Source organism: Musca autumnalis, unplaced genomic scaffold, assembly GCF_047663935.1.
Source record: "Musca autumnalis isolate F117 unplaced genomic scaffold, ASM4766393v1 scaffold_5, whole genome shotgun sequence".
In the NCBI taxonomy this organism is placed as follows: domain Eukaryota; kingdom Metazoa; phylum Arthropoda; class Insecta; order Diptera; family Muscidae; genus Musca; species Musca autumnalis.
In genome coordinates this window covers 29900077-30188434 of record NW_027412088.1, presented here as the reverse complement: position 1 = coordinate 30188434, position 288358 = coordinate 29900077, and the positions used below count along the sequence as shown (strand labels likewise).

Genomic DNA, 288358 nt, shown 5'->3' with positions numbered 1-288358 from the left:
ATCCACGTTTATATTGGACTTTAGGTGGTCTGAAAAGTCTTTAAAAAATCCACGTTTATATTGGACTTTAGGTGCTCTGAAAAGTCTTTAAAAAATCCACGTTTATATTGGACTTTAGGTGGTCTGAAAAGTCTTTAAAAAATCCACGTTTATATTTGACTTTAGGTGGTCTGAAAAGTCTTTAAAAAATCCACGTTTATATTGGACTTTAGGTGCTCTGAAAAGTCTTTAAAAAATCCACGTTTATATTGGACTTTAGGTGCTCTGAAAAGTCTTTAAAAAATCCACGTTTATATTGGACTTTAGGTGGTCTGAAAAGTCTTTAAAAAATCCACGTTTATATTGGACTTTAGGTGGTCTGAAAAGTCTTTAAAAAATCCACGTTTATATTGGACTTTAGGTGGTCTGAAAAGTCTTTAAAAAATCCACGTTTATATTGGACTTTAGGTGGTCTGAAAAGTCTTTAAAAAATCCACGTTTATATTGGACTTTAGGTGCTCTGAAAAGTCTTTAAAAAATCCACGTTTATATTGGACTTTAGGTGGTCTGAAAAGTCTTTAAAAAATCCACGTTTATATTGGACTTTAGGTGGTCTGAAAAGTCTTTAAAAAATCCACGTTTATATTGGACTTTAGGTGGTCTGAAAAGTCTTTAAAAAATCCACGTTTATATTGGACTTTAGGTGGTCTGAAAAGTCTTTAAAAAATCCACGTTTATATTGGACTTTAGGTGGTCTGAAAAGTCTTTAAAAAATCCACGTTTATATTGGACTTTAGGTGGTCTGAAAAGTCTTTAAAAAATCCACGTTTATATTGGACTTTAGGTGGTCTGAAAAGTCTTTAAAAAATCCACGTTTATATTGGACTTTAGGTGGTCTGAAAAGTCTTTAAAAAATCCACGTTTATATTGGACTTTAGGTGGTCTGAAAAGTCTTTAAAAAATCCACGTTTATATTGGACTTTAGGTGGTCTGAAAAGTCTTTAAAAAATCCACGTTTATATTGGACTTTAGGTGGTCTGAAAAGTCTTTAAAAAATCCACGTTTATATTGGACTTTAGGTGCTCTGAAAAGTCTTTAAAAAATCCACGTTTATATTGGACTTTAGGTGGTCTGAAAAGTCTTTAAAAAATCCACGTTTATATTGGACTTTAGGTGGTCTGAAAAGTCTTTAAAAAATCCACGTTTATATTGGACTTTAGGTGCTCTGAAAAGTCTTTAAAAAATCCACGTTTATATTGGACTTTAGGTGGTCTGAAAAGTCTTTAAAAAATCCACGTTTATATTTGACTTTAGGTGGTCTGAAAAGTCTTTAAAAAATCCACGTTTATATTGGACTTTAGGTGCTCTGAAAAGTCTTTAAAAAATCCACGTTTATATTGGACTTTAGGTGCTCTGAAAAGTCTTTAAAAAATCCACGTTTATATTGGACTATAGGTGCTCTGAAAAGTCTTTAAAAAATCCACGTTTATATTGGACTTTAGGTGGTCTGAAAAGTCTTTAAAAAATCCACGTTTATATTGGACTTTAGGTGGTCTGAAAAGTCTTTAAAAAATCCACGTTTATATTGGACTTTAGGTGGTCTGAAAAGTCTTTAAAAAATCCACGTTTATATTGGACTTTAGGTGGTCTGAAAAGTCTTTAAAAAATCCACGTTTATATTGGACTTTAGGTGGTCTGAAAAGTCTTTAAAAAATCCACGTTTATATTGGACTTTAGGTGGTCTGAAAAGTCTTTAAAAAATCCACGTTTATATTGGACTTTAGGTGGTCTGAAAAGTCTTTAAAAAATCCACGTTTATATTGGACTTTAGGTGGTCTGAAAAGTCTTTAAAAAATCCACGTTTATATTGGACTTTAGGTGGTCTGAAAAGTCTTTAAAAAATCCACGTTTATATTGGACTTTAGGTGGTCTGAAAAGTCTTTAAAAAATCCACGTTTATATTGGACTTTAGGTGGTCTGAAAAGTCTTTAAAAAATCCACGTTTATATTGGACTTTAGGTGGTCTGAAAAGTCTTTAAAAAATCCACGTTTATATTGGACTTTAGGTGGTCTGAAAAGTCTTTAAAAAATCCACGTTTATATTGGACTTTAGGTGGTCTGAAAAGTCTTTAAAAAATCCACGTTTATATTGGACTTTAGGTGCTCTGAAAAGTCTTTAAAAAATCCACGTTTATATTGGACTTTAGGTGGTCTGAAAAGTCTTTAAAAAATCCACGTTTATATTGGACTTTAGGTGGTCTGAAAAGTCTTTAAAAAATCCACGTTTATATTGGACTTTAGGTGCTCTGAAAAGTCTTTAAAAAATCCACGTTTATATTGGACTTTAGGTGCTCTGAAAAGTCTTTAAAAAATCCACGTTTATATTGGACTATAGGTGCTCTGAAAAGTCTTTAAAAAATCCACGTTTATATTGGACTTTAGGTGGTCTGAAAAGTCTTTAAAAAATCCACGTTTATATTGGACTTTAGGTGGTCTGAAAAGTCTTTAAAAAATCCACGTTTATATTGGACTTTAGGTGGTCTGAAAAGTCTTTAAAAAATCCACGTTTATATTGGACTTTAGGTGGTCTGAAAAGTCTTTAAAAAATCCACGTTTATATTGGACTTTAGGTGGTCTGAAAAGTCTTTAAAAAATCCACGTTTATATTGGACTTTAGGTGCTCTGAAAAGTCTTTAAAAAATCCACGTTTATATTGGACTTTAGGTGGTCTGAAAAGTCTTTAAAAAATCCACGTTTATATTTGACTTTAGGTGGTCTGAAAAGTCTTTAAAAAATCCACGTTTATATTGGACTATAGGTGCTCTGAAAAGTCTTTAAAAAATCCACGTTTATATTGGACTTTAGGTGCTCTGAAAAGTCTTTAAAAAATCCACGTTTATATTGGACTTTAGGTGGTCTGAAAAGTCTTTAAAAAATCCACGTTTATATTTGACTTTAGGTGGTCTGAAAAGTCTTTAAAAAATCCACGTTTATATTGGACTTTAGGTGCTCTGAAAAGTCTTTAAAAAATCCACGTTTATATTGGACTTTAGGTGCTCTGAAAAGTCTTTAAAAAATCCACGTTTATATTGGACTTTAGGTTCTGTACTAAGTGATATTTAACCTTCAACAAGGCCGAGTTCTATAGTCAATGTCATATGTGATCATTGACTATCGGACCCGACCTTGGGGAACTACCTGTTTCACTCTTCGGGTCTTTGTCTTAGCGACCACACATAACATCATTATTTAAAAATGCAACACATATTTCATACATATAGTACATACATATATCCACCAGTTCGTTGTATAAGTGTGTGTAGGTATATGATTGCGAAAGAACAAGTGGCAATAATTGTCATTTATGTCAAGCTATGGTCGTTGCAAAACACTTTAACTTGTTAATTTACAATACAATTTCTGATGGCTGTTCTGCTGCTGTGCTCAAAAAGGTGTGTTGGAATTATTTTTCATTTTATTTTTTTTTCTCTTTTTCCCAACACATTTTTCTCCCCTTGACATTGATGTTGCTGTTGCGAAATTTACTGTTATTGCTGCCAATTTGTTAAGATTGATGATGGTGTGCTCTCTTTTGTAGTAATTTTAACCATGAAGTTTTCAATACATTCATCAATGGTTTTTGTAGGAGAAAATAAGTCTTTAAGTGTGTATGTAAAAGCTCATGTTTCCTCACTCCATACAAAAATACATGTACACATTCGAAACGATACCACAAGGTAGGAATTGAATATTGTCCCTGTCATGAAATAATGTAAATTCTAGAAATCGGCCTCATTAATATTTATCATATGAGGAGGAAAATTGATGTGGTTGCTGTTTGTCACTGGAGTATGAAATGCACTACAAATTGAGTGACAAACATATGTATTTCTAGTGCAGTATGTTGAACATAAAACAAATAAACAAGAAGGAACTGAGTAGCGAAACTGTTTTCTGGTCAAAAAATTGGTCGTTACACAGTACAGTTTGACAAGTATAAATTAAACAAAACATGATCAAATTTATTATTGTAAGTACTGTGTTATTGTTCCAAGGAACCTAGGCAAGTTCAATTATGATGTGAAGTACAATACTGCTTCAGTAGCTCTTCAAGTAAAATATGAGCTATAACTCGCTGAGCTTTGAAGATATCAATATGACAGATATAAATATATCAATTCTGACAGAACTCGAAAAAGGAAGTGGAGAAAAAAATATAAATTACTAACTCAAAAAGTTCATTCCAGACTTCAGCGATATGTATTAATAACATATTGATTTTTCATGCACTTATTGTACAACAATTTATAAGTTTCGATATGTCCGTTGTGATGTGCCTGCACTATGAACTTTCGTTATCATCCCATACCTTTTTTATGTGGCTTATTGCTGAGATACTACTCAATTCACCACATTTTGTTTATGGTAATCGATGTGTTTTGTTTCTTCAATTTCTTAAAATTAATGATCACACTGTGACAGTAAACTATTAATTTGTACCTTTTGTTTTTTGTCCACGTCTATTTCTTTGACCATGTCATGACATTGAATGGAAATAATAACTGTAGATGGTTATTTTCAATTTGTTCCAATTATGTGAAAACATCTCCATCAAATGTTTGATGATAAATGGTAGGAAAATTGCAAATAATTGTAAGGTTTCCTATGTACAGATGTACATTAGGGTGACAAAAAATAAAAAACGCATAAGAAAGTATCAGCCACTGACCAAAAAAACATGTAAGAATCCATCTTTTGACAATATCAAATCTACGAATTACCGATTTTGTGGCCCTTTTTGGAAAAATATATTGGTTTGAAACTCAAAATTGTTGCGGAGATTAAATGTTGTTACAACAAAGATCAAAGCAATTCGATAGCAGGCCTTAAACTGCATTTACCCGAAATTTTGTGTGAGATGTACCCGAAGGAGTTGACATATATAGCCAATTTTCGAACCTGATCCATGTCCCTTAGAAATATTACGATGTGCAAAGTATGGACCATATCGTTACTACCTTGGAGAGTTATCGTGTGCACCAAATATATTGAACTTTGGCCCCAATCTGCAGATCCGTTCGAGAGTTGTCGTACGCTCCAACCACTACACTTGGTGCCATAGGGTTTTTTTACAACTTCGGGCTATTTTCTCAGGAATTATGGACTTGCCCCTGATAAAACTTGTACTGCCATAATGCAATGCAAATACAAGTTGTTACAACAAAAATCAACGCAATTCGAGAGCAGTCCTTAAACTGAACTTTTCCGAAATTTTGTGTTGCAGGTAACCGAGTCCATATTGAAACCTCATTTATGTCTAGTAGAAATTTCACAAGGTGTAAAGTATGGACAAACTCGTTTACTACCTATAAGAGTTCTCATTCGTACAATTTTTCCGAACATTTTCGAACTTTTTTGGGGGAGCTACCTGAAGGAGTGGACCGATATAGCACATATTCGAACGTAAACTAAGTTTGTACAAAGTATTACGAATTCCAAATTTTGGACCAAATCGGGGGTTATCGTGCGCACCAGCCAGCCAGACAGACAGACGGACGGACATTGCTAAATCGACTCCAAATTGTCTGAAACACATTTCGTCCAAACATACTTGGGGTCTAAACCCATTTTTTCGATGAGGCACATTTTGCCCGTATGAAAGTGTATATATCCTCGTTAGCATAAATGCTGAGGGTATAAAAAAACAACAAAACCGAACACAATAATTATGCCGTATATGGGCATATTTGTAGAAATTTAACTTATGTTGAAGCGTATGTTTGGTGTATTGTAACACGCTAACTGTTGTACATCAACACAAACTCTGAACGTATATCGGTAAAATGAACTGTTTTAGCACGATTCATCGAGGGATTTTTAAAATAATTATTTATGCGGAAGCTGTGATCACATTAATGTAAACAAGTTAGAAAAGCGTTAAGTTCGGTCGGGCCGATCTTTTTATACCCTCCACCACAAACTTCAGCCATTTCGGTGGATTAATGTGGCCACAACCTTCAAAATGCCGAAATTCGGAAGCTACCGTTCTATGGGGGCTATATGAAGACTAAATACCAAATTTCAGCCATCTCGGTGTGATAATGAGGCTAAAACGTTCAAAATATCGAAAATCGGGATATATTGTATTATGGGGGCTATATCAACACGTGGACCTATATAAACATTTTATGGTAGAAATGTTTCTTAGCCTCTGGAAACACAAAATACAGTGTTACAACCGATTCTTTGGTCAAATGAGTCTAATACATTCAAAATATATTAAAATGACGCCTACTTTATAAGGGGCCTTATGTGGGGGCTATACCAAAACGTAGACCTATATAACCCAACTTTGGTAGGAATGTTTTCTGGCCTCTGAAGACACAAAATACCAAATTACAACCAATTCTGTGGTTAAATGGGTCTAATACATTCAAAATATATTAAAATGACGCCTACTTTATAAGGGGCCTTATATGGGGGCTATAACAAAACGTGGACCTATATAACCCAACTTTGGTAGGAATATTTTTTTGGCCTCTGGAGACACAAAGTACCAAATTACAACAAATTCGGTGGTAAAATGGGACGAATATCTTAAAAATTCCTTAAAACGACGACGCGTCACGCGTCATTTTGTATGGGGGCTATACGAAAGCGTGGACCTACATAATAGATTTTCCCAAAATTTCATCCACCTACGTCAATCCGTTCGGACGCTAGAGTGATTTCCATAGACGGACAGACGGACAGACAGACGGACGGACATGGCTATATCGATGTAGAATTGCACCTATGGTGGAGGGTATAAAAATACTAAGTTAATATAATATTACGACAAATTACTGTATACCAAATACCATTCAAAGGTTTACAAGATGGTAGTAAAGGTTAAATATCAACGATTTGGACTGAAATTTGCAGTGTGATAACTGGATGTGACCTTTAAAGAACAAAACGACATTATGTTCGGATCGAACTTTCCATAACCTCCACGACATTAAATCCCTTTGTAACTCTATTCGATATATTCGTGAATGGATTTATATAGGAATTGCATTGCATCTGCAAACCGAAAGAAATCGCAAAATCCATATTATAGCCGATATTCTTAAAAATAGGCTAAGATCTTCGAAATACTCAAAATCTTGCAATAGCGAAAACAAAGACAATTCACTGCGGAAAGTGGAACATAAAATGTCTAATAAGAGCGAATGTTAAAAATGTTTGGATATATGTACCAAACCGAGAACATATATGGTTAAAAATTATAAAATACCGAAAACCGGGTGGAATTTTTTTATGTAGACTATGCCGTGTCCGGTTCATTTTCATTTGGTTCTATGTACCATTTTTCAAAATTGTATGAAATATTGTGAACTTTCTCTATTGCATTTATACACTTTGTGCCAATAATTCATATAAAATCAACTAACTATACCATAAAGTAGTTTTAAGTAACATTACACAACATTTTAATATTTCATGATTTTTGGTCAAGTTGGGCCCCCACGAAATAAAATCTTGCGTACGTCCCTGGTGGAGGGTATAAAAATAGGGAAAAATGTGTTGAAGCAAACACGTTTTTGTTTGTTATTGTCCAATTGATTGCTTTAATGCTCAAAGAGAAAGTTAAGGAATACACTTCAGACATTAAGCTTCCTACGTATAATTTTTTCGAATTTTCACTTTAACCGCGTCAAAAGGATGCTGACATTTTTAAGCAAAAAAACAGGTAGTTTTGGAATTTTTTCTGAAAAACCTATTTTTTGGTCCAAATTTTACAACTGTCTTACGATTTCCATGGAAACCCGCGCAAAATTAGTTTTTTTTTGCGTTCTGAATCTACATATATGATCTATAGGCTACCTCTCAAATTTCGAAAGTGTTTTTTTAGAATATAAATAAATAGATAAAATGTGCCAAAACAGATATTTAAAAACTATCGGTAATCCGGTTCTTGATGGATCACACTGAAATGGCATAGAATGATGTATATTTTAATGGTGATCATTGAAATCGGATGCGGATAAAATGTAAATGTACTTCGTGGAAATCATAGGAATTTTACTGTTTTTTACACCCTAATATGCAACAGATGCTACATCGTGGTCACCAAATAGTATTTCACAAAGTGTATATCAAATAAAAGGCATTGATTCGCTGTTTTCGAAAATCGGATGCGAATCATGTCATTTCCACTACTACACGGTTTCTATGCGCTTCAAAAGTTGTAATATTTTCATTAACTTTATTTTAATTTTATGCCATAATTCGAAGTCCTTGTGATTTAGTATAATGATCTAAACATTTTCGCCTATAGTTTACCTATAAAGCAACGGATTGCAACGGATTATATCCGTTATTGCACGAAATTTTGAGGAAAAAGAACTCTAAAATTTTTTCTTCAACTTTTCCTTTAAAATCATAAAACAACAAAATTAGATTTAATTTTAATTTTTATTTTTTTCCTCATATTTTCTTCGCATTTTTGAAAATAACATGAATATTATAGCTACGACCTTCACGCCATTGGCTTCATTCAAAAATATATTTGCAAATAAGTACAATTTTGTAATAAATTTGATATTTCGCGAATCCATTGAAACATTTCAGGAGTATTTTGACATCATCGTAAAGGGTACAAATTCAGTTAAAAGTAATAAGATATAACAGCTTATTATATCAAGCCACGATTATTTTAGAATTTTTTCTAAATATTAAAATTAAAACGGTCATATCTTTTGCGCGCAACGGTCAAGATTATTAACAAAAATATATTAATCTATGTACCAAAAATCATTGATGTAGCATCCAAACATTTTTTTTAAAGGAAAACACAATTTTACAAATTTTTCCCCGTATACAATTTATTGATTTTGTATCATGAGTTTGTTTTAGGTACCATAAGGGGGGGGGGGGGGGGGGTATACGAAATCATTGACATACACCAAACATTTTCAGTAACCAAACTTCTTCATAAAGGACTCGAAATATCAAATTACCTTAAACTAAGTTTTGAAAAAAATTTTGAAAAAGTTTTAGAGTTATCTTGCACAGTAGCCATTTTAGTATGTGCCGGCAGGGTTTTGGAGCTTTTGGGCCATTATTGACATACTCCGGAAAAAAATTGTACCATTGTAGCTAGAACAGCCTACAGAAAAAGAATCAAAACGATGCGAGAGGAGCTCCTAAACTTCACTTTTTCCGAATTTTGTGTGGGAGGTAACCGAACCAGTAGACCGATATAATCCATATTCGAGCCCGATATATATCTGGAAGGAATAATACGATGTGCAAAGTTTGAACCAACTCAATTACTCCCCATTAGACCCCAAGTATGTTTGGACGAAATCCATTTCAGACAATTTGAAGTTGATTTAGCACTGTCCGTCCGTCTGTCTGTCTGGCTTGCTGGAGCGCACGATAACTCTCGAACGGATCAACCGATTCGGTCCAAAATTTAGCTTTCGTAATATTTTGTCTAAACTTAGTTTAAGTTCGAAGATGGGCTATATCGGTCCACTCCTTCCGGTACCTCCCCACAAAAGTTCGGAAATGTTCCGAAAATTTGTGCGCACGATAACTCTTGAAGGAAGTAACCGATTTGGCCCATTTCACATCGTGAAATTTCTACCAGACTTAGATAAGGTTTCAATATGGATTCAATCGGTCCAATCCTTCGGGTACCTCCCACACGAAATTTGGGAAAAGTTCAGTTTAGAACCTGTTCTCACTGCCCCCCATACGGCGCTATAAGTTTCATCAGGGGCAAGTCCATACTTCCTGAGAAAATAGCCTGAAAGTTGCAAAAACAATGACATCGTGTAAAGTGGTTGGAACACAAGATAACTATCGAACGGATCTGCCGATTCTGTCCAAAATGTGGCCTTCGTAATATTTTGCGCAAACTTATTTTAAGTTCGAAGATAAGCCATTTCGGTCCACTCCTTCAGGTACCTCCCCCACAAAAGTTCAAAAATGTTCGAAAAAATTGTGCGCACGATAACTTTTGATGGGAGTGACCGATTTGGTCCATACTTTACACATCCTAATATATCTACCAGATATAGATCAAGTTCGAATATGGACTATATTTGTCCACTCCTTCGGGTACCTCCCACACAAAATTTTGGAAAAATTCACTTTATGACCTGGGCCCTATTCCACGAAACAAATTATCAACTTTTTATTTTGCACTTTGCAATATTTTTGAAAATGTTCACATTTTCGTGTTCCACAGAACCGTTATTTTTTGTAAGTGATATGTTAATTGAGTGTCCGGCAGTGTGCATTTACTGAGAGCAAATGCGTAAGTAATGCATTGCTCTCCGTAAACACACACTCCCTGTCGCTGGAGCAAATATTTGCCTAGTGTGACCCTAGCTTAAGTTCTTAAAAATTATTTGCTCACTTTCTAATTTCTGTTCCACCAACGTTTTCTTCTGCTAATTTTTGATAAGTGCAAACCGAAAAGCGATAAGTTGTTTCGTGGAATAGGGCCCTGCTCTTGAATCACTTTAGTTTTTGTTGAAACAACTTGCATTCGCTGCCTCAATTACGACAGTAAAAGTGTTTTTTCAGGGGCAAGTCCATACTTCTTGAGAAAACAGGCCGAAAGTTGTAAAAAAAACCCGATGGCACCATAAGTAGTAATCGGGGGAGCTCGAACCGAATACTGCGTTCGTCCACACTTTGGACGAACCGGTTTGGTCCAAACTTTGGATCTCGAAACTTAGTTTTTGTTCAAATTTGGGCCCTATTTGTCCAATCTTGTGGTACCACCCACACAAATGTTCTACATTTTTGTGTGGTTAAGGGTCTGTTCGAGGATCCTTTGGACATTTTTACCGAAGGTTTTCTTAGTGGCCCTGTTTACAGCGATATTATGTTTTTCGTAGGCTAGTGTGATAAAAAAGCTCTATCTATCGATATTCCTGCAAACGTTTGAGCTTTAATCCTATCCATACTTTTGTCGGTTCATATGCCGACTGACACTTTCCCAGCAAAATGTTCGATGCCAAAGATGACATTCAATGATGGGTGCCAGTGATTTGGCATGTCGTCTTTTTATCATCTTCATCGATGAATTTTATATGAGCGTGGACCAATGCTTTGAGATGTCATTTCCACCAATGCTTTTGCCTGTCATCGGATCGGATCTTCCACGACTTTCTTTGCATGGGTTCAAATGCTGATGAAAAGATCGGATCTTTCAAGTCTTCGTTTGAACCAATGCAAAAGATGCCATGAAATCACGTCATCGCATGGAACCCCTTCCTTCAAATTTTGCTGGGTTTTTACTTGTTTAGGGGCAAGTCCATACTTCTTGAGAAAACAGCCCGAAAGGTGTAGAATAGGGGGTTTCTACACCTTTTAGGCTGTTGTCTCAAGAAGCACCGTATGTAGTGGCTGCAGGGCACCAACACTCTCGAACTGATCAACCGTTTTGGTCCAAAATTAGGCCTTCGTCATATTTTGTCCGAACTTAGTTTCAGTTCGAAGATGGGCAAAACCGGTTCCCAACTTTCGGTACTTCCCCCCAATATTTAAAAAAATTCACTAATTTTGGACAAAACTTTTGATCTCATAATATTTTGTTAAAATTTAGTTTATCTTCTAAAATGGCCCATATCGGTCCCCTCCTTAGGGTACTTCCCCCACAAAAGTTTAACAATTGTGTCTAAGTGCAGTTTAGGGTCTGTCCGAAGATCCTTTGGAAATGTATACCGATGCTGCTCGTTGTGGTCCTGTTTACAGCGATATTAAGTTTTTTAAGTGGGCGCGATATGTATCGAAAAAATGTGACTCCCAAAATAAGATCCACTTCCATAATGGACTATGTTGGTCCATTTTTTTAAGTACCTCCTCCACTACACTTTTGGAATTTAATCCCAACACACATTTTTGTCGGTTTATACGCCCATAATTTTGAAAACCCCCTAGATACATACTTTTTTTTTTTTGAAAAGACGTGTTTCAATTTACACAGGCTGAGGGTATACCTCTGTTAGCGAATCCGACTGACACTTTTTTTCTTGTTTACCTATCAAAAAGAGTTCAAGAGAAAACCGGTTTTTGAGAAAATGTTGGTTACTTGAATACCGCTTTGTTCAGAACAACCGATTTTTGGACACTCCTACTACATATCGCTCATTTACTCAAAGAGTGGCATAACTCAAAAAAAGCGTTTTCTGAGTTATTTTTTCTATGACTTCTACTTTATCTTGTGTCAAATTTGCATGCTGATATCTCTAAAACTCATCGAGTTACAGCTGATTTACTACGAGTTTCGCATAATTAAACACAAATGTTTTTGGAGTTTATGAAGCAATAAAACACTTCAAATCATGCATGATCTTGCACAGAAATTTAACACTGATATCTGGCTAGGTGCTTGCCAAATATGGTCCACGTAGTTATTTTGTTTTTTGTGTAATAATTTTTTTAAGTTGGGAAGTCAAATTTCAATCGCCTACTTAAAACGCATTTTTCTCGAAACTCGATTTTTTGAAATGTGTCACTCTTTGAGTAAATGAGCGATATGTATGAAAAGAAAAATATAAGTATTACTTCTGGCGAACTTTAGTCACATTCAACCATTAGCTGCTTTTAAACGATAACCACACTTTATGCATTTTTACTTGTGCCATTAAACAATGTTTATACAGCCGATATCTGCGTTATTTAAATTGTTCCTTGTGGTCCATTGTCGTAGTCAAAGTTGATTAAACTTTGTTATCAACTCATTTGTGGTCTTTTGGGGGTCATTGGAACAAATAACGGTTATGTGTGTGGTTAGGACTAAAATCTCGATATGTTAATAGTTGAGGGTCAGTGTCACAGTCAATGGAATTGAATGATGCACACTGTTGCGTCAATGGTGGTATGATATTTTATAATGGCTATTTTGACGTCACAGGATAAGAAGCAAAATAAAATGTTAAATTGAATATTCACGTAGTTATTTACAAATGTATGTATGTATGTATGTATGTATGTTTGCAAAATAATTTTCTTCGAACGAAAAACTAATTGTTTATGTTACCAATTAAAGGGATAAAGTGTATATTGTTCTGATGAACTTCATAAACATGTAAACATAATGTTAATTGTATTAAGTCCTGTTCAAAACATTGTAATTTGTTCCTCGCTGTTATTTATTTAGGTTAAATAATGTCAGGCAGGGAGGGTATTTGCCTATAGATGAACAATATCTTCATTAGTTCCAACCTTTGCTACAAGACTCAACTTTGCAAAATACGCACTTGAAGTTGTTTTAATTGTTGCCGCTTTTTCATTTTTGTCTGCCATTTTTTTGTTTCTTGCCTTTTTGTTATTTTTGTGCCTGCTTGGGTCTCCATTTTTCAGTCTCTGTCAGTTCTCTGCTTATGGCATTTTATTGGCGGCGATTGATTTTCGATGCGTACGAACAATTTAGCTGTCAAACCCAAAATTACACTTGATAACAGTTTAGTATGAAAATAAACGCGTAACGATAAACTTAGATCAAAAGCAAAGCCCAACTTAACATCAAAACTTAAAAAAGAATTATAGGAAAAAAATTGAAAATAAAAAAAATCAAAACAAAAAACAAAATTTTCAAAGTGAAGAAAACTGAAACGTGCTGTGAAACAAGTTTTGTAAGAAGAGAAAAAAAATTAAATCAAACGTAATCTTCACCCCACCCCTTCTTCACACTCGAACACCACATACTCACACGGTTAACATTGCTGTAAACAATTTTAATTAAAATGACACCGCAATTAATTTGAAAATAAATGCTATTTAATTTGTAATAAATTACAAAAAATATAGTGACACCAGTTTTAACATGTTTTTAATTGTTGCACGAAAAACAAACAAAAAATAAAAAAACAAAAATATTTTTTTAGTTAAAGGTTGCAATGACGGGCGCCTGCGTAACAAATTAATTTCATTTTTTATATTTTGAGGAGAATGACAACTAATAATCAGTGTTGGAAATGGTCTCGAAAGTGTATCGAAATATTTTGGGAATATGACACATGTAGAACTTTTCATCAGTTTTATAAAAGAAAAATTGTAGAACTTTTATGGCATATTTCCCTAAAGCAAAAAAAAAAAAAAAAAAAAATTCGTTAGAACTACTACCAAACTTCTGTTTTTCATTTGATTTGTTTTTGTATTCAAGAAAACAATTTTTTGTTGTTTGGAACCAAGCCATTTTTGCATGCCGGTCTTAACAAAAAATCTAATTGTGGATGCAGGAAAACAGAGATTGAGGATCCTTACGAAAAATTATTAAACATTGGAACATGAATTCCTCCTGAGATCATTAAAGGATTTTTTTGGCAACATTTCCTGATATGTTCCAAGAAATTTGCTTTACTCTTAATGGTGTTTTAATCTTAGTTTGCCATAGAAGTTTTACCTAATATAATCTATTTTTTTAAGAAATATAATATTTGGTAATGAGTATACCTTCCCCTCATGATACAGAGCGGAAAAACAGCATAAACATTTATCGGAATTTCAAATGACATACTTCAATTGACTTTATGTTAATTTGATAAAAAAAAATCACCGTTTATAATATTAAATAATAAAAATCATAAATTAATCAACATTTTTGATATTGGAAAACAAATGAAGTGGCAATGTTGGAAAAATGTACCCGTTTAGCGAATTTCAAACGAAAAAATACACTCATTTACAAAATTTCGAGTGAAATTATGATGATTTCAACAAATTTGTAGGCGATCTGATCATGCCCGTCCGTCTGCCTGGACACAATAATCCTCGAAGGGAATGACCGATTTGGTTCAAACTTCGATCTTGCAGCGTTTCGTTCTTGATCATGATGATCCCTCCTGACATTCCCACGGTACACCCGAGCGTGTATTTCAACGAGTACATACCATTGATTTGCTGTATTGGAACAATCTTTGTCTCCTCGTGTTCTGATTGCAGACAGCTGTGGCATGCACGGACGACGTGAACATTGTGGTCGAAAATCTGCTACTATCGACCATCACAGAATGACTGTTTTCAAAAAGGTGTAAGATTAGTCAAATAGTAGTTCAGGTTTCACTAATGATACCAGGGAAGGTACCCGACAACAAGTTTGTAGAATCATCCGAATACGTTACGATCTCAATTTCGTGTGTAGAACTCATTATTTCACTCTACGGGCTTTGACGTCATGTTCCTGATTATGAAAACATATTATTGATTTTATAATGTTTCAGATTTTTCCGGAAGGTAGTGTGCTCAATGTCCAGAAACAGCGTGCAGTGCTTGACAGTATTAAAGACAAAATCGAATTCAGTTATCTTTAATAGCGAGGCTACGCAGGCTATTCTTCAGATTTCGGGTGTAATGTGGGTGACTTAAAACCGGTTTGAAAGCTTTGGTGAAATACTCAACTTCCGGCTCATCCAATTGTTTCAGCTTTGGAAGATCGTGCTGCCATTCGTAACAACATTCAATGTAATGTGGGATGGTTCCTCCTTGAAGAGAAGAGATCTAATGCGACGAAGAACTCTTACCTTCGCCGTGTCACTCCCGGGTTGCCGTACCAACTGTCGATTAAAATATCTTGCGCAGTCAGCGTAGACAAACATGACTAAGCTTCAATCTTCACAGAGTTCGAGAGTAACTTAACCGTTGTCCACAATTCACTTATCATGGCTCCAATATTGCAACTCTTCAGAGGATTTAACCACTTGTTACGCTTATGCTCACCGATTAACTCCCAGTGTCAACTACGAAGCTCATGACGCTCATTTCTTAGTGGTCGAAATTATAGACCCATCGACTGGCGACCACACATATAGTTGGTGACCCAACTTTTCAAAGGGAGTCGGAGGGTAGTTTTACCGACATCCTCGAATAGCTTAGAATGGCCGACCGTATCAAAAGCTTTAGTCAGGTCACTGTTCTGTGCAGAGCTCCGATTTGCTCGCTTTTACTTGCGAGTCAAAAGTACTAGCGACTGGGAGTACTCGAAGAGTGCGAGCAAAAAGTTCGATTTGCTCGTTTTCACTCGCCAGTGAAAAGTGCCTGCGAGTGGGACTACTCGAAGTTGTTAAAGAAGTTTTAAAAAAAGTTTACTCTCCACCTTTTTGTTTTATTTGCGAGCACTCGCGAGTACTCCTGGTTCAGAAATAAGAGTGGGAGTGAAAATGATCGAAATAGAGTATGAGTTTACTCGAAGAGTAAAGTCGAGTAGGAAAAATTTATTTATTTTTTACCGTTTGTGTGTTCGTGTGTGTGGTAGCGAATAGTTCTTGATGTTGCTGTGGAGGAGGGTGGTCGTAAGTCCGGAGGATGGTGGAAAGAGGTTCGGAGGAGGGCGGTCGGAAGTTCGGAGTATGGTGGTGGGAGGTTCGGAGGAGGATAGTCGGAGGTTCAGAAGTTCCGAGGAGGGTGATCGGATGTTCAGAGGATGGTAGTCGGAGGTTCGAAGGAGGGTGGTAGGAGGAGAAGAAGGTGGTCGGAGGTTGTTCGGAACTCCGAACTCCATCCTCTGAACCTCCGACCACCCTATTTCGAACTTCGGAACAACCTCCTGTGGACCTCCGGCCAGCCTCTTCCGAACTTCGGAACAACCACTTTTGGACCTCCGACCACCCTCTTCCGAACTACGGAACAACCACCTCTGGACCTTCGACCACCCTCCTCTGAACTTCGGAACAACCTGCTCTTTCCATAATCAGTCCACAGGAACATCAACACCAGTTCGCTACTACACACACAAACAGCAAAAAAATACTCGATTTAACTCTTTTAGCAAACTCGTACTCTATTTCGAGCATTTTCACTCCGACTCGTTTCTTTTTGTAAAACTCGTACTCTTTAAGAACTCGTACTCGCTAACTCTTTTTAATCGCGAGTAAAAACGAGCAAGTCTGAAATATGCTCCGCGAGTGACAACTAAAAATAGAGTATTCTCGATTTATTTTTTCTACTCGAGCGAGTACTGCCGCTCGAACTCGCTCGAATTTCATTAGGGAGTAGAATTCGAGCGATTATTTTGGAGCTCTGGTTCTGTGGCATGGCCTTGTCTGGTTGAGATCTCGGCCAATATTCGTGGAAATGGCTTGCAGTGGTATTGTGGTACTTGTTGTGGACTTGATCGCCTGCTTCCAGAAAATGCTAGTCATAACATTGTTTTATAAGCAGTCGATGGAGTCAGTGCAATGTACCAAATTGAACTTCTATATCTCGAAAATGTATGAAACCTAGCAAAAATCATATAAATCACCTTGTAGAGGATTTTTACAGCTACAATATTCTCTCTATTGCCATTTCGATAAGACTTGACGTTTTTAAGCAAATTACTGAAAACCTAAAAACCCTAAAAATGTCCCGCCGGGGCAATTTAAAAACTTGCAATGGGCCGTTCGCGTTTCTGATTCCTGGGATTGAACTGAGCAAAAAAGTCCACTGGACCATAGGTCTACGTTGAAAATCGAACCAAATCGAGCAAATGGCTAAGTTATAGTGCCTTATGTCTAAAAATAACTTCTTCGAAAGAATCAATAGAAAGCCGATGTGAATAAAAAAAGATATGCCAGTTAAAATTTGAAAATGTATGAAACTCAGATTTTCACTACTTTTACCGTTATAGAAAAATAAAATGAAGTGACTTAAACGAACTAAAGGCATTTTAGTTGTTAACTTTTGTAGCCCAGTGCCATTTATAAACATTTTCCGAAAATTTTCCACCTTCTCAAGCCAAAACTGCCTAACGGGGCGTTCCAATGCTTTTGCAATGTATTAGAGAGTTCTTAATTACTGTCTTGGCTACAATTTTTATACCCTCAGCCTTTAGGCTAAATCGAAATAATGGTTTTAGACCCCAAGTATGTTTGTACGATATCCGTTTCAGACAATTTTGAGAAGATCTAGCAATGTCCGTCCGTCTGTCTGGCTGGCTGGTGCGCACGATATCTCTCGAACGAATCAATCGATTAGGTTCAAATTTTGGGTATCGAAATATATTGTCCAGATTTGATTTAAGTTCGAAGATGGGCCATATAGGTCCACTCCTTCAGGTACCTCCCCCACAATGGTTCAAAATTTGTCGCAAAATTTGTGCGCACGATAACCCTCGAAGGGAGTAACCGAATTGAACCAAACTTTGCATATGATAATACTACCTCTAGACATACATTAGGTTCGATAATCCATATTCGATCGGTCCACTCCTTCAGGTGCCTTCAGGTACACAAAATTTGAAATAAGTGCAGTATAGTGACACCTCACGAATCGTTATGAAATTTTTTGTAACAGGATGTTCGTGCGGTCCCCGTTACGTCATTGTAATTTTTTTCGAGGGCAAGTCCATAGTTCCCGAGATAATGACGCATAACCTCAAAAAACGCTGCACTATGTCGCGAGTTCAAATATAAAAGGAGTTGGCGTTGTCAGATGAATTTTGGTATAAATACTTATAGTTCACTGACAATGTCGAGAGCAAAAAATTGGGAAGGTGGGTCCACGTTTTGGTGTTGTCCCCAAGCAACGGTACTTCTTAACGTTTCGGTATTTTGAATATTTTAGCTAAACTTATCAACCAAATTGGTTGAATTTTGAGATGCGGGGTTTTCGCTTTACACTTTTCCAATAAAAATTATGGACATAGGTCTACGTTTTGATATAGACCCCATATAACGGTACCTCCCGATTTTCGGAATTTTGAAGATTTACATATGTTTTACGCCCAAATACGACGAAATTTTGCATTGAGGGTTCGCAATGGACCAAAAAACTTTCCTGATAAAAATTATGTACATAGGTCCACGTTTTGAAATAGCTCCAATAGAACGGTATCGCCAGATTTTCGGTATTTTCAAGGTTTTAGCCACATTAAACAACCAATGTAGCTGATATTTGGTATTTAGTCTGCTCCAGGTCTTGCGAAATATTTTTACAGAGAATTGTTGGTATTGGTTCACGTTTTGATATAACCCCCGTGGAACGGTACCTCCTAATTTTCGGGTTTTTAAGGTTTTAGCCACATTATACACCCAAAATTACAGAAATTTGGTGTTCAGTCTTCATATATTTTTGTAAGTTTATTGAATACATCATAATTTTGTCTTCAAATAAGAGAATTTTCCTTAAATTGTTTTTGACCGATTAATAGTCAATAAACTGCACATTTTTTGTTCAAATCGAAATTTTGACTTCGTATTCTTTTCCTCGACGGTGTATTCTTTATCGGGACAAGTCCATACTTTTTGAGATAATGGCCCTGGAGCTCCAAAAAATCTATCGGTACTAACTAATCTTGGTTGTGCCTAACATAACACTCGAAAGTTCGAAAATATTCGCTAAAATGGAACGCGCGATTTCTCATAGACGTAGCAACCGATTTGGTCCAAACTTTGGATCTCTAAATATTGTCGAAACTTAGTTTATGTTCAACAGTTTTGTGTGGTTGGAGGATCCCTTGGATATTTTTACCGAAGGTTTTCCTAGTGGCCCTCTTTACAGCGAAATTGTGTTTTTCGTAGGCTAGTGTGATAAAAAAAGCGCTATCTATCGATATCCTCATACGCCCAAAATTTTGAAAAACCGCCCTAAACAGATAAGATTTTATTTATTTATTTATTTTTTTTTTTTAAAAGATATTTCAATCCACACATCCTGAGGGTATATCTCTGTCGGCAAAGCCGACTGATACTTTTTTACTTGTTGTATTTGTGTTGGATCGAAAATCTCAATGGTTTGGCCGTTATATGCAAAATTTCCAAAAAACGTGGATAAAAACTTAAAGTCAAAATCGGGAGGCTCGATATTCACCGTAGACCTATGGTCTAGGGGACTTTTTTGCTCAGTTGAATGCCAGGAATCAGAAACGCAAAGACCCCATTAAGGTTTTTTTTCTTCCATACAAATCGCCCCGGCATAATTCGCATACATATATTAGTTTATAACAATACTGATATTCTTCTAATGGGTCCCTTAAAAATATGTGAAATAAAATTTTATTCTAATTCACTTTATGAAATTGTCAAACAGTGTTCGTAATACACGCTTCTCATTTGTCGATTACTATCTTATGATACTTTTACATGTGTAATTGCAAAAATATTTCAAATTCAAATCATTCGGTAATTGTTGTCGCAAAAATTATCAGTAATCAAGATATCAGCATAACTGTTAAAGGAAATATAACCAATAAATCGGATATTATTCATAAATGCACAAAATTCGATGTAGGTTATCAAGATAGACCCAAAAAGAATGTGACCCAAAACATGTAAAATTTAACAAAGAAAAACGGTGTGAATGTGTGCCAAAATTGCAGTTGTCCATTTTAAAGAAACTTCTCAAACAAAGAGAAAACATAAACTCCATAATAAAATCAACTTAAATGTCAAGAAGTTTATGCAAATTTGCAAAAAGTGTTACAACTCTCAACTTATGGCTCATGTGAACCTTCTTGGCCAAAATGTCTTTTACGTTAAACAAGTGAAAAAAACAACAACAACTACAATAATAACAAAAGTTACAAAAATGCCAACAAAATTTATTTATGAAAAGCAATGACAAATAAGACGACAAACTAACGAAAAAAACGTTATTGGAATTTTAATGTGACAAATGACAAATATTTGTAATGGTATCTCTGGGCTCTCTTGATAGCTGCTCCCCCACCCAAACAACGTTCGTTCACTACAAAGCGAAGTGGTCACTCACAATGTATTTGCGGTGTCTCGTTTATAAATTCTGTGTTTAAAGTTTAAGAATCAATCAAAGTGGAAATAAATAACAAAAAGCCACATAAAAAATCCAATAAAATAGACAATAAAAGTGCAAAACTAATTGGTCACAGACCTTTAAGCAACACAAAAACGAAGTCATACTCCAAAGTGTCCAAAGTGGCACATATGGCAAAGTGGCAAGCAAGCAAAACTAAATAATAATGTGTTGTAAATTTAATTAAAGAGGTGTTAAAGATGTGTTTATTTTTATGTTATCTTTAGTGTTTAAATAATTTGTTTAAAAATTAAATAGTTCCGTTGTACGCTCGAAGGCCAAAATTATGTTGTGTTAAGTCAATAATGTTTACGTGGAAATTAAATAAATAACCTCCGCCGATCTGTAAACAATTAAGAAGTGAATAAATAATTCTATTGAATTTTCATACGTTCGTTATTTAAATGAAATCAAGTGCCATTGAATCATCATCAGCATACTCATCAGAAACATCATCGTTCTCAGCGTCGTTGTTGTCCGCGGTAACAGCAGCAGTAGTAGTGGCAGCTTAGCATCATCATGGTGCAAGCCATTGATATTGCAGCCATTACTGGTCACAATGAAATGGTAAATATTTTGCGTTTGAATGGTTTTATGTAATTTAATTAACAAAAAAAAATATTTTAAAAATTCCAATTAATATAAATTTGTTATTATAAATGAAAACAAATGGAAAGGTTACAAGTACATACATTAGGCCGGGCCGATTTGTGTGGAAGGAAAAAAACCTTAATGGGCCCTTCGCGTTTCTGATTCCTGGGATTGAACTGAGCAAAAAAGTCTACTGGACCATACATCTACGATGAAAATCGAGCCTCCCGATTTTGACTTGAAGTTTTTTATTGACGATTTTTGGATATTTTGGCTTATAACAGTCAAACCATTGAGACTTTCGATCCAATACAAAGACCAAAATTGTAGCCAACACAATTATCAAGAACTCCGTAGTGCATCCCCAAAGTATTGGAATGCTCCTTCAGGCAGTTTTGGCTTGAGAAGCTGCAAACTTTTCGGAAAATGTCGATAAATTACATTGTGCTACAAAAGTTGTCCAGAAAAATATTCAATCGTTCTGATGCAAAATTCTATCGTGTTGGGATCCATGGACAACGTAAGTGCCTTTAGTTCGCTTGAGTCACTTCGTTTTGTTTTTTTATAATGGTAAAAGTAGTGAAAATCTGACTTTCTTACATTTTCAAATTTAAATGGACATATCTTCTTTTTTTACAACGGATTTCTATTGATCCTTTTTCCTTTTATTTTAGAAAATTATGAGAAATTTAGTTATAGTTTCTTTTGTGGGAGTTTTCAGACTTTAGCCACTATAACTTAGCCATTTGTTAACCGATTTAAAAAAGTAATAACTTGTTCGAAAGATATTATTCGCCCTTTAAAAGGAAGAAGGGTCAATAGATATCCGTTGTGAAAAAAGAAGATATATCCGTTTAAATTTGAAAATGTAAGTAAGCCAGATTTTTACTAGTTTTACCGTTATAAAAAAAACAAAACGAAGTGACTCAAACGAACTAAAGGCACCCCAGAAATATGCAAAATTTAAAACACATTTTAGGGTTAAGGTCGTACTTCATGTGAGTTTTATCAAAATAGTCATTTAAAATATCATTTTTTTCAAATTTCACTATAAGTCATTAAAGAAATGAAATCTTTATTTGTATTATATAAATTTTTCCAAAAAAAACCAAGAAACTAAAATAGGGGTGCAAGCTTCTACAATTTTTACAGTTTTGCAAATAAGATTAAGATTACTTGGAATGCTTGCACTTTTGGTATGTATATGGTGTCTTTTGCTAGTCATAAAAGAGGTCTTTTTGGCCCCTTATTCCAGAAATCTTTAAAATCTCCTATAAAATGTGATCGTATCAGATCAAAATATTCTTGAAATTTGTTCGCCATAAAATTTTACTATAGAATATATCAAAACTCTAAATGACTTTTTTTGCTGGGACCAATCAATTCTCTTTGGTTACGGAATTTTTCAGCAACTTCAACATTCAAGCTTTCACAAAGTTTCAAAAACAAATACAATTCATAACAAGTGAGAAAAGGCTATAGTCGGTACGGGGCCGACCATGTGATACCCTACACCACTGCCTCTGTCTTTTCACTCGAAAACATTTCTTTTAGGGAGGTGCGAATGTTTTCACCTATCTGGCTTTTATACCAAATGACAAGGCGAACTGAACCAAAAAATCGACATCACCAACATCAATCCGATTAAAATTCCGACCTGTAGTGTGATTGCAGAAAAGGTGGAAAAAGGGAAGCATTACCGGCTAGTGCGATATCTCTATTATTTGACCACCTACGCCAACTTACTTTGCATAATTTTAAAGATGGGATTTTCTATTTTCTTAGTCATTATTATTAAAATTAAAATCGCAAAACTGAAAATCGATCCGATTTCGCTCCGACATTTCGTTCCGAAATTATGTCAACCACTTCATACAACATTCGTTAAGATATCGTTACGATTTCGGATCAGATATCGGACCTAACGTCCGAATTTTGTTCCGATTTCGTTACGATATCGGTACGATTGGTTTGCTGGGTATGAATGTGTCTGTTGTTGCTTTTGTGATTAGTATTTCTAAGCATTTCAATAAACCACCACCTTTTATAAATGTGTGTATATGTATGTTAGAGATGTCGAGTGAGCGCAAGTGAGCATACATTTCAATGTGTTTTACATTGAAATTTACGCTCCCTTGCTCTCAGCAAGAGCCCTCTGGTGTATGTGTTTGTGTTACATTAATTTGTTTGCAGGACCCAAACACATGTTATGTATCGGACTTGTTGCAAACAAATATATGTTTGGGACATATGTTAGAGAGGCCTTTTTTTCCTCCGTGCAGAACATGTGTATTAAGGCCTCGGCACTTAAAAGCCACAGAGACTGGCTTTTTCCTTGCTTCATTTCTAACATAATAAAAATAAAAAATAATGAAACAAGTAAAAAAGTATATTGCCGACAGAGATATACACTCAGCCTGTGTGAATTTAAACATTTCTTTCCAAAAAACATATCGTCACCATAAATGCCCGAAGACGTAACCCACAAAACCAAAACTTTACAGGAGAAGCAAAAAACGTAATAAAATTAAAAACTGTTTTATGGAATATTAATCTTATGAAGGCGGGTATATGGGATATTATCGATCATATACGAAAAGGAATTAGTAATGAAACCAAAACCGCTGAAGTGCTTAGTTTTGAGATTCTCCATTACAACAAAATCTGCAATATTATACCATTTTCCGAAATGCCATTTCTTGAATAGCACCGTTGTTTTTGAACGTAGAAGCATAAAATTTTTCCAGATCATGTATTTTAGCTTTATGTATCAGATTATATATCGCAAAGGATCCTCGAACAGACCCTTAACCGCACTTAAGCAAAAATGTTGAACATTTTTGTAGGTTATACCCAAAGAAGTGGACCAACAGGATCCACTTTTGAACATAAACTAAGTTTGAACAAAATATTTCGACAACCAAAGTTTGGACCAAATCGTTTGCTCCGTTTATGAGATATCGAGAGCACCATTTTAGCGAATATTTTGGAACTTTTGTGGGAGCCATACCGCAAGAAGTGGACCACCTTCGAATTTTATCTAATATTCAAAGAAATATTACGATCGACAGTTGTCGTGCGCACCAGATACTACACTTCCTGGTCGCAGGGATTTTTACAGCTTTCGGGCCATTTTATCAAGAAGTATGAGCATGCAAATAAAAAACTTGTACTATCGTAATAGGGGCCTCGAATGCAAACTTTTGCAAGAAAAATCAAAACGATTCGAGGGGAAGTCCTAAATTGCACTTTTCCGAAATTTTGTGTGGGAGGTATCCGCAGGAGTTAACATATATGTATATTCCATATTATAACCTGATCTACATTTTGTGGAAATATTACGATGTCCAAAGGTATGGACCAAATCGGTTACTGCCTTCGAGAGTTATCGTGCGCACCATCTTGGCAAAAAGTTTTGAACTGTTGTTGGGTGAGGTACCCAAAGGAGTGGACCGATAAGGCCCATCTTAGAACTTGATTTAACTTTGGGCAAAATATTATGATTGCCAAATTTTAAATCGAATCGGTTTATCCGTTCGAGAGTTACCGCGCGCCATCCACAACACATGTTGCCATAGCGGGTTTTTACAGCTTTCAGGCCATTTTCTTAGGAAGTATGGACTTGCCTTGAAAAAATTTGCACAATCGTAATGGTGCCAGCGAATACAAGTTGCTATAACAACAAGTAACAAGTAAGAAAAGCGTTAAGTTCGGCCGGGCCGAACTTTTTATACCCTCCACCACAAACTTCAGCCATTTCGGTGGATTAATGTGGCCACAACCTTCAAAATACCGAAATTCGGAAGGTACCGTTCTATGGGGGCTATATGATCGCGTGGACCTATATTTACAAATTTCTGGGGGGAAAGTTTTATACGCCTAAAGAAGACTAAATACAAAATTTCAGCCATCTCGGTGTGATAAAGAGGCTAAAACGTTAAAAATATCGAAAATCGGGAGATATTGTATTATGGGGGCTATATCAACACGTTGACCTATATAAACATTTTATGGTAGAAATGTTTCTTAGCCTCTGGAAACACAAAATACAAAGTTACAACCGATTCTTTGGTCAAATGGGTCTAATACATTCAAAATAAATTAAAATGACGCGTACTTTATAAGGGGCCTTATGTGGGGGCTATACCAAAACGTGGACCTATATAACCCAACTTTGGTAGGAATGTTTTCTGGCCTCTGAAGACACAAAATACCAAATTGCAACCAATTTTGTGGTCAAATGGGTCTAATACATTCAAAATATATTAAAATGACGCGTACTTTATATGGGGCCTTATATGGGGGCTATACCAAAACGTGAACCTATATAACCCAACTTTGGTAGGAATATTTTTTGGCCTCTGGGGACACAAAGTACCAAATTACAACCGATTCGGTGGTAAAATGGGCCAAATATCTTAAAAATTCCTTAAAACGACGACGCGTCACGCGTCATTTTGTATGGGGGCTATACGAAAGCGAGGACCTACATAGCCCGCTTTCAATACCAAAAGTCCTACGTAAATATAACATATTTTCCCAAAATTTCATCAACCTACGTCAATCCGTTCGGACGCTAGAGTGATTTCCACAGACGGACAGACGGACGGACATGGCTATATCGATGTAGAATTGCACGCTGATCAAGAATATATGTATATACTTTGTGGGGTCTACAATGATTATTTCGAGTAGTTACAAACGTAGTGACAAACTTAATATACCCCCATCCTATGGTGGAGGGTATAAAAAGGAATCGGGCGGCTTTGCCGACAGAGATATACCCCAGCCTATGTGAATTGAAACTTTCATCTACGGTCAGATCGAATGTATTTAGGTTTTTTTAGTATTTTGTGGTCTTTTTTTGACATTTGAACTTGCCGACGAAAATATGGATTAGGATTAAAGTTCAAAAGTGTAGGTTCAAAAGTGAGGAGGTACTTAAAGGAATGGACCGACATAGTCCAATATGAAAGTGGATCTTATTTTGGGAGTCATATCTTTTCGATAGATATCACGCCCATTAGTCATTTCAGTGGGTCATCGTACAACTTTTGTACCAGTATGCCAGGAAGCATGGACATGTCCACGGAAAACATAATATCGCTTTTTTACCAGTATGCCAGGAAGCATGGACATGTCCACGGAAAACATAATATCGCTGTAAACAGGACCACAACGAACAGTATCGGTATACATTTCCAAAGGATCTTCGAACAGATCTTAAACTGCATTGTGGACTGGTACGGCAAATCTTCGAACTGAAACTATGACGAAAGCCAAATGGACCTAATCGGTTGATTAGTTCGAGAGTTATCGTGCTCTCCAACCCTACATATGGTGCCATAGGGTTTTTTACACCTTTCGGGCTGTTTTCTCAAGAAGTACGGACTTACCCCTGAAAATACTTATAGCTTCGTAATTGAGGAAGCGAACGCAAGTTGCTTCAACAAAAATCAAAGTGATTCGAGAGCTGGCCTTAAAGTGAACTTATCCGTAATTTTGTGTGGTAGGTACCCGAAGCAGTGAACAAATATAGTCCATATTCGAACCTGATCAATATCTGGTAGATATATTAAGATGTGTTAAGTATGGACTGAATGGGTCACTCCATTCAAGACTTATCGTGCGAACATTTTTTCCGAACATTTTTGATCTTTTGTGGGGAAGGTACCTGAAGGAGTGGACCGATATGGCTTATCTTCGAACGAAGGCCAAATCTTGGACCAAATCCAACCACTAAATGCGGTGTCAGGGTTTTTTTTTGCACCTTTCATGCTATTTTCTCAGGAAGTATGGACTTGCCCCCAATGAAACTTGCACCATCATATGGGGGGCTGTGAATACAAGTTGTTACAACAAAAATCAAAGAGATTCGAGAGCAGGTCCTAAATTGAACTTTTTCGAAATTTTGTGTGGGAGGTACCCGCAGGAGTGGACCGAAATATCCCATCTTCGAACTTAAACTAAGTTTGGATAAAATATTACGAAAGCCAAATTTTGGACCGAATTGGTTGATCCATTCGAGAGTTATTGTGCACACAAGCCAGCCAGAGAGACAGACGTACGGACATAGCTAAATCAACTCAAAATTGTCTGAAACACGTTTCGTCCCAACATACTTGGGACGGCACATTTTGCCCGTATGAAAGTGTATATGGTAATATTCAAAAAAGTTTTACAATCGTTGAAGTTGAGGTTCACCATTTAGTCGCGAACTGTTAATATATTTTATAAAATATGAATACATTTATATATATATATTGAAGTGTTTTAGCTACGATCTCATAATATGGACCATAACAAATAATTTTCGTGGAAGCTGCGCTGGTGGTAATATAAAAAAATGGGAAAAATGTGTTGAAGTTTACAAGTTTTTTTGTGTTCTTTCTTGATTTCTGGCCAAACCACGGAAAATTCAAACCTATGCTCAAAGAAAGAACTAAAGAATACCCCTTAGGCAATATGGTTCTAGTGTATGACTTTTCGATATATACACTGTATCCCCCTAAAATCGATGCTGACATTTTGAAGTTTTGATTTCTGTGTTTTACGAATTTTTCTTATAATTAGATGGTGCAACTAGATAATAATCGAAACTAGTTTATAGGATTGTAGAACTCGCGATTCCACGTCGTTCGATGTATATCTCATGAGTGTGCTCCGTACAGCTTCCTAGTAATAGAAGTCCAAAGGCGAAAATTTGGTCCGTAAATTTTCTGAAAAAACCTATTTTTTGGCTTTAAAATTTACAACTGTCGTACAGGTACCCCTGAACCCCGCGTGATTTTAGTTTTTTTACGTGCCGGATCTAATGAGCTCTTCCGCGGTCAAATCCATCCACTAAAACGCCGGATATAGATACCTTGAAAGTAGGAAAATCTGCAAAAATATATTTTGACAATTCCGCGAATTGAACCGCGATTTTCTTTGATTATTTTTACATAAATGTAATCCTTTATACGCGATTATTATATTTGCCAAAAAGGTGTGTCACAAATTACAAAGATTCGGGAGTAATATCCCTATTTACCCCAAAATAGAATGTGGTGGAACATCCGCAGTTCTTGACGACTCTGTCTAAAATAATTTATATTGACGTATTTTTAATAGGGGGCCATTGAAATCGGATGCACCTTATAATCATATGCACATCGCGTTATTTTTGCCCACTTGAAGGTTTTTTGAATAGTAAGATGCAGCTGATGGCACACTTTGGCCGCTGAATGAAACATGGGAAAATCCATGCATATTGATAGACATGGACTCCCTGTATCCGAAAAGCACATGCACCCCAACTGATTTCAACGGATTCGCGAATTACACGCCTTTTAATTTTTGTGTTTTTTCTTTGGTTGTAATTTCAATATTACTCTCTACTTCTTATTTCTATTGCTTATCACAGAAAGCAAATATACTTTCACGATGACTAATTACTTTTCTCGTAGAAGTTTAAGCAAAATACTTCAGGATTTGGATCGAAATTTAGCGAAATAATAGAATAACTCCCAACATTTATTTTTCAAATTTTTCGTATTTAACCAAAAATATATTTTTGAAATAATTTCCAACAATAAGTTTCCGTTGTTTGTTGTTGCTGTAATATGCAAGTTATAAACGCGATCTTTATAATTTTGGTCTCACATTTTTCTAGGCGTTGTCTAGATTCTGCACGTATTTTTAAATTATTTTTTTAGAGATTTTTTGTACTTTGATTTAGAATAAATAAAATGTATTCCAAGATTTCTTCAATATTTTTTGATTTACCGCGAAAATAAAAATAAATTTAGCAACTATTTTAGCATCTACGGATAGATATCACATTCTGCTAACGATTCATATATACATGTTCTTATTACAACTCAATAGGAATTTTTAAATATTTTTTCTTTACAAGAGAGTAAAACCGCATATAACTTTTGAGTGCAGCATCCAATTTTGTGAACGCGAACAGATTTGAAACCACGATTTTTTTCTTAACCCATGTACCAAAAATGGCGGATGTGCTCGCCAAAAAATTTTTAATTTTTTTTTCTATGTAATTGTAAAGGAAATTTGAAATTTACCATATACCCTTTCTACCCTAAAAAAACAACAATATAAATGTTTAAACGACAACGAATGTTAAAATTAAATGACACTAAAAAAATGGAGGATGTTCGATTTCTCATAAAATTGTCATTGGTCTATTTTGTTTTTACAAATAGAATGTCGAAAAATTGCAAACCTGTAATTTATATGGACAGCTTTAGGTCATCGTCGACACAATAGTTCAATGCATTCGCAAACCTATCTGGCCATTAAGAAAAACAAACTAGCAATAACTTTATGGCTAGCTTCAAGCAAATACAACGAACAGTCTGTTGAACAAACAAACTTATAATGAATGTGTCTCCCAAAGAAGGATTGCTATTTAATCAAGGACATGTCATTGCTTAACGTAAGGAGGTTTTCCAATTTCAAGGACTTAATGTCAAGACATCTTTAACTTGCCACACACACACACACCCACAAACCTAGCCGTGTTGGGTTGGCGAAATAAATATTAAATTAATTCGAATGATATATTCGCAAACACACGTACAGACTGACACTCACATATGTACATACATAAATGGACGTGTGAATATTGATGTGAACTCACACACACACACATACACTCTCTCTTTGTAAGCAAGCATCCACAGAAGTCAAAACAATGTATACGGTTGAAAATCTATTGGAAGTGATGAGAACAAAGTATGTCTGGTTTCCACGAAGAAGATAAAAGTACTTAATATTGCTGGCTAAGTAGACTGTGAATATATGCATTCCATCAACCATCGACATATACATCCATCCATCCGCTCATATATCCATCCATCTATCTCCAATGTGTATTCACATGAATTCCCTTGAAAAAAGTGTGTTTTTATGAACGCATATTAAATTTATTGATGTGACTGTGGTCGTCTTAGGTGAAGATAACGCGATATAATCTGAAACTCAATATTGCCAACTCTAGGTGACATATACATACGTGTATTATGCATATGTGTATGTACATAAGTGTGTATGAACAAATATTTATGGAACAAAGACACCTGTGAAGCAGGGTACGAGTAAAGAGGATTAACTTTTAATTTTGTTATTATTAATAATAAAAGGTGGCAAATATTTTTGAACAAAAAATCGTGAAATAATACTTCCGTGTTATTGTGACATGTACGGCCTACTGCCCCTCCCTCTAACATCTTTTCGCAACATCTGGAAAGTTTCATAACTTTTTTTCAATTCAAAGTATACAAAAATGTTTTTAATGAAATGCGGCTTTACACTCTGTATTAATCAGAAAATATTAAATACTACGTAGGGATATGTGTTTATGATATGTGACCCACAAAAAAAAATACTAGACGTCTATTATCTTGCCCCATAAATGTTAACATGAAATTTGTTAAAGTCGCCAAACACATGTCCAAGTTAATGCCGAAAACACTTACAATGTATTTGTTGTATTTGCCACCATAATAGCCACATTGCATGATGTGCCAGTATATGGCTGGTCATCATGCAACAATTTTAGTATGCCATCAAAATCTCGTCCATGATGACCCAACAAAAATCAAAAACATTATCCTGCATGTGACTGCTTGGGCAAAAATATATTCTAAACATTGCAGCAATTAATTCATATAATGGAATTTATAATAAAATGATGGTCATGGAAATATTTTTAGGCAAAAATGACACATTTCTAAGAATCAATGGAAATCAAATTGCAAAATAAACAGAACAGAAGGTAAGGAATATGAGTCGAAAATGTATATTAAATCTTTAAACCTCAAATACCAAATTATAGGTAAATTCGGCACAGTTATGCAGAATCTATATCAAAACGTGGGTCTATGTCAACAATTTTTTATCACCAGGAATCATAAATGCCAAATTACATCGATTTACATTGACAACAAATAAGAACAGCGTTAAGTTATTTTTTCATACTCTCCAATTGTATTGAAGAAAATAGGAACCGAAGGAAACTGATTATGTTTATGAAAGTACTAAGGTCTTCCTCCACGTAAAGACTTACTCCTTGGAGGAGTAGAATATCTTAACAGATGATAATCACTTTATATTGATAATTTTCTGCGTGGAAGTTTTCTACCCATTGAGAGTCCAAAATACCAAGTTAAATCCAATTCAGAAGGAAAATGTAGCAACACACTTTAAAAATAAACAGGGTACGATGGTCTTTCCCAAAAATTGACCAATATTAAAAATTTTCCGGATTGAGCCTTTGTATCCTCTGACAAGGCGCAAAACCAAATCACATCAATCTCGATTTGAAATTTTGACAAAACCCCTCGAAATATATAAAATTGGGCAATACCGGTTCATGGGGGGCTAGACTGAAGCCTGGATATATTTAGATAGTTTTTAGCGAGTAAGTTTTCTATTTTCTGGGAACACAAAATTCCAATTAACAACCAATTCCGTACAAAAATGTGCCTAAAATGTTTAAAAATCGTAAATCAGGTAGTACTCTTATATGGGGGTTATAGCAAAACGTGGTCCTATGTATACTGTCTGATTTTTATGAAATTATGTTTTGTACCTGTTATAATATTTTGTCTCCCTAACGAAGACTAAATACCAAAGTTCAGTCGTTCCTATTGAATAATGCGACTAAAATTTTGAAAATACCCAAAATCGGGAGGTATCCTTCTCCGGGGGCTATATGAAGAGGTGGACCTTTGCCGAAAAATGTCACGTAGAAAATTGTATACCTCCCAACGAAGACTAAATGCCTAATTTCGGTTGGATATTGAGACCAGAACCTCCAAAATCTGAAAATCGGGAGGTACCATTCTATGGGGACTATACGAAAATGTTGACTTACCCTGATAATTCTCTTATGCAATATGTTATGCCCCCATCGAAGACTAAATACCAAATTTCATCCACTGCATTTTGATAATGACTCTGAAACATTCACACTATCGAAAATCGAGAGGGACCGTTCAATGGAGGCTATGAGGAGACCTGGACCTATTCCTACAAATTTCTGATGGAAAGTTTTATACCCCCGATGAAGATTAGATGCCAAATTTCAGCCATTTCTGTTGAATACTGAGGTCACAACAATATTAAAATATCGATGAGACATATTTTTGTTTACCTTAAATAGCCCAGTCAAAAAAGACATGCGTATAAGGGGGAATTAGCAAAAATTCCCACGAAAAATGTCTTTATGATTTTTAAAAAGACTTACCATTTTCGAGATGTCGCGATCTAAAGGTCAAATTAAAAATTTGCTGGGAAAGTACATTATGAGGCGACCCGGTTAAAATTACCACACTACGTGTTAGGTATTTCCATAAGGTTTTAAACGATATCCACTTTGCAGTAATCGGTTCAGTAAAACCGGTCTAACCCGGTTTTTAAGTGTGGCCTTTCGGGTCGAATAACCCATGAAAGTTATATTTTTCCGTAATCAGCGCAACAAACCCTACCTTCGGACAAAAATTTAAAAAAAATCGGAGTGCTTTCGAATGGTCTCTTCTAGGAAAAAAAATTATAAAGTCCAAACATGTAAATCATTTTTCATTTCTTACTTTAGTCACTTTTTGATTAGATCAACCGTTTTCAAAAAAATAATTCCGAAAATCTAAAAAACGCTTAAAATTTGACCTTTGACCCCGAATAACTTTTTTTGCACACATGGGATCGATGGAGATTTTTAGAATGTTGCTTTTAATGGCATACCCTATCTCTCCACCAAAATTCAGCTTTGTGGGAATTTTTGCTATTTCAATGACTATTTTGACTGGGCGGGCTATACCGGTATGGGCAAATATTTGATCCAAATTTGTTTTCCAATATTTGTCCATACAAGTTTGAATTTCACACAGAGTTGATTTTGTGACCACGTTACTCTCATTGCGAATTCACATTGGTAAAATATTTGTTTAAAACTAACCTTTTCTTCCTTGCTTTTGAATAATACTTGCTGGTCACATTGTGGCAAAAAAATATTTGAATTTTTTTTTTTGGAAATATTTGTCCAATGTGAATTCTTGTGGTGTAGACCATAAATATTGGAACATTTCGCGAAACATTCATTACTGGGGAAGCGTCTGGCATGATGCTGCTTAATAGCTGATGCATACTCCGGGCCTAGTAATTTTCCATATTAATAGGATATTACTAACATATCAACTTTTTAGTGACTTTTAAGTATAATTCGAGTCATAAGAACTAAAAATTCAAAGCAATTCATGAGTATTTTTTTGAGCTTTTCTTGTAAATGTACCAGAAAACGAGGAGTCAGGGACGTACGAAGGGGGGTGGGGGGGGGGGGGCACTGAATTGGTTTGGTCGACTACAATTTTTTGAGCTACATTAACAAATTATTACGTTTTTTCTCTAAAATAATTTTTATTTTTGGAATTTTGAAAAGAAAAGTAAGATTGTTCTGAAGGTTATGTACTAAAAATGTACTGTATGAACAAGTTTTCTAAGAAATATTTAAAATTTTTTGTTTCAATACTCTTTTTGAGAAAAACTTCCAGTAAAATCGGAATTACGTCTTTATCTCATGTAATTTCATTATCAAATAATAAAGGGTCGAGGAATTCTGTAATGAATGAGGCTTTAAACTCATTCTGTATTCAAAAAATGACGAGTTTAGTATTGTGCGGATTGGAAGTGCGTGAAATGACATGTTTACTGGACAAAATGTACGATATATCAAGTGTTTTCCGTGGAGTATATCTCTAAAACCAATTACAAAATTGATTTACTACCTTGATTTTTTTATTATTTACTTAATGGAGAAAAATTTATTGTTGTGAGTCAGTCATAAAGTGCTAATTAATGCTCAACCATTGGCTAAATGGTATTAAAATCTGCTGTAATTTTGGCATTTAGGCTGACGATAAAAATGTACCTCATCGAAATAATGGCCTTTGGCTTCTTATATGTTTCGACAAAAGCTGCTTCAAATAATTTGGCGTCGATTTAGCCCAGTTCGTTCGTCTGTCTGGCTCGTGCGCATGAGAACTCTCGAACGGATCAACCGAACTTTAAGTCATATCGGTCCATTCATCTTTTCCCACAAGACTACAAAATATTTCGCTCAAATGGTGCGTACAATAACTCTCGAAGGTCCAAATCGATTTATTCGAGACATAGATTAGGTTCGAATATGGATTATATCGGTTCACTCCTTCGGATACCTCCCACACAAAATTTCAATATGCGATTTCACCGAAACTTTGAACATCCTAAAATTACTTCCGAACGTACATATGTATATCAAGTACCAAGAGGGTCTTTATGCAACAACATCTTCGGATACCTTCCTCACAAAATTTCAACATAATTGCAATTTATGGGCTGTTCGAGAATCCATTGGATATTTTGACCAATGCTACTGCTTGCAGTCTTGGTTACAGCGATATTCTATTTTTCGTGGTAAGTCCATGCATCCTGACATAACGGTTCAAAAGCTCTATAACTTACCATTACCAAATAAAATATCGGCTTGACACCATAACTATCAAAAGGAATGACTTCCAAAATTAGGTCCACTTCCAAAATGGACCATTCTTTCAGGTATCTTCTTCACAAAAGTGCAAAACTTTTGCGCTCTTTTCGAAGTCAAATTTTACATAGTTATATAGCAATAAATTTGCATGGACTACAAAGGTTCTCTAAGATCCAGTCCAATTTCTTTTACTAATTAAATTGGACTTCCTAGATTCCGAATAACAACAATTTAGCTGCAAATCTTGCTGATAAATGGTCTTGAAGAATAGCTTAAATCCTCAAAATACCCAAAATCTGTCGGTACATTTATATGGTGGCTATATCAAAATGTAGACCTATGTTCAAAATTTGAAGATGTATAACCAACGAGAATCTCCTATGCCAAAATTCAGCTTATTTGGTCTGAAACTGTAGACAAAATCCTAACAATACCGAATATTGGGAGGTACCGTTATATGGGAAAAATATCAAAACGTAGCTTTAAACCCCCTAAATACTGAAAATCGGAAGATACCTTAAAAGGGGCCTATACCCAAACATGAACCTATGCCCACAATTTTTGGTGGAAATGTCTAGTGATCACTAGAAACTCTAAGTACCAAATTACAACTAATTTGGAAGGAAAGGGTGACTTAAATCCTCAAAATACCGAATATCAGGAGGTACCGTTATATGGGGGCTATACCAAAATATTAGCTGATGTTGTTCATATTTAGTCCATTATTACCAACGGACACAGACTGAGTTTGTGCAAAATTTCAGAAAGATATCTCCATTCGTTTCCAAGTTATTAATTTCGCGCCGCTAGATCAGTGACCACTGTGCGCTGTGCCGACAGAAGTCATAGTCCTTGGAAATTTTACCAATCTTTGTCGGTAACTCAAGAAATGTGTTAGACAATCGACTTAACCTATATTGTCAGGACTTAGCTAAAATTTTGCCGAACCCGAATGTGGATTTCGTAGTCTCAAACAGTACTGCGAGTAGAATTCGGAGTCTATGAGTCGTAGTTGGTATCGCCTGACTGATAAAAATGTTTTCTCTTTTTTCTAAATGCCTGTTCCAGAAACTGCAAGAATCTACATATTTTTACTACTAAAAATGAGTAGATTCTTGCAGTACTGGAGCACACCATAAATGTATTTTTCAGATTTTTTTAGTTGGTTTGCAGAGTCCCTTGTAAAATAGTAGTTTTGCTGTTTTTTATGACATAAAAGAATATTATTTTCTTACAATAGTTCGGTACAAGTCCAACCTGCACTCGCGGATTCGAGTTATTCTTTTTTGTAGTTATTTATTTCAATTAATTAATGGTATACAAATAACATCAATAGGTTTTTTAGATAGATCTTCTTATCAGAATCAGTCCTCGTGGTAAAAATGTGTTCAATTGATAACTTAATAAGGCAAAAATAAGACAAAACTTTAATGGGACTGAAGTTAATGTGTGATGTATGGATGTGTACTTTAAAGAAGAAGAAATACTGAAAATCTTTGAGATAGAATCAAAAATGCCAAATATGAGCTACTGAGCTAAAATATTCAAAATACCAGGCGGAATTTTTGTATGGGGACTATACTGAACGTGTTCTGATATGGTTCATGTCAGTTCTAAACATCCAAACGACTAATTTATTATACTCTGTTCCAAATTTCAAAGTTATATCAAAATATTGTAAACTCTCTCTATTGATATTATATACTTTGTGTCAATATTTCATATAAAATCAACTAAAAACCCTTTAAAATAGCTTTATGTAGCGCTACACAACATTTTTTAATTTCATAATTTTTGGTCAAGGTGGGCCCCCCCGAAATGAAATCCTGCGTACGTCCCTGCGAGGAGTGGAAATGCTATCAATATATTCGAGATACATATATCGCACACATCAGATAAACATACAGATTGGAATGACCTGTTTATATTGTATATATATCAGGAAAAATGTGTAAAATCGTCTCTTCCATTTCAAAAAAATTATAAAACAGTTTTGATTCTACATCTATGATTTTTGATACATAGATTAAGAAAAAAATCGTCATTCCAAATCTGTGTTCGTTACCAACTTTGATCGCTGCGCGCAAAAGATATGACCGTTTTAATTATGCTAATTAAAAAATTCTAAAAAATCGCGGCTTAATATCGTATGCTGTTATATCCTATTATCGTTAACTGAATTCGCACCCTCTGCGATGATGCAAAAAAAAAAAAATCGAAAAGTTTCAATGGATTCGCGAAAAATTAAATTTGTTAAATAATTTCACGTATTTACAAACATATTTTTGAAACAATAGCGCTTATACTTACAACAAAATATAAAAAAATTATAGCAGCATCCAGACATTGTGAGGAATAAAATGAAACCTAAGAAGTTTGGAGCTATAGTACTCTTGTTATTTGCAAAAATACGAAGAAAATATTACGAAAAAATTAAAATCATATTATTCTAATTTTATTTTTTTATGGTTTTATAGGAAAATTTGGAGAAAAACTGTTTGAGTTCTTCTGCATTTTCGTCAAAATTTCACGCAATAATGATTGGATAATATTATTAGAACCTTATATTAAATCACAAGGAATTCCAATTGTGGCATAACGTTAAAATAATGTTATATTGAATATTACAACATTTGAGACGCATATAAACCGCGTAATTATGAAAATGGCATGATGCGCATCCGATTTTCCAACACAGCGAATCAATCCCTCTTATTTGATGTACAGTTTGTCAAATTCTATTTGGCGGCCACGATGTAGCAGCTGCTGCATATTAGGGTGCAAAATACAGTAGTATGGTCATAATTTTCGCGAAGTTCATTTACATTTTATGCGCATCCGATTTCAATAATCACCATTAAAAAATACATCATTCTATGCCGTTTCAATGCGATCCATCAAGAACCGTGGATGTAGCATCGCACTCAATTTTTAGAAAAAAAAATCTATTATATCTCTGGATTTACGAGAGTTTTTAAATATATGCTTTCTCGCAGTTTAAACACGCGTATCGATCTATTTTTATACCCTCAGCCTTTAGGCTAAAGAGGGTATTTACACTTTGATACGACCAAAAATGTGCCTCATCGAAATAATGGTTTTAGACCCCAAGTATGTTTGTACGATATCCGTTTCAGACAATTTTGAGTAGATCTAGCAATGTCCGTCCGTCTGTCTGTCCGTCTGTCTGTCTGTCTGGCTGGCTGGTGCGCACGATAACTCTCGAACGGATCAATCGATTCGGTTCAAATTTTGGGTATCGAAATATTTTGTCCAGATTTGATTTAAGTTCGAAGATGGTCCATATAGGTCCACTCCTTCAGGTACCTCCCCCACAAAAGTTCGAAAATGTTCGGAAAATTTGTGCGCACGATAACTCTTGAAGGGAGTAACCGATGTTGTCCATACTTTGCACATCGTGTAATTTCTACCAAACTTAGATGAGGTTCCAATATGGACTCAATCGGTCCACTCCTTCAGGTACCTCCCACACAGAATTTCGGAAAAGTTTAGTTTAGGACCTGGTCTCGAATCGCTTTGATTTTTGTTTACGCAAATTGTATTCGCTGTCCTCTATACGACGCTGTAAGTTTCATTAGGGGCAAGTCCATACTTCCTGAGGAAATAGCCTGAAAGTTACAAAAAACCCTATGACACCGTGTGTAGTGGTTAGGGCGCAAGCTAACTCTTGAACGGATCTGCCGATTCGGTCCAAAATTTGGCTTTAGTAATATTTTGTCCAAACTTAGTTCAAGTTCAAAGATGGATTATATCGGTCCACTCCTTCCGGTACCTCACCCACAAAAGTTCGAAAATGTTCGGAAAATTTGTGCGTACGATAACTCTTGAAGGGAGTAACCGATTTGGTCCATACTTTGCACATTATGAAATTTCTACCAGACTTAAATGAGGTTCCAATATGGACTCAATCGGTAAACTCCTTCGAGTACCTCCCCCACAAAATTTCGGAAAAGTTCAGTTTAGGACCTGCTCTCGAATCGCCTTGGTTTTTGTTGTAACATCATGTATTCACTGTCCCCTATACGAAGGTACAAGTTCCTTAGGGGCAAGTCCATACTTCCTGAAAAAATAGCCTGAAGTTGAAAAACAAACCCTATGACACCATGTTTATGGGTGGAAGCGCAAGATAATTCTTGAACGGATATGCCGATTCCGGCCAAAATTTGGCCTTCGTAATATTGTTTCCAAACTTAGTTTAAGTTCGTAGATAAGCCATATCGGTCCACTCCTTCAGGTACCTACGCCACAAAAGTTCAAAAATATTCGGAAAAATTGTGCGCACGATAACTCTTGATGGGAGTGACCGATTTGGTCCATACTTTACACATTCTCATAATATCTACCAGATATAGATCAGGTTCGAATATGGACTTATTTGTCCACTCCATCCCGTACCTCCCACACAAAATTTTGGATAAGTTCACTTTAAGACCTGCTATTGAATCACTTTGATTTTTGTTGAAGCAACTTACATTCGCTCCCTCAATTACGATGGTAAAAGATGTTTCAGGGGCAAGTCCATACTTTTTGAGAAAACAGCCCGAAGGATATAAAAACCCCCTATGGCACCCCCATGGTCTATGTCGGTCCATTCCTTTAACGACCTTTTCCGCAAAATTTTTGAACTTTAATCCTAATCAACATTTTTGTCGGTTCATACGACCAAAATTTTGAAACCCCCTAAATACATAAGTTTTTTTGTGAAAAAAAGTGTTTCAATTTGCCCAGGCTGAGGGTATATCTCTGTCGGCAAAGCCGACTGATACTTTTTTACTTGTTTTTAAGTAGAACTGACACATGCAAAACGAGGTTTAATATGCGATATTTTCAAAATAATTTTTTGCAAATTTTCGAAATTTGAGGGGTATCATATCCGCAGATCTAGTGGGTGGATTTTTGGCTTGTTAGATTCAGAACGTAAAAAAAAAACTAAATTTACGAGGGTTTCCACGGAAATCGAATGACGTTTGTAAATTTTAATCCAAAAAAATAGGTTTTTGAGAAAAATTTTACACACAAAAATTTCGTGTTCGGGCGCAGATTACTGTGATCCTGTGAGGGCTACACCCTCGTGTTATACATTAGAAAATGCGAAATCGCGAGTACTACAATCAAATAATAAGCTTTTAGGGAAATCCAGCTGCACGTCCCGATTAGAGCAAAAATTCAAAAAACCCAAAATGTCAGCATCCGTTTGAGGTAGATACAGTGGATATATTAAAAAATCATACATTAAAAAATTCAACTCCGATCTTTAACTTCTCCTTTGAGCATTAAGCTCTACATTGTGTTGTAAACCCACTAATTGGAAAATAACATAATGAAAGTCGTTTCCATCAACGAATTTTTCCGATTTTTTTACATTAGTACGACCACAGCTTCCGCTTAAATTATTATTTTAAGAAACACCATACCTCAGTTTCAACATAAGTTAATTTTCTACAAAAAGCTTTTTTATGACATAAAAGAATATTATTTTCTTACAATAGTTCGGTACAAGTCCAACCTGCACTCGCGGATTCGAGTTATTCTTTTTTGTAGTTTTTTATTTCAATTAATTAATGGTATACAAATAACATCAATAGGTTTTTTAGATAGATCTTCTTATCTAATCTTCTACAAAAAGCTTGATATGTATGTGTGTATATGAAAAATGTATTGATGTTAAATGCGATTTCTTCCTTGCCCAATAAAATATTTTCATTCACCTTTTTGATTCAGTTATAAAATGTATTGGGCATTAAATTTACTAAAAAGTACATTTTCTTTAAGAAAAGGCAAAACACTGATTTATTCACTTACTTTACCGTCTTTAATCAACGATTGTCTCTAGAACACTGAAGAAAAAAGATAAATACAATACGAAACGCACGTGTTTTACGCATACACATCACAAAACTTTTGGGTCTCCTATTACACTATACACACAGCTCTTTATTATAAACCGGCATTTCGCAGCCGCGAGAGCCCTGTTGTTACTCTCTTTGACAAACATCATCTCTCCACCCATGAAAAATATGTTCTAACATAAAAAATATGTTGGTACCCAAACATATAAAATTGAGATATGTTACAAAATTTTGCAAACATATATATGTTTGGATCCAAACATATATTTGTTTGCAATCAGTCCCAAACAAATATTTGTTTGGATCCAAACATATTTCTAACATATATGTAGAAGTATTACAGTATTACTTTTATAAAATACCAATAGAACTTATGTGCCAAAATACGAAAGATCATAGAAGACTAATGAGAAGACCAATAGCTCTCCACAAAGAAGATTTTTAGGACTTTTATAGAAGACAAGCAAATCAAGAATATTTGGAATCTAAAAACAGGATTGCAAAGTATTTTATTGCTATTAATAATTAATATTTTATTAATTAGACCAAAATATGTTCTTGACATTAATTTTGTATTCCAAATACGCATTTTCTAATCGAAATAGATACGAAGTCCTCAAATGAGTGTAATGTAGCCTAGATCTTGTTTTCGTATCTTAAATAATTTTTAAATGTATTAAATGTTCAATTTTCCATTTTTTTTTTTCTTTACAGGACCAAACAAAACATTCCAAACCCTCAACACTGCGTCGCACACTGAATGCCCTGCGTCAACGTCTAACCAAACGTAATCGTGCCAAACCTCCCGATTGGTTTGTTGAGCGTTTCTCCAACAATACCAATGCCGATAAAATTGGTAAAACACCAGCCTCAACACAGGTCAGTACGACCAATGAAAGTACCTCAGCCGAAGCCGATTCAGGACCGGCACATGAGATACGCGGCTCAAGTAGGCTGTGTAATCGTTTATCGGTTAATCCATCGCTGCAGTCACATTATAGGGTAAGTTCGCTTATAAGGTGTAGACACAACAATTCTATGGAGAATTCATATATGTTTGTCTTTTTTCCAGTGGCTGGCAGTGGTTTCCTTAGCTGTGTTATATAATATCATATTTGTGGTGGGTCGGGCCGTATTTTGGGAAATTAATTTGCGGGCCCCACCTGTTTGGTACTTCCTTGACTATCTGTGTGATTTTATTTATTTGATGGATACGCTGGTTCATATGCATGAGGGTAAGTTAAAAAAAAAAACAATTGTTTATTAGCACAAAATCGACCATATTTCATAGTTGAGGGAGGGAAAGCCAATACTTATAATTGTTCCACAAACATCCCATAAAGGACAAGGGAGACTTCTCTTATATCAATGTGTGCACCCCGATTCATATTAGCTCAATGATATGGAACCTACAGCTTATCGCCGAGCCCGAACGGCGTGTCCTAAGACACCACTTGTAGAGAAGCTTTACATGGCTGAAATACTCAGGAAATGTTGCCAACATTATTGAGGGGTATTTTGCCACCGTTGAAAATTTGATGTTGCCTAGCCTGGGAATCGAACCCTAGACCTTCTGCGAGGCGGATGTGCATACCATTGCACCACGTTGGCACCCAATGTCCAATACTTGGTGTGTTTAAAGAAAAAATTTCGAAAATATAAATCTAACACATATATTAAAACGTATAAAGTTACAATGAAATTACAACGATTCCATTGTCTATGGACGTGAGCTAAATAGAATCGGTAAGCACAACGAGGCTCCTGCTCCTCCTCCTGCCCCTGACATTTTTATGGAAAATAGTTTTCTTTTCCTATTTGAAATTGGAAACAGCTAACATCTTCTTAAAAACAAACTTCCCATTCTACACCATCATCCATCCCCAAACCAAAATTCTTCCTTTGTGTTAGAAAATACATTGTTGCTTTTTGGGAGATTTCTGCTCAAACGCAATGAAAACGAAAACGTTGCATTTAATATTCAACACAGTCAGTGGCATAAAAAGTCATTATCTGGTTGGGGTTTGAAAAGAAACTGGATAAGACAAGACTAACAACGACACTAATCACTGGAATACAACTGCAACGAAGGCATTGTCATGTGGCCTAGCTCAAGGACAACAATGGCAACAATAGTTGCTCACCCAAAGATGGCACAAGGCAAAACTCAAAAACTCAATTTGTGCAAAATAGGGAGGGAAGAAGAAACAACAACAACATTTTATTTCATGGCAGCGATTATTATTTTGTAAATAGTCATCTTTATTTGTTTAGCTTTAATTTTAACAAAATTTGAAAATGAAATATTATTTTTCTTCTTCTTCTCCTTAGGCTATTTGGAGCAAGGTCTCTTGGTACGGGATGCCTACAAACTGAGACGCCACTATTTCAGCAACAAAGGCTGGTATTTAGATGTCCTCTCCATGATGCCCACCGATATTGCCTACATTTGGTGGTCGCCCAGTAAATGTGGTCCAACATTGCTGCCATGTTCTGTGATCGTTCGTTTGAATCGCCTGCTAAGAGTTCCTCGCATGTGGGAATGGTTTGATCGCACCGAAACTGCCACCAGTTATCCAAATGCCTTTCGTATCTGCAAAGTCGTTCTCGCCATATTAGTTCTCATCCACTGGAATGCCTGCATGTATTTTGTCATCAGCTATGAATTGGGCTTTGGTACCGACAATTGGGTCTATAATTTACATGGCGAGAGAAATAGTACACTGCAGCGCCAGTACATTTACAGTTTCTATTGGTCAACACTGACGCTGACAACAATTGGCGAAACTCCAACACCGGAAAATGATGCTGAATATTTGTTTGTGGTTGCTGACTTTTTGGCTGGTGTTCTGATATTTGCCACCATTGTGGGTAAGTTTTCGTGTTTGGTTTGCTTTTCCTTTTTTCGGCGAGATGATGTGTGGTTGTTGTTAGTTTTGGTTGGCTGTTGGTTGTTTTTCTTTCGCAACATTTTGCTTAGTGAGAATTTTCTTTTTTTTTTGTAAAAATGAATGTTTTTGGAAAATGTTTTTAAAGTGTGAACAAATTGTGGAAATTTTTGGAGAATTAACGAATTCTGGGAAGAACATGCGAACTTATATTGAATTTAAGTGCCCGGATATAAATCCCAAAATGATTTTAAGACTTATGTCCATCAATGAACAAGGGCATAACTCCCAAAAAACGCGTACATAACGACCAAACTATTTCCAAGAAAATTTTGCACGCGTTATAGCTGTTTGCATCTGTCCAAAGGTTGATGTCTCAAATCCCAGCGGAAGCCCGATCATCCACCTAATTTTGATTTCATTCGCGTAGACAAGACTTGAAGTCTTACATAAGTCTCAAAGATTTTGGGCGTTATGATTTGGGAGTTATGTCAAGGCACCTTGAATTTAGTATCCATCCAGGAGTTTTAAATTGTCAATTCAATTAATGTTAACCCGGCAAAAAGAATCCATAAAGAATCGGTAGACATGTGAGTGGATTTAGCTGGACAGCTATACTGGAGCAGAGTATCGTGCGGTTACAATCCACATGCCGGACTTGTATTGGGAATCGTGCTTTTAATTAGGATAAATCCATACGAATTTGTATTGGCAGATGACGTTCTTTTGCTGCGATAGATGGAGGATGAACTCCTCGTCACTTCACATGATATATTTGTAATTTCATAAGTGTGAATGCCAATCCAAGGCTCGTTGATTTTGGTCTTCTTTTGGACCCTCACTTGCTGACTCCATCTAAGTCTTGGCCTTCAAGTTCTGCGTGTACCGCCATGGGGCCCGTATTTACACGATTTTTAGGTGGGGTCAGCACCGCTCCTTCTCAAGACATGGCCTAGCCAATACTGATACTGATGTCGTTGTATAGGCAACACAGCTCGTGGTTTATAAGACGTCGATATTCACCGTCAACGTGGATTGGGCCATAGGATTGGCGGAATTATCTTGGTGATAACAACCAAGCAGGTACTGCATCGACAACATTTTGTTGTGCTCATGCACCGGTAAAATCTTTGCCTCCCCTTTAAAATTGGTTACAAATGGCAAGAGAAGCCATCGTGTTGCAATCCTCAAGGCGACATTCTGGAAGGTTTGAATATTCACAGGCCGGTCTATAGCTTTATAAGAGGTCAACAAATTTTCCTTGTTGGTACCTCAGATGCAGAGCCAAGCAGAGGCTATGAAAACAGTTCCAAATAATCGTCATATCTCATATCATATCTCAGAAGCAAAGCCAAGCATAGGTTATAAAAAAAGTTGCGAAGGACTCCCTGTTTCCATCCTCGAACAGTTTGGCATGGTTTACGGTAACGAAGGCTTTCGATAGGTCATGACTCATGAGCCACCATGACTGTTCTTTCGTACAACCTGTTCCGGTTCCCGAATAATATGTTGCCTATTGCTGATGTGGGCAACTGTGGAAGAGGATCTCATCATGCGGATGAGTAGTGTAGGCTCATCAATGAGAAGCCAATTAGGACTTTTTATAAGAAAACCTCGTGAAGACTTCGTGGTCTACTATTAGAAGACATCGAGGTCTTCGATGGGAAGACTTCGTGGTCTTCGATGAGAAGACTCTGTAGTCTTCGATGAGAACACTTCGTGGTCTTCGATGAGAAGTCTTCGTGGTCTTCGATGAGAACACTTCTGTGAGAAGATTTCGTGGTATTCTATGAGGAGACTTCGTAACCTTCTATGAGAAAACTTCGTGATCTGCTATGAGAAGACTTCGTACTCTTCGATGAGAACACTTCGTGGTCTTCTATTAGAAGACTTCGTATTCTCCGATTAGAAGACTTCGAGGTCTTCGATGAGATGAATTCGTGGTCTTCGATGAGAACAGTTCTTGGTCTTCTATTAAAAGATATCGAGGTCTTCGATGAGAAGACGTCGTGGTCTTCGATTAGAAGACTTCGAGGTCTTCGATGAGAAGACTTCGTGGTATTCTATGAGATCACTTCGTGTTCTTCTGTGAGAAGATTTCGTGGTCATCTATGAGAAGACTTCGTGATCTTCTATGAGAAGACTTCGTGATCTTCTATGAGAAGACTGAGTGATCTTCTATGAGAAGATTTCGTTGACTTCTATGAGAGATTTGGTTGTCTTCTATGTGTGGACTTTCTGGTCTTCTATGAGTAGATTTCGTGGTCTTCGATTAGATGACTTCGTTGTTTTCGGAGAGAACACATCGTTGTCTTCAATGAGAAGACTTTGTGGTCTTCTATGAGAAGACTTCGTGATCTTCTATGAGAAGACTTAGTGATCTTCTATGAGAAGACTTCGTGATCTTCTATGAGAAGACTGCGTGATCTTCTATGAAAAGAATTCGTTGTCTTCGACGAGAAGACTTCGTGGTCTTCGATGAGAACACTTCGTGGTCTTCGATGAGAAGACTTCGTGGTCTTCGATGAGAACACTTCGTGGTCTTCGATGAGAAGACTTCGTGGTCTTCGATGAGAACACTTCGTGGTCTTCGACGAGAAGACTTTGTGGTCTTCTATGAATAGACTTCGTACTCTTCGATGAGAACACTTCGTGGTCTTCGATTAGAAGACTTCGTGGTCTCCTATTAGAAGACATCCAGGTTTTCGATGAGAAGACTTTATGGTCTTCGATGAGAAGACTACGTGGTCTTCGATTAGAAGACATCGAGGTCTACGATGAGAAGACTGCGTGGTCTTCCATGAGAAGACTTCGGGGTCTTCGATGGGAAGAGTTCGGGGTCTTCGATGAGAACACTTTGTGGTCTTCGATGAAAAGACGTTGTGATCTTCGATGGGAAGACTTCGTGGCCTTCGATGAGAAAACTTCATGGTTTTCGATGAGAACATTTCGCGGTCTTCGATGAAAAGACTTCGTGGTCTTCAACGAGAAGACTTCATGGTCTTCGATGAGAAGACGTCGGGGTCTTCTAAAGGAAGAATTCGGGGTCTTCTATGAGAACACTTCGTGATCTTCGATGAGAAGACTTCGTGGTCTTCGATGAGAAGACTACGTGGTCTTCGATGAGAAGACTTCGTACTCCTCGATGAGAACAGTTCGTGGTCTTCGATTAGAAGACCTCGCACTCTCCGATTTGAAGACTTCGTGGTCTTCGACGAGAACACTTCGTGGTCTTCGATAAAAAGACTTCGTTGTCTCCGATTAGAAGACTTCGAAGTCTTCTAAGAGAACACTTCGTGGTCTTCGATGGGAAGACTTCGTGGTCTTCTATAAGAAGACTTCGATGTCTTCGATTAGAAGACTTCGTGGTCTCCAATTAGAAGACTTCGAGGTCTTCGATGAGAAGACTTCGTGGTCTTCGACGAGAAGACTTCGTGGTCTTCGATGGGAACACTTCGTGGTCTTTGATGAGAAGACTTCGTAGTCTTCGATGAGAACACTTCGTGGTCTTCGATTAGAAGACTTCGTGGTCTTCTATAAGAAGACTTCGTGGTCATCTATAAGAAGACTTCGTGGTCATCTATAAAAAGACTTCGTGGTCTTCTATAAGAAGACTTCGTGTTCTTCTATAAGAAGACTTCGTGGTCTTCTATAAGAAGACTTCGTTGTCTTCTATAAGAAGACTTCGTGGTCTTCTATAAGAAGACTTCGTGGTCTCCTATTAGAAGACTTCGTGGTCTTCTGTGAGAAGACTTCGTGGTCATCTATGAGAAGACTTCATGATCTTCTATGAGAAGACTTCATGGTCTTCTATGAGAAGACTTCGTGATCTTCTATGAGAAGACTGCGTGATCTTCTATGAGAAGATTTCGTTGACTTCTATGAGAAGATCTTCTATGAGAAGATTTTGTTGCCTTCTATGTGTGGAATTCGTGGTCTTCTATGAGTAGATTTCGTGGTCTTCGACGAGAAGACTTCGTGGTCTTCGATGGGAACACTTCGTGGTCTTTGATGAGAAGACTTCGGAGTCTTCGATGAGAACACTTCGTGGTCTTCGATGAGAAGACTTCGTACTCTTCGATGAGAACACTTCGTGGTCTTCGATTAGAAGACTTCGTGGTCTCCAATTAGAAGACTTCGATGTCTTCGATTAGAAGACTTCGTGGTCTCCAATTAGAAGACTTCGTGGTCTTAGATGAGAACACTTCCTGGGCTTCGATGAGAAGACTTCGGTGTCTTCTGTGAGAATACTTCGTACTCTTCGATGAGAACACTTCGTGGTCTTCGATGAGAACACTTCGTGGTCTACGATGAGAACAATTCGTGGTCTTCGATGAGAACACTTCGTGGTCTACGATGAGAACAATTCGTGGACTTCGATTAGAAGACTTCGAGGTCTTCGATGAGAAGACTTCGTGTGAGAAGACTTCGTGGTCTTCGATTAGAAGACTGCGATGAGAAGACTTTGTGGTCTTCTGTGAGAAGGCTTCGTGGACTTCGATCAGAAGACTTCGTGATCTTCTTTGAGAAGACTTCGTGGTCTTTGATGAGAACACTTCGGAGTCTTCTGTGAGAAGACTTCGTGGTCTTCTGTGAGAAGACTTCGTGGTCTTCTATGAGAAGACTTCGTGATCTTTTATGAGCAGACTTCGTGATATTCTATGAGAAGACTTCGTGATCTTTTATGAGAAGACTGCGTGATCTTCTATGAGAAGATTTTGTTGTCTTCTATGTGTGGATTTCGTGGTCTTCTATGAGAAGACTTTGTGGAAGACTTTGTGGTCTTCGTTGAGAAGACTTCGTGGTCTCCTATTAGAAGACATCCAGGTTTTCGATGAGAAGACTTTATGGTCTTCGATGAGAAGACTACGTGGTCTTCGATTAGAAGACATCGAGGTCTACGATGAGAAGACTGCGTGGTCTTCCATGAGAAGACTTCGGGGTCTTCGATGGGAAGAGTTCGGGGTCTTCGATGAGAACACTTTGTGGTCTTCGATGAAAAGACGTTGTGATCTTCGATGGGAAGACTTCGTGGCCTTCGATGAGAAAACTTCATGGTTTTCGATGAGAACATTTCGCGGTCTTCGATGAAAAGACTTCGTGGTCTTCAACGAGAAGACTTCATGGTCTTCGATGAGAAGACGTCGGGGTCTTCTAAAGGAAGAATTCGGGGTCTTCTATGAGAACACTTCGTGATCTTCGATGAGAAGACTTCGTGGTCTTCGATGAGAAGACTACGTGGTCTTCGATGAGAAGACTTCGTACTCCTCGATGAGAACAGTTCGTGGTCTTCGATTAGAAGACCTCGCACTCTCCGATTTGAAGACTTCGTGGTCTTCGACGAGAACACTTCGTGGTCTTCGATAAAAAGACTTCGTTGTCTCCGATTAGAAGACTTCGAAGTCTTCTAAGAGAACACTTCGTGGTCTTCGATGGGAAGACTTCGTGGTCTTCTATAAGAAGACTTCGATGTCTTCGATTAGAAGACTTCGTGGTCTCCAATTAGAAGACTTCGAGGTCTTCGATGAGAAGACTTCGTGGTCTTCGACGAGAAGACTTCGTGGTCTTCGATGGGAACACTTCGTGGTCTTTGATGAGAAGACTTCGTAGTCTTCGATGAGAACACTTCGTGGTCTTCGATTAGAAGACTTCGTGGTCTTCTATAAGAAGACTTCGTGGTCATCTATAAGAAGACTTCGTGGTCATCTATAAAAAGACTTCGTGGTCTTCTATAAGAAGACTTCGTGTTCTTCTATAAGAAGACTTCGTGGTCTTCTATAAGAAGACTTCGTTGTCTTCTATAAGAAGACTTCGTGGTCTTCTATAAGAAGACTTCGTGGTCTCCTATTAGAAGACTTCGTGGTCTTCTGTGAGAAGACTTCGTGGTCATCTATGAGAAGACTTCATGATCTTCTATGAGAAGACTTCATGGTCTTCTATGAGAAGACTTCGTGATCTTCTATGAGAAGACTGCGTGATCTTCTATAAGAAGATTTCGTTGACTTCTATGAGAAGATCTTCTATGAGAAGATTTTGTTGCCTTCTATGTGTGGAATTCGTGGTCTTCTATGAGTAGATTTCGTGGTCTTCGACGAGAAGACTTCGTGGTCTTCGATGGGAACACTTCGTGGTCTTTGATGAGAAGACTTCGGAGTCTTCGATGAGAACACTTCGTGGTCTTCGATGAGAAGACTTCGTACTCTTCGATGAGAACACTTCGTGGTCTTCGATTAGAAGACTTCGTGGTCTCCAATTAGAAGACTTCGATGTCTTCGATTAGAAGACTTCGTGGTCTCCAATTAGAAGACTTCGTGGTCTTAGATGAGAACACTTCCTGGGCTTCGATGAGAAGACTTCGGTGTCTTCTGTGAGAATACTTCGTACTCTTCGATGAGAACACTTCGTGGTCTTCGATGAGAACACTTCGTGGTCTACGATGAGAACAATTCGTGGTCTTCGATGAGAACACTTCGTGGTCTACGATGAGAACAATTCGTGGTCTTCGATTAGAAGACTTCGAGGTCTTCGATGAGAAGACTTCGTGTGAGAAGACTTCGTGGTCTTCGATTAGAAGACTGCGATGAGAAGACTTTGTGGTCTTCTGTGAGAAGGCTTCGTGGACTTCGATCAGAAGACTTCGTGATCTTCTTTGAGAAGACTTCGTGGTCTTTGATGAGAACACTTCGGAGTCTTCTGTGAGAAGACTTCGTGGTCTTCTGTGAGAAGACTTCGTGGTCTTCTATGAGAAGACTTCGTGATCTTTTATGAGCAGACTTCGTGATATTCTATGAGAAGACTTCGTGATCTTTTATGAGAAGACTGCGTGATCTTCTATGAGAAGATTTTGTTGTCTTCTATGTGTGGATTTCGTGGTCTTCTATGAGAAGACTTTGTGGAAGACTTTGTGGTCTTCGTTGAGAAGACTTCGTGGTCATCGATGAGAACACTTCGTGGTCTTCGATGAGAAGACTTCGTGGTCTTCGATGAGAAGACTTCGTGGTCTTCGATGAGAAGACTTCGGGGTTTTTTTATGAAAAGACTTTGTGGTCTTCGATGAGAAGACTTCGTGGTCTTCGATTAGAAGACTTCGGGGTCTTCGATTAGAAGACTTCGGGGTCTTCGATGAGAAGACATCGAGGTCTCCGATGAGAAGACTTCGTGGTCTTCCATGGAAAGACTTCGTGGTCTTCGATTAGAAGACATCGAGGTCTTCGATGAGAAGACTTTGTGGTCTTCGATTAGAAGACATTGAGGTCTTCGATGAGAACACTTCGTGGTCTTCCATGAGAACAATTCGCGGTCGTCGATGAGAACACTTCGTGGTCTTCGATTAGAAGACATCGAGGTTTTCGATGAGAACACTTCGTGGTCTTCGATGAAAAGACTTCGTGGTCTTCGACGTGAGGACTTTGTGGTCTTCGATGAGAACACTTCGTGGTCTTCGATGAGTAAACTTCGGGGTCTTCGATGGGAAGACTTCGGGATCTTCGATGAGAACGCTTCGTGGTCTTCGATGAGAACACTTCGTGGTCTTCGATGATAACACTTCGTGTCTTCGATGAAAAGACTTCATGGACTTCGACGAGAAAACTTTATAGTCTTCGATGAGAAGAATTAGTGGTCTTCGATGAGAAGACGTCGTAGTCTTCGATGAGAACATTTCGTGGTCTTCGTTGAAAAGACTTCGAGGTCTTCGATGAAAAGACTTTGTGGTCTTCTATGTGAAGACTTCGTTGTCTTCGATGAGAAGACTTAGTGGTCTTCGATGGGAACACTTCGAGGTCTTCGATGAAAAGACTTCGAGGTCTTCGATGAAAAGACTTCGAGGTCTTCGATGAAAAGACTTAGTGGTCTTCGATGGGTAGACTTCGTGGTCTTCGATAAGAAGACTTCGTTGTCTTCGATGAGAACATTTCGTGGTCTTCGATGAAAAGACTTCGTGGTCTTCTACGAGAAGACTTCGTGGCCTTCGATGAAAAGACTTCGTGGTCTTCTAGGAGAAGACTTCGTGGTCTTCGATGAGAAGACTTCGGGTCTTCGATAAGAAGACTTCGTGGTCTTAGATGAGAACACTTCCTGGGCTTCGATGAGAAGACTTCGGTGTCTTCTGTGAGAATACTTCGTACTCTTCGATGAGAACACTTCGTGGTCTTCGATGAGAACACTTCGTGGTCTACGATGAGAACAATTCGTGGTCTTCGATGAGAACACTTCGTGGTCTACGATGAGAACAATTCGTGGTCTTCGATTAGAAGACTTCGAGGTCTTCGATGAGAAGACTTCGTGTGAGAAGACTTCGTGGTCTTCGATTAGAAGACTGCGATGAGAAGACTTTGTGGTCTTCTGTGAGAAGGCTTCGTGGACTTCGATCAGAAGACTTCGTGATCTTCTTTGAGAAGACTTCGTGGTCTTTGATGAGAACACTTCGGAGTCTTCTGTGAGAAGACTTCGTGGTCTTCTATGAGAAGACTTCGTGATCTTTTATGAGCAGACTTCGTGATATTCTATGAGAAGACTGCGTGATCTTCTATCAGAAGATTTCGTTGTCTTCTATGTGTAGACTACGTGGTCTTCTGTACGAATTCTGCTTTTCTTTAATAAGCCAACATGGTCTTCTACAAAAAGACCTCATGGTCGGACTGCTATAGAAGAACGCCCCAGAGACCTCCATAAGAATGTATCAGGTTGCTCACTAAGAAGACATCGAGATCTTCTATAGAGGATCTCAGCCTAGACATCATCGTCTGCTATGAAAAGACTTCTGGGCTTTCTATAAGAAGATCTCAGCTTAGGAAGAAGATCTCAGCAAAATATTTTATAGAAAGACCTCAAGGTATCTTATAAGAAGACCCCTGGGTCTCCTACAAGAAAATCTCTGTGATAAGAAGGCCTCGGGGTCTTCATTAAGAAGATCTCGGGGTCTTCAACAAGAAGATTTCAGTGTATTCATTCAGCATACGAGGGTCTCATGTCTTCATGGACCACACGGTATTCTATTAGTAGACCTTATGATTTTCTGACTTGAGCGTCATCTATAATCATAGTATGGTTTCTACAAGAAGACTCCAGATTATCTAATAATAAGAATTCGGTGTCTGCTAAAGGAGGGCTCGGAGTCTTTTAATTGAAGATGTCATAATCTTCGCTAAGGACGCCATAGGATTCTCTATGAAAGTGGTCTTCTCTATAGGAAGACCTCATAAAAGAAAACCCCATGGTTGTTATGATAAAATCTCATAGTCTTCTAAAAAGCTTCTAGAAGACCTCTTGGTCTTCTCTAAAGGAGATCTATTGGTCTTATATAAAGTTGTTCTATATAGAAGACGTCATACTTATACAATAAGTCCTCATTTTATTCTATAGGAATTATCTTTTAAAAAAAGCTTAATTTTCTATTAAGGGAAGTCCTCACGGTCTTGTTTAAGAAAAACTCATTTTTTGTGGGAAAAAATTGCCAACGCCCCTTTATAACAAGACCTTCTGGTCCTTTACAAGAAGACCTCTGGGACTTATATATAAGAAACACTTTGTCTTCTATAAGAAGAATATATATATTTCATGGTCTTCAATAAGAATATCACACTCGACTTTAAAAGAGCCCCATTATCTTCAATAGGAAACCGTCATGGTAAATTCTCGGAACCCCTGCCAATCAGTTTTCCACGGTTCAGAAATTAAAGTTAAAAAAACGATTTGAAGTTGGGTTGTCTTTTTACCACGACGGGTTGCAAGGACACGTCCAGCCAGCACGATAACACTCGGGACATTGTCCAGGACGGAATGTCTAAGCTCCTGATGAACATTGTAATCCCATAGATCCAGATAGTGAAATAATATCAGGTATATATCGCAGATGAAAATTATCCGTCGTCTAAGCTCCTGATGAACATTGTAATCCCATAGAACCAGATAGTGAAATAATATCAGGTATATATCGCAGATGAAAATTATCCGTCGTTAGATATGGAAATACTCTCAAGCATAGAACAAGTTATATTCCTTCAAGCACCTCCTCCACCAAAGAGCAACACTTTCGGTGATTAAATCCATTTTATTAAATCCATTTTATTTTATTCTTGCATTAACATTTTTATATAGAGTCTATAGGGTTTCAGAAAGGGTCCACAGAACCACCCTTTCTTTCAGGAATGGTCTATAGAAGCACCCTTTCTTTTAGGAATGGTCTATTATTAAATCCATTTTATTTTATTCTTGCATTAACATTTTTATATAGAGTCTATAGGGTTTCAGAAAGGGTCCACAGAACCACCCTTTCTTTCAGGAATGGTCTATAGAAGCACCCTTTCTTTTAGGAATGGTCTATAGAAGCACCCTTTCTTTTACGAATGGTCTATAGAAGCACCCTTTCTTTTAGGAATGGTCTATAGAAGCACCCTTTCTTTCCGGAATGGTCTATAGGAGCACCCTTTTTTTAGGAATGATCTAAAGGAGCAACCTTTTTTCAGGGATGGTCTATAGAAGCACCATTTCTTTCAGGAATGGTCTATATGAGCACCCTTTTTTAGGAATGGTCTATAGAAGCACCCTTTCTTTCAGGAATGGTCCATATGAGCACCCTTTATAGGAATGGTCTATATGAGCACCCTTTTTTAGGAATGGTCTATATGAGCACCCTTTTTTAGGAATGGTCTATAGAAGCACCCTTTCTTTTAGAAAGGATCTATAGAAGCACCCTTTCTTTTAGAAAGGATCTATAGAAGCACCATTTCTTTCAGAAAATAAAATAAAAGGATCTATAAAAACACCCTTTCATTCAGAAGGGGTCTATAGAATCACTATTCCCTTCCTATCATCAGCGTATTGTTGGCGACAGTTCCTGAATATTGATTTTTGTATAATCATAGGCTGAGGATACTTAGTTGATTCTGTTTTACATGTTCTGACATTAATTAATTTATTATTTTTCTAACCTTCGTTACCCTTTATTTCGCCATGTACCAAAACACTTATTTACCATAACTTTTGGTTAAAACAAGAAATTACGATACACAATTTCTGCACTGCAATTACCCAAACCAAGCGTCAAAAACGCTAAGCGGTATGGTTGAGAAGAGTCCCTAAAATTACAACTAATGGTAAATGTAGGAAGCATCTTAAAAGCATTTTGTCGGCATCGTCATTGCCACGCGTTGATAATTAATGCTTCCGCCATTAACCACTCCACGAACAAAAATGGCCAGCTATTCATAAAACGAGTATTAATGACAATGATGGTTTTATGTTCCAACGTCCGATAGGCTATAATGGCTGGTTGGTTAGCTAAAAACAAAGCAAGAAAAAAAAACATGCTACTTGACCATAACTTCAGGACTAAGTAAACAAATTAAAGGCACCCCGCACACACACTAAACAACATCAACGAAACAGGAAAAGAAGGATATTTAAAGGGACATCCAAATCGCCATCATCATTATAGATGATGTTCTTATTGTTGTAGTCACCATTTTATTATTAGCCATGTTGTCATGTTTGGCAATGCAATCATTCTTTAGTTTAGTCATTGCTCAGTGTGGTTGTTGTTTTTTATTGTCATTTTCTTGTTTTGTGTTTTATTTTTTGCTCTTCTCTTTCAAACTAATTAATATTTTAACGCTAACAAAGGAAACTTTTCCAATCCTCCAATACAACAATATTGTTGTTTTTTTCTTTTGGTTCTGCCTCAAGATAGAAGCAAACCAACCGAATGGTCCGAACAAAACGCCAGGATAGCTGCTTGCATTGTTTGTGGGTGGTTATGCATGAATTGTTTGTTGCCATTGTGTCAATTAAATTGTGCAGCAGTTTTTTTTAATTCTCTCAATTGAACCATTTATTTTTTAGCTAGGGTTAGGGTACTAGAAGTTAGGTTGGCACTGTAGTTATTCATGTTTACATTTTACTGTCTATAATGTCATAAAAATTATTGTTATATTTTTATTAGCCATAAAAAATCTATTTCTCACGAATATCTATTGAGAAAAACAAAAACTATAATTGAAGGCCAGAAGGTATTATAAAATAATTTCGGAAGGCCTTTTAATAGAAGGCCAGAATGCCTTCAAATAGAAGACGGAAAGGTCTTCTAAAAAATGCCAGAAGGTATTCTAGTAAAAGGTTAGAAGGTCTTCTCACAGAAATTCACACAGAAATCGTCTCACAGGAGGACAATAAATAGAAGTACAAAAAGTTTTCTAATCAAAGGCCTTCTAATAGAAGGTCTTCTAATAGAAGTCCAAAAGAGCATAAGTTCTTCTGATAGAAGGCCGGGAAGTCCTCTAATAGAAGAATATAAGCTCTTTTAAAAGAAGTCTGGAAGGTCATCACAGAAGATCAAAAGGTTTTCTCATAGAAGACCAGCATGTATTCTCAAAGAAAGCCAGCCTAAGACCAAAAGGTCTTCTAGCAGAAGATCAGAAGTGCAGTAGTTCTTCTAACAGAAGGCCAGAAGGTCTTCTAATAGAAGAACAGAAGGTCTTCAGATATCCGAAAGGTCATTTCATAAAAGAATAGAAGAAGATCATCCCATAGAAGGCCTGCAGGCCTTCTCAAAGAAGACCAGAAGATGTTCCTATAGAAGGCCAGAAAGTCTTCTAATAGAAGTTGAGAAGTTCTTCTTTTTTCTGCGGAAAATATTTACTCCACAATTTTTTCTGTTGGAAAATATTTATTATGAAACTATTTGCCACACAAAACTATTTACTCCGAAAATATATTCCATGCAAAAATATTTACTCCGAATATATTTTGTATGAAAAACTGTTACTCAGAAAATATTTAAAATGAAAAACATTTATTCCGAAAATATTTACAATGAGAAACGGTTACTCCGAAAATAAAAAATAAAATAAAAATCATTTCTTCTGAAAATATTTACAATGACAAACGGTTACTCCGAAAATAAAAAACATTTCATCCGAAAATATTTACAATGACAAACGGTTAGTCCGAAAATATTTTCAAAGAATAAAGTTACTCGAAAATATGTATATTCTGTGAGAAACAGTCACTCCGAAAATATTTTCTTTGGAAATATTACCTCTTAATATATTTTCTATGCAAATATTCAATCTGAAAATATTTTTTATTAAGAACATACTCTGAAAATATTATCCATTGAAAATATTTACTTGAAACCTATTTTCTTTTGAAATTTTTAATCCTAAAATATTTGATATCGAAAATATTTACCTCGAAAATATTTATCTGAAAAAATTTAACTCCGAATATATTTCCTGGGGAGACTATTAATTCCAAAATGATTTTCTATGAAAATTATTCACAGCGAAAATATTTCTTATAGAAAATATTAACTACGAAAATAGTTTCTATGCAAAATATTTACTCCGAAAATATTTCCTATCTAAAATATTTAATCCGAAAAAATATTTTCTGTGGAACACATTAACTCCGAAAATATTTTCTATTGAAAGTACTAACTCGGAAAATATTTTCTATATAAAATACTTTTTCGAAAATACTTTCTATTAAAAAATTTACTTTGAAAATAGTTTCTGTGGAAAATATTTACTCCGAAAATATTTTCAATTAAGTATATTAACTCAGAAAATGTTTTCTTCGAAAATATTAGCAACAAAAATATTTTATATGGAAAATATGTACTCCGAATATATTTTCTATTAAGAATATTTACTCCGAAAATATTTTCTATGGAAAATTGGTGCTCCGAAATAATTTTCTACGGAAATTATTAACTAGTTGAACATTTTCTATGGAAAGTATTTTTCACAAATATTTTAGATACGAAATTATTTACTTAAAAAGTATTCTCTATGGAAATTATAGAAAAATAAATAAGTAATTAGCCTAATATATTTTCTATAAAAAATATCGGCTCCGAAAATATATTCTAATAAAAATATTGACTCCGAAAATATTTTCTATTGAAAGTTTTTATTCCGAAATTATTTTCTTTGGCAAATATTGACTCCGGGAATATATTATATGAAAGATAGTCTGAAAATATTTTTTATGGAAAAAATAAGCTCCGAAAAAATTGTCTTTGGAAATATTTTCGAAGTAAATTTTTTCAACAAAAAAAAAAAAAAAAAAAAATATACGAGTCAATATTTTAATATGAAGAAAAAATTTAGGACTTACTTTGAAAATATTTTCTGTGGAAAATATTTACTCCGAAAATATTTTCAATGGAAAATATTTACTCCGAAAATATTTCCAATTAAAAATATTAACTCAGAAAATATTTTCTTCGAAAATGTTAGCATCAAAAATATTTTATATGGAAAATATGTACTCCGAATATATTTTCTATTAAGAATATTTACTCCAAAAATATTTTCTATGGAAATTTGTTGCTCCGAAATCATTTTCTACGGAAATTGTTAACTACTTTAATATTTTCTATGGAAAGTATTTTTTCACAAATATTTAGATACGAAATTATTTACTTTGAAAATATTCTCTATGGAAATTATAGAACAATAAAAATTAATTAGCGTAATATATTTTCTATAAAAAATATCCGCTCCGAAAATATGTTCTAATAAAAATATTGACTCCGGAAATATATTCTATGAAAGATAGTCTGAAAATATTTTCTATGGAAAAAATAAACTCCGAAAAAATTTTCTTTAGAAATATTTTAACAAAAAAAATCCGAGTCAATATTTTAACATGAAGAAAAAATTTAGGAGTTACTTTGAAAATATTTTCTGTGGAAAATATTTGCTCCAAAAATATTTTCTATGGAAAATATTTACTCCGAAAATATTTTCATTTAAATGTATTAACTCAGAAAATATATTCTTCTAAAATATTAGCAACAAACATATTTTATATGGGAAATATGTACTCCGAATATATTTTCTATTAAGAATATTTACTCCAAAAATATTTTCTATGGAAATTTGGTGCTCCGAAATAATTTTCTACGGAAATTGTTAACTACTTTAATATTTTCTATGGAAAGTATTTTTTCACAAATATTTTAGATATGAAATTATATACTTTTAAAATATTCTCTGTCGAAATTATAGAAAAATAAAAAAAATAATTAGCCAATATATTTTCTATAAAAATATCCGCTCTGAAAATATGTTCTAATAAAAACATTGACTCCGAAAATATTTTCTATTGAAAATATTTATTCCGAACGAAAAAAAAAATTATCGGAGAAAATAATTTCAATAGAAAATAGTTTCGGAGTTACTATATTCCATAAAAAATAATTTCCGAATATATTTTTTATGGAATTTCTATGAAAATTGTTACTCCGAAGTAATTTGCTTTGGAAATCATTTACTCCGAAAATATATGGAAAATATTTTCTATAGAAATTCACTATTTTACTAAGCCTTTTATATGGACATTATTTGCTCCGAAAATATTTTCTATAGGAAATAATTAGTTCGAATATATTTTCGATAACAAATATCCACTCCGAAAATATTTTCTATTAAAAATATTGGCTCCGAAAATATTTTCCATGGAAAATATTGACTTCGAAAATATTTTCTATGAAAAATATTGACTCCGAAAATATTTTCTATGAAACATATTTACTCCGAAAATTCTTTCTATGCAAAATATTGACTCAGAAAATATTTTCTATGGAAAATATGTTCAATATGTCAATATTTGCCATAAAAATATTTTCTGACTCAATATTTTCCGTATAAAATATTTTCGGAGTCAATTTTTTCATAGAAAATATTTTCGGAGCCAATATTTTTATTAGAAAAAATTTTCAGTGTCAATATTTTCCATAGACAATTTTTTCGGAGTAAATTATTTCCATAGAAATTATTTTCGGAATAAAAATGTTCTGTAGTAAATATTTTTGGAAAAATATGCATAAAAAACATTTTCGGAGAAAATAATTTCAATCGAAAATATTTTCGGACTTATTTTTTTCTGTAAAAAATATTTTCGGAGTCAATAAAAAATATTTTCGAAGTAGATATTTTTTAACACAAATATTTTCGAACCAATTATTTTCTATAGCAAATTTTCAGAGCAAATATTTTCCATAGAGAATATTTTCAAAGTAAATAATTTCCATATAAAATGCTTGTATAAAATAGCGAATTGCAATAGAAAATATTTTCGGAGTAAATATTTTCCATAGAAAATATTTTCAGAGTAAAAATGTTCTATAGTAAATATTTTTGGAAAAATATTATCAATAAAAATATTTTCAGAGAAAGTAATTTTAATTGAAAATATTTTCGGAGTTATTATTTTACAACAAACAAAAAACATTGTTCTACAACATCCCATACGGGACAAGGGAGACTTCCCTCATATCAATGAGTGCACCCCGATTCATATTAGCTCAATGATATGGGACCTACTGTTTATCGCCGAGTCCGAACGGCGTGTCTAAAGACACCACTTGTAGAGAAGTTTTACAAGGCTTAAATACTCTGGAAATGTCGCCACCATTACTGAGGGGTATTTTGCCACCGTTGAAAAATGTTTGATGTTGCCTGGCCGGGGAATCGAACCACCGACCTTCTGTGTGCAAGGCGGGCGTGCATACCATTGCACCACGGTGGCACCCATTACACTGTGCGACAACAAAAAAAAAAATACGAGGAAAATCGAGTAGATTATGAAAGTAGAGCTAAAAATATGAGACACGTGTATCGGCGTTTTAAAAGTTTACGTCGGAAAGTAACCAAAATAGGCGAGGCATTTTTAATTTTTTCGAAATATTCGAGTTAAGATATCTCTGAATCCTTGTATTTCAGGTATATTGTGTCTTTGGCAACTTTAAAAAGGAGTATGTGGGCAATATTTTTGTTAAAAATTTTAACCCTCATGCGGTTCATCAAAGGGGTCTGTTTTGTCCTTTTTTCAAAAATCTTTCAAAAACTCCTTAAAAATGTGATTGTATCAAATCATAATATTCTACAAAATTGTTCGCCATAAAATTTTACTATAGGTCTCAGAATACACCAAATCTGTAACTCTTGTCTAATCGCCAGGAATCTCTAAAAATGAAAAACACGTTTTAGGGTTAAAGTCGGACTTCTTCTGAGTTTATTCAAAATTGTCCCAAAAAACATAATTTTAGAGAGATGATGTCAGAGACAAAAATATTTTCCGTCAAATTTCACTATGGGTCACCAAAGAAATGAAATGTCTATTTACATTTTATAGCATGGAAATATCAGTATCAATTTTGCTGAAAAAACAGGAAAATATTTCCCAATATTTTTGTTGAAAAATTTGTCCTTCTTTTTTCGAGTTGGTACATGGAAGTAATATGAAACTTGGTTATAGGTGAAAAGTGTCAAGGGATGAAAAATTCTACACAAAATTTCACTATGAGTTTCAAAATAAACCATATATCTATGTATACTATTTCCTTAAAAAATTAGATTACAAATTTATACATTTAAGGATGAAATCATTTGTTTTAATTTTGGACTGTTAATTTTACATAATTCCATACTGGATCAAAATCTAGCAAAATCCTTTACTTTTTGGGAACATTGTTAAAAAAAGAAATGTTCCAAATGAAATTTCATTATGGGTCTCTGAATAAAAGAAATCTGTAACCATAGCATATATCATTATCAGCAGCACTTGTTTTTGATATATATGTTTTAGGGCCATATTTCCCAATTTTCACACAGATTGTCGTTGTGATTGGATACTGTAAATATCATACTGATGGTTTTTCATTGTGAATTCATACAGAAGATGTTGTGCGTTCCATTCATAATGCTTTTGAAATATTTGTGGTGCATATATATTTGGAATATAAAAAACCCACATTGGACCTGCTCAAATTGCGTGTTTTTAGTACTTTCAACTTAAATTCCGTAGTTGGGATAAGCCATTGGTTGCTTATATTGTAAGTGAAAATACATTAGAGGTCTACGGCTGTGGTCCAGTGAAAATATAGGTGACATATGGGGTCTCACATGCACGATTTGGCGTGGTCCAAAATAGTACAATAATGGAAGTAACTTCTGCTCTGGTGACATTTACGGAATTAATCCTTAAAAAAGACATAAACAGCTGTTTCATGAATGACCATAACAATTTCAATTAGAATATAACAATTTATGTAATTTTCTAGGGTTAATTCCGTAAATGTCGCCAGAGCAGGAGTTACTTCCATTATTGTATTATTTTGGACCACGCCAAATCGTGCGTGTGAGACCCCATATGACACTTATATTTTCACTGGACCATAGCCGTAGTTCACTAATGTATTTTCACTTACAATATAAGCAACCAATGTATCCAAACTACGGAATTTAAGTTGAAAGTACTAAAAATACGCAATTTGAGCAGGTCCAATGTGGGTTTTTTATATTCTAAGTATATATGCACCACAAATATTTCAAAAGCATTATGAATGGAACGCACAACATCTTCTGTATGAATTCACAATGAAAAACCATCAATATGATATTTACAGTATCCAATCACAACGACAATGTGTATGAAAATTGGGAAATATGGCCCTAAAACATATATATCAAAAACAAGTGCTGCTGATAATGATATATGCTATGGTTACAGATTTCTTTTATTCAGAGACCCATAATGAAATTTAATTTGGAACATTTCTTTTTTTAACAATGTTCCCAAAAAGTAAAGGATTTTGCTAGATTTTGATCCAGTATGGAATTATGTAAAATTAACAGTCCAAAATTAAAACAAATGATTTCATCCTTAAATGTATAAATTTGTAATCTAATTTTTTAAGGAAATAGTATACATAGATATATGGTTTATTTTGAAACTCATAGTGAAATTTTGTGTAGAATTTTTCATCCCTTGACACTTTTCACCTATAACCAAGTTTCATATTACTTCCATGTACCAACTCGAAAAAAGAAGGACAAATTTTTCAACAAAAATATTGGGAAATATTTTCCTGTTTTTTCAGCAAAATTGATACTGATATTTCCATGCTATAAAATGTAAATAGACATTTCATTTCTTTGGTGACCCATAGTGAAATTTGACGAAGAATATTTTTGTCTCTGACATCATCTCTCTAAAATTATGTTTTGTGGGACAATTTTGAATAAACTCAGAAGAAGTCCGACTTTAACCCTAAAACGTGTTTTTCATTTTTAGAGATTCCTGGCGATTAGACAAGAGTTATAGATTTGGTGTATTCTGAGACCTATAGTAAAATTTTATGGCGAACAATTATGTAGAATATTTGGATTTGATACAATCACATTTTTAAGGAGTTTTTGAAAGATTTTTGAAAATAGGACAAAAAAGACCCCTTTGATGAACCGCATGAGGGTTAAAATTTTTAACAAAAATATTGCCCACATACTCCTCTTTAAAGTTGCCAAAGACACTATATACCTGAAAGGCAAGGATTCAGAGATATCTTAACTCGAATATTTCGAAAAAATTAAAAATGGGCGGAACTTGCCCCGCCTATTTTGGTTACTTTCCGACGTAAACTTTTTAAACGCCGATACACGTGTCTCATATTTTTAGCTCTACTTTCATAATCTACTCGATTTTTCCCATCATTTTGAAAAAAATTGAATTTTGTTGCACAGTGTTATTATTATTATTTTACATACAAAATAATTTCCGAATGTTTTTTTTTAATTTCTATTAAACTTGTTACTCTGAAATAATTTGCTGTGGAAATTACTTATGTACTTCGAAACTATTCTGTATGGAAATTATAGAATACAAGTAAAAAAGGCTTTGCCGACTGAGATATACCCTCAGCCTGTGCAAATTGAAACAGTTTTATCACAAAAAAACTTATGTAATTAGGGGGTTTCAAAATGTTGGTCGTATGAACCGACAAAAATTTTGATTAGGATTAAAGTTCAAAAATTTTGCGGAAAAGGTACTTAAAGGAATGGACCGACATAGACCATGGGGGTGCCATAGGGGGTTTTACACCCTTCGAACTGTTTTCTCAAGAAGTATGGACTTGCCCCTGAAACAACTTTTACCATCGTTATTGAGGCAGCGAATGTAAGTTGCTTTAACAAAAATCAAAGTCATTCAATAGCAGGTCTTAGTGAACTTATCCAAAATTTTGTGTGGGAAGTACGGGATGGAGTGGACAAATATAGTCCATATTCGAACCTGATCTATATCTGGTAGATACTATGAGAATGTGTAAAGTATGGACCAAATCGGTCACTCCCATCAAGAGTTATCGTGCGCACAATTTTTCCGAATATTTTTGAACTTTTGTGGGTTAGGTACCTGAAGGAGTGGACCGATATGGCTTATCTACGAACTTAAAGTAAGTTTGGAAACAATATTACGCAGGCCAAATTTTGGCCGGAATCGGCATTTCCGTTCGAGAATTATCTTGCGCTTCCACCCATAAACATGGTGTCATAGGGTTTGTTTTTCAACTTTCAGGCTATTTTTTCAGGAAGTATTGATTTGCCCCTGAGGAAACTTGTACCTCCGTATAGGGGACAGTGAATACAAGATGTTACAACAAAAACCAAGGCGATTCGAGAGCAGGTCCTAAACTGAACTTTTCCGAAATTTTGTGTGGGAGGTACTTGATGGTGTTTACCGATGGAGTCCATATTGGAACCTCATCTAGATCTGGTAGAAATTTCATAATGTGTAAAGTATGGACCAAATCGGTGACTCCCTTCAAGAGGTATCGTGCGCACAAATTTTCCGAACATTTTCGAACTTTTGTGGGGGAGGTACCGGAAGGAGTGGACCGATATAATCCATCTTTGAAGTTGAACTAAGTTTGGACAAAATATTACGAAAGCCAAATTTTGGAATCGGCAGATCCGTTCGGTGTCATAGGGTTTTTTGTAACTTTCAGGCTATTTTCTCAGGAAGTATGGACTTGCCCCTAATGAAACTTACAGCGTCGTATAGAGGACAGCGAATACAACTTGCGTAAACAAAAATCAAAGCGATTCGAGACCAGGTCCTAAACTGAACTTTTCCGAAATTTTGTGTGGGAGGTACCCGAAGGAGTGGACCGATTGAGTCCATATTGGAACCTCATCTAAGTTTGGTAGAAATTACACGATGTGCAAAGTATGGACCAAATCGGTTATTCCCTACAAGAGTTATGGTGCGCACAAATTTTTCGAAAACTTTTGAACATTTGTGGGGGAGGTACCTGAAGGAGTGGACCTATATGGCCCATCTTCGAACTTAAATCGAATCTGGACAAAATATTTTATTATGGACTTTAGAAAATATTTTCTAAAGTCCGCAAATATTTTCTATAGAATGTCAATTATCGGATAATAATTTTTATAGAAAACATCCAATATTTTCTATGAATGTTATTTACTCCAAAAATAACTTTTTTTGGAAAAATTTTCACTCCAAATATTAAAAGAATTATAATCCAGCCATACCAACTTTCTTCAGAATTCATTCGAACCTACGAGTGTAATGACAATATTTTCATAAGTTACCTCATTCAAAATTTTCCTTTTTTTCTTTTACACACACAGGTAATATCGGCTCCATGATCTCCAATATGAATGTGGCACGTGTTGAATTCCAAAATCGTATGGACGGTGTTAAACAGTATATGGCCTTTCGCAAGGTTGGCCATGAGCTGGAGGCACGCGTCATTCGATGGTTTGCCTATACCTGGTCACAAAGTGGTGCTCTCGACGAAGAACGTGTTCTTGCCGCACTGCCCGATAAGTTAAAGGCGGAAATTGCCATACAAGTGCACATGGATACGCTGAGACAAGTGCGTATTTTCCATGACACTGAACCTGGCCTCCTGGAGGCTTTGGTGTTAAAACTCAAATTGCAAGTCTTCAGTCCAGGCGATTATATCTGCCGTAAAGGTGATGTCGGCAAAGAAATGTACATTGTTAAACGTGGCAAACTCTCTGTGGTGGCCGATGATGGGGTGACAGTGTTTGCCACCCTCGGTGCTGGTTCGGTGTTTGGTGAAGTGTCTGTGCTTGAGATTGCTGGCAATCGTACGGGTAATAGACGCACTGCCAATGTTCGTTCCTTAGGTTATTCAGATTTATTTTGTTTGGCCAAACGTGATTTGTGGGAAACGCTTGCCGATTATCCCGAGGCAAGAGCAACACTAACGGAGAGGGGATGTCAACTGTTGCGCAAGGATGGTTTACTGGATGAACAAGTGTTTGCGGGTAAGTTGTGAATGGAGGGAGTTTGTTTTTTTGCAAATGTCATGCTTTAATTTATGTATGCGTAATTGTGTGGTTTTTGTTTTTAGCAGATTCCCAACGAGTCCATGACACCATAGAGAGTGGCATTGAAAAACTGGAACTTTCTGTGGAAAATCTCAATATGCGTCTGGCACGTCTACTGGCCGAGTACACTGCCAGCCAGGCCAAAATGAAACAACGTTTGGCAAAACTTGAACTGAAGTAAGTAGACGATTTTTTTTTTGGTTTTCCTAGTTTAAATTTTATGTATGGGAAAAAAGTGATACTGCACAGTGGGACGATTTACGCGGATATTTAATAAGCTTTCATGGAGAAAATTTGCTCCGAAAATATTTTCTATAGAAAATATTCATTACGAATATGGAAATATTCTCTTCGAATATGGAAATATTCACTACGAAAATATTTAATATGAAAAATATTTACTTCGAAAATATTTGCTATAAGATATATTCACTACGAAAATATTTTTTGTAGGAAATATACAACCCAACATATAATCTATAGAGAATATTCGCTCCGAAAATGTTTTCTATGGAAAATATTGACATCGAAAGCATTTTCTGTGAAAAATCTTCAAACAGAAAATATTGTCTATGGCGAATATTCAATCCGAAAATATTTTCTTGGGAAAATATTCAATTTAAAACATTCACTCCCGAAATATTTTGGAAAATGCCAACCTCGAAAATATTATCTATAGAAAATATTCACTCCGAAAATATTTGTTATGTAAAATATTCACTCCGAAAATGTTTTCTATGGAAAATATTCACACCAAAATTATGTTCCCTCCGAAAGTATTTGCTATGGAATATAAATATTTTTCACTCCGAAAATATTTTCTATAGAAAATATTCAATCCGAAAATATTTCCTATGGAAAATATTCACACCAAAATACTTTCTATGGAAAATATTAACCCAAATATATTTTCTATAGAAAGTAATCACTCCGAAAATATTTTCTATAGAAAATATTCAATCCGAACACCAAAATACTTTCTATGGAAAATATTCACCCCAAAAATATTTTCTCCGAAAATATTTTCTATGGAAAATATTCACTCCGAAAATATTTTCTATGGAAAGTATTCACTCTGAAAATATTTTCTATGGAGACTGTTAACTCCGAATATATTTTTTGTGCACACTATTCACTCCGAAAATATTTTAGGCAAATATTTTCTATAGAAAATATTCTCTCCGAAAATATTTTTTATAGAAAAATATTTACTCCGAAAATATTTTCTATGGAAAATAAATACTTTTCTTTTCGAAAATATTTTCTATGGAAAATATTCAATTCGAAAATATTTTCTATGGAAAGTATTCACTCCGAAAATATTTTCTATGGAGACTGTTTACTCCGAATATATTTTTTGTGCACACTATTCACTCCGAAAGTATTTTAGGAAAATATTTTCTATAGAAAATATTCTCTCCGAAATATTGTCCGAAAATATTCTCTCCGAAATATTGTCCGAAAATATTTTTTATAGAAAAATATTTACTCCGAAAATATTTTCTATGGAAAATAAATACTTTTCTCTCCGAAAATATTTTCTATGGAAAATATTCACTCCGAAAATATATTCTATGTAAACTATTCACTCCGAAAATATTTTCTATGGAAAATATTCACTCCGAAATTATTTTCTATGAAAATATTCACTCCGAAAATATTTTCTATGGAAAATATTCACTCCGAAAATATTTTCTGTGGAAAGTATTCACTTCGAAAATATATTCTATGTAAACTATTTACTCCGAAAATATTTTCTATGGAAAGTATTCACTCCGAAAATATTTTCTATGGAAAATATTCAATCCGAAAATATTTTCTATGGAAAATATGCACACCGAAAATATTTTCTATGGAAAGTATTCACTCCGAAAACATTTTCTATTGAAAATATTCACTCCAAAAATAATGTCTATGGAAAATAAATATAAATGAAAATATTTTCTACGGAAAATATTCACTCCGAAAATATTTTCTATGGAAAATACTTACTCCGAAAATATTTTCTGTGGAAAGTATTCACTCCGAAAATATTTTCTATGGAAAATATTCACTCCCAAAATATTTTCTATGGAAAATATTCACTCCGAAAATATTTTCTATGGAAAATATTCACTCCGAAATTATTTTCTATGGAAAATATTCACTCCGAAAACATATTTAATGGAAAATATTTACTCCGAAAATATTTTCTATGGAAAGTATTCACTCCGAAAATATTTTCCATGGACAATATTCACTTATTTTCTATGGAAAATATTCACTCGGAAAATATTTTCTATGGAAAGTATTCACTCCGAAAATATTTTCTATGGAAAATATTCACTCCGAAAATATTTTCTATCGAAAATATTCACTCCGAAAATGTTTTTTATGGAAAGTATTCACTCCCAAAATATTTTCTATAGAAAATATTCAATCCGAAAATATTTCCTATGAAAATATTCACACTAAAAATATTTTCTATGGAAAATATTCACTCCGAAAATATTTTCTATGGAAAATATTCACTCCGAAAATATTTTCTATGGAAAATATTCACTCCGAAAATATTTTCTATGGAAAATATTCAGTGAGAAAATATTTTCTATGGAAAATATTCACTACGAAAATATTTTCTTTGGAAAATATTCACTGAGAAAATATTTTCTATGGAAAATATTCACTACGAAAATATTTTCTTTGGAAAATATTCACTCCGAAAATATTTTCTATGGAAAATATTCACTCAGAAAATATTTTCTATGGAAAATATTCACTCCGAAAATATTTTCTATGAAAATATTCACTGAGAAAATATTCACTTCGAAAATATTTTCTATGGAAAATATTCACTCCGAAAATATTTTCTATGGAAAATATTCACTGAGAAAATATTTTCTATGGAAAATATTCACTTCGAAAATATTTTCTATGGAAAATATTCACTGAGAAAATATTTTCTTTGGAAAATATTCACTACGAAAATATTTTCTTTGGAAAATATTCACTCCGAAAATATTTTCTATGGAAAATATTCACTCAGAAAATATTTTCTATGGAAAATATTCACTCCGAAAATATTTTCTATGAAAATATTCACTCCAATAATATTTTCTATGGAAAATATTCACTCCGAAAATATTTTTTATGGAAAGTATTTACTCCAACAATATTTTCTATGGAAAATATTCACTCCGAAAATATTTTCTATGAAAAATATTCACTCCGGAAATATTTTCTATGGAAAATATTCACTCCGAAAATATTCACTTCGAAAATATTTTCTATGGGAAATATTCACTCCAGTAATTTTTTCTATGGAAAATATTCAATCCGAAAATATTATCTATGGAAAATATTCATTCCGAAAATATTGTCTATGGAAAATATTCACAGCGAAAATATTTTCTATGGAAAATATTCAACCCGAAATTATTTTCTATGGAAAATATACACTCCGAAAATATTTTCTATGGGAAATATTCACTCCAATAATTTTTTCTATGGAAAATATTCACTCCGAAAATATTGTCTATGGAAAATATTCATTCCGAAAATATTTTCTATGGAAAATATTCACTCACAAAATATTTTCTATGGAAAATATTCATTGCGAAAATATTTTCTATGGAAAATATTCACTTCGAAAATATTTTCTACGGAAAATATTCACTCCGAAAATATTTTGTATGGATAATATTCACTCGGAAAAATATTTTCTAAGGAAAATGTTCACTCCGAAAATATTTTCTATGAAAATATTCACTCCAATAATATTTTCTATGGAAAATATTCACTCCGAAAATATTTTTTATGGAAAGTATTCACTCCAACAATATTTTCTATGGAAAATATTCACTCCGAAAATATTTTCTATGGAAAATATTCACTCCGAAAATATTTTCTATTGAAAATATTCACTACGAAATTATTTTCTATGGAAAATATTCACTCCGAAAACATTTTCTATGGAAAATATTCACTCCGAAAATATTTTCTATGGAAAATATTCACTCCGAAAATATTTTCTATGGAAAATATTCACTCCGAAATTATTTTCTATGGAAAATATTCACTCCGAAAATATTTTCTATGGAAAATATTCACTCCGAAAATATTTTCTATGGAAAATATTCACTTCGAAAATATTTTCTATGGAAAATATTCACTGAGAAAATATTTTCTATGGAAAATATTCACTCCGAAAATATTTCTATGGAAATATTCACTCCGAAAATATTTTTTATGGAAAGTATTCACTCCGAAAATATTTTTTATGGAAAGTATACACTCCGAAAATATTTTCTATAGAAAATATTTACTCATAAATTCAGTCCGAAAATATTTTCTATGGAAAATATTCACTCCGAAAATATGTTCCATGGGAAATATTCACCCCCGAAAATCTTTTTTGTGGAAAGAATTCACTCCGAAAATATTTTCTATAGAAAATATTTACTCGAAAATATTTTCTATGGAAAAATTCACTCCGAAAATATTTTCTATGGAAAATGTTCACTCCGAAAAAAATTTCTACGGAAAATAAATATTTTTCATCCTGAAAATATTTTCTAAATATATTTTTTATTGAAAATATTTCTATCGAAAATAATCGTTCAAAAGTATGGTCTCTCCGAAAATATTTGCTATGGAAAATAAATATTTTTCACTCCGAAAATATTTTTTATAGAAAATTGTCAATCCGAAAATATTTCCTAAGAAAAATATTCACACCAAAATACTTTCTATGGAAAATATTCACCCCAAAAATATTTTCTATGGAAAGTAATCACTCCAAAATTTTTTTCTATGGAAAATATTCACTCCGAAAATATTTTCTATGGAAAATATTCACTCCGAAATATTTTCTATGGAAAATATTCACTCCAAAAATATTTTCTTTGGAAAATATTCACTCCGAAAATATTTTCTATGGAAAATATACACTCCGAAATTATTTGCTATGGAAAATACCCACTCCGAAAATATTTTATATGGAAAGTATTCACTCCGAAAATATTTTCTATAGAAAATATTCACTCAGAAAATATTTTCTATGGAAAATATCCACACCGAAAATATTTTATATGAAAAGTATTCACTCCGAAAATATTTTCTATGGAAAATTTTCACTCCGAAAATATTTTCTATGGAAAATATTCACTCCGAAATTATTTTCTATGGAAAATATTTACTCCAAAAATATTTTCTATGAAAAATATTCAATACGAAAATATTTCCTATGGAAAATATTCACTCCGAAAATATTTTCTATGGAAAATTTTCACTCCGAAAATATTTTCTATGGAAAATATTCACTCCGAAAAAATTTTATATGGAAAATATTCACTCCGAAAAATTTTCTGTGGGAAATATTCAATCCGATAATATTTTCTATTGAAAATATTCACTCCGAAAATATTTTCTGTGGGAAATATTCAATCCTAAAATATTTTCTATTGAAAATATTCACTCGGAAAATATTTTCTATGGAAAATATTGACTCCGAAAATATTTTCTATGGAAAATATTCACTTCGAAAATATTTTCTATGGAAAATATTCACTTCGAAAATATTTTCTATGGAAAATATTCACTGCGAAAATATTTTCTATGGAAAATATTCACTCCGAAAATATTTTCCATGGGAAATATTCACTCCAAAAATATTTTTTTATGGAAAGTATTCACTCTGAAAATATTTTCTATAGAAAGTATTCACTCCGAAAATATTTTCTATAGAAAATATTTACTCGAAAATATTTTCTTTGGAAAGTATTCACTCCGAAAATATTTTCTATGGAAAATATTCACTCCGAAAATATTTTCTATGGAAAATATTCACTTCGAAAATAGTTTCTATGGAAAGTATTCACTCCGAAAATATTTTCTATAGAAAGTATTCACTCCGAAAATATTTTCTATAGAAAGTATTCACTGCGAATATATTTTCTATAGAAAATATTCACTCCGAAAATATTTTCTATAGAAAGTATTCACTCCGAATATTTTTTCTATGGAAAATATTCACTCCGAAAATATTTTCTATGGAAAATATTCAGTTCGAAAATATTTTCTATTGAAAATATTCACTCCGAAAATATTTTCTATGGAAAATATTCACTCCGAAAATATTTTCTATGGAAAATATTTACTCCGAAAATATTTTCTATGTAAAATATTTACTCCGAATATATTCTATGGAAAAATTCACTCCGAAATTACTTTTCATGGAAAATATTCACTCCGAAAATATTTTCTATGGAAAGTCTTCCTCCAAATGAATATTCTAAATATGATATTCACTACGAAAATATTTGCTAAACATAATAACGTCTCCGAAAATATTTTCCAAAGTAAATATATTATCCAAAGATATTTTTAAAGGAAATATCCACTCCGAAAATATCTTCCAATGAAAATATTTACTCCGAAAATATTTTCAAAATATTTTATTCCGAAAATATTTTCTAAATATTTTACTTCGAAAATATTTTCTAAATATTTTACTTCGAAACTATTTTCTATAGAAAATATTCACTCCGAAAATATTTACTCCGACAATATTTTTGAGAAAATGCACAATCCCAATTATTATTTTATTTTCCTCATTGTGCAGCGCCTTGACATTTCTTGTATTTGAATATTCATCCACGTCTTTTAATTTCATCAACTAATTGACTTCTTTCTATTGTGTTTCTTTTTTCACGCTCTCTCCATTTTTTTCCAGTTACCAATTAACACAAAACAACGCACTAACAGAGCAGCATGCACGACCACCACGCAGTGGTCGCCTATATTCATTGCAACCCAAAAAACGTCCAAGGCCAAGACCAATAACCGCTTCCAAGTCCATCGAAGATAATAAACAGAACACATTGTAAAATTGATTTTAGCAGGAAATCCCTGGCGGCGATTTTCCAATTCATGTCACAATGGTTTCAAAGAAATCTAAACTTTTTGTGTCACAAAATGTTAAACATTATGTGGTCATTTAAAGAGAGAGAGAGAAAGAGAAAGAAATGTGTACGTCAAGGAAACAAATGAATTTTTTGGCGTTTTATTAAATTTCTTTTTATTTTTATATGGAAGAGGAATTGAAATGTAAATTAATTTACGAAGAAATTTATATCCACTTCTTTGTATCATTCCTAGAAATTTGCCAATAAATAACAGATTTTTTTAAATACCTAAATGTGAATGTTAACATTAATTTTAAGCTATAAGAAAGAAATATATTTTTAAAATTAAAAAAAAAAAAACAAATTTTTAATTTGAAAAATAAACTAATTAAGAAGAAGTACACATATAAGAAAAATTATGTTAAACAAAAATATAATGTGCCTCAAAATAATTTTTAAAAAATTATATCTTAAAATAAAAAATTATGTTATAAAACAACAACAACAAGAAAAACTAAAATAGATACATATACATTTTAATAAAAAAGAAAACAAAATTTTCTTAGAATATTTAGTATATTATCGTATAAGAAATTTAATATAAAATAAATAGCTATTAAATTTATCTAAGCTGCAACTAGAGATAAACTTGATAAGGAACTATAGTTTTATAAAATGTATTTCTTTTTTCTTTGCAGTAAATTCAATTTAATTAGAATAATCAAATTTAAGATGATATAGAATATATTGTATGTTACTAATTAATAAAATCTAAAAATAAAATATATGTATTTATGTATACAACAATAAATTAGTATGTTTAATAATAAAATTTAAGAAATCTATATTCTTTATTTTCGTTAAAAATAAAATCTAAAACAACCGTTACAAGGAGTCGAAAGTACCTCATGAAGTGAAAATAGTTCATCTTGAAATGCCATGTTTCCTAAGCGAAAGGTCAAAGTAATGAAATGAAAAAATAAATCAGGGAGTTTAATAAAAGTAATTAAAAATAATAATTCAAAAAGGAGTAAAGAATTATTTTTTGTTATATTTTTTAAATATGAGTTTTCCGGAATGTGTCGTAAAGATATAAAGAAAACATTCCTTAAAGACACTTGTGCCACAAGGCCGAATTTTTATACCCTCAGCCTTTAGGCTAAGGAGGGTATATACACTTTGATACAATGAAAATGTGCCTCATCGAAATAATGGTTTTAGACCCCAAGTATGTTTGGACGAAATGTGTTTCAGACAATTTGGAGTCGATCTAGCCATGTCCGTCCGTCTGTCTGTCGGTCTGTCTGTCTGTCCTGCTGGCTGGAGCGCACGATAACTCTCGAACGGATGAACCGATTTGGTTCAAATGTTGGCTTTCGTAATATTTTGCCCAAACTTAGTTTAAGTTCGAAGATGAGCTACATCGGTCCACTCTTTCCGGTACCTCCCCCACAAAAGTTCGAAAATGTTCGGAAAGTTTGTGCGCACGATAACTCTTGAAGGGAGTGACCGAATTGGTCCATACTTTGTATAGCATAAACTTTCTACCAGAGTAATATGAGGTTCCAATACGGGCTCAATAGGTCCACTCCTTCGGGTACCTCCCACACAAAATTTGGGAAAAGTTCAGTTTAGAGCCATCTCTCGAATCGCTTTGATTTTTGTTTTAGCAACTTGTATTCTCTGCCCTCCATACGACGGTACAAGTTTCATCAGGGGCAAGTCCATACTTCCTGAGAAAATAGCCTGAAAGTTGCAAAAAACCCTATGACACAGTGTGAGGTGGTTGGAGCGCAAGATAACTCTCGAACGAATCTGCCGATTCGGTCCAAAATTTGGCCTTAGTAATATTTTGTCCAAACATAGTTTAAGTTTGAAGATAAGCCATATTGGTCCACTCCTTCAGGTACCTCCCCCACAAAAGTTCAAAAATTTTCGGAAAATTTGTGCGCACGATACCTCTTGATGGGAGTGACCGATTTGGTCCATACTTTACACATCCTAGTATATCTACCAGGTATAGGTCGGGTTCGAAAATGTACTATATTTGTCCACTCCGTCCGGTACCTCCCACACAAAATTTTGGATAAGTTCACTTTAAGACCTGCAATCGAAGCACTTTGATTTTTGTTGAAGCAACTTGCATACGCTGCCTCAATTACGACGGTAAAAGTTTTTTTAGGGGCAAGTCCATACTTCTTGAGCACAAAGCCCGAAGAGTGTAAAACCCCCCTATGGCACCATATACTGTGGGTGGAGATCCACTTCCATAACGGTCAATGTCGATCCATTCCTTTCAGTATCTCCTCCGCAAAACTTTTGATATTTTATCCTAATCAACATTTTTGTCGGTTTAAACGCCCTAAATACGAGTACATACGTATTTTGGGAAAAAAATTGTTTCAATATACACAGGCTGAGGGTATATCTCTGTCGGCAAAGCCGACTGATACTTTTTTACTTGTTTAATTTTTTATAGAAAACATTTTATTTTGGGAAAGGAGAGAGTAGCAAAATCAATGGCAAAATTGACAAAAGTTAAGTTAATTAAATTTGTTATTCCGTTTTTAACGCATCGAAATATTCATCGGAGACCCTAAACAGTATGTATATACATTAGGGTGGGGCGATTTGTGTGGAAGGAAAAAAACCTTAATGAGCCCTTCGCGTTTCTGATTCCTGGGATTGAACTGAGCAAAAAAGTCCACTGGACCATATATCTACCGTGAAAATCGAGCCTCCCGATTTTGACTTTAAGTTTTTTATTGACGTTTTTTGGATATTTTGGCATATAACAGCCAAACCATTGAGATTTTCGATCCAACACAAAGACAAACTTTGTAGCCAAGGCAGTAATTGAAAACTCTTTAATACATCGCAAAAGCATTGAAATGCTCCTTCAGGCAGTTTTGACCTTAAGAATGTGCAAGCTTTTCGGAAAATGTCGATAAATGACATTGTGCTATAAAATTTGACCCGAAAAATATTCAAGTGTTCTGATGCAAAATTATATCGTGTTGGGATCCATGGACAACGACAATGCCTTTAGTTCGTTTGGGTCACTTCGTTTTATTTTTTTATAACGGTAAAAGTAGAGAAAATCTGGGTTTCTTACATTTTCAAATTTAAACGGACATATCTTCTTTTTTCACAACGGATTTCTATTGATTCTGCTTCCTTTTAAAAGGGTGAATAATATCTTTAGAACAAGTTATTATTTGTTTAAATCGGTCAACAAATGGCTAAGTTATAGTGGTTTAAGTCTGAAAACCCCCTCAAAAAAACTATAAAGGAATTTCTCATAATTTTCAAAATAAATATTGAACAAAACAAAAAAAACATTATATTTTTGAAAATTATGAGAAATTCCTTTATAGTTTTTTTGAGGGGGTTTTCAGACTTAAACCACTATAACTTAGCCATTTGTTGACCGATTTAAACAAATAATAACTTGTTCTAAAGATATTATTCACCCTTTTAAAAGGAAGCAGAATCAATAGAAATCCGTTGTGAAAAAAGAAGATATGTCCGTTTAAATTTGAAAATGTAAGAAACCCAGATTTTCTCTACTTTTACCGTTATAAAAAAATAAAACGAAGTGACCCAAACGAACTAAAGGCATTGTCGTTGTCCATGGATCCCAACACGATATAATTTTGCATCAGAACACTTGAATATTTTTCGGGTCAAATTCCAATGCCTTTGCGATGTATTAGAGAGTTTTCAATTACTGTCTTGGCTACAATGTTTGCCTTTGTGTTGGTTCGAAAATCTCTATGGTTTGGCTGTTATATGCCAAAATATCCAAAAAACGTCAATAAAAAACTTAAAGTCAAAATCGGGAGGCTCGATTTTCACGGTAGATATATGGTCCAGTGGACTTTTTTGCTCAGTTCAATCCCAGGAATAAGAAACGCGAAGGGCCCATGAAGGTTTTCAAATCGCCCCTGCCTAATATACATATCTTTTAGATCAGGGTAAAATTCTAAGTCGATATAACCATGTCCGTCTGTCCGTCCGTCTGTTGAAATCAAGATACAGGTCGCAATTTTTGAGATAGATGTTTGTGATTTGGTATAGAAGTTTCTATTACTCCTAGAATGTTTGGTATTGCAAATGGTCTATATCGGTCCACTTTTTGATATAGCCCCCATAGAACGGTACCTCCCGATTTTCGGTATTTTGAAAGTTTTAGCTTCGTTATCTGACCGAAATGGCTGAAATTTGGTAATCAGTCTTCGTTGGGGTATACAACTTTCCCCCAGAATTTAGTCGGTATATGTCTACTCCTTCATATAGCCTTCATAGATTGGTACCTCCCGATTTTCGGTATTTTGAAGGTTTTAGCTTCATCGAAATGGCTGAAATTTGGTACTTTTTCTTCATTTGTGGTATAAAACGTTCCCCCAGAATTTTGTCTGTATAGGTCCACGCCTTCATATAGCGCATATAGAACGGTACCACCCGATTTCCGGTATTTTGAAGGTTGTGGCCTCAATATTCCATCGAAATAGCTGAATTCTGGTACTTAGTCTTCCCAGAATTTTGTTTGTATAGGTCGACGCCTTCATATAGCCCCCTTAGAACGGTACCTCCCGATTTTCGGTATTTTAAAGGTTGTGGCCCGAATATGAGAAGTCTCCCTTGTCCCGTATGGGATGTTGTGAAACAATGTTTTTTTTTGTTTTAGGTACCCGACTTGATATGGCCTCCATAGAATGGTACATCCCGATTTTCGGTATTTTGAAGGTTATAGCTTCATTATTTCACCGAAATGGCTGAAAATTGATACTTAGTCTTAGGGTTATAAAATTTTCCCCAAAATTTTGTATATATAGGCCCACGCCTTTCATATTTTGAAAGTTAGACACACTTTTCTACCGAAATTGCAGAAATTTGGTAGTCAGTCTTCTTCAATAACTAAAGGAAACTAATTGTTGCATTTTACTTCAATACAACTCGTGGTGGAGGGTATAACAAGTTCGGCCCGGCCGAACTTAACGACGTTCTTACTTGTTAAATTATTATTTTGACACTTAAAAAATCTGGTCTCCAGCTTCGCTCCAGTGAATTGAAGACTTGCTACAATTCGAATAAAAGCAAAATTCTTCAACATCAGTTTTATTTGCGCTCATGTTCCCACAGAAGACAAGGACGAACAGACCAAAGATATATTTTACGAGCGCTCAGAAGAAACATATGACCGTTGCATTAAAATTATTCTAGGCGTTTTTAATGCCAAAATTGGAAAGGACATTCATCCTTGGTCCAACAAACTGTCGGGGAATTCAATCTCCACCATGAAACATCCGACAACGGTATGAGGCTTATATACTTCGTAGCGGCAAATAAAGTTCGAACAGATACAACACAAAAGTTAGACATCGCAGGCTGCAATCAGAAAAGATAGTCACAGCATATTCCACTCAGATGACCCAATTGCTTAATGAAAGCACTCCTCGCCCCCGATAACATATCAGCACAATGGCATAATATATAGAACGCGTACCCGATGATTGGAACCTGACCATTCATTGTTCAGTCTACAAGAAGGGAGATAAGACTGTGTGCTCTATCTGCTCCCTATTGCTTATAAGATAGTGTCTGGGATATTAAGCGAACGCCTAAAGCTAATAGACCGTTGACCAGATATTTACCCTGCGGCAAATGCTGGAAAAGTCCCTAGATATGCAGTTCGACACCTACAACTTTTTTGTCGATTACACTGTGCAACAAAATGGAGGTGAAAGTCTGGGGCACGGAAAATTCCTCTAGGGGAAGAAAGGCCGTGGTGAGTATATTAAGAACCCCGAAGGACAGAGCCGCTGTGAGTAGAAATTCCGCGTTATGGTGTGATGACGTTTTTGCTAGAATACCGCGATCGCGTCCGATTTTTGAATACTTTATAATTACAGGTTAAGATTCTTAAATTTTGTAGGTGTTTGTTGTCGAAGTTACTAAATTAAGAAATCTTGACCATAAATGATTTCAATGTTTGGTATAACTAGATTAAGATAACTATCAAATTTGGCGACTTGTGTCATATCGACAAGTCCCACTCCAAGCCCAGCCCAATGCTTAAAAATATCAAAATTTTTATGTGTCACACTAACTACTAATAGGTTTCTATAATGTAGTACTTACTGGCATTACCTTCTATTGTTTCGCGGATACAATAAAGACTACATAAACAAGTCATCACATGTCTACGCCAACAATTCTTTATCGCGTCTAACTATTTTTAATGCTTAATCACATTCTTACTAAGCATACCTTTCCACGTGTTTTTCATTTTTAAAAAGCGTTAATTATGTTAACCTTGTTTAATTGTCGTGCGAAACATTTTGTTCTTCTTTTGATTGAATATTATAAAATTTTACAATGTTAGATGTTATATTTTTGACAGCCCGGTATGTGATCATGAAACGTTGTCAGGTTGAAATGTTTTTCTTATTAAGTGGTCCAAAGTGTCAAGAATCTAATCTCGTTACTACTTTATTCAAATATATGACTCAGAAACTTGCAATTGGGCCTATAGTGCGATGTCTGAATTTGGTATCCCCGCAAAGCTCATTCGGCTTTGTAAAATTACATTCACTGATACTCGGTCCTCAGCTACAATAGGAAAATACCTCTCCGAAGAGTTTAGTACCAAAACAGATGAGAGTCTTTTTTGTGACCGATTCACCATTCTTCTGGAAAAGGGTTACACAAGGTGCAGATGTTAAAAGAAATGGTACAATTTACACCAATAGCTTATGCTGAGGATTACTGACGATCATGGACCGATCAGTAAGAGAAGTAATTAATACCTTTAAGAAGGTCGAAGGAGAATGCCCTAAAGTGGGTCTGGCGGTACACGGCGAGAAGACCAAGTTGATGATGTAGACGCGCAATGCGTCCATAGAGTTCGGTATTCCAAACAGCAAAGCAACAAGCAGGGAGAAATGGAAATCATTTCTTAGTTCGGATTATAGGACAACTGTTTTGCAAAAGTCAAACTAAGTAATTAAGTAAGCTCCACGTTTTGCTAGTAGTCCCATATAATGGTAACCCACGATTTCAGTTACTGTGATGACTTTATCTAATTTTATTTTACTAACTGACATTTAGGTTTACCAGTTTTCTAAAAACTTCCCCGCCAAAAATTCTGGACTCATGCCGACATTTTTGTCTTTACTGTACTGTTGCAGCCCGATTTTAGATAATTCATAGTTTTTATCTACATTTTCGACCTAAATAGACTGCAATTTGTCAAAAACATTTTTGGCCTACAAATTGTGTACATGGGATCACGTTACCGTCCGATTTCAGGTACAATGAAGTTTTTATGTACTTTTGAGCCTAAATTAGCTGTAATTAGGCACATACGGGATCCAATGGCCAAAAAAAAACTTATCCACCAAAAAATGTGGAGGAAAACGGCCGTAAATCCATTTTTAGAAACTTTTCAAAAGGAAGAAAAATTAATCTAATACTTTTGAATCCAATACTTTTTGGTCTTGGTAAAAACTATACCTATTATTATAACCTCAGCCTCTAGACTAATGAGGGTACAAGTCCAGCGAAAATCATATACTCCCAGCAAAAATACTCATTACAAAACCCCTTACTAACCCATTATATTAACAAGGACATATATTTTTGATATTTTTGACCACTTAAACAAGCCGTTTCTAAAAGTATTGACTAAATAATTATTCAATAATAAATAATAAAAATAAATAATGGGCTAGTAAGGGACAGGAGGGTAAGGAGTATTTTTGGTGGTAACGTTTGATGAAAGCGTTTCGGACAATTTGGAGTCAATTTAGCCATGTCCGTCCATCTGTCTAACCGTTTTCTGTTTGGGTTGGCGATATCTCTCGAGTGGATCAACCAATTTGGTCCAAAATTTGGTTCTCGTAATATTTGCTCAAACTTAGAATAAGTTCGAAGATGAGACTTATCGCTCCACTCCTTCGGAATTAAGAGAAGGTGGTAACCGATTGGTTCCAAACTTTGCACGTAGTAATATTTCCTCCAGACATAAATCAGCTTCGACTATGGACAATATCGAACCACTTTTTTGGATACATCCCCCACAAAAATTCAAAAGTTTTTAACACAAGTGCTGTTTAGGGACTCTTATCGGATCGGCTTGAATTTTCTGTGGTAGGTTTTGATCACGGCCCCTTTCACGACGGTACATTTTTTTTAAGAACAAGTTAATACTTCCTGAGATATTGTACCATAAACTCTAAGAAACCCTAAGCACGAAAACTTCTTAAAATTTCTTCTAAACGTATGTAGATCAAAGTTTAATATGGTCTACATAGGAAAACATCCCTCACAAATGCTCAACATTTTAGAACAAATACCAGTTAATGGGCTATTCGAGGACAGTTTGCAAGTTTTGTACCAAAAGTACAGCGATGTACTCAGTGTACATTCCCTGAAAATCGGTTTAGTAGCTTTGTAGATATAACAGATATAAAAAAGTAGGCGTGGTCAATTTTTCTTTCCGTAAAAACCTATGTTGGACTATGACGAACAAACAGAAAGAAAAATTGGCCCAAGGCAAATTTATAAAAGATAGAAGTGACAATCAGCTGTATTTTTACTTTTTTTTTGTAAATTTGGTTTTCAAAATGTAATAGGGCCAACTCTTTGAAACTACGAAATTTGCTACCATAAAATCGTCACCATATATGCCTGAAGACGTAACCCACAAAATCAAAACTTTACAGGAAAAGCAAAAAACGTTGTAAAATAAAAAACTGTTTTATAGAATATCAGTCTTATGAGGGCGAGTAATTGGAGCATTATCAATCATGTACGAATAAGAGTAAGGAATGAAACTAAAACCGCGAAAACGCTTGGTTTTGAGATCCGTCATTACAACGGCATCGGCAATATTATCCCATTTTCCCAAATGTCATTATACCCTCCACCATAGGATGGGGGTATATTAAGTTTGTCACTACGTAAGTAACTACTCGAAATAATCATTGTAGACCCCACAAAGTATATATATTCTTGATCAGCGTGAAATTCTACATCGATATAGCCATATCCGTCCGTTTGTCCGTCTGTCTGTCTGTCCGTCTGTGGAAATCATTCTAGCGTCTGAACGGATTGACGTAGGTTCATGAAATTTTGGGAAAACGGGCTATGTAGGTCCACGCTTTCGTATAGCCCCCATACAAAATGACGCGTGACGCGTCGTCGTTTTAAGGAATTTTTAAGATATTTGGTCCATTTTACCACCGAATTGATTGTAATTTGGTACTTTGTGTCTCCAGAGGCCAAAAAACATTCCTACCAAAGTTGGGTTATATAGGTCTACGTTTTGGTATAGCCCCCATATAGGCCCCTTATAAAGTACGCGTCATTTTAATATATTTTGAATGTATTTGACCCATTTGACCAAAGAATCGGTTGTAACTTTGTATTTTGTGTTTCCAGGGGCTAAGATACATTTCTATAGCCCCCATAATACAATATCTCCCGATTTTCGATATTTTGAACGTTTTAGCCTCATTATCACACCGAGATGGCTGAAATTTGGTATTTAGTCTTCTTTAGGCGTATAAAACTTTTCCCCAGAATTTTGTAAGTATAGGTCCACGCCATTATATAGTCCCCATAGAACGGTACCTTCCGAATTTCGGTATTTTGAAGGTTGTGGCCACATTAATCCACCGAAATGTCTGAAATTTGTGGAAGTTGAAATTTTCCAGAGCATTTATTTTAGCTTTATGTATCAGATTCAATCAAAAAACGAATTTCGAGTTTCATGTTGGTTACGTCTTCGAGCATTTATGGTGACGAAATACTTCTTTTCATCACAAACGTGTAATAACAATGACCTAAGACAGTTCTGTATTCTTTATATTTACATTTTGATTCAAATTTGTTCTATTTTAGAGGATTTTCAAAATGTATTTACATATGTTTTTCCTGAGAAAATTTTTAGAACGACCCCATTATTCAATAGTTTCTTTGACATTAAATTTTCAATAACAACAATGTTGTTTTTGTAAATTTGTTAGTTGTTGTAATTCATGCATTTACCTTATATAAATTTGTCTTGAATTGACCAAATCGGTCGTTCTCAACTGATGCAATTACCAACGAACGACATTTGATTTTAATTTATATAGATAGATTTGCCCTATCCATTGGTGTCTGAGAGTGATAAGATCAGTCATTCAGATTTCATAGTTTAAAATTGTTTAAAATTATTGACCTCTATTTTTGTTCTATTCAAAATGTCCAATTTATCTTTAATAGAAAATTTTCTTGAATCCTTAAATTTTTTATTTCTTTTATACTTTAAGTTATTTTAATACATCCATTCGTATGTGTTGTATCAGTTATGAAATAATAAAAATATTAATATTCAAAAAAAAAAAAAAACAAAACGTAAAAACAAGGGGAGCATATCGTGCAAAAATACTAAACACAACCTAAATTTCAATAAAAAAACAACTAAATTATTTTAATGATACAAACATAAAAATGGTAAGAGAACAACAACAACAAACTATATTTAAATAAATGAGCAACAAATTAGACATAAATACATCTGTATAAAACAAATATTGATTTTCGTTGCTCTAGCAAACAATGTAAATGTATTTTTATTTTAACACAGAATTGGTCAAAAAGGAGCAAAAAATATTTTAACACAATCTTCGAAGGATTGAAAGACCTTCGAATTATCTTATTTGAGTTTTTACTTTGATTCTATTGTGAATACATTAAACTTTGATTTCATTTCAACGAATATGATGACGACAACAGTAACTACAACATCAACAACAACCAAACAAATGAAAATGTTAACAACAACAACAACAAAATGTGTTTTTTATAGTCTTAATCACAAAACCATAACAAACTATTTAAATTGTCAAACAAAGTGAATTATAAGAAAAAGAAGAAAAACAAATATATATTAAGTAAAATAAATTTATAAAAAAATTAAATATTAACAAAAAATTATTTTTAAATAAAGCAAAAATAAAAACAAACAAGGAAATGGAAAAATTGAATATTAAATGACTTATTGGTTGTTATGGAATTTCTTAAAGCTGGAGGGTAAGTGACAAAGAAAATGTAATACGTATATACAAGGCCTTCGTTGAGACGTACATATGTATGTCTTGTCTCACATAAAAACTAAATTCGTTCAACATACTACTCAACTCTTGTAATTGTTGACAGTTTTTGATGAATAAATCAAATATTAAAAAAAATGTTTGGAATTATTTCGAAAGAATTTGCTTTCGAATAGTGGCAATATTCACTTGAAAACTGTTGAAAGATATAGGATTTGAATAGCTACGCTTTAATAAAAAAAATTTTGCTGCCAATGGAATCGACACTTCCTTCATATTTTGTAATACAAAATCAACAAACATTCATGGTGTATCAATAAAGGCTTTAAATCGAAAAACGGTATTTCAGCACGTGGTTTAGAATCTTTTTTTGTTGTCACTATGAAACGCAAAAGCACCAAAAACAGTAATTGCCTTGGTCACCTGGTTTATTCCAAATTATAACGGCAATGACGTCATTGCCCAATGATATTTCATACACAGGCAAGCCAATCGATGAACTAATAACTTCTGACCACCTCTCTGCTGTCCTAAAGTTTTTTTTTTTTAATTAAAAATCCGACAAATATTTCAAAATATTTTTATTGTATTAAGGTATGTTAATTACACCAATTGTAACATTTTTCAATTGCATTACTCCTAAGATTTTCTCATAAGCACGACTTTCTTCTTCCTCTTGGATTAAAATGCCTAAAAAAGAAAAACAAAATCAATGTTAAAGAAATTTAAAATAATTTATAGAGATCTTAAATCGGTCTCACAAATATAACAAAAAAGTCGTTTCCTCCCACAGATGTCTGTAGTGTATTTCTGTAACTCATTTTTGGAGTTACCAACAAAAATCGGTAAAACAAAAACGCAAAATTATGAATGAAAAGTATGAATAAAAGTTGACAGCACTGTTGATATCGGTAGGACTTAGCGACAGTTTTCTTTTGGTTGTTAACTTACCGAAAAATTTCGTTAATTAGCGAAATTATAAGAATTTTAAATTTTTCCAATTTTTGTCGATATCTCAAAAAATGACTTACAGAATTCCACCACTGCATGCCTTTTCTACAGATTTTCCATAAAGAAAAGAATCGAGGTCTTCCAAATACAGTAGACCTTTCACAAACCTTCTATACACGACATACTACTCTCCGGTCTTCTTTAGACAGAATATCTTCTAGAGATCTTCTAAATACCAAAGATCTTCTAGAGACAGACATACATAAGACCTTCCACAGGATTTCTGCAGACGAAAAATCACGACAAAAACAGGTCTTCCGACCGACCTTCTACAGGCCCACTATAAAGAGAAAACCTTGCACAGGTCTTCTGTAGACAAAAGGCTTTCTATAGACATATGGCCATCTGCAGAACTTCTGTATACAGAAGACTACCTTAAAACAGCTCTTCTATAGACAGGAAACTTTGCACAAGTTTTCTATAGAGGGAAGTCTTTCTGTTGGGCATTTTTACACAGAAGACCTTCTACTGGTCCCATAAAAACCGAAGTCCATCTACAGGTCTTCTAAAGGCAGAAGACCTTTTACGGGCCTACTATAAAAGCCTTTCACAGGTCTTCTATAGGAAACATGGTCTCTGTTAGAAGACCTTCTATAGATAGAAGACCTACTATAAGTCTTCTGTAGACTGTGCACCTTACACCGGTCTTCTATAGAGAGATTACCTTCCCCTAGCATTCTACGTGCAAAAGACCTTCCACAAGTTGTCTATAGCAAGAATACCTTCTAGAGGCTTTCTAAACAGAGATGACCTTTCACAGGTTTTAGACAGGAGGCCTTCTACAGTGTTTTTAAAGGCTGGTAAACTTCTACGGGTATTTTATAGGCAGAACATCTTCCACTGGTCTTTTATAAAAGAAAGACCTTCCACAGGTGTTCTATAAAACGAAAACCTTCTTCAGGTCTTCTATAGACAAAAATACCTTCTACAGGTCTTCCATAGACAGAAGACTTTCTACAGCAATCGGTAGGCCTTCTTAAGACAGAAGACCTACTACAGGTGTCCTATTGACATTCCACAGGTCTTCTATATACAGAAGATCTTCTATAAACAGAAGATCTTCTAAGGGTCAGAAGTCCTTCTAGAGATCTTCTATAAACATAAGACCTTTAACAGTTCTTCCAAAGAGAAAACCTGCTACATGTCTTCCATGGATGGAATATCTTCCATAAGTCTTCTAACGACAGAAGGCCTTGCACAGGTCACCTATAGACTACTGTCTATCGTCTACAGGTCTTTTATAGATAGAAAACATTCTACAGGTTTTTTAAAGACAGAAGACCTTCTACAGATCGTCTAGAAACAGAAGATTTTGAACATGTCTTCTGGAGATAGAAGACCTTCTACAGGTCTTCTGGAGATAGAAGACTTTCTACAGGTCTTCTGGAGATAGAAAACCTTCTACAGGTCTTCTGCAGATAGAAGACCTTCAACATGTCTTCTGGAGATAGAAGACATTCTACAGATCTTCTGGAGATAGAAGACCTTCTACATGTCTTCTGGAGATAGAAGACCTTCTACAGGTCTTCTGGAGATAGAAGACCTTCTACAGGTCTTCTGGAGATAGAAGACCTTCTACAGTTCTTCTGGAGATAGAAGACCTTCAACATGTCTTCTGGAGATAGAAGACCTTCTACAGGTCTTCTGGAGATTGATGACCTTCTACAGGTCTTCTGGAGATAGAAGACCTTCTACAGGTCTTCTGGAGATAGAAGATCTTCTACAGGTCTTCTATAGACAGAGGCTTTCTACACAAGAGACACAAAACACTTTCTACAGGTTTTGCATAGAGAGCAGACTTTCCACAGGTATCCTATAGAAAGAGGGGCTTCTACAGGTCTTCTATAGAAAAAGACCTCCGTCAGATCTTTTGAAAACCAAAGACCTTCCAAAGGTCTTCTATAGACCAACGACCTTTCTCAGGTCTTCTATAGGCAAAACACCTTCTACAGCTCTTCTATAGACAGAAAACATTCTATAGGTCTTCTAGAGGCAACATACCTTCTACAGGTCTTCTATAGACAGAAGACCTTCTACAAATCTTCCAGAAACAGAAGGCCTTCTACAGATCTTCTAGAAACAGAGGATCTTCTTCATGTCTTCTGGACATAGAAGATCTTCTGGAGATAGAAGACCTTCTACAGGTCTTCTGGAAATAGAAGACCATCTACAGGTCTTCTATAGACAGAGACTTTCTGCACAAGAGACACAAAGCACTTTCTACTGCTTTTGCATAGAGAGAAAACCTTCCACAGGTATAGAGAGAAGGGCCTCTATAGACAGAAAACCTCCGCCAGGTCTTTTGTAAACCATAGACCTTCCAAAGGTCTTCTATAAACCAACGACCTTTCTCAGGTCTTCTATAGGCAAAACACCTTCTATAGACCTTCTATACCTTCTACAATTCTGCTATAAACAGAATACCTTTTACAGGGCAGAAAACCTTCCACAGGTCATCTATAGGCAGTACATCGTCTACAGCTCTTCTATAGACAGAAAACATTCTACAGGTCTTTTAGAGACAAAATACCTTCTACAGGTCTTTTATAGACAGAATACCTTCTACAGATCTTCTACATGTCTTCTGGAGACAGAATACCTTCTACAGGTCTTCTGGAAATAGAAGACCTTTTACAGGTCTTCTGGAAATAGAAGACCATCTACAGGTCTTCTATAGACAGAGACTTTTTACACAAGAGAAACAAAAGACTTTCTACAGATTTTGCATAGAGAGAAGACCTTCCACAGGTAGCCTATAGAGAGAAGACCTTCTATAGGTCCTCTACAGACAGAGGACCTCCGTCAGGTCTTTTGTAAGCCAAAGACCTTCCAAAGGCCTTCTATAGACAGAGACTTTTTACACAAGAGAAACAAAAGACTTTCTACAGATTTTGCATAGAGAGAAGACCTTCCACAGGCAGCCTATAGAGAGAAGACCTTCTATAGGTCCTCTACAGACAGAGGACCTCCGTCCGGTCTTTTGTAAACCAAAGACCTTCCAAAGGTCTTCTACAGACCAATGACCTTTCTCAGATCTTATATAGGCAAAAGAACTTCTGTCAATTTTCTATTTACTTACTTACTTAGTTGGCCCATTACAGAACATTTGTTCCATAGACCGAACTAAGAAAAGATCTCCATTCCTCTCTGTTTTTCGCTTGACTTTTTGGAATACCGCGCCTTTCCATTTCTTCATCCACCTGTGTGCTCCATCGAAGCTTAGGCCTGCCGATTCTGCGTGCACCGCCATGTGGCATGTATTCATACGCCTTTTTAGCGGGTTCATCATCTCTCATTCTCATGATATGGCCTAGCCAACGCAATCGTTGCATCTCGATACGTTTAACTATATGCATGTCTTTGTATAGCTTATATAGCTCGTGGTTCATACGACGTCGATATTCACCGTCAACGCAAATCGGTCCGTAGATCTTTCGAAGAATTTTCCTCTCAAACACACCAAGCACTGCCTTATCTGCTTGCGCAAGTACCCATGCTTCGGAGCCATACATTAGCACGGGTAGTATCAGCGTTTTGTATAGTGTTATTTTTGTTTGACGAGATGTGGCTTTGTTTTTAAATTGCTTACTTAATCCATAGTAGCATCTGTTGGCCAATACAATTCTTCTTCTTATTTCACAACTGATGTTGTATGTTGTGTTTATGACAGTGCCGAGGTAGACGAAGTCTTTAACTACCTCAAAATTGTAGGTACCAACTTCTACGGTTGGTCCGAGCTCTATGGACGCTTTGCGCGTCGACACCATCAATTTGGTCTTTTCGCCGTTTACCGCCAGACCCACTTTCGCAGATTCTGCTTCGACCTTCCTAAAGGTATCAGTTACTTCCTTTACTGATCGTCCCATGATGTCTATGTCATCAGCATAGGCAAGTAACATGTGGCTATTGGTGTAAATTGTGCCATTTCTTTTGACATTTGCATCTCGTATTACCTTTTCCAGCAAAATGTTGAATAGGTCACACGAAAGGCTGTCTCCTTGTATGAAACCTCTTTTGGTACAAAATTCTTCGGAGAGGTTCTTTCCAATTTTAACTGAGGACCTAGTATCAGTTAGAGTCATCTTACAAAGCCGGATGAGCTTTGCGGGAATACCAAATTCAGACATTGCATGGAATACCTTTGATCGGAGGGGACTGTCGAATGCAGCTTTATAATCGACAAAAAGATGAAATGTGTCGATCTGCATCTCTTGGGTCTTCTCTAGGATTTGCCGCAGGGTAAATATCTGGTCAATGGTGGACTTGCCAGGTCTAAAGCCACATTGGTATGGTCCAATTATCTCGTTGACCATAGTCTTTATTCGTTCGCACAGTATCCCTGACACTATCTTATAGGCAATAGGGAGTAGACTTATGCCCCTATAGTTGGAGCATACAGTCTTATCTCCTTTTTTGTGGACGGGACATAGGATGCTCAGGTTCCAATCGTCGGGTACGCATTCTTCCTGCCAGATGGTGCTAACTAGCTGATGCATACACCTTATCAGCGCGTCGCCTCCGGTTTTAAACAGCTCGGCTGGTAAGCCATCGGCTCCTGCTGCTTTATTATTCTTCAGCCGGTTGATTGCTGTTTTTACCTCATCTTGGCCGGGTGGTATACATTCTATACCATCTTCTGGGATTGGATCTGCGGTATCATCGTCTTCGCCACTATTGGATACCAGCAGATTGGAGAAATGTTCCTTCCATATCCTGAGCACGCTATCTGTATCTGTTACCAGATTACCTTGCTGGTCTCTACAGGAGGATGTGCCTGTACCAAAGCCATCTGTTTGATGTTTCACTCTTTGGTAGAATTTTCGGACTTCATTCTGGCTCCTGTACATCTCGATTTTTTCACACTCCCGCTTTTCCATTTCTCTCTTTTTCTTGCGGAAAAGACGTTTCTCTTCTCTCCTTTTCTCCCGATATCTCTCTCGTGCGCTACGCGTTGCTACTGATTGTAAAGTAGCTCTATATGCCGCATTTTTATCTTCGGTAGCAGCACGGCACTCCTGGTCATACCATGAATTCCTTTGTGGAGGTCTCTGAAATCCAAGCATGGATTTTGCGGCTGTTTGCATGGAGTGGGCAATATTTTGCCATTGTGTTGTTATGTTATCGGGACAAGGAGTGCTCGCGTTAAGCAATTGGGCTAGTTGAGTGGAATATGCTGTGGCTATCTGTTGTGTTTGCAGCCTATCGATGTCCAACTTCCGCATTGTGTCTGTTCGTGCTTTATTTGCAACGTTTAGACGGGTACGTACCTTTGCTGCAACAAGATAGTGGTCCGAATCAATGTTTGCGCCTCGGAACGATCGTACATCCAACACGCTGGATGAATGTCTTCCATCTATCACAACATGATCAATTTGATTACTTGTTCTTTGATCTGGGGACAGCCAGGTGCCCTTATGAATATCGAGATGATTAAATCTGGTACTGCTAACTACCATGTTTTTTGCAGCTGCAAAGTCTATCAGCCTCATACCATTGTCAGATGTTTCACTGTGGAGACTGAATTTCCCGACTGTTGGGCCAAAGATATTCTCCTTTCCAATTTCGGCATTAAAATCGCCTAGAATGATTTTAATGTCATGGGCAGTGCAACGGTCATATGTTTCTTCTAAGCGCTCGTAAAATATATCTTTGGTCTGTTCGTCCTTTTCTTCAGTGGGAGCATGAGCACAAATAAAGCTGATGTTGAAGAATTTAGATTTTATTGGAATTGCAGCAAGTCTTTCATTCACTGGGGTGAAGCTGGATACCAGATGTTTTAGTCTCCGACTAACTACGAATCCGCAACCAAACTCATGCTTTACGTCATGGCAGCTATAATACAGTGCGTCACCTTTAGGTGTTGTTGTGACGCCTTTCCCAATCCATCGTATTTCCTGTATGGCAGTAATATCGGCCTTGTACTTTTCAAGTACGTCTGCCAATGCGAAGACTGCACCTTCTCTATAAAGAGTGCGAACATTCCAGGTGCAGATTCGCAGATCATGGTCCTTAAAACGTTTGCGGGGTTCGTCAACTTTAGAGGAGTTTGTTTTTCTTTTCTTTCGTTTTTTCATAGTAGGATGTTTTTTCTAGGGGAGGGTTACTAACCCGACGCCCAAACCCAAGTTTTTAACGTTCTTATGGGTGAACGCGCGGCACATGTTAGCTCACTACCTTTAACGGGTGTTAAAGGCAGTTCCCCAGGTGACACCACGGGGAGGTCAGTGTCCACTTGAGATGAAAGAGGGACCAAGATAAATCCTGGGCTTTGCCATGTTAAAGCCGGTCAAGACCGTTGCTTGGTATCATTCATCCCCTACGTCACCCGTCATTGTTACGGAATTAGATTTAACTAATCTCCGTGTAGACGTTGTTTTATTCCCCAGTACGATTTGTACCAAATAAAACAGGCTTCGTTTTAGATTACGTTTCAGTTCACGCTTACGTTCAGTTCAACGCTTAAAACACAACTAACTCGTCATTGCTAGTTCCACCTGTATTTATACCCCAAAATCTCCCTGTTCGAGAGTCCTCTAGAACACGTCTGGCAACACCTCGAATCTGTACAACGAACATACAGACGCACATTCGCACTAAACGAACAACCAGACCCACATACATGGGGGAAGATCAATACAAGTGGACAAACACACTAATGACGTAATTACAACAACAAACAAATGCAAGAAATAAAGAAGTAGGAAACTAAACGATAATTACATGATTATGGAGAACAAACAAAAGCACATTAATAAAAGCTAAAGTAAGAACTAGAATGATGAAGAGAATTCTACATGGTAGTTGTTGCTGTTGCTTAAATACAGTAACTGCGTAATAAAACTTTACGTTACAATTCAAATTTTTAAGTTAACGGAAATTAAACTAAATTAACTTATACCTATCAGTTACATTCGTAACAATATGTTCTAACATAAAAATATATGTTGTAACATAAAATAGGTTTGGATCCAAACATACATATGTTATGTTAGGGACTATATGCTTGTTGGATCCAAACATATTTTATATGTTTGCTGAATTTTTTTTCTGCGTGTGTAGAACGAATATCTTCTACAGGTATTCTGTTATTCTCTAGGCAGAAGACCTAAAAAAGGTCTTCTAATAAATGGAAGGTCAGAAGACTTTCCACAAATCTTCTTCAGGCGGAAGACCTTCTACAGGTCTTCTAATGAAAGAAAAGCTGTTAAATGTTTTCTATAGACAGGATACCTTTCATAGGTCTTCTATAGACAGAAAACTTCACAGGCTTTCTAGTAGCGGAAGACCTTCTGTCTCTAGAATTTCTGTAGAAGGTCTCTTGTCTATCTCTTGTCTTCTGCCTTTAAAATATATTCCAACCGTGGAAGGTCTTCCGTCTGTAGAAGACATGCTAAAATGTAGTGTTTATTATACAACTTATAGAAATTCTTCTGTCAACCGAAGTCCCTTCGAATGTCTTTTGTCTAAATGGAGATTTAGATAGTCTTTTGTCTAGAGGAAACATATAGAAATGTTTCTTCCATTCTTCTGCAGAAGACTTGTAAAAGTTATTCTGTCCATAGAAGTTCTGTGGAAGACCAAAAGAAATTCTTCTTTTTAAAGAAGAGTTTAAACGAAAATTCAAATCAAAACATGAAGAAGGTCTTCTGTCTGTGGAAGACGCATATAAACTCTTCTGCCTAAATAATGTAGAAGGTATTCTATCTATAGAATACCTGTGAAAGGTTTTCTCTCTCGCTCGATTGAAGGCTTCTATAAAGAGAAATAATTTTTGAAAAACTTACCTGCAAAACTAGCTGAGACAAAGCATACAATACTGCCAACAACGAATGCTCTAAAAGCTACGGAAGTTATGATACCACGGCTTTTGGGAGCCATGGCACCCAAGATGCCAATCAACATACCCATAGAACTGGGATTTGCAAAACCACAAACAGCGAATGTTGCTATTCCAATGCTACGAGTCTGAAACAAAAGAAAAATAGCTTCAATTACAAATAAAAACGCACATAAGTCTGTCCATTAAATATTTTTGCAAAATTATATTTTCTGATTGGAGAATAAATTTAATAGTTAAAAAAACACTAAGATTATTATATACACGGAGGAAAAAAGGTTTCTCTAACATATGTCCAAAACATATTTTGCAGCAAACATATAGTTGTTTGCAATCAGTCCCAAACATAACATATGTTTGGGTCCTGCAAACAAATATATGTTTGGGTGCAAACAAATATATGTTTGGGCGCAAACAAATATATGTTTGGGTGCAAACAAATATATGTTTGGCGGCACACAAATTATATGTTTGGGAATAAACAAATATTTGTTTGGATGCAAACAAATACAAACCCAAAAGCCACAAAAAAAACATGCACCAGTGGGTGCTTACTGAGAGCAAGGGAGCGTAAATTTCAATGTAAAACACATTGAAATGTATGCTCACTTTCTCTCAGTAAGCGCTCACTGGCTTTCTCTAACAAATACACACATTTATTAATGGTGGTGGTTTATTGAAAGGCATAGAAATACCAAACAAAAGCAAAAAAGGTAAAAATAAAGTATAAACACTCACTGGACAGACGTTAATATGAAATAGTACTCACACTTATGGCATTATTTGCAATCAATACTCCCAAACGTTCATAGGCCACAAATTCATTGATTATGGTTTTGGTTGCCACAATTTTGGCAACTTCATTACAATCCTCCCATGGAACGCCCATTCCCCAGGCTAAGGGTATAAACAATTTTGAGAAAAGCCATTCAAAATCTATAAATTCTAGGCCTACTAAACTACCAAACCAGCTGACCACAGCATTGAGGAAGGCAATAAAAGCAACAAAGGCCACAAGATTGGCAGTGACACCCAAGACAATTTGTATGGCATTGCTGGCACCATTTGAGGCAGCATCCAACAGGGAAGAATCTTCTCTATAAAAAACAGAGATATAAAGTAAACAAAAACAAATAGAAATTTCATTTTTACTTACGATTTCTCCAATTGTATGTTACCTGCTGCCGTTTTACTCTCCTCCGTCTCCGGCATATATAATTTCGATATTGCCAAGGCCGCTGGTGCTGCCATAACACTTGATGTTATCAAATGTGCTGGTGATGCTCCAAAACTAAGATATGCTGCCAAAACAGAACCGGATACCGTGGCAAATCCCGACACCATAATCGAATGAATTTCACTGGCTGTCAAATGTTTAATATAAGGCCTGATAAGTACCGCACTTTCTGTCATGGATAGGACAATATTTGCCGCCGCCGTAACACTTTCACACACTGTGGTGCCAAGCATTTGTGACAGTATCCAACCCAGCTTCATCACCACCCATTGCATAACACCCATATAGTATAGAATTGATATTAAGAAACTAAAGAAAAACACCACCGATAGTATGGCAAAAGCAAAGACACCTTGATTGAGGATGATATCATCACCGTAGACAAAACGACTGCCCTCGTCGGCAAAGGAGAGGAAATTTGCTGTCCTATTGCCAATGCATTCAAAAATACTACGTCCCACACTCCAGCGTATGCAGATAATGCCCAAGATAAATTGACTTGTTATCCCCGTTATCACCAGACGCCAATTTATGGCCGAACGATTTGTGGAGAACACATAACCACAGACTATAAAGAAGCATGGAGCCGCCAGGGAGGCCAATTTTTGTGGTCGATCTTTGGTTTCGTAATATAGAAATACTGCTAGAGCTACCAGCAAAATACCGATTAATATTGCCGAAATTGATCTGAAATATATAGGGAAGTATATATATGTAAATGTAACCATTATTTATATCTTGAACTCCTCTACCTTTGCCGACTGAAACCCATCCACCATCTATCGAAGTGTACCAGATATTCCCGATGTAATCTACGTCCCAATGTGGGTTTGAAGATTTTATAGTACACCAAGCCAAGGTAGATGAAACCAAGAAACAAAATGAGAAACCCATAGCCATCACAAAATCGCATGGAACAATAGACGGCATCCTTTTCCAAGGCCAAGTTACAGTAATGGTTGTTGTCTGAAAGAAAAGAACAAAACAATACTATGTAAATTTGATAAAACATATTTTAATATTGAAACAATGAAAAACAAACGGAAACAACATCCAACTCTTTACCACCTTCCCTAATGCTGAGACAAAAAGTTCCCTAAAAGTCTATGATGGCTACTGGATCACCTGCGGACCTACATTTTACCTTCTTTAAAATTAGTAAACTAACATGTTCATCCATACAGACTAAAAAGTAATTTGAAAGGGCGTCAAATACTAATAAAAATACAATCATATGCAAAGAACACAGTGTAGTGGAGTTCGTCTTCGGACGGCTCACCGTGAAGACATAAATTTCAGTGTAGAGGCTAGCCTACGGGCTTTAAAAATTAAGTTTACAAAATGGCGGTATATTAAGCCAACACTTAACATGTGCGTTATCGAATAATAACCTAAAACTCAATTAGAAAATAAGTGGATTCATCGCTATTGCTTGTTTTGGAGTTACCTGCAAACATCTAACTTCGTTAAATCGCATAAAATCGATTTATTTTAAGTTCATAAAAAAACAATTTAGGAACCTACATTTTTATTATTACACTTTCTCAATAAGATATAACTAAAAAGTCTCGCAGGGTCCCGCTGTTATAATGGTACAAACATTTAGAGGAGGTCTCGAACTATCAGTTTTTATACCCTCAGCATTTATGCTAAAGATGGTATATACACTTTCATACGGGCAAAATGTGCCTCATCGATAATGGTTTTAGACCCCAAGTATGTTGAACGAAATGTGTTTCAGACAAATTGGAGTTGATTTAGCCATGTCCGTCCGTCTGTCTCTCTGGCTGGCTGGAGCGCACGATAACTCTGGAACGGATCTGCCGATTCGGTCCAAAAGGTGGCCTTCATAATATTTTGTGCTAACTTAGTTTAAGTTCGAAGATAAGCCATATCGGTCCACTCCTTCATAACTAACCATAACTCTTGATGGGAGTGACCGGTCCATACTTTACACATCCTAATATATCTACCATATATAGATCAGTTTGGAATATGGACTATATTTATCCACTCCTTCGGATAAATTCGCTTTAAGAACTGCTCTCGAATCACTTTAGTTTTTGTTAACGCAACTTGCATTCGCTGCCTCAATTACGACAGTAAAAGTTTTTTCAGGGGCAAATCCATACTTCTTGAAAAAGAAGCCCGAAAGTTGTAAAACACCCCTATGGCAAGATATCGCTCATTTACTCAAAGAGTGACATAACTCATGTCCCGTCCTAGGGACCTCTGTCGTCTGGAGTTAGAAACGGTTCACCGCCGTCGCTGGCAAGGTGGCATTTGCCCTGGCTTTAGCTCAGCCTGCGGGGCCGCAGTTCTTGCAGGTGAAAAGATTCTGGACAGAGAGGACAAAAAAATCAAATCTATTGCTACGGATGATACAACCAAAAAAGGACAACAAATCATGTCATGTACTCTTACCGTACGTTCAGACTACACTCGATTAAGCCGATCCAAATAAATCAAGATAATGTACTTAACCGTCGTGTAAGGTATAGTCTAAACAAGGATATAATTGGAATATGAATTCGATTGGTTTTTTTTGGCACCGATTTGTTGTTTATAGTGCCGGAGGAATCCCACCCCACCATTGTATTCAAGATCTCCATAATATATATAGAATAACCCTACTTCCCGCCAACTGCTGTTCGTCTACGTTTCCTTACCTTTTACTCACTGGCTAACTACATTACAGAACGCTTTTCATTTTCAATTCATTTCACGTTATAAATGGTTTTATTTGTTGTTATTTTAATACAAATTACTTCATTTGGACAGACATCAGTTAATTTCAGGTAAGGTATGTAATTAATATAAACAAAGAAAATACAATATTGTGACAATTCTAATAATTTTCGGCCTTTTTAAGAAAATTCGAACATTCTTCATGTAGGATTGGAGTGAATAATTAATGGTATCTGCCAGATTAAATGTTTTTGTTTCTTCTACAGGTTCTAGTGGCAATGTGCAGGATGGATACACCGCAACAGACTGAGGATGATGTCGGACGCCTTATCTATCAACCTATGGCTCTTCCCAAGGAATAGTATTTGTAAGGTAAGTATGTATTCGCAAGGTAAGTATTGGCGGTTAATTATATTCCAGGTCTTGAACATGTAAATTGCAAAACATTATTTCCTACATAGGTTTAAATTTCTTTTTTTTTGTTTTTTTTTTTTCTTTATAGATTCAGAAAGGACAACAAATGGAGTGGAAAACGCCTGCACTGTATGGCGAATTACGATGGAATCACTGACCCTAGCTTGAGCTCAACCACAGGTTCTATACACTTTACCCAATGAGGAACACGGTAAGTAAACGATAACTACTCACTTGTTAACCCTTCTCTTCTAATATATTTCTTCTATTTTCTTATCTGTTCATGTTTCCTACCCGGAATCTAATTACGAGCGTTTGTCTGTTCGAGTTCGGTGGTCATAAAAGTTCAATGGGAAAGATACCAAAGGCAAGCCTGGATGGACATGCCGTTATTGCAGCGCCTCCCTCGATGGATTGGAGTTGTGATGAGTATGGCTCCACGATGTAATTTATTTTGGCGATATATTTGGGTTTAAAATGATATTTTTAATCACTTTTTTTTTCTCTTGACTTTTGTTCTCAATTTTCGTTAAAGTTTGTTTGGTTTATGTTTCAGTTTGTTACAATAGTTTATGTACAATATTTTATTTTATGTACAATTTTACTATATTTTAATAATTTTTCTTTTCAGGATAAATTTTGATTCTTTTAGTCTTTGTACTTTGTTTTCATGTGTTTGAACCCTATTATAAGGGATAAATTTTATTTCAATAAAGAGATTCACAGATTCACAATTTTAATCTGTCTTTTTTTCCCAATCGTTGGAGCCACACATCCAATCTTCTCAGTAAGTATCATCCAAAAAGGCCGATTTTGATCAATCTTCCTCATAGGAAATTTCTCTGTTCTTCCTCATTTTACTAGACCCTTTTATTTCCCCTCTTTGACGTTTTGCAAATTTATCTACAAAACAGCTGTTTTGTAATATAAATCGTTTTATTCTTCTTATTAATTTTGTGTTTAACCCCTTAAGAGGCGCACACCACACTCAAAAAATGCGTTTTCTGAGTTAGCAATTTCTATTTTTTCTAAGACTTCTACTTTATCTTGTGTCAAATTTTCATGCTGATATCTCTAAAACTCGACGAGTTACAGCTCATTTACTACGAGTTTCGCATAATTAAACACAAAAGTTTTTTTAATTTATGAAGTACTAAAACACTTCAAATCATGCTTGATCATGCACAGAAATTTAGCACTGATATCTGGCTATCTGGTTGCAAAATATGGTCCAAGTAGTTATTTTAGTTTTAGTGTAATAATCTTTTTAAGTTAGGAAGTCAAATTTCAATCGCCAGCTTAAAACGCGTTTTTCTCGAAACTTGATTTTTCGAGATGTGTCACTCTTTGAGTAAATGAGCGATATGTAGTGGCTGGAGAGCTCGAACCGAATACTTTTGTGTGGTTCGAGGATCCTTTGGATCAGAGAATGACTTCGATCATCATCACACTCGTTCATTTACTCGATTTTTGTTCATAACGTTGTTGTGTTTGATCTGTATAGAATGATTGTTTTTAAATAGGCTCGAACAAAACGATCAGGTTGATGAGTTTTATCCGCACACACAAAATTAGCATTTGTGGTTGTGTGTTTTATTCAGTAACAAGGCATGATCGGACATATGACTCGTTGGTAAACGTTCATAAATATGAATTTCGTATTCAATCGTGTTTGCTCTGGCTAAATTATTGTTGACGTGTTCGCTCAACTCAGTGATTTTTTTAATTTCAGTAAATAGCTGTTCGTTTGTTTTCTTTGTTGAAATCGAGGAAAACAGCGAAAGTGTTGCAAGTGGAAGATATACAGTTTCTATCCATCAACGTTTTTTGTGGAAGATATTAACCGATATTTTAAAACTTATACCTACATATTAAATGAATTTCCTTTTTTTAAATACCATTTGTAACCTTGTTGTCATAAACTCAATTTTAATAAAATATTTACTTTAAATAACATTTTTGGGAGACTGTAATTTAAAGAAATTAATTTTGATTAATTAAATAATTTTTAAAATCATATAGGTACCTACTTTTGTGAAATTAAAGTTTGTTTGTTGTGCTTTGTTTGTTGTACATTTAAAAAACACAGTTGTCTGAAATCTCAATGAAATAAACAATATTTTTGTTTTTTATACACGTTTATTAAATTAATACTAATTTATTATTTTTAAATTTTCTACATATTTTAAATCGAAAACATCAGTAATTCTTACAATTATCCACTGTAACTATTTATAAAACACACACAAACTATTTGCGTCTGCTGTGATTTCAATCAGAATAAATGTTCTGAGTTTAAGTACAATCAAATCACTCACTTCACAACGAAAAATCAAAAAAAAAAAAAATAATAATCATTCTGGATGATCGTCCCGTTTGTAGCAATCAAATATAAGTTCGTAAACAGAACAATCAAGCGAGCCACTCGATCGTGAACATCCAACTTCATTCAATTCTAGTTAGATCACAAGATTTTTTGTTTGTGTGAGCGACTCGAATAAACAATTTACAGTCGATGCACAGTGGTGGCACTTACAAGGGAAGGTGTGACAAAAATACTTCTAAATGCTATATCGAACTGAAATTGTTATCAATAGGTCATAGTGGCTTAAAAACACTCTACGTAAAATATTGGGGTCCTCGGTCCAAAATTCCGCGTGGTTTCCATGAAACGAATCATCTTGAATTTAAGTATTTTACTGTTACCAATACATTGTTCAACCAAATTTGCTGTAATCCGGTACCAGGAGTTATTATTGCATTGTAAGCATCCCCACGAAAAATTGTCAGTATTGGTCCATGATGTGGTTTACTTCCCTATGATTTATATATCGATTTATTTGGGCAGATATCAACCAAATATTCTAAGCCACTATGTTCTTATAATGATCTTAGACTTCAGAAATACCATCTTATAAAGAAAGGTCTTATCGGTCCACTTTTGACCACAGCCTCCATATAGGGTTACCATCCTTTTCCTGGTACTTTATAAGATTTAACCACATTTGTCTGCAGAATTACTTGTAATAATGTATTTTTGGTTCTCAATGCGGGAAAAAATCTCCACTTTTTAGCGTGGTCCAACATTAGGGTGTCCCAAAAATAAAATAAGTTATTTGTTAAAGTGAAATCTTTTTTTCGCGAGTTTCCATTACAGTTCTAAGTTACCATGACCATAGAAATCGCTAATAGTACAAAAAACATTATATTGAAACCAAATTTAAGAAAGGATAATAAAATTACCTAAAAATAATCCAAAAAATATAAATTCAGCAACTAAAAAAGGGTGTTAAACTTTTGGTCATTACTGCCAAAACCGCAAATTTCCGCAACAAGTCTATACAGTTTTGAAATCTACAGGCGCTAGGCTTCAATTTGGTGCTGGTGGCCATTTGTGCGAATTTGTGGAAAGTAACTAAAACTTTAAGGAAAATGAAGTTGAGCCAATGGGGGAATACTCCACTCAAACAATCGACAATGAGATTGAACTTCAACAATAAACAAAACAAACAAAAAACAGCCTAGGCACGGGCGAATTGGAGCTTTGTTAAAAACAAAAAAACAAAATTCCAATAAACAACCTCACAGGCAACTGTGTTGGTGTTCTTTTCAACTCACAGAATTCGAAGAATTCTTAGTTGATACGTGCTGACATGTTGCAAAATATTTTGATTTTGGTGTTTCTTTGGAAAAGCCGAAAAGTGAGTGTGATTCTAAAAAGGCATCATTTCAAAAACTGAGAAGCCAATTGATAATTCCCTTCGCCGGGATGAAATCATGATATTGGTAGCGATCAGAAAAATTTTGCAACACTGTCAGTTCGTTTTGAAAAACATTACTCTCTGTAATAGAGGGTAATAAATGAAGTTGAGCCAATGGGGGAATACTCCACTCAAACAATCGACAATGAGATTGAACTTCAACAATAAACATTTTGACCGATATTATAAACAAAATATATGGCAACCCTTGCAATTCAGAGGAATTTTCATAACTAGAAAAATGAAGCTAATGCAATTTACTAAATGATTCAACTTAAGTCAAGGCATTAAAAATAGTCCTTTGTTTCATAAATTCGCTTAAAATATAACCATTTTTTCTCATTTTTATACCCTCAGCCTTTAGGCTAAAGAGGGTATTTACACTTTGATACGACCAAAAATGTGCCTCATCGAAATAATGGTTTTAGACCCCAAGTATGTTTGTACGATATCCGTTTCAGACAATTTTGAGTAGATCTAGCAATGTCCGTCCGTCTGTCTGTCTGTCCGTCTGTCTGTCTGGCTGGCTGGTGCGCACGATAACTCTCGAACGGATCAATCGATTCGGTTCAAATTTTGGGTATCGAAATATTTTGTCCAGATTCGATTTAAGTTCGAAGATGGGCTATATAGGTCCACTCCTTCAGGTACCTCCACCACAAATGTTCAAAAATTGTCACAAAACTTGTGCGCACGATAACTCTTGTAGGGAACAACCGATTGGGTCCATACTTTGCACAACGTGTAATTTCTACCAAACTTAGATGAGGTTCCAATATGGACTCAATCGGTCCACTCCTTCGGGTACCTCCCCCACAAAATTTCGGAAATGTTCAGTTTAGGACCTGGTCTCGAATCGCTTTGATTTTTGTTTACGCAAGTTGTATTCGCTGTCCTCTATACGACGCTGTAAGTTTCATTAGGGGCAAGTCCATACTTCCTGAGAAAAAAGCCTGAAAGCTACAAAAAACCCCATGACACCGTGTGTAGTGGTTGGAGCGCAAGATAACTTTTGAACGGATCTGCCGATTCGGTCCAAAATTTGGCTTTCGTAATATTTTGTCCAAACTTAGTTCAATTTCAAAGATTGATTATATCGGTCCACTCCTTCCGGTACCTACCTCACAAAAGTTCGAAAATGTTCGGAAAATTTGTGCTTACGATAACTCTTGAAGGGAGCAACCGATTTGGTCCATCCTTTGCACATCATGAAATTTCTACCAGATTTAGATGAGGTTCCAATATGGACTCAATCGGTAAACTCCATCGAGTACCTCCCACACAAAATTTCGGAAAAGTTCAGTTTAGGACCTGCTCTCGAATTGCCTTGGTTTTTGTTGCAACATCTTGTATTCACTGTTCCCTATACGAAGGTACAAGTTTCATCAGGGGCAAGTCCATACTTCCCGAGAAAATGGCCGGAAAGTTGCAAAAAGCCCCTATGACACCTTGTGTAGTGGTAGGAGCGCAAGATAACTCTCGAACGGATCTGTCGATTCGGTCCAAAATTTGGCCTTCGTAATATTTTACCAAAGCATAGTTTAAATTCGAAGATGGGCTATATCGGTCGACTCCTTCAGGTACCTCCCCCACAGAACTTCAGAAATGTTCGGAAAAATTTTGCGCACGATAACTCTTGAAGGGAGTGACCGATGTAATCCATACTTTGCACATGCTAATATATCTACCAGATATAGATCAGGTTCGAATAAGGACTAAATTTGTCTACTCTTTCTGGTACCTCTCACACAAAATTTCGGATAAGTTCACTTTAAGACCTGCTATCGAATCACTTGGATTTTTGTTGAAGCTATTTGTATACGCTACCACCATTACGACGGTAAAAGTTTTTTCAGGGGTAAGTCCATATTTCTTGCGAAAACAGCCCGAAAGGTGTAAAAAACCCCTATGTCACCATATGTGGCGGTCGAAGAACACGATAACTCTTGAACTGTTCAATCGATTTGGTCCAACATTTGGTCTTCGTCATATTATATCCAAACTTAGTCACATGGGCAATACCGGTCCACAACTTTCGGTACTTCTCCCCAATATTTAAAATATATCACTTTGGATCTCCTAATATTATATCAAAATTTAGTTAAACTTCTAAAATGGCCAATATAGGTCCCCCCTAAGAGTACCTGCCCTACAAAAGTTCAACATTTGTGTCTTGGCGCAGTTAATTCCTATTCCACATTATTGTCGGCAATTTCAAATGTCCAAAAAGGGCCAAATTCTGAAGAGACCTGAAATACATTCGATTTGTCCGGAGGTAAAAGTTTCGCTTCACTTTGGCTGAGGGTATATATCTGTCGGCAAAGCCGACTGACACTTTTTTACTTGTTAAATACAAATTTTTCTTCAAAATTAGTCATGCTTGTGCGGCTTTTTCTCCTTAAGAACCGCGAAGAATGGAAAAAATAAGTTGAGTTTCGAAAAATTGGGAATGTTTTACAGCGATTTGCATCTTTAAATTTTTTAAATGACGGCATGAATTTTTTGATTTTTGTCGTTGGGAGCATCCACTGTGCGATGGTTTGATTGAGTTGAATTAGTTTTTTGTTATGAGTGTTCGATCATACACAATCACACTCAAAGCCAGTCCCTGCCTTGGATATTTTTACCGAAGGTTTACAGCGATATTACGTTTTTCGTAGGCTAGTGTGATAAAAAAAGAGCTATCTATCGGTATCCCCGCAAATTTTTGGGCTTTAATTCTATCCATACTTTTGTCGGTGCATACGCCCAAAATTTTGAAAACCCTCCTACATACATAATTTTTTTGAAAAAAAAAGTATTTCAGTCCACACAGGATGAGGATATATCTCCGTCGGCAAAGCCGACTGATACTTTTTTACTTGTTATTAAAAAATTTCGGATTTTTATACCCTCAGCCTAGGCTAGAAAGGGTATATGAGGAAAAGTCAAAATTTTTTAGTTTCCATGAAGCCAAGGTTCGCACTATTATAATACGCGAACTATTGTAGTTTACCAGTAACTATGACTATTGCTGGATTAATTTAGATGTTTTTCTACAAAGCTCAAAAATTTAGCAAAAAATTTAATTTACGTGGTAGTTACGACCGCGTAAAGGAAAAAACATAGGTAAAAACACGTTAAAGCTAAACAGTTTTTTTACATTGCTATTCGATTTCTGATTAAACCATTCAAATGACGGACATCTGTCCAAAGTAAAAGTAGGAGAATACAAAATGAAGATTACACTTCTAATGTATCACTTTCCAAAATTTCCACTGCATCCACCTTTTATGGATGCTGACATTTTGAAGCCGGATTTCAGGTGTTTTTTGTATTTTTTATGTAACTGGGACGCGCATTCGGATATTTCGAAAAACCAATTATAGGATTAAAGAACTCGCGATTTCGCATAATCTGATATGTATATTGAGTATGTAGCCCACACAGCAGCAGGGTAATCTACTGCCAAAGGCCAAAATTTAGTGCGATATTTTTTCTAAAAAACCTATTTTTTGGGTACAGTATTTACAATATCGTTTTGAGTGTGCTGGTACCCCGCGATATTTTAGTTTTTCGACGATCCGGATCATATGAATCACACATCGTAAAAATCCATCTACTAGAACGGCGGAAATGGCTACTGCAAAAATTGAAAAAATTGCGAAAAATGTTTTTCAAAATATCGCTGACTAATTCGCGTTTTATGTGGATCGTTTCCATTTCAATGAAGAAAGTGAATCATCACTCGCGTTTGTGCGAAAACAGCGGTTTGAAAAATTTAGTGGCATGGGAGCTGTATCCGATTTATCCAAAAAATACTGTATGATGCTACATCCACTGTTCTTGATGGATTTTATTGAAATATGTTTAGATCGATGTATTTTTTCACGGTTGATAGTGAAATCGGATGCGCATAAAAAGTGTATGCACTTTGTGCAAATTCTAAGCATTATACAGTTTTTTTGCACACTAAACTGTAGACGATGCTACATCGTAGCCGCCAAAATAAATCTTGTAAAATGTATTCAAAGGAAAAGAAAACAATTCGTTGTATCGGGAAATCGCATGCGCATCACCTGATTTTGAGGATTTCGCGATTTTCATGCGTTTCGAAATATAGAGTTTTATTTCAAGACTATTCATCCATTTAAAGGAACCCAAAATTTATTTGAACGTTGCCCATATCTTCATCTAGATGTTAGCGTGTACTCGAGAAGTGATTAGAATAAAAAATGTGATTTTTTGTGTGAAATTTGACTAAAATAGGAGAATAACTCCGACCTAATTTTACTACATTTTCTTCAACCAACTCCCAAAACAAATTTGAAAAAAAATTTCTCTTACAAAAATTTTATAAATTCCCACAATATATTTTTTTGTTTTTGCTATAATATGCAAACCGCTAAACAGATTTGTATATTTTTGGTTTCATTTGAATCTTTGCGATGTTTAGATTACGTACATATTTTTTAAATATTTTTAGAATGCATAAACAGCTTGAATTTATTAAAACAAGTTGCAGACTACAATTTTTTTCAATTCTTTCTTAATTTCGGCGAAAATTTACAACTTTTTCACTAATGTTATGGGACCTCAGTAAACATATAGTATGTAGGGAGCCCCTAATTAAGAGAGTTTCTCAATATAATGATTAGAGTCTTTTAAAGATTTTTTTCTTTTTATCAGAATTGAAACCGCCACAACTTTTGCGCGCAACAACCAAAATTAGTATCTCGAACAGATTTAAGAATGGGATTTTTTCCCAATCTATGTACCAAAAATCTTTCATGTAGCTTCAAAAAAAATTTTAATTTTTTTTTTTATGGAAAACTAAAAAATTTTGTCTTTTCTTCATATACACTTCCATACGGGCACAATGTGCCTCATCGAAATAATAGTTTTAGACCCCAAGTATGTTTGGACGAAATGTGTTTCAGACAATTTGGAGTCGATTTAGCAATGTCCGTCCGTCTGACTGTCTGGCTGGTGCGCACGATAACTCTAAAACGGATGAGCCGATTTGGTCCAAAATTTGGCTATTGTAATATGTTGTCCAAAATTAGTTTAGGTTCGAAAATGGCCCATATCGGTCTACTCCTTCCTACCTCCCCCACAAATGATGGAAAATGTTCGGAAAATTTGCGCACGTTAACTCTTGAAGAGGGTAACCGATTTGGTCCATACTTTGCACATCGTGAAATGTGTACCAGACTTAAATAAGGTTTCAATATGGACTCAATCGGTCTACTCTTTCGGGTACCTCCCACACAAAATTTCAGGAAAGTTCAGTGTAGGGCCTGCTCTCGAATCGCTTTGATTTTTGTTGTAGCAACATATATTCACTTCCCCCCATACGACGGTACAATTTGTCCCATTTCACCCTTCCATGTATTCAAAAGTGCACATGCATAGGTCGCAAAAGTAGGAGATGAGTGTGAAATCAGTGAAGGTACTGCAACCTAAAAAATCCCTTGCTAATTGGGTTACACATTTATTTCAGACTATTATACATGTAACTGAACAAATAATATCCATTACTTAGCTTTTCTTCTCTTTTTGTGGGGTTTGGTGCATATGATTTAAAAGATATTCCTTAGGATATATGCCTGATAAAATAGTTATTGCACTGCAATACGCTGTAAACTTCTAAAATAGACAATGTTGATTGATTTTCCAGCATAGAGACAAGAAAAGTAAAATTTTTTTACGTCATAGGTATGTATATGGCAAAAAAGTTCTAACTCTACTTAACACACATACCATAAGACAAAAAATAACCCGTTATTTTAGGCAAGTAAAACTGAGTTTTTAAGTGAATTTTTCATTCATAGATTAAAGCGTAGAATAGACGGCTGACGGTGAGCAAAGGCTATAGTCGGGACGGAGCCGACTATGTGATACCCTACACTACAACGCCCGTACATAAGGCTTTCACTCGTAAACATTTCTTTTAGGGATGGCCAAAATATATATAATATATCACCATCACCAAAATCAATAACTTTCTTCCTCTCTGAGTTTTTCATCAGCCACAAAAATTGCGTGAAGTTCACATCAAAATTGCGATCTAAAGCGTGATTACAAAAAAAAAAATTGGAAAAGTGGGATATATTACCGACTATTGCGATATATCCGTTGTTTGACCACCTATGGCTACTTACTTTGTATCATTGTAAAGGTGAGATTTCCTACTTCCATTGTCAGACTTTGCTTTTGGAAGTTCACCAACCAAAGCTGTGATATTCGTCATTATAATTAAAATGGCAAAAATTAAAAGTTGAGTTTCATTAGCGACTATTGCGATATATTTGTTATCTGGCCATGATCTACAACCTACTTGACATAGTTAGAAAGGTGATATTTTCTACTTTGATTGCCAGGTTTTGATTTAGGTATACCCCTTTATAGATCCTGAGATAATTGCTTTGGAATAAAACGTTGAATTTTTCTCCAAGTAAGTTTTTTTTACCCATTCCGACCCCTGAATATTATCCGGTCATCACAAAAATCAGTAATCTTCTTCCCCTCCTGGACCCCTATTAACCAACAAAATTTCGTAACGATCCGATCAAAAATGCGACCTGTTACGTGATTTCCAAAAATGGAAAAATGGGATGCAGTACCGACTTTTTCTATATCTCCGTTATTTGGTCACCTACGCCAATCTTCATTGCATCATTGTAAAGGTAGGATTTGCTAATTTCATAGTCATGCTTTGCTTTCGGAAAGTACCCAACCAAAGCTGTGATATTCGTCATTATAACTAAAATCGCAAAAATGAAAAGTTGGGTTTTATTTGCGACTATTGTTATATCTTCGTGGTTGGAGCACATACGACAGCCTACTTTGCATCGACAGAAAGCTGATATTTGCTACTTTCATTGTCTGGTTTTGCTTTTGGTATACCCCTTACTTTTTTATATATACTTTTTTCCAAATAAGTTTTTTCCCCATTCCGACCCCTATATATTATCCGACCATCACGAAAATCTATAGGCTTCTTCACCTCCGGGACCCCCACCAACACCCAAAATTTGGTGGGGATCCAATCAAAATTGTGACCTGTAGCGTGATTACAAGGTTTAGATGGACAGGCAGACGGACGGGCACACATAGCCAGATCGACTCAGCTCCTCGAGACAATAATTTAGATATATAAGTATGGGTCTACGACCATTATTTCGATGCGTTACAAAGTTTTTAGCCAAAACCAACTTATAATGCCCTCCCCACATAGTGGTGTACGGTATAAAGATCTACCGTTTGATTTGTTGTGGTTTTCTAGCATGTTCTATTACAGTTAAGTAACAGATTCAACACGTTTAATTTATTATATCCTTTAAAAAAACAATAAAAAACAAACAAATTCGAGTCTTTTTTGATCCGACTGCACGATTAACAAGTAAAAACGTATCAGTCTACTTTGCCGACAGAGATATACCCTCAGCCTGTGTATATTGAAACAATTTTTCCCAAAATACGTATGTATTTAGGGGGTTTTCAAAATTTTGGGCATTTGAACAGCCAAAAATGTTGATTAGTATTAAAGGTCAAAAGTTTTTCGGAGGAGGTACTAAAAGGAATGGATCGACATTGACCGGTATGGAAGTGGATCTCCAGCCACAACATATGGTGCCAGAGGGGTTTTTTACACTATACGGGCTGTTTGCTTAAGAAGTATGGACTTGCCCCTAAAAAACTTTTACCATCGTAATTTAGGCAGCGAATGCAAGTTGCTTCAACAAAAATCAAAGTGATTCGTTATTAGGTCATAAAGTGAACTTATCCGAAATTTTGTGTGGGAGGTACCGGATGGAGTGGACAAATATAGTCCATATTTTAACCTGATATATATCTGGTAGATATATTAGGATGTGTAAAGTATATACCAATTCGGCCACTTCCTTCAAGAGTTACCGTACGAACAATTTTTCCGAACATTTTTGAACTTTTGTGGGGGAGGTAACTGAAGGAGTGGACCGATATGGCTTATCTTCAAAGTTAAACTATGTTTGGACAAAATATTACTAAGGCCATATTTTGGTCCGAATCGGCAGATCCGTTCGAGAGTTATCTTGCGCTCTAACCACCTCACACGGTGTCATAGGGGTTTTTTGCAACTTTCATGCTATTTTCTCAGGAAGTATGGACTTGCCCCTGATAAAACTTGTACCGTCGTATGGAGGGCAGTGAATACAAGCTGCTAAAACAAAAATCAAAGCGATTCGAGAGATGGCCCTAAACTGAACTTTTCCGAAATTTTGTGTGGGAGGTACCCGATGGAGTGGGCCTATTAAGACCATATTGGAACCTCATATTACTCTGGTAGAAAGTTTTCGCTATACAAAGTATGGACCAAATCGGTCACTCCCTTCAAGAGTTATCGTGCGCACAAACTTTCCGAACATTTTCGAACTTTTGTGGGGGAGGTACCGGAAGGAGTGGACCGATGTAGCTCATCTTCGAACTTAAACTAAGTTTGGGCAAAATATTACGAAAGCCAAAATTTGAACCGAATTGGTTCATCCGTTCGAGAGTTATCGTGCGCTCCAGCCAGCAGGACAGACAGACAGACAGACGGACGGACATGGCTAGATCGGCTCAAAATTGTCTGAAACACATTTCGTCCAAACATACTTGGGGTCTAAAACCATTATTTCGATGAGGCACATTTTCATCGTATCAAAGTGTATATACCCTCCTTAGCCTAAAGGCTGAGGGTATAAAAAGCTGGAATGTGAGCTCATTTTCTGATCATAAATGACTCCTTTGTCGGGAGGAAAACGTAACCTCAGGCGACTCTTCTAAACAAATCACAAATGAGTCTTCCTCTGCATTAGTTTCGAGTCATTTTTGCCCATTTTCTGATGGTATATAAAGTCTTTTTCGAGTCGTATTTCAATCATTTATTGGTGTTTTGTTGATTAATTTGGAACCCTTTTCGAGTCTTTTTAGAGTCATGTTTATAATCATTTATGAGTCTTTAGGGAGTCATTTATGAGTCATTTTATTAGACGAAATAAATTAAAAGAATTTTCTTTTTATTCTTTTTTGTTTATTTCCTTTGTTTTGTTGTCTTTTCTGCTTTGTTATGTCTTTTAATTATCCTTTATGTTGCGCGGTGGTTAGTATACTGCTTCTTCATTGCACTTGGTAAACCCTGTTGTGTTGTGTTTGTCTGTACCTTTAATATTATACGTTACATTTATATCAAAGTTTTGTAGAAAGTGTATATTTTTTTTTTTTTTTTTTTTTTTTTCAATTTCATTTTATTTGCAATCTATTTACAAGAAAATAATAAGCAAATTTCTTAAATACTTAAAAATAACAGAATTGTTAAATTCCAATGAATTCAACAATATATACATATTACATTATTGATTTTATATAATTACAAACAATTTAGATAAATGGGAGATCTAAGACATGATTTCGTTTAAGTCTCCTGACTTCATTTGTGTCATCTAATAAGTTAATAGCTAATACATTGCAGTGGTTGCTTAATCTGTTTAAATAATTATTGCTTATCTTTTTGATTTCATCTTTTATTTTGGGTATTTTGAGGTCATTGTGAATTGAGTTGTTGTTAAGGAACCAAGGAGCATCTGTAATTAATCTTAACGTTTTAGACTGATACCGCTGAAGTATTTCAATATTGGAATTACTAGCTGTACCCCACAATTGAATTCCATACGTCCAAATCGGTTTTAATATTGTTTTGTATAATATTACTTTATTATTTAAATTTAATTTAGATTTTGGACCAAGAAGCCATCTCATTCTATTAGTTTTAATATTTAACTGTTGCCTTTTAAAAGATATGTGTTTCTTCCAAGTGAGTCTTCTATCTAGATGAAGGCCAAGATACTTAACACACTCCGCTGAAGGAATAACAACTCCACTTAATGTTGGGGAAGGGCAAACTCCATTTCTTAAAGTAAACGTAATGTGGGTAGATTTTTCAGTGTTCACGTTAATGTTCCACCTGTTTAACCATTTTTCTGTCAAATTTAATTGTGTTTGAAGAGCATTAGTGGCAGTGATAGGACTCATAGATGTAGAAAGAATTGCAGTATCATCTGCATAAGTAGCAATAGTAACGTCGTCTGTAACAGGCATATCTGCTGTGAAAATAGTGTATAAAACTGGACCCAACACGCTTCCTTGTGGGACGCCAGCTTTAATTGTTCCAACCATCGATTCAGCACCATTAACGCAAACATAAAAAGTTCTTTCCTTTAGATAAGAATTTAATAATAAATAAAATGGAGCCGGTAAAAGCTGCTTAAGCTTATATAAAAGGCCTTGATGCCAAACTCTGTCAAAAGCCTGTTTAACATCCAGGAATACTGCAGAGCAATATTGTTTATTCTCCAAACATTCTCTAATTACTTTTACTATCCTATGGCATTGCTCAGGGGTGCCATGCTTTTCTCTGAAACCAAACTGGTGTTCAGGAATAATATTGATATCTTCAAGAATTGGTAGAAGCCTCTTTTTGAATAGTTTTTCAAATAGCTTTGACAGGATTGGCAAAAGACTAATTGGTCTATACGATTGTACGTGGTTTTCGGGTTTACCTGGTTTGGGTATCATAATGATTTTTGCATGTTTCCATTGTATAGGAAAGTGAGAAAGTCGTATAACAGAGTTGAAAATTAGTGTGAGAAATACCACAGCTTTCTTGGGTAACACTTTCAAGACCTTTTGATCGATTAAGTCATTCCCTGGTGTCTTCTTTTTCAAATTTTTAATTTCACCTTTAACTTCTTGATAAGTAAATGGTTTGATGGGTCTGCACATTTGACATGCAACGTGTAAAAAATCTTCAGTTTCCTTTGCCTGATCAGTATCGCATTGTTCAAAAGGCGTAAATGAAGTTTCTAGATAAGTTTTAAACGTTTCAGCTTTATCACTGCTTGTTCTACACCAGTCACCATTGGTATTTTTAATTGGGACATTTCTCTTCTGTGGCCTCTTAAGATATTTCGTGGCTCTCCATAAGTTATGATCATTATTACTTTGATCTGGGTCCAAGTTTTTCAGGAAATTACCAATTGATTCGTTTTTGTAGTCGCTTAATCTTATTTTTAGCTGGTTGCTGGCTCTATTCAAATTTGTTTTGTCTATAGGATGTCTGGTAGTTTGCCAAATTTTACGTAATCTTCTTTTCTCACGAATAAGTTTTCTTATTTCTCTTGTTATGTAAAAGCTTCCATCGTTTTTATGTATTTTTTGCGGAGTGTATAAATTAGCTGCTTCGTGTATAACTCTTTTCATATTATCTATGGCACTTTCTAGTTCCTTACCAGTTTTAATTGACAAATTCAGATCCAAATTTTGACTAATCCAGTGTTGGAACATAGGGATATTAGTTTTAGACGTAATTAACATATTGTTTTTCTGTTCTTCAAGGGAGCCGGTTTTAAGATTAATAATGATGGGGCTGTGATCTGAATTTAAGTCGTAACATTCAGTTATATTGAGCATTGATTGATTTATTCCAGAATAAACAAAAAAGTCCAACAGATCTGGAACTTTATTTGGGTCTGCAGGCCAATATGTGGGACTTCCAGTAGACAATATATTATAATTGTTTGAAGAAATACATTTATACAGTTCTCTTCCCTTAGGGTTTGATAATCGAGAACCCCACCATACATGTTTGGCATTAAAATCGCCGCCAATGATAAATTTATTGCCAAGTCTATTGAAGATATTTTCATATTGGCTGCATTTAATGTTGAATCTGGGAGGAAAGTAAGCGGAATAAATAGCAATTTTTGAGTTGTCGCATATTATGTTAATTCCTGCTGCTTGAACAAAAGAATCAATAATTGGTTCAGCTTCTTCATATACAAGCTTAGACTTAACAATTATCGCTGCACCTGCATGTGCTCTATCATCTGGATGGTTAGCAGTTATAACATCATAATCTTTTATTCGAAAAAAGGATTTGCTGGTGAAATGAGTTTCGGAAATTAATAGTATGTCGACAAAATTGTTGTGAAGAAATAATTCTATTTCATTTTTATGATTAGCTATACCATTGGCATTCCATTCTGCAATAATAAGACCTACTTGCATAGTTTTGTCATGAGTAATGACATCATATTCATTAATGAATTTGTTAGTTCAATTTGTTTACTTAACATTGATTCAATTTTTGTTAAAAGATTGGCCTCTCCGGAATTTCCGGCATTTTCACCTCTGATGGCTTGAGAGTATGACATAACATTTTCTGGGTTGTGGGTAGGATTTACGTTATAATTATCATTCATTTCATTATTTCTTGCATACATTCGTGGTGATTTTTTCTGCACAAGTTGTTGGTATCTTGGGCAACCCTTGTAACTGGCAGTATGCATGTTCAAGCAATGAACACATTTAGGTGCTTCATTTTCCGGTTTCTGGCATTCCTTAGTGGAATGCCCAAGGCCACATTTAACACATCTATAAGGCTTTCGACAATAAGATTTAGTATGCCCAAATTCTTGGCATCTAAAACACTGCACCAAATCATCAAATTTTCTTGGGGGTTCTATTGTCACATTATTATTGAAGAATGAATCAATATCATAAATTTCTTTATTGTTATTTTTGGGATCTAAGTCCACAAAAAACATTGGCAATGGCTCCTTGGTTCTACGACTAACAATGTTTCGTACACTCCTCACATCGTGACCTTTACTCATTAACATAGCTTTAATGTCAGATACATCTGTAGAATGATGAATACCCTTTATGACTACTCTAAAAGCTCTATCATTTTTTAATTGAAAAGTATGAAAGCTGATTTTACGTTCATCGAAATATTTAACAATTTTGCGAAATGAATCAACAGTTTTAATCATTAAACGAACATCACCCCTATGTAAGGACTTAAAATTGAAATCTTCAATTGGAATAACTTTGCATAAACTATCAATCATTTTGCTAATATTTTGAACATCGGGTACAAAAATTCTCACTCGTATCATTGTCGATAGGCGATAGAGCACTGTAGCGGTTTGATGTTGATGGTTGGTTGTCATCAATTTGCATTCGTTTAGACATATTAGGTAAGGGAGACCCATTCATCCTCCTCTTATTAGAGACAACTTGCCAGTTGTCGTCATCATCACTTTTGTTCTTCACACCAGAACTATCATTAGTTTGTTTCTTCTTTGCTTCGTCACTCATGGTGACGAAGCAACTCACTTGACTATTTTGTTTTTTAAGTTGTTGTTACAATACTTGGCGCACAGTGCGTGCATGCACTGCAAGCAAGGTGCGTTGTTTGTACTTAACTTCAATTAAACGAAATTGAAGACCGTTACACTTGTTAGGAAGTTGTTGTTACGATTTTACAGAAGATTTAGTAATGCGGTTTTTTGCAACGACACGTCTAGTCTGTATCAGAGTTCGACAACGACTGAGAAAGTGTATATGAGAATTATTTACAACCAAACAAAACTAAAACAAAACAATCAGATTTTAATCACCTAACAGTTCAAAATATGATCAGAAGATACATAATTATAATCACTTTTCAAACACCTGCATGACCCTTTTTTGATTAAGCATTTTTCAATCTTCCAGATGATTAATATGTGACAATAAATATAAAAAAATGGTCACATTTTAAACACATCAATGATTTATTTGTGATTGCTACACATTTGTTGTTGTATTATAAATTGTACTTTTTTTAATCATTGCAGGGAGTCACTTTCGAGTCTCTTTCTGATCATACAAGCGACTTAATCAGTTTTTGATCACCAAACGGACTCTAAAAAGACTCCGCAATGTGATTTTTGAAAAAAGCAGTCTTCCAAATGCTATCTGGGAAAGCATTTTAATACTTACATTCACGTATATAATAATGTGTGGCATATCCAAAGTAAGAACCCACAGCTATATGCACCAACCATATTATGCTTGTTCGAACAATGTTTATGGTTCTCCTTTTGCTGTTATCGGCATCAATAGTTTCATTTAGTTCATAATCAGTCATGGGCTTATTGAAACCGTTTTCCCTCATCTGAAAATGTAAATACATAATTTTTAAAATTCTTTAACTGATAATTCATAATTTCACCTCCTCACCGGAAAAGGAGTTATTTATTTCGCCATTATTTTTTGAATTTGCCATAATCTGAAAGTGTTAAGGAAGACTATTGTGAAAAGTATAGTTTTTATGTAAAATCGATATTATATTAAGACATTTCATAAAATGTTTTAGTCTTTCGAAATCTCTGATTTACAATACACTTTATGCCGATTCACTGTTAGAATGTTAAGAAGAGAAGTAGTATGCCCGCTAAGATGTTGCTAGTCGTAAACAAGCTTATTTATTATTGACACACGTTTGTATTTTCACGATATTATAATTCGTTGGCAGATTATTTAAATTGTGTCTGCGAAGCATTGCACACCGTATTCAATTTAAAAAATTAAGATAAAAGTTTATTTATTCTTTAGCACATTTTCACTTCCATATTTCGACATTCTTATCCGTTGGACATTTAAAACAGTTATTTTCGTTATGACATATTAAAACAGCTTGCAGTTCAGCTTTTGTCTTCTGTTGTAACAGCTTTAAATAAATATGAGGACATTTACATATGTTTTTTATCACATTTCTGTAATTTGCATTTTTAATCAAAGATAATTTGTAATTTTTTCTTTATTTAACTTTAAAATTTGTAAAACCTTTTCACTTTCATCGGCTAAAATGGTTTCAGCTGACCCGCTCGAACAAATGTTTCGTCAATAACAGTTAACAGAGAACTGAGTTATTTTGGATCTTAACACGTTTGTGAAATGACATTAGCGGCAATAATTTTTTATTGCGGAGATAAAGACCAAATGTAGGCGAGTTTTATTTGAGCAAATATAATTTTTTTTGCAGAGAGATGTGAGCTTGTTTTTTGATAAACAAATTTGATTCGAGTCGATTATACGATAAATCTCAATTTAAACTACATACATATATACTCTCTTACTTCCTAAACAGTTTTGGACACAAACTGTCTGTCATTAACCTTACTATATAAAAGATAATAAGCTCTCATGTTCGATTTGTTTCTTATGGAAATAGTTAACAATATTGTGGCAGTTAAAAATATTTTATTCATATAGTGTTTGAAGACACTTAATATGCATTTCACTTTAAACAAGATAACTTATCTTAGATGTAGTATATATTGTCTAAAGATAATGAAAACGATATTGTGATAGAGGTTTTTAACCCAATGTCAATCCAAGTACCTGTCTAATTAAAATTTGTCAATTTTTACAAATATCAATTTTATTGGTTATAAATGATTTTATGATTGAAAACAAAACAAAAAATGATGTACAAAATCGTATGTTATAAATTGATAATAAGCGGTGATAAGCTATAACCTGATATAAGTACAATTAGTGTACACACCCTCGCACGCGCCAATTTAATTTTTGACTATAAAACGTGAAATCTCCAGTCAATTTTCCATGCTGATACATGCTGCCATGGCAAAATAAATAAATAAATTATAAAACATAAAATATAAAATATAAAATATAAAATATAAAATATAAAATATAAAATATAAAATATAAAATATAAAATATAAAATATAAAATATAAAATATAAAATATAAAATATAAAATATAAAATATAAAATATAAAATATAAAATATAAAATATAAAATATAAAATATAAAATATAAAATATAAAATATAAAATATAAAATATAAAATATAAAATATAAAATATAAAATATAAAATATAAAATATAAAATATAAAATATAAAATATAAAATATAAAATATAAAATATAAAATATAAAATATAAAATAGAACATTGGTGGCGTTTATTTAATTGGGATAGCTGTTACAATTTTGATTTTTCAAAATATTCTGGCTTAATCCCTTTTGTTGTTTTAATATTTAAAACAACGAGTTTATTAGTGGAGAAGGTTTGGCATTGTTCGCCAAGGGGTAAGGCAAGGAAGACTAGTTTCGATCCACGCCACTGGATCTCATCAGTTCCCTTTGTTTCTTGTTTGTGGATATTCTCCACCGAAGTTATTTTTCAATAACTTCTTCAACAAGGAACTTTTTATACCCAAACATCAATCGTCAGCTCGAAGTATAAACGTAAACAAAGAAAACCCTTCAATGAGAAGTTTTTCTTTGGTAACCTAACACAACTCCGACGAAAGTGTTTACGAAACAAAGCAAACCTTCTTCCACTCGTATGTGTCGTTGATTTTTCAACAAATGCACATACCCAAATGCTGTTTGGTAGCTTATATACCAACAACACACAAAACCGTGCCAGTGTTTCTCAAATAGAACATTGGTGGCGTTTATTTAATTGGGATAGCTGTTACAATTTTGATTTTTCAAAATATTCTGGCTTAATCCCTTTTGTTGTTTTAATATTTAAAACAACGAGTTTATTAGTGGAGAAGGTTTGGCATTGTTGGTATATAAGCTACCAAACAGCATTTGGGTATGTGCATTTGTTGAAAAATCAACGACACATACGAGTGGAAGAAGGTTTGCTTTGTTTCGTAAACACTTTCGTCGGAGTTGTGTTAGGTTACCAAAGAAAAACTTCTCATTGAAGGGTTTTCTTTGTTTACATTTATACTTCGAGCTGACGATTGATGTTTGGGTATAAAAAGTTCCTTGTTGAAGAAGTTATTGAAAAATAACTTCGGTGGAGAATATCCACAAACAAGAAACAAAGGGAACTGATGAGATGCAGTGGCGTGGATCGAAACTAGTCTTCCTTGCCTTACCCCTTGGCGAACAATGCCAAACCTTCTCCACTAATAAAATATAAAATATAAAATATAAAATATAAAATATAAAATATAAAATATAAAATATAAAATATAAAATATAAAATATAAAATATAAAATATAAAATATAAAATATAAAATATAAAATATAAAATATAAAATATAAAATATAAAATATAAAATATAAAATATAAAATATAAAATATAAAATATAAAATATAAAATATAAAATATAAAATATAAAATATAAAATATAAAATATAAAATATAAAATATAAAATATAAAATATAAAATATAAAATATAAAATATAAAATATAAAATATAAAATATAAAATATAAAATATAAAATATAAAATATAAAATATAAAATATAAAATATAAAATATAAAATATAAAATATAAAATATAAAATATAAAATATAAAATATAAAATATAAAATATAAAATATAAAATATAAAATATAAAATATAAAATATAAAATATAAAATATAAAATATAAAATATAAAATATAAAATATAAAATATAAAATATAAAATATAAAATATAAAATATAAAATATAAAATATAAAATATAAAATATAAAATATAAAATATAAAATATAAAATATAAAATATAAAATATAAAATATAAAATATAAAATATAAAATATAAAATATAAAATATAAAATATAAAATATAAAATATAAAATATAAAATATAAAATATAAAATATAAAATATAAAATATAAAATATAAAATATAAAATATAAAATATAAAATATAAAATATAAAATATAAAATATAAAATATAAAATATAAAATATAAAATATAAAATATAAAATATAAAATATAAAATATAAAATATAAAATATAAAATATAAAATATAAAATATAAAATATAAAATATAAAATATAAAATATAAAATATAAAATATAAAATATAAAATATAAAATATAAAATATAAAATATAAAATATAAAATATAAAATATAAAATATAAAATATAAAATATAAAATATAAAATATAAAATATAAAATATAAAATATAAAATATAAAATATAAAATATAAAATATAAAATATAAAATATAAAATATAAAATATAAAATATAAAATATAAAATATAAAATATAAAATATAAAATATAAAATATAAAATATAAAATATAAAATATAAAATATAAAATATAAAATATAAAATATAAAATATAAAATATAAAATATAAAATATAAAATATAAAATATAAAATATAAAATATAAAATATAAAATATAAAATATAAAATATAAAATATAAAATATAAAATATAAAATATAAAATATAAAATATAAAATATAAAATATAAAATATAAAATATAAAATATAAAATATAAAATATAAAATATAAAATATAAAATATAAAATATAAAATATAAAATATAAAATATAAAATATAAAATATAAAATATAAAATATAAAATATAAAATATAAAATATAAAATATAAAATATAAAATATAAAATATAAAATATAAAATATAAAATATAAAATATAAAATATAAAATATAAAATATAAAATATAAAATATAAAATATAAAATATAAAATATAAAATATAAAATATAAAATATAAAATATAAAATATAAAATATAAAATATAAAATATAAAATATAAAATATAAAATATAAAATATAAAATATAAAATATAAAATATAAAATATAAAATATAAAATATAAAATATAAAATATAAAATATAAAATATAAAATATAAAATATAAAATATAAAATATAAAATATAAAATATAAAATATAAAATATAAAATATAAAATATAAAATATAAAATATAAAATATAAAATATAAAATATAAAATATAAAATATAAAATATAAAATATAAAATATAAAATATAAAATATAAAATATAAAATATAAAATATAAAATATAAAATATAAAATATAAAATATAAAATATAAAATATAAAATATAAAATATAAAATATAAAATATAAAATATAAAATATAAAATATAAAATATAAAATATAAAATATAAAATATAAAATATAAAATATAAAATATAAAATATAAAATATAAAATATAAAATATAAAATATAAAATATAAAATATAAAATATAAAATATAAAATATAAAATATAAAATATAAAATATAAAATATAAAATATAAAATATAAAATATAAAATATAAAATATAAAATATAAAATATAAAATATAAAATATAAAATATAAAATATAAAATATAAAATATAAAATATAAAATATAAAATATAAAATATAAAATATAAAATATAAAATATAAAATATAAAATATAAAATATAAAATATAAAATATAAAATATAAAATATAAAATATAAAATATAAAATATAAAATATAAAATATAAAATATAAAATATAAAATATAAAATATAAAATATAAAATATAAAATATAAAATATAAAATATAAAATATAAAATATAAAATATAAAATATAAAATATAAAATATAAAATATAAAATATAAAATATAAAATATAAAATATAAAATATAAAATATAAAATATAAAATATAAAATATAAAATATAAAATATAAAATATAAAATATAAAATATAAAATATAAAATATAAAATATAAAATATAAAATATAAAATATAAAATATAAAATATAAAATATAAAATATAAAATATAAAATATAAAATATAAAATATAAAATATAAAATATAAAATATAAAATATAAAATATAAAATATAAAATATAAAATATAAAATATAAAATATAAAATATAAAATATAAAATATAAAATATAAAATATAAAATATAAAATATAAAATATAAAATATAAAATATAAAATATAAAATATAAAATATAAAATATAAAATATAAAATATAAAATATAAAATATAAAATATAAAATATAAAATATAAAATATAAAATATAAAATATAAAATATAAAATATAAAATATAAAATATAAAATATAAAATATAAAATATAAAATATAAAATATAAAATATAAAATATAAAATATAAAATATAAAATATAAAATATAAAATATAAAATATAAAATATAAAATATAAAATATAAAATATAAAATATAAAATATAAAATATAAAATATAAAATATAAAATATAAAATATAAAATATAAAATATAAAATATAAAATATAAAATATAAAATATAAAATATAAAATATAAAATATAAAATATAAAATATAAAATATAAAATATAAAATATAAAATATAAAATATAAAATATAAAATATAAAATATAAAATATAAAATATAAAATATAAAATATAAAATATAAAATATAAAATATAAAATATAAAATATAAAATATAAAATATAAAATATAAAATATAAAATATAAAATATAAAATATAAAATATAAAATATAAAATATAAAATATAAAATATAAAATATAAAATATAAAATATAAAATATAAAATATAAAATATAAAATATAAAATATAAAATATAAAATATAAAATATAAAATATAAAATATAAAATATAAAATATAAAATATAAAATATAAAATATAAAATATAAAATATAAAATATAAAATATAAAATATAAAATATAAAATATAAAATATAAAATATAAAATATAAAATATAAAATATAAAATATAAAATATAAAATATAAAATATAAAATATAAAATATAAAATATAAAATATAAAATATAAAATATAAAATATAAAATATAAAATATAAAATATAAAATATAAAATATAAAATATAAAATATAAAATATAAAATATAAAATATAAAATATAAAATATAAAATATAAAATATAAAATATAAAATATAAAATATAAAATATAAAATATAAAATATAAAATATAAAATATAAAATATAAAATATAAAATATAAAATATAAAATATAAAATATAAAATATAAAATATAAAATATAAAATATAAAATATAAAATATAAAATATAAAATATAAAATATAAAATATAAAATATAAAATATAAAATATAAAATATAAAATATAAAATATAAAATATAAAATATAAAATATAAAATATAAAATATAAAATATAAAATATAAAATATAAAATATAAAATATAAAATATAAAATATAAAATATAAAATATAAAATATAAAATATAAAATATAAAATATAAAATATAAAATATAAAATATAAAATATAAAATATAAAATATAAAATATAAAATATAAAATATAAAATATAAAATATAAAATATAAAATATAAAATATAAAATATAAAATATAAAATATAAAATATAAAATATAAAATATAAAATATAAAATATAAAATATAAAATATAAAATATAAAATATAAAATATAAAATATAAAATATAAAATATAAAATATAAAATATAAAATATAAAATATAAAATATAAAATATAAAATATAAAATATAAAATATAAAATATAAAATATAAAATATAAAATATAAAATATAAAATATAAAATATAAAATATAAAATATAAAATATAAAATATAAAATATAAAATATAAAATATAAAATATAAAATATAAAATATAAAATATAAAATATAAAATATAAAATATAAAATATAAAATATAAAATATAAAATATAAAATATAAAATATAAAATATAAAATATAAAATATAAAATATAAAATATAAAATATAAAATATAAAATATAAAATATAAAATATAAAATATAAAATATAAAATATAAAATATAAAATATAAAATATAAAATATAAAATATAAAATATAAAATATAAAATATAAAATATAAAATATAAAATATAAAATATAAAATATAAAATATAAAATATAAAATATAAAATATAAAATATAAAATATAAAATATAAAATATAAAATATAAAATATAAAATATAAAATATAAAATATAAAATATAAAATATAAAATATAAAATATAAAATATAAAATATAAAATATAAAATATAAAATATAAAATATAAAATATAAAATATAAAATATAAAATATAAAATATAAAATATAAAATATAAAATATAAAATATAAAATATAAAATATAAAATATAAAATATAAAATATAAAATATAAAATATAAAATATAAAATATAAAATATAAAATATAAAATATAAAATATAAAATATAAAATATAAAATATAAAATATAAAATATAAAATATAAAATATAAAATATAAAATATAAAATATAAAATATAAAATATAAAATATAAAATATAAAATATAAAATATAAAATATAAAATATAAAATATAAAATATAAAATATAAAATATAAAATATAAAATATAAAATATAAAATATAAAATATAAAATATAAAATATAAAATATAAAATATAAAATATAAAATATAAAATATAAAATATAAAATATAAAATATAAAATATAAAATATAAAATATAAAATATAAAATATAAAATATAAAATATAAAATATAAAATATAAAATATAAAATATAAAATATAAAATATAAAATATAAAATATAAAATATAAAATATAAAATATAAAATATAAAATATAAAATATAAAATATAAAATATAAAATATAAAATATAAAATATAAAATATAAAATATAAAATATAAAATATAAAATATAAAATATAAAATATAAAATATAAAATATAAAATATAAAATATAAAATATAAAATATAAAATATAAAATATAAAATATAAAATATAAAATATAAAATATAAAATATAAAATATAAAATATAAAATATAAAATATAAAATATAAAATATAAAATATAAAATATAAAATATAAAATATAAAATATAAAATATAAAATATAAAATATAAAATATAAAATATAAAATATAAAATATAAAATATAAAATATAAAATATAAAATATAAAATATAAAATATAAAATATAAAATATAAAATATAAAATATAAAATATAAAATATAAAATATAAAATATAAAATATAAAATATAAAATATAAAATATAAAATATAAAATATAAAATATAAAATATAAAATATAAAATATAAAATATAAAATATAAAATATAAAATATAAAATATAAAATATAAAATATAAAATATAAAATATAAAATATAAAATATAAAATATAAAATATAAAATATAAAATATAAAATATAAAATATAAAATATAAAATATAAAATATAAAATATAAAATATAAAATATAAAATATAAAATATAAAATATAAAATATAAAATATAAAATATAAAATATAAAATATAAAATATAAAATATAAAATATAAAATATAAAATATAAAATATAAAATATAAAATATAAAATATAAAATATAAAATATAAAATATAAAATATAAAATATAAAATATAAAATATAAAATATAAAATATAAAATATAAAATATAAAATATAAAATATAAAATATAAAATATAAAATATAAAATATAAAATATAAAATATAAAATATAAAATATAAAATATAAAATATAAAATATAAAATATAAAATATAAAATATAAAATATAAAATATAAAATATAAAATATAAAATATAAAATATAAAATATAAAATATAAAATATAAAATATAAAATATAAAATATAAAATATAAAATATAAAATATAAAATATAAAATATAAAATATAAAATATAAAATATAAAATATAAAATATAAAATATAAAATATAAAATATAAAATATAAAATATAAAATATAAAATATAAAATATAAAATATAAAATATAAAATATAAAATATAAAATATAAAATATAAAATATAAAATATAAAATATAAAATATAAAATATAAAATATAAAATATAAAATATAAAATATAAAATATAAAATATAAAATATAAAATATAAAATATAAAATATAAAATATAAAATATAAAATATAAAATATAAAATATAAAATATAAAATATAAAATATAAAATATAAAATATAAAATATAAAATATAAAATATAAAATATAAAATATAAAATATAAAATATAAAATATAAAATATAAAATATAAAATATAAAATATAAAATATAAAATATAAAATATAAAATATAAAATATAAAATATAAAATATAAAATATAAAATATAAAATATAAAATATAAAATATAAAATATAAAATATAAAATATAAAATATAAAATATAAAATATAAAATATAAAATATAAAATATAAAATATAAAATATAAAATATAAAATATAAAATATAAAATATAAAATATAAAATATAAAATATAAAATATAAAATATAAAATATAAAATATAAAATATAAAATATAAAATATAAAATATAAAATATAAAATATAAAATATAAAATATAAAATATAAAATATAAAATATAAAATATAAAATATAAAATATAAAATATAAAATATAAAATATAAAATATAAAATATAAAATATAAAATATAAAATATAAAATATAAAATATAAAATATAAAATATAAAATATAAAATATAAAATATAAAATATAAAATATAAAATATAAAATATAAAATATAAAATATAAAATATAAAATATAAAATATAAAATATAAAATATAAAATATAAAATATAAAATATAAAATATAAAATATAAAATATAAAATATAAAATATAAAATATAAAATATAAAATATAAAATATAAAATATAAAATATAAAATATAAAATATAAAATATAAAATATAAAATATAAAATATAAAATATAAAATATAAAATATAAAATATAAAATATAAAATATAAAATATAAAATATAAAATATAAAATATAAAATATAAAATATAAAATATAAAATATAAAATATAAAATATAAAATATAAAATATAAAATATAAAATATAAAATAAAAAATATAAAATATAAAATACAAGACATAAAACATATTAAAATAATTCTTGTCGTGTAAATAGGGTTTAAACTTATAAACGTATGACAGAACGAAATAAAAATAATAATTATTTTGCTTTTATTCTCATATTTACTATTTGGTTTGTTTATTGTGCTAAAAATTGTTATTCAAAAATGATAAAATGGAAACAAAGAAAATGACTTTGGTGCGTTGTTTAAAATGTGGAAAAATTTTGGAATGTTCGCGTAATGATACGTACGTGTTAATTCAACACATACGCAACGATCATCCTGAAGTAAAATTTGTCGATGTTGATAGAAGTGTGGAAATAAAAAAGAAATCTTCCCCCAAATACCCCAACAAAAGTGAGCACCTGGGTAAGGGTCTAACATCGTCTAATGAAAAGGAGAGGGGGAAGGATAATCAAATTCGAGATAATAATTCTTCACGTAATAAAGCAGAGGAAGTTGTAGGCCCAGAAAAGTTATCTGCAAATGAAAATCTGACCAGAAAAGCTAATGATGCTCCTCAGTATATCACAGAAGATGAATTGACAAAGCTATCATTGAAATCTGAAATTTGTGAGTAGAAAAATCAATAATTTTCATTTAAATTTTCTTTTAAGATGTTGTCCTCTTCTAACAGTAGAAAAATATCCCCAAATCAAAGATTGTGAATTTTGTCCCCGTGATAATAATGCCAATATACTGTATACCCGTCGTTATAAAATTCGCACACCCTCAAGTACCTCTAGCCCAAATAGTGTAACAAGAAAAACACCACGCAAACGTCAACTCTATCGTACCTCCATAGAAAAATGGCGCCCTCTAAATGGCACCATATATTGTCCGAAATGTGGTTGCAATAAACCACCGTTAATTGAAGCCCGCAACGAATTCATAACTGAAAATTCTTGGTGTGCCTTTTGTCTGCTCAATTGTTGGCCTTTGTGTTTTATACCGTGGATTTTTCCCTCTCACGAAGTGGAACATTTACACTGCTCAAAATGTAAAACATTTTTGGGTATTTATAATCGCCGTTCAAATTGTATAAAACCTAATCGAGATTTTACAACAGTTGAATATGAAAAACATGTCAACATAAATTATCCCGAAGAAGAAAAGAGCAACAATGTCCTCAAGAAAAATAAATCTACATTACAAGAGAACGGAACTTCTCCAAATCCTCCATCTTCAAATCGTTTACCTTCTATTGTAATCGATGGTAAAGAATTACATCCTGATATGGTAGCACGTTTACAACGTTTTAAAAAATTTGGTCCTTTGGCCGGTATTGATTTGGAAGCTCTTACCGATGATAGCAATAAGGAAGCGACAGACCGTGATTCTTATCGGAACATATTAAACAAACGTGGAGAGCCATCTGTTGGTAACGATGCGCATTAGAAAAGCTTTTTGGAGCTTTTCATTAAGTTGATATGTTGTTCTTACAGATATGTTAATTCGTATGCTGCACATAACATTAGCTTTCATACAAATTTAACAGAGTTATTTTGTTGCATCGTAGCTTGTAAATAATATAAGGCAATACACGACGCAGTATAAATTGGATCTACTATATAAAAATTGTGAACATGTTTTAATTTGCGCTGGAAACGAGATTTGAATTATGGTACAATCTATTAAAAACGTTCTTTTTAAAATTAAAAAAAATATCAAGCTGAATATTAAAAAGCGTCTAAGAGATTAACAACCGATTTTTGGTTTTAAGTTTTTTATTTGAGTAATCAGTGGACCAATTAAAAATGTGGAGTGTCTTAACATTAAATCACCTCAACATTTTAAACAAGAAAAACCGGCGTTATATTCGGCCGGGCCGAACTTTTTTATACCCTACATAATAAGTTGTATTTAAGTCAGATTTCAGGGCGATTTTGGTTGGATGATGTGGCTGAAATTTAAAAGTACGGAAAATCAAGCGGTACCGTAAAAGGTTTGTCTTTTTCTGCAAACACTTTCGTCGGGGTTGTATGAGGTTGGCAACGAAAAGCTTCTCATTGAAGTTTTTTCTTTGGTCACGCTTATACTTCGAGCAGACGATTGATGTTTGGGTATAAAAAGTTTTTTGTTTAAGAAGCTATTGAAAAATAACGGTGGAGAATATCCACAAACAAGAAACAAGGGCAAGAATCGAAACTAAAGTCTTCCCTGTCTTACCCCTTGGCGAACAATGCCAAATTTTCTCCAATTATAAATTAGTTGTTTTAAAATATTAAAACAACAACAATGGGATTAAGCCAGACTATTTTGAAAAATATTTCGCTGGGAACATTACTCTTTTTTTATTGAGACCACCAGTATTTTTAGTTGGCCACCGTTGGACCAAGACGTCAGAATCATGTAGTTGCTCATGAAAGATATAAAGGATGATCCATTTAGAGGTTCCTACTTTCCTTAAAGAAAAACAAGTAAGAAGTTATCAGTCTGCTGTACTGACAGAGATACACCCTCAGGCACTGAACCCAAAAAAAAAAAAACAAAAAAAAAACAAAGCTATACACAGCTTGGACCATTATCTCAGGAAGTATTGACTTATTCCGGAAAAAGATTGTACCGTTTTAAAGGACTTAAACTTCACTTTTTTCGAATTTTGCGTGGGAGGTACCCGAAGAAGTTGACCATAGCCCATATTCCAACCTGATACATGACTGGATGAAATAATATGATGTGCAAAGTCGGCACCAATCAGAAACTCCCTGCGAGAATTATGTTGCGGATTTACCATTTTGGGTGGTGCCGTCAGGGTTTCTTGGAACATTTTTCCCTACATTTCAGGAAGTATGGACTTGCGCAAGAAAAAAATTGTACCGTCGTAAAGGGAGCCGCATGCTTAAAAATTTTCAAGACGATCCGAGAGGAGCTCTTAAACTTCACTTTATCCGAATTTTGTGTGTGAGGTACCCGAAGGAGTGCACCGATATAGTCCATATTCCAACCTGAAACATGATTGGATGAAACAATATGATGTGCAAAGTCTGCACCAATTAGAAACTACCTGTGAGAATTATCTTGCGGATTTGCCAACCAGAAACTCCCTGCGAGAATTATCTTGCGGATTTGCCATTTTGGGTGGTGCCGTCAGGGTTTCTTGGAACATTTTTTCCAATATCTCAGGAAGTATAGACTTCCGCAAGAAGAAAATTGTACCGCCATAAAAGGAGCCGCATGGAAAACTTACTGAAACAAATTTCAAAACGATCCGGGAGGAGCTGTTAAACTTCACTTTATCCGAATTTTGTGTGGGAGGTACCCAAATGTAGTCCATATTCGAATCCAATTATATTTGGAAGAAATAATACGATGTGCAAAGTTTGGACCTAATCGATTGCTCCCTTCGAGAGTTATCGTTCACACCATTTTAAAGGGGAATTTTCAACTTTTGTGGGAGAGAGTGGACCGATATGGTCCATCTTCGAACGTAAACTAGGTTTGGACAAAATATTACGATACCCAAATTTTGGTTCGAATCGGTTGATCTATTCGAGAGTTATCGTGCGCACCAACCAGCCCGACAGGCGGACGGGAAATTGTCTGATACGAATTTCGTCCAAACATACTTGGGGCCTAAAACCGTTATTTCGATGAAGCATATTTTTGGCCGTATCAAAGTGTATATACACAGAAAAAATCAAACTGAATGGGGAAGGTTTATTATCATTTGAAAGAACATTAAAACGCATTTTATTTTTTGCCGATTATGTCTAACAAATATTGACCGAGGCTACGCCTCAGACGGTCCATCCATTGAGTCCAATGACTCGTTCAAGCTTTTCGACGGGTAACTGGCGAATGTCACGTCTGTAGTGGGATTCTCTAACGCATTTTTTGGTTATCGAAAAAAATCTTTAAAAATCAAATGCGTATAATTTCTGTAATGAACGATAGTATTCGGTAAGTTAGCGACCAATAAAAAGAAGTCGCAAAGTTCTACCGATAGCAACAGTGATGTCAACTTTTATTTGAAATTTTTATTCATAATTATGCGTTTTAATTTGACCGATTTTTGTCGATAACCAAAAAATGCCCTAGAGAATCCCACTACTGATGTTTTCCCCAAAGACCGGAATCGAAGTGGCTTTATCAGCATACAAATTTTGACTTTACATAGTCTCACAGGAAAAAGTCTAACGGAGACGATCTTGGTGGCCAATCGACTGGAACAAAACCATTGATTGATGCGATGTGAGGGAAGTGGCCCGGTCGGTTATCATGGCGCAATTACGGTCGCCATTGACGATGAAGTCCTAACCGGCATCATTTTGAAGAAATAGGGTCCGACGATTCCACCGACCCACAAACCGTTATTTTTTCTAGATGACGTGGCAGCTCTTGAATCTCTTTAAGTTGCTCTTCTTCCCAAATGTGGCAATTTTGCTTCTTTACATACCTACATACACTCCACGTCAGTAGAATAGAACACCTAAATTTCTGTTAATGTTAGCTCATTTATCCCGAAGCGAATGAATCTACGTTTTTAATCTTGTAGGGATTTAAAGCCTATGATGTTCCGTATCAAACACAGAAAAAATTATGTTTCTAGCTTTTCGCGAAATAATTTTCTGATCATTTTTCCGATAGTACTATGAAAAATAGGCATTTATTTTCGGTCATCAGGATAGAACAGTAATTTTATTTTCGTGAATTGTGGAGATATTAACGCCGAGTTTTCTTTCAGTCGATAAAGCGGGGCTTTCTAATCATTTTTCACCAATAAAATCATATAAATAATTCCGCGGACGCCGAAATAACAGCGTAAACGGGTTTAAATTGACAGATAATAGAAACATCTCGGAATATCAATAAGAGTCGCGCAGCTATGTCATATTACTTCACAATAAGATAGACTATGACACAGACAACCTCGAAGGATACAATCGAGTTCTTCGGATGCTGAATAGATTTAACATTTTCAAAATAAGTATGAAAAACGTCAACATTTCTTGTTCTTCTGCCGTTTAAATGTTTGGAAATATGCTCCACATTTAGAGGAAGATAATCTGATATGGAAACAACCGCTATTTTAATACACTGAGCAAAATTTTAGCAACTTACGCAACCTAAAACCTCAATTTCCATGACTGTGTTTTCCCGCGAAAACGGGGCTTTTACATATGCGAGTTCTGTTAAAAAACGACTAATTCGTAAAATCCGGTATGGAGAGCATAACCTGGTCCATTATTATTGGAACATAACACTATTGAAAACAGTAGCGGATGCCGAAATAAGAACACATATAAAATACAAAGTCCAAAGTGTGTGTTCAATTTGAAAAATGTGCTAAAATTTCCCTCAGTGTATTAAAATAGCGGATGTTTTCATATCAGATTATCTTCCTCTAAATGTGGAGCACATGTTCAAACCTTTAAACGGCATACTTGTTCTCGGAAAAATCATTTTATTGAAGAAAAAATCAAGGTTTTTATAAGAAATTTTGACGTTTTTCATACTTATTTTGAAAATGTTAAATCTATTCAAAATCCGAAGCACTCGATTGTATCCGTCGAGGTTGTGTGTGTCATATTCTATCTTATTGTGAAGAAATATGACATAGCTGCGCGACTCTTATTGATATTCCGAGATGTTTCTATTATCTGTTAATTTAAACCCGTTTACGCTGTTATTTCGGCGTCCGCGGAGTTATTTATATGGTTTTATTGGTGAAAAATGATTAGAAAGCCCCGCTTTATCGACTGAAAGAAAATTCGGCGTTAATATCTCCACAATTCACGAAAATGAAATGATTGTTCTATACTGATGACCGAAAATAAATGCCTTTTAGTACGATCGGAAAAATGATCAGAAAATCATTTCGGGAAAAGCTAGAAACATAATTCTTTCTGTGATTGATACGGAACATCATAGGCTTTAAATCCCTACAAGATTAATATCGTAGATTCATTCGTTTTGGGATAAAGACGCTAACATTAACAAAATTTGAGGTGTTCTATTCTACTGACGTGGAGTGTATAAAGCCAGAAATAAAGTTGAACGATTTGTAAACGTTGTAGAGGCGTAAGCTTTTCCATGATAAAATGTCAAACAGTACTAAACAAAAATAACATGAACACGTGACACGACTCACGCGTGATCTGACAAAAAAGGCTGTTGAAAAAAAGTACATCTTGTTAGATCACCCGTTATTATCGTTAAAAACAGAAATACCTTCTGTAAAAATTTAAAACGATTTTTAGACAGCCCTTCAAATGAACTTAAGCGAATTGTTGATCGTTTATGAGGGAGGTATCCAAGATGTAGGCCAATGTAGACCCTCTGGGAGGTTGATATACGTTTGGAAGACATTTTACGATATGCAAAGTTTCGGATACTCATTTCGTATGTTATCGTGCTCATCAGTAATTTTAATTTTAATTAGTACTGACCGCGTTTTTACAGCTTTCGTTTTTACAGTATGGACTTGCCCCCACAAGAACTGTACTGTCGTGATAGGAAATTTTGTCTGGGAGGTACCGGAAGGAGTAGACCAATGTCATCCATATTCCATCCCGATCTATTTTTAAAGAAACATTGGGATGTCCAAAGTTTGATTTGTTTACTCCCTTCGAGAGTTATCTTGTGTGTACCATTTTTGACAATATTTTTTTAACTTACACTATGCAACACTAAAAATGCAAACAACTTCGAGTATGCATTTTTTGAAAGTACATATTTAGACTACAAAAACCCTAGTAGAGTTTTGTCCTGTCAGATCCAGTTCGGATTTTATGGCATCATCTAAACCGGGCTAAATCTACACTTTTTTGCATTTATCAGGCGTTTATTTCAGAAACGAATAGGAATTTGGCCTTGCTCTCTTTAGTAATATTGTAGCACTAAACTATTAGAACTTATCTTTTGAAAATACCACATAAGGAAAACTCCATCGAGGGCATCAAAATCTATAAAATATAGAACATTTTCCATAATTGCTGAAATTCTGGTCAGTATCGGTTAAACTATTGGGAGTTGAACCAAGTAAACTTTTGCAAAAATCTTCCAAATAAAGTTCTCAACAATTCTTTAGAACATTCTGAAACTCCAAAATGCTTACTTCATGTTGTTTCAGCGGTATTTTGCATCATATCTTTTACACTTTATTCACGCATTTCGGGTTTCACTACATTATTGGCATTTTTATTAAATCGTCGTTGAAAAATGTACTGAAAACAACGGAACATGTCACTGTTGTAAACTGCCTCTATACAACAATGACATGTTCCGAAGAGTTGTGTACTACATTCCAGGGAATATTTTCCCAAAAGAAACTATTCAGAAAAAATTATCAGTTTTGAAGATACGGTGCGAAATGTATAAAAATTGTGGAATTTTTGCATATATTTTGAAATTTGAGGCAATAAATGTAGTTTTTCGAGTTTATTATTTCTCCAAGTATTCTATTCTTGTCATTATCTACAAATTTGCTTCAGAGGTCAGAGGAAGATTCTCATTGGTTTCAGAGATATAGCCCCGAATTTCTTTAAAAACTCAATATTTAACCATGTATAGATGGGGCCATAAAATCCGATCTGGATCTGACACAACAAAACACAACTAGGGTTTCTTGTCGTTTGGGTCTGTACTTTCAAAAAATCCTCAGTTCGAATTGTTTGCACAAGATCACCTTAAAAATGTTGCACAGTGTTATACTAATTATGGTGAAAATATTAATGTGTACAAAACTTGAATCGGTTATGCGTTCGAGAGTTATCGTGGGTTCCAAATAGGCAGAAAGACAGACAGACGGACAGGACTAAATCGTCTGACACTGATTTCGCCCTGAGGGTATAACAAGGCATTAACTGTTTTGCTCCGAATTAGTTTAAACTTTAGATGGAGGGGTACCCAAACGAGTGGACCGATATCCATCTTTGAACTTAGGATGTGTAAAGTATGGACCCAATTGGTCAATTCCTTCAAGAGATATTGTGCTTACAATTATACAATTTTGGAGGATGTACCTGAAAGAGTGGACCGATATGGCTTATCTTCGAACGTAAACTAATTTTGAACAAGATATTACGAAGGCCAAATTTTGGATCGAATCAGCAGATCCGTTCGAGAGTTATCTTGCGCTCCAATCATTAAACACATTGTCATAAGGTTTTTTTGCACCTTCCAGGCTATTTTCTTAGGAAGTATGGACATTATCTGAACATTTTCGAACTTTTGTGGGGAGGTACCGGAAGGAGTGGACCGATATAACCCATATTCGAACTTAAACTAAGTTAAGAAAAACAAGTAAGAACAGACTATAGTCGGACGGGGCCGACCATGTGATACCCTATACCACTAAACGCGTCTTCTTGGGATAAAGTTATAAGATGTGCATTAGAAATTTTACCAATTTTCACACAAAAGTTTTGATCAATTTAACCCGCTAAATATTATCCGATCATACCGTTGACTTGCACGCTACTTCTTCATCTCAAACCAAAACTACGTTTAAAATTTCGCGCCGATCGGACTATTATTGCGACCTACAGAGCGGCTACAAAATCGAGCAAAAATTTTGTTTTTGGTCCATTTCATCCCTTTAACATTTCACGATCATCGCCAAAAACTAATCAGTTCTATTCTGGTCCAAACCCGACCTCCATACTAAATTTCGTGACAATCGGTCCATAATTGCGGCCTCTAGCTTGATTACAATTTTTAATGGACGGACAGACGGACGGACGGACGGACGGACACACATCGCTAAATCGCTTTATCTCGTCGAGATATGAAGTTTGGTATACCACATGAGGGGTCTACGACGAATATTTCGCGGCGTTACATGAATTTTTGGGAAAACAAACTTATTATACCCTTTTCCACATTGTGGTATAGGGTATAAATATTACGAAAGCTTAATGTTAGACCGAATCGGTTGGAGAGTTATCGTGCGATCCAGCCAGACAGACAGACGGACCGAAAAGTCTCAATCAACTCCAAATTGTCTGAAACGGAATTCGTCCAAACATACTTGGGATCTAAAACCATTATTTCGGTGAGGCAAATTTTGCCCGTATGAAAATGTATATGGTAATATTCAAAAATGTTTTACAATCGTTGAAGTTGAGGTTCACCATTTAATAAGTCGCGAACTGTCAATATATTTTATACAATATGAATATATTTAAATTAATTGAAGTGTTTTAGCCGGGGTCGCATAAAATGAACCATAACAAATAATTTATGTGGAAGCTGTGTTGGTGGTAATATTAAAAAATTGCTAAAAATGTGTTGAAGTTTACAAGTTTTTTTGTGTAATTTCTTGATTTCTGGTCAAACCGGGGAAAATTCAGACCTGAGCCCAACGAAAGAATTGAAGAATACCCCTTGGGCAATATGGTTCTAATGTATGACTTTTCGATATATACACTGCATCCCCCTAAAATCGATGCTGACATTTTGAAGTTTTGAAATCTGGGTTTTTTGAATTTTTCTTATAGTTGGAGGGCGCAACCAGATAATTACCCAAACTATTTATTGGATTGTAGAACTCGTGATTCCACGTCGTTTGATGTATATCTCATGAGTGTGCTTCATACAGCTTCCTAGTAATAGAAGTCCAACGTCGAAATTTTGGTGCGTAAATTTTCTTAAAAAACCTATTTTTTGGCTTCAAAATTTACAACTGTGACTCAGGTACCCCTGAACCCCGCGTGATTTTAGTTTTTTTACGCGCCGGATCTAATGAACCCTTTCGCTTTCAAATCCATCCACTAAAACGGCGGATATAGATACCTTGAAAGTAGGAAATTTTGCAAAATTATATTTTGATGATTCCGCGCATTGAACCGCGATTTTCTTTGGTTATTTTTACATAAATGGAATCCTTTATACGCGATTATATTATTTTCCAAAACCGTGTGGCATACATTACCGAGATTCTGGAGTAATATTCGTATTTCGTATAAAATAGAATTTGGTAGCACATCCGCGGTTCTTGACGAATTTGTTTAAATTTTGTTATAATGACGTATTTTTTATAGGCGGTCACTGAAATCGGATGCGCCTTATAATCTTATGTACATCGCGCAATTTTTACCCACATAAAGGTTTTTTGAACAGTAAGATGCAGCTGACGGCACACTTTGGCCGCTGGATGAAAAGTGGAAAAATCCCTACATATTGATAGAGACGCACTCTCTGTATATGAAAAGCATATGCGCCTTAACTGATTTTAACGAATTCGCGCATTATACGTTTTTTTAACTTTTATGTTTTTTCTTTGGTTGTAATTTCAATATTACTTTCTATTTCATAATCCTATTGTTTATCAAAGTAAGCAAATACACTTTCGGGTTTGTCATCGCATTTTTCCTGAAGAAGCTTCAGCGAAGTCCGTCAGTCCTTGCACCGAAATTTAGCGAAATAGTAGAATAACTCCTAAAAATGTTTTTTCTATTTTTCGTATTAAACAAAAAAATATATTTTTGAAATAATATTCCAACAATAAGTTTTCGTCTTTTGTTGTTGCTGTAATATGTCAGTTATTAATCCTATCGTTAAAATTTTGGTCTCATATTTTTCTACGCGTTGTCTAGAATCTGTACCTATTTTTAATTTATTTTTTTCGAGTTTTATTTGGACTCTAAATTAGAATAAATTAGATTTACTTCAAGATTTTTTCAGTATTTATTGATTTTCCGCGAAAATAGACCAGAACATCATCACATAAATCTGACCATAAATCCCGGAACAAACCCCTGGAGCAAAAAACTGCGCTAGCGGCGCACTGCACCCTCACAGGACACGTCCCTGATTTCGATGACGTCAAAATATTAGCTCAAGAGAAAAACTATCACAAACGCTTCACTCTCGAGATGCTACACATAATCAACACACCTACAAACAAACGATTAAACTATAAAACAGACACTGACAATTGCGCTCAAAGTTACAGACACTTAGTAAATAAATACAGATTCACAAAACTTTAGTTAAAGAAAGTGTTTTGGGCAGTAAACATCCATTACTTCCTTTAAGTAAGTTTTTATTTTTATTCCTCTTAAGCAAACCTTTTGTAATGTGCAATTATTGTAGTTCCCTGAAGATGATTGGAGACTCCAATCGAAATATTGGAAATAAAGAAAACTTGAAAACATAGAACATCAAGTCTTTTATTAAAAAAGCCTGTAGCCGAACAATACTAAAACAAAAGAAAATAGAAATACATTTAGTAAATATTTAGGCATCTACGGATAGATATTAAATGCTGTTAACGCTTTATATATACATTTTCTTATTACAGCAAAAACGGAATTTTTAAATATTTGTTCTTTAAAAGGGAATAAAACCGCCCATAACTTTGGAGCGCAGCATCCAATTTTGTGAACGCGAACAGATTTAAAACCACGATTTTTTTCTTAATCTATGTTCCAAAAATTGCGGATGTGCTCGGAAAATTTTTTTTAACATTTCTTCCAATGGAATTGCAAAAGAAATTTGAAATTTACCATATACCCTCGTTAGCATAAATGCTTAGGGTATAAACACACATTTGGCCCGTTCGCGTTTTTACAAAATGGTAAAAGTAGTAAAAGTCGTAAAAGTTATAAACGATTTTCATATAGATTGTGGGCAAGGGAACGCAAAATGTGTAAAAGTGGTAAAATGTGTAAAAAATTTTAGTTTTGGAACAGAGATATTTTTACAGACGCAATTTTAATTCAAAAAGACGTATCAAACGGACGGTACGGGTCAGGTAAAAATTATTATATATGCGAATACGAAACTTTGTTCCATTTGCTCACTAAAAGTTCTAATCCACTAAAGCTGCAATATCACTTAAATTTAGTATCTGAGGAAATATAATTTAAAAAAATTAAATTTTAAAATAGGAAATTCTTTCAGGTTCTGTAGCAGAGTACATAAATTAAATTTAAATATATAAATTAATACTAATGTATTTTAACAAGTAAAAAAGTATCAGTCTGCTTGGCCGACAGAGATATGCCCTCAGCCTGTGTATATTGAAACAATTTTTTCCCAAAAAAAACGCATGTATTTAGGGAATTTTGGGCGTTTGAACTGACAAAAATGTTGATTAGGATTAGAGATCAAAAGTTTTGCGGAGGAGATACTAAAAATAATGGATCTCCAGCCACTACATATGGTACCATAGGGGTTTTATACAACTTCAGGGATGTTTGCTCAAGAAGTATGGACTTGCCCCTGAAACAACTTTTACCATCGCAATTGAGGCAGCGAATGCAAGTTGCTTCAACAAAAATCAAAGTGATTCGAAAGCAGGTCTTAAAGTGAACATGTATCCGAAATTTTGTGTGGGAGGTACCGGATGGAGTGGACAAATATAGTCCATATTTGAACCTGATCTATATCTGGTAGATATATTAAGATGTGTAAAGTATGGTCCAATTCGGCCACTCTCTTTAAGTGTTATCGTACGCACAATTTTACCGAACATTTTTGAACTTTTGTGGGGGAGGTACCTGAAGGAGTGGACCGATATGGCTTATCTTCGAACTTAAACTATGTTTTGACAAAATATTACTAAGACCAAACTTTGGACCGAATCGGCAGACCTGTTCGAGAGTTATTTTGCCCTCCAACCTCCTCACACGGTGTCATAGGGGTTTTTTGCAACTTTCAGGCTATTTTCTCAGGAAGTGTGGACTTGCCCCTGATGAAACTTATACCGTCGTATGGAGGGCAGTGAATACAAGTTGCTAAAGCAAAAATCAAAGCGATTCGAGATATGGTCCTAAACTGAACTTTTCCAAATTTTTGTGTGGGAGGTACACGACGGAGTGGACCAATTGAGTCCATATTAAAACCTGATCTAAGTCTGGTACACGCTCCACGATGGGCAAAGTATGGACCATATCGGTTACTCCCTTCAAGAGTTATCGTGCGCACAAATTTTCCGAACATTTTCGAACTTTTGTGGGGGAGGTACCGGAAGGAGTGGACCGATATAGCTCATCTTCGAACTTAAACTAAGTTTGGGCAAAATATTACGAAAGCCAAAATTTGGACCGAATCGGTTCATCCGTTCGAGAGTTATCGTGCGCTCCAGCCAGCCAGACAGACAGACGGACGGACGGACATTGCTCAATCGACTCCAAATTGTCTGAAACACATTTCGTCCAAACATACTTGGGGTCTAAAACCATTATTTCGATGAGGCACATTTTGCCCGTATGAAAGTGTATATACCCTTCATAACCTAAAGGCTGAGGGTATAAAAACATTAATGCAATTTGCGAAAAAAAAGAAAACCACTTCAATAATTAGATTGCCATCATCTGTTTTTCATTATCCAGTATGCGTTTTGCCGTCAATCATACGTCATCAGGGACCGATTAGAAAATATAAACAAACATTTTGTGAAGAAATTGGTTTAATAAAAAAATGCTATTTTTAATTTATCTACATACATATGTACATTAGGGTTAGTCATTTTTTTTAGATTCAAAATCTGTGGAAATAGCATATAGGGCAGGCAAAAACAAGCAGAATTGCGTTTTTACTTTTTCGAAATTGTGAAAAAACGTTCCGCACAAAATGCAATTACTTTAGCTAAAAACAAACTTTGTTAGTTTACTTTTTTTTAATTTTTAAATTTGAGAAATTTTTTTCTGCAATAGTTGTTCTTGGAAATAATTTTTTTTAGTTGGTTTTAGTGCACCGATTTCAAATATGCAATTTGATCAAAAATCTGTCATTTAGTTTTTAAGCTACAAACTTTTATTAGAGCAACTCGTTTAAAAAAACTATGTGACAGATTTTTGATCAAATTGCATATTTGAAATCGGTGCACTAAAACCAACTAAAAAAAAATTATTTCCAAGAACAACTATTGCAGAAAAAAATTTCTCAAATTTAAAAATTAAAAAAAAGTAAACTAACATAGTTTGTTTTTAGCTAAAGTAATTGCATTTTGTGCGGAACGTTTTTTCACAATTTCGAAAAAGTAAAAACGCAATTCTTATTATTTTTGCCTGCCCTACATGCCATTTCCACAGATTTTTGATATTCGAAAAAAAATTAAAAAATGACTAACCCTAATGTATATATATTATGATTTTGTTTAGGAATATTTGAGATTGAATATAAAAAAATAAATATTTTCATTGTTTAGTCTACTTTGGTTGCTGAATCAATCTTATTATCCTTATCATTCTTTTCGTTTTCCTTTTCATTTTTCACTGCGTTTTCCTTTGATTTTTGTTCTCGTTCAGTTCTTTCCTTGGCCATATTGGCTAAAACTCTTTCGCGTGACTCTTGCAGTTTTTGGGCACAATTTTTGGATTCTTTACGCAATGTCAGGTTATCGGAAGCAGCCTTTTTGCGAGCCTGCTTTGATAAACAACGTTCTGTGCAACCAATGGCAACATAACGGCCAATGTAACAGCCACAGTTATTACAATAATGGTTGATGTCATAACGGCTTTCGGCAGTTTTACTAAGGATAAAAAACAAACCAATATTACATTTTGAAATTTGCCACATTTTCCATGTTACTAAACTTACCACCAATTGGTGACTTTGAGAAACTTTTGCAAACATGTCACCGCCTCCAAACGCACCACGCTCATACCCACATCTCCACATGCTGGACAATCAATATGTGTTGGTATTTTTTGCAAGTAACCAATGTTTTTCAATTCAATTGGCTTGACAAGTGGCGGAGGATCTATTTGATTTACATCTATAATATAATCTTCAACTGCCACCATATTTGCTATTTACTTGCTCGATTTGATAGATGTTTGATTCTTGCCGCTTACTTTCGTTTCGTTCTTTCGTCTGCGCGAGCTACGTAGTGTAGAATTTATAAACTAAACTAATTATTTTTTGGGGGAAATTGTTTTGTGTTTACATGCCGTTTTTAATTCAATTGTTTGTTTTTTTCGGGGAGAATTGTGGCAAAATCGCAACTGGCCGCAACTCTTGCAGTGCCTTGGTAAGAGTTGTTGTTTGGTATATGTCTCTCTCTTAAATAAACAAAATTTTATTAACTTGATCTCTGGGAATTTTGTGCATTGTTGTTGTTTTATCTAAATCATTTGAATTTTATGTAGTGTTGAAACTTAAGTAAGTTTAAGTAAATTAAACAGATGTCGGGGGAGACCCACCAGGGGCACACGCTGAAAGAAAACAAATGAAGAAGATCTTAATAAGTTGCCTAATTTGGTTAAAGAAAATGTGCTCGAGGATTTTATTTCGATTTGTACCAAAAATAATAAACCCTTAAAAATCCACTGTCTCGTACTAACTTAAGGGCGCCGTTAGACTTGGCATAGTTTAAACGTGGGTCATGCAAGCATTCTGCAAGGTGTGGACTATCGGAATAAGCTAAAATCTACTTAACAGAGAGAAATAAATGGATCCTCAGACAACCATTGAAAGATAGATTAACCATCAGAAAGCCGATGAGGGTATGTAGAGCTGAACACCTGACTTTCGAATAATCTATTTATATTAACACTATTGCCTCTTCCAGCTGCAGCAAAATTAAAGGATCAGTTTGTTGAGAGCTTGCAAGCTCTAAAAACAGTCCTTTTAAAGTCAGTCAGCAGTCATCTAGACATCACTTTGGAAACCTGCAGAATTATTTTATTACAAATATCGACGAGGCTGACGGAAGGTATACACTAAATATATGCAACCATCCTCCTGCTATAGCCGAGTTTCATTTAATTTTGATATCTCCGGGAATAGAAAATATTGGAACATAGAAAATGATTGAAGATTAGGTGCTGCCAAGCTAAGCAGGAAAAAACACCCCTCAGTAATGTTTGCGACATTTCCTGAGTATTTCAGCCATGTAAAACTTCTCTACAAAAGGGGTGTCTTAGACACGCCGTTCGGACTCGGCGATAAACTGTAGGTCCCATATCTTTGAGCTAATATGAATCGGGGTACACTCATTGATATGAGAGAAGTCTCCCTTGTCCCTAGTGGGATGTTTGTGGAACAATTAAAAATAAAGCTGGATGGATATTTTAACAATGTTGGGAGAGGGAACTTTATATCATAGTCTACGTCAGAAAACGCCTCTTAAGTTATCTAATACGATGCAAACATATTTATGGACGGCATGGACGCCCAGAGGTATCGCCAGCGATATGACACTGAACCGCATAGAGGGAACATCAAAAGGCGGTAGAGGGAGCATCAAAAAGCGGCCTCCTATATCAGTCGCTTATGAGATTTAGATCTGGCAAATCACGATACCGCTAGCGATTGCATGAATATTTTATATTGAAACACGCTATCGAATGTTACTTTTATTCCCCCAGCAATCGTGCTAAGGCGTTATAGACATTCTGATACGAAATAATGGTTTTGGATCCCAATTATATTCGGACGAAATCAGTTTCAGACAATTCAGAGTCCACTTAGCCCTACTGTTGTTATTTTTATACCCTCAGCATATATGCTAACGAGGGTATATGGCAAATAACAAAATTCCTTTGCAATTCCATTTGAAAAAATTAAAAAATTTTTTCGCGAGCAAATCTACGATTTTTGGTTTAGAGTTAAAGGAAAAAAATCTGGTTTCAAATCTGCTCGCGTTCACGAAATTGGCCGATGCGCGCAAAAGTTATAGCGGGTTTTATCCTCTTATAAAGAAAAAATATTTTAAAATTTCTTATTTTTTATATTGAGAAAATGTAAGCATATATCAGTAACAGCATTTGATGCACCAAAATTTCCAAATAGTGTTTTTATTTTCGCGGAAAATCAAAAAAATTAAAAAAAAATCTGGCAATAAATTCAAATTATACTAACTCAGAGTCCGTATGAACCTCTAAAAACTAAATTAAAAATACGTACAGAAACTAGACAACGCGTAAAAAAATGAGAAACCAAAATTATAAACATTGGCTTTATAAATTGCATATTATAACAACAACAAAAGAGAAACAACTCATTGTTACAAATATATTTTTTGGTTTGTTTCGAAAAATTAGAAAAAAAATATTTGAGAGTTATCCAACTATTTCGATAAAATCTAATACATAAATTAAAGTATTCTGCTAAAACTTTATCAAAATATATGGTTTACCATAGTGAAAGCTTAACTGCTTACTGTGACAACGTATATGGATAGGAAATTAAGAGTAATATTGAAATTACAATCATTCAAAAAATGTGGAAATTAAAAAGCCTATTATTCGCGAATTATTTAAAGTCGGTTGATGCGCATCCGATTTTGGATAAAGCGAATCAACCTCTTTCAATATTTATGCATATTTCGACGTTTCACTCAGCGGCCATTGTGTGCCGCCAGTTGCATGATGCACTGCAAAAAACCTTAAAGTTGGTAAAAGTCGCGCAATGTGCATACGATTTTGATGCGCATCCGGTTTCATCAGCGCCCATCAAAAATACGTCAATATACACCTATTTCAAATAGATTCTTCAAAAACCGCGGATGTGCCACCACATTCAATTTTTGGCGAAATAACCATATTACTCGCGTATCTCTGTTTTTTATGACACGTGTATTCGCAAATATTATAATCGCGAGTAAAGGATTCCATTAATGTAAAAAATTTTAAAGAAAATCGCGGTTTAGTACGCGGATTTGTCAAAATATATTTTTGCTGATTTTCCGATTTTCAAGGTATCTATATCCGCGGTTTTAGTAGATGAATTCGATCGCGGAAGGCTTCATTAGAACCGTCGCGTAAAAAAACTAAAATCACGCGGGTTTCAAAGGAAATTGAATGACAGTTGTAAATTTTACACGCAAAAAATATGTTTTGTAAGAAAATTCACGCATGAAATGTTGGCCTTTCGACTCCAATTACTAGGATGCTGTAAGGAGCACATTTATGAGATATGCACCAAACGACGTAAAATCACGAGTTCTATAATCGTGTTATGAGTTTGAAATATTATCTTCTTGCGCGTCCGGATTATTAGAAAAATTCAAAAAACCCCGAAATTCCGGCTTCAAAATGTCAGCATCAATTTTAGGTGGATGCTGTGGATATATCGAAAAATCATACACAGCTATCTTATTGCCCATGGAGTATTCTGTGATCCATTTTTTGGGAATAGGTCTATAAAATGTAAGGTTAAGTCAAAAATCGCATGGGAACATAAAAAAACTTGTTGGCTTCAACCCATTTTTCTACATTGATGCCAACACAGCTTCCACAAAAATTAATTTTAATGGTCGACATTATGGGATCCCTCCTAAAACACTTAATTTTAAAGAAATGTAGTCATACTTTATAGAATATGTTAACAGTTCGCGAATTCTGAAAGGGTGAAACTCGGATTCATCGATTGCAAAACATTTTTGTTATTTACCATATACACTTTGATACGGGCAAAATGTTCCTCATCGAAATAATGGTTTTAAACCCCAAGTATGTTTGGACGAAGTCCGTTTCAGACAGTTTGGAGTTGATTTAGCCATGTCCGTGCGTCTGTTTGTCTGGCTGGCTGGAGCGCACAATAACTCTCGAACGGATTAACCGATTTGGTCCAAAATGTGGCTTTCGCAATATTTTGTCTAAACTTAGCTTAAGTTCGAAGATTGGTTATATCGGTCCGCTCCTTCCGGTACCTCCCCCACAAAAGTTCAAAAATTCCACAAATTCTGAATTCCAACGTTTCAAACATGGCTGGTTCAAGGTATCAAAAGCCTTTATTAGGTCAAGAGCCACCATAACTCTTCGGTCGCACGGACCGTTTTAGTTCAGTGCCTAACTGTGGATATGGCGTGTACTGATGATGTGATATTGTGCAATTTCCGGAATACATGCTGAGTGGCTAACGATCAATTGAAAAACTCTATTTCGGGTTCATACAGTTGATTAAAAATTACCATTGAGATTCCGTGTGGGGGCCAACGCTTTGGATGATTTCGAGCTTCGGATGACGTCTGCAATGTCGTAAAATATGGTGTTACCTCCTCAACTGGAATGATGCTTATACGATGCTGTACACCCATCGAGGAGCCATATAAACTTTCGGTTAAAATAACACGCGCACCTGTTTGGATCGGCCACTGTCCCGCCGTTGAATGTAACAGCCGTTCTATCATCCTTCTTTCCCTGATTCGAGGGTGACTTAATCGTTGTTAACAATTTACTTAGTCCTGTACCAATGCACTATAGGTCAAACAGACCATTTTACTGGCCAAAAGTCAAATTTCGCACTTTGTATTTTCACTTATTTTGTGTTACTTTCTTGTAAGAAACACTTCAAATATAATAGAACTAAATTTTGTTTTTGTATGAGAAATTATACCGTTACATGACAGGCTGCCAAATATGTATTATCCAAATATCTTTAAAAACAAGTAAAAACGTATCAGTCGGCTTTGCCGACAGAGATATACCCTCAGCCTGTGTATATTGAAACAATTTTTTCCCAAAATACGTATGTATTTAATGTTGGGCGTTTGAACCGACAAAAATGTTGATTAGGATTAAAGATCTAAAGTTTTGCGGAGGAGATACTAAAAGGAATGGATCGACATTGACCGTTATGGAAGTGGATCTCCAGCCACAACATATGGTGCCATAGGGGGTTTGCTCAAGAAGTATGGATTTGCCCCTAAAACAACTTTTACCATCGTAATTAACGCAGCGAATGCAAGTTGCTGCAACAAAAATCAAAGTGATTCGATATCAGGTCTTCAAGTGAACTTATCCGAAATTTTGTGTGGGAGGTACCGGATGGAGTGGACAAATATAGTCCATATTTGAACCTGATTTATATCTGGTAGATATATTAAGATGTATAAAGTATAGACCAATTCGGCCACTCCCTTCAAGAGTTGCCGTACGAACAATTTTTCCGAACATTTTTTAAGTTTTGTGGGGGAGGTACCTGAAGGAGTGGACCGATATGGCTTATCTTCAAACTTAAACTATGTTTGGACAAAATATTACTATGGCCATATTTTGGACCAAATCGCCAGATCCGTTCGAGAGTTATCTTGCGCTTCAACCACCTCACATGCTGCCATATGGGTTTTTTGCAACTTTCATGCTATTTTCTCAGGAAGTATGGACTTGCCCCTGATAAAACTTATAGCGTCGTAAGAAGGGCAGTGAATACAAGTTGCTAAAACAAAAATCAAAGCAATTCGAGAGATGGCCCTAAACTGAACTTTTCCGAAATTTTGTGTGGGAGGTACCCGAAGGAGTGGACCTATTGAAACCATATTGGAACCTTATATTACTCTGGTAGAAAGTTAACGCTATACAAAGTATGGACCAAATCGGTCACTCCACTCAAGAGTTATCGTGCGCACAAACTTTCCGAACATTTTCGAACTTTTGTGGGGGAGGTATTGGAAGGAGTGGACCGATGTAGCTCATCTTCGAACTTAAACTAAGTTTGGGCAAAATATTACGAAAGCCAAAATTTGAACCGAATCGGCTCATCCGTTCGAGAGTTATCGTGCGCTCCAGCCAGCAGGACAGACAGACAGACAGACGGACGGACATGGCTAGATCGACTCCAAATTGTCTGAAAAACATTTCGTCCAAACATACTTGGGGTCTAAACCCATTATTTCTATGAGGCACATTTTCATCGTATCAAAGTGTATATACCCTCCTTAGCCTAAAGGCTGAGGGTATAACTAGTTAACGAAATATGTTTACTTGTATACGTTCAGGGTGAAACAAAACCACAATATTAGCATAAGTAACGATTTGATTAGAAAGTATTCGATATATATTTATCAAAAATGCCCTCTTATCATCATTTATGTGTATACATAGTTATTAAATGGGTGTTAACTTTGAATTTTCGAAGAAAGTAGAACAGTTTGAGGTTATGTACGCTTTTAAAGTTTCGGCAACGTTCGGCAAAAAAATTTTATGTGATTTTGCGTAAATTTGCTCGACAAGAATTATACAACTTTTTTTTAGGTTACCATATTTTCCATAATATTGATTTTTTTGAAGTCAGGGTTAAACCTCTTACCAAATAATGTTAGCCAAATTGGAGTCTACAGCATTCTGCTGTGTTCTAAAGTCAAATTATTTACAAATCTTTTATAAATATATACAGTTATAGTCAATATATGTCACATCATAATGTGGCATTTTCAAGGTAATAATTTTAAGGCATATTCACATTAAAACTAAAACGAAACACAACTAAACAGCTTCTGAACTTATCGGACGTCGATGCCTTCAATTCTGTAGACAAATAACAGACCTTCCAGTTTTTGTCCCCAAAGGGTTAAGTTACCAGTTGTGTATTTGGTCCATAAAGGGTTAATTTTTTGGCCCACGTTGTTCCATTTTTCTCCCTGAATCTAGAAACGCTATATTAACTTAAACCAAATACTTGTTTTAACTTTAAGACTTTTGGCCAATAAAATGGTCCGTTTGACCTACAGTGCAATGTTGCATCGCTTCAGATTAGAGATGGGCGCGTGCCTAAAAAATTAGGCACGAACATGCACGAACACGAACCAAAATTTTTATGCACTTTCACGCACAAACACGGCGTTTTTCGAGAAGGCACGAACACGCACACTCACGCACGAAATTACAAAAAAAGAGATATTCATATATTTGTACAATTATTTGTTCAAAAACCTATCATATATACTTCTAAAATATACATATTTCAAAATTACTTATACACTAATATTTACATATTCATATTTAAAAACATTATTTCCAGATGTGGAAAAAAATCTCTCTCGTTGCTGAGCTGACGGGTATAGCCAAATGTTCCTGGCTAATTGTTTTAAAAATTTTAGATTAGACTCTTTCTAAAGTTTAAAACATCAGTCTGGCTATATACGGCACTCGCTAAATATGTATCAATTTCTTTATAAATTATAGACTTGTCCATTTTTCGTCTTTTTGCCAAATATGGATCCAAAACTCTGAAAATTTGTGTAAATGTGGCATTGTAATTTCCTGCTCATGTTTAGAACACTCTATGTTCTCACTTTGTATATCAAGTAGCATTGCTTTTACATTAATTATTACGTCATTTCTTTTTTCTTCTAATAAAAAAATCATCTTCTTAAATGGCGGAAAAAACATCCGTATAAGATGTGCCATCGCAGGTACAAAGCGCTTAAGCAATGTAAACAATCATTGCTTTCAAATCTTTCATTTCAGCTTACAAATCTTTCATGAGTCTATGGTATCAATTGAACAAACTTTCAAACGTTTTTCAGACCAAACAGCATAAATGTACAAAGTAGGGTATTTTTCCGAACTTAATTTTTGAGAACACTCTTTGCATATTTTAAGAAAACCCAATAGAGGTTCTAGCTTTAAGTCAGATATACGATCCAACTCATTATTTTCCTGCAATATACTTTTAATCTCATTCTGGACTTGGTATATGCTCTCAAGCATTCAACGTGTTCTTATATCTTGTTTTAACGTCTTCGACAATTTGTTGTTTAGCTCCGAGTGTTTAAAATATCTTACAAGCTTTTTTGATCAGTCAATCGGTTTTCCCAATTCGAAGAAGGATGTTTTTCAACAACATCATCCATAACTAAGCTCAAATTGTGGCCAGCGCAAGGTATACGTTTAAATCTCTTAAAATCCCAAACAACGTTGGAACTATTGTCGGTTACAAATACAGAATTTCCCAACTTGTCTTCAATATCAAATTTAGCAAGATAAACAATTGATTTTCAACGACAGTATTGACATATATTGCGTTAACCCGCTGAGTTGTTTTTGTATTTGCTTCTCTCTCAGGAACAAAACAACTGCCAAACAAACATCATCTTTTTGTTCTGGCCTCTCCAAAACAAAACGGCAAAAAGTACCAGACTACAAAAACAAAGAAAATAAATTTGGGAAAACTACAGTTGGTGAATTTTTTGGTCGGTTTTATATTCTTGTTCGATTTTCTTGTTTAGTATGGTCTCTTGCACGACTTCTAAAGGGAGCCCAAAAATTTAGCAAAAAAATTTAGTCGTGTCGTGCAAAATCGTGTCGTGCAAAATCGTGTCGAACAAAAAAACACGATGACGCACGGCCAAAAATTTATTCCGGCACGACACGCACAAACACGGCGATATTCGGGAAGGCACGAACACGCACTACTCACGGCACGACACGCGCCCACCTCTACTTCAGATGGTCTAGCCACTTTTTCCGCTTATGTTCGCCTGCTAGTCTATTGACTTCAAGAATATGTTCCGTGACTCTTGCTTCTTCAGGGTTCGTACGTTCATATGCTAATCACGTTTAATTGTTAGTCCACTCGCCTCTGTTGGGAAATTTGGTCTAATTTCAGGTATTCTACCAATACATGTGTAGCGAGCGGCTACAGAAGTTATGATGTCCCCAGTGATTGGTAATTGTCATCGTTGCAAGTTGTACAACTTCTTGTGAAAGTTAATAATAAAAAATCCCAAAAACTCTAAACTGATGAGCACGACAGCTTACGAATTCAAAATCCACTTTGGCGGATTACGTTGCATAACGTAATATTACATAAAATTATATAATGTTGCAAAATGACCAAGTCAACCCTTTCTGATATATTGACCCAAAACCTCTCAACATTTTACGCTGCCAACCAAAGCGCTGGTAGATGATAACTCTTGAGAGGAATGACTTCCAAAATTTGATCCAATTTTTCCATAAGGCCACTTCTTGGATTTTTTTGAAATTATAATATTGGATAAAAATAGGTTAAACGTCCTATTGTATTTTTTCGGTAAAGCCTTAATGCTTAGAGCCACTCCTTCATATACCTCTCATGCTTAAGGTTTTAGTAGTCTTTATGGTCTTTGTTTCTGTCCGTGATAAGTGACATTATGAGCGGAGCCCTGAGATTACTAGATACGTGGGCCACAAGTTGTGGACTGGGAGTGAATCCAGGGAAAACTGAGATGGTGCTAATCACTACAAAGACCAGACATGCAATTCCCAATCTTCCAAGAGTACGAGGTCAAGAAATACCCCTATCAGATCAAGCCAAGTATCTAGAAGTCATCCTAGATTCAAAGCTGTCATGGAACATCGTGCTCACAAAGCAACCGTTGCATACTAGACATGTCGCAAATTGTTTGGAAGCCGTGGGGCCTTAAACCTAAAATCGTCAACAGTGGAAAAGAAAACAATACAAAAACACTATACAGTATATAAAGATCCGCATGCAACGGGGTGACAGGGGCAATGCGAACTTGTCCGGCTGAAGCCCTCAATATAATGATGCACATCTTGCCAATAGATTTACACATCAAAGCAACTGGAACATGTAATGCGGCAAGACTGATGTGGAGAGTGTGCTTCAAAAACTATCGAAAGAAAAAGCAATTACTGCTCATTATTGCGCTCCTGCAATGACTTTTGATCGCCTTTTTTATACAAATTTCCAAGCAGAAAGAATGGAATAATGGATCATCACTGACAGGTTATGATACTAAAGTATACATAGAAGGCGTCAAGATGAAATGTGGAGTCGGCTCTGTTGCTTTCTCGGGACAGGCGAACATATCTATATTCACAAAGTAGCCTGGGGATTGCAGTATTTTTCAAGCGGAGATTATACCAATAAAGGAGGTCTGTACTAAACTCTTACAGCATTACACAATAAATTCAATAGGAATCTTCGTCGCCAATCAAGCAGCGCTTCTTGCACTAAAATCTAACTCTGTCACATCAAAGGTAGTTAAAGACTGTAAGGAAGAATTTGCCAAACTAGGGCCTCTGTCAAGAGTAGTTCTCACTTGGATTCCAGGCCATAAGGGACTTTTTGGGAACGAAAAAGCAGACGAGCTAAACGCGTCGTTCGCAACACCAATGGGGCTAGTTAAAGGGGATATCTTCAAATAATCCGCCAAAATTGACGGAATCTGGCAAGACTTATTGCAGTGTTAACCGGTCACTGGGCAATTAGTAACCATGTAAAACCATGAATAGGAGGAAACTGTTGAGCAACTCCTCTGTTCCTGCATGCACACATGCAACGTCGATTCAAAACTCTTGGACAACCGTCCCTCCATTATACCACCGAGATAACCGAAGTAGATCTGGCAGACCTTCTGCGATTCCTAAATTCATCAGACCTGATTTAACTGCCAACACGTTACAATGCAATAACAATCTCTGAATTACATACTAATTGAGGCTACCACGTAAACCAATCAACCAATGGTCTTTATTATAAGTTTACTATACATTAATCTCTCGATAATGACCCTTATGTTCCAACATACCCGATCAAGTGTTATTCTTGCAATATAAGAAGGATTATGGTGCTTTTGGTGCATGATATGCTGCATGGATTGGACAGTGGCTTAATAAGGCCGGCTGTTTGTGATACCAACCTCACAAGCAATTAAATGTTTTCGCTGGAAATCAAAACTTCTTTTGCTACCTAAGAAAGGAGTTATTTTTTTAAATAAGGGATCTGTTCATAGGACATTTAGGTTCATCACTCCAATTTTTTAATTATTTTTGGTACAGTATTAGGTTGTTTGAGGGTTTTTAGATGTAGGCAATTAATTTTGCCGACTGATATATCAAATTAATTTATTTTTTATTCTATCCTCCAAATATACCCCACCTCTGAACATAATTTCCACATTAGAACAGAGTTTAACGCTTTCATTCATTTTTTACCAACCATGGCGCTATTGTTAACATTTTATACATTAAAATATATTTTTATATGAAAATTCCGCCTTCATTGTGCGTAATTGAGGTCATTAATGACCTCACCCCCACACACAGTCAGGCAAATATACAGAGAAGTTAATGAAATTTTAATTTTATAAAGTTCATCGAGCATCATTTTCCACACTGAGCACACACACACAGCTTAACTCGTCTCAACTCGTTTAATTTATTGCGTTTATCACGGGTAGCAGCAAAAGTCTCTGCAACAACAAGAATACATAGTGTTGTGGGAAATACATTTTTGCCACATAAAGTGTTCCTAAATATGTATGTATATGATCATTAAAAGCACAGACAGTTCTCCGAAATCATTTAATTATCTGTTTATTTTCCAGATGTCAGCTCTTGTGGCAGTAATTTTATTGTCAGTGGCATGAATGAATGAATGAAATTAAGACTAGGCAAAATCCCCTTTTGTTACATTAGAGTAGTTTTTAGTCACATTAGCAGTGCAGAGAAAGAGGTATTCAAAAACTTTTGGGGTTTGTGTAATGTAATGTTAAATATAGCTATTATGGATTATGCTTATATTTGCAATAATTGTCATCATTATAACAGCTAGTCTAAAATCCATTCCACGAAGATGTCATCTGATGTACCTTAATAAATGGAGGAAGGCTGTCCACAAGATTGTGGCATGGATGCTTAATATGGTAACACCCAAACAGATGCTGCATCCACAACACCTTGCTGTGCTGATGAAGCGGCAAAATCTTCATCTCCTCATTAAGATGGTCCATTCCCTGACGCAGTACTCATGATGGCGTTCTGGAATTTTTTAATATTCTTTCACTGCGAAGCGATAACTTTGGCTTACTACTGTTTCATATAAGATCAACAGTGTTTCTCTGTTAGCACCCCAAGTGCCGCATCAACTTGACGCTGTTATTTCTACTTCAGATCTTATCGCAAATAGCAGTGGCTTGGAGCTGGCGACCTGAACACGCTATCAAACTTTGCACCCAATATCAAAAGTTCATCGACCAATATATTTCAGGGGAGCATATTTCACAGATGACACTCCCCGTTGCAATTTACGGGTCTTCGACGAGCCACAAGCGACTGGAGTTCACGCATATAGTTGATAATCCGTTTCAAAGACGGTTACAGGGAAGTCTCTATCCGGGCTTCTAGTACGGTAAATTTAGGACACTTGTCAAATACTCATGTCTGGGCTCATCCAATTGCTTTAGCATTACATTTGAGATTCCATATGGGTTCAACGCATTACATGATTTCGCTTTTCATCTGCAATGTCGGTCATTGTAAATTGTGATGGTACCTCCTCAGTGCGTGCGCTATAAACTGCTGAATAAAATTACACACGCACCTCTTCGGATCTGTCACTGTCACGCCATTAAAAAATAACAGCAATTGTATCGTCCTTCTTTCCAAGATTCAAGAATGATTTAACCGTTGCCCACAATTTACGTAATCCTGGACCACTGTTGCATTGCTTCAGGTGGAACTTCTCCTTTTTCCGCTGTTGATTTCAAAAGTTAAAACCTCGGTACGAAAACGGCTGGCTTTTTGGCTTAAGTAATTTCAGACAAAAGCATAAAAGGAAAAGGGCAACCTGGTACGAATTTGGCTTGGACGTTCTTTATTCTTGCCTCTTATGTACCGAAGCTTTAAGTTCCCTAAATCTTCGATCTTCAGAATTCGTACTGTGAAGCTCACTACGCTTATTTGCTAGTCCCATCGGCTCTGCTACGAAATTCAGTCCTATTTTGCCTAGTCGACATGCTGGTCTGTAGCGAACGGCTGTGATGATGCCCGAAAAATTATCGCAGTAACCCTCATCGCTCAATCAGATTTGGCATGGTTCAGAAAATTACGGTGATCAGAGGCTTTAAATTCGGGTGGTCTGTGAACGAAATCAATGACAGGAATGTTGTCTTAGCCAAGCAAAATGACGAGCTGCCCGGACACGTGGCAAGCTACGTTTGACGGATCCTGGATCGCGGAAAACATGGTGTGCTTGTAGCGAAAGAAAGGGCGCTTCTAGTGATCCGGAAAGAATGGGTGCTTCTAGTGATCCTTTCTGAAAGAAAGGGTGCTTCTAGTGATGCTTTCTGAAAGAAAGGGTGCTTCTAGTGATCCTTTCTGAAAGAAAGGGTGTTTCTAGTGATGCTTTCTGAAAGAAAGGGTGTTTCTAGTGATCCTTTCTGAAAGAAAGGGTGCTACTATCGATCTTTTCGGAAAGAAGGGGTACTTCTAGTGATCCTTTCTGAAAGAAAGGGTGCTTCTAGTGATCCTTTCTGAAAGAAGGTGCTTCTAGTGATCCTTTCTGAAATAAAGGGTGCTTCTAGTGATCTTTTCGAAAAGAAAGATGCTTCTAATGATCCTTTCTGAAAGAAAGGGGGCTTCTAGTGATCCTTTCTGAAAGAAAGTGTGCTTCTAGTGATCCTTCCTGAAAGAAAGGGTGCTTCTAGTGATCCTTTCTGAAAGAAAGGGTGCTCCTATCGATCCTTCCGGAAAGAAAGGGTTCTCCTATAGATCCTTTCGGAAAGAAAGGGTGCTTCTATCGATCCTTTTGGAAAGAAAGGGTGTTTCTAGTGATCCTTTCTGAAAGAAAGGGTGCTTCAAGTGATCATTTTTGAAAGAAAGGGTGCTTCTAGCGATCCTTTCTGAAAGAAAGGGTGCTTCTAGTGATCCTTCTACAAGAAGGGGTGCTTGTAGTGATCCTTTCTGAAAAAAGGGTGTTTCTAGTGATCCTTTCTGAAATAAAGGGTGCTTCTAGTGATCCTTTCTGAAAGAAATGGTGCTTCTAGTGATCCTTTCTGAAAGAAAGGGAGCTTCTAGTGATCCTTTCTGAAAGAAAGGGTGCTTCTAGTGATCCTTTCTGACAGAAAGGGTGCTTCTTGTGATCCTTTCTGACAGAAAGGGTGCTTCTAGTGATCCTTTTTGAAAGCAAGGGTGCTTCTAGTGATCCTTTCTGACAGAAAGGGTGCTTCTAGTGATCCTTTCTGAAAGAAAGGGTGCTTCTATCGATCCTTTCGGATGGAAACGGTGCTTCACTCGATCATTTCTGAAAGAAAGGGTGCTTCTAGTGATCCTTTCTGAAAAAATGGGTGCTTCTAGTGATCCTTTCTGAAAGAAAGGGTGCTTCTAGAGATCCTTTCTGAAAGAAGGGGTGCTTCTAGTGATCCTTTCCGAAAGAATGGGTGCTTTTAGTGATCCTTTCTGAAAAAATGGGTGCTTCTAGTGATCCTTTCTGAAAGAAAGGGTGCTTCTAGAGATCCTTCCTGAAAGAAGGGGTGCTTCTAGTGATTCTTTCCGAAAGAAAGGGTGCCTCTAGTGATCCTTTCTGAAAGAAAGGGTGCTTCTAGTGATCCTTTCTGACAGAAAGGGTGCTTCTAGATATCCTTTCTAAAAGCAAGGGTGCTTCTAGTGATCCTTTTCTGAGAGAGAGGGTGCTTCTAGTGATCCTTTCTGAGAGAAAGGGTGCTTCTAGTGATCCTTTCTGAGAGAAAGGGTGCTTCTATCGATCCTTCCGGAAGGAAAGGGTGCTTCTAGTCATCCTTTTTGAAGGAAAGGGTGCTTCTAGTGATCCTTTCTGAAAGAAAGGGTGCTTCTAGCGATCCTTTCTGTAAAAAAGGGTGCCTTTATTGGCCCCTTCTGAAAGAAAGGGTGCCTCTATTGACCATTTCTAAAAAAATGGGTGCCTGTATTGGCCCTTTTTGAAAGTCATGGTTCTTCTATTGACGCTTTCTGAAAGACAGGGTGCATCTATTGACCCTGTCTGAGAGAAGGGATGCTTCCTTTAACCCATTCTGGAAGACAAGGTGCATCTATTGACCTATAAAGTCTATAGTCTCTTTGACTTTATTGCGGAAACTGCTGTAATTGAACCTAACCTTGCTTATAATTGCTCTGCGGCAAATTATGTTGGTAAGATATTTATTAGCCACCCTAATATACACATTAATATTCATATTTGTATACAGTAGTAAAAATGTAATTTCGAAATGTAATGTATCTGTCATAAAGTAAATTTACAACACATTTAAATATGGGGCAAATATTTGGTTCTGAATCGCGATATGATTTTGAGTACGAAAAGAGTTGTTCAGCGAAAGCGACAATCTATCACTACAAAATAGGTACCGAACTCAGAGGTTAGTCACCTAAGCCAAGATAATACATCACTTTCCGAATATCCTCCCTGCATTTATTCATGGGCTTGTTACCATATCGTTATGTCGCCGAGGTTGTAATTTTATTGACCTCTGTATTTCAAAGAGTGGCACCGTTATCGATTCTGAGGCTTGAAAACATCAAACATTTTTCGATCCTGGTTAAAGCCGGATCAGCGCAATGTTGTTAACATTTCCCACGGATTTTTAGACATGCAAATCTTATCTATATGTGTTGTCATTGGATACACAGTTAGGACTCGGCGATAAAAAGGAGTTTCCATATAATTGAGACAGATATCAGAGAAGTAATTCGTGGCAAATTAGGGGTTTGCGTATTTTACAATTAAATCCACATAAACAGTTCAGCGTCTTTCTCAGGTCTAGATTATGCATATACTCTGAACCTGGACCGGAACAACGAGAGACGAGCAAAGAAACAATTAATATGTATTATATTCTCAATCTCTAATAAATCTAAATAATTTCGCAGAAAAACCATGTATTTCAGCAAATTTAAATTTTGAGAAAAAAATGTTGAAACAGTAACCATCTCATTAACACTCATTTGTTGCAATCCATCTCATTAATGTACCCACAGACAGACTCCCTTAATTATTTCTCTTTACCCAATAATTTGTTTACAAAATGTTCTCCCACACACATCAAATATTTCCCACATTTCCTCCTATTTGAATTTCAAATGAAAACGAAGAAGAAAACAATTTGCTCAGCAGCATCTTTGTTCGTTAGTCTTGTTCGATTATTTGTTGAAAGTGGCAAAGTGAAAGAATAAACGTGCATAAAAACAAGTGAAATCAATTCGCCAAACATGACGCAGCCAGTCAATGAGGCCAAAAACACCAAACCGCCGCCAAATATTGAAGTTGTAATTGATCGCAAAGCCCAAAAGGCGGCTGAGAAAATGTTACGCTCACAAAGGAATTTAGAAATTTACAATAATTTTGCCACACCCCTGGCGGGAACATTCCTCAATTTACCCACAACACCAACAACGATACGCTGTCCCAGTTGTGGTGTCAAAGCCATGAGTCAAGTGCATGTTGAACCCAAGAAATGGGCCAAAAAATGGAATAGTTTCTTTGGTTGTCTCTTTGCGTAAGAACAGATGCCTCCTAGATCACCTGAAATCTTATGAACTTATGATTAAATGTCTAAATTTCCTCCCTTTTAGTTCCCTTTGTTGTTGCTGTTGTTTCAATTATTCTGATCCCTGTGGCCAATGTGACACCAATCATTATTGTACGAATTGTAATTGTTATTATGGCCGAGCGAAACGTAGGCCACCCGCACTAGTGGCTTGAAGGAACGTGGAAGGATGTCAGGAGGGCTTTTATTACCAATTCAATTTGGAGTATTGATGAACATGAGGCCTACATCAACGAATTTATTTCGTAAAATAAATGGTATTTTATTAATTTTATTACTTAAATATTTTGTTAATTTTTTGTCTGTTTTCGACACACAACAAATCACAACGAATGTGTTGAAATATTCTTACGGTTCGAAAAGTATTTTTGTTTACCCTTCCCAACCAATGGTTCTTTTTTGTATGTATAATTATAGTATATAAATAAATACATTTTATATGAAAACAAAAACATCAACAACAACATTTCTTTTAAATATAGTAGCAAACAAACAAATTTGCGAAAATGTATGTTAGGGTGTAACGGCAAAAATTAAGAGAGAGATGTTTTCGACTTTGTCAACCCTCAGTCTGTGACGGTACAAAAAACCATTTGATTGTGAGGTATGTATCACAAAGAATGACCCTAATTATTACATTTACAGATCCAATCTAGAAAGTCTACGCAATAAAGTTGCCTTTCGTTTGTTGCTTGAATAACACGTAGGTAGGGTTTTTGCAACAAACTAGTCGTTATTGCGAGCAGTATGGGGCATAAAAATATTGCGTTGCAACAATGGACACAAGGACAAGTACAATTTTAGTGCAAATGGAGGCCTTAAATATTAAGACATTGGGTACAATATCTCAGCAAAAAAAAGTCAACAGGGATTTTCCTTCGAATATATAATACCGTTGTAGTATGAAACACAAGATCTACCTTCGATGAACATTTCCAAATTGCACTTAAGGTGTTGTCCGATATACACCTTGTTGTATCTTAAAGATCATTGGATGTGGCAAGTATCCGGCTAATTGAATTGGAGTTGTGGTTGTAGCAAAGCAATTATCGCTCATTTACTCAAAGAGTGACATAACTCATGCTTGATCGTGCACAGAAATTTAGGATTGATATCTCTCTAGTGTTATTTCATTTTTTAGTAGTTATTTTATTTTTCGTATAATAATCTTTTTCAAGTGGGAAGTCAAATTTCATTCGGCAACTTAAAACACGTTTTTCTCTAAACATGATTTTTTGAAATATGACACTCTTTGAGTATATTTCATTCAGTTATCTGGTTCTGGTTCCAGTTCCTCTATATCAAGATTTGAACATTTTGCAACCTGGACTGGCTGCGTCCATAAGGAATAAGGAGACTGGTGAGTGGCAGCGTGTCAGCGGTCCGAATCCCCAAGGACTGTGGGGTCTTTTATAGACAACAGAAGACCTTTTGAGGTATTCTATAGATAACAGAAAACCTGTTGATGCCTTCTAAAGAAAACAGAACACCTTGAGGTCTTTTTTGGACATCATAAGACCTCTTGAGGTTTTCTATATACAAAAGATGACTTCTTGAGGGGTTTTATAGACAGCAGGAGAACTGCTGAGTAGTTCTAAAGACAACAGAAGACTAGGTATTCTATGGGCAACAGAAGTCCTCTTGAGGTCTTATGCGGACAACGGAGAACCTTTTAAAGTCTTTCATAGGCAACAGAAGATTGTTAATGACTTTTATAGATCACAGAAGACCTATGGACGTCGTTTATATAAAACAGAACACCTCTTGAGGTCACTTCATACAATAGAAAACATTTTGGGTTCTTCTATAGACAACAGAAGACCTCTTGAGATCTAAAGTGTCTGTACTCTATACTTTATAGACAAGAGTAGACCTGTTGAGGCCTTCTAAAGAAAACAGAAGGCCTCTTTGGGTATTCTCTAGACAACATAAGACCTGTAGATTTCTTTTAAAGAAAACAGAATACCTCTTAGAGTATTTTATAGGCAACGGAGGATCTCTTGAGGTCTTTCATAGACAAAAGAAGACCTTTTGAGGTCTTCTATTGTACAGAAGACCACTCGAGGTCTATTTTATACCAAAGGAAGACTATAGAGGTCGTCTATATAAAAATAAGGCCTCTTGAGATAATCTTTATACAACAGAAAAACTATTGAGATCTTTCGTAGACAAAAGAAGACACCTTGAGGGGTTCTATAGGCAACAGAAGACCTCTTGAGGTATTTTATGGGTAACAGAAGTCCTCTTGAGGTCTTCTATAGACAACGGAGGACCTTTAAAGGCCTTCCATAAACAAACGGAAGATTTTTGAGGTCTTTCATGGACCATAGAAGGCCTATGGAAGTCGTCTATATACAATATAAGAACTCCAGGAGTCACTTTATACAATAGAAAACGTTTTGGGTTCTTCTATAAACAACAGAAGACCTCTTGAGGTCGTATCTATACAACAGAAGACCTCTTGAGGTCATCTTATACAAAAGAAAACCTCTTCATATCTTCGATAGACAAGAGAAAGCCTCTTGTGAATTTATATAGACAACAGGAAACCTCATATGTCCTCTATGGACAAAAGAAGACGTTCTTAGGTCTTCTATAGACAACATAAGACCACTTGATGTCCCACATAAAACTTCTTGAAGTCTTTAATATACAACAGAAGACCCCTTAAGATCTGCTATAGAAAACGGAGGGCATTTAAAGGACTGCTATAGAAAACAGAAGGTCTCTTGGGGTCTTCTATGGACAACAGAAGACCCGTTGAGGCCTTTTATAGACACCTGTTGAGGTTTTCTATGGACAACAGAAGACCTCTAAAGATCTCCTTAGACAATGGAGGGCCTTTTAAGGTCTTCTATAGAAAACAGAAGGTCTCTTGAGGGTTTCTATAGACAACAAATGACCCTTTGAAGTCCCACATAAAACTTCTTTAAATCTTTAATAGACAACATAAGACCTCTTGAGGTCTTCTATAGACAACGGAGGGCCTTTTAAGGTCTGCTATAGAAAACAGAAGGTCTCTTGGGGTCTTCTATAGACAAGAAAGACCCGTTGAGGTCCTTTGTAGATAAGCACAGAAGACACCTTGAGGTCTTTTATAGACCAAAGAAGCACTGTGGAGGTCGTCTATATACAAAAAAAGGCCTCTTGATATCGTCTTTATACAACAGAAAATCTCTTGGAGTCTACTATAGACAACAGAAGATCTCTCAAGATCTTTCGTGGACAATAGAAGACACCTTGAGGTCTTCTATGGACAACGGAAGACCTTTAAAGGTCTTCCATAGACAAAAGAAAAATTTTGAAGTCTTTTATAGACCGCATAAAGCCTATGGAGGTCGTCTATATACAACAGAAGATCTCTTGAGGTTACTTTATACTTATATAGACAACAGAAGACCTCTTGAGGTCTTCTACAGCCATCAGAAGTCCTCTTGAAGTATTGTACAGACAACAGAAGACCTCTTTAGGTCATCTTCTACAACATAAAACCTCTTGGGGTATTCTATAGACAACAGAAGACATCTTGTGAATATAGATAACAGGAGACCTTTTATGACTTCTATAGACAAAAAAAGATATTCTGAGCTCTTCTATAGACAACAGAAGATCACTTGAATTCCTACATAAAACTTCTTGAAGTCTTTAATAGACAACAGAAGACCTCTGAAGATCTTCTATAGACAACGGAGGGTATTTTAAGGTCTTCTATAGAAAACAGAAGGTATCTTGGGGTCTTCTATAGACAAGAGAAGACTCCTTAAAGTATTTTATGGACAATAGAAGACCCCTTGAGGTTTTCTATAGGCAACAGAACCCCTCTTATAGAAAACAGAAAACCTCTTGAGGTCACTTTATACAACAAAAGACATCTTGAGATCTTCTACAAACATCAGTAGTGCGATTCTCTAACTCATTTTTTGATTTACCGACAAAAACCGGTAAAATTAATATGCTTATAATATCGGCAATTAAGGATATTATTCGGTAAGTTAGCGATCAATAAAAAGTAGTCATTAAGTTCTACCAGCAGCAACAGTGTTATCAACTTTTGATTAAACTTTTCATTCATAATTTTGCGTTTTAAAGTTACCGATTTTTGTCGGTAACTCAAAAAATGAGTAAGAGAATCGCACTATAGAAGTCATCTTGAAGTATTCTACTGACAACAGAAGACCTCTTGAGGTCATCTTAAAATCTCTTGGGATCTTCTATATACAACAGGAGGAATTTTATGTCTTCTATGGACAAAAGAAGACGTTCTGAGGTCTTCTATAGACAACAGAAGACCCCTTGAGACCTTCTATAGACCACAAAGTACCTCTTGAGACCTTCTATAGCTAACAGAAGACCTCTTAAGGTCTTCTATAGACAACAGAAGAGATCTTTCGTAGACAATAGAAGACCCCTTGATGGGTTTTATAGAGAGCAGAAGACCTCTTCAACCTTCTATATAAGACGGAAGTCCTATCGAAATCTGTTATACACATCATAAGACCTCTTGAGATCTTCTATAGGCAGCATAAGTTCTCTTAAGGTCTTTTCTAGAAAACTAAAAAAAAAACTTCTGAAGTCTTCAACAGACTACACATATACAGAAATCACCTCGTGAGGTCTTCTATAGATAACTGAAGACATTACGAGGTCTTCTATAGACAACAGAAGACACCTTGAGATTTTCCATGGTATCGAAAGCCATCAATAGGTCAACTGTTCCGTCACCCGGCCTGCTTTGGTTCAGTCATCGACTAATATATATGGATAAGGGTTGTAATGCTGTTGTGGTGCTGTGCATTTTTCCGGAATCTATGCATATGCTACACAACTGGAAAACTGATTCTCATCACGGAGAGGAGTAGTGCCTCAAAAATCATTGCTATTGACGACAAGAGGAAGATCGGTCTGTATTATTTACCTCTACTGCTATTCTTGCCTGGCTTTTATAGCGAGACTACTCTGCCAACTTTCTAGGCTTATGCTACAATATGGATGGCTAACTATAGATTGAAAAAGGACTGTACGATTTACCTCTGCTGGCATCATTGCCTGGCTTCAGTAGCATGACCGCTCTCCCAACTTTCCAGGCTTCTGGTAAAATATGAGTGGCCAGCGATAGATTGAGGATACTTTTTATATGGCTCTTATATTGCGTAGCACACTCCTCATCTCCCTGCCATTCTCGAGGTGCTCTATAAACTGGCGAAACTTTTCAGATCTATCACTATCACGCCGTAGAAAGTAACAGCCGTTCTACCATCCTTCTATCTCGGATTCGAGAGTGACTTAACCATGGCCCACAATTTTCTTAATCCGGTACCAAAGTTGCATTGCTTCTGGTGGTCTAGCCACATCTTCTGCTTTGCCTAGTTGATTTCAAGGGTAAGTTTTCTAAATCTTGGGTCTTCAAGGATGGTACGACGAAGCTCACCACGATCATTGCTAGTCCAAATCAAAAATTATAAATTTTGGGACATTATCTCAAGAAGTAAGTAAGTAAAGAAGAACGTGCTTAGTTAAGACATCTGACCACAGTAGTTCTTACTTTGATCCCAGGTCATAAGCGTCCTGTTGGTAACGAAAAAGCAGAGAAACTAGCCAAAGCAGGATACGCCTCTAACGAACTCCGAAAGGCTTCAGTTGCAGCACCAATGATAGTAGTCAAAGAATGTATATTCAAACAGCATCTATTACAAGCAGATATCAGATGGAACAAGACTGAGACATATCAAATATTAAAATTGACCAAAAATGACCAAATGAAAGAGAATCTTCTAAACGGATCTGGCATTAAGCGGTGATCCCAGATCTGTAGAACTCGGCTCAACTGTGGGTGTTGGTATCTACAAATCAGTGGTGGTTTAAGACTTCGTCTACCTGAGAAATAACAAGAAGAAAAATATTGACCAACAGATGCTACTTGATGACGGTGAATATCGATGTCTTATGAACCACGACCTGTACCTGCTATACAATGACATCGGCATAGTTATATTTATCGATGTACTGCGAGGCATATCTAACAAATAAATAACTCTCTCATGTTTTTTAACTTATTAGCACAAACTCATACATTAAATATTTTTTTATATTAAAATTCCGGCACATCAATAAATCTTAAGTAGCTTCTAGTACAACAAAAATGTCTCTGGCTGACGACCATGACCTTCAATTTCTATGTTAGTTTTGTACAAACTAGGCATTGACATTAGAGAATCGAGAAATTTTTTGATTTTTACAATATTCTCTCTTTTACACAAATATATATGATGTTTGTGATCGACGTCGATTATGAGAGAGCACATACCTACCTCTCTCAAAATTAAATATTTAAACAAAATCGACTGTTTTCTACAATTATGCGTAATATTAATATATCTACTTAAATGAAATCATTTTGTGTCTGAATTATTCTCTTATAATTTTACTCTTAAGAGATCGAAATCTCTTTAATAAGTAATTCAACTGGAAAGACCTTGGATGGTGTTTAAGAGATGAAGAAAATTAAAATAAAACTGTTTGTTTTTTCTTTAATTTTATTACACTCTACCAGAGACACACGATTGACAAAAATTTAAGATGACACACTGAGAACATCGAACGAAGAAAATCTTTAGAAAAAACATCAAATTTGTTTAGTCTAAACGTGCGACGTTATTGTGCGAATAACAAAGTAATAACGTAAAAAAATTCACAGACTAGAAAATAAAATCTAGGAAAACATAAAAAAGACAGAATGCTGCTTAACAGAGAAAAACTAGATGAAGAAAAGAAAATGCAAATGGATAATAATTATGCCACTCCTTTGGCTGGAACACATTTGAATTTGCCAACAGAGCCGGTGGCAATTCTGTGTCCCAGCTGTGGCATTAACCAGCTGACCGAGGTGCATGTGGAGGAGAAGAAATGGTCAAATACCTGCAATGAAATTTATTCTACATTGTTTTAGTAAGTATTTTATGAACTATAAACCACTTCAGAGTTGTGTGAGGCTATTGCTTACTGTGACGTATGCTTAATAATTATTAATTATACGTCACCCTTTGCATGGTTTTAATTTTTTTCTTTCAATTTTGCAGTGGTCTCTGTTGCTGTTTGTGTTTTGAATATAAAAAGATGGTGAACCGCACAGATACCAATCATTATTGCAAAAACTGCAGCTGCTATTTGGGACGTGCTAAACGCGTACCACCGGTAAAAAGTCACAACGGCAATCATCTCAGCAGTAAATATGCAAACTGAGGTGAAATGTCGATCATTCGGGAGCAAAAGTGATGGTTGTTCTGTCAAATAAAATTAAATATTAAGAAATGTATTTTTTAAAACGAAATAAAAATGAAATAAAAAAATTAAATAAAACGTTCTCAGGTTTTACTTTACTGTTTAAATGGAAAATGTGACATGTGACTGGTCAATTTATGACATACGAAAAGTATTACTCAGCAGAAAAAGAAAATAATTAAAGAAACAGATAATTTCATAAATATATTTTTAATCCATTTCCTCCTGCTGTTCCATTCAAGTTTGGATACAGTTCATCCCACCAACTCATTATCCCCTGTCTAGAGCAATTATGCCTTTGCTTTAAATAAAAAAAACAAAAACAAATATTTAAATATATAGCTACAAATCCCCCAACATACATATATTGTTTATACCCATTGTTCAACAAAATGATTAATGCGTACTTTGGAACACTGCCAAACTTCGAGCAACCAGAGTGAAAACAATGGAGCAGAAAAAAAAACAAAAGCAAAACAAAAAGATATGATGTCAGAAAGGGTTTCAAGTGTTCAAACATTGGCAGACATACACAGGAAACCGAATGGCCTGCAAATTTATATATTCTCTTTGCGAATTATCCGAATGGGTTAAAAGATGAAAGGAAGTTCCTATAGACCCTTGTTGAAAGAAAGGGTGCTTCTATAGATCCTCTCCCTAAGAAAAGGTGCTTCTATAAACCCTCTCTCTAAGAAAGGGTGCTTCTAGAGACCATTGCTGAAAGAAAGTGTGCTCATATAGACCCTTGCTGAACGAAAGGGTGCTTCTATAGATCCTCTCCCTAAGAAAAGGTGCTTCTATAAACCCTCTCTCTAAGAAAGGGTGCTTCTAGAGACCATTGCTGAAAGAAAGTGTGCTCATATAGACCCTTGCTGAAAGAAAGGGTGCTTCTATAGACGCTTGCTGAAAGAGAGGGTGCTTCTATAGACCCTTGCTGAAAGAAAGGGTGCTTCTATAGAACCTTTCCGAAAGAAAGGGTGCTTCTATAAACCCTTGCTGAAAGAAAGGGTGCTTCTATAGACCTTTGCTGAAAGAAAGGGTGCTTCTATAGAACCTTGCTGAAAGAAAGGAAGATTCTATAGACCCTTGCTGAAAAAAGGGTGCTTCTATAGACCCTTGCTGAAAGAAAGGGTGCTTCTATAGACCCTTTCCGAAAGAAAAAGTGTTTCTATAGACCCTTTCCGAAAGAAAGGGTGCTTCTATAGACCCTTTCCGAAAGAAAAAGTGTTTCTATAGACCCTTTCCGAAAGCAAAAGGGTTTCTATAGACCCTTTTCGAAAGAAAGGGTGCTTCTATAGATCCTTTCCAAACGAAAGGGTGCTTCTATAGACCCTTTCCGAAAGAAAGGGTGCTTCTATAGACCCTTTCCGAAAGAAAGGGTGCTTCTATAGACCCTTTCCGAAAGAAAGGGTGATTCTATAGACCCTTTCCAAAAGAAAGGGTGCTTCTATAGACTCTTTCCGAAAGAAAGGGTGCTTCTATAGACCCTTTCCGAAAGAAAGGGTGCTTCTATAGACCCTTTCCGAAAGAAAGGGTGCTTCTATAGACTCTTTCCGAAAGAAAGGGTGCTTCTACAGACCCTTTCCGAAAGAAAGGGTGCTTCTATAGACTCTTTCCGAAAGAAAGGGTGCTTCTATAGATCCTTTCCGAAAGAAAGGGTGCTTCTATAGACCCTTTCCCAAAGAAAGGGTGCTTCTATAGACCCTTTCCGAAAGAAAGGGTGCTTCTATAGACCCTTTCCGAAAGAAAGGGTGCTTCTATAGACCCTTTCCGAACGAAAGGGTGCTTCTATAGACCCTTTCCAAAAGAAAGGGTGCTTCTATAGACCCTTTCCGAAAGAAAGGGTGCTTCTATAGACCCTTTCCGAAAGAAAGGGTGCTTCTATAGACCCTTTCCGAACGAAAGGGTGCTTCTATAGACCCTTTCCGAAAGAAAGGGTGCTTCTATAGACCCTTTCCGAAAGAAAGGGTGCTTCTATAGACCCTTTCCGAACGAAAGGGTGCTTCTATAGACCCTTTCCGAACGAAAGGTTGCTTCTATAGACCCTTTCCAAAAGAAAGGGTGCTTCTATAGACCCTTTCCGAAAGAAAGGGTGCTTCTATAGACCCTTTCCGAAAGAAAGGGTGCTTCTATAGACCCTTTCCGAAAGAAAGGGTGCTTCTATAGACTCTCTCCGAAAGAAAGGGTGCTTCTATAGACCCTTTCCGAAAGAAAGGGTGCTTCTATAGACCCTTTCCGAAAGAAAGGGTGCTTCTACAGACTCTTTCCGAAAGAAATGGTGCTTCTATAGACCCTTTCCGAAAGAAAGGGTGCTTCTATAGACCCTTGCCGAAAGAAAGGGTGCTTCTATAGACCCTTTCCGAAAGAAAGGGTGCTTCCATAGACCCTTGCCGAAAGAAAGGGTGCTTCTAAAGACCCTTGCCGAAAGAAAGAGTGCTTCTATAGACCCTTGCCGAAAGAAAGGGTGCTTCTATAGACCCTTTCCGAAAGAAAGGGTGCTTCTATAGACCCTTTCCGAAAGAAAGGGTGCTTCTATAGACCCTTTCCGAAAGAAAGGGTGCTTCTATAGACCCTTTCCGAAAGAAAGGGTGCTTCTATAGACCCTTTCCGAAAGAAAGGGTGCTTCTATAGACCCTTTCCGAAAGAAAGGGTGCTTCTATAGACCCTTTCCGAAAGAAAGGGTGCTTCTATAGACCCTTTCCGAAAGAAAGGGTGCTTCTATAGACCCTTTCCGAAAGAAAGGGTGCTTCTATAGACCCTTTCCGAAAGAAAGGGTGCTTCTATAGACCCTTTCCGAAAGAAAGGGTGCTTCTATAGACCCTTTCCGAAAGAAAGGGTGCTTCTATAGACCCTTTCCGAAAGAAAGGGTGCTTCTATAGACCCTCTCTCTAAGAAAGGGGCTTCTATAGACCCTCTCTCTAAGAAAGGGTGCTTCTATAGACCCTCTCTGTAAGAAAGGGTGCTTCTATAGACCCTCTCTCTAAGAAAGGGGCTTCTATAGACCCTCTCTCTAAGAAAGGGTGCTTCTATAGACCCTCTCTCTAAGAAAGGGTGCTTCTATAGACCCTCTCTCTAAGAAAGGGTGCTTCTATAGACCATTTCCGAAAGAAAGGGTGCTTCTATAGACCCTCTCTCTAAGAAAGGGGCTTCTATAGACCCTCTCTCTAAGAAAGGGTGCTTCTATAGACCCTTTCCGAAAGAAAGGGTGCTTCTATAGACCCTTTCCGAAAGAAAGGGTGCTTCTATAGACCCTTTCCGAAAGAAAGGGTGCTTCTATAGACCCTTTCCGAAAGAAAGGGTGCTTCTATAGACCCTTTCCGAAAGAAAGGGTGCTTCTATAGACCCTTTCCGAAAGAAAGGGTGCTTCTATAGACCCTTTCCGAAATAAAGGGTACTTCTATAGACCCTTTCCGAAATAAAGGGTGCTTCTATAGACCCTTTCCGAAATAAAGGGTACTTCTATAGACCCTTTCCGAAATAAAGGGTGCTTCTATAGACCCTTTCCGAAAGAAAGGGCGCTTCTATAGACCCTTTCCGAAAGAAAGGGCGCTTCTATAGACCATTTTTTAAAGAAACGGTACTCCTATAGACACTTTTTTAAAGAAAGGATGCTCCTAAAGACCCGTTTTTGAAGCAAGGATGCTCCTATAGACCCGTTTTTGAAGAAAGGGTGCTCCTTTAGACCCTCGTAGAAAATAAATTGGTTTTCTTATAGAAGACCGATAAAAGACCAATCGGTCCAATAAGTTTTCCTACTGAAGCTTATTGTTCAAATAGATGTTCTTATAAAAGATCAATAAGTCTTTTAATAGGTAACCAATAGATCATCTCATAGAAGACAAAAACGGCTTCTCATAGAGAACCAATAGATCTTCTTATACAAGATCATTTGGCATTCTCCTTGAAGACCGGTAGGACTTATCATAGCATACGAATCAGCAAATTTAATATTTCAAATGTTCCGCTTCAAATAGATGTTTTGTCTAGAAAAGAATAGCTAATAAAAACAAATGTGTAAATATGTATTACTCTTCCAAACCACCCCCACCTTATTACTCTTAAAATCTCCTCAGATTCTCTTAAGCAATGCCGAACACAAACAAGCAAAAAAATAAAATTTCCTCAAGTCAAAGAATTTTCATGCATGCAACAGTATTTCATAGAACGCTTATCTCAACACACTACGCACTACGTTCGACGTTGGCGATCTAGTCAATTCATTTAGGAGATCACACACACAACACCCCCTCCTTTCCAAATAACAACAACAACCACTTGCAAGTAAGCTAAACAAAACAATTTGTTAATCTTCCTATACATATGTTTGTTGCTGTTTTTTGTTACTTTTGTTATTTTTTTTGTTGCTACAAATAATTAAACAAATTTAAATGATTTCATTTATTCTTACGTCAAGGTTGTCTTAGTCACTCTCACACGTTCGCTTGTTCGACATCATCATCATGGTAGCCAATACAACAACTGCCCCACCAGCACCACCACCAGTTTACTTTGCCGTTGGCCCCAAACCCCACGAAGTCTGCTGTCCGTATTGTAAACAAAAGGGTACAACAATCACGAGACGTTTCCTCTTGAGCTGTTGCATGCGTCGCCAATATTGTTCATCGTGCGGAGAATATTTGGGCACCTATAGACGTCCAAAATTGTAAAAAGATTTATAAGATTTTTTTTTTTGTACACATGCATATTAATTGTTTAACATTTTTAAATAAAAATTTTATAATTTTAAAAACTTATAGTACCAATAAAAAATTAAATTAAAAAAATAATACCAAATAAATTATGACACGAATAAAATAAATTAATGCATTTTTTAATAACTAAAAGAACAATTCAATTATTTTAAGCATCTTAAATCGTTTTTTTTTCTACATAGATTTTTCTTTCAAGATGTTTCCTATTTGTTCAGTTAATATTTCTTCCCTTCTAAAATGTCTGAGGATTTGTATAATCAAGCAATGTTACTTCAGTCTATCTAATGGCGCCGTCATGGAGCAGGCGGGCAGTGATTCAGAATTCTATTTTTCTGGACGAAACCAAAAAAACTAAATTTTTTAAAATCCGATTTCTTATTTATAAACTCGGTGCGCCTTAACTAACCTTAAATGAAAGCTGCTTACACCTGGGAAGTTTTTGCGGATTCTGAAACGAAAATATTCATAGAATGAATGAGAAAAATCAAAAAAATAAAAAAAAAATCGCTGAAGGGATTTTCAAATAAATCACAGTCAAAGTTCACATTTTTAGAGTTTTTTTAGGTTTTCACGGTTTTCTTTATTAGTGGTTTTGTTTGGCTATAGGTCAATTGAAAAAGAAAACGATGTATTTTTGACTTTTATTCTTCTTTTATTTTTCCAATATTTCGATTGTCATCGACAATCATCTTCACGGTTTTGCTTAAAAACCGCAAGTCCTAATGGGACTAAAGAACATGTTGTAACAGTAAAAATTTTCTACAACACTGACCTTCATGACTTTTTCCTAGGTTTTACCATTTTTGAGATATAGAAGTTCAAACTGGGACAATGCTCTGACTGTATCGCCTCCTTATAAAACAATGCCATGTACGGGGCCTTTAACTAACACTAAATGAAAACCGCTTACACCTGGGAAGTTTTTTTAGGCTCATTATAGATTTTCACGATTTTGCTTGGAAACGGCTAGGCCTATCGAAATGGGACTAAAAAAATATTATAGCAGTGTAGTTGTAGTCCCATTTCGATAGAACTTCCGACTTCCAAGCAAAATCCTGAAAACCTAAAATAAACCTAAAAATGTGAACTTTGATCGCGATTTGTTTAAAAATTCCTTCAGCGATTTTTTCTTGTTATACCCTCCACCACAAGATGTTAAGTTTGTCATTCCGTTTGTAACTACTCGAACTATATATATTCTTGATCAGCGTGCAATTCTACATCGATATAGCCATGTCCGTCCGTCTGTGGAAATCACTCTAGCGTCCGAACGGATTGAAGTAGGTGGATGAAATTTTGGTAAAAACTATTATATGCACGTAGGACTTTTGGTATTGAAAGCGGGCTATGTAGGTCCAGGTTTTCGTATAGCCTCCATACAAAGTGACGCGTCGTCGTTTTTAGGAATTTTTAAGATATTTGTCCCATTTTACCACCGAATCGGTTGTAATTTGGTATTTTGTGTTTTCAGAGGCTAAAAAAGTTTGTTTTTATAGGTCCACGTTTTGGTATAGCCCCCATATAACGCCCCGTATATAGTACGCGATATTTTGAATGTATTAGTCCCATTTGACCACAGAATCGGTTGTTTCCAGAGGCTAAGAAACATTTCTATCATAAAATGTTTACATAGGTCCACGTTTTGATATAGTCCCCATAGGACGATACCTCCCGATTTTCGATATTTTGAAGGTTTTAACCTCATTATCACACCGAAATGACTGAAATTTTGTATTTAGTCTTCGTTGGGGGTATACAACTTTTCCCCAGAAATTTGTAGGTATAGGTCCACGCCCTCATATAGCCTCCATAGAACGGTTCCTCCAGATTTTCGGTATTTTGAAGGTTATGTCCACATTAATCCACCGAAATGGCTGAAATTTGGTATTTGGTCTTCATTTGGGGTATTAAACTTTCTCCCAGAAACTTGTCTGTACAGGTCCACGCCTTAGTATAGCCCCCATAGAACGGTACCTCCTGATTTTCGGTATTTTGAAGGTGTGACCTCAATATCCGACCGAAATGACTGAAACTTGGTAGTTAGTCTTCGTTAAGGGTATACAACTTTCCACGTGAAATTTGTCGGTATCGGTCTACGCCCTCATATAGCCCCCATAGGACGATATCTCCCAATTTTCAGAATTTTTGGAATTCACTTCAATACAGTTCGTGGTGGGGGGTATAAAAAGTTCGGCCCGGACGAACCTTTTCTTACTTGTTTTTAATTTTTTTTATACCCTACACCACTATGTGGGGAGGGTATTATAAGTTGGTTTCGGCCAAAAAGTTTGTAACGCATCGAAATTATGGTCGTAGACCCATACTTATATATACCAAAATGTGTGTCCGTCCGTCCGTCTGTCCATCTAAACCTTGTGATCACGCTACAGTTCGCAATTTTGATCGGATCGTCACGAACTTTTGGATGTTGATGGGGGTCCCGGAGGGGAAGAAGCATATTGATTTTCGTGATGGTTGGGTAATATTCAGGGGTCGGAATGGACACAAAACTTATGTGGATAAAAAGACAACGTTTTTTCCAAATCGAATATCTCAGCTTCTATAAGGGGTATACCAAAAGCAAAACCTGACAATGAAAGTAGAAAATATCACCTTTCGAATGAGGGTTAGTAGGTTCTCGTAGGTTTTAAACAACTATTCATTTTTGCGATTTTAATTATAAGGACGAATATCACAGCTCTGGTTGGGGACTTTCCAAAAGCAAAGCCTGACTATGAAAGAAGAAGATCCCATATTTACAATAATGCAAACTAGGTCGGCGTGGGTGACAAAATAACGAAGATATCGCAATAGTCGGTAATACATCCCATTTTTCCATTATTTTTGGAAATCACGCTACCGGTCACAATTTTGATCGGATCGTCACGAAATGTTGTGGGTTAAGGGGGGTCCCGTAGGGGAAGGAAACTACTGATTTTGGTGATGGCCAGATAATATTCAGGGGTCGGAAGGGCAAAAAACTTATGTGGATAAAAAGACAACGTTTTTTACCAAGCGAATATCTCCGCTAAGGGGTATACCAAAAGAAAAGCCAGGCAATGAAAGAAGAAATTATCATTACAACGATGTAAAGTAGGTTTTCGTAGAAGATCAAGCAACGGAGATATCGCAATAGTCGGTTATGTATCGCATTTTTTTTTTTTTTGTAACCACACTACAGGTCGCAATTTTGATCGGATCGTCACGAAATTTTGAGAGTTGATGAGGGTCCCACGGAGGAAGAAGCCTTAAGTTTAGTGACGGTCGGATAATATTCATGGGTCGCAATGGGCAAAAAAAATATGTTGAACAAATTAAACGTCTTATTCTTATGCGAATATATCAGCTTCTAGTAGGAGTATTCCAACGGCAAAGCCCGTCAATGGATGAAGAAAATATCACCTTTACATTAATGTAAAATAGGTAGGCGAAGGTGGTCAAACAAGGGAGCTATCACAATTTTCCATTTGTTGTAATCACACTACAGGTCGCAATTTTGATCGGATCGTCGGGGAATTTTTTTGGTTAATGGGAATTCCAGAGAGGAATGAGCATATTGAGTTTGGTGGTAGTCAGATAATATTCCGTAAAAGAAGTGTTTACCAGTGAAAATCTTATGCGCAGGGGTAGTGGTGTAAGGTATTACATAGTCGGTCCCGTGCCGACTATTGCCTTTACTCACTTGTTTTTAGGGAAAAAAGAATTTTAATTCACACAGGCGGAGGGAATATCTCTGTCGGCAAAGCCGACTGATATTTTTCCAAAATGAAAGAAATCAAGTTCAATAATGGGCCACACCTGCCGACTCTTTCGGGAATATTCCCACAAAAGTTCTAAATGTTTCCAAAGGGAGTAGCTGATATGATCCAAATGTTAAACAAAAAGTACATTAGTTCAGTTGAAGGATGTCTCGTATCGTTTTTAAATGTTTTGTGGCAGTTTTTTCTCAGGATCAAGTCGATACTTCCAGATACAATATCCCAAATGCTCTGAAAAATCCTGCCGGTCAAACTAAAATAACTGCTGAACACAGTAACTTACGAATGTAGTATTCGATTTGTCCGAATTCAATTTGACATTGTAAAATTTCGTCCAAACGTACATCAAGAACCAAGAATGTCTATTTCCAATAACATATTCGTGTACCTCCTTACAAAAGTTCACAATGTTTCCTAAGTCTAAGGATAGTTCAAAAATTATTACCAAATGAACTTCTTGGGGTCCTGTTTATAGTGATATAATGCGTAAGCCCATGCTTTATGACATAAGCTCTAAAAAATCTTACGTTGACCAACTGGAGGACACGATAACTACCGAAACTGTCTAACACAGAAGTGAAGATATGTCGAACATTTTCCAATAATTTTATTTTATTTTCCATACTTCCCTCGTTAATGAGCCGAAAGTTCTAAAACCACGGCCAAGTGGTATTCTCGTAATTCATGAAATATGATGGAGTTAATTCGTGTATATTGTGTTGATTGGGTATATCAGAGGCATTATTACTGGAACTATTAATGATACCGACCCCATAAACGTTTTCTAATTCTCGCTGAAAACTTCCAAAATTTTTTATATACCAAATAGCATTATGCCAACATTAGAGAACATTTCACTTTTTTATTTTTTCTTCTACACTAATAGGCTGAGGATATTTAGCTGCCGGCAAAGTCGACTGATATTTTTTAGTTGTTTTAAGGACGTTTGATTTTGAATAAAAAAGGAATTAATTTATTAAAAATCTATAAATTTTATTTCGTTTATCGTTCGTTACAAAAACTACGTGTTTATTTACACCCCGTTAACAAAAAATCACACAGCTTTTCTTATTTTACCCAATTTACCGCCACATTGACTGCAGTACAGACCCTTTGTATGCCACTCCCCGTTACAGCCACACCAAGTGCAAAGACAGCACAACCAAAATATCGGAAATATACTGAAAACAAAAAACGAAAAACAAACAAAAAAACACACAATTTGAAATAAACACTTTCACCACCACTGACTGTCATCTGTCAAAACAACAATTCATTCTTCTTTCTCTTTTTCGCTTACCATGACAACAACGATAAACAACAAGTGGCATCTTTACAGGTGGCGCCACGCATAACACAGGCATTGGCATTTTGATTGCACAGCGGGCATTTGATTTTATATGACGAGGGTCCAACGGCATAATATCGAACTCTCGGTTTCTCTTCCTTACCACTTCGAGTGGCTTGTAATTGATTGACATTTACCGGTGATATCACAGCCTCGTCAATATAGGGTAAATCAATATCTGTGGCACCCTCCACGACGCCATCCTCACTTTCGGTGACAACAACAAGATTTGCAACAACATTACCGTTGCCGCTTTCACCACCTTTAGCTGGAACAAGTCGTAATTTTATCGGACTTTGTTTAACATCAACTGGGGTATCCATTGCCGCCGTCACATCCACGTGTTGCTGCTGATCATCCATACTGTTAAAGTTGCACGCGTTTACTAACCCCCAGAACAACAATTACTAGTTACGAACTGCGGTGTACTCTACAACGGAACTGGGGCAAGTTAAACAAGCACAACAAAAATTGCACAGATCATATGGAGTATGAAATCTCGCGGAGAGCATTTTTGCAGAGAGTATTTTTTTTTTTTGTTATTACTTTTAATTATTTGAGAGTGAAAAACATAAGAGTAGAGAAATTTTTCCAAGTGCCCAAAAATATGTGTGTTAATATTGGTGAGAGGCACTTTTCTTTGATAAAAAGAGGCAGATATATAAAATGGGAGAATGCGTGCTGTTTGTTGCTACGATAATGGATTATGATCAACACGGCTGATGGGAATATCAATGTTTCATTGTCGGCCATTCATGGTTTTAAAAAAAGTACTCATTCTCTCTAGAGTTTTTCCGCTGAAGAGACATTAACAAATGTGTTAAGAGTATGAAAATCTGTGTCGGTCGTTGCGTATGTATGTATGTATGTCGTCCATTAATTTCATATTAACTGTGAGTATATCTAAAAGTTGAAATGATTTTGTTCTATTTTTGTTTGGGGGCATCATGACACAAAGAATCATTTTGTGAGTGCTAATGTACTAGGGAATCGTTAGCTCTTCTTATACATATCTCAGATTATAAAGAAATCAGCTGCTAGCCTCGTCTGTTACTGTTTGACAATGCGTGAGATCATGTTTGAGGAATTTACAAGAGTATTACAATTACTACATGTACAATGTACATATCTGGACAGTTAGTAATGCTCCATAAAATGTTTCTGGTTATAAATAATACATTCTTAATTGTCCAAAGAGTCTTGAGAAGAAATATTTTGTTCATTATAATAAAAGTAAGAATTTGGGCAAACTTTGCATATCATTCCTTTACACCAACCAGGAAATAAAGGCTAATAACACTGTGCAGCAGCATTTTTGGGGGTTGAAAATTTCTTTTGGAGATGAAAGCACTTGATGAGTATACTAAGAACCCAAAAGGAAGTGTTCGCCATAGGTCAAGTTTATGAGATATCGCGCGATGAAGTTTTTGATTTGTTCCCTATAATACTTGGTAAAATAGCTCCATATATCTGTTGGGCGCTGTTGTAGCTTCATTTTGAGGTGACATGTCATCAGTTAAATCGATTGGCGAATCTTTTCTTCTAAATCAATGCCTTTCATGCCCTCTTCGTAGTGAAAGTACCACAAGATGAGATTTATCAGCATCCAAATATTCTACAAAAATGTTGCTCAGAAGATTTTAGGTACGGTTCTCTTTGACAACTAATCGATTTTGACCCGCTTTCATTGCCCTTTTTGACATTTAATCGGTTTTGGTTCAGAAATAAACTATGTTTTGTTTTTCTGCATATTCGTCATTGGTTATTTATTGGTATGTAGACATAACAATTTATTATTGGGGTGGTTCTGAAATATTTACCACAAAAAGCTCTTGCAATGATGAACACGTTAATAAAAAAATTTCTTGGAGGATAGATCCGGTTATCTCAATTTTTGAACCGGATATTCCGACATTAAAACCGTTTTTTGAACCGGTTTTAAGTAACCGATTAACCTTATATGTATACCATTAAAAAGCTTATAGAGTTGTCAATCAAATTAAATTAATTCGCTTATGAAAACTTTGCTAGTTTCAGTTCTAGAACAAAAAAACCGTTTTCTTAAACCGTTTTAAAGGAAAAATACCAGTACGCGCAAATATGGAGATCAAAGGCTGGGGGGTGAAAAATTCTTTTTGGCGATGAATGTCGATGAAGGATATATGATGAACCGGGAAGGACAGTTTTGCCATAGGTCAAACTTCTGTCACCTCAAAACGAAGCTACAATAACGCCAAACAGAGATATCGAGCTACTTTCCCACGTATTATAGGGAAAAAATCAAAAACTTCATCGAGCGATATCTCAGAAACTTGACCTATGGCGAAAATTTCCTTTTGGGTTCTTAGTATACTCAAAAATGCTGCTGCACAGTGCTATTTTAGACGCCAATTATGTTTGGACAAAATTCATTTCATGTCCTTTCCTTCCGTTTGGCTGTATAACTCTCAAACGGATTAACCAATTAGTCCAAACTTTGTCCCTAGTTATACCCTCAGCATTTATGCTAACGAGGGAGGGTATATACACTTTCATACGGGCAAAATGTGCCTCATCGAAATAATGGTTTTAGACCCCAAGTATATTTGGACGAAATGTGTTTCAGACAATTTGGACTTGATTTAGCCATGTCCGTCCGCCTGTCTTTCTGGCTGGAGCGCACGATAACTCTCGAACGGATCAACCGATTCGATCCAAAATTTGACGTTCGTAATATTTTGTCAAAACTTTGTTTAAGTTCGAAGATGGGTTATATCGGTCCACTCCTTCCGGTACCCCCATGCTCTCAAATCGCTTTGATTTTAATTGTAGCAACTTGTATTCACTGACCCCCCCCCTTCGACGGTATAAGTTTCATCAGGAGCAAGTCCACACTTCATGAGAAAATGGTTGGATGGGAATGACCGATTTGGTCCATATTTTACACATCCTAATATATCTACCAGATATAGATCAGGTTCGAATATGGTCTATATTTGTCCACTACTTCGGGTACCTCCCACACAAAATTTCGGATAACTTCACTTTACGACCTGCGCTTGAATCACTTTGATTTTTGTTGAAGCAACTTGCATTCGCTGCTTCAATTACGACGGTAAAAGTTTTTTTCAGGGACAAGTCCATGGTTCTTGAGAAAACAGCCCGAAAGGTGGAAAAAATCCCTATGGCACCATTTGTAGTGGCTGGAGAGTACGATAATTCTCGAACTAATCAACAGATTTGGCCTTCATCAAATTTTGTTCAAACTAAGTTTCAGTTCGAAGATGGGCAATACCGGTCCACAACTTCCGGTACTTCTCCCAATTTTTAAGAAGGTCACTAAAAATGGTATGCGCGATATCTCTTGAACCGAGCAACCAATTTCGATATCTTAATATTTTGTCTAATTTTTTTTTCTAAAATAGCCTATATCGGTCCTCTCCCAGAATTCAACATTTGTGTCTGAATGCAGTTTAGGGTCTGTTCGAAGATCCTTTGGAAATGAATACCGATGCTGTTCGTTGTGGTCCTGTTTAATGCGATATTATGTTTTCCGTGGACAAGTCCATGCTTTCTGGAATATTGGTCCAAAAGTTATACGATGATCCACTGAAATCGCTAGTGGGCGCGACGTCTATCGAAAATATATGACTTCCAAAATAAGATCCACTTCCATAAAAACTATGTCGGTCCATTCCTTTAAGTAGCCCCTCCGCAATCCTTTTGAACTTTAATCCTAACCCACATTTTTGTGCGTATATATAATATTTTTTTTATATAATTGTTCCACAAACATCCCAGATGGGACAAGGGGGACTTCTCTCATATCAATGAGTGCACCCCGATTCATATTAGCTCATTGATATGGGACCTACTGTTTATTGCCGAGTCCGAACGGCGTGTCCTAAGACACCACTTGTAGAGAAGTTTTACAAGGCTGAAATACTCAGGAAATGTCGCCAACATCACTGAGGGGTATTTTGCCACCGTTGAAAATTTGATGTTGCCTGGCCTGGGAATCGAACCCACGACCTTTAGCGTGCAAGGCGGGTGTGCATACCATTGCACCACGGTGGTGGGTGGTGGGCGTATGAACCGCCCAAAATTTTGAAATACATAAGTAGTTTTGGGGATAAAGTGTTTCAAATTAAACAGGCTGTCGGCTAAGCCGACTGATACTTTCTTACTTGTTTTAAATTATTTTTAATTTTTAACTTTTTATTAGATAAATTATTTTGACCACTGAGAACCCCTTAACCAAATTACACCCAATTTAGGCCGAAAATGTAGATACAAACTTCAAAATGCCTGAAATCGGGTGGAACCGTTTATAGGGGCTCTACCAAAACCTGGACCTATTCCCACAATTTTTGGTGGGGAAGTTCCTGTACCATTGGGAACTCAAAATGCCAAATTACAGTCAATTTGGGCTAAAAATGAACATACAATCCTCAAATTACCTGGAATCGGAAAATAGGAAAAAATGGACCCATAATGGTTTTGATTTCATATTCATGTATTGTCATCCAAATCTGAAAATTGTGCAAAGTTTTAGTTCGATTGGTTACCAGATTTGAACTAAACGGACACCAAAGCAAGTTAAATAAAACACTGTAAAAACGTATTTTTTAATGTACATCAAGTCCCAAGAAGGACGAATATGTTGTACCACTTTCGGGTACCTCCCCACAAGAGTTCAAAGTTTTTGAAGACTTGATATACTTGTACAAAATGTATAAAAAACAGTTAACGTCGCACAGTGGTTCAGGAATCGATTTTCCAGACCAAACCCCCAATTTTTATGTGGGATACGACAAAAAAAAACATATTAAAAGTAAGGAAACCAAAAAATTAGGTCAAAATATTGGAAGGTGTGGGCGTACTACTAAAGATGACCACTTTTTCGCAAAAATACGTAATTTAAAATTCCACACTTAGGTGACCGCTTGAGACGAAGTTCCGTTTTCACACAATGATGCCCTAGAGTTTCCTCTTTCAGTCCATTTACACTCCGGTTCATCTAAATAGAACCAACCAATATTTGCCAACAAATACCGTTATATCTGACGATAGGAGACGTATTGTAAATTATATTTTTGTGGAAATGTAGACTATGTGGTAGCCCATATTTCCAATACCTAACATGTTTCACATACGCGTTATAATGGTAATTTTAATCGCTTCATGAAAAAATGTCATACTATTAGCATGTTTTAATGGTTCACCAGGATAGAACCACCCTAAGTATTTACACAAATCCTTTGTTAGATGTGGTAAGCTTTAACAAAAATCTGTTTATAATTATAAATAAAGGCCATGAGTGGTGATTGCCAACAACTATTGTGCAAAAAAATATATTTGGGTCTTGGAATTTGATGAAAATCCATGCTTAGAGTTCCAAAAAATATTCATATGAAGAAATCGGTAAAACAATTTGTAAAGTCAAAATTTTATACTGAATTATGTTCAAAATTTCAAGACTACAATACAATTACAAAAAAGGTACATTTGATAGGTTTAGGAGTTCGAAACAGAGGAAATATAGTAAAGATAACTCAAACATCTACCCTTCCAATCCAAAAATTGATATTTTATCTTAGGAAAGTGAATGCAAATCGATGGGTTCCACCCAGTTTCGTTGGCTGTGGACATCTAAAGGTCCAAAAAAATAAAGAAAATCCCTCCGCCGAACGCTTCATGTCAACATCAAGTGCTTCGATTTAGAAGATATCGCATGATATGAAAAGCACAGAAACATAGGTGCTGTTTCGAACTCATAAACCCATCAAATGTGACTTCTTTATCATTTTATTGTAGTCTTGAAATTTTTGAACATAATCCAGTATAAAATTTTGACTTTATAATTGTTTCTACCGATTTGACTGAAGACATGTCATCCCATAAATAAGCTAAAGCAACAGTTAACAATGCTAATTTCAGATGCCTTACAGGGTCTTCAGCAGAAACATCATCACGTCATAACTCAGAAGTTCGACTCACGGCGGATCTGTCCTTCGGGATTCCTAATATAATCACTAGACTGCGGAATCCTATGCAAATGCATATATGGTTATGATGGTCGTAGAGAAAATCTGATTAGACAGAAACTCTTTTTATTACAAAATAAAACGAATTAGGCCCAGAAATTTTTGCATATTTTGCATATTCTGCATATCGTGCATATTTTGACATATTTGTACATATCTGCATAAAAAGAGCATATGCAAAACCATATGCAAAAATATATTCAAGGATTTGTGGTCTAAATATCCTACCAAAATGGCTGAAATTTGGTATTAAGTCTTCGTTAGGGGTATGCAACTTTACAACTGCAATCTGTCCGCATAGCTCCACGTCTTCATATAGGCCCCATAGAACGGTACCTACCGATATTCGGTATTTTGAAAGTTGTAGCCTCAATATCCCACCGAAATGACTGAAAATTGGTATTTAGTCTTCGTTGGGGGTATAAAACACTCCACCTGAAATTTGTCGGCATAGGTCCACGTCTTCATATAGCCCCCATAGAATGGGACCTCCCCATTTTCGGTATTTTGAAGGTTGTGGCCTCAATATTCCACAGAAATGACTAAAATTCGGTATTTAGGTTTCGTTGGGGGTATAAAACTTCCCACCAGAAATTTCTCGGTATAGGTCCACGTCTTCATATAGCCCCCATAGAACGGTACCTACCGATATTCGGTATTTTGAAAATTGTAGCCTTAATATCCCACCGAAATGACTGAAAATTGGTATTTAGTCTTCGTTGGGGGTATAAAACATTCCACCTGAAATTTGTCGGCATAGGTCCACGTCTTCATATAGCCCCCATAGAATGGTACCTCCCGATTTTCGGTATTTTTAAGGTTGTGGCCTCAATATCCTACCGCAATGACTGAAATTTGGCACTTTGTCTTCGTTGTGGGTATAAAACTTTCCACCTGAAATTTGTCGGTATAGGTCCACGTCTTCATATAGCCCCCATAGAACGGTACCTCCCGATTTTCGGCATTTTGAAGGTTGTGGCCCTAATATTACACTGAAATGGCTGAAATTTAGTGCTTAGTCTTCATTTGCAGTATTAAACTTTCTCCCAGAATTTTTTCGGTATAGGTCCACGTCTTCATATAGCCCCCATAGAACGGTACCTCAGCATTTCTGGTATTTTGAAGAATGTGCCCTCAATATCCACCCGAAATGGCTGAAATTCGGTATTAAGTCTTCGTTGGGGGTATAAAACTTTCCAACTGAAATTTATCGGTATTGGTCCACGTCTTCATATAGCCCCCATAGAACGGTACCTCCCGATTTCTGGTATTTTGAAGGATGTGGCTGTGGTTATACATTTCTCTATTTTATTGACTTTTCTGAAGATAATTTTAAACAGAAAAATTGTACACATAGACATTTTTGTACCTATTATTGAATTATTTTTTGCATAAGAAAATATGTAAAATGCATAAATTTTGCATATGCAAAAATTTATGCATTTTGCATAATTTTGCATATGTCATATGTTTCGATTGCAATGTAATCAGAAGCCAAAAATATGCCCAGTCCCAAAATTTGACAGGAATCGGACCAAAAATAGGGGTTGCATAAAATTCCGCTGTCTAATAATCACCAAGGGTTTTCATCCCCAAAAGGAATTATCTCTGCCCCAGATTTTCTCATCCATTTTATGTCACAGTGTAATTTTAGTCTACACTCCCATTTGCATATGACTTTGTACTTTGAAGAACATTTCTAACAATCCATGGTCATTTTTCATATTTGTTCTCATGTTTTCTAAATGTTTGTGAGAGTTTGTGTTACGAGTATTCCATTGTCTGGCATTAATAAAAAAAATAAACAAAAACATATCCATACGTATGATATTTTGCATATATGTATTTATGTATATTCTATGTATAAATGATGATGCATTCAATTTGAAATAAATAAAATATTTTTTAACAAAAAAAGAAAAAAATTATCAATAAAAAAAGCAAACAAACAAAAATTCTCTCGTTCAACAAATTCATAGTTGTGTGCCAGTGTTTGGCACCGTTGTTGCACCATAGGGTGATGTCTGTCCCGATTGTTGTTGTTCTCGCATATTGTTTGTGGCACGATCAACCATTTTATCGACAATATGATCTATTTCCAATTCCATACGTTTCTCACGCAGCATACGTTTTTCATTCCAACCCAAAGAAATGTAGCGACCAATATAGCATCCACATTCGGAACAGAAGTGATTGTAATCGAAACGTCCTTCCCATTTAATGGGATCTTTGCTGAAATATAAAGAAAAAATATATATATATATATATATATATATATATATATATATAAATCAAATTGGACGAACAAGTTACAAATTATAAAAATATATAATACCTTCTAGAAGAGCATGCAAATAAAAAACTCCTAGTAAATGAGCTGCAACTCATCGAGTTTTAAAGAAATAAACATGGAATTAAGACACTCTTTGAATATGAGACCTGTAGTCTCCACATGGATCCATTTGAATATAACGTTTTTTTTTTTACCAAGACAAGTGGCTTCTATAAAGAACTGTGGCCTACATAGAGACCTCTAGTCCCCAATCGGTTAAAAAATACATTCATTATTAGAAGGTCGAAATGATCTACAAAAAAATCCTCATTGGATTCAATTGAAAGTATGTCATCTCAAAAACAAGTTAAAACAGAGTTAAGCCGAACTTTTTATCAAAATCCAGCGGTACAGCTGTATGGGGGTTCACAATTTTTGGTGGAGAAGACGTATAACCAGCGAAACTTCAGCTTATTTGGTCTAAAAATGTGAACAAAATCCTCAAAATGCCAAGTATTGGGAGGTACAGTTGTATGGGGGCAATATCAAAACATAGACCTATGTCCAGAATTTTTAGTGGAGAATGTTTGTGTCCACTGGGAACTCCAAACAACACATTACACCTAATTTGGGCCGAAAATATAGCTTAAATCCCCAAAATACTGAAAATCGGTAGTTACCTAAAATGGGCATATACCCAAACGTGGACATATGTATGTCCACAATTTTGGTGGAAAAGTTTAGTGACCACTAGAAACCCTAAGTACCAAATTGCAACTAATTTGGAAAGAAAGTTTGGTTAGAATCCTCAAAATTCCGAATATCAGGGGGTACCGTTACATTGGGGCTATACCAAAATATTCGCCGATATTGTTCATATTTAGTCCATTATTAACCACGGACACATACCGAGTTTGTGCAAAATTTCAGAAATATATCTCCATTCGTTTGCAAGTTATTAATTAGAGTCCTTACGCAGTTATGAATATTTCTGGTCTTTATAAAGAATTCTGGCTTCTAAGTGGGGTTTGAACTTCTAAAAATATTTCTGCTCTTTTAGAGTCACTGGCCTCTAAAATCCGTTGGTATATGTGCCTGGTAGAGTGGTGCGATTTGAACACCATCACGGGCGCCTGGAGTTTCTGATTCTTGGGATTGTACTGAGCAAAAAAGTCAACTAGACCATATGTCTACGGTGAAAATCGAGCCACCGGATTTTGACTTGAAGTTTTTTTTCAAGGATTTTTGGATATTTTGGCATATAACAACCAAACCACTGATATTTTCGATCCAACACACAGACAACAATTGTAGCAAAGACAATAATAAAGAACTCTCTAGTACATCGCAAAAGCATTGGAACGCTCCTTCAGGCAGTTATGGCCTCGAGAAGGTGCACATTTTTCGGAAAATATCGATAAATGACACTGTGCTACAAAATGGGACTCAAATTCAGTGGGTGGAAAATCCCTTTTGGAGATGAAAGCCCTTGGTGGGTGTACTAAGAACCCAAAAGGAAATTTTCACCATAGGTCAAGTTTCCGAGATATCGCGTGATTAATGGTTTAATTTTGCCCCTTAATTTGCGAGAAAATAGCTTTATATCTCTGTTAAGCGTTATTGTAGCTTCATTTTGAGATTACACGTCTTCAGTCAAATCGAGTGGTGAATCTTTTTGTAGAATATTTTATCCCTCTAACTCCATTCCTTTTATGTCCTTTTCGTCCTTTATTTTTTGAACCGTAGTAAAAGTATCACAAGATGAGATTTTACAGCATCCAAATATTCTACAAAAATGTTGTTCAGAAGATGTTAGGTACGGTTCTCATTGACGACCAATCGATATTTCCCCGTTTTCATGGTCCTTTTTGACATTTACCCGTATTTTGTTGAGAAAACTATGTTTTGTTTTTATGTATATTCGTTATTAGTCTGTGGTGCATCTGAAATACTTACCATAAATAGCTCTTGGATAGGATAGATCCGGGTATCTAAATTTTTGAACCGGATATTCTGATATCAAGACCGATTTTGGAACCGGTTTTACGTAACCGATTAATCGTATATGTATATCATTGGAAAGCTAATAAAATGGTCAATCAAATGACAGCAAGTAGCTGATTACATGATTACAACTTTGTTGGTTCCGAAGCTAGAACAAAAAAAAAACCGCTTTCTTAAACCGATTTTGATGTAAAATATCACTGGGTTGACAATTTTTTTGGCGATGAAAGTCGATTAAGATATTTTATAAATCTGGAAAGACAATTATGCCATAGGTCAAACTTCTGAGTTATTGTGAGATGAATTTGTGTTATGTTGTTTTGTTATCATGCACTTAAAGTTCATCAAGAATGAATTAATTTCATAATAACTCAGAAGTTTGAACCACGTCAAACCAGTGATATTTTACATCAAAATCGGTTTAAGAAAGCGGTTTTTTTGTTTAACATCGGAACCAAGAAAGTTGTAATCAGCTACTTGCTGTCATTTGATTGACCATTTTATTAGCTTTCCAATGATATACATATACGATTAATCGGTTACTTAAAACCGGTTCCAAAATCGGTTTTGATATCAGAATATCCGGTTCAAAAAATTTGATAACCGGATCTACCCTTCAATAAAATTTGTTATTAACGTGTTTGTCATTACAAGAGCTATTTATGGTAAGTATTTCAGATGCACCACAGACCAATAACGAATGTACATAAAAACAAAACATACGGGTAAATGTCAAAAAGGACCATGAAAACGGGGAAATATCGATTGGTCATCAATGAGAACCGTACCTAAAATCTTCTGAACAACATTTTTGTAGAATATTTGGATGCTGTAAAATCTCGTCTTTTGGTACTTTTACTACGGTTCAAAAAAATAAAGGACGAAAAGGACATAAAAGGAATGGAGTTAGAGGGATAAAATATTCTACAAAAAGATTCACCACTCGATTTGACTGAAGACGTGTAATCTCAAAATGAAGCTACAATAACGTTTAACAGAGATATAAAGCTATTTTCTCGCAAATTAAGGGGCCAAAATTAAACCATTAATCACGCGATATCTCGGAAACTTGACCTATGGTGAAAATTTCCTTTTGGGTTCTTAGTACACCCACCAAGGGCTTTCATCTCCAAAAGGTATTTTCCACCCACTGAATTTGAGTCCCATTTTGTAGCACAGTGTCATTTATCGATATTTTCCGAAAAATGGGCACCTTCTCGAGGCCATAACTGTCTAAAGTAGCATTCCAATGATTTTGCGATGTACTAGAGAGTTCTTTACTATTGTCTTGGCTACAATTGTTGTCTTTGTGTTGGACCGAAAATATCAGTGGTTTGGTTGTTATATGCCAAAATACCCGAAAATCCTTGAAAAAAAAACTTCAAGTCGAAATCCGGGGGCTCGATTTTCACCGTAGACATATGGTCTAGTTGACTTTTTTGCTCAGTACAATCCCAAGAATCAGAAACTCCGGGCGCCCGATAACACTTTTTTCTTTCCATACAAATCGCCCCTCTATGAGACCTCTGACCCTAAAAAAGTTCTATAGCCTTTGTGAAGATCTTTGCTATCTCAATGGACATTTGTCCTCTGTATAGTTTATGGGCTCTATGACAAATTTCTGACCCTATAGACTTCTCTGACCTCTACAAAGGCTGACTTGTCCCTGAAACCTCTTGGCACAATAAAACCTCTGCTATCTATAAAGGAATCTGCCCTATATAACAAGTGAAAAAGTATTAGTCGACTTTGCCAAAAGAGATATACTCTCAGCCTGTGCGAGTTGAAACCTTCATCTATGGACGATATAGATGGAATACCGGCTACGCAACCAAAATCCTTTTCCCCAATAATTATGTATTAAAGGGTTTCAGCCCTTATGGGCGTATGAACTAAAGCTCGCAAGTGATGAGGAGGAGGTGCCTGAAAAAATGGATCGACATTTAGGCTTCATTTCAGTTGGTAACTGTATAACTTAGAAGTTTAGGATCAGTATGTCCGGAAACATGGACTTGTCCACAAAAAACATAATATCGCTGTAAACAGCATCCCTAGGAGAAACATCTGTATAATTTTCTAAAGGATCTTCGAACAGATCCTTAAATGCCCTTAATTAAATGTGTTGAAATTTTTTTGGGGAGGTACCCTAAGAAGTAGACCTATATGGACCATTTTCCAAGTTAAACAACAACTGGACAAAATATTACGAAGGCAAAACATTGCACCATAGTGATTTTTTTACACCTTTCAGGCCATTTTCTAAGGAAGTAAGGACTAGACCATAAAAAAATTAAACCGTTCAATTTGCTACAACAAAAATCAAACCGAGTTGTGAGCAGCTCTTTAACTGCATTTTTCCGAAATTTTGTGTTGGAGGTACCCGAAGTAGTGGACCAATATAGGCCATATTTGAACCTAATCTATGTCTCCGAGAAATATTACGATGTGCGAAGCATGGACAAAACTGAAAAAAACTGCCTTCGAAAAGTTTTGAGCTTTTGTGGGGGAGTGAGCCGATATGACCCATCTTCAAACTTTAACTAAGTTTATTCAAAATATTACGAAGGCCAAATTTTGGACCTAATCGTTTGATCCGATGAAGCCATAAGGGGTTTTAACAACTCTTAGAACATTTTCTCAAGAAGTATGGACTTGCCCCTGTACCGTCGTAATGGGGGAGCAAATACAAGTTGTTGCAAAAAAATCAAAGTGATTCGAGATTCCGAAATTTTGGGTGGGAGGTACCCGAACCTCATCTATGTCTGGCAGAAGTTTCCCTATATGTAAAGTATGGACCAAATCGGTCACTCACTTCAAGAGTGCGCACAATTCCTAGAATCTTCATATGTTCTAGAAAGTTGTTTATTGAAATCTTAGGTACATTTTTGTAGTTGACGGTATCCTTAATTTTTAGGAGGTTGGGTATCTTTGGACCAGAATCGCAGAAAAAAGTGTAAAAATTGAATATTTCAAAAGTTTTTTGCTATTTTCACCTTTAAAAACCGTTCATAGGCATTTCGCATGTACCAAAAAGATGTGCATTGTTGCCTTTACTACATTATTGCAGTTGGTTGTTTTCCTGAATATTGAACCGTTTAGTATCTGTGGACCAGAACCAGAGAAAACAGGATAAAAATCCCATTTGCTTTGTTATTTTGACCTTTGAGAACCGTCTATACAGAGTTCATATGTTCTAGAAAGATGTTTATTGGGATCTGAGGTACGTTTTTGTCGTTGGTTGTTTGCTTCAAATTTGTTCGTTTTGATAGCTGCAGACCAAAACCCTAGAAAAATTTTTAAAAGAAATTTGACCATGGCTATTTTGACCTTGCAGATTAAGTTTGATGGATTATATATGTTCACAATTTTTGTTCCCTAAGATAAGATGTACAACTTTGCTTCTGAGATAAATTCGAAATTCCTAACGGTTTGGAAGATATCGACACCTCCAAATAATAGTATGCTAAGTCTAAAAAGTGAGTTTTGCAGGAGAAACTCTCAAAGTTTGGAATTTTTTTGAACTTCAGTACTATGCTAAGTCAATATTTGTTTATAACTACTGTTCGGATTGACCGATCATTACCAAAATTTGACAGAATTTAAGTTATAGGACGTTCGACACCTCCAAGTAATAGTTTGCTAATTCTGAACAGTGAGTTTTGCAGGACAAGCTCTAAAAGTTTGGAAATTTCTTTGACCTTCAGTACTATGCTAAGTAAATATTTGTTTATAACTTCTGTTCGGATTGTCCGATTATTACCAAAATTTGACAGAATTTAAGTTAAAGGACGTTAAGTATAAAAATGTAAAGAACTTGAAAACATGCTAAGTCCACTTAGCGTACTATTGTTTGGAGGCGCCGATAAAGTCTTGAAAAATTACCCCTTTTTACATCAAAGCCTCAAACCTTTAGATGGTCACAACCGCGAAAGTTGATAAGATAGGGAAAAACGACGAGACACGTGTCTTCTGTTTTTTGGTCTTCTATCGCGCTGCGGTGTCAGAATATGGTTAATAATTTTCGTGTTGAACAGTGTATTTATAGAGTTATGGAGTTATTTGGCGCTATATATAAAGGCAATTGGTATTTACAGACATTTTCTAGCCTCAATACCCACTTCTGATATCATAATTTCCTCTCTCTCCTGTGGGGATCCTACATAAAAACCTGTGAAGACCTATGAACCCTATGGAGCCTTTTCTCTCTCTAAAAAATCCTCTAACCCAAGGCCTTTAATCCTCTAGCCTCTATAAAGCCCTCTGCTATTTAAAAGGCTTCTATCCTTAACAGGGTGACGTACCCAGGAACGGTCCTGACCGGCTTTAACATGGCAAAGTCCAGGATTTATCTTGATCCCTCTTTCATCTCAAGTGGACACTGACCTCCCCGTGGTGTCACCTGGGGTAGCTGCCTTTAACACCCGTTAAAGGTAGTGAGCTAAAATGTGCAGCGCGTTCACCCATAAGAACGTTAAAAACTTGGGCTTGGGCGCAGGGTTAGTAACCCTCCCCTAAAAAAGCAACTACTATGAAAAAAGAAAAGAAAAACAAATCCCTCTAAAGTTGACGACCCTCGCAAACGTTTTAAGGACCATGATCTGCGAATCTGCACCTGGAATGTTCGCACTCTTTATACAAAAGGTGCTGTTTACGCATTCGCAGATGTACTGGAAAAGTATAAGGCCGACATTACTGCCATATAGGAAATACGATGGAATGGGAAAGGCGTCACAACAACACTTAAGGTGTCGCACTGAATTATAGCTGACATGATACAAAGCATGAGTTTGGTTGCGGTTTTGTAGTTGGTCAGAGGTTAAAACATGTGGTCTCCAGCTTCACCCCAGTGAATGAAAGACTTGCTACAATTCGATTAAAAGCAAAATTCTTCAACATCAGCTTTATCTGCGCTCATGCTCCAACCGAAGACAAAGACGAACAGACCAAAGATATATTCTACGAGCGCTTAGAAGAAACATATGACAATTGTCCTGCCCATGACATTTAAATTATTCTAGGCGATTTCAATGCCAAAATTGGAAAGGAAAATATCTTTGGCCCAACAGTCGGAAAATTCAATCTCCACAATGAAACATCTGACAATGGCATGAGGCTGATATACTTTGCAGCGCAAAAAACATGGTAGTTAGCAGCACCAGATTTCAACATCTCGACATCCAGAAACTCAGAAAACAAGAAATCAAATTGATCACGTTGTGATAGATGGAAGACATTCATCGAGCGTGTTGGATGTACGATCGTTCCGAGGAGCAAACATAGACTCGGACCACTACTTAGTTGCAGCAAAGGTACGCATCCGATTAAACGTAGCAAACAAAGTACAAACAGACACAACACGTATGTTAGGCATCGGTTACCTGCAATCACAACGTATAGCCACAGCATATTCCACTCAACTAGCCCAATTGCCTAATCAAAGCACTCCTCATCACGATAACATATCAGCGCAATGTAATTAGGAGTGTCGTGCTGCTACCGAAGAGAAAAATTCGGCATAAAGGGCTACTTTACAATCCGTAGCAACGCGTAGCGCACGAGTGAGATATCAGGAAAAAGAGAAAGATGGAAAAGTGGGAGTGTGAAAAAATCGAGATGTACAGGAACCAGAATGAAGTTCGAAAATTCTACCAAAGAGTCAAGCATCAAACTGATGGCTTTGGTACAGGCACATCCTCCTGTAGAGACCAGCAAGGTAATTTGGTAACTGATACAGATAGTGTACTCAGGATATGGAAAGAACATTTTTCAAATCTGTTGGTATCCAATAGCAGCGAAGACGACGAAGATACCACAGACCCAATCCCAGAAGGTGGCATTGAATCTATACCGCCCAGCCAAGATGAGGTAAAGACGGCAATAAATCGGCTGAAGAATAATAAGGCAGCAGGAGCCGATGGCTTACCAGCTGAGCTGTTAAAAATCGTAGGCGACACGCTGATAAGGCGTATTCATCGGCTAGTTAGCACCATCTGGCAGGAAGAACGCGTACCCGACGATTGGAACCTGAGTATCCTGTACCCAGTCCACAAGAAGGGAGATAAGACTGTATGCTCTAACTATAGGGGCATAAGTCTACTCCCTATTGCCTACAAGATCGTGTCAGGGATATTGTGCGAACGACTAAAGCCTATGGTCAACGAGATAATTGGACCATACCAATGCGGCTTTAGACCTGGCAAGTCCACCATTGACCAGATATTTACCCTGCGGCATATACTGGAGAAGACCCAAGAGATGCAGATCGACACCTACCGCCCTTTTGTCGATTATAAAGCAGCCTTCGACAGCCCGCTGCGTTCGCAGGTATTCCAAGCCATGTCTGAATTTAGTATCCCCGTAAAGCTCATCCGGCTTTGTAAAATTACTCTAACTGACACAAGATCTTCAGTTAAAATAGGAAAGAACCTCTCCGAAGAGTTTAGTACCAAAAGAAGTTTCAGACAAGGAGACAGCCTTTCGTGTGATCTCTTCAACATCCTGCTGGAAAAGGCTATACGAGAGGTAAACGTCAAAAGAAGTGGCACAATCTAGAGCAATAGCCACATGTTACTTGCTTATGCTGATGATATAGACATCATGGGACGATCAGTAAAAGAAGTAACTGATACCTTTATGAAGGTCGAAGGAGAATCTGCTAAAGTGGGTCTGGCGGTAAACGGTGAGAAGACAAAGCTGTATCTGCTATACAACGACATCAATATAGTTAAACGTATCAAGATGCAGCGATTGCGTTGGCTAGGCCATATCATAAGAATGAGCGATGATGAACCCGCTAAAAATGCGTATAAATACGGACCGCTTGGCGGTGCACGCAGAATTGACAGGCCAAGGAATAGATGGCGCAAACAAGTGGATGAAGAGATGGAAAGGCGCGGTATTCCAGAATGCGAAGCAACAAATAGAGAGAAATGGAGATCTTTTCTTAGTTCGGCCTATGGAACAAATGTTCTGTAATGGGCCAGCTAAGTAAGTAAGTATCCGTAATAGGGTGCCACGGTGGTGGAATGGTATGCACACCCGCCTTGAAGGCTAAAGGTCGTGGGTACGATTCCGCGGCCAGGCAACAGCAAAAATTTCAACGGTGGAAAAATACCTCTCAGTAATGTTAGCGATATTTCCTGAGTATCTCAGCCATGTAAAACTTCTGTAAAAGTGGTGTTTAAGACACGCCGTTCGGACACTGCAATAAACAGTAGGTCCTATGTCATTAATCTAATATAACTTCTCTCATATCAAGAGAGACTTCTCCTTGTCCCGTATGGTATGTTTGTGGAACAATTATTATTATAACCTTAACAAACTCCAATGGTCTCTATAAAGTCCTCTGGCCTGTATAAGGATGGCTTCTATAAAGACGTCTTGTCTCTATGGCCTTTGCACAAAGCTGTGGTGTCTATAGAGATATTTGTCCTCGATGAAGAGTTTTGACCCTGAACAAAATTTTTAGTCTTTACGAAACCCTCTGGTATCTCTATATAGAAACATCCATTGGCTTCTAACTCTATAAAGGAATCAAACCTCTTGGTTTGACCCTCTAGAGCCCTTTATGAATACATCTGCTATTTTAACGACTTCCGGCATCTATAAAGAGCTATGTTTTCTATAGAGACCCATGACCACTATAACAATTTAGGCAATTTTCAGGCTCTTCCGTCCTCTATAATTATCTCTGGTCTCTATAAAAACTTCAGGAATCTTTGAATACCTCTGACCTTTAGATTCAATTCATTCATTTACTTTATGGACCTCTTTTGAGATTTTTGGGCTCTATTAAAACGTCTTTAATCTCTATAATGAACCCTGGAATAGAAAAGGAGATCTGATCTCTATAGAGTCCGCTGGGCCCAGCAATACTTAGGCCCCTATATTGGCCTCTATTCCTTTAAACCACTATGTTCCCCGTGTGATCTCTATGATAAAAAATAAAGTCCGAAATCAATAGGCAAAAAATAGAATCAGTCTACATTCATGGATATGAGAGAAGTCGTTCTTTGCCTTTTCGGATTTGTTCGTGGGAAACTCACTGATGAGCTATGTTGAGACTCCTGGATTATGCAAATATCTCTGATATTTGTAGATTAGTCCTTCATGTGTCTTGTTTTCTTCGTTAGCAACATTCGGGGTTGTACAATCGGTTCTATGGCAGAGACATCCGGAGCTTATGCTGTCAACTTAGTTCGCTAACATATTGAACCGTCAATAGCAATAATCTGCCATAAAAAGTTGACAGACATACATTATCGACGTATAGACATAGTTACCGAAGATTGATTCTGTGGTAAGTTTTCCCAATTCAAATTTTTAGCTGTGATGTCCTGATGCCGAGGAAGCTTAGGTCTATGAGATTAATCGCCAAAAATCCCCATTATGACTGCCGTTGGTGTTTTTAACACAGAATATTCTCTACATAAAAATGAACTACATATCTGGATCCTCGATGTCGATAGATATTATTTCCAATATTTTGCCATAGCTATAAATTTTTTTCAAATATGTATATGTATATTTTTTGTTAACATACTCACCAACAACAACACAAAGCATTAATACCGGCTACAATTAGCTGACAAAAAGTAACAGCTGTTTTATGTACCCGAGTCACATTATGCTTATGACAGGCCGGACAATCGATTTCGACGGGTTCTTTTAACAGATGACCTACATTTTTGGGTAAATCAGCTTTACGATCATCGATGATTCGGCTATCTCGTGGATTCGATGGACCAGAGGTATTGGTGGCAATGACAGCCGGGCTATTGTTTGTTTGGGCCATTTTCTTTTCTTTTGCCTAAGAGCTAACGAACCGAAAAACACTGAACTTTAAACGCGTAATGACTCTTTTCGTTGGTGGTGCGACACAATTTACTAAACACTTGACACTGCGGGAAAAATAAACACACAGAAAAATGCTGCGACGAACAGACCAAGTGCTGTGAAAAACTGAGCAAAGTAAAGCGAAGATGTGTGTATGTTAATTTATTTTTTGTGATTTCGTTTTCTTCTTTTGGAGGGCATTTTTCAGTCATTGGTCATTGGTGGCAGGCAATAGCTGCTCATGCCATTAGCTTAAGAGATTTTGCCTGCCATATAAATGTCTCCCATTAAAACAAAAAGAGATCACGCTGGGTGTCGTCATCGTCACAGCCGATCCCATCAAATACTCAAACACAACAAATTAATACATTTTTTATTTTAAACAAAAAAATCTTTATTAATTATAACTGAGGAGGAGAATAAACAAATTTAATAACAATTTATTAACAAAACAAATCACCACAGCCGCTGATCTAGTGGGGTCTGGCATAGAAACCCAAGTGGCCACCACATTTTGTACAACATTTCCGATGATCGGTAACAATATCCTGGCAACACATCGTGTAGAGGCATGAAAGAGTGAAAATCGGGAAACAGCTGGAAAAATAAGTAAATACATGGAAGAAGAAGAATAATATGATTTCATTTTCAATTTATTTTTTATTTTCGAGATTAAGCAAATGGACAGACAGTGTGACGGGCTATGATGTCAGTTGGCGAAGATCAACAGAGAAAAAAAAATTCAATTCATTTTTTATAAAATATTCAAAGTAAATTAAATGTACATATTCACAAATATGTATATGTAGATTAGAGTGTGCCGCAATGAAAAATGTTCGAAGTACTTCAAAGTAGAGTACATAAAGTATTTAAAATAAAACTATTCAGGCATTCTTAGTGACGAATGCGAGGAGATCCATTAAAAGGTCTTTTGTGTATAGAAGACCTGTAGAAAGTCTTTCATCTATAGAAGATCTTTAGGGGATAGTCGCTACATGGAAAACCTTTAGCAGGTTTTCTATATATAAAATATCCTTAAGATGTCTGCCATCTCTAAAAGACCTATTGGTGGCCTTTCATCTATAGGCGATTTTTTGCCGTGGGAGGTTTTCATCTATAAAGGACATTAAAGAGGTTTTCCATTTCTCGAAGAGCTTTAAGTTGTCTTCTATACATAGAATACCAAAGAAGATGTAGGTGATCTTCTATCTATAGAAGACCTTTGGCAGGTCTTCTCTCTACAGAAGATCTATAAAAGGTTTTCTATCTACAGAAGAAAACCGTTAGAAGGTCTGCAATATACAAAAGACCTTTAGGTGGTCTTCCATCTATAGAAGATCTTCTGAAACTCGTCCATCTATGGAAGATCATTAGGTGGCCTTTAATCTATAAAATACCCTTAGGAAGTCTTCTTTCTATAAAACACCTTAAGTAGGTGGTTTCTTTACCTTTACCATCTATGAAAGAGTGGTTAATATCCTACCATCTACAGAATTGCTTTAGTAAGTATTTTATAAATAGAAAAACTTTAGAAGGTCTTTAGAAGACAATAGGGAGTCATTCCATCTATAAAAAAACACCATTAGATGTCGTCAATCAGTGGAACCCCTTTAGGAGATTTCGGTCTATAGAAGCCCACAGGAGATCTTCTTTGGTCTATATAAGACTTAAGGAGTTATTCTTCGGTCTGTACAAGACGTCAATAGGTCTTCCTTGGTTTACGGAAGAACTCAAAAGGTTTTATTCGGTCTAAAGAAGACCTGAGGAAGTCTTTTCGGTCTATGGAAGAGGTTTTCTTCCATCTAAGAAAAGCTCAAGAGGTCTTCTTGGGTCTATAGAAGACCTGAAGAAGTCTTCTTCGGTCTGTGGAAGAGGTTTTCTTCCGTCTAAGAAAAGTTTAAGAAGTATTCTTTGGTCTATAGGAGATGTCAAGAGGTCTTCATCAGTAAATAGAAGACCCCAAGAGGTCTTCTTCGTTCGTTTGAAGAGGTCAAGAGTTCTTCTTCGGTCTATTGAAGACCCCAGGAGGTCCTCCTCGGTCTAAATAAGACCTCAGGAGGTCTTCCTCGGTCTATAGAAGACCTCAGGAGGTCTCCTTGGTCTAAAGAAGACGTCGAGAGGTCTTCGTTGGTCTAAAAAAGAAGTCGAGAGGTCTTCTTCAGTCTAGTGAAGACCTCAGGAGGTCTTTCTCGGTCAATAGAAGACCGCAGGAGGCCTTCCTCGGTCCAAAGAAGACGTCGAGAGGTCTTCTTTGGACTACTGAATAACTCAAGAGGACTTCTTCGGTTTAAAGAAGACCTAAATATGTCTTCTTCCCTCTAAGAAAAGCTCAAGAGGCCTTCGGTGTGTACAATAACTCTGTAGAACTTCTTCGGTCTATAGAAGACCTCAGGAAGTCTTCCTCGGTCTGTAGAAGATTTCAGGTGACTTTTCTCGGACTAACGAAGACATCGAGAGGTCTTCTTTGGTCTATGGCAAAACTCAAGATGTCTTCTTCGATCTAAAGAAGACCTGAGGAAGTCTTCTACGGTCTTTCATTTCAGAAAAGCTCAGGAGATCGGTCGTTTGAAGACGTCAAGAGTTCTTCTTCGGTCTATTGAAGACCCCAGGAGGTCCTACTCGGTCTAAATAAGACCTCAAGAGGTCTTCATCCGTCTATAGAAGACCTCAGGAGGTTTTTCTTGGTCTACAGAAGACGTCGATAGGTCTTCTTTGGTCCAAAGAAGACGTCGAGAGGTCTTCTTCAGTCTATTGAAGACCTCAGGAGGTCTTCCTCGTTCTACAGAAGACGTCGAGAGGTCTTCCTCGGTCTATTGAAGACCTCAGGAGGTCTTCCTCGGTCAATAGAAGACCTCAGGAGGTCTTCCTCGTTCTATAGAAGACGTCGAGAGGTCTTCCTCGGTCCAAAGAAGACGTCGAGAGGTCTTCTTTGTCCTACGAAATAACTCAAGAGGTCTTCCTTGGTCTAAAGAAGGTCTTCCCTCTAAGAAAAGCTCAGGAGGCCTTCGGTGTATACAATACCCCTGTAGAACTTCTTCGGTCTATAGAAGACCTCAGGAAGTCTTCCTCGGTCTGTATAAGTTTTCAGGAGACCTTCCTCGGTCTAAAAAGACATCGAGATGTCTTTTTTGGTCTAAAGAAGACCTGGGGAAGTCTTCTTGGGTCTATGGAATAGGTTTCCTTCCATTTCAGAAAAGCTCAGGAGATCTTCCTCGGTCTATCAAAGACATGGAGAGGTCTTCTTTGGTCTACAGAAAAACTCAAGAAGTCTTCTTCGATCTAAGTAAGAGGTTTTCTTCCGTTTAAGAAAAGCTCAAGAGGTCTCCTTCGGTCCATAGAAGACGTCAAGAAGGTTTTTTTGGTCTACGGAAGAACTCAAGAGGTCTTATTCGGTCTAAAGAAGACTTGAGGAAGTCTATTTCGGTCTATGGTTTTATTCAGTTTAGGAAAAGCTCAAGAGGTCTCCTTCGATCCATAGAAGACGTCAAGAGGGTTTTTTGGTCTGCGGAAAACTCAAGAGGTCTTCTAAAGAAGACCTGAGGAAGTTTTCTTCGGTCTATGGAAAACATCAAGAGGTCTTCATCGATATATAGAAGACCTCAGGAGGTCTTCCTTTGTCTATAGAAGACGTCGAGAGGTATTCTTTGGTCTTCGGAAGAACTCAACAGGACTTCTTCTCTCTAAGAAAAGCTCAAGAGGTCACCTTCGATCCATAGAAGACGTCAAGAGGGTTTTTTTGGTCTACGGAAGAACTCAAGAGGTCTTCTTCGGTCTATGGAAGACATCAAGAGGCCTTCTTCGGTTTATATAAGAACTCTGTGGGTATTCCTCGGTCTATGGAAGACCTCAGGAGGTCTGAGGAACTCTTCCTCGATCTATAGAGAACATCGAGAAGTATTATTTGGTCTATGAAAACCTCAAGAGGTCTTCTTCGGTCTAAAGAAGACCTCAACATGTCTTCTTCTATCTGTGGGAGACCTTTAGTAGGTCTACCATCTATATCCTATTCATAGAAGACCTTTAGGAGGAATTCTATCTACAGAAGACCTTCAGGAGTTCGTCCATGTATAGAATAACTATAGGAGGTCCCCTCAATATACGATGCCCTTAGGAGGTCTTTCATCTAGAGAAGACCTTTAGGAGGTGTTTCATCTAAAATAGAACCTTAGTAGGTCTCTACGCTATAATATGCCTAAAGGAGGTTGTACATCTATAAACGAACTTTAGGTGGCTCTAGAATACTTTCAAGAGGTCTTCCCTCGAAAAAGTCATTTGGAGGTCTTCTCTCTATAGAAGTTGTTCTGAATGTCTCCTATCTATACAAGGCCTTTATGAGATCTTCTCTAACTAGATAGAAGGAGATTATACCTCTACAGAAGGTCTTTAGGAGGTCTTATATCAATAAAAGATCTTTAGAACCTCTTATTTCTATGGAAGACCTTTAGGAGTTCGTCTCTTTATAGAAGACCTTTGGGAGGTCTTATCTCTATAGCAGAACTTTAGGAGGTCTTCCCTCTATAGAAGACCTTTAGGAGGTCTTCCATATATAGAAAACCCTTAGGAACCCTATTGAAGACCATTAGGATTCTTTTGTCTGTGAAAGACCTTTAGGAGACGTTCCATCTATAAAAGACCATTAGGAGGTCTCCTACCTACGGAAGACATATAGGGGTTCTTCTATCTTTAGAATACAACTAGGAGGTCTTCAATCTATCACTTACAGTTTCTTCTGACCCGTTAATCTCTCTACCTTATTAACAACATTGTCCTTAATAACTCCCATACTTACCACGACAGACAGGACAGCAAACAATTTAGGCTCTCGAAAATTCCCGATGAGGACACCTCTACAGCTTCAGACTTTTCCTTGCACAATGGGCATACTATGGTTTTGCTTTTGGGACCAACGGCATAGTAGCGCAGATATGGTTTGCCATTATTTTCGGAACCTTGAACTCCGCCGGCACTGAATTGTGGCACTTGAGATTGATCTGGGGTACGGGGTGCATCTAAACGGATTTCAACCATTTCATGTTGTTGTTGTTGCTGCTGCTGTTGAGTGGCCATTTAAATGTGAATAATGTTTCTGTTTTTCGTTTACTTTTATTTCTTCGCTCTGTTTATACGGCGAACGTTTTTCGTTTTTGTCACAACGCGTCTTTTAACAAAACTAAATTTCAAAAAATTCTATTCATGTGAGAGGCTAATGAAAATCAGCTGCAACAACAACAATAAGAGTTTCATTTTGTTTCGGTGACGATGAATTTTTTTATGTTTGGCAGAAATGTTGTCGTTGTTGTTGGTTTTTAAGTGGAAAAGACAAAATATACGTATAGAAGAAGATTATTGGCAAAATCCCATAATTTAGAAAAAACAAAAAACAATTTTGCGTAAAAATTGTCCAAAAGAGCGTGCATGGATGCTTAGAGAAATTGGTCGTTTTCGATAAGAGAAAACAAATATTAGAAGAGTTACAATTTTCTTAGAATTAGACTATTTTCTACAGAATTTCTTTAGAGTGACATTAGTTAAATGAGGGAGGACATTGTGAGGTTAGTAATAATGAAAGAGATAAAACCAATTAATAGAGTTGACAGTATTGCAACGGAGGTTAAAAATGTTGCCTCTATGCATTTGTTGTATTTTGAAATAACGATTGAAAGATTGATGATTCGACAGTCTATTCCTTTGGGAGGTCTACTAACTGTGTCTTTAGAATGTCATCGAGCTAGAGAGAACCTTCAAGAGATTTTCTACCTTTAGAAAGTCTTCTCTCTATAACAGACCATTAATAAGTCTTCTATCTATAGAAGACCTTTCACATATCTTCCCTTTATAGAATACCTCCTAACGATCTACATACATTTATCTATAAATATCCTATAGGAAGTCACATGTATATAGACGAATTGTTGATGATCTATCTAAAGAAGACTTTCAGTAGATCTTCTATCTTTGGAAGACATACATCAAATTATGCATTTTCACTCAAGATTTTAACAAGAGCGTGACTACGAGATGAAAGATGCACTCCATTGCACTGCATTTTAACTGACCTTTTGGCACTGCATTTTAACTGACCCTTTGGCATTGCATTTTAACTAACCCTTTGGGGGTGGAATAGGATGCAGTCCAAAGCACGTGTTTTGATACATTCTGCGGAATGTGTGCAAGCCATTACAAAATATCCCAGAACAAATAAAATGCATTAATTATTTGTTTAAAACAAAAATATTAAGAAGTTTATTACATTAACACAATTTATGAAAAATCTCCATTGAATTCAATCGCAACCATGCGTGTTTCCTCCGCTCTCCACATAATCCAAACTGAACTGTTCTTGCTTCATCTGCTAAATGGGTTTGATATTGTCTTCCCATCACCAGTTAAGATTTCGACATGTACTCCAACAGCACTCCATTAAGAAATTTTCTTGCCGAAAAATGTTCGGAAATTAAATATTTTTTATTTTGTATTAAAAAAATTTTGGATAAGCGTGTTAAGCTTATCTCTTTTTGGAAAATGTATGCCGCTGCCTGTAGAGATGTACAAACTGATTTATGTACTTGTAGGGATCTCCAACAAGTGCTAATAAAATGTAGCGAACGGAGTTTCTTTTTCACGACTCCCTTTGGACTGCATCCGGATGCTGTTAAATTGTGAGGAATTGGCGTGCATTTTTCACGACTCCGTTGAACTGCATCCGGATGTTGTTAAAATGTAATAAGTGGATGTGATTCTTTGGATTGCATCCAAATGCAGTTAATATGTGAGGAATGGATCTGCATCTAAACATGCCGTGAAAGAACTAACCACATTACACTATTTCCAATTTATTTTGCTGGGAGGTCTACTACCTATAGATCATCAGTATTCTATCTAAGCAGACCTTTAGAAGGCTATAAAATACATCAAGAGTTCCTTGTCTGTCTATAGAAGACCTTAAGAATGCCCCAATAGGTCTTCTGTGTATAGAAACCTCAAGTGGTCTTCGGAAGACTTCAAGATGTCTTCTGTCTATAGAAGGCCACAAGAAATTTATGGCCCATAAAGAACCTTAAGAGGTAGATGTCTATAACCCCACAAGAGATTTTCTGTGTATAGAAGACCTCAAGAGAACTTTTCGTCTATATGAGACCTCAAGACGCCCCAAGAAGTATTTTTCTGCCTATTGAAGACTTCCAAAGACTTATTCTTTCTATTCTTCAAGAAGTCCTCTTCGGTCTATAGCAGACCTCGATAGAGGTTTTCTTCAGTCTATAGAAGACCTCAAGAGTTCCTCTCCGATCTATAATAGACCTCAAGTGGTCTCTTCGGTCAATAAAAGACATCAAGATTTACTTATAAATAGGTCCCTTTCTGTGTATAGAAGGTCCAATTCGGCCTACAGAAGAACTCAAGATGTGCTCTTTGGTCTATAGAGAATCAAGGGGTCTTCTTCGGTCTATAATAGATCCCAAGAGGTATTCCTCGGTCTATAGAAGCCCTAAAGAGGTCTTCTTTGGTCTATAGAATACCTCCAGAGATCTTCTGCAGTCTATAGAATACTTGAAGAGGACTTCTTCGGTCTATACAGTATTTATAGAGGTCTTCTTCGGTCTATAGAATACCTCAAGAGTTCTTCTTCGGTGTACGGAAGACCTAAGGAGGTACTGCTTGGCCTATAGAAAATTTCGAGGAGCCTTCATTGGACTACAGAAGGTCTCAAGAAAGGTAGAAAAGACGTCAAGATGACATCTTCGGTCTACAGCCTCAAGAGGGTTTCTTCGGTGCAAAGGAAGACCTCAAAAGGTTTTATGTCTTTAAAAATGACATCAAGATGTCACCTTCTGTCTATAGAGGTCTTCTTCGGTCTAACGAATACCCCAAGAGGTCTTTTTCGTTTTATAGAATATCTCAAGAGTTCTTCTGCAGCCCATAGAACACTTCTTCGGTCTATAAAGTACTTCAGGAGGTCTTCTTTGATCTACAGAATACCTCAAGGGTTCTTCTGCAGTCTATAGAATACTTGAAAAGGTCTTCTTTGGTCTATACAGGTCTATAAATAGAGGTCTTCTTCGGGCTATAGAATACCTCAAGAGTTCTTCTTCGGGTACGGAAGAACTAAAGAGGTACTGCTTGACCTATAGAAAATTTTAAAGAGTCTTCATTGGTCTATAGAAGATCTCAAGAGGTTTTCTTACTGTAGACAAGAGATCAAGATGTCATCTTCGGTCTATAGCCTCAAGAGGTTTTCTTCGGTGCATAAGAAGACCTCAAGAGGTTTTATGTCTATAAAAATGGCATCAAGATGTCATCTTCTGTCTATAGAGGTCTTCTTCGGTCTAAAGAATACCCCAAGAGGAAGAAGACTTCTTCGGCCTATAGATTACTTCAAGAGGTCTTCTTCGGTCTATAGAATACCTCAAGAGTTCTTCTTCGGTATACGGAAGAACTCAAGAGGTACTCTTTGGTCTAAAGGAAATCTTCCTCGGTCTCAAGTGGTCTCTTCGTCAATAAAAGACATCAAGAGGTACTTATAAATAAGTCCCTTTCTGTGTATAGAAGGTCCTTTTCGGCCTACAGAAGAACTCAAGATGTGCTCTTTGGTCTATAGAAAATCCCAAGAGGTCTTCTTCGATCTATAAAAGATCCCAAGAAGTTTTCCTCGCTGTATAGAAGCCCTGAAGAGGTCTTCTTTGGTCTATAGAATACCTCAAGATTTCTTCTGCAGTCTATAGAATACCTGAAGAGGAATACTTAGGTCTATACAGTAGTTATAGAGGTCTTCTTCGGGCTATAGAGGTACTCTTTGGTCTAAAGGAAATCTCCCTCGGTCTTCTTCGTTCTATAGTAGATCCCAAGAGGTCTTCATCGGTCTATAGATGGTCTCAAGAGGTTTTCTTACTATAGAAAAGACTTCAAGATGTCATCTTCAGTCTACAGCCTCAAGAGGTTTTCATCGATCTATAAAAGTCCTGAAGAGGTATTCTTCGGTCTAAAGAATACAAGAGGTATTTTTCGGTCTATAGAATAGCTCCAAAGTTCTTCTGCAGTAAACAGAATACCTGGAGCGGTCTTCTTCCGTCTATAGAACATCTTAGGAGTTCTTCATCGGTCTACGGAAGAACTAAAGTGGTACTCCTTGGCCTATAGAAAATCTCGAGGGGTCTTCAGTGTTCTATAGTCGAACCCAAGAGGTCTTAATCGGTCTTTAGAAGGTCTCAAGAGGTTTTCTTACTATAGAAAATACCTCAAGATGTCCTCTTCTGTTTATAGAAGACCTCAAGAGGTTTTTTCTCTCAATAGACAACCTTAAGACGTTTTCCTTTGTCTATGGAAGGCCCCACTTGGTTTTCTTCTGACTATGAAAGGCATCAATTGATCTTCTTCTGTCCGTAGTAGATCTCAAAAGATCTTATATGACCTCAAGGTGTCTTATTTTATCTGTAGAAGGCCACAAGAAGTCCTCTACTTTCTATTCGTTCGTTTATAGAAACATCAAGAGGTCTTCTTCTGTCTATAGACGATATCAATTAGTCTTCTATCTACAGACGACCTCAAGCTTGTCTATAAAATACTTCAAAAGGTATCATTCGGTCTATCGGAGACCTCAAATGGTCGTTCTATCTATAGAAGACCTCAAGTGGTTTTCTTCCGTCTACAGAAGACCTAAAAAATACCTCTTTGGTACACAGAAGACCCCAATAGGACTTCTGTCTATAGAGGATCCAAAAAGGCCTCCTGCCTAGGGAATACTACCAGAAATCTGCTGTCTATTAAAGACCTCAACTAGACCTGTCTATATAAGACCCGGAAAGGAATACTTCTATGGAAGACCTCAATAAGTCTCCCGTCTACAGAAAACCCAAAGAGGCCTTCTATCTATGGAATAACTTAAGAAGTCCCCTGTCTATAGAAAATCTTAAGCGTTCTTCTGTCTACAGTAGACCTCAAGAGGTCTTTTGTCCATAGAATAATTCAAGAGATATTCTTTGTCAATGGAAAACCTCAAAAGATCTTCTTCAGATTATAGAAGACCTCAAGAAGTTTTCTTCGGTCTATAAAAAAACCTTAAGAAGTTTTCTTCGATCTATAGAAAATCTCAAGAGGTCTTCTCTGGTTCATAAAATACCTCAAGTGGTTTTCATCCGTCTATATAAGACCTCAAGATTTGTTTTCGGTATATATAAGATCTCAACCTTCTTCTATATATTGAATACTCCAAAAGGTCCTCTTCTCTCTATTAAGGAGCCAAAAAGGACTTCTGTCTCTGGTTCATAAAATACCTCAAGTGGTTCTCATCCGTCTATATAAGACCTCAAGATTTGTTTTCGGTATATATAAGATCTCAACCTTCTTCTATATATTGAATACTCCAAAAGGTCCTCTTCTCTCTATAGAGGAGCCAAAAAGGACTTCTGTCTAGGGAATAATACAAGAAGTCTCCTGTCTATTAAAGACCTCAACTAGACCTGTCTATATAAGACCCGGAAAGGAATACCTCAATAAGTGTCCGGTCTATGGAAGACCTCAAAAAGTCTCCCGTCTACAGAAAACCCAAAGGGGCCTTCTATCCATGGAATAACTTAAGAAGTCCCCTGTCTATAGAATATATCAAGCGGTCTTCTGTCTACAGTAGACCTCCAGAGGTCTTTTGTCCATAGAAGAACTCAAGAGATGTTCTTTGTCTACGGAATACCCCAAAAAGTCTTCTTTGTATTATAGAAGACGTCAATAAGTGTACTTCGGTCTATAAAAAAAAAACTTTAAGAGGTTTTCTTCGATTTACAGATGACCTTAAGAGGTTTTCTTCGCTCTATAGAAAACCTCAAGAGGGTTTCTTCCGTCTATATAAGTCCTCAAGAGGTGCTCTTCGGCCTATATAAGACCACTAGAGGTCTTCTTGGGTCCATAGAAGGCCTGAAAAGACCTATGGAATACCTCAAGAAGTATCCTGTCTATAGAAAACCCTAGGCAGTCTTTTGTATATACAAGTCCGAAGGAGGTCCTCTTCGGCCTATAGAACACTTGTAGAGGTCTTTTTCGCTATATTAACACATGAAGAGGTCTACTTCGGTCTATAGAAGACCTAAAGAGGTTTTCTTCTGTCTATGGAAGACCTCAAGGGGCCTTCTTCTGTCTCAACGGCATTCTTCAGTCTTTAAAATACCCAAGAGGGTTTCTTGTGCCTACAGACCAGGGTTTCGGAGTCGAGGTATTTTTGGCTCGACTCCGACTCCAGACGAGTTTTTTTCACGACTCCGGCTCCGACTCCGACTCCGGGTCGACTCCGAGAGTGAATTCCTATACCACTAAAAATGAATAAAATGTGCACACATTTTTAACTTTTTCCTATATTTTGGCCTATATAGGCTAATGTGTTAGTTTTTCCTTACATATTCATTAGAATGGGCATTCGTTCGGATACATTCGAACATATCAATATTGTTTCTGCCGAATCTTACATTGAAAATAGCAAATTTAGAAGGTTTTTTTTTGAAAATTTTGCCTTTTTAGGCGAAGATAATTTTTATTATTAATTTTTAAATAATTTCTCGTTGGAAATCGAGCTTAATGATCAAAAATGCATCTAAAAAAGGAAACCCGATGACTCGAAAGTTTTTGTCGGGTTTCCGTTTTTGCACGAGTATATTCTGGACGGAATTCTTCCGCGTGAGAAAATCTTTAAGCTTTCAAAATATGTGAAAATGAAGGGGCAATACAAATCATAAGGACTAGTTGCAATAAAAATTACAAACAATTCAAACTGGATGCAACCCAACATTTTAGTGCGCTTAGCCTTAAAAGGAGACCCCCAGTTGTAAAGCTCAATAAAAGCCATTTTTCATGATTTTTTCCGAGAAAACTACGTAACTTTTTGCGTAATTTTTTTTCATCTGATAGTGAAAAATATTACGAAGTTTTGAGACCGTCTACTAAACCCTGTTTTTATTAAAGCATTTTGCTGTGCCAACCAACTCTACCTCGAAAACTGATAAGCCAATTGTCATATATTTTGGTGGCCGATTTGTTTATTTGCTGCATACAAAATAAAATAAATTGTTCCCATCCAACGCTTATACTATGGCAATATTGTTCCGATCGACTTAAATAATTGATCACATATTCTGTGCTATGCTATTTATACTAAAATTCAGCGCTCACATTTTGAACTTTGGTCTGGAGTGGATAATTTTATTGAAATATTTGAGATATATTGTGTAAACAACTTATTACGTAGCTAGACAGATGTTTTCTTGAACTGAAAAATTAGCACACGAAAAAATTAGCATGAAAATATTCTACAAAAATGTTGCTAGGAAAATTTTATGTAGGGTCGGTCCACTAAGACAAGAAATCGATATTGTCATGTTTCCATTGTACTTTATCACTTTTACCCGAATCTTTCTCATAAAAACTCTATGGTTATGTTTTGATTGTGTAGAAAACTCGGATACACATGAACTATGTCTGTTCCTGGCGGACAGATCCGGTTATTTGAATGTCTACATCTAAGGCCTTCATTGAGTACATAAATAATCCTAGAAGAAAGATTCGCCGTTTGTCAGACTTCTGAGTTATGGCGGGCGGGATGAAATTTACCTAAATACATAGATACCACAATGTCTTTAATAGAGGACAAGGATGATTTGTCATAAAAAACAGGATGAGAATACCAATAGACCTTTGTGAGAAGACCAGTAAGACTTCTGACGAAAGAGGTTAAAAGTCCAATCTTAATTTTATTGTCATAGAACTTTACTTTTGTTTGCAAAAATGTAAAGAATCATTTCGATCAAAACAAAAGAGGGATATATAGACTACACTTCAGAGGATAGTAAATATCTTTTGAATTGTCCTTTAAATTAGTATAAAATACCGTTTGCATATATGTTTCTTATAATTATACCCTCAGCCTTTAGGCTAAGGAGGGTATATACACTTTGATACGATGAAAATGTGCCTCATCGAAATAATGGTTTTAGACCCCAAGTATGTTTGGACGAAATGTGTTTCAGACAATTTGGAGTCGATCTAGCCATGTCCGTCCGTCTGTCTGTCTGTCTGTCTGTCCTGCTGGCTGGAGCGCACGATAACTCTCGAACGGATGAACCGATTCGGTTCAAATTTTGGCTTTCGTAATATTAAGTCCAAACTTAGTTTAAGTTCGAAGATGAGCTACATCGGTCCACTCCTTCCGGTACATCCCCCACAAAAGTTCGAAAATGTTCGGAAAGTTTGTGGGCACGATAACTCTTGAAGGGAGTGACCGATTTGGTCCATACTTTGAATAGTGTAAACTTCCTACCAGAGTAATATGAGGTTCCAATATAGTCTCAGTAGGTCCACTCCTTCGGGTACTTCCCACACAAAATTTCGGAAAAATTCAGTTTAGGGCCATCTCTCGAATCGCTTTGATTTTTGTTTTAGCAAGTTGTATTCACTGCCCTCCATACGACGGTACAAGTTTCATCAGGGGCAAGTCCATACTTCCTGAGAAAATAGCATGAAAGTTGCAAAAAAAACCCCTATGACACCGTGTAAGGTGGTTGGAGCGCAAGATAACTCTCAAACGGATCTGCCGATTCGGTCCAAAATATGGTCTTAGTAATATTTTGTCCAAACATAGTTTAAGTTTGAAGATAAGCCATATCGGTTCACTCCTTAAGGTACCTCCCCCACAAAAGTTCAAAAATGTTCGGAAAAATTGTTCGTACGGTAAATCTTGAAGGGAGTGGCCGAATTGGTCTATACATTACACATCCTAATATATCTACCAGATATAGATCAGGTTCAAATATGGACTATATTTGTCAACTCCATCCGGTACCTCCCACACAAAATTTCGGATAAGTTCACTTTTAGACCTGATATCGAATCACTTTGATTTTTGTTGAAGCAACTTGTATTCGCTGCCTCATTTACGATGGTAAAAGTTTTTTAGGGGCAAGTCCATACTTCTTGAGCAAACAGACCGAAGAGTGCAAAAACCCCCTATGGCACCATATGTTGCGGCTGTAGATCCACTTCCATAACGGTTAATGTCGATCCATTCCTTTTAGTATCTCCTATGCAAAACTTTTGATTTTTAATCCTAATCAACGTTTTTGTCTGTTCAAACGCCCAAAATTTTTAAAACCCCCTAAATACATACGTATTTTGGGAAAAAATTGTTTCAATATACACAGGCTGAGGGTATATCTCTGTCGGCAAAGCCGACTGATACTTTTTTACTTGTTTTCTTTTAAAATAAATAATGATTTAAAAAAAAAATTTCCTGTTCCAAATTTAATCTTATGTTTCTATAACGTGGAAAAAAGATTGCCCGGAGTCGGATTCGAGTTATTTTTTCCGACTCAGACTCCGACTCCGACTCCAGCAAAATTGCTCGACTCCGACTCGTAGACTCCGACTCCGACTCCGAAACCCTGCTACAGACGAGGTTATTCTGTCTAATTATTCTGTCAAGAGGTCTTCTATTGCCTATACAAGACCTTCCTATAGAAGTCCTCATGAAGTCTTCTGTCTGAAGAAGACCCCAATGGTATACTTTACGTTAACTCCCTTAATCTGTGATTTAGCTCTTTAAGCGGTCTTTTGTCTAGAGTAGACCTCAACAGGACTTTTGTCTATAGAAGAACTCAAAAGATCTTCTTTTGCCTATGGAAGTCCGCAAAAGGTATTCTTTGGATTATAGCAAACCTCTATAAGTTTTCTTCGGCCCATAAAAAACCTTAAAAGGTTTTCTTCGATCTATAGAAGACCTTAAGAGGTCGTCTTTGCTCAATAGAAACCCTCAAGAAGTCTTCTTCAGTTCATAGAAGACCTCAAGAAGTTATCTTCCGTTTATATAAGACCTCAAGAGGTCTTCTTGGGTCTATAGAATACCTCAAGGGTTCTTCTTCGGTCCATAGAAGGCCTGAAAAGACCTTCTGTCTATGAAATACCTTAAGAAGTCTCCTCTCTATAGAAAACCTCAAGCAGTCTTTTGTCTATAGAGGACCTCAGTAGATCTGCGTCTGTCTATAAAAGACTTCAAGAGGTCTTCTTCAGTATATGTAGGACCTCAACAAATTTTTTTTCGAAATGTAGAAGACCTCAAGATGTCTTCTTCGGTATATAGAATACCTCAAGAGCTCTACTTCTGTCTCTAGAAGACTTCAAGAGGCCTTCTTCGGTCTATGTATGACCTCTAGAGGTCTTCTTTGGTCTATAGAAGACCTCAAGAGGTCTATTTGGGTCTATAAAAAAATCTCAAGAGGTCTTCTTCTGTCTATAGAGGTTCTCAACGGCCATTCTTCAGTCTTTTAAAGACCCCTATAGAAGGTCTCATGAAGTCTTCTGTCTGAAGAAGACCTCAAGCGGTCTTCTGCCTACAATAGACATCAACAGGGCTTTTGTCTATAGAAGAACTCAAAAGATCTACTTTTGCCTATGGAAGACCACAAAAGGTATTCTTTGGATTATAGAAAACCTCTATAAGTTTTCTTCGGCCCAAATAAAGACTTAAGAGGTTTTCTTTCGATCTATAGAAGACTTTAAGAGGTCTTCTTTGCTCTATAGAAAACCTTCAGAGGTCTTCTTCAGTTCATAGAAGACCTCAAGAGGTTTTCTTCCGTTTATATAAGACCTCATAAGGTCTTCTTGGGTCTATAGAATACCTCAAGGGGTCTTCTTCGGTCCATAGAAGGCCTGAAAAGACCTTTTGTCTACGGAATACCTTAAGAAGTCTGCTCTCTATAGAAAACCTCAAGCAGTTTTTTGTCTATAGATGACCTCAAGAGATCTGCGTCTGCCTATAAATGAATTCAAGAGGCCTTCTTCAGCCTATTTAAGACCTCAACAAATTTTCTTCGGAATTTAGAAGACCTCAAGAAGTCTTCTTCGGTATATAGAAGACCTGAAGAGCTCTACTTCTGTCTCTATAGGACTTCAAGAGGTCTTCGTTGGTCTATAGAAGACCTCAAGAGATATATTTGGGTCTATAAAAAATCTCAAGAAGTCTTCTTCTGTCTATAGAGGATCTCATCGGTCATTCTTCAGTCTTTAAAATACCCCTTTAGAAGGCCTCATGAAGTATTCTGTCTGAAGAAAATCCCAATGGCATACTGTTCATTGACTCTCTTAATTTTATCTGTGATTTGGATTTTTAATTAGGTTAGGATTTATTTACTAACTGTTCTAAGTCTGAACTGACCTGCCCCAGAGCCATTTGAGTCTCTTGCAGTAAACTACCAGGACTGTAGGGTCAATAGAAGAGAAGTAGGAAAGAGATTCAATCACGTGTACACCAAAAATTCTATGTCTTTTGACCATCAGTCTAGGACATCTACATAGAAGGTGCTCGATTGTCTACTTTCATCCTCGAATAACCTACAGTACTCAATGTTGTTGCCATCCCACTTACATGTCATAGATCTAATACTACAGTGGCCAGTTATGACTTGGGGCTATTCTGATTTCCGACTTTCAGAGTGAGAGAAGGGATGCAGTTCTACGCCCTGAGATTGCCTGCCAGATTGACTTCGGTACCTTGCAACCAGGTACGTCTTGCGAAATTCTTACGGTTTTCTCTGCATAGAATTGACTAAGTTTGCCGAGGAAATAGCAGAGTGGTGGCTTGACATAGTCCTCTACGATAAGGTCAGAGGACTGGGAACCTCGCTTTGCTAATTTATCAACTTTCTCATTGCCTTCAACATTGCAGTGCCCCGGCACCCAACAAAGGTTGACGCTTAAATTGCATGTTTTTAAAGTGGACCTACAATCTTGAACGATCCTAGATTTAATAGTATATGATTCTAACACCTTAAGGGCAGCCTGACTATCTACGTAGACTGTGACTGTCCCACCTACTTGGTCCGTCATTCCTACTACTAATTCTAGGGCCTTCAATACTGCGAAGACTTTCGCCTGAAAAACACTACACCCCCGCTCCAGTTCCTTCAACCATCTTAGAACCATCAGTAAAGATGGAGAGGCTATCGGGTAGTGGCCTGCCAAGCTCCCATTCACTTCTGTCATGGATAAGAACCTTCGCTGCGTCAAAATCCAACGAAGGCGAGATGTAGACAGTTACACTCCCCCCGTCACTTAGTCCGATCTGACTGCTTAGCCATAGATTAAGCTCCTCGAGCCTCAAGGCACTACGGGATGCTAGATACTGAACAGAAATATTCAGGGGCTGGATGTGGCTGGATGTTCAGTACTGCATTCAGTGCTGCTTGAGGGGTGCTCTTCACTGCTCCTGTAATAAGAACTGAAGCAGATCTTTGCACAGTAGCTAACCTAGACAAATTGGATTTTTTGTTCAGGGACTGCCACCAAACAAGACATCCATAGGTCTAAATGGGGCATACCACTGTCATAAACACCCAGTGTATAACATGTGGTCTCAAACCCCAGCTCTTACCTATGGAGTTCTTGCAGGAATAGAGTGCAATTAGACCCCTCTTAGTACGCTCCGCTGTGTTTCTTTTCCATCTGAGTTGATGGTCAAGAATTACTTCCAGGTACTTCGCCTCTCTAGAGAGATTTAGCTGCACCCCATCTAGTGTTGGTGGTACGAACTCGGCGGGTTTTCTTTTTCTGGTAAAGAGCACCAGCTCTGTCATTGCCGGTTTCACACCAAGGCCGTTGATGTGAGCCCAGCGTGAGAGTTTGGCAAGTGCTCTTTGCATTAAATCGGATAATGTGCACAAAAATTTCCCGCTAATCAGGATAACCACATCATGCGCGTAAGCAACTACCTTAGTTCCTCCTAGTTTGTCGAATTCCCTGAGTATCCCATTTATCACCAGTAGCCAGAGCAAGGGAGATAAGACTCCCCCTGATGTGTGCCCCTGGTGACAGATCTCCTAATGGAACTCTCCCCAATATTAGAATTGATAAGCCTGCTTCTAAGCATGATATCAATCCAGTCTATTAGGATAGAGGGGACACCCAGTGATTCTAGAGAAGAGTGGATAGATTCGAGTTTCACGTTGTTAAAGGCCCCCTCTATATCCAAAAGGCAGCCAAGGTGAAATTCGATTCATCCAGATTCTTCTCTATATAACCGACGACACTATGTAGCTGTTGATTTCCCCTTAAAAAAAGCATGTTGTGAGTTGTTTATAAGGTCTTGGCTGAAGCAAGTTTTAATTTCTAAGTCCAACAACCTTTTCAAAGTCTTTAAGAGAAAGGAGGAAAGACTAATCGGCCTGTAGTCTTTCGGTAGCGAGTGACTTGGTTTCCCAGCTTTGGGAATATAGGTCACTGTTACCTCTTTCCACAGCGCCGGTATGTGCGATAGTAGCAGACAAGCCCTGAAAATCTTCTGAAGAATGGTTGTCAAAACAGTCGGTGCGTTCTGAAGCATCGCTGGAATGATACCATCAGGTCCAGGAGATTTATATGGCTGAAAAGTACTTATCGCCCATGAGATTTTGTTATAGCTTATTAATCTGTTGACAAGAGCCAACTCTCCCGGAGTGCGGGTCCTGCTTTTGTCCACACCAGGTGTGCTCGAGTTGGCATCCTCACTTCCAGGGAAATGTGTGTTGTGGATTTTTAATTAATCCTAGCGCAGTTTTTTAGTTCCGCTTTAAATCTTCATTTCATAAAATCTGCAAACTATGGCAATTAACCCTAATGTACGTATTATTGATATTTATTCAAATAATTACAATTACAACTTTAAACAGGTAGTTATTTAATTAAATTATCTTTTTGACTTCTCCGTATTGATTTAACAATAGAAAAAATATTTAAATTACTCCTAGAAAAATTGGTTTCCCTTTTCTATACAATCGCCCGGATTCTGGGTTTCTCACACAAACATTGTGTAATAATCTCTCAAATTTGCGAAGTCAAATTTCAAGAGGTAACTAAAAACGTGTTTTTCTCGAAGCTGGATTTTTTGAGATGTGACACTCTTGGAGTAAATGAACGATACTTAAAAATTAGAATGCGTCGAAAGGCTATATTCTAGAAATGCCAACTTTCATAGGAGGCAACCCAATGTGTGGGATAGGCCCAGTCAGGGAATGAAGCCAAAAACTCATTGAATTCATTTGTGTATGTGTGAGTGTGATAAAGAAAATGCGCTCCAATACCCAAACGGAATGAGGGACGTGTTACTACCGACTCTCTCTGAAAATATAAAATAAATGGTTTTATAGAATAATTAAGCATATTACAGGTAGTTAAGTGTTTACCTCAACCTCTATCCAAAAGAGGAACGGTGTCTCTTCCATGGAATAAACATGATATGTAAAATATGGCGTATCATAATCCTCATCCAAAAGAACCCGATTAAATGACCAATCGATAATTTTATTTCCTGCATGTGGTTCAATATAAATGAAAAATCGATCGGCGGCCTTTAGAGAGAATTCATAATGTATTTTTGTCGCTTCCAGATACACTTTGGACAATAATTTTAATTGGGTAGGTATAATAGGTTGTGGAGGTCTAGCAGGTATCCATTTTGTGGAATTTCTGTAAAATAATAGAGTTTAGACAGCATGCTTTTCAAGAAGAAGACGAGCGTAACATACTTCCAATTCATCCACCTCGAACTATATAAAGGTAATCCACAAAACATTTCAGTTTCACATTCTTCATCTGTCCAAGACTGTGGCAAAGCATTCTTTAAAGTAGTGTCGTCCAAACTGTAAGGCCTCGAGTCCACCGGTTGAACATAGAAACCTGTGTCGTTTTTAATTACCATACCTGTATTGTCGTGTATAATTCGTTCGGTGTGCTAAAACAGAGAAAAAACAACAACAATTTCAATTAAAATATTATAAAAAAAAATAGTAGACTTACCAAAACATAAAATCTTTGAGGATGTACATCTTTGGTATATGGAAAACCGACAGGTGTGGCAGCAAGTATTACAAACACTACACACAAAACGGCGAAAATTGAAGTAATTGTTTTCGATTTTTTGAATTTATTCATAATAGGCATCTGAAATAATACATTGGAGAGTGATTGATGTTTTACGCTCGGTATTGAATCTTCATTATGTCACTTTCCACTTACAATAAAACCGCCAAAATGCATTGTACACAGCACACAAAATGCTGATAATAACAGCTCAGGTTTACTTGTGGGGCCATCACGTCCCTGCATCGGTATGAAAAATGTCAAAAACAAAAATGCCATGTAGGTATAAAACCAGAATGGCATTATTTGGCAGATGCAATGGACAATGAAATAATATTTTTCTGAAAAAAAACATGCTCCTTTTTAGGAAGAGTTAGGAATATAGTAAATATTTTCTACTTACTTTTGGTAATTTTCGAAAGAGACAAATTTATAACTACAGAAATGGTATAGAAGAACACAGCTATCATTACAAAGAATGCCGATCGCACACCAAGTCCGGTCATTATAATACAAATAACAGCCAGTATGAGACAATGGGCGTGCATAAAGGAGATAATTATGTTGTCCAGGTGCATTGTGTTCTAGAAAAGAAAAACAACATAGTTATTTATTAATTTATTGCACTTTTTATGTCGTTCTGTTTGCATCATTCCACATACTTGATCGGAATAATATTGTAAAAAATTGTTTTTGTAAAGAATTGTTTTCAAACGAATTAGGTGACATTTTCGTGTTTGGTGCACCGAATACCTCAAAACGGGCGAACATATTAAGAATTCGATGGTTTCATCGATTGGAACATAAATGCGGCTTTTTGAGAACTTTCGTGAGAATTAATCTTTAGCCTTATACAAATTACTATGGCAACGGAAACCCGTCCCCTTGGTTAACATTAACCGATCGCCATAAAATTTCATATGTAGATAAGGTTTTTGATCAAATAGAAAAAATGTATACCATTTTCAAGCGTGGATTTTTTAAATTTTTTTTTTTCAAGCGTGGTTTTTTTTGATACATTTTTTTAAAAGTTGACTTTTTTAAGAACGTTTTGTCTTCGTGGATTTTTTAAAAAATTTTTAACGCGGATTTTTTGAAGAATTTTGTTAAGTGGGCTTTTGTAACGAAATTTTTTTCATGGTGGATTTTTTAAAGAATTTTTTAAACGTGGATTTTTTGAAGAGCGTGTTTTTTTTAAAGATTTTTTTTAAGCGTGGATTTTTTAAAGAATGTTTTAAGCGTGGATTTTGTAAAGAATGTTTTAAGCGTGGATTTTGTAAAGAATTTTTTAAGCGTGGTTTTTTTAAAGATTTATTTTTTAAGCGTGGTTTTTTTAAAGATTTATTTTTTAAGCGTGGATTTTTTAAAGATTTATTTTTTAAGCTTGGATTTTTTAAAGAATTGTTTAAGCGTGGATTTTTTATAAAATTTTTTAAGCGTGGATTTTTTATAGAATTTTTTAAGCGTGGATTTTTTAAATAATTTTTTAAAGAATTTTTTAAGCGTAAATTTTTTAAACAGTTTTTTAAGCAAGGATTTTTTAAAGAATTTTTTAAGCGTGGATTTTTTAAAGAATTTTTTAAGCGTGGATTTTTTAAAGAATTTTTTAAGCGTAGATTTTTTAAAGAATTTTTTAAGCGTGGATTTTTTAAAGAATTTTTTAAGCTTGGATTTTTAAAAGAATTTTTTAAGCGTTGATTTTTTAAAGAATTTTTTAAGTGTGGTTTTTTGAAGAATTTTTTAAGTGTGGATTTTTTGAAGAATTTTTTAAGCGTGGATTTTTTGACGAATTTTTTAAGCTTGGATTTTTTGACGAATTTTTAAAGCGTGGATTTTTTGACGATTTTTTTAGGCGTGGATTGTTGAAGAATTTCTAAGCGTGGATTTTTTGAAGAATTTTTTAAGCGTGGATTTTTTGAAGAATTTTTTAAGCGTTGATTTTTTGAAGAATTTTTGTAAACGTGGACTATTTTGATGAGTTTTTGGATGAGCGAGGATTTTTTGAAGAATTTTTTTCCACCGTGAATTTTTTAAAGAATTTGTTTAAAGCGTGTATTTTTTTTTTTTTTTTTGAAAGTACTTGTTTCAATCCTGTATTTTTAAAAGATTTTTTTTCAAGCGTGAATTTTTTTTAAAGTGTTTGTTTTCAGTCTGGTTTTTTAAAGAATCACGTGGATTTTTTTAAAGAATTTGTTTTCAATCGTGAATTTTTTCAAAGAATTTTTTCAACCTTGAATTTTTGAGGAATTTGTTTTCAATCGTGGATATTTTAAAGAATTTTTTTAAACGTGAATTTTTTAAGGGATTATTTTTTCAAACTTAGATTTTTTAATGAATTTGGTTTAAATCGTGAAATTTTTAAAATTTTTTCAAGCGTGGATTTTTTAAAGAATTTTTTTAAACGTGAATTTTTTAAGGGATTATTTTTTCAAACTTAGACTTTTTAATAAATTTGGTTTAAATCGTGAACTTTTTAAACATTTTTCAAGCGTGGATATTTTAAAGAATTTTTTTAAACGTGAATTTATTAAGATTTTTAATGAATTTGGTTTAAATCGTGAAATTTTTAAAATTTTTTCAAGCGTGGATTTTTTAAAGAATTTTTTTAAACCTGAATTTTTTAAGGGATTAGTTTTTCAAACTTAGATTTTTTAATGAATTTGGTTTAAATCTTGAACTTTTCAAAATTTTTTCATGCGTGGATTTTTTAAAGAATTTTTTAAAACGTGAATTTTTTATGGGATTATTTTTTCAAACTTAGATTTTTTAATGAATTTGGTTTAAATCGTGAAATTTTTAAATATTTTTTTAAGCGTGGATTTTTTAAAAAAATTTTTTAAACCTGAATTTTTTAAGGGATTAGTTTTTCAAACTTAGATTTTTTAAAGAATATGGTTTAAATCGTGAACTTTTTAAAATTTTTTAATGCGTGGATTTTTTAAAGAATTTTTAAAACGTGAATTTTTTAAGGGATTAGTTTTTCAAACTTAGATTTTTTAATTAATTTGGTTTAAACCGTGAACTTTTTAAATTTTTTTCAAGCGTGGATTTTTTAAAGAATTTTTTAAAACGTGAATTTTTTATGGGATTATTTTTTCAAACTTAGATTTTTGAATGAATTTGGTTTAAATCGTGAAATTTTTAAAATTTTTTCAAGCGTGGATTTTTTAAAGAATTTTTTTAAACCTGAATTTTTTAAGGGATTAGTTTTTCAAACTTAGATTTTTTAATGAATTTGGTTTAAATCGTGAACTTTTTAAAATTTTTTCATGCGTGGATTTTTTAAAGAATTTTTTAAAACGTGAATTTTTTAAGGGATTATTTTTTCAAACTTAGATTTTTTAATGAATTTGGTTTAAATCGTTAACTTTTTAAAATTTTTTCAAGCGTGGATTTTTTAAAGAATTTTTTCTTCCACGCGCGATTTTTTTTAAAGAATTTGTTTTCAAGCGTGGGTTTTTAAAGAATTTTTTCTTCCACGCGCGATTTTTTTAAAGAATTTGTTTTCAAGCGTGGGTTTTTAAAGAATTATATTCTCAAACGTGGATTTTTTAAAAAATTTGCTTTCAATCTGGAATTTTTTTCAAAGAATTTTTTCTCAAATGTATATTTTTTAAATAAATTGTTTCTTAGACATGGATTTTTTTAAATAATTTTTTCTCGAACTTGGATTTTTTCTAAAAAATTTTTTCTCAAACGTGGATTTTTTTAAAGAATTTGTTTTCAAACGTAGTTTTTTTAAGATTTTTTTTTTCAAAATTAGATTTCTTTTGAATTTTTTTTTTAAGATTTTGCCTCAAACGTGGATTTTCTAAAATACATTTTTCTCAAACGAAGATTTTTTTTAAATAAATATTTCCTAAACGTGGATTTTTTTAAATACATTTTTCCCAAACGTGGATTTATTTCTTAAAATATTTTTTTCCCAAACGTTGATTTTTTTAAATATTTTTTTCCTAAACGTTGATTTTTTTAAATTTTATTTAAAAATTTTATTCTTAAAAGTGTAAATTTTTAGAATTTTTTTCTCAAACGTGGATTTTTTAAAGAATTTTTTTTCTCAAACTTGGATTTTTTAAAGAATTTTTAAGCGTGGATTTCGTTTAAAGAATTGTTTTCTCAAACGTGGATTTTTTAAAGAATTTTTTTCTCAAACGTGGATTTTTTAAAGAATTTTTTTCTCAGACGTGGATTTTTTAAAGAATTTTTTTCTCAAACGTGGATTTTTAAAGAATTTTTTTCTCAAACGTGGATTTTTTAAAGAATTTTTTTCTCAAACGTGGATTTTTTAAAGAATTTTTTAAGCGTGGATTTCGTTTAAAGAATTTGTTTAAGCGTGGATTTCGTTTAAAGAATTTGTTTAAGCGTGGATTTCGTTTACTTAATTATTTTTTCTCAAACCTGGGGCTCAATTCTGTTTCTATGAAAATATGAAATGAAAACTTTTATAAAAGGAAAAAACTGTCAAACGAAAAAACTTATAAAGGAAATATTCAAATTTCATCATTTCAAATTTTCATAGAACAAGTTTTTAAAGAATTTTTTGCTAAAACGTGGACTTTTTTAAAATTTTTTTTTCTCAAACGTGGATTTTTTAAAGAATTTTTTTCTCAAACGTAGATTTTTTTTAAGTTTTTTAAAGAATTTTTTTCGCAAACATGGAAGTTTTTAATGAATTTTTGTCTCAAACATGGATTATTCAAAAGTATTTTCTCAAACGTGGATTTTTAAAAATAAACAATTTTCCGAAACGTGGAGCTTTTTTTTTGAAATTTGTTTTCCAAACGTGGAGCTTTATATAAATATTTTTTCCAAACGTGGATTTTTTTTAAATTTTTTTTTTTCTAACGTGGATTTTTTAAATAATGTTTTTTTTCAAATGTGGATTTTTTAAATAATTTGTTCTCAAACGTGAATTTTTTTAAAGATTTTGTTCTCAAACGTGGATTTTTTTTAAGATTTTGTACTCAAACGTGGATTTTTTTAATGAATTTGTTTTCAAACGTGGATCTTTTTAAATAAACTTTTTCAAGCGTCGATTTTTAAAGAAAATTTTACAAGCGTCGGGTTTTTAAACGTGGATTTTTATAAAGCTTAGATTTTTAAAGACATTTTTTTAGCTTGGATTTTTTTAGATTTTTTTCAACCCTATGTTTTTTAAGAAAGTTTTTTTAAGCTAGAATTTTTTAAATAACCTTTTTCAAGCGTGGATTATTTTAAAGAATTGTTTTTTTAGTGGGTATTTTTTAAAGATTTTTTTAACATATTTTTTTAAGCGGGGATTTTTTAAACATATTTCTGCATGCGTGGATTTTTTTAAACATATTTCTGCATGCGTGGATTTTTTAAACATATTTCTGCATGTGTGGATTTGTTTACACAAACGTTTTTAAATCATGGATTATTTTATACAATTTTTTTAAGCGGGTATTTTTTTAAAATTCTTTTAACATAATTGTTTCAAGCGTAGGTTTTTTAAAGGTCATTTCTTCAAACGTGGCTTTTTTAAAGGTAATTTTTTCAAGCGTGAATTTTTTTGAAGAATATTTTCAACATGGATTTTTTAAAGATCATTTCTTTTAAGCTTGATTTTTTTGAAGATCATTTCTTTCAAGCTTATTTTTTTAATATCATTTTTTACGTGAATTTTTTTAAGTTAATTTCTTTCAAGCTTGATTTTTTGAAGATCATTGTTTAATCGTAGATTTTTTAAGATAATTTTTTTCAAGCGTGAATTTTTCAATGATCATCTCTTTCAAGCTTGATTTTTTTGAAGACATTTTTTAATTTTTTAATGAATTTTTTAAGCCTGCATTTTTAAAATATTTTTTTCTTTAAGCGTGGATTTTTTTTTAAATAATTTTTCAAGACTGCATTTTCTGAAGAATTATTTTTTTAAACCTGGATTTTTTAAAGATAATTTTTTTCTAGCCTGATTTTTTTTTTTTCTAGCCTGGATTCCTTGAAGGTCATTTTTTTCAAGTGTGGATTTTTAAAAGATCATTATTTTTCAAGCCTGGATTTTTAAAGATAATTCTTTCCAAGCGTGGATCTTTTGGAGATAATTTTTAAGCGTTTGTTTTTGAAGATCATTTTTTCAAGAGTTTGTTTTTTGAGATCCTTTTGTCAACGGTTTGTTGTTTGGAGATCATTTTTTTAAGCGTGGATTAAGAAATTTTTCTCAATCGTGGATTTTAAAGAGTTATGTAATTACGAACACAAGACTTTACCCAAAAAAATGAACACTTGGTATTGAAGGAGAGCGGCGGAATGTTGCATTCATGAAGTCAGTCAAAGGTTTATAATCGCTTACCTTATTTTTCGTCCAATATATGTACAATCCCGGGCCCATAGCCAAAACAAAGAACATGGGGCAGAAATAAAGGCCAAAAATCAGCGATGTCTGACTATACCAAGACTGTGTAATGCTTAGGGCATCAACAATAACAGCAATTACTATCGTTAGGCCAGCTGCAACTACAACGTTAACCAGTTGTGCAATAATTATACCCAAGTATTGCATATAAAAGGGTTTAGTTTCTTCCTTATCGTCCTTTCCAGACATTAGAACTACATGGAGGAAAATGAAAATAATGGCACAGCAGCTGGTTGTGCCATTGACGATCGTGCCCGTCGTTTCTGTGTATGCCACCATAAACCAACCCAAGAAATCATAGAAGACCACATGACCTTCAGCGTGTTCCTACGAGAATTATGAAGTTTAAAAAATTAACGCAAGATTATAACATATACTCGTATGTGTATGTAATACTTACTTCAGGGTGGGTCAGTTCCTCGGCATTTGCTAAAGCCCACGTTAAGGCAAGCACATTATCACCAGTGGTCTGATAAGTTCCTCTTTCTAAATTACGAAAATTATCATATTTCGTGTGATAAATATAACCATTAAGAGCATGCGCCATATCCAGGCCAGGAACACCACGATGATCACGAAAGATTCGAAAATCAGTATCGGATGGTACAAAATTATTTTGAAACAATTCCTCGGCCAATGTTGTGGCAAAAGGATGGCGGGCAGATTTCTTATAATACTATAAAACGGAGTTGAAATTTAGTTAATGGGAAAATACATAGGTATGGAGTAGGTGATGTAAAAATACCTTTATTAGCCATGGATGATTGGGACCAGTTTGGAACAGAACTTCTTTACCGCCTGAACCGGTAGAGTCCAGATTAATAAGCGCTCTGAAAAATAGAATAGTATCATTGCTTTCGTATATGCAAATGTACACAAATAAAACTTTTCTTTGGAATGTGCAAACTTTTTTATACGTCAGTTTAGATGATCTAAAAATCCAAAATGTCGAATTATAGCAGACTGAATCCCTATGTTGATCTTGAAAAAAAAAGATAAATATATTGTTACGAGTGTAACTGATAGGTTTAAGTTAGTTTAGATGAATTTCCGTTAATTAAAAAATTGAATTGTAACGTAAATTTTTATTAAGCTGTTACTTTATCCAAATTAGTTGTACAACAACTACTGTATAGAAGTTTTTCAGTCCTTCCGGTTCTTTCTATGTTATTGCTGTGCCTTTGTTTACATTCTTTCATTGTTTTTGTTGTACTTTTTTTTTTTTTTTTCGATCGTTCCCAACGCCACTCTTTCCCGCCCTTGCCGACCGAGAGGGCCACCTCCCCTTAACGTAGGGAGCGCGTACACCTCATATTCCGTAATATGGGGGATTAGTAGACTAGGGAAAACCAGCTACAGCAAAACATCAGCCGGTTTGAAAGTTACATTTTAAAGACAAACACATCAAAAAATAAAATAGGTCAAATCTAACATATTGCCTGGCAACTGCTACAACAATACTAAGAACGTAAGATAAAGTTTTTTATGGCATGCAGAGGTTCCGATAAAGACATCCTATTATATAATTTGTTATATTCATCACATAAAGATCGGAGTGGATTACTTATTTCATAATTAGATTTCGCTAACGTTAATTTAAGTGGTATGTAGTTTCGAGTATTACGTGAAGGTACATTAAAATTGATTTCGCCAATTAAAAACTGTGATTCAATTTGTCCACGCAAAAGTTTAATAATGAATATAGATCTGAGCATTAAACGTCTTTTTTCCAACGTTGGAAGGTCAATTAACTTTAGACGGTTTTCATATGGTGGAAGAGATTCACTTGTGCTCCACCCTAAGCCTCTAAGAGCAAATAAAAGAAATTGAACTTGTACTGATTCTATCTTATCAGAATAACATTTGTAAAAAGGACTCCAAAGTACACAACCGTATTCCAATGTTGGTCGGACAAGGCTAGTGAATAAGCGTTTGGTCACGTATGGATCGTCAAATTCCTTAGACCAGCGTTTTATAAAGCCAAGTAATGACTTGGCTTTATTAACACAAGACTCTATATGTAAGTTGAAACGCAATTTACTATCTAAAATAACTCCAAGATCCACAAACGAGTCTACATTATCCAATTTGTGCGAACCTATGAAATAATCGCAAGAATCAGGACGAGATCTATAAAATGACAATTTTTTACATTTTTTTAAGTTTAATGACATACCGTTGACACTACACCAGTTGGAAAGAGAATACAAATCATGTTGCAGATTAATTGATTGATTATAAGAATCGTGATTGCTAAACAGTTTAACATCGTCAGCAAACATTAATACTTTAGAGCAACGAATAACAGATGGAAGGTCATTTAAGTAGAGTACAAAAAGTAATGGACCTAAATGGCTACCCTGAGGAACACCAGAATGCACAGTTATATTTTTTGACAGAATATCATTAAAAGAAACCCTTTGGGTACGGTCCTGTAGATAAGAACGTATCCAAGACAAGAGTATTGATGGGAACCCCATAGAATCAAGCTTATATATTAACAATTCGTGTACAACGGTGTCAAAGGCCTTACTGAAATCTGTGTATATAACATCAGTTTGACATTTATTTACGAATCCATTGTGAACGTGACATGTAAGTTCCAATAAATTTGTCAAGGTAGACCTACCCTTAACGAAACCATGTTGATAAGGTGATATTATAGATCTAGCGAAATGAGTTATTCGGCGTGAAACCAGAAGCTCAAAAAGTTTAGGAATTGCACTTAGTTTTGCAATACCTCTATAGTTTTCAATCACACATCTACTATCAGATTTATGCAAAGGAATAATAAAGCTAGATCTCCAGACAAGTGGGAAATATCCCAATGTCAACGAGTCATTGAAAATAATTGTTAGGGGACGATAAAGTTCATATGCACATGATTTTAAAATAGAAGTCGGAACACCATCAGGACCTGGTGAGTTTGAATATTTCAATGACAATAAACCATTTAATACTTCATCCTCAGTGAGAATAATGCGAGGAAACTGGTTAAGTTTATGAATATTATAAGGGTAATTAAGGGAGTTAGTTGAACATTTGGAGTAAGTATTTTGAAAAAAGTCAGCAAACATATTTGCAATGTCATTAGGGTCACATGATTCACTACAACCAAGTCTCATGCTACTAGGAAATTCACGTACTTTTCTTTTAGAGTTTACGAATTTATAAAAGTTTTTAGGATTACTATGAAAATTATTTCGCATCTTAATTAAGTAATTTGAATAACACCTTGAATTTTCTCTGTTGAACGCATTTCTAGCTTTTGCATAATTGGTAAAGTTTAAAGTGGAATTACATCTTTTAAATTTTTTGTACATTCTACTTTTCATATTGCGCAAACTCCTGAGATGTGGAGTAAACCAAGCAGGACCCATTTCTGAGCAAATCTTTAAGAGAGGAACTGATACTGTTAATGCATCATTAAGTACTTTATAAAAATTTGAAATACGGGAATCAATGTTTCCCTGAGGTAACAAAGTATTATTTGATAAGATAGAACGCAGAAGGACCACATTAGTTTTACCAAAATATAGTTTACTTGGCTTAGTTTGCGATAAAGTTTTAGTAGTTGAGCTATTATTGAGTTCAATAGTTACCATAAGGGTGGGATGATACATATCTTCATGTTCTGAGAATGGAGGACTTGCACATACAGAAGAGTTTATGGTTGAAGAAAACACTAAGTCTAAAATTTTACCTTTAGAATTATAGATATTATTTATTTGATAGAGACATTGATCAAAAATATTTTCCCAGAAGGATAGCATGTCTGTAGAGAGTTCTGTTGATGAAACAGGTACATAATCTACTATGTTGTCACCTGAGACCCATGTTAAGTTTGGTAAATTAAAATCACCAAGACAAATCAATTCAGAATTTGCTGAATGCCGCAATGAAACTTCTTTTATTAATTCAGAATGTTTAAGATAAATGTCTATGTCTGAGTTTGGGGCAATGTAGGAGCACGTTATAATAAAGGATTGATTTAAATATTTTATTTTAACACACACAAATTCAATATAAGGGTATTCAGTAAGCATAATTCGCTCTGATGCAATGGAATTATGAACTGCAATGAATACTCCTCCACCAATTTTGTTTTTAAAATATTATTTTTAAGAATTTACAAAATGTCTAAAAAGTGGCGATGCCTCCCCACCGATGGGGTAGCTTCGCCATCGACATAGGATATATATCAACGGACTCTTAAAGTGGCATTTACCATACTTCCTTCCCAAATATCAACATAATGCATAAAAGGACCATGTTTTCCATTTAATAATCAAAAATGATTCTAAAATTTACAAAAAGAAACATATTCCAGCCGTTAATTGAAGTAGGTGCCTTGAATTTAGGCATAAAAAAGAAATTTTTGCCAAATTAGATAGGTTTAGCACAATATTTGATTTCAACTTCACATTATAGCGTGGTATATCAATAGCATAAACAATTTAAGTTAAACCTGACATATTTCTTACATTAACCCACAACACCCCTATCATGGCGTAGCCGCCCCACCCCCTACATAGTTCATAATATTAATATATTGACATTTATAATTACTTTTATCATGCAAATTATTTGGATTTATATTCTTCAGTAGTTGTCTATTAACGGTTTAAAATTATAATTTTGATATCACTAAAGGTATACAAGATATCACAAAATATACCTACCATGAATATTTTTCGCAATACCCCAAAAACATGAAACCGCGTGCATCAGCAATCATATATTTGATAGAAATGCCAATTTTTGGAAGATGAAAGATCTTCGTTAAACTCACAATTTTCCCTTTAACGGCATTTCTGTAGCAGTTATAATTATCAAGAAAATCGGTGCTGGGGAAGGCGCCCCAGTGGCGAAGCCGCCCCATGTTACCATACGTCCCATTTTGATGAAATTTTGAATGTGTGACTGAATTCGGTCTTACAATAAATTTGCCAAATTATATCGAAATCGGTTCAGATTTGGATATAGCTCCTATATATATTTTCGCCCGATTTTAGGTATTTGCTGCACCAAACACGCTATATATGTTCGAGATCGATGAAATTTGGTATATGTGACTGAATTCGGTCTAGAAATAAATGTGCCAAATTATATCGAAATCGGTTCAGATTTGGATAAAGCTTTTCTGCACTAAACACGCTATATACGTCCGATTTCAATGAAATTTGGAATGTGTGACTGAATTCGGTCTGGAAATGAATGTGCAAAATTATATCGAAATCGGTTAAAAATAAAATCAAGAATTTTTTAAGCAATTGATTTTTTTAAAGATATTTTTCATCATCTTTTTTCAAGGTGTGGATTTTTTAAAAATATTTTTTTCAAGAATTTTTAGAGAATTTTTTTTTCAATGTGTGGATTTTTTATGAAAATTTGTTCAATGTGTGAATTTTTAAAAAATATATTTTCAACAATTTTTTAAGGAGTTGGTTTTTCAAAATACTTTTTTCAACGAAATCATTTTTTAGAATTTTTGTTAAGGAATTGATTTTTTTTAATATTATTTGTCGAGGTTAGGAATATTTAAAAATATTTTTTTAAGCACAGAAATTTTCAAGAATGTTTTAAAGAATTGATTTTTTTAAAAAAATATTTTTTAAGGCCTGGATTTTTTAATTTTTTTCAAGGAGAGAAATTTTTAAGATTTGATTTCTTTAAAAATATTTTTTCAAGTCGTGGATTTTTCAAAAATATTTTTTTCGAGAATTTTTTAAGTAGAGCAGCAGAGAAATTTTTGAGAATTTTGTTTCATATTTTGAGTTGTGGATTTAAAAAAAAAAAAATTCAAGAATATTCTAAGGAACTGGTGTTTATAAAAATATTTTTTAAGGCCGGATTTTAAAATTTTTTTTCAAGGAGAGAATTTTTTACGGAATTGATTTTTATTTTAAATATTTTTTTAAGTTGTGGATTTTTCAAAAATATTTTTTTCAAGTCGTGGATTTTTCAAAAAGCATTTTTTCAAGTCGTGGATTTTTCAAGAATTGTTTTTTTAAACATTTTTTAAAGCCTCGATTTAAAAAATCAAGAAATTTTTAAGCAATTGATTTTTTTAAAAAATATTTTTTCTATCATTTTTTAAGGAATTGATTTTTTTCAAAATATTTTTTTAAGGTGTGGATTTGTTAAAAATATTTTTTTTTTCAAAAATTTTTAAGGAATTTATTTGCTTAAAGGCGTGAATTTTTTAGGAATATTTTTTCAGTGTGTGGATTTTTTTAGGAATATTTGTTCAATGTTTGAATTTTTAAAAAATATATTTTCAACAATTTTTTAAGGAATTGGTTTTTCAAAATATTTTTTCAAAAAAATCATTTTTTAAATTTTTGTTTAAAGAATTGATTTTTTTCGAGGCTAGGAATATTTAAAAATATTTTTCAAGCTGAGAAATTTTATAGAATTGCTTTTTTTTCAAATATTTTTTTCAAGAATTTTTTAAGGAATTGTTTTTTTTTAATATATGTTAAGGCCTGGATTTTTTTTCAAGGAGAGTTTTTTTTATGGAATTGATTTTTTTAAAAATATTTTTTTCAAGTCGTGGATTTTTCAAAAACAGTTTTCAAGAATTTTTAAGGTAGAGCGGCAGAGAAATTTTAGAGAATTGTTTTTTTTTTAAATATTTTTTTCGAGGTTTGGATTTTTAAAAATATTTTTTCAATAATTTTTTAAGGAATTGATTTTTTTCAAAATATTTTTTCAATGTGTGGATTTTTTTAGGAATATTTGTTCAATGTGTGAATTTTTAAAAAATATATTTTCAACAATTTTTTAAGGAATTGGTTTTCCAAAATATTTTTTCAAAGAAATCATTTTTTAGAATTTTTTTAAGAATTGATTTTTTTTCGAGGCTATTAATATTTAAAAATATTTTTCAAGCTGAGAAATTTTAGAGAATTTTTTTTAAATATTTTTTTCGAGGTTTTGATTTCTAAAAATATTTTTTCAATCATTTTTTAGGGAATTGATTTTTTTCAAAATATTTTTTCAAGGTGTGCATTTTTTAAAAATATTTTTTATCAAAAATTTTTAAGGAATTTATTTTTTTTTAATATTTTTTTAAAGGCGTGAATTTTTTTTAGGAATATTTTTTCAATGTGTGGATTTTTTAGGAACATTTGTTCAATGTGTGAATTTTTAAAAAATATATTTTCAACAATTTTTTAAGGAATTGATTTTTCAAAATATTTTTTCAAAGACATAATTTTTTAGAATTGTTTTTTTTTAAGAATTGATTTTTTTTTCGAGGCTAGGAATATTTAAAAATATTTTTCAAGCTGAGAAATTTTAGAGAATTGTTTTTTTTTTTCAAGAATTTTTTAAGGAATTGATTTAAAAAAAAAAAAAGTATTTGTTAAGGCCTGGATTTTTTTATTTTTTTTTTTTTTCGAGGAGAGTTTATTTATGGAATTGATTTTTCTAAAAATATTTTTTTCATGTCGCGGGTTTTTCACAAACAGTTTTTCAAGAATTTTTAAGGTAGAGCGGCAGAGAAATTTTAGAGAATTGTTTTTTTTTAATATTTTTTTTCGAGAATTGGATTTTTAAAAATATTTTTTCAATAATTTTTTAAGGAATTGATTTTTTTCAAAATATTTTTTCAAGGTGTGGATTTTTTAAAAAATATTTTTTTTCAAAAATTTTTAAGGAATTAATTTTTTTTTTTTAATATTTTTTTAAAGGCGTGAATTTTTTTAGGAATACTTTTTCAGTGTGTAGCTTTTTTTAGGAATATTTGTTCAATGTGTGAATTTTTAAAAAATATATTTTCAAAAATTTTTTTAAGGAATTGGTTTTTCAAAATATTTTTTAACATTTTTTCGAGACGTGGATTTTTTAAAAATATTTTTTTTCAAGAATTTTTTAAGGAATTGATTTGTTTAAAAAAATATTTGTTAAGGCCTGGATTTTTAAAATTTTTTTTTTCAAGGAGAGAATTTTTTACGGAATTGCTTTTTTAAAACTATTTTTTTTCAAGTCGTAGATCTTTCAAAGACAGTTTTTCATGAATTTTTAAGGTAAGGTAAATATTTTTTTCGAGGTTTTGATTTTTAAAAATATTTTTTCCAGAGTTATTTAAGTAATTGATTTTTTTAAAAAATATTTTTTAAGGCCTATAGCCCTATTCTGTAACTTTTTAACAATCCGACAATCGACAACGTTGTCGAGACTAAAAATTGTTTGCAGTAACGATTGTGCTATTCTGTAAAAATGTAGAAAAACTTTCAAAAGCTTTCAATTTTGAATGTATTCTAAAACAGAACATACACACAAAACATAGGGAAATCCAATATTGAACATTTTTGTCGATTTTTAAACTTCGACAATTTTGGTCCTGTTTTTATAACGACGTTTTTAACAAAAGCTGTTAAAATTTGTTTACAGAATACCAAGGTTGTTAATTATGTTGTTAAAATGAGTTTCTCGAAAAAATAACAATATCGACTGTCGTTAAAATTCTGTAACTTTTATCGATTGAAAAGCTGTTAAAATTTCTTTTGTTTTTGTAACAACTACAAAACAAACAAATGAAATTGTTGTAAAATAAACTATGAGTAAAGTTGTTAAAAAGTTAGAGAATAGGTACCCTGTATTTTTTATTTTTTTCAAGGACGGAATTTTTTACGGAATTGATTTTTTTTAAATATTTCTTTCAAGTCGTGGATTTTTCAAAAATATTTTTTCAAGAATTTTTTAAGAAATTGATTTGTTAACATTTTTTAAGGCCTGGATTTTTTAAAAATATTTTTTTTAAGAAATTGATTTTTTTTAAGGTCTGTTTTTTGTGGAATTAATTGTTCTAAAAATAGTTTTTTTCAAGGCGTTTATTTTTTAAATACTTTTCCAATGTGTTTATTTTTTAAAAAACTCATTCCATGCGTTTTTATACCCTCAGCCTTTAGGCTATGAAGGGTATATACACTTTCATACGGGCAAAATGTGCCTCATCGAAATAATGGTTTTAGACCCCAAGTATGTTTGGACGAAATGTGTTTCAGACAATTTGGAGTCGCTTGAGCAATGTCCGTCCGTCTGTCTGTCTGTCTGTCTGTCTGGCTGGCTGGAGCGCACGATAACTCTCGAAGGGATGAACCGATTCGGTTCAAATTTTGGCTTTCGTAATATTTTGTCCAAACTTAGTTTAAGTTCGAAGATGAGCTATATCGGTCCACTCCTTCCGGTACCTCCCCCACAAAAGTTCGAAAATGTTCGGAAAATTTGTACGCACGATAACTCTTGAAGGGTGTAACCGATTTGGTCTATACTTTGCCCATCGTGGAGCGTGTACCAGACTTAGATCAGGTTTTAATATGGACTCAATCGGTCCACTCCGTCGGGTACCTCCCACACAAAATTTTGGAAAAGTTCAGTTTAGGAACATCTCTCGAATCGCTTTGATTTTTGCTTTAGCAACTTGTATTCACTGCCCTCCATATGACGGTATAAGTTTCATCAGGGGCAAGTCCATACTTCCTGAGAAAATAGCCTGAAAGTTGCAAAAACCCCCTATGACACCGTGTGAGGAGGTTGGAGGGCAAAATAACTCTCGAACAGGTCTGCCGATCCGGTCCAAAGTTTGGCCTTAGTAATATTTTGTCCAAACATAGTTTAAGTTCGAAGATAAGCCATATCGGTCCACTCCTTCAGGTACCTCCCCCACAAAAGTTCAAAAATGTTCGGAAAAATTGTGCATACGATAACCCTTGAAGAGAGTGGCCGAATTGGTCCATACTTTACACATCCTAATATATCTACCAGATATAGATCAGGTTCAAATATGGATTTATTTGTTCACTCCATCCGGTACCTCCCACTCAAAATTTCGGATACATGTTCACTTTAAGACCTGCTTTCGAATCACTTTGATTGCGATGGTAAAAGTTGTTTCAGGGGCAAGTTCATACTTCTTGAGCAAACATCCCTGAAGGTCTAAAAAACCCCTATGGTACCATATGTAGTGGATGGAGATCCATTCTTTTTAGTATCTCCTCGCAAAACTTTTGATATTAAAACCTAATCAACATTTTTGTCAGTTCAAACGCACAACATTTTTAAAACTCCCTAAATACATGCGTTTTTTGGAAAAAAAATTGTTTCAATATACACAGGCTGAGGGTATATCTCTGTCGGCAAAGCCGACTGTTACTTTTTTACTTGTTTTAATAATATTTACAAGGCGGGGATTTTATTTTTAAAATTTTTTATAGAATTGATTTATTTTTTAAATATTTTTTAAGCCTAGATTTAAAAAAATCAAGAATTTTTTAAGCAATTTTTATATAGTTTTTAAAGGCCTGGATTTTTAAAAATATTTTTTCAATTATTTTTTGAGGAATTGATTTTTTTAAAATATTTTTTTCAATGTGTATTTTTTAAAAAAGTAAAGTGACGCTGTGTGCTACTAGGATTAAGCTGGGTGCTTAGTAAATAAAGTCGATTGTGGATATGTGTAATAAAGTCCATAAAGTATTGCGGAGCGTAATCTAAGAGGAACCCTGTTTTATTTTGTACAAATCGTATCGCCGCTTGTAATCATCGATTAGTAAAAATGTAAAGCTGTGTGCTACTAGGATAAAGCTGTATGCTTAGTAAATAAAGTCGATTGTGGATATGTGTAATAAAGTCCATAAAGCATTGCAGAATCGCAATCTAAGAAGAACCCTGTTTCATTTAGTACATATCGTATCGGGGAATAAAACAATGTCTACACGGACGCAACAGTACATTCGCTTGCATTTAAATATAAACATGGTGACAAAAATAAATGACCAGCGTTTTTTTGAGAGAAATTCTTCTTCACACAGCTTCATTCTAGTAGCACACAACTTTCCTTTACTTCTTTACTAATCGATGACTACAAGACGCGATACAATTCTTAATTGACTGACCTTCTCTCAAACCCCTGGTATTAATGCTCAATCGCTTCTCGTTTATTGAGGTTAAGCGAAAAATTATTTAGTTGTTTTTCGTACATTTATAAAAACAAAAAAAAAAAACACTGTTACTTTTAATTATTTTTATACCCTCAGCCTTTAGGCTAAAGAGGGTATTTACACTTTGATACGGCCAAAAATGTGCCTCATCGAAATAATGGTTTTAGACCCCAAGTATGTTTGTACGATATCCGTTTCAGACAATTTTGAGTCGATCTAGCAATGTCCGTCCGTCTGTCTGTCTGGCTGGCTGGTGCGCACGATAACTCTCGAACGGATCAATCGATTCGGTTCAAATTTCGGGTATCGAAATATTTTGTCCAGATTTGATTTAAGTTCGAAGATGGGCCATATTGGTCCACTCCTTCAGGTACCTCCCCCACAAAAGTTCAAAAATGTTCGGAAAAATTGTCAACACGATAACATTTGAAGGGAGTAACCGAATTAGACCACACCTTGCACATCGTGACATTTCTACCAGATATAGATGAGGTTCCAATATGGACCCAATTGGTTCACTCTTTCGGGTACCTCCCACACAAAATTTTGCATAAGTGCAGTTTAAGGCCTGCTCTCGAATCGCTTTGATTTTTGTTGCAGCCACTTGTATTCTCTACCCCCATTACGACGATATAATTTTTTTCAGGAGCAAGTCCATATATCCTCAGAATTCAGCACGAAAACTGCAAACAACCCATATAATACCATGTGTCGTAGTTGGAGTGCACGATAACTCTCGAACGGATCAACATATTTGGTTAAAATTTTGGGTCTTGAAATATTTTGTCCAAACTTAGTTTAAATTCGAAGATAGACCATATCGGTCCACTCCTTCCGGTACCTCCCCCACAAAGGTTCAAAATTTTTCGCCAAGATTGTGGGCATGATAACTCTAGGAGGGAATAACCGAATTGAGCCAAACTTTGCTATTGGTAATATTACTTTCAGGCATAGATCGAGTTCTAATATGGACTATATCGGTCCACTCATTTGAGTACCTCCCACACAAAATTTGGAAAAAGTATAGTTTAACAACTCCTCTCTGATCTTATTAATTTGTGACGCAGCAGGTTGCACTTGCGGCCCCGGTTACGACGTTGTAATTTTTTTTTTTTCGTGGGAAAGTCCATACTTCCTGAGATAATGACACAAAAAGGTCCAGAAAATCCTACCGGCACCACCTAAACTGGCTAATGTGTAAAATAACCCTTTAAGAGAGAAATCGATTCAGCTCAAACATTGTAAATTGAAAAGTAAAATTGTAATATATTTAAATTCAGAAAATTAAGTACAACATATTTAATTATATAGTCTGTAAGGAAAATATCCATAGACTAATAAAGAAAAAAAATATTTCCTACAGCTTTGTATTAGGTCCGAGTATATACTACATCGGATCACTCCTATGGGTACACCCTACCCAAAGTTTGGAAAAAATGCACTCGTCTTGGATCATTCTGAAACCTACAGAAGTATTGTGTTAACTTTTTTTCTTCGGGTACGTGGCTGAGGGTATATCTCTGTCGGTTCAGCTGACTGATACTTTCTTACTTGTTTATGTTACATTTCATTCATTCATTTAAACGTTGTTCATTACTTACTTGCAATACGGTGCCCACTTATGTTGGGTTATAAAACCATGAGATCCCTGCAGCTTACTTTCCTCAGCTCCATTAAATAAGAATACAATAGGGTTCTTCAGTTCCTTTTCCGACGAAGAAATCACACGTAAAACTTCTAACATAACCACTATCATTACACCAGCATCGGCAGCTGCGGGAGTCCCTACTTCGGAATCAAAATGCGAATTCACCAACAAATATGATTCACTTTTGGTAGTTTTAGGCGCCAGCTTGACAATAACATTGGATACATTATGATATGAAGTGGCCATTCCCCAAAGTTCAAAATCACCTGCGGAATATTGAACATCTACATCAATATCGTAGAGCTCTTGCCGTGATGATGATTTGATTTTTTCAATTTCATTCAACAAAAATTGCACGGCATAAACTTCATTCTCCACAGTGCCAGCAAGTTTAACACCAATCGACGATAAACCGAGCAATTGTGTCTGGGCCCGTTCACCAATAAATTCATCTGGATGATGATGTTCGTCACGTATCAAATTAGTATCGGGATATGAGAAAAAGCTAGGAATCACAACGACATAGAATAGGACAAACCAACAAACACAGAATAACGGAGCCCAGTACCAATTGATTTTCTTGGATTTTAAAAATCCCTTTGGATCTGGATTAACATCGAAACTCTCCTTCATTTCTATTGCCGCTGAACGAAAGAACGCCAAAATCGATACTAAATTCTATCCAATCTACTACTGTGGGTAACGACAGTCGAAAGTAGATCTTATCAGAAGCCTACTATAAACGATATTTGTGTGTTAGTTATAAAGCAATAAAAACTACCGATTATGAAAAGTAACCTAATTGGGCTATTGCCCAATGCATATTGTTGGCTATTTCATATCATTCTACGGTAGATGAGAAATGCGAAGAAACTAAACAACCTCTCACAAAAGTTTAAGACAAAAGGTTATCTGCCTAAAGAAAACTTCATGAGATTTGTTTTGATTATAAAAGACCTCGAGAGGTCTTCTATTTTCAGAAGACCTCAAGAGGTATTCTGTTTTTAGAACCCCAAAAAGGGTTTCAGTTTTTGGGAGACCTTAAGGGGTCTTCTGTCTATAAAATACCTCAAGAGGTTTTCTTCTGTATATAAAGGTCCTCAAAAGAAAGAAGAAAAACCTATAGAAGACCTCAACAGCTCTTCGTCTGTCTATAGATGACCTCAATAGGACATTTTTCTGTCTGCAGAAGACCCCAAGTGGTATTCTTTTATATATAGAAGACACTAAGTGTTGTTATTCTGTCTTTCCTGCCCATAGAAGGCAGCAAGAGGCCTTCCTTGGTCCATAGAAGATATCTAGAATTGTTATTTTATCTATAGAAGACCTCCAGATGTATTTTTAGTATAAAATTCCTCGGTCTATAGAAGGCCTAAGTAGGTCTTTTTCGATCTAAGTAAGACTTCAAGAGGACTTTATCGGTCTATAGAAAACTTCTAGAGATTTTCTTCCGTATATAGAACAAATCAATATGCCTTAAGTCCAATTGAGTCTTCTAAAGAAAAAAACTTCAAAATATCTCAAAGGTCTACTTCGGATTAATAACCAACTCAAGAGAGCTTTTCGGTCTATTTAAGATTTCTAGAGATCTTCTTCGGTCTATAGAAGAACTACTTCAGTTTAAAAAGAACCTTAAAATACCTGAAAAGTCTTCTTCAGCTTGTATAACAACTCAAGCGGTATTATTCTATCTGTAGCAGACCTAAAAAAGGCTGTCTAAGAAAGACCGCAAGAGGTTTTCCTTTGTTCACAGAAGGCTTCTAGACTTGTTCAGACCTCCAGATGTAGTTTTTCTATAGAAGACCTTAGGAGGTTTTCTTCGGTATATATGACTTCTAGAGGTTTTCTTCGGTCTAAAGAAGATTTTAAGGGGGCTTCTTCGGTCTATAGGTGATATCTAGAGATCTTCAGTGGTCTGTAGAATACCTCAAGAGTTCTTCTTCGGTTTACAGAAGAAATCAATCTTCGGTCTATAGAAGACGTAAGGAGGCCTTCTTCGGTCTATAGAACACCTCAAGAGGTCTTCTTCGGTCTATAGCAGACCTCAAAAGGCCTTCTTCGGTCTAAAAAAGACCTCAAAAGGTCTTCTTCGGTCTAAAGAAGACCTCAAGAAATCTCCTTCGGTCTATAGAAGATCTCAAGAGGTCTTCTTCGGTCTAAAGCAGAGGTCTACTTTGGTCCATAGAAAATCTCAAGATGTCTTCTTCGGTCTTAAGAAGACCTAAAAAGGTCTTCTTCTGTCTATGGAAGACTTCAAGAAGTCTACAGTCGACTTCAAGAGGGCATTCTCGGTCTATAGAAGACCTTAAGAGGTATTCTTTTGTCTATAGAAGACTTCAATATGTTTTCTTCGGTCTGCAGAAGACCTTCGCGGTCTATAAAAGAATTCAAGAGGTCTTTTCGGTACCTAGAACAATTCAAGAAATCTTCCTTGATTTACACAAGACATCATGAGGCCTTCTTCGGTCTAAACAAGACTTCAAGACGCCTTGTACGGTCTGTAGAAGATATCAGGAGATCTTCTTCGGTCCATAGAAGACATCAATAAGTCTTCTTCGGTCTGTAGAATACCGCTAGATGTATTCTTCGATTTTTAGAAGATTTCAGGAGATCAAGAGGTCTTGTTCAGTCTCTAGAACAACTCACGAACTCTTCTTCGGTCTATAGTAGAACCCAAGATGTCTTATTCGGTTTTTAGCAGACCTCAAGAGTTCTTCTTCTGTCTACATAATACCTCAGAAAGTCTTCTTCAGTCTATAGAATACCTCAAGAGGTCTTCTTCCGTCTATAAACAACATCAAGCAGTCTTCTTCGGTCTTTAGAAGACCTCACAAGGTCTTCTTCGGTCTATAGAAGACCTCAAGAAATCTCCTTCGGTCTACAGAAGATCTCAAGAGGTCTTCTTCGGTCTATAGCAGACCTTAAGAGGTCTTCTTCGGTTTATAGAAGATCTAAAGAGGTCTTCTTCGGTCTGTAGAAGATCTCAAGAGGTGTTTTTCGGTCTATAGCAGACCTTAAGAGGTCTCCTTCGGTCCATAGAAGATCTCAAGAGGTCTCCTTCGGTCCATAGAATATCTCAAGAGGTCTTCTTCTGTCTTTGGAAGACTTCAAGAAGTCTACAGTCGACTTCAAGAGGGCATTCTCGGTCTATAGAAGACCTTAAGAGGTCGTCTTTTGTCTATAGAAGACTTCAATATGTTTTCTTCGGTCTGCAGAAGACCTTCGAGGTCTATAGAAGAATTCAAGAGGTCTTCTTCGGTACCTAGAACAATTCAAAAAATCTTCTTCGATTTACAGAAGACATCATGAGGCCTTCTTCGGTCTATAGAAGACTTCAAGACGCCTTGTACGATTTGTAGAAGATATCAGGAGATCTTCTTCGGTCCATAGAAGACATCAATAAGTCTTCTTCGGTCTATAGAATACCTCTAGATGTATTCTTCGATTTTTAGAAGCTTTCAGGAGATCAAGAGGTCTTGTTCGGCCTCTAGAACAACTCACGATGTCTTCTTCGGTCTATAGTAGAACCTAAGAGGTCTTCTTCGGTCTATAGAAGACCTCAAGAAGTCTTCTTCGGTCTGTAGCAGACTTCAAGATTTCTTCCTCCGTCTGAGGGCTTCGGCCCTCAGAAGGTCTTCTCCAGTCTATAAAATGCCTCAGGAGTTATTCTTCGGCCTAGAGAATACCTCAAGAGGTCTTTTTTGTTCTATAGAAGAACTCAAGGGCTTTTCTTCGGTATATAGGGGATTTCAAGATGCCTTCTTCGGTCTTTAGAAGAAATCAAGTGGCTTTCTTCGGTCTTTAGAATCCCTAAGGAGGTCTTCTTCGCTCTATATAAGACTTTAATATGTCTTCTTAAGCCTATAAAATATTTAATGAGGACATCTTTGGCCTCTACCTGGCCTCAAGAAGTCTTCTTCAGTCTATAGAATACCTCTGGAGGTATTTTCCAACCTATAGAATACCTCAAAAGGTCTTCTTCAGTCCATGGAATACCTGAAGAGGTTTTCTCAGGGCTATAGAATAATCAAGAGGTCTTCTTCAGTCTATAGAAAACCTCAAGAAGACTTCTTCGGTCTACAGGAGACCTCAATGTGTCTTCTTAAGTTTTAGGTCTATAGCAGAACTCAGGTATTTTTCGGTATATAGAAGACCTCAGAAGGTATTCATCAGTCTGTAGAATACCTCAAGCGGTCTTTTTCAGACTATAGAATACCTCAGGGTGTTTTCTTCGTCCTATAGAAGACCTCAATAAGTCTTCTTCGGTCAATAAAAGCCCTCAAGAGGACTTTTTCGGTCTATAGAAGGCCTTAAGAGGTCTTCTTCGGTCTATACAAGTCCTCAGGATGTTTAAAGATGACTTCTTCGGTCTATAGCTGACATCAAAAAGTCTTATTCGGTCTACAGAAGACCTCAAGAGTTTTTTTCGGCATAAGGAGGCCTTCTTCGACCTACAGAAGATCTCAAGAGGTCTCCTTTGGTCTATTGAAGACCTCAAGAGGTCTTCTTCGATCTATAGAGCACTTCAAGCGGTCTTCTTCAGTCTATAGAATACCTTAGGTGGTCTTCTTCGGTCTATAGAAGACCTCAATAGGTCTTCTTCGGTCTATAGAAGACGTCAAGAGGTCTTCTTCGGTCTATAGAAGATCTGAAGAGGTTTTCTTCGGTCTATAGAAGACCTCAAGAGATTTTCTTCGGTCTATAGAACACTTCAAGCGGTCTTCTTCAGTCTATAGAATACCTTAGGTGGTCTTCTTCGGTATATAGCAGACCTCAATAGGTCTTCTTCGGTCTATAGAAGACCTCAAGAGGTCTTCTTCGGTCAATAGAAGACCTCAAGAGAACTTTTTCGGTCTATAGAAGACCTCAAGAGATCTTCTTCGGTCTATGGAAGACCTCAAGAAGTCTTCTTCGGCCTATAAAACACCTTAGAATGTCTTCTTCAGCCTATAGAATACCTCAGTAGGTCTTTTTCGGTCTATAGAATACCTCAAGAGGTATTCTTTGGTCTATAGAAGATCTTTTGGAGGTCTTCTTTGGTCTACCGCTGACTCCAAAAGGTCTTCTTCGGTCTATATTAGACCTCACAAGGTCTTTTTCGGTCTACATATTACCTCTGTCTTTGGAATACCTTCTTAAGTATATACAAGTCTTCAAGAAGTATTCGTTGGTCAATCTATAGAATACTTCAAGGTGTCTTTTTTGGTCTATGGACGACCTCAAGAAGTTTCATTTGTTCCGTGGAAGTCTTTAGAGGCCTTCTTAGGTCTATAAAGGATTTTCTTTTATCTAAAAAGAAGGCTTTCTCATAGATAGCCTTAAGAATTCTTCTGTTTGTAAAAAACCTCAATGACATACTTTACATGAACTTCGTTATTTTATCTGTGAGTTAGCTCTTTAATTTATTTTAAGTTGTTTTCTTTTTTAATTCCGCTTTAAGTCTCAATTTATATAAATCTGCAAACTATGGCAATTAAAGATGGGCCACTTGAAAAGAAACTTCCATTTATGATAGGCTTCGTGATTGTGTTACGGTAAAATACAGTTATTTCCTATTTTATTCCGTTAATAGCTTAGGCCATGTTACGCTCCTCGCCAAATAAAGAAACATTTGCACCATTGAAATATATTTTGTTATTAAAAAATTGCACTTGACTTTAAACAAACAAGTGGTAACAAACACACACACACACTAGCATAAAGTCATGGCCAAAATAGCGCCAACGGGTAAATCAAAACGAATTGTTTACAAAAAGTAGACAAAAACAAAATAATACTTGTATTTTATTAACATTTAAATGATCGAGGCAACATTATAGCCAGATACTGTTATATTCCGGCGCAGAACGTGAATGTGGCCAATAAAATGGTGAGATTTCAAAAATTTGTAACAAATTAAAATTTTGAAATTCTGATTACTTGTAATTTTGCTATCGCCTTATATCAAAGTCATTGTCCATTTATACCTCCTCCAATTTGACATTGAAACTGCTGTCATTTTGAATATTGTCTATATACCTTAGGGCACCAAACGTTTGCCTTCCCCCAACCATTGCAGTTTTTAATTGTTTTATTATTTTTTCATCTTTTCTTTATTTTATTACAAAACTATAATCACTAATGTTGGCGTTTTTTTTTCTTACACACTAATTAAATGAGACATTAAACAATAACCTACAGCTACATTTACACACATACACTTAAATGACCATTTCATTGTTTTCGTTGCTATTTTTTGTTTGTTCCATTAGCTTTTTTCATGATCGCTTCCAATATCCCAAATTACTGCCACACTTGTTGCAGATCACTTTACGACCTACCGAACGTTTTATACAGCATTGATAGACAGTCTTGAGCGGGAACAATGGCAGGCAGCTGTAAGCAAAGGGTGAAAAAAAAAGAAAAGAAAACAAAAAAAAAGACACATGAAATTCATTATTTTTGTATCAAAGGTTATATGGATGGCTAATTGGATTTGGTGATTTCCTAATGCGTTTTTTTTGACAACTAATAAATCAGATGTTTGTGACAGCAAGAGGGCAAAATAACAATGGGTGATAATCAGTGGGGTCGACTGTGGGACAGAAATGGTGGTGTAGGTTTTCACCTATATACATACATACATATATCCTGCCGAATTATTTCACTTTACACACTAAATTAGGGAATGTTACTAATATCAGAATTTATGGGGAAAAACAGATAACCAAATATAAACAATGAAAAAGAAAAAACAATGAAATGAAAAAGTAAGAAAGGCGTTAATTTCTGCCCGGTCGAACTTGTTATACCCTCCGCAAGGAGTTGTCTAAAAGTAAAACTGAACAATTATCTTCATTTCGTTTATGAAGAAGACCAAAAATACCAAATTCCAGCAATTTCGGTAAAAGAATGTGGCTAAATTTCAAAATACCGAAATTCGGTAGGTGCCATCCTATGGGCGTTACATGAAGGCGTGGACCTGTACGGACAAGTTACGGAGGGCAATTTATTATACTACCAAAGAAGACTAAACACCAAATTGCAGGCATTTCGGTGGAATATTGAAGCCACAACCTTTAAAATATCGAATATCGGGAGGTATAGATCTATGGGGACAATATGAAGGCGTAAACCGATACTTTCAAATTTCAGGTGGAATGTTCTGGACCCCAACGAAACCTAATTATCAAATTTCGGTGGAATATTGAGCACACAAACTTCAAACTACCGAAAATCGGGAGGTACCGCTCTATGGGGTCCATATAAAGGCGTGAGCCTATACCCACAAATTTCATATGAAAAGTTTTATATCCCAAATGTAGACTAAGTACCAAATTTCAGCCATTTCGGAGAGATATTGAGCCCACAATCTTCAAAATACCGAAAATCGGGAGGTACCGTTCTATGGAGGCTATAAGAAGGCATGGGCCTATACTGACAAATTCCAATTGGAAAATTGTATACCCCAAATGAAGACTAAATACCAAATTTCAGCCATTTCGGAGAGATATTGAGGTCACAACCTTCAAAATACCGAAAATCGAGAGGTACCGTTCTATGGTGTCTAAATGAAGGCGTGGACCTATACCGACAAATATCATATGGAAAGTTTTATACCCCAAATGAAGCCTAAATACAAATTTCAGTCATTTCGGAGAGATATTGAGGTCACAACCTTCAAAATACCGAAAATCTGGAGGTACCGTTCTATGGTGTCTAAATGAAGGCGTGGACCTATACCGACAAATATCATATGGAAAGTTTTATACCCCAAATGAAGACTAAATACCAAATTTCAGCCATTTCGGAGAGATATTGAGGTCACAACCTTCAAAATACCGAAAATCGAGAGGTACCGTTCTATGGAGTCTATATGAAGGCGTGGACCTATACCGACAAGTTTCATGTGGAAAGTTGTATACCCCAAATAAGGACCAATTACCAAATTTGAGCCATTTCGGAGGAATATTTAGGCCACAATCATCAAACTACCGCAAATCGGGAGGTATCGCTCTATGGGGGCTATATGAAGGCGTGGACCTATACCGACAAATTCCATTTGGAAAGTTATATACCCCAAATGAAGGATAAATTTTAGCCATTTCGGAGGAATATTGAGGCCACAACCTTCAAAATACCGAAAATCTGGAGGTACTGTTCAGTGCGGCTATATGAAGTCGTGGGCCTATACCGACAAATTTCATATGGATAGTTTTATACCCCAAATGAAGACTAAATACCAAATTTCAGATATTTCGAAGGGATATTGAGACCACAACCCTCAAAATATCGAAAATTGGGAGGTACCTTTCTATGGGGGCTATATGAAGGCGTGGACCTATACCGACAAGTTTGATGTGGAAAGTTATATACCCCAAATGAAGACTAAATACCAAATTTCAGATATTTCGAAGGGATATTGAGGCCACAACCCTCAAAATATGGGAATCGGGAGGTGCCTTTCTATGGGGGCTACATGAAGGCGGGGGCCTATACCGACAAATTTCATATGAAAAGTTTTATACCCCAAATGAAGACTAAATACCAAATTTCAGCCATTTCGGAGGAATATTGAGGCCACAACCTTCAAAATACCTCAAATCGGGAGGTATCGCTCTATGGGGGCTATATGAAGTCATGGGCATATACCGACAAAATGCTGAGGAAAAGTTTTATACGCTCAACGAAGATTAAATACCAAATTTCAGCCATTTCGGTGTGATAATGAAGCTAAAACCTTCAAAATACCGAAAATCGGGTAGTACCTATGGGGGCTATATCAAAACGTGTACCGATATAGTCCATTTGCAATACCAAACATCCTAGGAGTAATAGAAACATCTGCACCATGTTACAAAGCTCTATCTTAAAAATTGAGAGCTGTATCTTGACTTCAACAGACGGACGGACCGACGGACAGACGGGCATGGTTATAATGACTTAGAATTTGACCCTGATCAATAATATATGTACTTTATGGGATCTCCAATGAATATATCGACGTGCTACAAACGGAATGATAAATGTAATTATTAAACAAGCATTAAGTTCGGCCGGCCGAACTTTTTATACCCTCCACAATGTTTTCTTCCTGTTACGAATGTACCACAATTTTATATGGAAAATTTCTTCGACCACTAGGAATCCCATATACCAAATTTTAGTTACAAACTTGAAAATACCGAAAATTGGGCGGTACCATTATATGGGGCCTATACCAGAACTTGGACCAATATAGGCAAAATTTTAGCGTCTTATCTCAATTTTTTGAGTGATTACCACAGACGGACGGGCATGCGTAGGTCAAATCAGATTTTTTTCCTAACCTTGCTTTTAGAAAGGGTCTAGAGAGGCAACCTTTCCTTCAGAAAAAATCGACAGTCAAAGCTGATGGTGTAAACCTTTCAGGGTGTTTTTGGCATTTTTTCAGGTGATACATTTCAGCTTTATATAGAAGAGACATTATGCGGTTCAGTTATATGAAGGATACGTCAAAATGTGATCGCCAATATAAAATTTGGAAAATTCAGCCATTTTGATTGATTATTACAGCTAGAAAAATACCGAATATTGAGCGGCACCAAAGGGTGGACCTACATTAATCGACAATTTTCTGGGGGGGTAGCCAACCTCCAGGACAGATTAAGTGGCATTTCGGCCATTTCAAATTAAGAATTTGTATAAAATCTTCAAAATCGGGCGGTACCATTATATGGGGACCTTATATTGAATTTGTATACCCTACACCACCTTGTGGTAAGGCATTAGTTTGTAGCATGCAAAAGGAAACGAGATAGACCCATAGTTCCTTTTAGGGATATACATAGAATCACTTTCTGAATCGATTTACGCATGTCGGTCTGTCCGTCTGTCCATGTATTTTTGTAAACAAAGTACAGTTCGCATTTTTTATCCAATTCGCATGAAAATGGTGGCACATAGTTTTTTTATGGCCAAAGAACGAACGCTATTTATTTTGGTAAAAATCGGTTCAGATTTGGATATAGCACCCATATATATCTTTACCCGATTTAAGGCATTTGTTGAACGAAACACGCTATATATGTCCGATTTCAATGAAATTTGGAATGTGCGACGGAATTTAGAATTTAGAAATAAGTGTGCCAAATTATATAGAAATCGGTTCAGATTTGGATATAGCTCCCATATATATTCTCGGTATTTGATGCCCGAAACGAGCTATAAATGTGCGATTTCTATAAAATTTGGAATATGTGCCAGGATTCGGCCTAGAAATAAGTGTTAGGGTTATGACTTTTTGAGCTTTTTTCTCAAAAATGATTTCCTGTAGCAGGAATGAATGAACTTTTGCCTATTAATGCCAATGGTAACGTGCATTCCATTTAATTAGAAAAAAGGTCACGTACAAACTACTTTGAAATTATATTTTTGTGACAAATTTTACATTTTGAAAATTTGTATTACTCCCACGAAAAACCACATAACCTATGAACAAAATGAGACATTGATCATAAAAATCGATGAACATCTCACCTTTTTATATACAATTAAGTGAAGGTATCACATGTTGAATCGAATGTATCTCTCGGGAAAAAACTTTGACGATTTTTTATGATTATCACAATTTGCAAATTAGTAAAAAAGGATAACTCATTTTTATGATTGCGGTAGGGAGATAATAAACTCTCATAAATTTATGACTAATTGCTCTACTGGTTCATTTATGGGGGTTACTCCTTTACATTCAATGTATGAAGAAAAGGATTTGCATTTTTTATTGATGTGTGTTTTTCCGTTGACTGCAGAAACCACATTTATTAGCCTTATTTTTTGGAAATTGTTTAAAATTTTACAACGCACACGCGCTGAATCGGGTTTAATGTCACCATAAATAAGCCCGTTTATAAGTACCTGTCAGAAAAATATTGAAAAATTCTTGTATAAATATGTGTTCATTAATCGTTTTGTGTCATTCAACAAGTGTCGAAAACCCCGAAAAGAACAAATATAAAAAGTAAAAGTGACGTGAAGCTAATTATAACATGTCATTCAAGAAGAGTGCTTCCAACACGGAGAAGAACAAAGAACCTAGTCCAGTTTCAAGCGCCATTAAGGAGAGGCATAGTGGCAATTATGGAAACAGCACTGAGTGAAAGGAGACGCATGCCCCTGAAGATAAACGTCATTAGTCGCATCAAATTTCTTCAGTCTACAGCAAAAGGACATACAAAGAGTATCGGAGTAAAGTATTGAACTTCCCACATATATCGGACCAAGCCGTTCAGGCAAAACTAAGAACTCTTCTGAAATACAACGAGAGCTGCAGAAAAAAACGAAACTTTGATCCAATGAGGGAACTGTTTGACATCACTAATGTAAAGGGCGAGTGGATGTGAAAAGATGACGAGAAACTCTACAAACTGCAAATTGAGAGCAAAGGCCGCGTTGGTTATTCAAGGGGCAAACCTGCTGGTGTCAATACCATTCACCCGTCCAAGCGAAAGAAGACAGTAGAAGCGAGTGCGCCCACATTTACCAGTTCAGCTGCATCTGATTGTTCCGAAAGTGGCTCGGATTTTTACGACAGTAGTACAGATAGTCCCTGGGAGGATGAAAATGCAGCATCAACGAGCAAAAGGACGCATAACCAAACAGGCATTGCAAGACGCCTTGTTAAAAGTTCAAAGATTTCGTCAATAAAGCAACTACGATGTTCCAGCAGCTTTCCGCTGAAGTCATTGAAATCCCAACCCCATGTCAGTCAGGAATTCACAGGGCTGTCTACAAGTAAGCTGCTCGGTTGAAGAACCACTTGGTAAACACCCTTTATCTGGATAAGTGGAGCACGCATTTTGACGGCAAACACCTTGAGAGCTATGAATATCGGGCAATGGTCCTGAAGAACGAATTTAAAGAAATTACTTTGGCTGCGCTCAAATTGAAAGATGGGAAAGCTAAAACAATCGCAGAAGGTCTCCAGAATGTGTTAGAGGAGTTCAACCTCTGGGGATCAATTGTGATGATTATTGCTGATACAACAAGCGTGAATACAGGCAAAAAGACAGGCGTTGTAGTTCGACTGCAGCAAATGTTTGAAGCGAAAGGTTAGACCGCACCCAAAGTTCATCAGTTGCCAGCCCCATGTGCTGGATCGAGTTCTTCGGGTTGTCATGGACGATGAACTTCATGCGTCTACAACATCACCAAACATCGAATACTTTTTTGTGAAGGATTTGATGAAAAACTATGCTCAATTGAAAGCAGCCTTCAGTAATGGTACAACTTTGATTAAGGAAACAAGTGGCTGGAGAGACGACATGAAGTTTCTCTTCCACCTTACTCGTGTTTTCCGCCATTTCACTGAGAAGAGTGTAGATTTTAAGCAGATCCCAAACATTTGCAATGCACGCTGGAACTCTCGTGCCATTCTAGCTCTACTTGCTTTCATACTGATGTCTGAAACACGGAGCAGGTTGCGTAAAATCTGTTTATTTATTTCTTATTCATGGGCTAATCAATGGTTCAGTAGTCAATTGTTCCGCCCTGAAGATTTCGCAGAACTATCTGCAAAAGCTACCCAAAAGCTCTCAAATGCTTGAGTACTCATTGGAAAAAAGATGAATCTCCAATCAACATTGCCCGAAGCAACCAGTGTTGTGAGGGCTCGGTCAAAGATATGCAAGACATACACTCCGGTTCATCGGAATAGAACCAGCCAATATTTGTCTACAAATACCGTTATATCTGACGAAAGGAGAGGAATTGTAAATTATAGTTTTGTTCACATGTAGAGTATAAAGTAGCCGATATTTTCAATACCTAACATGTTTCACATATGCGTCATAACGGTACTTTTTACTCGCCTTATGAAAAAATGTCAAAATATTAGCATTTTTTAATGGTTCACCAAGATAGAACCACCCTAAGAATTTACACAAATCCTTTGTTAGATGTGGTAAACTTTAACAAAAAAGTTTTTATAATTATAAATAAATGCCGTAAGTGTTAATTGCTATCAAGTATTGTGCAAAAATTTGTATTAGGGTCTTGAAATTTGATGAAAATCGATGCTTAGAGCTCCAAAAAATATTTTTATGAATAAATGGGTAGAAACAATTTATAAAGACAAAATTTTATACTGAATTATGTTCAAAATTTTCTATACTACAATGAAATTACAAAAAAGTCACATTTGATAGGTTTATGAGTCCGAAACAGAGGAAATATGGTAAAGATAACTCAAATTTCTACCTTTCCAATCCAAAATTTGATATTTTATCTCAGGATAGTGAATGCAAATCGATGGGTTCCACACAGTTTCGTTTACTGTGGACATCTACAGGTCCAAAAAATAAAGAAAATTTCACCGCCGAACGCTCCATGTCACCATCAAGTCCTTGGAATTTCAAAAGGTTCTAAGACATTTGATATGAAGAAACAGTTTAGCGATAGGGGAAGGCAGACGTTAATTTTTTCGAAAGGAAGGGGTTTAATTTTGATGCTTATGATGTTCACACATCTTTTCCTCATAGTATAAGTACCGAAAAAATATTTCTGATCCGTTATTATACAAAAAAGAGCGCCTATGTTTCTGTGCTTTCCATGTCATGCGATATCTTCTAAATCAAAGCCCTTGATGTTGACATGGAGCGTTCGGCGGTGGAATTTTCTTTATTTTTGGGACCTGTAGATGCCCACAGCCAACGCAACTGGGTGGATCCCATCGATTTGCATTCACTTTCCTGAGATAAAATATCAAATTTTGGAATTGAAAGGTAGAAATTTGAGTTATCTTTACCATATTTCCTCTGTATCGGACTCATAAACCTATCAAATGTGACTTTTTTGTAATTTTATTGTAGTATAGAAAATTTTGAACATAATTCAGTATAAAATTCTGTCTTTATAAATTTTTTCTACCGATTTCTTCATAAAAATATTTTTTGGAGCTCCAAGCATCGATTTTCATCAAATTTCAAGACCCTAATACAAATTTTTGCACAATATTTGATAGCAATTAACACTCACGGCATTTATTTATAATTATAAATAGTTTTTTCTTAAAGTTTACCACATCTAACAAAGGATTTGTGTAAATTCTTAGGGTGGTTCTATCCTGGTGAACCATTAAAAAATGCTAATATTACCGTTACCGTTATGACGCATATGTGAAACATGTTAGGTATTGAAAATATCGGCTACTATATACTCTACATGTCCACAAAATTATAATTTACAATTCCTCTCCTTTCGTCTGATATAACGGTATCTGTAGACAAATATTGGTTGGTTCTATTCAGATGAAACGGAGTGTATACAACTCCTGCCGTAACAAGGACAACCTCCCACTGAAATTGATCCTCTCCAATGACAATGTGAATATTAAACTTTATTTTGTGTTTTATGATCCTTGTTATGTTACTATATTTATTTTAGTTATTATTTACTTTATTATTTATATTTTTTTAATATCTACTTATAGTGACTCCAAAAAATTTCAAAAATGCATAAATAAAAATTTTCAAATGATTTTGTACGTGAGGTTTTTTATCCAATCACGTTAAAATTAAGATTTTATGTAATCTTATGAAAAAGTTCATCCCAATATGATACAGGAATATGAGGTCGTAAAAAAGTCATAACCCTAATAAGTGTGCCAAATTATATAGAAAGCGGTTCAGATTTGGATATAGCCACCATATATATTCTCGGCCGATTTTAGGTATTTGATCCCCTAAACGCGCTATAAATGTGCGATTTCAATAAAATTTGGAATGTGTGCCGGGATTTGGTCTAGAAATAAGTGTGCCAAATTATATCGAAATCGGTTCAGACTTGGATATAGCTCTCATATATATTTTAGGCAGATTTGAGGGATTTGATGCACGAAACACGTTATATTTGTCTGATTTCAATGAAATTTGGAATGTGTGACGGTGCTTTTGATGTGACGGAATTTGGTCTACAAATAAATGTGAAAAATTATATCGAAATCTGTTCTGATTTGGATTTAGCTCCCATTTATATTTTACATATTCAGAGTGGTGTAGGGTATCATCATTTTCTTACTTTTCTCACTGTTTTTTTCTGCTTTTTATTTGTGTTGCTAAACTAACATTTACTGAAATTTTCGTATTGATATCTGCACAGGAAGTATTTTTGGCCGCTCTTCCCATACGAGTTCGACCACAAAATTCCATAAGAGAATTTTCAGTATAGGTCCACATTTTCATATGGTCCCAGATTTTCGGTATTTTAAAGTTTGTGACCACAATATCCAATCGAAGTGACTGAAATTTTGCATTAGTCTTCTATGAGGCTACAAAACTTTTCCCCAGAAATGTGTCGGTATAGGTCAACGTTTTCATATAGCTTCCATAGAACGGTTCTTCCCGATTTACGGCATTTTTAAATTAGGTTTTGGCTGAAATTAGGTTTTTTGGTACTCCTTGGCGCTGCAAAATATTTGCCCAGAAATTTGTTTGTATAGGTCCAAGTTTTGATATAGCCATCATAGAACGGTACCTCCCGATATTCGGTATTTTAAAGGTTTTAGCCACATTATCTTACCGAAATGACTGACATTTGGCATTTAGTCTTCTATGGGGCTTCCCAATTTTCCCGCAAAAATTTTTTAAAGGTTTTAACCATTTTATTTTTTTTATGTTTTGATTAATTATTATTTTTTAATTTCTTTTTTTATCAAACTGGCTGAAATTAGGTATGTATTTGGTATTCCTTGGGTCTACAAAACATTTATCTAGAAATTTGTCAGTACAGGTCCTAGGTTTGATATAGCCACCATAGAACGGTTTTAGCCACCTTATCAGACGGATAAGGTATTTAGTCTTCGGTTGTTATACCCTCAGCATTTATGCTAACGAGGGTATATACAAATTCCTACATGCAAAATGGGCCTCATCGAAATAAGACCCCAAGTATGTTTGGACGACAATTTTCAGACAATTTGGAGTCGATTTAGCAATGTCCGTCCACTGTCTGTCTGACTGTCAGGCTGGATCGCACGATAACTCTCGATATGGCCTAAACATTTTTTCAGGGGCAAGTTCATACAAATATTTTCCTCTCAGCCAAATCGTCCACTTAAAAGAAGTGATACTTACCAAGCCAATAACGATTCAAATCGGACACTATCATTATCCAAACGTTGCTTGCAATCCGGGCAATACATTTGTCGCAGGCAGCTTATATTCGGACTATCCAATTGTTTGGAACTGGCAACACCGCCACCTTTGACGCCACCAATTGTGGCATATTTTGGCTGGTTTTTAATCCTCGAATGTAAGGCACGATCCTTTAGATCCGTTATGCTAAACGATTTTGTTAGGCAGGGAGTTTCATGGAGCAGCGTTGAACCCATTGATGTAGAATTTAAATTAATTTCAATCATATCTTTATCGTCAATCATCATGATGCTAATGCTAATGAACTAACTGCGTTTGGTGAGCTTCCGCGGCTGATAGACTGTTGTCAAATTGTTGTTTGGATTAGCGTTTGGTTGGTTATTTGTTCAATTGTTTTGAAAAACTATAACACTTTGCCGTGACCCAATTAAGGGATTTGAAAAGAATGGAGCTCACAAAGTTGTTTGTTTTGTTTTTATATATTCCGTGTGTGTGCGTTTTGGGGAGCCTATGCGTTGTGGCCCGCCCGATTGAAACTGAAATCAATCACTTAGTGGCAAACGTTTAAAGGTTGAGAGACGACTGCTTTTGATAACATCTTTTGATTTAAAATGAAGTTTCTGTTTTGGTTTTAAACCGGCCTTAAAGCTTGCGACGCACACACAAACGGGGTGAATGCTTTTTCGAAAAATAAAAAAAAACTCCAAACGAAAGAAGCCAAAAACAACACAACTTAACAACAATAAAAACATACATAAATGCAGTTGTAATGTTGGCTGCTCTGACCGTCGCTCTGTCAATACGCCAGCTAGCTAGTTGTACGTACGCACACAGCGGCAGCAAAACAATCGACCTTATTGTTTCTTTTAGTTTTCGACCAACTTCAATTGGCCCGTTGCTGTTGTTGTTGTCTTTTCCGCATTTTCAAATTCATATTTACCGTTAATTGTCTCTTATTATGCCTTAACGTTCATGAAGTGTCGTTCGTTTACTTTTCACTGACCCATTTGCAGTAAAATTCTATGTTTACGAATGTCATTTAACTTTATTTGTTCACTGACCGTCTGTCGTCGTCTTTACTTTCAATTTTATTATTTGACATTCATCACTATAACCTGACCCAAACACACAAACAAGCAAACAACCTCAGTTAGCCTGGTTAACATAATTGTAGCAAGCGTGTGTGCACTCATCAAAGTGAATGCTACTTATTCACTTCCACATTAGAAATGCGTAGCGTGTCTTCAAAAATTTAATATGCAACGGGTTTTACATCACTAAATGTTAGAGGCAAAAAAGCTTTTGGTGTTATGTTTATACATAGAGAGCTTTTCTTGGTTTGGAAAAGAGCTTCCATTAACAGATTTTGTTGGAATGTTATGAAAGCTTTCATTGTTTATGTGAATAATACAAATATATAGCATGCGATATTTTTGTGGATTCGCTGAAATGAGATATTGAACTTATTTAGGCCGCCATCAGCTGTTCTGTATATTAGTATACCCAAAGTGGCAACATACATGTGGAAAAGCAGATGGTCTGATGGCCGCCTTAGCTGGCCATTAATTTCATCTAATTAGTAGTCGTAAAGAAGGGAAAGCAATAAATAATAAAATAATAGCAGGTAAAATAGTTCAAATAATTTCAAACATCTATGGAACAAGACCGAACTAAGAAAACATCTCCAATTCTCTCTGTTTAGTGCATCGCTTTCTGGAATACCGCGCTTTGTCATCTCTTCATTCAGCCAAAGTATCATCTGTTGGCCAATACAATTATTCTTTTTATTTCACAATTGATGTCGTTTGTTGTGCTTACGGCGGTGCCGAGGTATACGAAGTCTTTTACTACCTCAAAATTATAGGAACCAACTTCAACAGTTGGTCCGATCTCAATGGACGCATTGCGCGTCGACACCATCAGCTTGGTCCTCTCGCCGTTTACCGCTAGACCCACTTTAGCAGATTTTCCTTCGACCTTCATAAAGGTATCAGTTACTTGTTTAGCAAGGAACATGTGGCTACTGGTGTAGATTGTGCCACTTCTTTTGACCTTCGCATCTCGTATGATCTTTTCCTACAGGATGAGGTTCTTTCCTATTTTAATTGAAGATCTTGTGTCAGTTAGAGTCAAGCCGAATGAGCTTTGAACGTAGCGGGCTGTCGAAGGCTGCTTTATAATCGACAAAAAGGTGGTAGGTGTCGATCAGCATCTCTTTGGTCTTCACCAGAATTTGCCGCAGGGTAAATATCTGGTCAAGGGTGGACTTGCCAGGTCTAAAGCCGCATTGGTATGGTCCAATTATTTATTTGACCACGGTCTTTAGTCGTTCGCACAATATCCCTGACTCTATCTTGTAGGCGATAAGGAGAAGTCTTATGCCCCTATAGTTGGAGCATAAAGTCTTATCTCCTTTCTTATAGACGGAACACAGTATGATCGGGTTCCAATCGTCGGGTACACTTTCTTCCTGCCAGATGGAGCTAACGAGCTGATGCATACACCTTATCAGCGTGTCGCCTGCGGTTTTAAACAGCTCGGCTGGTAGGCCATCAGCTCCTGCTTCCTTATTATTGTTTAGACGGTTCACCTAATCTTGGCCGGGTGGTATACATTAAATACCATCTTCTGGGATTGGATCTCTGGTATCTTAGTTGACTTCGCTACTATTGGATACCAACAGTGGGGAAATATGCTCTTTCCATATCCTTAGAACATTATCTGTATCAGATACCAGATTACCTTGCTGGTCTCTACAGTAGGATGTACCTGTACCAAAGCCATCAGTTTGATGCTTCACTCTTTGGTAGAATTTTCGGATTTCATTCTGGCTCCTGTACATCTGGATTTTTTCACACTCCCCCTTTTCCATCTCTCTCTTTTTCCTGCGGAAAAGGCGTTTCTACTCTCTCCCTTTCTCCCGATACCTTTCTCGAGCGCTACGCGTTGCTACGGATTGTAAAGTAGCCCTATATGCCGCATTTTTATCTTCGGTAGCAGCACGACACTCCTGATCATACCATGGATTCCTTGGTTGAGGTCTTTGTTATCCATGTATGGATTTTGCCGCTGTTTGCATGGAGTGGGCAATGCTTTGCCATTGCGCTGATATGTTATCGGGATGAGGAGTGCTTTGATTAAGCAATTGGGCTAGTTGAGTGGAATACGCTGTGGCTGTCTGTTGTGATTGCAGCATACCGATGTCCAACTTCCGTGTTGTGTCTGTTCGCATTTTGTTTGTTACGTTTAATCTGGTACTTACCTTTGCTGCAACAAGGTAGTGGTCCGAGTCTATGTTTGTACCTCGGAACGATCGTACATCCAACACCCTCGATGCATGTCTTCCATCTATCACAACGTGATCAATTTGATCTGGCGACAGCCCGGTGTCCTTATGAATATCGACATGCTTAAATCTGGTACTGGTAACTACCAGGTTTTTTGCAGCTGCAAAGTCTATCAGACTCATACTATTGTCAGATGTTTCACTGTGGAGACTGAATTTCCCGGCTGTTGGGCCAAAGATATTCTCCTCTCCAACTTTGGCATTAAAATCCCCTAGTATAATTTTAATGTCATGGGCCGGGCAACGGCCGTAAGTTTCTTCTAAGTAAAATATATCTTTGGTCTGTTCGTCCTTGTCTTCAGTGGGAGCATGAGCGCAAATAAAGCTGATGTTGAAGAATTTTGCTTATATTCGAATTGCAGCGAGTTTTTCATTCACTGGGGTGAAATTGGAGACCAGATGTTTTAATCTACGACTAACTACAAATCCGCAACCAAACTCATGCTTTGTGTCATGGCAGCTATAATACAGTGCGTCACCTTTAGGTGTTGTTGTGACACCTTTCCCAATCCATCGTATTTCCTGTATGGCAGTAATGTCGGTCTTGTACTTTTCAAATACATCTACCAATGTGTAAACTGCACCTTCTCTATAAAGAGTGCGAACATTGCAGGTGCAGATTCGCAAATCATGGTCCTTTAAACGTGTGCGGGGTTCGTCAACTTTAGACGGGTTTGTTTTTTTTCGTTTTTTCATAGTAGGCTGCTTTTTCTAGGGGAGGGTTACTAACCCGACGCCCAAACCCAAGTTTTTAACGTTCTTATGGGTAAACGCGCGGCACATGTTAGCTCACTACCTTTAACGGGTGTTAAAGGCAGTTCCCCAGGTGACACCACGGGGAGGTTAGTGTCCACTTGAGATGAAAGAGGGACCAAGATAAATCCTGGGCTTTGCCATGTTAAAGGATGTCAGGATCGTTCCTTGGTACCTTCCATCCCCTACGTCAGATATTGAACTGGAGATATTAAAAAAACAAGTGAAAACCAAGTAAGAACGGTGTTAAGTTCGACTGGGCCGAACGTGTTGTATTGAAGTAAAAGAGAACAATTAGTTTCCTATCGTTTATGAAGAAGACTAAATACCAAATTCCAGCAATTATTTATTTAATCCATTTAATAATACAAAATCCTCCAAGGCCAATAAATAGTATTAACAATATCATATATTAAATTCTGAGTAGAACAATGTGGCTAACCTTCAAAATACCGAAATTCGGGAGGCACCGTTCGATGGGGCTATATCAAAACGTCGATCGATATCTACAAATATGTGGCGGAAAGTTTTTATACTCAACAAAAAATACTAAATACCAAATTTCTATTTTTTGGTAAGATAAAGTGACTAAAACCTTTAAAATTGCGAAAATCAAGAGGTATACTTATATGGGAGATATAGGAAAACGTGGACCTATACTGATAATTCTCTTATGAAATATTCCCTAACCCCATGGAAGACTAAATAACAAATCCCAGTTTTTCGGTGGGATATTGATGTCACAACCTTCTGAACTACTAAAATCGGGAGGTACCGTTCTATGGGGGCTTTATCAAAACGTAGACCTATAGCGACGAATTTCAGTCTGAAAGGGTTTTACCTCCAACGTAGACTAAATACCAAATATCAGCCATTTCGTGGGTTGTTGTTGCCAGAACCTTCAAAATACCGAAAACTGGGTGGTACCGTTCTATGGGGGCTATATGAAGGCGTGGACCTCTACCGACAAATTAAAGGGGGAAAATTGAATATCCACAACTAAGACCAAATGCCAAATTTCTGCCATTTCGGTGAGATAATGAGGCTAAAACCTTAAAAATATGCAAAATCGGTTAGTACCGTTCCTTGGGGGCTATATGAAAACGTGGACCGATATAACCCATTTGCAATACTAAACATCCTAGGAGTAATAGAAACTTCTATACCAAATTACAAAGCTCTATCTTAAAACTTGCGAGCTGTATCTTGATTTCAAGAGACGGACGGACACGCGGACATTTGTTATATTGACTTAAAATTTTACTTTATAGGATCTGGGATGAATATTTCGGTGTGTTACAAACGGAATGTCAAATTCAATTATACCCTCTACATTATGGTGGAGGATATAATTGTTGATAGTGATTTTCGAAACGTAGATCATGTTTGAAGGTGGCTAATATCGGTCATCACCTTCGGGTACCTCCATCAGAAAAAGTCACAATTTTCGCTAAAACAGTGACCACGATAACTCTCGAAGACCGTATTTTACAGCGATACCAACTAAAATGACTGATAAGCATTTGTATCGTCTACATTAGCAGACCGTCCGATTTCAACACCCCCTCTAAAAGTCGCACTTTCGTCACCATTTCCGAGAACTGCAAAACCTTTCTGATGTTGAAGAAATGATGTTGCGGGACATCATCACAACTGCAGCCGCTCAACCTTTCGGTCGAATAACCGAAGTGAGTCTAAATATTTGAGCATAGGCACCCGGTGTAGCAAATGAGGGTGATGAGCTTCGTCGAGCCAACCCTAGCGAATACAGAGTTACGAAGCTGGAAGTTAATTGATTTGTCGTAGAACGCAATCATAAAATGTGGATAAATCATCTGAAGAGTTGCAACATTGGAGCCCAAATCAATGAATTCTGTGCAACGGTTCAGTGATTTTAATATCATTTTTTTTTTTTTTTTTTGAATACCCTGGAGTGACAGAGCGAAGAAATGAGTAGATATCTCGCGTTAGGTCTCTTCCCGCCGAGAAGGAACTACGCTAGCCACACACATGGTGTCCGAAGTCTGGAAAATAAGAAAGGCGTTTTAGACTTCTATATGAACTGGAGATATTAAGAAAAACAAGTGAAAAATTATCGGACTTTGTCGATAGGGCTTTTCGATACTTAGATCATGTTTGAAGTCACCTTCGGGTACCTCCACCAGAAAAATTCAACATTTGTCGCTAAAATAGTGCCTACGATAAGTCTCGAAGGCTGTAACCGACATGGTTCAAACGATGCCATCGCAAAAATACTTCCAGGCTTAGATAAAATTCAAATATGTACTATGTCGGTCTACTACTTCGGGTACGTCCCATAAATACGGTGTCACATACATTCAGTTCACACCCCGCATTGCCACAATAGATCTCTTCCTGCCGAAAACGAACCACCACAATTTACGAAAGATTATGTTGTAACTGCCACTAAGGACGCTAAATTATACAAAGAATAGGGCAATTAGTATCTCACCAAAATCTCAACCTATCACTACCCACATACATCGTGTCCGCAGTTTGGAAAAGAGGAAAAAGACCTTGTGGTCTTCTACAAGACGACAGGGTGGTCTTCTATAAGTAGACCTTGTGGTCTTCTATAAGAAAACTTTGTGGCCTTCTATATGAAGTCCTTGTGGTCTTTAATAAGAAGACCTTGCAGCCTTCAATAGTAAAAACGTGTCTTCTAGAAGAAGAGCGTGTGGTCTTCTATAAGAAGACCTTGTGGATTTCTATAAGGAGACTTTATGGACTTCTATAAGAAGACCTAATGGTCTTCTACATCAAGCTGTTGTGGTCTTTTATAAGAAGATCTTGAGGACTTCTATAAGAAGATCTTATGGTCTACTACAAGAAGAACTTGTGGCTTTCTACAAGAAGAGCTTGTTGTCTTGTGGTCTTTTATAAGTGTATATAAAGACTTTGTGGTCATTTATAAGAAGACCTTATGGTCTTCTATAAGAAGACCTTATGGTCTTCTATAAGAAGACCTTATGGTCTTCTATAAGAAGACCTTATGGTCTTCTATAAAAAGTCCTTGTGGTCTTCTATAAGAAGACCTTATGGTCTTCTATAAGAAGACCTTATGGTCTTCTATAAGAAGACCTTATGGTCTTCTATAAGAAGACCTTATGGTCTTCTATAAGAAGACCTTATGGTCTTCTATAAGAAGACCTTATGGTCTTCTATAAGAAGACCTTATGGTCTTCTATAAGAAGACCTTATGGTCTTCTATAAGAAGACCTTGTGGTCTTCCCCAAGAAGACATTGTGGTCTTCCTCATGAAGACATTGCGGCCTTCTACAACAAGATGTTGTTGTCTTTTATAGGACGACCTTGAGGACCTCTACATAGTCTCTTATCTTTTTGAACTCGATTGTCCTAATTTGGTCGAGTCCTTGTAAAATGCCGTTCCCTAGTAACTGGGTTCTCAGATTTGTGAAGGCTTGGCAATGACAGAGGTAGTGTTCCAACGTTTCGTCGTCATTTCGGCACGCTCTGCATTCACTGTTTTTGCACAACCTATTTTGTGCAGGTGCGCTCCCAGGTGACCTATAAGGATGCCTGTGAGTCTACTGATGTATTTTTTAATTAGTAAAAGTAGTTCTTTGGTTTTGTCCTCGTTTGGGTTTCCCCATAGGATTTTCGTGTTTTTTCCCTTCTCTTCACTATTCCAGAGGGATGTAAGTGCATTTTTGCCCACGACTTTAGCTCTAGGCGCGTACCTTTTAAAGGCTTGCCGCTTTCTAGATTGACTATAGGTTGCTCCCTGGCTTGCTATTTCATTACCCCTAATCCCGGTATGCCCTGGTACCCATGTAATATTTAGCGTACCGTGTTCGGAGTAATTGTTTATAGACTTAATACATTCCAAGACAGTTCTAGATTTCACTGTCTTGGTTGTTATAGCTCTAATGGCTGCTTTGCTATCCGGAAAGATGTTTACAGTGGTAGGCCTTGTGTGAGTATCAAACCAAAACGGACACTCTGTTATCGCTCAATAATAATGCCGAAAGGTCGCGTAGGCGCAAAAACAGCACTCATTAGAAAACTCCTAGATGACAGATCACTGTTGCAACAAAAAAGGATTAGGCCGTTTTCTAACGAGTATTCAAATCGAACACAATGAATGTAAGGCGAAAAGCGAGCATTACCAAACAATGCAAATTAAAACTAAATATTAATTCTTACTTAAACAGGTGTATTCTGAGATCTATAGTAAAATGTTATGGCAAACAATTTTGTAGAATATTTTGTTTTGATACGATCACATTATAAAGGAGATTTTGAACGATTTTCGAAAAAAGTACCGAAAATACCGTTTTAATGAACAGCATGAGGGTTACAATTTTTAACACAAATATTCCCCATACTCTTGTCTGTGAAGTTGCCAACGATACTACATGTCTAAAGTGCACGGATTCCAAAATATCTTAAATCGAATATTTCGGAAAAAAATGGGCGGAACTTGCCAGCCTACTTTGGTTACTTTCCGATGTCAAGTTGAAAAACGCCGATACACGTGTTTCATTTTTTTAGTCCTGCTATCATAATCTACTCAGTTTTTCCCATCATTTTGAAAAAAAAAATTGAATTTTGTTGCACAGTGTAATCTAAAGGAAGCTAATTGTTTCATTTTATCGCCGTTCTAATTTCTTGTTTAAACTGTGTTGATGGTCTATGAAATTATCAGACCCACTGCTTTTGATACCTACCCCACAAACGTCTCAAAATGTATGCTGGCAACTTCCAAAACTTCTTTTACCACCCACAAAAATAATTACAATTTATTTTTTCCTCCACTCTTGGTATTGGCCGAGGCTATTTAGGCGTCATCCAAACCGACTCATTATTCTTTACTTTTTTATTTCCAGTTGTATGTATTAATGTAACAAATGTCTTTGTAATAAAGTCATTGAAACGTTAAATAAATAAATTACTCACTTCAATTCAGACATGACATATTAATAATTATTGCAGTTGATGATACATATACGATAATAATAAAGAAGAAGCAAAAACAACAACAAACAATATATATTTCTAGCCACAATGTCTCCCAATTCCCTTAAGACAATTTGAACAAATGAATCATATTTAGGATTACATTATCAACATTCGTACTTTCTTTTTTCCTTATCAAAATGCACTTATCTCTGAAAAATATCAAATGAAAACCAAGTTGTTTTTCTAATCTATCTCCAAGTGGATTTATGATTGCAAAACTTAGTTAAATGATTTCGTTCGCCTGCAAGCCCTTATCTATCTTTCGTTGCCTTATCGCAAACAAAAAATAAATATAAAAAAAAAATTGGAAAAAATTTACACAATTTTATTGAGGCACAAATAAAAGAGTCGGAACAATGAAAAAAAATCTTATGATATTCAATTAATATACATTCACTTGGGAATCACTTTGCCAGTATTTATAGTCTCATAAGGGGGATTCCCTGATATCACCAATAATTGTATTAATACATGTGTATATTATCAGCATTCGCCTGTCTGTGTGAATATTGTGAAATTTTGAGTAGACGATGATGGAGGAGCTGTCTGCTGCTAGAACATTTAGCTAAGCACTTCCTTTAAATAATACACACGTGTACCATGTACATTCATATGTATGTCCATATGTTATTAGAACAAGTAAAAAAGTATCAGTCGGCTTTGCCGACAGAGATATACCCTCAGCCTGTGTATATTGAAACAATTTTTTCCCAAAATACGTATGTATGTGTGTATGTGTATGTTTTAAAAATTTTGGGCGTTTGAACAGACAAAAATGTTGATTAGGATTAAAGATCAAAAGTTTTGCGGAGGAGATACTAAAAGGAATGGATCGACATTGACAGTTATGGAAGTGGATCTCCAGCCGCAACATATGGTGCCACAGGAGTTTTTTACACTCTTCGGGCTGTTTGCTCAAGAAGTATGGGCTTGCCCCTAAAAAAACTTTTACCATCGTAAATGAGGCAGCGAATGCAAGTTTGTTCAACAAAAATCAAAGTGATTCGATATCAGGTCTTAAAGGGAACTTATCCGAAATTTTGTGTGGGAGGTACCGGATAGAGTGGACAAATATAGTCCATATTTGAACCCGATCTATATCTGGTAGATATATTAGGATGTGTAAAGTATAGACCAATTCGGCCACTCCCTTCAAGAGTTACCGTACGAACAATTTTTCCGAACATTTTTGAACTTTTATGGGGGAGGTACCTGAAGGAGTGGACCGATATAACCCATTTTCGAATTTAAACTAAGTTTGGACAAAATATTACTAAGGCCATATTTTGGACCGAATCGGCAGATCCGTTCCAAAGTTATCGTGCGCTTCAACCACCTTAGTCGGTGTCATAGGGGTTTTTTGCAACTTTCATGCTATTTTCTCAGGAAGTATGGACTTGCCCCTGATGAAACTTGAACCGTCGTATGGAGGGCAGTGAATACAAGTTGCTAAAACAAAAATCAAAGCGATTCGAGAGATGGCCCTAAACTGAATTTTTCCGAAATTTTGTGTGGGAGGTACCCGAAGGAGTGGACCTATTGAGACCATATTGGAATCTCATATTACTCTGGTAGAAAGTTTACACTATACAAAGTATGGACCAAATCGGTCACTCCCTTCAAGAGTTATCGTGCGCACAAACTTTCCGAACATTTTCGAACTTTTGTGGGGGAGGTACCGGAAGGAGTGGACCGATGTAGCTCATCTTCGAACTTAAACTAAGTTTGGGCAAAATATTACGAAAGCTAAAATTTGAACCGAATCGGTTCATCCGTTCGAGAGTTATCTTGCGCTCCAGCCATCAGGACAGACAGACAGACGGACGTGGCTAGATCGACTCCAAATTGTCTGAAACACATTTCGTCCAAACATACTTGGGGTCTAAAACCATTATTTCGATGAGCCACATTTTCATCGTACCAAAGTGTATATACCCTCCATAGCATAAAGGCTCAGGGTATAAAAAGATCAAACCGCAATTTGGTTCCGCTCATGGAGAAATCCATAATAATGCCCGCAGTCTTATTGCTATATATAAACATTGATACAGTAAGCAAGTAGAAAACAATCATTCGGATTTACCGAGACCTGTATACCAGTCATAGACTGGGACTGTTATAAATTTAATTTAAGAAGTTCACTTGTTGTTGTAACAGATATGTTTGTAAGTTCGTTTTTATACCCTCCACCACAGTATGGAGGGTATATTAAGTTTGTTTTATACCCTCAGCCTTTAGGCTAGAAATGGTATATACACTTTCATACGGGCCTCATCGAAATAATGGTTTTAGACCCCAAGTATGTTTGGACGAAATGTGTTTCAGACAATTTGGAGTTGATTTGGCAATGTCCGTCCTTCTGTCTGTCTGTCTGGCTGGCTGGTGCGCACGATAACTCTCGAATGGATAAACCGATTCGGTTCAAAAGTTGTCTTTCGTAATATTTTGTCCAAACTTAGTTTAAGTTCGAAGATGATGCCCTCCTTCCGGTACCTCCCCCACAAAAGTTCCAAAATGTTCGGAAATTTCGTGGTCATGATAACTCTTGAAGGGAGTAACCGATTTGGTCCATACTTTGCACATCGTGAAATTTCTACCAGTCTTAGATGAAGTTCCAATATGAACTCAATCGGTCCACTCCTTCGGATACCACCCACACAAAATTTCGGAAAAGTTCAGTTTAGGGCCTTCTCTCGAATCGGTTTGATTTTTGTTGTAGCAACTTGTATTCACTGCCCCCCATACGACGTTATAGGGTTCATTAGGGGCAAGTCCGTACATCCTGAGAAAAAAGCCTGAAAGGTACAAAAAATCCCTATGACACCGTGTGTAAAGGTTGGGGCGCAAGATAACTCTCGAAAGGATATGCTGATATTTTGTCCAAACTTAGTTCAAGTTAGAGATGGATGGACCGATAAACTCCTTCAGGTACCTCCCCCACAAAAGTTCGAAAATGTTTGAACAACTTGTGCGCACGTTAACTCTTGAAGGGAGTAACCGATTTGGTCCATACGTTGCACATCGTGAAATTTCTACCAGACTTATATGAGGTTCCAATATGGACTCAATCGGTAAACTTCTTCGGGTACCTCCCACAAAAAATTTCGGTAAAGTTCAGTTTAGGACCTGCTCTCGAATCGCTTTGGTTATTGTTGTAACAACTTGTATTCATTGTCCCCCATACGAAGGTACAAGTTTCAGCAGGGGCAACTCCATACTTCCTGAGAAAATAGCCTGAAAGTTGAAAAAACCCTACTCCTCCAGGTACCCCCCCCCCCCACACAAAAGTTAAAAAATGTTCGAAAAAATTGTGCACACGATAACTCTTGTAGGGAGTGGCCTATTTGGCCCATACTTTACACATCGTAATATATCTACCAGATATAGATCTGGTTCGAATATAAACTATATTTGTCCACACCATCCGGTACCTGCCACACAAAATATCAGATAAGTTCATTTTAAGACCTTCTTTCGAATAACTTTGATTTTTGTGGAAGCAACCTGTATTTGCTGCCTCAATTACGACGGTAATAGTTTTTTCAGGAGCAAGTCCATACTTCTTGAGAAAACAGCCCAAAACTTGTAAAAACCCCTATACCACAATATGTAGTGGCTGGATGGCTCCAGCCGAATACTGCGTCCGTTCACACTTTGGATATCGTAATACTTCGAATATTAGATGAAATTCGAAGGTGATGCTTACAGGTCCACTCCTTCCGGTATTTCGCCCACAAAAGTTCATAAACGCAGCAACCTATTTTGTCCAAATTTTGGATCTCTAAATAAATGTGGGTCCTATCGGTCCAATCCTTGGGGTACCACCCACACAAGTGTTCAATATTTTTACAGGCTGGATGGCTCGAGCCGAATACTGCGTCCGTTCACACTTTGGATATCGTAATATTTCTTCGAATATTAGATGAAATTCGAAGTTGATGCTTACAGGTCCACTCCTTCCGGTATTTCGCCCACAAAAGTTCATAAACGCAGCAACCTATTTTGTCCAAATTTTGGATCTCTAAATAAATATGGGTCCTATCGGTCCAATCCTTGGGGTACCACCCACACAAATGTTCAATATTTTTACAGGCCTATCTATCGATATACCCCGCCAATTGTTGAGTTTTAATCCAATCAAATTTTCGGTCGGTTTATACGCCCAACATATTCGAAACCCCAATAAATACATAAGGTTTTTTTTGGGAAAAAAGTGTTTCACTCCACAAAGGCTTAGGCTATATCTCTGTCGGCAAAGCCGACAGATACTTTTTTACTTGTTACCATTGGTCTTGCTTCAAAACAAAAAAATTTGAAAAACACAAAAGTTTGGACGTGTTTCATTCGCACACATTTTCGTTTAGACATACAGAAATAGGCTGTTAGAGTGCACTACGGGCCCAATGACAGGTTTTTGTGGCAACAAGTCACTGAAAGCTGCAGGACCTTTCAAATTTAGCCCCCATGTTTATAATGAGCATAAAAATACATCTGCAAAATTTGGAAGGAATCGGTTCAGATGTAGGTATAGCTTTCAACCGATTTAATCCAATTTTATATTTAAGGCTCACTAAAGTAACAATTTGCATACGGTCGCTTTAAGATTTGATATGGTAAATCCTGTTCTATTTAGAATCACGTCCAAAAATTTTGGTTCTGATCGGCTCAGGTATATATATCTAGGTATATTACAAAATTATTCAGGTCGGCCATGATGTACGAAATATAAATCCTCTGAAATGGCTGGACCGAATTTGATAAAACTTTGACTGTAGATTCTTTAGGTCTTAAGGTAGTTTTTATACCGAAAAATGGAGGGGGCGGGGGATCTCCCCCACAACGGGTTTTAGCCAAACGCGAAATATCAGAGATTATTAGACGTATTGGTATATAATACCATAGTAATTGTGACCTCCATCATAAATTGATGAAGTAGAATACCGCGATCGAGTCCGATTTTTGAAAACTTTATAATTACAGGTTAAGATTTTTAAATTTAGTAGGTGTTTGTAGCCCCAGTTACTAAATTAAGAGATCTTGAACATAAAAGATTTCAATGCTTTGTATATCACGATTAAGATAACTGTCAAATTTAGCGACTTGCGTCATATTGACAAGTCCCACTCCCAGCAAAGCCCAATACTTAAAACATATCCAAATTTTTAAGTGTCGCGCTATCTGTAAGTATTTTTTTATAAGTTTACAAGTAGGGGGGTAATGGGGATTCCAGACCAGTAATTTGATACCTTTTTACCTCCTGTCTGTGTGAGCGTGTGTGTGTGTGTGTGAGAGAGAGAGAGAGAATGTGTGTGAGAGAGATAGCGTGTATGTGTGTGTGTGAGAGAGAGAGCGTGTGTGTGTGGGTGAGAGAGAGCAAACGAGAGAGAGAGAGCGTGTGGGTGAGGAAGAGTGTAAACATGACATTAGGGTGTACCGAAAAAAAATCGTTAAATTATTAGGGTGTATCGAAAAAAAATTAGCTTAAAAAATATTTACCCACATTTTAGGTTGAACTGCTAAATATTACCTTCAAAATATTAGGTGAAACCACATTTATCGTTTTGAACCACTGTGCGAGTGAGTTGTATTCAAGCAAATAGCTGAGTCTGAGTATACTTATATGAGAGAACCACAATATACCTCCTTAATATGTGAAGTAGGGGGGAGAGAAAACAAGATTTAGGGGGAGGGGGCAGGAACGTGAGGGAGTCTAAGCACTTGAGAGGAGAACTACAAGTAGACTTGTATATTTAGCTTAATGAATGTTTCTCCAGAGAGTAAATCTAAATTAAAAAAAATATGTGGCGGTTGAGAGCGTTATGAGAGACCCACATTCTCGCTAATGTAAACAAAAATACAGTTAAATGTATATGTGACGTTTAAATATAAGCGAGGCAAAATATGAAACAATGTTGCATATTTTACCTCCTGCATGTGTGAAGCAAAATATGAAACAATGTTGCATATTTTACCTCATGTGTGTGTAGGAGTAAGCTATATTTTACCCCCTGTGTGTGTGGAAGCAAAATATGAAACAATGTTGCATATTTTACCTCCTGTATATGTGCTGAAATGGCAAGCAGAGGCTTAGAAAGCTGGTATGGTTGCGTTTGAAAAACAGTTGGCGTTGTGGGATCCACATCTACGGCTTCTGTACAGCGGAAAGCGTATGTCTGCTTGGATCCAACGATTCGCTATACAAATGTGTACACTAGAACAGGTGGGACGGCACCTTCAAGTTGGCAGCCCCAACATCGTCATAGGGTACAGAGGGCCAATCACTCTCTTACTCGAAACTCAATCGATTACTGAAACTTCAAATAATACAGAAAACAACACCAAAATAACGATGACGACCTTAAGCACACGGAAACGGATAAGAATCGCTCAATGGAATGTAAGGACGCTCCGGGAACCATCAAGGCTAGCACAATTAGAACCTCAAATTGCTAAGTTCAAACTGGATATCACAGGCATCAGTGAAATGCGATGGAACGGAAGAAACGAACTAATAACTGAAGAGGGGAACCTGGTCATATACTGCGGTAAGGAGACTAGAGGCGAAAGCGGGGTCGGTTTATTAATCTCAAAACAAAAGCGAACATCTCTCATTTCCTGGCTTGCCATATCGGATCGCATAATCACTGCAAGATTCCGAAGCAACGTCAAAAAATGTGTCTCCATTATACAATGCTACGCTCCGACAGAGGATGCCGACTCCTTAATAAAAGACGAGTTTTACAACCAACTGAACGCAACGCTACGAAACATCCCTAATCGCGACATAATTGCGCTCATTGGAGACTTTAATGCTAAAATCGGAACCGAAAATAAGGGTATTACTCACGTAATGGGAAAACATAGCCTAGGTATAAAGAACAACAATGGTGATCGTCTTATAGAACTCTGCCAAACATTCGACCTCATAATTGGTGGGTCCATATTTCCTCACAAAGACATACACAAATACACTTGGACATCCCCAAATAGTCAAACCCATAACCAAATTGATCATCTTTGCATCAGTCGCAAATGGTGAGGTTCCTTACAGGACGTGCGCACAAAACGAGGAGCAAATTTGGACACTGACCACGAACTTGTAATTGGTACGATTAAAATAAAGTTCCGTCACAACTATAAACGTAAATCGAAGAATATAGGTAGGCAACTCGATGTGAAGATACTTAATAACAATAATCAGAAGAGAGAGACGGTCAGTGAACTTCTAGAAACATGTATACCCACCAACAACAAACCATGGGAGGAAACAGCGAACGCGTTGAAAACAATCGCGGAAAAGGAAACAGGAAGAAAGAAAAATCTGGATATCTGACAACACCTGGAAATTAATACTGGAAAGGAATACCCTAAAGGAAAGACTACTCGGAAACTTCAATACCAACCAGCAATACAATATGATTGCAAAAGCAGTAAAAAAAGCAGCCAGAACCGATAAAAGAAAATACATCGAAAACATAGCCATCGAAGCTGAGGCTGCAGCAGGAGCGAACGATGCCAGGAAAGTCCACCAGTTAATAGGCCGATTATGAAACAAGAGTGTACGAGCTAATCGAGGGCTAAAAGATTCCAACGGACATATAGTCACTAACCCCGAGGATCAAATCCATCTATGGAAACAACACTTCGAACATATAAGTAATATTGATCATGACAACAATGAAAATTTCCCTATTCATCTGAATGTGAATACCCGCATTAACGTTTCGATAGATGTACATACGCCCACCGTAGAAGAGATAAGAGACGCCATATTAAAACTAAAGCGCAATAAATCACCAGGAGAAGACGGCATACCCCCCGAACTACTCCAAACAAATCCCACAGCATCAGCAAAAATTTTAGAACCTTATGTAAGAGACATCTGGGCAAATGAGCAATTTCCAACTACATGGTCGAAAGGAGCCATCATAAAACTGCCAAAGAAAAATGACTTAACTGTCTGCGATAACTGGAAAGGCATTAAACACAGTTTACAAATTAATGCCCATCCTTCTAAATGATAGATTGCAGAGCATAGAGAAGTCTCTGCGTGACGAACAAACAGGGTTTCGACCAAACCGTAGCTGCTTAGATCAAATTAATACACTGCGCATAATAATAGGGCAATCCATAGAATGGAAAACTCCACTGTATCTCATATTTGTAGATTTCAAAAAAGCTTTCGACTCTATAAACCGCGATGCTATATGGGCAACACTAGCAGCAAAAGGGGTGCCGCAGAAAATAATAAATATTATCAAATCAATGTACGAGAGTACCACACTCCACGTTCGTCATAGCGGCCTCACAAGCGAATCCTTCCAAACGAACGCGGGAGTTAAGCAAGGTTGCCCCCTCTCCCCCCTTTTATTTGCAGCAGTTTTGGATGAGATTATGTTATATTTATGTTCCAAAAAAAGAGGTATTAATTGGACCTTTGACCGGCAGTTGGAAGATCTTGATTATGCCGATGACATATGCTTATTGTCACACAATTTTAATCAAATGCAAAGCAAATTAGACGACCTCATTAAAATTGCAAAGACTGTCGGCCTAGAAATAAACATTGCAAAAACATATGCGATGCGAATAAATAATATTAGCGCAAACAGCTTTATGATTGGCAATAATCCCATAAAATATGTCAAAACCTTCTGCTACCTCGGTAGCATCATGTCAGCAGATGGTGGAGTAAGCGAGGATGTTAGCAGTCGGATAAACAAAGCCAGATCAGGATTCGGTCGCTTGAGAAGAACGTGGAAATCAGTACACATCTCAAAAAATACGAAACTTCGACTTTTTAACAGCTGTGTCAAATAAACATTGCTGTATGGAAGCGAGACTTGGCTAATGACCAATAGTATGGAGCACAAATTGCAAACATTTGTAAACAAATGTCTCCGTATTATACTGAAAGTGTTTTGGCCAAACACTATATCAAACGAAGATCTCTTAAGACAGACAAATGAAGATCCAATACTTCAACAAATTACCAGACGAAAATGGAAATGGATTGGCCATACACTGCGCAAATCGTCTAACAGTGTCACCAGAATAGCCCTGGAATGGAACCCACAGGATAGCCGTCGACACGGACGACCAAAAAATACTTGGAGGAGAACCATTAATAATGATCTAAAAAAAATAAATAAATCTTTCGATGTAATAAAATTAATATGTCAAGATAGATTAACATTGAAATGTATTATAGAAGCCCTATGTTCCCAAGTGGAATAATAAAAGGAAAAAAAAATGTGCTGAAGAGAGCGAGACCAAGATTTGAGGAGAGAACCACATTTAATCGGAGCCAGACCGAGAAGTTGAGAGATAACCACATTTGATCGCTAATGTAAACAAAATACATTGAATATGCCTGTAAGCATGCCTAATCATGCACTTAATCAAAGAGGATTATTCAGTCCGTCCGCCAGTCTCTCTGTGAGCATGTCCATTCACGCTCATGTCTTAACATTTGTATGCTTAATGAATTTCACAATATTGTGAAATTCATGTTTTAGCACACTTTAGTTTTCGTATAAAAAGCAAATAATCTTAAATAAGATTCAATGTATGCTCAATAAATTTCACAAGTTTGTGAAATTATTGATGATGGTTAGGTTCGTTCGTCTTTTGAATTTCATAACGCCACTATGAGTTGCAATGAATGTCAAAGTTTCTCATATTGCAACAAAAACCCAAGAGTAAACATTAAGTGACCATTTGTTGCTTCATATACATACATTTTCTCTCTCTAAATTATGTTAGTGGTTTGGAGTTCGATACATTGACCAAAATGTAATTTTTGTCAAAGTTAATGTAGCCAATTTGTCTTCATTTCATTAAATATAAATAAATCTGCATTATTCAATACTCCAAGAATATTTCCATAATGAACGAGTAAAATCTAACAAAGGATATAAATACACTCATATAGTAAAGATGATAATCGATGCTACTCATACTGGTAAAGGACTAATGAGAGTAAATCTTGAAAATCCCCAATATGAATACTGGAACGATCCCAATGTTCTTGTTGAACGATTAAAGCTGTTGGTGGAATCAAATCAAAGAGGAAAATATGACCATACAAATGAGATGGTTTCTATAATTGAAGAACTACCAGAGGCAGATATTATATATTAATCATGCAGTACTCTAAGACATGTATGCCAAGTTTTAAAAATCTTATTATATGAGGTAGCCACAACCACTTCTCACATATTCAAGCTTTAAAGACAACCCAATTGCTGTTATTGACATTAGTAATCAAAATAAAGCTGTGCAGAATGTAGCTATCGATTTAAAAATTCAATTTGAAACCAATACACCAATTCCTCAGCATATTGCTTAATTATCCATGATCGTCTGGTGGAGTATGTTCCATTGACTGGAATCGTTCGAAAAATAGTATAAGTTCTTTGCATACTTACCTTTATATCATGTAAACTCAATAATGAAATAAAACACATTGTTTTGTAATTTCAAATATATAAAGTATTGCTGTATTTTTTTTTTTCTTTCAAAAAACGTTATAAATGTATGTAGTAAGTAATAGTACATAGATATTTAGTTCAAATAATGGTGTTTATGTGTAAATTTAGTAATAATAATAATAATATATTGTTATTTAGTAAAACATTGTTAAAAAAGATTAATACAAATACCATGTGTAATTTCTAAAAAGTAATATGAAAATATGTTGGAATACTAACAATATGACAATTAATAACCAATATTTATAGATTAGATTTTATTCCTTAATTTATTTTATTCCTTAATTTAATATATTTACATTTTTAATCAATGTCCATTGGAACAGGTGAATGTAAATTACCCAAGTTTAAATCCTCATTTATATTGTTTAGTTTATTATGGCCCCAAGCATATGTACTTATACCATCTTCTCTTATAAAACGTTTGTCGTCTTGATGGCTTAGAGATATTTTTGTAATTTTGTCTGTGGTTATAGTATGCTGTCTTGACCTAAATGAATACATTGTGTCATACAAAATTTTTTTATCATATAAGCATTCCCTATATGTATCTATTGTATATTTTTTTATTACGGATTTTTTAACACCCTTAGATTTCTTCACATCGTCGCTATCAACAACTTTGATAGCATAGACTTTAGGACGAAGTCCTACAAACTCAAGCATGGTTTTTCCGTTATTTTCATCCTTCATCATGCCCAATTTCTTTTTATTGATTAGAGGAATACCATATTTATTATTAGGGGAAAAGTCTGAGGTGTCAAACCTTTCGTCTATTTCTTTCCTAGTGAGTTTCATATATAGGTTCAGTCCAATAAATGTTATTATGAAAGAGTCTGTATCCATATAATTTAAAATAAAGGCGTCACCAAATTTAGCTTTGAGAAAGTTATAAAGAAAATCGTACATCAACACCTTTGATATTTCCAGCACGCAAAAACCTAAATATAATGGTTTATCATATTTTACTTTTACGTTTCGCATCTGGATAGCTACCATATTTTCAGAGAATATAGAAAGACTATGGAAATTTGGTTTAGCAATTAGCTTGCTAGCTACATTTATTTTCCTCTGATTGTTCTTATCTTCCCACTCTGTTACAATTTTAACTGTTTTTCTTTTGTCTATATTTTCCATAGTCTTGCCGTATACCGAGTTGTTCAATAATTTGAAAAAATCTTTTTCAAATGCATTTTTAGCGTTTTCTCGATGCATATTATTCTTTACTATGTATGGAGCTAACCAGGCACGTTGCTTGAAAGATAAAACCCTATGGACTTTCTTAAGAACTAACCCATGCTTTAAACATTGTTGTAAAGCTGAGTAGTGAATTGTGTATGACATTTTGTCCGTCAAATCTGCTATTAACTTTTTGGTTTTGGAACCCCCAACGCATTTATTTTCGGGACAAAAGGGTAAGTCATTGTGTTGATCATGAAGATGTTCTGGATACTCGAGATCAACTTCTAAAATATATCCAGTTTTACTGTCTTCTGGAATTGCTTCTATTACTTTAGGATCATTAAATTTCTCCAAGTTCTCTTCCCACTTGAAATCTTTTTCTGGGAGAGGCTTTGTCATGGCTGTTCCATATAAATTATTGACGTCCAAGTAATATATGTTTACTTCGGGTTTCTTTTTATCATAATTGGGAGCATCTTCATTATTGGCTACAGAGTGTCTATTTGAACATTGAGTTAGACCACCTCTGATTGCGTTTTTACAGAAATTATACATATTTATATCTGTAAAAAGCTCAAGTTCAACCTTGGTGCATAGTAACATTGCATCCCAAGATAGAGATGGGGCTGTGAAGTATTGACAGGGGTCTAAAGAATGAATTCCCCTACACAAGTCTCTGAAATTTTCAAAAATGTCCGTTAGTAGGAGAACATCTGTTTTCAGGTACAGTTCCATATAGTCTTTCAAAGTCTTACAACGAAAATGTGTCCAGACTTTTGTCGCATGGTTATAGTCCTCTATTGAACATTCACTATCTGTCATCTTATTGTGAAACTCTTCAATGGGTGGTAGTTGAGTCTCATCCAATTTTTCGAATGATGATAGATATTCGTAAGGGAAAACACCTTTCCTTGTCAATAGAGCAAAATCTTCCTCATTCGGGAAATGTGGCTTTACGGCGTGGAAAGCATCTTTAGGCAAGTTCTTTGCCAATTTGTCTAAACTTGTAGACATGTACCTAAAACTGTCCAAGAAACGTAATTCTAGTCTATTTAGTCTATTTTTCTTCTTCTTGTCTTTTTCATTGTCCTCCCCTCCTTCCTCTTCTGAAACCTCTTCATCACTTGTTTCCTCTCCTCCTTCCTCTGAATCTTCTTCATCAATTGTTTCCTCTTCTTCGTCTACAACAACTGTACTGTTTGAATTAGTGGTGTCAGTAGGCTCATCTTTTTTCATATTGATAAAATAGGACATGGAGATATATAGTTCCTTATTTTGAGGAATAACTTTAATTTCTCCTCCAAAATCAGCTAATTCCTTAAAGAAGAGGTGGCAATCATAGCCCGAAAAATTATGGAAAAATATTGGAATGAATTTAGGAACTTGATATTTCAGATTACATTGATTATGGACAGCGCCTCGATATTTACCAGTTAAGTGGCAATGATCGCGGACCCTATCACCCTCTAACGGCTCATCACATATGTGGCAGTTGATACTTGTTTTAAATTGTGATTCTTCTTCGGGTGTTAAAGTAATCATTGGTTGGACTTTTGTCAAATAGTTATTATATAAAAACTTGCAATCTTCTATTAAATTCTCTAAGAAGACTTTTGGCGCGTCGGGGCCAGTATAAATAAAGAACTTATCTAAACTAGAGTCAAAACTACATTTTATATTATAACTAAAAGCACATGGGATGTGCTCTTTTACTTGCACTGTTTTTCTGTTGCTATTGGGTTCCTGCTCCTTATGTTTCAATACGCTCTCAGCATCTGCGTAAATAGAGAATCCTACTTTCTCCTTCTTTTTGTGGTTTACGAATTTAACTATGGCATCCTTCTTAGTCTGGGGCATGCTGAAAACTGCACCGCCACATTGTTTTTTGTGAACATCGAGGTTCTCCTTAACATGAAAGGGTTGGATGCATCCATTGCAAATATAAGCTGCCTCTTTATGTTTAGTTAATTGAGATCGTAAAAGGCTGAAAGACAATAAGATTATAAAATTAATTATATACTAATTTATAGAGTATTATTAAATGTTGATATATTACCGTGAGATATTCTTGATCCATATATAATGGAATTTATCTCCATCGTTGAGCAGAATCAAATTGACATGATGGGTCTTTTCCTCCTTTGTGAGATGGTATGGTCCAACGATCGACTCATTTTCATATCCGAAAACGTTAACACTAATTTCGGGGTTTGCCTTTTCAAATAGTTTTACATCTTTCAGTCCTAATGGAAAACATAAACCTAGAAAGTTTAATGTTATTCCAGTTTCTAGACGGATGATATCCTGTTTTATATCAACTTTGTATGAAAATGTTCTATCGACATGTGTTTCTCTCGGGAAACTTAGTGCCGCTACCATACACCATTTAAAGCAGTTTTCATCTTTATTTTTGATGTTTATGCATGCACCTTTTGATCTCAATGATGGTGGTGTTGGGATGAATTGCGAACCTCGAGTTAAATTAACTTTTTTAATATTGACATCAATTTTTAAAAGTTTTTCCAATGCCCAACCAGAACCTCTTTCTTGAAACTCATCTGATTTATCAACAAGCTCATTTTCATGGTTGGTAAAGATTTCCTCTAGATCATCTCCTAGGGATACTACTACAGACTTGGAAATGTGATTAAACACTTGTTCTGTTGTTGTCGACTCGGTAGATTTTGATGGATTCTCTTTTACAGCCGTGGGTTTGTTATACTGTCCCTGCAGCTCCATATTAATCTTGATATTTGTTTTTTCACCCAATTCAAATTTTAAACATTTTATTATTGAGTCTTTAGCGTCTTTTAGGAAATCACGGGGTAGTATAATGTCTTTAGTATTTTCCACTTCATAAGAAGTAATGTTCTGATTAAATGCACTTTTTATAATTTTTATATTTTTTCCCATATTTTTCCTAACAACACGGCGATGATTGTCACAACGAATATGAGATATCATATTCTTCACTGTTACGTTGCACTCCTTACATAATTTATCGGATCGATTAATTTTATCTATTTTATTAGCTTGCATCTGTGATGTAGTTGGTGATTCATGTTGTTGATTAGTATGTGTTGATAATTGATGGAATTTTAGTTGGGAAACATTGCTAAACAGCTGACCGCAATCTTTACAATGCATTTTCACATGCTTTAAAAACTGACGTTTAACATTGAAAGTAATAGCACAATAATTGCAGATATGGCGAGCCATTTTTAAAAACAATGAGAATTTCGGAATGCGATGTTGAATAAACCGTGACTTGTTAAGTACTGATGACGATCTCATCAAATGCCGTCAATATATAATTATTTGGATGAATCGATCTTTCCTTTCCTTTGTTGCAATATGAGAGACTTTGACATTCATTTCAACTCATAGTGGCGTTATGAAAATCAAAAGACGAACGAACCTGACCATCATCAATAATTTCACAAACTTGTGAAATTTATTGGGCATACATTGAATCTTATTTAAGATTATTTCACAATATTGTGAAATTCATTAAGCATACAAATTTAAAGACATGAGCGTGAATGGGCATGCTCACAGAGAGACTGGCGGACGGACGGAAAAATCCTCTGGCTCTGGTTAAATGTGGTTCTCTCCTCAAATCTTGGTCTCTTTCTCTTCAGCACATATACAGGAGGTAAAATATGCAACATTGTTTCATATTTTGCTTCCACACACACAGGGGGTAAAATATAGCAAAGGTAAATTTTTAAGTGTATACAAAGGTTTGAAATTCCGACCGCTCGTTCGAGGTGACCTGGCTAAGTTCACCTATCCGCCCGCCGCTGGTGATCCAGCCTCGATGGGAGACCCGAGAAGATTCCGAATATTGATTGTGTGGGAGACCTGGATAAGTTCTCCGTCTATACCGGCCTGTTGGGTGACCTGGATAAGTTCGCCCACCGGTCGGGTCCTCCTCCAGACAGGTTGCCGTGGAAGTATGGGCTAATCGATAGATGTGGGCAAGGTTTCTGTAGGCTTCGCAGGAGACCTGGATAAGTTCTCCGAACTACTTGACTAACTGGACGAGCGGGGAAAAGGACTCACGCGAAGGGGGGTTCCAAGAATTAAGGACACTTCATGAAACCTGCAGAGGTTATGCGGGGACCTAAGAGATGCGGACACTCCAAGGAGTCTGGGCAAGGATATGCGAGGGAGTTCCAACAGCTGGAATCTGGGCAAGAGTACACGAGTTCCAAGAGTTGCGAACACTTCAAGGAATCTGGGCAAGAATACGCGAGGGAGTTCCAAGAGATGCGAACACTTCAAGGAATCTGGGCAAGAGTACACGAGTTCCAAGAGTTGCGAACACTTCAAGGAATCTGGGCAAGAGTACACGAGTTCCAAGAGTTGCGAACACTTCAAGGAATCTGGGCAAGAATACGCGAGGGAGTTGCGAACACTTCAAGAAATCTGGGCAGGAGTACACGAGTTCCAAGAGTTGCGAACACTTCAAGGAATCTGGGCAAGAGTACACGAATTCCAAGAGTTGCGAACACTTCAAGGAATCTGGGCAAGAATACGCGAGGGAGTTCCAAGAGTTGCGAACACTTCAAGGAATCTGGGCAAGAATACGCGAGGGAGTTCCAAGAGTTGCGAACACTTCAAGGAATCTGGGCAAGAGTACACTAGTTCCAAGAGTTGCGAACACTTCAAGGAATCTGGGCAAGAGTGCGCGAAGGAGTTCCAAGAGTTACGAACACTTCAAGGAATCTGGGCAAGAGTACGCGAGGGAATTCCTAGAGTTACGAACACTTCAAGGAACCTGGGCAAGCTATTGAATATCACCACTATGACTCACCTGGTTATCTGCGATTTTTTCCTTCCACTCGATTGAATTCGCGCACTTGTTGACTTCACTTCCTTTGAACACTGACTGATCCCCACTCAATTTCCTCCTGTCCTTTTATAGGAAAAACCAGTTGGTACCTATTACCCAAAAAATAATTTCAAATAATTAAACCAAAACCACGTGCTCTTGTGGTACCCATCACATTATAGAAAAACACGTGTTCTTAGCAGATTTTATCGAGGAATTCATTATGTAATTCAATATAATTCAACATTTATAATGCAAACAACAATAACAACAAGAAAAGTGGGGACAAAAACAAGCGTAGCGACTTTCGTCGTCACACTGCCCCCCTCCATGAAGGAGGCCGCTAGTCGCGCCCGGTCACAAAAATCTTTCCTTGTCGGTTGACCTGGACCCGCAGTCTTCTACCCGCCACTTTGAATACCCGCTTATACTGACGGTGGGGTGACCAACGCCGCAATGCTTCTCGAAGGCACGTCCGTAATCCGAGCTTGACCTCTTCGGGGAATGCTTCACGGCATTCAAATGAGATTTCCGCCGCGGAGACCGATGGTTGTGGTACCACCACCACACTCGGAATCGCGGGCGTATTGGGGCCATCATCACTCTTATCCGGGCTTCGATATTGCTCCAACCGACGGTTGACCCTCGTTTGAGTATACTCGGATTCCGACTCCGAGTCCGGAGCGTATCGGGGCGACGGGGAGGAAAGTACTTTCCGTCCGGGCGTCGGTGGAAAATCCATGCCAAAAAATATGCCGCGACCCGGGGTCGGTGGAAGGCTGGTCAGATCGTCCTCGATTGACATTGGAGACACCATAGGAGGGGGAGTGTTCGGGTTCAGGGACTCTACGAGCTGGTGTTGGTGCTTGTAGAAAGCTTTGGTACGTGTTGGCTGGGTGGATTGGTGCATTCTTGGTTCTTCGGAATCTGTGGGGAGAGAATAGATAGGGAGTGGATTAGTAAACATACAATATTTAATACTTTCAGGCTTAGATATGTAGGGCTTCAAGTCGCCGAGGTGAGCACTCCTTTCAGTCTTCTCTCTAGGTTTACGAATTCTGACAATAACTGGGGACTGAAAACTAACGACCTCAAATGGACCGTCGAATTTTGAGGCCAGTTTTGCCGCAAAATGTTCTGTTGCTTTCGACAGTGGATGCTGCCTAACTAATACCTGGTCTCCCACATCTGGGGGCCACTTACGGCGCCTGAGGTTGTATCGACGTCTCTGGTCCTCCCCCGTTCGTGCCAAGTTCTTCCTGACGATCTGAAAAATCTCCTGTAGCTCTCCTGCCCTTTGTGAAGGTTCCCTGTGACGAGCTCCTGTACCGGTGGTGACATCGTCGAACAACGCACCGGGAAGCCACGGTTCTCGACCCTGTACGAGGAATGCTGGTCTGTACCCAGTCGATTCTGAAAAGCTCGAATTTACAGCCAATGTAATTGCTGGTAGAAAATCGTCCCAACGGTTGTGCTTGTTCTGCGCCAGCTGAGCAATTATAGTCTTGGCCGTCCTGTTTGCTCGTTCCGTCGGATTCTCCTGAGGGCAGTATGGGGCTGTAAATTGTCGACGAACACCTATCTCCTGCAGGAATGTCTCAAGAACACGACTGGTGAACTGGCTACCGTTGTCAGTTATTAGCATCTTTGGCGCGCCAAACCGGGCCAATATTCTTTCTCGGAACGCCCTGACAACCCCTTCCGCTGTGGCCTTTCTCATTGCAACCAGCTCAATCCACTTGGTGAATTTGTCAATAAACACTAGCAACATGCTATTCCCGTGCTTCGTCCGCGGCATCGGTCCCACGAAATCAGCACATACGACGGCCCACGGTTCTTCAGGCACCGATATTAACATTTCCCCTGCCGGCGCCTTTTGGCTCGGTTTGTAAACTTGACAGGAGTCGCAACTCCGCACAAACCGTGCAACGTCCCGAACCATACCCGGCCAGTAATAGCGTCCACATGTTTTCTGAATGGTTTTTTGAACGCCCAGGTGTCCGGCAGCAGGCTGGCTATGGTTCTCACGTAAGACGCGTTCCCGCAGAGGGAGAGGAACACACATCTTCCAGGGCGTATCATCGTCGTCGTTCGCGGTTCTCTGTATATGACGGTACAGCTGCGTCCCTACTATGGCATAGTCCGGGTATTTCTTCGGGTCCGTCTTGACCGCCTCCATTTTCTCCTTAAGCCAAGTGCACTGGGTAAGCGACTCCTCGACAGATCGCCTCAACGTTTCAACCGGCTGTCGGGACAGAGCGTCTGCTACTACATTTAGGCCCCCTCTTCTGTACTCGATGGTGAATGTGTATTGCTGCAATTCCAGCGCCCAGCGAGCCAGTCTCCCGGTAGGATTGTCGATTGAATTGAGCCACTTCAATGCCAAATGAAGGGCTTCCGTGGTTTCTGCTTCCTTTCCGTATTTCGTCCTCCAGTTGCTCGAAATACCGCGAAGGTAAGAAGAATCGAAGAAAATCTTCCCGAAATAGTTTCCATGAGGTCCACTGCTGATTGTTGTTCCTGTACCATATCAATGCGTTTTCCCTAAGAACTTCGAGCATCATCCGGGGTAATCCATTCAAGTCCACCTCATACATGATTGCTAACTCTTCAAGCAGTTCCATGAATTCAAGGGGTCCGCGAGATCCATCATAGCTTATACTCCACTTTCGCACCTGGTCTGCCAATGCCCTGGGGTCCCTCTCGACAATGCCAGCCGTCGCGTCCGCTCCGGGTGGTATCAGAGGCTGAGTGGTACCGCGTGTACCTGGCAGGTCGCGAGAAGTCTGGCTTGCCTCTTCCGCACGGTGTGTCTTATAGGAAGTTGTGCCTGCTCCAGTCACCGTGAGGAGCGGTGCCTTGAGCGGGGTTGAAAACTTTGATTCCTGGTTCGTTCCTGGTTTTTCCGAATGGTGTTTTTGGGCAGAAGGTATGCTTGCTCCTGTCATCGTGAGGAGCGGTGTCTTGAGCGGCGTTGAAAACTTTGTTTCTTGGCTCGTCCCTGGCTTCTCTCTCCGCAGAGTATATGCCCAGGAAATACGCAGCGAGCTTGGCATTATCAATGCAGCAGCCTCTTCCTTGTAACTGATGCGACTCACTCTCAAGAAAACCTGTTAATTGGTTATACTCTCTCAGGGTCCCTGCTGGGGCGCCACTGTAACGACAAGTTCCCTCCGGTTTCTGGGATAGATCGCGGGGGTCCAGAGTCCGTCACAGAAATTTATAAGTGGAAAGACCGAGAGAGTGATTAGACGGGTTTCTTGTTGGGTTTTAATCAACACTGTTTTATTATTTCGTTTTCTTTTAAGGAGTGCACAAACGTAAATTTTTAAGTGTATACAAAGGTTTGAAATTCCGACCGCTCGTTCGAGGTGACCTGGCTAAGTTCACCTATCCGCCCGCCGCTGGTGATCCAGCCTCGATGGGAGACCCGAGAAGATTCCGAATATTGATTGTGTGGGAGAACTGGATAAGTTCTCCGTCTATACCGGCCTGTTGGGTGACCTGGATAAGTTCGCCCACCGGTCGAATCCTCCTCCAGACAGGTTGCCGTGGAAGTATGGGTTAAACGATATATGTGGGCAAGGTTTCTGTAGGCTTCGCAGGAGACCTGGATAAGTTCTCCGAACTACTGGACTAACTGGACGAGCGGGGAAAAGGACTCACGCGAAGGGTGGTTCCAAGAGTTAAGGACACTTCATGAAACCTGCAGAGGTTATGCGGGGACCTAAGAGATGCGGACACTCCAAGGAGTCTGAGCAAGGATACGCGAGGGAGTTCCAAGAGCTGCGAACACTTCAAGGAATCTGGGCAAGAGTACACGAGTTCCAAGAGTTGCGAACACTTCAAGGAATCTGGGCAAGAACACGCGAGGGAGTTCCAAGAGTTGCGAACACTTCAAGGAATCTGGGCAAGAACACGCGAGGGAGTTCCAAGAGTTGCGAACACTTCAAGGAATCTGGCCAAGTATACGCGAGGGAGTTCCAAGAGTTGCGAACACTTCAAGGAATCTGGGCACGAATACGCGAGGGAGTTCCAAGAGTTGCGAACACTTCAAGGAATCTGGGCAAGAGTACACGAGTTCCAAGAGTTGCGAACACTTCAAGGAATCTGGGCAACAATGGGCGATGGAGTTCCAAGAGTTGCGAACACTTCAAGGAATCTGGGCAGGAGTACACGAGTTCCAAGAGTTGCAAACACTTCAAGGAATCTGGGCAAGAATACGCGAGGGAGTTCCAAGAGTTGCGAACACTTCAAGGAACCTGGGCAAGAGTACTCGAGGGAATTCCAAGAGTTACGAACACTTCAAGGAATCTGGGCAAGAATACGCGAGGGAGTTCCAAGAGTTGCGAACACTTCGAGGAATCTGGGCAAGAGTGCGCGAAGGAGTTCCAAGAGTTACGAACACTTCAAGGAATCTGGGCAAGAGTACGCGAGGGAATTCCAAGAGTTACGAACACTTCAAGGAACCTGGGCAAGCTATTGAATATCACCACTCTGACTCACCTGGTTATCTGCGATTTTTTCCTTCCACTCGATTGAATTCGCGCACTTGTTGACTTCACTTCCTTTGAACACTGACTGATCCCCATTCAATTTCCTCCTGTCCTTTTATAGGAAAAACCAGTTGGTACCTATTACCCAAAAAATAATTTCAAATAATTAAACCAAAACCACGTGCTCTTGTGTTACCCATCACATTATAGAAAAACACGTGTTCTTAGCAGATTTTATCGAGGAATTCATTATGTAATTCAATATAATTCAACATTTATAATGCAAACAACAAAAACAACAAGAAAAGTGGGGACAAAAACAAGCGTAGCGACTTTCGTCGTCACAAAGTGCATCAAATTATGCATTTTCACTCATGATTTTTACAAGGGAGTGACCCCGGAAAAGGCACTCCATTGCACCGCATTTTAACTGACCCTTTGGCATTGCATTTTAACTGAATCTTTGGCAGTGCATTTTAACTGACCCTTTGGCATTGCATTTTAACTGACCCTTTGGGGTAGAATAGGAGGCAGTCCAGAGCACGTGTTTTGAATAACAAAATAAAATGCATTTATTATTTGTGTAAAACAAAAATATTAATAACTTTATTAAATTAACACAAATTATGAAAATTCTCTATTGAATTCAATCGCAAACATGTGTGTTTCCTCCGCTCTTCATGCTGTTAAATTGTGAGGAATTGGAGTGCCTTTTTCACGACACGGTTGAACTACCTCCGGATGTTGTTAAATGTGACACATGGATGCGATTCCTTGGATTGCATCCAAATGCGGTTAAAATGTGAGGAATGGAGTGCCTTTTTTCACGACTCCATTTGAACTGCATAAAAACATGCCGTGAAAGAACTAGTCTACATTGCACTACTTCCAATTTATTTTGCTGGGATATGCAACATTGTTTCATATTTTGCTTCACACATGCAGGAGGTAAAATATGCAACATTGTTTCATATTTTACCTCGCTTATATTTAAACGTTCACATATACATTGAACTGTATTTTTGTTTACATTAGCGAGAATGTGGGTCTCTCATAACGCTCTCAACCGCCACATATTTTTTTTTTAATTTAGACCACTGGTGTGCACGGGCATCCACTGGTGGCTGCTGTAAAATACTCTTACTTTTATTAACTCAACAAAACTCAGACGTTGAAGAATTTTTTGTAATTATTATTTAATAAATAATTTCATTCACGATATTAGATTAAAATTGTGTTTTAAAAATTAAAAAACAATTTAGAAAAACCATGAAAAACGACAAATGTTAAATTCTCTTATATACTCTTAAATTCTGTTTTGCTCACCATTGATTTAGACTTACTCTCTGAAGAAACATTCATTAAGCTAAATATACAACTCTACTTGTAGATCTCCTCTCAAATGCTTAGACTCCCTCACGTTCCTGCCCCCTCCCCCTAAATCTTGTTTTCTCTCCCCCCTACTTCACATATTAAGGAGGTATATTGTGGTTCTCTTATTCTCAACAATAAGTATACTCATACTCAGCTATTTGCTGTAATACAACTCACTCGCACAGTGGTTCAAAATGATAAATGTGGTTTCACCTAATATTTTGAAGGTAACATTTAGCAGTTCAACGTAAAATGTGGGTAAATATTTTTAAGCTAATTTTTTTTCGGTACACCCTAATGTCATGTTTACACTCTCTCTCTCACACGCTATCTCCCTTTTGCTCTCTCTCACCCACACACACACGCTTCTCTTTAACACACACACACTCTCTCTCACACACACACACGCTCTCTCTCTCACACACACACACACGCTCACACAGACAGGAGGTAAAAAGGTATCAAATTACTGGTCTGGAATCCCCATTACCCCCCTACTTTTACGAATCCATACGGGGATAAAATTTTCTACACACTACCACATATACATATATAGTTTCACGAATACCTTGCAATACCGAGAGTTCTATTCCAAAAACCATATAAACTACAACATAAACTACACAAAAAATGCATCACAAGTCTACATCAATTATTCCTTACCAAATCTAACTTTTTATACCCTATACCACAATGTGGAAAAGGGTATTATAAGTTTGTTTTGGTAAAAATTCATGTAACACCGCGAAATATTCGTCGGAGACCCCCAATGTGGTATACCAATCTTCATATCTCGACGAGATAAAGCGATTTTGAGATGTGTGTCCGTCCGTCAGTCCGTCCGTCCGTCTGTCCATTATAAATTGTAAACACGCTCCAGGCCGCAATTATGGACCGATCGTCACGAAATTTTGTATGGAGGTCGGGTTCAGATCAGAATAGATCCCTATTCTTATTGGTGATGATCGTGAAATATTTAGCGGGTGAAATGGACCAAAAACATAATATTTATCCAATTTTCTAGCGGCTCTGTAGGTCTCAATAATAGTCCGATCAACGCGTAATTTTAAATAAGGTAAGAGTATATCACAAAGGAGAAGCTTGCAATTTGAGATGGCGATCGGATAATATTTAGAGGGTTAAATGGACCAAAACTTTTGTGTGAAAATTGTGAAAATTTTTAATATACAGCTTATATCATAATTCCTGGAAGTGACATTCCGGACAAGTGAGATATACTTGAAAGTGGAACGTTTGACCTTTCAACTGATGCCAATTATGTTGGTGTGCATGATCAGATAACAGAGTTACAGCCTAATATATTCCGTTATTTGTTTGTAGTGTAATAATAAACCCGCTAGAAGTCGCAATTATACATCAATAGTCACGAAATTTTGCACCGGGTAAGAGTATAGGGCGAAAAAGATGTCTACAAATTTGAATCATGATCTGATATTCTTTAGCGGGTGAAATGGACCATTACTTTTGTATGAAAAATATACAAATTTTATTTCTGGTCGATATTTTAATTCCTTGAGGACATATATATTTCGCAAAGTAGCCTACATATGGAAAAAACTACTGACCTTTCCTCTGATGTAAATTGCAATAAAGTGTTTGCTAGGTAACGGGCCTACTGTCTAATATATAGTGAGTTCTGTGTAGAGAACTACATTTTTATCCCATGCTACTTATTGTCTCTCCAAAAGTTTATGTAACACCACGAGATATTCGTCCTAGACCCCTTATTTGGTATGCCGAAATTCATATCTCGACGAGATAAAGCGATTTAGCGATGTGTGTCCGTCCATTAAAAATTGTAAACAAGCTTAAGGCCGCAATTATGGACCGATTGTAACTAATTTTTTAAGGAGGTTGTGTTCGGGCCAGAATAGAAATGATTAGTTTTTGGTGATGATCGTGAAATGTTCAGGGGATGAAATGGACCAAAAACAAAATTTTAACCAATTTTGTAGCGGCTCTGTAGGTCAAAATAATAACCCGCAAAATTTTAAACAAAGTTTGAGTTTGTGATAAAGAAGAAGCGTACAAACCAACGTTAAGATCCGATAATACTTAGCGGGTTAAATGGAATGAAAATTTTGTGTGAAATTGGTAAAAATTTCAATAACGTAGGGGTTAAACAACGGAAGTAGTAGTACTACATAAGTGGGTTTCATTACATTTTATTTTGTGTGAACTAAATTTTCCTTTCCTGCTACAAAAATGTCTTTGTCATGCTAGATAACTGTTTGGTTTTGGTCATAAGTGTTATACATTACATCTCTGATATTTGATAATTACATTTTCACAATCATTGAAATGAAGTTCCGTGGAGAGCGATTGTCCAGGGATAGTGGTATAGGGTATCCCATGGTCGGCTCCGTCCGACTATAGACTTTTCTTACTTGTTTAATTTTATATTATGTTTTATCGACTTTTCATTTTTTTTATTTGTATGTATCAGACTTTGTCTTCTTGGGCTATAAGGTCTATTAGTAATCAATGAAAAATAAAACTACTTTTTCCATGTTTCTACTCGACGTTTCGTTGGGATTTTTCAACATCTTCAGGGGTAATTTTTATTCGATAAATAATCTTTCGTCAGTTTTTAAATTTATGCTTGTCAAGTTGTAGTTTGTATAAATAAAATATCACGACTATTAAACTAATGTATAATGGCCCAAAAGATCCAGAAAGCCCTGCCGACACCAACTAAACAGAATAGTGCATAAGATCACCCCCGAAAGGAGAAATCGATTAGGTCCAAACATTGTACAACGTATTATTTCTTAGGGACTTGGATTACGTCGAATATTGAGTGAATCAGACCACTCCTTCGGGTGCCCCCAACACAAATTTTGGAGAAAAAAAATGCAGTTTAATGATCGTCTCGGATGGTTTTGAATTGTTATGGAGGTACAATTATGGGGTTAAAGTCCAATCTTCATGAGAACCCTAGAAACCTTAAAAGTATTATTGTGTCTACTTATTTGCTTTAGCTCCGTGACTATATATCTATATATCTCTGTCGGCACAGCTGACTCATACTTCCCTACTTGTTTCTGTGTAATCTGGCTATAGGTCTATATACAGTTCTAGGAATGTGGTTGCTGCGATGGGTTGTAGCCACAAAGTTACTTGAGTAGGTTGGGCAGGGTAGTTGAAAAGGTGCAGAGTATCGTGTGGGTCTGTACCACATGCTGGGCAGATGTTTTGTACAGTGTCATCAATCCGTACCCTTTAGGATTTCAGACGACTGAACCATACCGAGCGTAGTTGAGCCAGTTGACGCTCCTCAGCTGCTCCTCTCCGAATACAGTATTAACACGGCATCTGCGACTGCATCTGTGTGAATGCTATATAAACCTCAACAGGCCTGTTGACGTTATCTCTTTGGACCTCTCTTTCTAGATCATGTATGTAGTTCACTGACGATATGAGGACGCACCCTGTTGCAGTTCTCTGGCCGGCATTCTGACAGGTTTGAATATTTTTCGATCGCATTGAACTTGTGTTCGTTGTTGTGGTTGTATCAGCTTCTACAAGAACATGTACATATTCATGTTATTGATTCGGCTCTACTTCCAGCTCCAAGTTCAGAAAGGACGTCACCTGAATAGGATTAGTCCAAGGTGAGCGTGGAGTCAGGTTAGTCGAGTTGGCTGGGTAGTTAAACAGGTGCTGCGTAGTGTGCGGACCGGTGCCACAATCTTGGCCCAGTAAGAATTGAGGCGACTGCACCAACCAGATCTTAGTTGTGGCAACACGACTCTCCTTTGCGTTGACAGCTGTTGCTCTCCCGGTGCCACGGGTGGTGAGTGATCATCCAGGACGATATCCGCACTATAGACTGCCAGAGCCTCAGCGGTTTCATCAGTGTGAATATCTCTCAAACCTGCCTGATAAGACCGTTGATCTAGCGGTTATATTTTATATCTCTGGGCCTCCCTTTCCAGATCACGATAATCCTCCCTGACTCGCCTGGGTTGGTTCAGGCATATCCACCAGATGGTGATTTGGATGGTCTTGCCTAAAGCATCCAAGCAAATACTGCATCGTCAACATCCTGTTGTGTCGACGCACAGGAAGGATCTTGGTCTCCTTATGTAAATGATCCACCGCAGACATGAGGTGACACCCTGTAGCTGTTCTCAGGGCAGCATTGTGGAAGATTTGTAAGTTATGCGTATCACTTACGTTAGCAAACCACGCTGGCGCCGCATAGCTTACCACAGACCGACGTATCGCGTTGTATGAGATTAACAAGGTCTCTGTGGCTGTTGACTTAGTGGTGGATATTTTCATAATCCTCGCGTGGAAAAACTCTACGAGAACGATGAGATAGGCGTTTATTCTGTCACACACGTTACCGATGTTGAAACATGATGCCATGAGTGTACAATCATCCGCGTATGTAATTAAATCAATGCCGTCGGGAAAGCGTGGAATTGTAAAGAGGTAGATGTTAAACAGTTCCGGAGATATCACCCCTCCTTGAGAAAATCCCTGCTTCAGTCTACGGGGTTTGGACTTCCTGTCTCTGAATTCCACGTATGACTGGCGACCAACAAATAGTTGATGACCCAGCGTTTCAGACAAGGCCTGAGGGTAGTATTCTCGATATAATCGAACAGTCTAGCATGGCTGACAGTATCAAACGCTTTGGTCAGATCCAATGCTACCATCACTGTTCTGTGGCATAGTTTGTCCTGGTTGAGTCCTCGTCCAATATATGTGGAAAAGGCGTGCAGCGCTGTTGTGGTACTATGCTGCTTCTGCTATCATGGTCGATGCTCGCCTCTGCCGTTCATGTGGTGAACAAATGGGCCGTAGATTTATTAGTCAAATTGGAGTTCAACCTTTCACAATTGACATCAGGGAAATTACCTGAAGCCATGAATGTAAAATCATCCGCATACATTACGATTTCAATGTCGTCTGGAGGGGTTGGAATACATGCGAGGTAGAAGATAAACACTTCCGGACGTATCACCCCACCTTGGGGATCACCCTGTTTCACTCTACTCGGCTTTGACTTCTTGTTCCTGAATTCCACGTACAACTGGCGTCCACACATATAATTGGTTATCCACCGTTTCAAACTTGACCAGAGGGTAGTCTATTCGATGTCCTCAAACAGCATGGAGTGACAGTGACAAAGGAGTTTCATAAATCAAGCGCCTCCAGCACTCTCCTATCGCACCGTTTGTTCTTGTCGAGTCCTCGACTAATATGTAAGGGGATGGAGTGCAGCGCTGCTTCAGGGCTGTGCTGCTAACGGAATACATGCTTATGATCGGCAACTGGATAGCTATTTCTGACGCTATGGAGGACTAAACCCTCAAGGATCTTTGCTACGGCCGGCAAAAATCCAAATCGGTTTCTACGATTCACATTTGTTGGAATCCTTGCCTTGCTTCAGTAGCGGAGATACTCTGCTCATTTTCCAGACTTCGGGAACAAAGTAGGTGGCAAATGACATGTTGAGAACTTTGGTGAGATATTCGACTCCCGGCCTTTCCAGATGTTTCAGTTTTATGATAGAGATACTAATAACATTTCCAACATCATGCAATGTACACTGCGGTGGTTCGTCACGAGAGTGACGCTACCATTGCCCACACTCTCTTCCGGCCCCAATGTTGTCACTCTGCCTAACTCTGGTGTCACTGGGATTGGCTCTACAAGGTTTATCAAGTTCATGTCCTAGTTCCACCGCTACTGCTGGGAAATTTGGCGTCACTTCGGGTATTCAACCAAGAAAAATGTAGCGAGCAGTCGCAGCTTTAATGATGCCCCGGACCCCATCCTCTCCGCTACCCAACTATCAGAATGGTTGGGCAGTTCTCTGAAGAGGTAATTGGTGAACAGTCTGGAGCTGGGCAAATTAGCTTTCTCAAGATCGATGAAAATGTGTCGTTAAAAGGTAATGAAGTCGAGCGATCTGCCGATGGATATAATTATAGGAAAATAGCCCGATCAAAGAGAGATCGCGTCATATTTTCAGACTGAATTAGCTATAATTTGGCATTTAGGGTTCCTAGAGGTTAACAAAAACTTAGTAGATAAAAGAATTTCAAAACAGGTCCATGTTTTGGTATAGCATCCATATAACGATACCGTGCGATTTTAGATATTTTGAGGTTATTAGATACATATTCAGATCGAATTAGCTATAATTTGGCATTTAGGATTCCGAGTGGTTAACAAACTTCTACGCCAAAAGTTGGGGACATAGGCCCACGTTGCACTATGTCGCGAGTTCATATAAACTGTGGCCAAAAATAGAAGGAGTTGACGAAGGTGAATGAATTTTGGTACAAATACTTACTGTTGGATGACAATGTCAAGGGCGAAAAATTGGGTAGTTAGGTCCACGTTTTGATATTCTAAACGTTGAATATTTTAGCAGGGTTACTAGTTGACAACAAAAAAACTTTCCCACAGAAATTATGAACATAGGTCCAGTTTCTGATATAGACCCCATATAATGGCACCTCCCTATTTTCGGTATTTTGCAGATTTTACCTAAGTTTTCCATTAAAATTGGCTGAATTTTTACAGTGGACAAACAATTTTTCTGATAAAAATTATGAGCGTAGGTCCACGATTTGATATAGCCCTCATAGAACGGTACCGCCAGATTTTCGGTATTTCTCTTTAAATAAGAGAAGTTTCATTAAATATTTCTTTGGTCGATTAAGGTCGATTTTTTGTTAAAAATCCAAATTTCGATTTTGATTGTTCACCTTTTTTAATTGATATTTTCAAAATTCCCTCTTTTAAAAACAGGGTTATTAGTTACTTAATAAGCCCACAAAAATATATGATGATCGGTCCACTTGTTTTCGAGCTTTAGTCGACGCCGCAAACGCTTAATGAGGTGCTCACTTTTTACAACTCAATCGATATACACTTTTATACAATTTTCTCCCCACTCCACTAATTTTAAAATTTCCTTCACAAAATTTATGAACTAAGAACACCGGGCCTGGGTACCTGTAAACACCATATGATCACTATTCGCTTTCAAACAAATGTGAAGCCAAGTTTATTACATCCAAGGCAACTTAAAAAAAACAGTTTTATAACGACCTTTACTTTAAATACTCAAATATTTGAAGATAATAAATATTGTTCATTTTGGAAAAATATGGAAAATAATGAACATTACCAACAATTAATGGATCTGAACACCCTCATAGACAAAACTATTTGGCGTATCAAAACCGAAATTCAAACACCTTCTAACTGGAATGTTTTCTATCGATTCCGATCCATATATTTGTACCCGAAGTACTTGGTTTTGACTATTTTTGACCGTTGTCGTGACACTGTGCGTTGATGCTGCGCAGCATAGACCAACCTATGGCATCATATATGGAAAACAAAATTAATTTGCCTATACCCCAAGATATCTGTAAACGTACTGTCGAATGTGACCCCTCGAATCTTGACGTAGTTTGTGGTCGAAAATGTTGTTTCCATCGTCGAGGACATTCAACTCGTTGCTTATCTCCGCGGTTCATGTGGTAAAATAGTGGCAGAAATTTGCATATTCCTCGCACAGAACATAATGGTAAAAAGTTCAGCAGATTTCACCCACGTTGAATAACTCCATGTTTCACTCTACGAGACCTCGACTTCTTTTTACTGATTTACTGAATTCCACGGAGGGTAGTCAGCTCGATGTCATCCAACAGCGTGTAGTGCTTGACAGTATCAAAGGTTTTTGGGTGGTTTGTTCTCGTTGCGTCCTCGCCTAGTATGTGTAGATGTGGCATGTAGGACTGTTGTAGTGCTCCACTGCATGGGGAAATCACGCTTACGATTTGCAACTGGATAGATATTTCTGACGCAAAATGCCACAAGAGTCTTTGATACGGACGGCAAAAGCGAAATAGGATTTTACGATTAACCTTTGACTTCAGTAGCGGAATCATTCTGTCCATTTGCCGGACTTTGGACACGATGTTGGGACCGGTTGAGAATGTTGGTGAGATACTCAACTCCCGGCTCATCCGGCTTAACGCTTTAGACGATTAAACTTTGTTAATGGCATGGATACCAAACATAAGCCTCAGCGTAATGTAGGTAAAATTTTCTGAATATTTCAGCAATGGAGAACCTCTCTACAAGCTGTGTTTTAAGACACACCTTCAAGACTCGCCATAAAAAATAGATCCCATAGTTATCGAACGCATCAGACTTTTAAATGGTGATCGAGGGTAACTTTAGAGCTTTTCGGCTATTATCTCAAGCGGTATGGACTTGTAAATGGAAATGGAAATATAATATATATTCCGAAGGCTGCGTTTGTCGCGGAAAGTCATACAAGTTGAATGAAAAAAAAGCTCATCACGGTAAAAAAAAAAAACATGACAAGTTCGATGACAGAGAAGCCACTCCACAGGCGATATGTCTGATGAGGTGCTACCAACAGCGAAACATGAAACATAATGGTGCTTGTGTGGGTTCGAGTCGTCGGCATTGCTTTCACCGTTCTGAGCAGGGCTGCTATAAAATGTGCCACGTTGAAGTAGTGGTAAAACCACACATATGGTAAGAGCATGTTCTTCTCAGACAGTTTGTAGTCGATTCCTAAAAACTTCAGAAAATTCTAGAGAGATATGATTTTCTTATAGTAACTTGAAGATTGGTCACCAACATTCCCTAAGTTTTTTTTTTGTTTTTGTCCTTGCTTTGAATGCTTCTTAATAACAAACTCATTCATTATCACGCCGTTGACAAATTAGTCCTATTAAACTAAAAATCAATTGTTTAAATAAATATTAAAAAAAAAATGTTTACATGAAAAAACTTAAAAATAAACACAAGGTTTGCCATACAATGTACGAGTATGTCTAAAAATGTTTTAATTTATTTCTTCTTCAATATTTTTATTTATTTTCGTTTTTTGTTTACATTATGTGAATATTGCACTCGCAATCTGAAATTTAAGATTGAGACTGATAAAGTAAACCAAATAAATGATAAGATAAATTCTGACATTATTCACGATACGAATATAAAATTTCCAACAGATAGGTAACACCCTCACGAAAAACGAAAGGGAGAAAGAGAGAGAGAGATAAAGAGATTGAGAAAGCAATTATGTTTACGTCAAGGGTTGCCCCTATGGTCCTAGAGCAGCGCCGCCCAAGAATGTCCATTAATGGTTTAGAAAACAACAACCACATGTTGTTTATCGTTTGTTTTTATTCACGTACACTGTAAGTGAGAGAGAGAAGCAATTGCAGAAACAACTCACTGGGCGCCCTCACTATACTTCTTTACAAAGAAGTCCTTCTCTGTCCTAAAAGAACATTCTATACCTCCCTCCTCAAACGCCACTTGCGGAGAAGTTTTATATGACTGAATTACACAAGCAATGTCGCCGACATTATGCTGAGGGGTAATGTGCTTTACAAGGTATTCCATCTTTATAAAAATTTTAAAAACTTTTCTCTCTATAACGAATGCATTCTATCGAATGACGACCTTCTAAAATTGCACTACTGAGAGGAGACTTTCTAATGATCTTCTGTAG

General features: G+C 35.3%; 12 protein-coding genes across 18 annotated transcripts in view; 5 read left to right on the top strand and 7 right to left on the bottom strand.

Annotated features, from left to right (window-relative positions):
* The window catches only part of CngA (Cyclic nucleotide-gated ion channel subunit A), a 178522-nt gene extending 105601 nt beyond the window's left edge, over nt 1-72921 (top strand). Inside the window, exons 3-8 of one of the 2 annotated variants that reach the window (XM_073956887.1) lie at nt 41440-41727; nt 41798-41960; nt 43057-43596; nt 65054-65719; nt 65809-65959; nt 72495-72921. In XM_073956887.1, the coding sequence (XP_073812988.1) occupies nt 41440-41727; nt 41798-41960; nt 43057-43596; nt 65054-65719; nt 65809-65959; nt 72495-72648 (1962 nt within the window). In that variant the 3' untranslated portion in view covers nt 72649-72921. Of the gene's footprint in view, nt 1-41439; nt 41728-41797; nt 41961-43056; nt 43597-65053; nt 65720-65805; nt 65960-72494 lie in introns of both variants that reach the window. The other variant, XM_073956886.1, reaches the window with a different exon arrangement.
* Nucleotides 72922-84337: 11416 nt separating this feature from the next.
* Nucleotides 84338-115536, bottom strand: LOC141387332 (uncharacterized transporter YutK-like). 3 transcript variants are annotated; one of them, XM_073956885.1, is made up of 8 exons: nt 115396-115536; nt 114790-114838; nt 114550-114724; nt 94609-94822; nt 93776-94543; nt 93389-93716; nt 92567-92747; nt 84338-84461 (listed from the first exon to the last, which is right to left on the bottom strand). In XM_073956885.1, exons 3-8 carry the CDS (start codon nt 114722-114724, stop codon nt 84361-84363), a joined length of 1767 nt encoding a protein of 588 aa, XP_073812986.1. In that variant the 5' UTR covers nt 114790-114838; nt 115396-115536; the 3' UTR covers nt 84338-84360. The 3 variants fall into 3 exon arrangements, with proteins under 3 accessions (XP_073812986.1, XP_073812985.1, XP_073812984.1); XM_073956884.1 differs by having other exon boundaries at nt 114782-114838; nt 115396-115484; XM_073956883.1 differs by lacking the exons at nt 92567-92747; nt 93389-93716; nt 93776-94543; ... (2 more) ...; nt 114790-114838; nt 115396-115536 and adding an exon at nt 87862-91109.
* A 9801-nt stretch (nt 115537-125337) lies between these two features.
* On the top strand, nt 125338-126795 carry LOC141405980 (uncharacterized). 2 transcript variants are annotated; one of them, XM_073990948.1, is made up of 3 exons: nt 125344-125790; nt 125855-126232; nt 126287-126795. In XM_073990948.1, exons 1-3 carry the CDS (start codon nt 125391-125393, stop codon nt 126613-126615), a joined length of 1107 nt encoding a protein of 368 aa, XP_073847049.1. In that variant the 5' UTR covers nt 125344-125390; the 3' UTR covers nt 126616-126795. The 2 variants fall into 2 exon arrangements, with proteins under 2 accessions (XP_073847048.1, XP_073847049.1); XM_073990947.1 differs by having other exon boundaries at nt 125338-125790; nt 125855-126795.
* A 12199-nt stretch (nt 126796-138994) lies between these two features.
* On the bottom strand, nt 138995-168566 carry LOC141405060 (uncharacterized). 3 transcript variants are annotated; one of them, XM_073989043.1, is made up of 4 exons: nt 167835-167974; nt 140060-140327; nt 139711-139995; nt 138995-139642 (listed from the first exon to the last, which is right to left on the bottom strand). In XM_073989043.1, the coding sequence occupies exons 3-4, from the start codon at nt 139914-139916 to the stop codon at nt 139315-139317; spliced, it is 534 nt and encodes a 177-aa protein (XP_073845144.1). In that variant the 5' UTR covers nt 139917-139995; nt 140060-140327; nt 167835-167974; the 3' UTR covers nt 138995-139314. The 3 variants fall into 3 exon arrangements, with proteins under 3 accessions (XP_073845144.1, XP_073845145.1, XP_073845143.1); XM_073989044.1 differs by lacking the exon at nt 167835-167974 and adding an exon at nt 168545-168566 and having other exon boundaries at nt 139711-140327; XM_073989042.1 differs by having other exon boundaries at nt 139711-140327.
* Nucleotides 155724-156472, top strand: LOC141405819 (uncharacterized). The gene is made up of 2 exons (XM_073990553.1): nt 155724-156097; nt 156174-156472. Exons 1-2 carry the CDS (start codon nt 155811-155813, stop codon nt 156301-156303), a joined length of 417 nt encoding a protein of 138 aa, XP_073846654.1. The 5' UTR covers nt 155724-155810; the 3' UTR covers nt 156304-156472.
* LOC141406603 (uncharacterized) lies at nt 162695-163504 on the top strand. Its single transcript, XM_073992372.1, has 2 exons — nt 162695-163093; nt 163225-163504. The coding sequence occupies exons 1-2, from the start codon at nt 162882-162884 to the stop codon at nt 163385-163387; spliced, it is 375 nt and encodes a 124-aa protein (XP_073848473.1). The 5' UTR covers nt 162695-162881; the 3' UTR covers nt 163388-163504.
* On the top strand, nt 167887-168231 carry LOC141405061 (uncharacterized). Its single transcript, XM_073989045.1, has one exon. The coding sequence runs from the start codon at nt 167887-167889 to the stop codon at nt 168091-168093; it is 207 nt and encodes a 68-aa protein (XP_073845146.1). The 3' UTR covers nt 168094-168231.
* Nucleotides 168567-172868: 4302 nt separating the features above from the next.
* On the bottom strand, nt 172869-173680 carry LOC141405059 (uncharacterized). The gene is made up of 2 exons (XM_073989040.1): nt 173197-173680; nt 172869-173077 (listed from the first exon to the last, which is right to left on the bottom strand). Exons 1-2 carry the CDS (start codon nt 173604-173606, stop codon nt 172951-172953), a joined length of 537 nt encoding a protein of 178 aa, XP_073845141.1. The 5' UTR covers nt 173607-173680; the 3' UTR covers nt 172869-172950.
* A 7408-nt stretch (nt 173681-181088) lies between these two features.
* LOC141405637 (uncharacterized) lies at nt 181089-192635 on the bottom strand. The gene is made up of 2 exons (XM_073990216.1): nt 192093-192635; nt 181089-181502 (listed from the first exon to the last, which is right to left on the bottom strand). Exons 1-2 carry the CDS (start codon nt 192338-192340, stop codon nt 181244-181246), a joined length of 507 nt encoding a protein of 168 aa, XP_073846317.1. The 5' UTR covers nt 192341-192635; the 3' UTR covers nt 181089-181243.
* A 115-nt stretch (nt 192636-192750) lies between these two features.
* On the bottom strand, nt 192751-197534 carry LOC141405638 (uncharacterized). Its single transcript, XM_073990217.1, has 2 exons — nt 197171-197534; nt 192751-192978 (listed from the first exon to the last, which is right to left on the bottom strand). Exons 1-2 carry the CDS (start codon nt 197446-197448, stop codon nt 192855-192857), a joined length of 402 nt encoding a protein of 133 aa, XP_073846318.1. The 5' UTR covers nt 197449-197534; the 3' UTR covers nt 192751-192854.
* Nucleotides 197535-211786: 14252 nt separating this feature from the next.
* LOC141406284 (endoplasmic reticulum metallopeptidase 1-like) lies at nt 211787-231844 on the bottom strand. Its single transcript, XM_073991534.1, has 8 exons — nt 231165-231844; nt 219360-219444; nt 219015-219290; nt 218552-218941; nt 212642-212822; nt 212395-212579; nt 212176-212319; nt 211787-212110 (listed from the first exon to the last, which is right to left on the bottom strand). The coding sequence occupies exons 1-8, from the start codon at nt 231842-231844 to the stop codon at nt 211787-211789; spliced, it is 2265 nt and encodes a 754-aa protein (XP_073847635.1).
* Nucleotides 231845-267086: 35242 nt separating this feature from the next.
* Nucleotides 267087-271360, bottom strand: LOC141405035 (uncharacterized). Its single transcript, XM_073988991.1, has 2 exons — nt 270155-271360; nt 267087-270082 (listed from the first exon to the last, which is right to left on the bottom strand). The coding sequence occupies exons 1-2, from the start codon at nt 271315-271317 to the stop codon at nt 267220-267222; spliced, it is 4026 nt and encodes a 1341-aa protein (XP_073845092.1). The 5' UTR covers nt 271318-271360; the 3' UTR covers nt 267087-267219.
* Between the last annotated feature and the right edge of the window lie 16998 nt (nt 271361-288358).

What these genes read in the sequence shown, in the direction of transcription:
- LOC141387332 (XM_073956883.1), bottom strand. Translation starts at nt 90,856, where the DNA reads ATGAAAAAACGAAAGAAAAGAAAAACAAACTCCTCTAAAGTTGACGAA.
- LOC141405980 (XM_073990947.1), top strand. Translation starts at nt 125,391, where the DNA reads ATGGAAACAAAGAAAATGACTTTGGTGCGTTGTTTAAAATGTGGAAAA. An exon ending in ATCATTGAAATCTGAAATTT is followed by an intron (nt 125,791 to 125,854) that starts GTGAGTAGAAAA and finishes CTCTTCTAACAG; the next exon opens with TAGAAAAATATCCCCAAATC.
- LOC141405060 (XM_073989044.1), bottom strand. Translation starts at nt 139,916, where the DNA reads ATGGTGGCAGTTGAAGATTATATTATAGATGTAAATCAAATAGATCCT. An exon ending in CTCAAAGTCACCAATTGGTG is followed by an intron (nt 139,643 to 139,710) that starts GTAAGTTTAGTA and finishes TTTTATCCTTAG; the next exon opens with TAAAACTGCCGAAAGCCGTT.
- LOC141405819 (XM_073990553.1), top strand. Translation starts at nt 155,811, where the DNA reads ATGACGCAGCCAGTCAATGAGGCCAAAAACACCAAACCGCCGCCAAAT. An exon ending in TTCTTTGGTTGTCTCTTTGC is followed by an intron (nt 156,098 to 156,173) that starts GTAAGAACAGAT and finishes CCTCCCTTTTAG; the next exon opens with TTCCCTTTGTTGTTGCTGTT.
- LOC141406603 (XM_073992372.1), top strand. Translation starts at nt 162,882, where the DNA reads ATGCTGCTTAACAGAGAAAAACTAGATGAAGAAAAGAAAATGCAAATG. An exon ending in ATTTATTCTACATTGTTTTA is followed by an intron (nt 163,094 to 163,224) that starts GTAAGTATTTTA and finishes TCAATTTTGCAG; the next exon opens with TGGTCTCTGTTGCTGTTTGT.
- LOC141405061 (XM_073989045.1), top strand. Translation starts at nt 167,887, where the DNA reads ATGGTAGCCAATACAACAACTGCCCCACCAGCACCACCACCAGTTTAC.
- LOC141405059 (XM_073989040.1), bottom strand. Translation starts at nt 173,606, where the DNA reads ATGGATGATCAGCAGCAACACGTGGATGTGACGGCGGCAATGGATACC. An exon ending in TGTTTATCGTTGTTGTCATG is followed by an intron (nt 173,078 to 173,196) that starts GTAAGCGAAAAA and finishes TTTTGTTTTCAG; the next exon opens with TATATTTCCGATATTTTGGT.
- LOC141405637 (XM_073990216.1), bottom strand. Translation starts at nt 192,340, where the DNA reads ATGGCCCAAACAAACAATAGCCCGGCTGTCATTGCCACCAATACCTCT. An exon ending in AATGCTTTGTGTTGTTGTTG is followed by an intron (nt 181,503 to 192,092) that starts GTGAGTATGTTA and finishes TTTATATTTCAG; the next exon opens with CAAAGATCCCATTAAATGGG.
- LOC141405638 (XM_073990217.1), bottom strand. Translation starts at nt 197,448, where the DNA reads ATGGCCACTCAACAGCAGCAGCAACAACAACAACATGAAATGGTTGAA. An exon ending in TTGCTGTCCTGTCTGTCGTG is followed by an intron (nt 192,979 to 197,170) that starts GTAAGTATGGGA and finishes TTATTTTTCCAG; the next exon opens with CTGTTTCCCGATTTTCACTC.
- LOC141406284 (XM_073991534.1), bottom strand. Translation starts at nt 231,844, where the DNA reads ATGAAGGAGAGTTTCGATGTTAATCCAGATCCAAAGGGATTTTTAAAA. An exon ending in ATCATCCATGGCTAATAAAG is followed by an intron (nt 219,291 to 219,359) that starts GTATTTTTACAT and finishes TCCGTTTTATAG; the next exon opens with TATTATAAGAAATCTGCCCG. An exon ending in CTCAAAGATTTTATGTTTTG is followed by an intron (nt 212,111 to 212,175) that starts GTAAGTCTACTA and finishes TCTCTGTTTTAG; the next exon opens with CACACCGAACGAATTATACA.
- LOC141405035 (XM_073988991.1), bottom strand. Translation starts at nt 271,317, where the DNA reads ATGGCTCGCCATATCTGCAATTATTGTGCTATTACTTTCAATGTTAAA. An exon ending in TGGATCAAGAATATCTCACG is followed by an intron (nt 270,083 to 270,154) that starts GTAATATATCAA and finishes ATTGTCTTTCAG; the next exon opens with CCTTTTACGATCTCAATTAA.